This window comes from Rhipicephalus microplus, chromosome 6 (assembly GCF_043290135.1).
Source record: "Rhipicephalus microplus isolate Deutch F79 chromosome 6, USDA_Rmic, whole genome shotgun sequence".
Classification (NCBI taxonomy): domain Eukaryota; kingdom Metazoa; phylum Arthropoda; class Arachnida; order Ixodida; family Ixodidae; genus Rhipicephalus; species Rhipicephalus microplus.
The window spans coordinates 155,149,788-155,438,145 of NC_134705.1; the positions used below are offsets into that span (position 1 = coordinate 155,149,788).

The following is a 288,358-nucleotide window of genomic DNA, read 5'->3' on the forward strand; positions in this document are numbered from 1 at the left end:
TCACGATACAAGGGTATAACGATACAATAGATCCAAATGAAACACAATTTGTAACAAATGAAATCATATATAACAACTCAACGGGCGCTGCTTAGCACCAAGTCGGTCGAAAAATGAGTTGTATCCTTTCGTGTTCCACCTTGACGAAAGGGCACGACCAATGCCGCAGAAACTCTTGCTCCCCGAGGAAGAAAAGCTCTTCGGAGAGGAACGCGAGGATCTCTCGTCTCATTCTCCCCAGTATCGGCCACAAGGCACGCCGGCGGCAATTGGCAGCTACGGCCTCACATCGGTTTCTCCACAGGCTGAACAGCCCCGCAACTATTAAGAGAGCGGAGAAGCGGCTACGCGCAAATCGGCCGTTGGACACGAAAGTTCGCACACCCTGTCCCCGAAAACCAGTATTAACCGCACGCCAAAAAAGGCGGGAAACCACACATTCAAACGTCGCATGTCGATTGGTCTCTACCATGACGCAGTTAGGGCAAGTGGAAGTGCGAACTACCTGCCATCGCTGCAATCGATCTCGCGTGGGGAGCAAGCCCCAGCCCAACCTCCAGACAAAGTCTCTGAGATGCCCTGGCAACACTGCGGCAGTTATTGGTTTCCAAGCGCGGTTCAATACAGATTGACGATGCTGGGGCACCAAGGGCCGTAGAAGGGCGGCCATTGTGTCCACCACTTTAGAATCGGCCACCTCTATCTCTGGGCACGTAGCTTCTAAACGTCGGTGAAATGCCAGAAGGGCTCGATACAAAGATGGTAATTCAGTTGATTGGGGACCTTTGTTTATTTGGCTATCTGGCAAGAAGACACGTAGTGATGGCCCCAGATGGTAGCGAGCCAGTGTCTGAGCGGGCATGTCATCATTGCTTAGTATTCGCAATAGAGTGCGGAGGCACAATGTGGAAGCCGCGACGGAAACGTCAGGGAATGCAAAACCGCCTTGATCTCGCGGTTGAGCTAACGCTGGACGCGATAACAATTCTGTGCCACCAGACCAAAAAAAAGAACTGATGCAGCTTTGCACTTTCCTGCAGACGTGGAGCGGTGGTTTAACAGAATGGCAAAGGTACCAAAATTTTCCTAGGTACACCGTTTGAGTTAAGTATCGGCGTTCCAAGAGGGGGAATTCGAAGTGCCTGGCTGCTTTGATATCATTTAGAAGTGTTTGTACAACGGATGACCAGATGCTATCCTCTATACCAAATACAGTGAAAGTAACTCCGAGTATTGAAATCTGAGGAGACCACTGTAAAGGCGACGTGATGTTGATACGACCGCTGGGGTTGCCAATGAAAAAATACTGGCTTTTAGAAAAGTTTAACTTTGCACCGGAGATAATACCGAAATCATGGAATGTATCAAGAGCATGCTGCAGCGACTGTTCATTATGTACATATAGAGTGATATCATCTGCATATGCAGCGACCTTTACTTGAGTGTTACCGGGTAGAGGTAAGCCACGAATCTGCGGGTGATGTTCAACGGCCCTTAAGAAAGGCTCTAATGCAAGGATAAATAACACTGGGGAGAGGGGACACCCTTGACGGACCCCACGCGTGACTCTAAATGCGTGACTCTCACGGGAATCTAAGTAAAGGGTACTTTCTAAATTAGTGTACATCGCGTTGATAAGGTTAATGAACTTATCCGGGAATCCGTATGCATGTAAAACATTTAGTATGTAGCCATGTTCCATGAAATCAAAAGCTTTCTCTTGATCTAATGAAACCAACAGTCCTTGCGCACATCGGCTAATGGCGTTTTATGACTCGTTTTTTTATTTTATGCGTCTTTCGTAGCTATGTAGCGAACGAATGTTTAAACACTTGCTTAACGGCCAGCCATTTCGAACTGGTAGCTGAAATCATACTTGTAGGTATTGCCAATCAACAAGCCAATATTTCGCATATCTTTGGCGCAACAACCATATGTAAGTATTAGGTGTTGTGTTCCTTTACTAGAAATTATTAGGGTACACAATACTGAAGATTCTAAGCTTTCTTAAGTTGCGCTGAAAATGCGCTCCTTTGCACATAAATACGACGATATACGCGAATGAGTCCTCTGCAGACAATATGGTGCTGCTACCTGGCAGCGGTCATGGGTTCTGCATAAGATAATGTTTCCTGACGTCACTGTCAGATGGCGCCCATAGCTCATGCACATGAGACCAGGTCTCATGTAGAACGGCCAGCAGAATACATTTTTATTATTAATTTGTACCCATCAAAAATTTTTATCAACCAACGACGCCAATATTTTGATCCCAACCAACGAAGCCGCCGCCCACACCGATGCTCAACTATGGCGAAACAGCCAGAAACAATAAATAAACATTCCGTTTGCCAGTCCCAAAGGAAATATGAGGCCCTAAAAAACTGCTTGTTTGATATGATTGATATGTGGGGTTTAACGTCCCAAAACCACTATATGATTATGAGAGACGCCGTAGCGGAGTGCTCCGTAAAATGAAGACCACCTGGGTTTCTTTAACGTGCACCCAAATCTGAGCACACGGGCCTACAACATTTCCGCCTCCATCGGAAATGCAGCCGCCGCAGCCGGGATTCAAACCCGCGCCCTGCGTGTCAGCAGCCGAGTACCTTAGCCACTAGACCACCGCGGCGGGTTAAAAAACTGCTGGCGCTGAAGAGTGAACTATTTAACCCCCCCCCCCCCCCAAAAAAAATGACAGCAATACCCCAGACGAGTATGAACATGGTGTACCAATCGACAAATTTCAATAGGCGTTACTGAAAAAAATAATGCGTTGCTTGATGTTACCAACTACAAAAATCGCGACAGAAGCGTATTAGAAATACGGCGAAAATAAAAAAAATGGTAACAGTTTTTTTTATGTTCGCAACACCCACGACCTTTCGACGACAAAGTGTTTGATATTCTGTAAATTTCCATAGCTGTTCTTTCTTTTTTATTTACTCTTGTTGTTGTTTTAACTGTTTTGCTGTGGAGAGGTTGAGGAGCCTATTGCCTCGGCTACTCCATATCACAGAGTTCTGCAGCGAAAAATAAAAAAATAATACAGAACGGTATCCAAAAATTAACAATACGGAAAAAAACACATAATAGCACACTGGAACCAGTTCAAATAACATGTCAATAAACAGTTTTCTTAACGCAGTTCACACAGTCATAAACTACTTTCACGCACACCTTACTACTCTAATGCCAGTATATACATGACCACCCTTTACATAGTACTCATTTCTGGCTGTCAGTCATAGGCGCTTGTCCAGTCCGGTCTCCACTAAAAAGTCTGTCAGGAAGATTATTGCCTTTTTCTGAAGATGCATCTCAGGCCATGGTCCAAGTAGTTTCTTTATTGTGAGGGGCCGTCTGTCCAAACTTGCTAATTTGTTCCTTAATTTTTCTCTTTCTTTCGCGTATTTAATGCACTCCAAAAGAATATGGCGAACATTTTCTTCTGCATGACCACAATGGCATTCCGGTGAGTTGGATCGATGAATCTTGTGCAGGAAGCTGTTTGTGTATGCTACTTCCAATCTAAGTCGGTGGATCAATGTCTCTAGGTGTCGTGGAAGGTCTGTCGCTATGGAAAATTTTCTGTGTGGATCAACTTCATAAAATACCGTTTCCTTTGATTTAGGGCTCTCAAACCACTTCTCCATCGAACAATGGTTAGCTCCTTGCGATATAAAATGTCGAATATCCGTCCCAGATATAGGGATTGTGCAATCCCGTCCTTCCTTCAATGCTTTCTTCGCGAGACTATCAGCATCTTCATTTCCCTTTATTCCAATGTGGCTGGGTATCCATTGGAATACGATGTTGTGACCCTGCGATGAGGCATATTCCACAGTTTCTGCGATACATTGTGGTATTTCACCATTTCTGTAAGGTGATCTCACATTTCTGATTAGCTGAAGAGCAGGTTTGCTATCAGTGCATATCACCCATTTTCGTGGATCTGGATTCTCGCAGATAAGCTTAACTGCTTCAAAGATAGCCACCAATTCTGCTGTCGTCGATGAAGATTTGTGCGATAATTTGTACATCTTCTTTTCCTGAATTTCGGGTATAAAGACCGCACAGGCTGACGCTTCTTCTGTGCATGATCCATCTGTATATATCTTCGTTTTTTCATTATGCATTACATGAAGCTGATGAAGTACCAACTGTGCCGCTACTAGAGGTGCCATGGCTGCTTTCTTCTCTATGCCGTCTATTTCACGGATAACGTTGAGAAGTGGCAGCGTCCAAGGTGGTTTTGAAGGTTTCCATTGTTTAAATTCTGGTACTACTGCTTGAAATGATGATATAGTATCCTGTAGTCTCGTTGCCGTTCTTTGTGTTAGTGCACCAGATAAAAAAAGACTTTCATGTTGCGTGAAAATTCTAAATAAATTTCGAGATGTTTCTTTAGTTCGCAGTACTGCCAAAGGTGGCTCTCGAGCCTCCGCATACACTAAATCACTGGAAGTTGGCCGTGGTAAACCCAGACATACCCTCAAGCTCCTTGCCAATAACAAGTGCAGTCTCCTTTCGGTGGAGGCTGGGAGTCCGTGCAGCAGGGGCAGTGAGTAAGTTACGATGGGGCGTATCCAGGCAACATGTAGGGCTAATAACGACTCTGTAGTACCACCCCATTTGGCCCCGCAGAGATGCCGGAGGATTCGAATGGCCTGATTCACTTTTTGTTCCAGGGACTGGACATGAGGCGACCATGTTAGTCTCCGGTCTAAAATTACTCCCAAGAATTTATGAGTTTTGACCATTTTAATAGGCTGATTTTGCAGAATAATCTGGAAATTTCCAGGTCTCTTTAATGTAAACGGAAGTATGGCTGTTTTGGCCAGACTCAGTGCCATACCTCTTTGTTTTAGAAAATGGTCTACATTATCCAATCCTTCTTGTAGAGTTTGTTGTATATCCAAAAACGATGGACCAGACGTCCATATACTTATATCATCAGCATATACTGAACATCTAATGTTGGGTGGAAGATTATACGGGAGCTGCGCCATGACTGCATTAAAGAGAGTAGGGCTTAGTACGCTGCCCTGTGGCACTCCTTGGTTGACGACATGTTCTGACGTTGGGCCCTCCTGCGTAACTACAAAAATTTTCCGGTGCTTCAGGAAGTCAGCGATCCAACGCAGTATCTTGCCCTTGAATCCCTGTAACGCCAGGCCTTCCAGAACGTGAACGTGACTCACTGTGTCGTACGCTCGGTGGACATCAAGGAATACAGCGACAGTGATGTTTCCTTGCGTTCGTTGGTTTTCCACATCTGTGACCAAATCCAGAATGCAGTCCATTGTGCATCTACCTCTTCTGAAGCCGGCTATGCTTTCTGGTAGTAGTTTTTTCATGTCTTGCCACCATAAAATTCGTTCATTGATCATTTTTTCCATCACTTTTGAAAAACAACTTGTCAAACTAACCGGCCTAAACGAGTCCAACTGCATAGGGCTCTTCCCTGGCTTTAGCAACGGTACTAATTTTGATATCTTCCAACTTTCCGGAACTTTTTCTTCTTGCCAAATTTTATTATAGATGTCCAACAGGTGTAATTTTCCTTTTTTGCACAAATTAGCAAGAGCAGCGTATGTAACTCCATCTGTTCCTGGTGAACTTGTTCGTTTTACTGAAGACAACACATATCGGAGCTCCTCTGGTGTGAAGCTGTCATCCAGATCTGATGAACTGATCGCAGAGGACGTTGTTACAACCGCCGAAGCTGATTCTGCTGAGGATTTATATTCGCTCGTTTGGGCGGTCTCTCCATTTCTCAGTATAAGATCGCAAAATTCTTCGGCAATCACCCGTTCGCTAACTCCTCGAGACAGCGCTAGAGCCTGTAGTGGTCTCGAGTGGACTACTGGCTGTCGGAGGGCGCGTACCATGTTCCACAGTTGAGTCGCCGAGGTAAATGGGGAAAGTGAGGCACATAAATCTTGCCACCTTTTGGTTGAAAGCTTGTGCAGTTGGTTACGCATTGTAGTGTGTACTTTCTGTGCAACCTTGAAGTCTTCTAAATTACCTGACCTGCGATATCTTCTTTCAGATCGGCGTCGTATTGCCCGAAGCCTCTCATACTCAGCGTCAACACCCGAATACCCATCTGGAATGGGTACTGTACGAGTTGCTTTTGTTAGAAAAATTTTTATCTTAGATGCATACGTTTCTGCGTCAGAACAGGGTTCAAGATTTTGTCTCTGTAGTTCTCGAAAGATTGCCCAGTTTGTGATTCTTGTTGTGCGGTTATTTCTTGTTTTCTTCAACTTTGGGTGATATATGAATACTGGCAAGTGGTCACTTCCTCTTGTGTCAGCGTCTGCAGTCCAGTCTGCTCCAGCCGCTAATTCAGAGGAGCACACAGTAATGTCTAGTACGCTGCAGTAGTTATGCCCCCGTAGAAACGTTGGAGAACCATCATTTAGTATAGTGTAACCATAATCTTCGCATATTTTTACTATAGCAGATCCCCTTACACTACAACGCTCACTACCCCACAATTCATGGTGCGCGTTAAAATCACCACATATAATTATGGGATCATGGTCAGATCTACACACTGCAGCCAACTCTGCGTATGAAACGTTTGCTTGAGGGTGCACGTAAACACTAACTACAGTTACAGTAACGTTACCAAACTTCACTTTGCATCTAACAAATTCCGGCGCATCTGTTTTTGAAGTAGCCACAAGTGTCGACGGAATATCGCGTCTCACACACAACATCACTCTGCTTTTTGCAGCAGGATGGTCTGCTTGGTACACCACATTATTGGACAAGCGAAAGTTAGTGGATACTCTTGTTTCGGAAATACACAAAATCGGAAACCCGTGCTGAGCGACGAATTTCCGAAAATCTCCACTCTTATTCTGCAAACCGTTGCAGTTCCACTGGAATATTGCACTTCTTTTGTACCAGTTAGATAGTCCGGTAGCCATGATTACGACAAGAGAAGATGCTCAACATCTAGCAGCAATTTCACTTCTGGTAAAGAGCCTGCTTGTGGCAGGGATCGTAAAATTGCTTTGAGAGCCGCAAAGATTATTGGCAAAATGACTTGCTCGCTTCCGGCTGTCTCCGCCGAGATCGCATTTCTCGAAGAAGTTTTACTCAGCAAGCTGCTGTGACCCTTCCCTTTGGTAGTCAGTGGCTCTTTGGCTGTGTCTGGCCTGGTAGAAAGTTCCACTTCAGCATGTTCCTGGGCCCGGACTTCTTTTCCAACGCGATGTTTTGGTGCTGAGCGCTTCAATACTTCCGAGTAAGAGTCGTGGCGCCACTGTTTTGCACTTCTTTGTGCCGCAGGAACATCTTCGACTATATCCGCATTGGGTGCTGGACCTTTTTGTATCTTATGGTACCCTTTTACAATTCTCTCTCTTTGTGCCGCCGATGCCAAACGGTTTCGAGAGCAGCCTGAGAACGACGCCGGATGTGGTCCAGCACAGTTTGCACACTTAGGTTGACGCTTCGAGGTGCATTCTTTGTAATCATGTGCGCCCGCACATACCTTGCATCTCTTGATTCCCCTGCAAGTCTTAGCCTTATGCCCATATCTCTGGCAGTTGTAACACCTTACCGCCGGCTCAATGTATTCCTCGACAGTGTGAACCGTAAAGCCGAGAGCAACTCTTTTTGGCAATGGCATGTCATGTCTAAACTGGAGTATTACATTTCGTATGGGCTGCATTGTGACACTTCCATCTTCATTTCTAACCCATCTCTTTTGTCGTGTGACCGAGATTACTCCAGCATCTTTAAGATAATCCAGTAGGTCATAATCACTGTATTCGAGTGGAACATCTCTTATCTTTGCTAGGGTCTTCATGTAAGACTGAGGTATCATCACTTGTACAGGCAATCCAGCCAGACTCTTGATCAGCAGTAACTTGTTTGCCGAGTACAAAGACCGTACTCCAACACAAAAACTTCCGTCTCTGTTGATTCTTGATGATGTCACTTTCTCATTGATAGCAGAGATTATCTCAGACGCTATGCGATTGGGATTCACCTTCCAGAAGGAGTCCTCGGCAGCGATTGGTCTGAATACCACCGGTATCCCCGTAGCTCTGTTCTTGTGATGGGTGACCACCGTGTAAGCTCCCTCGTCTTCCTTGGGTGCTTCTGTATCCATCTGTGTCATGTCATTAAGGGAGTACGTCGATGTAGCGTCATCGTTCTCAACCTCTTCCTCCTCTGTACGCCTCTTCTTGCACTGCGAGGCCTCGCTGCTCTCTGTAGGGGACGTCGATATTGTTGCTGAGCCTGCAGCAACTTGAAGTCGAGCGGGATGGATAAGTGGTGCTCCTCTTGGCGCTAGCGGCGTCTCGTTGTCCCCCATACCCGGGCTTTGCCAGGTATGAGGCACGGGCCCGCTAAGGGGCAATTCTGATCGCGAGGCGTAGTGAAACTCCGACTCACCGATGTTTAGCTGCCACTCTGGAGACAGTCCACCCACCGTACACACTGTAAAAAGATCCTGAACTCAATATAATAACTGAATTAAGAGAGCGAAATGAAGCTACGGGCTTGTTGTTGTTGTTGCCCCTTCGCACTGGCACATACCCACTATGGGGGATTGGCCATGAAATCTAGAAGTATCCTATATGAGATATATTAAAAGGTTTATCCTTAATGAAAAAACTAATGATGTAATAGAAAATAATAATTAACTAAAAAGGAATATTAAACTAAACAAATAATTGAAGATTGAATCAAGAAGAGAAAAGGTGAGGTAATACTACAGTGGAAGACAGAAATTTTGAGTAGACCAGACAATCGAGCTTATCTCACCCGGTCACAATCAAATGAATATGCAAATTTCATTCAAAATTAGACAAGTGTCTTCAGAAATATATTTAAGCAGGCATTATTATGACATGCGCTTTGATTCTCGAATGAAATTGCATACAGCATCGAATACGCTCCTGTGGCAATGTCCCAAGCTAAAGGCACCGAAACTTAGAACATTATCTGCAGTTAAATTTAAACCTACTGCTTGAAACGGAACAATTAAAAGTCTTTTCCTAATTAATGAATAGTTTTTACATGTTATAAAGTAATGCTCTATTGTTTCCGTTTCTTCACAGAATGGACACAGGGGGGATATCGCCAGACCAGCTCTGTGCAAGTAAAAGTTTAATGGAGGGACACGACATCGAAATTTGGTTAAAATAACTTCTAACTTTTTAGATTGACTCCACTGAGGTTTCCAGGGGTATGTTAGGTGCTGATAGTCCGTATATTTAGTAATATTTTCCATAATATCCGTATAAATAGCCCATTTTCTATATCTGATCGACACTATGTGTTCCGATTCTGGTAGTACCGAGATCACAGGGCCATCAAGTGTGGCTCGAGATAGTGAATCGGCTATTTCATTCAACCGTATGCCACAGTGTCCCGGGACCCAGACTAACTTCAGGAACTTCACATGAGGTGGAACTAATGTTTGTAATGTCGCTAGAGCTCTTGATTGTTCTGAAGCTGTGAGAGTAGTACACAGCGAAAGAGAATCAGTAATTATCATTGCACTCTCTTCGTTTGAAGGAAGTTTTCGTAGCGCTAAAATAATAGCCAGGAGCTCAGCTTCGAAAACCGGAGTGAAGTCTGGTAGTCTTACCGAGAATGACCAACCGAGGTAATCTGAGACGATTCCTACTGCTGCCTTTTCTTTATTCACAGAAGCGTCTGTGGCTATTATGTTCTTTATTTCCGCATGAGCTATGTAGTCTTCTAACCTGTCATTTAAGTAACTCGAAGATTGAAACTTAGATAGTGGGGGAAAAATTTCATCACATTCTATCGTAATATTGTGATTTAATGCTTTGGTTCCAATTACCGATCTGATATCCACCTTTATGCTTTCAAGTTTCTTTTGTACAAAAATAATCTGGGGAGTACGAAAGCGTGGCCAGTGAGCGAGGAAGAAGGCGTCGGGGTCACTAATAAAGGCATATGCAGACCGTCTCGCTGATAAGCCGTAAAATTTCAAGTATGTTTGTACTGTTAAGATACGGAATCGGCAAAGAATAGTTGGTATGCGAGCTTCCTGATATAGTACATTAATAGCGACATACCTGGGGAGTCGCAAACACAACCGTAACGCTTCTCGCTCTAATAGAACTAACGGTTTAATTTTGTACGTAGGGCCACCCGAAAATAATATACACCCAAATTCGAGTATTGGGCGCATGTACATTTTATATATCATTAATAAGGTGTGTCTACGTAACCCATATTTTCTGTTGCTCAACCTTCGCAATAAGCCTGAAGCTCGTTGTGCCTTTGCCACGTTATAGTCTATGTGAGGGCTCCAGTTAAGTTTCTCGTTATAAATAATGCCCAAATATTTGATAGACTCTACTTGTGGAATCGGTTCCTGATTATAAAGTACTGAAATTTGAATAGAATCTGCTATAGGGAACACCAGGAGCGCACTTTTACTGATGTTTAGAGACAATGAAATTGAATGCAGCCAAATTTCAAGAGAATACATGTACTTTTGCAATTTTTGATGCAAAGAATAAATGTCACTGTCTGCAACGAAAAATGCAATGTCGTCTGCATAAATGTAGACAGTGATATCTCGTTCAATGGGAATTGAGCTCATCAACACATTGAATAACAGCGGAGATAGGACCGCCCCTTGAGGTACTCCACGTTGCTGTTTGAATTTAGATGAGTGACATCCATCCTTTGCACAATAAAATTCTCTCGATTTTAGAAACTCTGCTACCCAATCAACAATATATCGCGGAAAGTCACATTCGTGTAAAGAATTCAATAAAATTGGGTGCTCAACGCTATCATAAGCTTTAGCTATGTCTAGTGTTACTAGTACCGCGTATTGTCGTCTTTTTCGGGCAAGCTGTATTCGGCTCTCTAAGTCGGCATGAGCACACCAAATTGAGCATTCGCTACGAAAACCTATTTGAAATGGTTTCAATATTAGCTTGTCAGCCATCCAAACTTTTATTCTATTATTGAGAACTCTCTCTATAATTTTGATCAGGTGAGATGTTAGAGAGATTGGTCTGATGTTGTCAATGTTAAAACCTGACCCTTGTTTTTTTAATATGGGAATCACTCTAGCTATTTTCCAGTCATGTGGTATCCAGGCATTGCTTAAGGAATAGTTTATAAGGTTGAGGACGTCGCCGGGTGATATCTGGAATAAAATTTTAATCATAGGAACTGTTATACCGTCAGGACCAGGAGCCGAAGAGGGTAAGTTTCTAATTACGCTTGACATTTCGGACAATGTCACTTTTTCGTAGTCAGTCTTTATAGAGGACTTTTGCCAGTTGATTGTCAAAGTCGACGAAAATCTGTTAGCTAAACCTCTTCCGATTGCCTCTAACGAATTAGTCATTTCTTCCGTCGATAACCTGTCATAATCAGAGTTAGCTAGAGACGGCAGAATTTTGCGCGATCTCATATATCGGAATAACGCTTTCTTATTTCTAGGTTTGGAAAGAAAGTCGAAATGTTTTTTGTTATAGTCTTCTTTAGCTTTAGCCACGGTGCGCTTAAATGTAGCAGCAATAAACTTGTAATCTGCCCAATTTTTGGGGGACTGATTATGAATTAGCTGCTTCCAAGCCGCTTGTCGTCGTCTATGATCACGAGAGCACTCAGAATTCCACCACTGACTACAAGGCTTTCTCGTATCAGACTCAATAGAAAATTCTGCTTTTTTGAACGTTCTTTTAATTACCGCACTTAATTTCATGGCTTTATTTTCATCGTTGTCTTCAGTGGGGGTAGTCAAAGCAACTTCTAGGTCATTTTTAAATTTGGAATAATTGATAAAGGTTCGAGCTTGGGAGTAAGATGGAATAATGGGGCAAGAAATTTCAAACAGTACTGGTAAGTGGTCACTGTTGGTGGCGCAGTCTAGAGTAGTCCAAGATACGCTAGAAATACCCGAGCTTATAAAACTCAAATCTAAGGCAGAGCGGGATCGGTCTCGGATAAATGTGGGAGTTCTAGCGTTGAGGCATGATAAATTATGGTCTATAGACCAGTCCCACAAGCGTTGTCCACATTGATCAGTCCTAAAACCCCAACTAGTGTGGTGAGAATTAAAATCTCCAACCATAATTTTTTCTGTGCACCACGAACTAACAGCCATGTCTAAACATCGCGTGTCTTGTACACCCAGAGGAAAGTAAAGATTTACCAGAGAGAAGGGAGAGCATCCAGGCAAGGTGATGTCTAAAGCGAAAATTTCACATTCGGGGGATATACTTTTGTACGAAGTTTTGATCTTTGAACTAATTTTATTATTGACAAAGAACGCTAAACCTCCACCTTTGGATGGGCGATCCAGGCGAAAAGACCGGAAATTAGGTAGGTAAAACGAATTATGTGCTGACAGCCACGTTTCTTGCAGTGCAATAATGTCTGGATTGAATTTACAAGATAAATACAATAAATCTGTACTAGCTGAATGAATAGATCGGCAGTTCCAATGAAGAATTTTGATAGAACCTATCATTTTGACAGAATTGTTTCGGCAACTACCTTATCTAAAATGCTGTCTTTAAGAAAATCGCTCTTCGATAGGTTCTCCTTCTGGTATTTTTTGTTTTTTGAATGTTTTGAAGAGCCAGTATTTTTGGAGACAGGGGATCGAGTGCGCTTTAGGGATTTGATGTCCATGTCCATATCATCATAATCCTGATCATCCTCTAGTATGTCTTCACCTATCCTCTGGTTGTCTGTACAAGAGGGCCCTGCAGCCTGTACCCCTGAAGGAGATGACTCTGCGTCTGCTTCACTTGGTGGGAGAGTTACGTTGTCTTGGGAAGTATCCTTCATATCTCTTGGTGTCCCATATATTTGCGTCAACTGAGTGGCTACAATATGAGATAAGGAGTCACAAAGGGTGGTGGCCAGGCGATCTATAGCTTTCTCCATCGCTTTTTCAATCATGTCTGCAATGGACACTGAAAGAGAAGCTTCTAAAGTTGCATTATGTCGGGCTGCAACACCAGCATATCCCTGGGTTCTTGCCTGAATTTCAGCGATGGCGTCTTTTCGTGAACAGCGTCTGCGATCAACAATTTCCATAATTTGAGTCTCCCGCGCTTTGGCTGAGCAATTAGCGTTATCTGCGCAGTGCTGCTCATGACAAAGACAACACTTTTCTTCAGTACAATTGCATTCATTTGCAGTATGTGCCTCACCACATTTTCGGCATCTGGGAGCTGACCTACATCCTTTTAAAGTGTGTCCATAGCGCCAACATTTCTGACACTGGAGGGGACGAGGTGACAGTTGTTCGACTCTGAATATTAAAGGCCACGCCTTGATTTCAGTGGGGCGAATCGACCCGGCAAATGTGACAATTACAGACTCAGTAGGGATCTTTGTCTGTTCTACAACTCGTGAGCATCTATAAACTGCAATAGCACCTGCCTCAGAGAACATCTCTAGGACCTCAGCTGGAGTCATGTTGATGTCTACGCCTCGGACAATACCTCTGACGCATGCTAGGTGAGGAGGAATGAAGGCGCTCACCGGATTGGTAGCGAACATCGAGCATTTAAGTAAGTCTTTGACACAGAGCTGGTCAGGAGAAAAGCAGACAATGCCTCCCTTGCCAAACTGCCGGACCTCTGTGATGGTGTGATAGTGAGTTGTCGCTGCTTTGAGTTCCGACTGGATCACTTTAGGGTTTTTCATCTTAATGACTCCGTCGTTGCTTGGGACTAGGGCCACAGGAACGGAAGCGACGCCATTGCGTAGGAACTGGTCCACTGGTAGCTCCTGCGGTGAAAGAGAAGCAGACCAGAGATAAGTCCCTGGTCCAGGCGAAGAAAGCGGCATCTGTCTGGATTGACTAGCCAGAAGGGTACTAGCTAATCAATGCTAAGGCTTTAGATACGCCTATCCAAGAAGAAATTCAGTAGAGGCTACTCAGATTTCAGCCAAACCCCCAGAGCAAGCAAGCTACGGGCTTCTTCCATTCACTTCTTCTTCCTCCGTACTCTACTATCTATTTACTCTTTTTGTTGTGCACTTGTTCATTTTTTAGAAAAGAGCAGTTTTATGGGACCTCATACATTAATCAGAATTTCACTTTTGATAGGTTGGTCATCTACCTCTTTTATCGCTTGCGATGTCGAATGATGAAATCCGTTCTATTTCGCAAACGCATGGGCCATGTACCATACACGTACGCTTGCACCATCTCCGAGTAAAATCCTTTTTGTGTGTTTGTCATTTCATTCTTTCATGGTATTCCGAGTCTCAGAACAATGAAGCATTGAGCTTGTGAGTACGGGGTTCTGATCAATGAATGTATAAGCGTGAAACTGCCTATAAAAATGTAGACGCTTCATTTGTACCGGTTTCATCTCGTCTATCCTTCTTTGAAACTGATCTTCACACTGCGTTTGGCATATGGTCCATTTACTGAACTTTTTGAAGCCAGAAATATTACATCTACATTCTCATTTCCATAAGGCTACATGCTGGTATTTTACTGCTAAGCAGAAGTTCGTGAGTCATCCTCTGGGTCGTGGGGGTTCCCTTTACATCGAAGGGAAACACTAACCCCTCATGCCCATGTAGATAGGCGCGCAGTAAAAACATTTTTTTTTTCACAAGAACGACTAATTCATCCCTCACGTCTCCCTATTCTCGATTGCACTGAGTTTTTGCTTCATTACCTTCCACAATTTTTGGCGATATGTTTTGCGTTGCCGAAGACACTTTAGCGTAATTTTCCACCCCACACTCATGCCACCTGGACGCAGTATTTTGCTACTAAAATGGCTCAAACACTAGCAGCTGTAAGATTACGGTAAACCAGATATACAGTAATGGTGTTTTCACTAGCTGTCCACGCAGATTTTCCTTACTGGACTTTTTAGTATGAATTCAATCAGAAAAATGTTTTTGCTCATTTGTCAGAGACTACTTACAGAGTAAGCTGCAATGTAGTCGTATTCTTTTTGTTCTATATTTCTCTAAATAGCGGTGGCCTCAGCGTGGCTCATTGCTATTATAAGTGTGGCGGGAGTAAACTTCCCACTGATTTCATCCTCTACATTTATTTATGTTTTGTGTCTTGCAGTCTCTATTCTGCTTTTTGATGATGCCATGCGTTCTTCTAGATTCATATCACGTCAGGGGCATTGGTTTTTACATAGCCATGCCTTTGATGCCCTCGAAGCATTCAGATCCACTCGTAATTTACCCGCATAGGGGCGCTTTTCTGTTTAAGTGATCATCTTTTGATCGTCGATGCTCGAGGTTTATATTTAATTAACAGATACGGCAACAGTTAATCACGTATGTTATATTTTAATACACCTGCCTTGGTGTTGGTCCGTGAGAATTAATAGAAGAATCATGAAACATAACAACTTAAACCGGTAAAGCCCAGAAAATGCTAGCTTCACCTTGAATTCATTACCTTAAGGTGGCTTTGCTTTTGGTGTTGCCATGTAATGCATTCCGTAAAGGAGCTTATATGCCTCACGAGTTACACATCTGAAATGTATTTAGAAACCGTCCAGCACGAGCGGAGTAGCAAATATTTGTCGCACGCTGCAATTGCATTTTCTCTTCTCTCGTCTCGACGAAAACGCTAGTTTTTATTTCTTCGAATACAAGGCTTCTCAGTGCGATGGCACGTGCGCGTGTGTGGACAAGCCGCACCCTCTCGCGGTGGCGCAAGAAACGACCAGCTGCGCCATGCTCAAATCAACCAATGGCTGATACAATGGCTTTGATGAGTCATCCTTGAGCTTGTACTATCATTAGCAAAAAGAAGAGAAAGCATTCTTTGTCTGTATTTGAGAAATCAGAGGGAATATCAGACCACACGCTGTGCTATAAGCTTTGGTTCATGTTTTCCCGGGATCCTTTACCACCGATCTGCGGCGTTTTGTGAACATGATAAAGAAGTGTTGGGGGGCCCCTATGAATATTCGCGGAACCACCCGTAAACTTGATATTCTCCGACGAGTGTTGTTTTAATTCTGCCCATCCCGCTATTTTCTTCTCCCTCGCTCTCTTATCGCTCTTTTATGCTTCTTCTTCATCGCAGGTTAGCAAATCTTTCTGCCATTTCTCGCTGCTCTCCGTCATTGCCTCCTGTAGCTAACCCTATGTGATTATTGCAAAAGGGGCATCGAATCCCGGCAGCGGCGGCTGCGTTTGCGAGGGAGGCGGAAATGTTGTAGGCCCGTGTGGTCAGATTTGGGAGCTTTTTAAAGAACCCCAGGTGGTCAAATTTTCCGGAGCCCTTCACTACGGCGTCTCTCATAGTCATATGGCAATTTTGGGACATTAAACCTCACATATAAATCAATTACTGCAAAATGCAATGAACATCACTCTAGAGAGTGCTTTAGTGTCATGTTACTGCTTCCTCTATATTGCAGCTTATTAGTGACAAACAGTCGATGTTAGTCAGTACCTCATTTGTTGTCGTTAGCTTGTCTTGCCTCAAGCACTGCTTTACTCCTTTTTACGAGGGTCTGATCAATTAAGTTAAGCGCACCACAGAAGAAATACTCAGTTTGATTGCGTGCTTTACTGAAGAAATATAGTTTAATTTAGTGATTCTGTTTGCTTGTTTTGCATACCCAACATTGTCCGGCACATGTATTAAATAATCGTGATGTTCAGTTTTTTTTATTTTGTTCATGGTAGAATTCCTCAATGATCGAAGGATTTTTCTCGTGTTAATTATGTACTTTGCCTTATACACTCGCATGTCAAAAACGCATAATGTACGAACAAAGACACTACAGCGGCTTGGTTGTAGTTAATGGTTACATCATTGCATCTGCGAAAAACACAGTAGTTGTAGTCGCTTAGCTGTCGTGCTGTAAACCTGCTGCGTGCTGTGCTGCCACGAAACAAGCGTCATTTTCATTTCTGCAGAGACGTTCATTATTCAAAATTATTACTAAGATAGTGGCTCCCTGCGAAAACGAGACGGAGAGGAAGTCGAACCCCAGACTACAACGTTTCAATAGTGCGAAGATAACGAGTTCACTATTACGCGCATCTACGGCATGTTCTACTAGCTCATCATGGATCATGTGATGGAAGGGTGGCTGAAACTTATTGAGATTATTATAGAAAATGGTTTGGAGGTCCCGATATTGTTCGTCCGTCCCTCTTTATCACAAGAAAATTTTCTCACGTACTGTTCGCAAGTGTTATCCAAAGCGAAGAAAAAGTATAGGACCAGCATCAATCCCTTATAATATATTGCCAGAATAGTACCGAGATCCATATTATGCAGCAATGTTTCTATGTAATTCTGAGTAACATAGCCAGAGCAATACGAAGATGTGAAGCACGAAGAGTGCAATGCAGTGATGCCCACTCTAACCACCAATATGATCAAAGATTCTATACTCTGTCACCATGGCGACAAAAAGTATGTTTCAAAAAAATGTTCGAGTATCCCTATTAAAAACGCTAATACTGCCCTGATTCAGTCAATAAAGAGTAAATCGACAAAGTACTAGACGCTGTCGGTATCTGATTCAAGCTGTGACAACTGCACAGCTGCCTAATGCTGAACTACCAGTACTGCGCACATCGGAAATAACCTGATGTACTATAGAAGACCACACTGTACTCGAAATCGTTAAACACTTTTTTCTAGACACACAGTGAAAACAAGTCAGTTTTTTTTCTTGTGTACTCCTGAAATTGTGTACACAGAAATCACCCTCTATTCTTCAAGTAAAAAAATAGTTTGCCAATCGTGGATGCATGGTCATGATGAGGCACACGCAATGTATATAACTACAGTACTTATAATCTGACATATGCAAGCTTTTCTGAACCGAAAATAGAATGCTAGAGAAATATACTTGATAGTATGCTCATTAAAAACTATTTGACAATAAAATAAACAGACAGACTTCCAAGACGACGTGAGAGGTTTTCCGCCTTTAGCTCGATACTTGGATGTCGTTGCGTCAGGTGTGGATAATCGCATTAAAAAAATAACATTTATATTACTACGTGGTTTCAGGGACACCTGGGCTTCAGTGGAAGACGAGAAACGCCAAGACGGGGGGCGTCGAAGCCCGACGGTTGTGAAGCAGCCTCAATCCGGGCAAACGCGAGCTCGTATTCCATGCTTACTATTGACACTAAGGCTCATTTCCCTGCTGGTGTGCCTTGTCATCATTATCTTTTCGCTACAGTATGTTTGTTCACTCAGAGGCAACGGGAGTAGCCAGGAACGCGCGACAGCAATAAATAGAAGCACTTTCGGGTGAAAGTGGCGCAAATAGTGTCAAGTTCGCACACGAGGCAGATGAATGAGTCGTAAATACTCCTGTCTTATTGCAGTTCGCGTGGAGAAAGATACGTTGTACTTGCCTTATATTCGCGCTCTATGTTTACCATGACACGACGTCCCACGTACCAGAAGTTTTGAAAGCTCCCCTGTGAGCGTCTCCTTTCTGTGTGCGCTGTGCCTTTTCCGCGCTGTTTTCTAAGAATGTCCCACGTACATAGCAGAACTCAGCTAAGTACGGAACGAGTGGTCGATACTCTCACATAATCTTGACAGAAAAGCAAGTAAAAATGCTTGCTTTGGAGCTGAATGCCCTTCTTTTTCTTCTTTGCTGATTTATTTTGCTTCTCTTTTGTAAGATCGATATTATAGCTGCAGTGTGGCTATAAAGGGAAGGCCTGGACATCTTAGATGGCTGTAGTTTTGTAATATCAGTGATGTGATTGTGCGTGGCTTTACATGGGGAAATAAATCCACGCGCCATTTTTCGCACGATTAGTTACTTCTTCTGGTTTCCCTGATTAGGAAACTTTCAAAGGCCACTGCGAGAATTACAACTCTCGTATCTTCCAGCCAAGAGCTCTCAGGAGCACTCCAGACTAAACTTCACTGAAGCGCACTAGTTAGTAGGCGTGATGTTTGCAGCACCCTTGATAGAACGGTGGCATCGGAATAACCACAGATAGGTGTAGTACTTCCAATGAACTTCTGTTGATCAGGAGCAGAATGCTGTGTGACTTCATTTGAGTTATGTATGTGATAGTGACACTGTGGTAATCGTGACAGGGTCGTGCCTTCATAATAATTGTGTTTTACTTGAAAGACGAAGGTCTATAAGCTACAGGATGTGGCGCTACTTTGTGCGCTATAAAAAATAAGTGAATGGAACTTTAGTGAACGTCGAGATCGATAGCAAACAATACTCGCGACGCTGAACAGTTAGTTCAGTGACGTAAACATGCAGTAAACACATGGCTCTGTCTTCTAGTCTAAAACAAAACAAGAAGACAACGACAAAAATGTAACGTGTACTCAACATTCCGTAATCCCAGGCTCATTTACGACGTTCTGAGAAGTAATGCTAGTGTATATATTCGCTGGTATGACATGTCATCGCTGACCGTCAAAAAAATAAGATTCCAGGCAACGAAGAAAATGTGCGAACGCCGTCAGAACTGAAACTGAACCACCGCATATTAAGGCCCACATAAGTAAGTGCAAGGGGCTCATAAAAACCACCAGGCCTGCGTAACACACAACAGAACAGTAAGAGCGGCCTTTCAAAGCGTTTTCTAAACATTATTTGGGTGACTGCTACGAGCACTCACCAGCACCGCTCAGAAGAGTATCCTGAAATAGAAGGTGACACGGTAAAAGAGCTCGATGACCCCTTCACGGAGTCTGAAGCTAGGGCCGTCCTTCACAACTTGAATAGCAGGTCAGCCTCAGGACCAGACGGCATCTCAAACAGACTGTTAAGGAACCTGGATGATAGATGAATTGCGATGCTAAAGAAAGAGGTCAACAAGACTTGCGAAAGTGGAAGCGTGCCAGCAGAGTGGAAAGCGACCTCGATTGTGCTTATTCCGAAACCGGATAAGCCCTTAAATCTTGACAACCTAAGGCCGATATCGCTAACCTCCTGTGTAGGCAAGGTAGCGGAACATGCGATACTCAATAGGATCTCGAACTACATAGAACGCAAGAAACTATTCGCACACAATATGATCGACTTCATGCCTGGCCTTTCCGCACAAGATGTAATGCTACTTCTTAAGAAACACATTTTCAATAACAGCACTAGGGATGTTAGGGGGATCTTAGCCCTTGACCTGACCAAGGCCTTTCACACCGTATCTCATCGCATTGTCTTGCAGGCCACGGCCAGCCTAGGTCTCGGAGAAAAGTTTCAGGCCTCTGTTAGGTCATTTCTGATGAACAGAACGGCTACCATAAGGATCGCTCAACACAAGTCAGATGAGTTCACCTTAGGAGCCAGAGGCACTCCCCAAGGGGCGGTCATCTCCCACTTGTTATTCAAAATAGTCATGAAGGGCCTATCGGAGAGGCTCAGATTCCTGCCCAATGTAGGCCACTCGCTTTACGCGGACGATATCACGATCTGGTGCCCGAGAGGATTACTCGCAGAAGTTGAAAACGCGCTGCACTCAGCCCTAGACGAAACAGAGTCCTATCTAGAAGGCACAAACCTCCAAATCTCTCCAAACAAATCAGAACTGTTACTGTACAGGCCGGCCAGGCAAAACGTTAGGAGACTTCCACACCTGAACCGAATTCCCATCTCCCTTTTTGCAGGAAATGGACAGTGCATTCCACGAGCAGATTCAATCAGAATCCTAGAACTACTGATTGACGCGAGAGGGTGTAACGCCAAAACCCTGACGAACATCACGGCCAAAACCGAAAGCATGCTGAGACTTGTTGCTACAGTATCAGGACGCAGAAAGGGACTAAGTGAAGCCAGCCTACTTCGGATCCATCATGCCTTCCTAATGAGCCACATTAATTACGTAGAATCGGCCTTTACCTGGACTAGAACAGAAAAAAATAAGCTAAACACTCTCATCAGTAAGAGCATCAAAAAGGTGCTAGGGTGACCAGTAACCACATGCTCTGATGAATTAAGACAACTCGGTATGCACAACGAGATTGATGAAGTGATCGAAGCGCAGGTCACCGCCCAGGTGGTCAGGATCTCGTCACCCGGGGCAGGAAGACGCATCCTGGACGAGGCTGGCATGGCTCCCAGAATGCTTGCTGAACGGGAAATTACTTTATCCCGGGAAGTCCGGGAAACCTTTGTGGTCAGCCCTTTCCCTCGGAATATGCACCCGCAATACAATGTAGGGAGGTGAAAAGCCCGAGCACGGGCAATATTGACGCAAGGTAGGCTGGCAACTATAGTAGCCAGCCTCTGAAGAGGACAACAAAGTAGTTCTGTGTGCGCGTGCTCTGGTGTTCGCGTTTCTGGCCCTTGGGTTGCGAAAGTAAACGCCCTATTTTGTACCTGCGAGCCTGTGTCTTTGTGACATTTTCGGGTGGAGGTGCTGGGTACGGTAGATGATACGGTCCCCTGAGAGCACTCCTGACGCAAGTTCATTGAGTATCTCAGCCGAGCTTACCCCTGGGCACGTACGTTCCAGCCGTCGTCTCCAGGGACTCGAGCCACAGCACGATTTGCTGCCTGAACGTCAGAGGACTATGAATCAAGCACCGCCTAACGTCACTGCGCCAGCACCAGCGCACCTGGTTATCAATCAGCCCAAGACGCCGAAGACATTTCACGGAGCTGCTTTTGAAGATGCCGACGACTGGCCCGAGCATTTCAACCGGGTCGCCGTCATCAACGATTGGACCCCAGAGCGTAAGCTACGCTATGTGTACTGCTTTCTGGAGGACTCGGCAAAAACGTGGTTTGAGAACCATGAAGCAGCGCTTACGTCATGGGATGAGTTTCAACGGTAGTTCCTCAAGGCATTTGCCCGAGAGGAGCGGAAAGAGACAGCGGAGCGTGCTATAGAGGCAAGGATTCAAGGCCCTAACGAAAGGGTGACAACCTACGTAGAGGACATGGATCGGCTTTTCAAGCGTGCGGAGCCCTCTCTGTCCGAATCCAAGAAATTTCTCCACCTAGCGTGGTGTAAAGAAGAGATTTTTGCCGGCCTGATTCGAAACCCGCCTGCGACACTTGCGGAGTTCCATGAGGAAGCCACTGCCACGGAGAGGGCCCTTCAACAGCGTGCCAGGCAGTATAACCGTGGTGCAAACCCAAGTGAGGTCACTTCTGTCACTCTCGGCAATGACATCAGCGCGTTGGGAGAGCTTATCAGAGCTCTCATTAAGGAAGAGCTACAAAAGCTGCAGGTGACTGCTTCACCTGTAGAGCAGCTCTCCATTGCGGACATGGTACGCGCCGAGCTACGGCAAGCCGTTCACGCTCCCCAACCATCCGAGGCGCCATAACAACAAAGGCACTGCGTCGAGATGAGCTACGCGGAAGCAGTGCGACGTCCTCCATCGTGCAGTTTAACCAGCGTATTTTACCCCAATGAGCGACACGCTCAGCAAATGGAGGTGGGCTTCCGCCCTCGCAGCTCACCATTGATCGCCGAAGCAAGACCAAGAAAGAGTGACCTCTGGCGTACACCCGACCACAGGCCCCTTTGTTTCCACTACGGGGAAGCCGGATACGTCTACCGAACATGTCCATACCGTCCTGTGGGTCTCTGTGGATTTTCGCCTAATGCCCCTCGTCCACGACCTGGCGAGCGACCACAGGAAATAGAGAGTTTCATCTCGAATCGTCGCAGTATCGAACATCGGTCACAAGAGCCTCGCTCGTCGTCGCCCGCTCGCTACAGGTCACCGAGCCCAGCCTATTCACGCGGCGCTCCAAGACGCCGTTCACCCAGTCCTGCAAGTCGGGAAAACTGAGTTCAGTGACCTCCGGAGGTGAGGCCGCTGACGCTGACTCTACGGAAGATCCTCCACTACGACGACAGCGACAGCAGCAAATGATGTACAGACGCAGTCAAACGTGATGCGAAGAGTGGTGACATCAAACATTGCGGTAACTGTGGACGACGAAGAAGTAATGGCGCTAATTGACACTGGAGCAGACACTTTCGTTATGAGCATGGGTCTTGTCTGCAGGCTGAAGAAGGTTTTTACCCAGTGGGCTGGGTCGCAGATACGTGCGGAAAGAGGCCATCTTCTTACTCCGGTGGGGCGGTGCACAGCGCGAGTCAGTATTCACGGATTTACGTATCTCAGAGATTTTGTAATACTGCCGAGTTGCTCGAGGGACCTAATTCTCGGACTGGACTTTCTGCGTGATAATGGAGCCGTGATTGATTTGCAACAGTCGCAAGTGACGTTTTCTACGGCACACGCTTTAGCGCGCAACCCTCACGGCAGTTACGTCAATGCTTTGAGAATTGTTGACAATGACGTCACGTTACCGCCGAAGAGTAGCGTGTTCACCTTGGTAGCCTGTGACGTTTTTGACGAATTCAACGACTATGAAGGTATTGCTGAGGCAAATATCCCGCTGCTGCTCAAACGAAACATATGCATAGCCTGATGCCTTGTTCGGTTAGAGAATAAACGCTCTAGAGTTCTGCTGACCAACTTCAGCAATGAGTTTTAGCACATTCCTAGAGGGACTACTGTCGCTTTCCTCAGTGAAATCGCCGACTTTTTCGACATCGGCACATTCGATACGACTTCACCGCATGCAAAAGCTTGTGCTGACCTGGGAAGCCGCATTCACGTTAATCCAGACTTGCCAGATTCACGAAAAGAGCAGCTGCTAAACCTTGTGAGGGAATTCTCGGACTGCTTCTCCACAGCATCGAAAGTTCAGCGTGCCACCGTTACAAAACACCGCATTGTTACCGAGGAGTCGGCGCGGCCTGTTCGCCAACATCCATACCGTGTGTCCCCGAAGGAAAGAGAGGTGATTAAGCGTCAAGTTCAAGAAATGCTGAATGATGACGTCATTCAATCCTCGACAAGTCCGTGGGAGTCACCTGTTGTCTTAGTAAAGAAAAAAGACAACATTCTACGCTTCTGCGTCGACTATCGACGGCTTAACAAAGTCACGAAACGCGACGTTTACCCCCTGCCACGGTTTCATGACGCCTTAGGCCGTCTACGTCACGCCCAGTTCTTCACATCACTAGATCTCAAGTCAGGGTACTGGCAAATTGAAGTTGACGAGGGCGACTGTGAGAAAACCGCGTTCGTGACGCCTGACGGGCTCTACGAATTTAAAGTGCTGCCTTTCGGTCTCTGTTCCGCTCCCACCACGTTTCAACGCATGATGGATACTGTACTAGCTGGACTAAAGTGGCAGACGTGTCTTGTATACTTGGATGATGTCGTTGTGTTTTCAACCACATTTGACGAGCATCTTTCAAGGCTAAAAAGTGTCCTCACTGCAATAAGGAGAGCGAACCTTACCATCAAGCCCGAAAAGTTCTACTTCGGCTATCAGGAACTCAAGTTTCTCGGCCACGTGGTTAGCCCGGGGGGGTTCGACCAGATCCGGAGAAGTTGGCTGCTGTTGCCGATTTCTCTCGTCCTGGAGACAAAAAGGCTGTTCAGCGATTCCTCGGACTCTGTGCGCACTACCGCAGTTTTGTCGAAGGATTTTCGAAAATTGCGGAACCTCTTACAAGACTGACATGGCCAGATGTACCTTTTGTATGGACGGAAGAACAACAACAAGCCTTCGTAGAGCTGCGCAATCGACTGCAGACAGCTCCAGTGCTGGCACATTTCGACGACACTGCCGACACCGAGATCCACACAGACGCCAGCAACGTGGGAATCGGAGCCATTCTAGTTCAATGGCAGAACGGCGCAGAGCGTGTGATCGCTTACGCGAGCCGCAGTCTCACAAAAGCAGAGGCTTTTGTGAGACCACCGAAAAAGAGTGCCTAGCAGTCGTTTGGGCCATTAGCAAGTTTAGACCCTACCTATACGGCCGGCCATTTCGAGCGGTCAGTGACCACCATTCGCTCTGTTGGCTTGCCAATCTACGGGATCCATCAGGCCGCCTCGCCCGCTGGAGCCTCCGCCTTCAAGAGTACGACATAACGGTGGTCTACCAATCAGGACATAAGCATACAGATGCTGACTGCCTGTCTCGTGCTCCTATTTCTCCGACGTCATCTGACACTGAACAAGATTTACCGTTTCTTGGCATCGTCGATGTGGTGCGGATGGCTGAGCTTCAACGTGAGGACACTGAGCTACTTCCTGTCATCTAGCATCTTCAAGGAGAAGACGTTATCGTCCCACGCCGACTCTCGCGTGGTTTGACTACGTATTGCCTGCGGAACAGTGTTCTCTACAAAAGAAATCTTGAGAGCAGCCAGGAAACTTTCCTCCTCGCCGTTCCAATGGCACTGCGTGAGGAAGTTTTACAGGCGTGCCACGACGATCCTTCGGCCGGTCACTTAGGCTTTGCTAGGACATTAGCGCGCATCCGACAGAAGTACTACTGGCAACAGCTGTATTCGTCCGTTCAGCGCTATGTCCGCACCTGCCGTGACTGCGAGAGGCGTAAAGTTGCACCCGCAAAGCCCGCCGGTTTCCTCCAACCTTTAGATCCACCTCGAGCACCATTTCAGCAAGTAGGAGTGAATCTTCTTGGTTCCTTCCCTACGTCATCCTCAGAAAATAAATGGATAATTGTCGCGACCGACTATCTGACTCGCTATGCAGAAACCAAAGCTGTGCCTAAGAGAATTGCAGTTGAAGTCGCCAGATTCTTTGTCCACGACATTTTTTTGCACCATGGTGCATCTGCTGTTCTCATAACCGATCGCGGAGCAGCATTTACGGCAGAGTTATTGCAACAAGCCACCAAGCTGACGCACACCAACCACCGGAAAACAACAGCTTATCATCCCCAAACGAACGGCTTGACGGAGAGGTTAAACAAAACATTGGCCGACATGCTATCTATGTAGGTTGATGTAGAGCACAAAACGTGGGATGAAATTTTGCCGTACGTCACGTTTTCTTATAACACCGCTGTGCAAGAGACCACAGACCTAACACCATTCTAGCTTGTTTATGGCCGTCGCGTCACAACACCGTTAGACGCTATGCTCCCCGTAGACCAAGACAACAGCGGAAATGACAGCGTTGACGACTTCGTTGAGAAAGCCGAGGGAGCCCGCCAGCTTGCACGGAACCGCATTCGCGCGCAGGAAGTTATCGACGCTCGCCGTTACAACCAAGGCCAAAGGAGCGTCCACTATCAACCAGGTGACTAACTATGTATGGGTGTGGACACCAGTTCGACATCGTGGGCTTTCGGAGAAGCTATTGCGGTGCTACTTTGGCCCTTACGAAGTTGTGCGCTGCCTCAGTTTTACGAGGTAGTTTTCGAAAGCTCCGACACCAGTTTAAACCGAAGACGTCCACGTCCAGAAGTAGTCCATGTAGTACGGATGAAACAGTACCACGCCCGCGAGTTATGAACACTTCGAACTTTTTCCTTATTATCCACAACAGCGTGGGCTTTTTTTTTCATTGACGTGATCATTTTTTTTCTTTCATGACCACCTCTAGCATCTCAGTCAATCGACCGGGACGGTCTCTATTGAAAGAGGGGAATTGACGCAAGGTAGGCTGGCAACTATAGTAGCCAGCCTCTGAAGAGGACAACGAAGTAGTTCTGCGTGCGCGTGCTCTGGTGTTCGCGTTTCTGGCCCTTGGGTTGCGAAAGTAAACGCCCTATTTTGTACCTGCGTGCCTGTGTCTTTGTGAGAATATTACAGAACGCCGCCCAGAATCGAGAATCGACTGTCTCTGTCGACGCGGCTCAGTACGGCAAGTCTAGCACATTTGCGCCGGCAGTTATTGACGGCAACGGGGAATTACGCTCCTCAGCCTCGGTCAGGTTAGCTACGAGCGCAGTTGCAGAATAGGTCACCATAGCCCTGGCCATGACCGACCGCCCACACCACCGTGTTAACAGACTCACGAGCGGCCATCAAAGCTTTTGAGTCTGGTAACCTAGCGCGAGAGGCTGCCTTCATTCTAGAAAAAGAACACACCTTGGCACTTACTTAATCTCTTGGTTTCCGGCCCATTTGGGTGAGGACGTTCATCAGCACATACGTAACCTCAACGAGCTTGCCCAAGACCGCGACGAGATCTAACGCGCCGCGGTGGCATGGAGGCCTTATGGGGTCAGGATGAAATCAAGCATAACGATCCACTCCTTATGTTTAATGAAATCACATCTCACTATCCACTAAGTAGAAGGGCCTATCCTTTTCCTCACCCGAAGTTAGATAGGTCTCAGTAAATTACACTTAGAATGCTCCAGACGGGCTCGTTCCCCTCACGGGGCCTTCTCAGTCGTATCTCCACAAACGTTGACTCAAGTTGTCCGGAATGTAATGGAATTTATTGTTCCTTAGCGCACATCCTTTGGCAATGCCCCGCGTTATCTAACGGCCCTCTATCCAGCGAAGCCGACTGGGAAGAGGCACCCCGGAGCCAGTCGCTCCAGGCACCAATCCAGGCAATCCAGAGGGTGAAGAAAGGGCGGAACATTACGGTGTCCCAGCCCCGACTTGGACGCGGCCAGCGGCTTCCGTGGGTCTCCAATAGGGGTTCCCGCGAAAGCTCCTCAGGATCATATAAATTACATTGTCTGTCTGTCTGCTACGAGCACACTTGCTGGGTACGCAGTTCGCCAGTAATCATCAATAGTTTTGTGTAGTAAAATGGCATTCACTTAGCCATCTATCATCACTCTTCGGAGAAGTGTGGTACCCGCTACTCCTTTGTAAAACATTTGTGCTGTTTTTAAGGCTGTGACTGACGACGATGAAGTATTATGCATGAAATTTTTGTTGGAGCATTCGATGACCCACTTCTTAACAATTCGCATTGTGTGGCGCCTGTTTGTTCCTTGGCTGTTTTGAGACACATCATTACTCGTCTTAAAGCGATTTCTTTCCCGCCATGAGCCTCCCCCTTTCCCCCAAGGCCAGTTTCCAACGGAGTTCCAAGCATCGGCGTGACTCAGCGGTAGGATGCAAGGTTGGTATGCAGGGACCCGTGTACGAATACAATTTTGAACTTGGTGGTCTTATTTACTCAGTTCTTTCATTATTTTGAGGGATATTATTTACGGACTCTGGCAGCGCGCTGGCGGTGGACTATACTATACGGCGCATGCGACCCTTGTAATTTTATAACGTCTTTCGCAGTAAAATCCCACTAGTGCATGGATGGCCTCTACCAACCGGCAGGAAAGCAAGACCTCCAAGGCAGCCCCATTGAGCCGTGCATCGCAAGATTAGCCACTGAAGATTAACTATGTTAGCTGCAAGGTCAACAATGTTTACCAAACTAAGAGCTTTTTTTTTTTTTGACAGGCTCAACTGGGGGCTGGAGCCCTGTTCTCCTTCACAACCTTCACCCTCAAAATTTCACTTGGTTTTGTCCTGTTCATTTTTCTTTTCTAATTGGCACTGCCTGCTATGCGGGCCGAGGATGTTTTTTTTTTTAACTCACATAATGTACGGAAAGATAAGATTGTCGTTTCTGGAATATTTCGCTGGCTACCGCGACATAATTAGATCGTGGTCTCGTATCAGCTACGCCCAAAAACAATATAAGGACGCCTTCCTGATAGACTAAGGAAAAATTTCAGGTCATAAAGAGACTGTTGTAGGATTCATCTGCATAAAAATTTAAAAGATATTTGCACAGAAGTTGCCAAACCTGAATGAAGTGTGGTGCTGGCCAACCTTGTTCAATTTTCTTCGCTTTTTATTTCTGTGCTTTTCTCTTTATTTTTTTCGTCCTTTTCTCGTTTCTCTCTATCCTTTCTTGAATATTTTGACTCTCTTATTGGTATTTGTTTGTTCCTCTTCCTTTATTTGTTTCTTGCTCATTGCAATATATTTCCTATTATCTTTTTTTGTCTTTCCATTTCGAGCTGACAGGGCACCTAATACGGTATATATACGTGGTTTCGCATGCGTTACGCATTACGCCCAGTGACGAAACCACACGGCAGCCTTACTGATTCGCCCTTATCGACATCAAGGCACTCGTAGAAGACGATGAAGCAGCCTTCCTGACGAGAACATGCGCTCAATATGCATACAGTATTTGTGGGTTTCGCTGTGTTACCCAAGCGAAAACAAGAAAATACGATCACAGCATACAATAGACCAGATCCCTGAAGTGCAGCGCACGTAATACGGCACTTGGCACGAAGTCTTGGACACATCAAACGCTTACACTCTATCCAATTTTTTTCCAAAGAGAGCCTAAATGCTAAAGAATAAATCGAAGGGGTAAGAGTGAGAAAGTAATGAACAAAAAAATGATAGGAACCAATATTTATTGATAGGGACAAACTAAAACAAAGAAAGAAAGAAAGAAAGAGAGAGAGAAAGAAACAAAAGAAAAAAAGAAATGGGATGAAAAAACAAAAGATAAACAATGAAAGAACAAGAAATTGAAAAAAAAAACCGCCGAAGTAAAAAACAACGGCACATCCCAAGTACAGTGGGAATCGATGACATGCGAAGCACGAATGAGAAATGTCTATAGATCACTTTAAAATCAACACAATGTTACAAGGTGGCGGTAAATGATGTCGTAAATGACTTCCGTGTCAGGATTACATGTTTCGATATGTCTTTTACCTTCGTCACCTATTCACGTCACATGATACCAAACTTAGTGTATGTCGAGCTGGCGAAACGGCCGCGAGCTTGCTATGAGCGTGATAAGTTGTGATGTTCATACTAGACACGCGTGTCAGGATTATCATGTTTGCACCAGTCATATATTTCGTGATCCATTGACGTCGTGTAACACCAAATTTAGTAAATGTTGAGCTAGCAAAACAGCCACAAGCGCGTCATGAAGGGGCCAATACACTCCAATGTAGCGTTGACGTGCGCGCACGCTGGGCACAGCGACGCTACGTTTGCAAAAGGCGGGAACTTATAATCTGACGCCAGGCGTGGCCCGACGGCAACCAGCGCGAAATGGGACATGCTGCATTTCGCACCAACTTGTTACCCAGAAAACACTGCGTCTCCCTGTTTTCATCACGGAGGGACGCCGGGCGCGCTGAAACGCACATGTGTCAAAGCAACGCAGCGTGGCGTGCGCCTGCGAGTATATGACAATACCAGCACCTGGCGTGGCAACGCTGGCGTAACGCGACGAAATGAATGCCGGCGAGCACGCGCACCACGTCACGTTGAAATGTATTGGCGTCGTAACTTTGGCATGTAGTCATGTTCTCACATGATACCCATCTCATGATTATCATGTTTTGCACCAGTCACATACCTTCGTTATCCATTGCCATTGCATAATACCGAGGTTGGTACATGTGAAGCTAGCGAAACGGCCGTGATCGCATCAAGAGTGTAGCATGTAGTCATGTTGTTACACGACACGCATCTCATGTTTTTCATGTTTGCGCCAGTATATTACCTTCGTCATTCATTAACGTACCGTAATGCCAAATTTGGTATAAGTGAAGCTAGCGAAACGGCCACAAGTGCATCATGAGCGTGGCATGTTGTCATGTTCTTACATGATACGCATCTCATGATCATCATGTTTGCACCAGTCACATACCTTCGTCCATCATTCACGTACCGTAATACCAAATTTGGTATATGTGACGCAAGCGAAATGGCCGAGAGCACACCATGAGCGTGGAACGTAGTCGTGTTGTTACATGACACGCATGTCGTAATTTTCCTGTGAGGGTCTTTCGCTGGTGTTCACCATGCAATCATGCCTTAACAATACCATACCAGTTTTGGAACATGCCATGTGAACAAAATCGCCGCAAGAGCTGCAGGACCATGAAATGTAAATCATGACATTCATGACATAAATGTCACGATTTTTGTGTTATGACTAGCCAATTATGCTCTTGATGCAGTCATTTTATGCCATAACAAGTTTGGTATTGATACCATTATATAAAAGTCCAGGAGAGCTAAAAGTCGTAGGCGGCTAAATTAGATTAGATAGATAGATAGATAGATAGATAGATAGATAGATAGATAGATAGATAGATAGATAGATAGATAGATGGATAGATAGATAGATAGATAGATAGATAGATAGATAGATAGATAGATAGATAGATAGATAGATAGATAGATAGATAGATAGATACGCTCTAAGTCGCCGAAGTTCGCTGAGAAATGCTTGGCAATTCAAAGGCTGGTGTCTGAAATTCTGCGTGATTTCTTTAAGGCAAAAGCAAACTAATCCCTTCAAAATTGTTTCCATCCTGTTCACACGGTAGTCTAGAATAAAAGCACAATAGCATAATACTTGTAGTTTGAATTTAATATATACGTATTATTGAAATCTTATTTCTTTTTGCTTCGCCTCAGTTTCATAAAATAACATTTTAAAGTCTCAACGCCATATTTTTTGCCAATGCCCCGAAGTGGGTACGTGCCATAATATGAATGAAAACAAACGAACAAACACATAAAGTTGTCGCATTTCATTAGGCTTGGTGCCTCTATTGTGAAACTTCTCAACTTTCTTTTTTTTTTCCGGCGTGTGGCCGAACTGGCCAAACAAGCTCACATTTCACAAAGTTCTTTGCATCGTCACGCGAACCTAAAGTGGCGACTTGAGAGTTTTGTTTGTTGACAAACTTTCTTGGTTTAGTGCACCTCGTCACTGTATAGCCGTAAACTTAAGAGTGGACAGGTGGTGCCACGTGGTGGCGCTAAAACGAACTATAGAAACTTTGAATTATTGTCATTAGTTTGTCTAGTCTATTTCACTACTCGCGTGAATTCCCGGAAGAGACGTAAATCGAAATAGTTGCCTTGTTAAATAGACCCGTCGGTGCCATCGTGGGATTAGCCAGGTGCGCATTTAGCCGGGCCCAATAAATGTTTATTTATTCAATCGATCACCCACTTGTAATAGTAAACAAAAAAGACAAAAAATAATCTCACCCACCTAAAGGTAGCATATACAGTAACTCTACCCACACCTTGCGGCAGAATCCACCTTGTGGCAGGAGACGCAGAGAGTTCATACCACGCACTGCATCTTGAAAGTATATAGAGTAAATATCTAAGCACGTCGTCTTCATCGTTGTTGACGCTTCCGGCGCGTTGCTGAAACATGAAAGCGTAAGAACTGGGATATAGTTGTCAGTTCACGCGTGTTTGTGCATAGCTGCGCTTTCTTTTAGAATATTGTTCTTTGCTCTTCTGGTACTCGCAGCTTCGGCTCTAGCGGGATGCTGCTAACTTCTTGCTGCAGAATTAGTTTTTTCCGTCCTTGCGATGAAACTGTGCCTTTTTTATCGAAGGTGTACTCAGCTGGGCTAGTTGTTTCATGACTAAAAAAAGGGCAAAATACTTTGCAAATAACAAACAGGACACGGTTCTCTGTGTTTAACTGTCTTACATGTCGCATTCTTTCTGTCGCATATGACTAATGTTTTTTTTTTCAAGTTATTCTCGAATCTGAATTGGTAATTTTAGGAAATGCACCACGCTTTCAAACGTAAGCGCAAAGCGTCAGCTATGCTTCGTAAAGTCTCCATTTCCTCAGAGAAGAAAGCCTACAAGTGCGCATGAGACGAACACTTACGAGAGGAAAACCGCCCACGATGCGCAAGCGACAAACCGAAAAACCGCTGAGATACAATTAGATGAAAAAAAAACAATCAAAAGAAATCCTCTGAAGGTTGCATTGAATCTCGTGCCAGAAGTGTTCCTAGAAAGTAAATCGTAGTGTGTATATTTCATTACGTATGCTTCACAGATTTCTCTGAATCCACACATAGCAATGATATGGAGTCCGTAGAATGTGGATTTGCTACAACTGTCCCCTCAGGAAGCTGTATCTGTGTATTGAGTACAGAAAGCAAACAAAAGGAACGACAGCAGTAAGGTATGTAGCCAGCACACCGAGAACCACGATAATCTTGACAGCAATCTTGAGAGGAGCTTCTTGGAAATCCTCAAACGACTTTGTCACAACAGACGGGCTTAACAGCTTAGCGACTCGCAAACACTTGTATCTGACTGAATAGTGTTTATTCTTTCCTTCTTCCACTCCTATTTAAATTTATTTTATTGTGTAAATGCTGACAGTGACATTGTAAAGTGTGGAATGATTAAAGGTAGAGCCGCATCCCAGATTCAGAAAAAAAGCGCAAGGTTACCTGAAGAAGGAGAGTTATACCAAAAAAAAAAACGTAGTTCCGAAGAATTATGGGTAGTAAAAATAAACACGTTTGTGTATGCATTGTTTTTGACGAAGCTCCGCAAACTGATGTTTATTTTTGTCACTTTATAGTGCCCTTTTTATAATATCTCCACAATTTTCCCTTTGTATACGGTCACTGGCAATCATAATGCCCTCGCAGAGCTTATGGGGCTTTCCCGGACATACAAGCGTAAGAAGCCTTATTGATAATTAGAACTATGACAACTGTCGTTCAATATGAGTGAAAGTTTGGCTGTCCCTGTGGTGGACGTGACTTGTGGGCTGAACTTCGCACAAGAATGTCTTATTTTAGCGAATCTTTAATGGTTTCTCAAGGCCGCGTGTGTTTTTAAGGATGTGAATGAAGATCTTGCTTTACATGTATGCTGTACCACACTGATTAACTTTTCTTTCAGCTTATCTGCTGCTGATTTACACTTGATACTTCCGAACGTTGCGTTTAATTGTTACAGTGGCATTACCCGTTAAAGCGAATGGACGTCTCGTGTCCCGACCTACACACTAGCTTATCCCCGAACTAGTGCCAGCACCAAAATCATCACTTTTAAGTTAAATTTTCAATATATTTTAAGTGAAATGCACGGAGTAAGGTAAACAGCACTGAACACTGCAAATGCTTGCGGTATTAACGACGCACTGTTAGAGAGGAAACTGCTTAAAAATATTGACACTTTCTGCCCTGAGTTTTTTTAACAGGCACAGATTTTTTTTCGTTTCTCGTTGATTTGAAGTCGCTAGAACCTGAAGAACACGAAAATATTTTTTTCTTAGATTGCCATCAGTATGCAAGAAAATTGGCTCTATGCCCTTAATATAGGACACGGGGCTTAGTTGTTGTAAAGTGAAATATGATGAATTTTATACGTCTATTTATTTAACCCTGTTAACGTAAGTTATCGTTGTGAAACTAAAATACAGAAATCACGTATTAGTTCGACAGCAAGTATTTGCGCTCGAGATACACAGCTCCTCATAGCACTTGAATGGCCACCGTCTACATGCTGAACGTTTTGGAAGATCCAAACTCATAAAAAATTACCGTATCCTTCTTTGCGGCGCCAGTAATAATTGCGCCCATATTTTTAAGGGCAAGCTGATGGAACTATACATTATTGTCATCTTCTTCTAGCTCCAACGCGCACCAATATAATATTTCATAAAACAAATTAAAATAATTACATATTATCTCGCTATTAGACACCTACCCCTTGCATATTATGTAAAGGATGTGGGTAGCTTTGTCTACTATAAAAAAAAAATCGGGAGCTTTTGCAAGAGCAACACATCTGAATTAGCCTGAACGCATTCAGAGATCTGAAAACCATGAACTGAGCCCTGGTGTCCTATATTTAGGACATGAAGATTGTCCACTGCTGCGGGCGTACGTTAGTGTTAGGAAACACCCACTTTGTAAATAGCAAGTGAGACATCTTAAAAACAATATGAAAAAATACTAAAGCTACTGATATAATAATTAACCAGTAACCAGAAGGTATCATTCATTATTTCTTTGTGGCGAGTGTCATCGTTATCGCAATCCACCATAATTTTCTACTTTGCAGAGTTCAAAAAAAAAAAAAACCTGGCACACGTGCTCCTGGAATGCCAGTGCCATGCAAACCACAACGTGCAACTGGAGCGGGACCAAGCCCCAAGAATAATCTACGACCACCTAATGGAAACGTGGGAGGCCAAGCTTGTCCTCGAGGACCTGGAAGACCAGCGACAACTCGTTGTCAGGGCCAAGAGGGCAGTCGAGGCCAAAGTGTTCCTGTACTGGGGGACCCTCCCGCCTTAGGGTGACACCGGGCCTCGCTCGGAACACTGTTTTCTAAATAATCGTTTATTTCTCTCTCTATGCTTGCGCAGGTGTATTGAGGATAGCTCGGACACGTTTTCCAAAATATGACTTCATTGTGTCCCATTTGGCAGCGAAATTCCTTCATGTCTTTTTTATAGGACGTCAGGGCTGAAAGGGTTGGAGCTATTCATCTGTCTTATGCGCACAGTGATCTTCACTGCGTTGAAAGCCACGAGAGACCACTATAAGTAAAATTTACAGCGAGCCTAGTTTTCATCTCAATACGACGCATCCTCGGGATTTACAAAAAATACGTGTACGCATCACACTGAGTGTAACATCAATTCCCACCCCTCCTTTAGTTGTGGACTAACTTTTTCTCAATCTTGTAATTCATCATAATGCTTGACCTGCTCTACTAACAAGGAAGAAAGGAAAGACAACAAACTATTCACAAAATACTAACGAGTTACCGACAAATACTTCAACGACTATATGTTGTAGCCAATGATGCTTCAACAGACAGGCAAAGCGCCGTGGTGACGGAATGTCCACTACACAGGTGACAAGACAAGGAATGCTAGGCGGCACTCGAAAATAAGTAGTTTCAAAAGGCATGAATTGCGCACAAAAGCTGCACTCAGAGTTCATTAGCTGCCTTCGCGTGGACGAGACGCAGACAGTATCTGCCTCAATATCGCGACACGTCTGCGGCATCACATTCTGCTACCTTCTGCTGGTGGCCGAGGTAATAATAACAGTGTGCTAATGAAACAATATCCGCACATCTCTTACGCTTGTCGTTCGAGGCAATTTTTCAGTGCGTGTGATCAGTTGTGCTGGCCTGCTACTTTGGTGACAGCCCAATAAACGCTTGCGATCTTCCCTCATTGATATTATTGTTGTGGCTTGCATTCGGTGACAAGAATTGAATAATCTATAATTAAGGCAATGCATTCCTATGAAAGCCGAAATGGTCAAAACATTCCAATGTTTTAGTCATGGTGCTCTAGGTTGAAGAGATGTGGAAACTGGCAGAGTTGATTGGATGTCTTCCTCTTTACTCATTGAGATGACACTCTCAGCACGATGTTTGGGATCATTACAAATATGTGAACGACCATTGTTTTATACGAAAATATCGGTCTAATTGACAAACTATTTATTTATTTTCTCATCACTGCCTACAGAAACACAACTAACAATGAACAACAGTTTAAAATGAAAAAAACGGGAATGATATGGTCGTACCTAAGCTTAATATACATAATTACAGAAAACACACAATCTAGAGCATTATAAATATTGGTAGACATATCACTGCTTAGAGCTACGCCAGGATTTTCGCTTAATATCTAGAATTTGCTCCCTTTAGAAGTCTTATGATGGTCGAGTATGTGTTACCGAGTCCTGGTTTTGACACCTCAGCAAATAAAGGCACACTTGACAAATAGAATCTTTAGTGATTAAGTATAACTTGAGCCCCTGTCTTATCCATCATCCCCAAAGATCACAGTTTCGACACCGGCCGCTGCGTTCGAATTTCAGTACAGGAGAAATGTCAATGGCCTGCGTGCTGTGCGACGTCAGTGCACGTCAAACAACCCGAGATGTGTTCGCGATTGCCAAAATGCTTCACTAAGGAGTCTCTCACAAGTATATTGTTGTTTCAAAACGCAAACATTGAGATGATATTACTATTAGCCCTCTGCACGGATTTTTGGTGTTCCAGACGACCCAACAAGCCCATCATTTGAAAAATCTGCAAATCATGCTATTTAGCGAACGGTCTTTAAGGCTTTGATATATGTAGACCAATATAACCGCACATGTAAACGTCTCTAGAATGGTCTAAGATGAAAGACTGATGATACAACTATATTTTTTTTTTGCAGCGCGCCCACACTATAGTGTGGTCGACGTAGTTCATCGCCGTTAACTGCGGTAGTTGCGACACCATCTGAAAGTGAATTTCTCAGTTAGGCAAAGCCAATTATTGTAGAGAGACAACCTCATACAATCCCACTACACCTCAATTCACAAGACAATGTAACATCTGTAGATTGTACTATACATAACTCGCAACAAACACTTTAAGCTTCGCATCCCGCTAAGAAAAACCGCAGTCACGGTTGTTGCGCCGGGGAAAATTGCAGTCTTTTCTCTTCGGATGCTATCACCGATTAGACTCACAGGACGTAAGTCGTAATTAGGCACGTTGATGAAGTAATAATGGTACGCTAACGAAACTGTACCAATTCTGGTGTTGTCCAAAAAGTCGAAAGTATTCTGCATTGAACGAACCGAGTGCCAAGAGTGCAAGTGGCTTCTGAAAAATTAGGGAACCTTAAAGCTTTAATAGCTGAAGGCGATAGCGATAATTTGTTCCTAGTGCGTCTTTGAGACATTCAGTGCATGAAACGTTTTCGAACTTGCATTGCACCCATTACGTGCCCTTTAAAAACCAGGTGCAGTAGCGTGTGTGACCTTTGTAGTAGGTTACTGGCTTTAAACCAGAAAGCCATTGTGATAATCTTATTTTCTGACGCCCGATGGAAATGGGTGCTGATATTACGCAATAATACTGCAATATTTCATATTGTATTGTGAAGCGTGTATACAGGATGCCTGTGATTGGTGAAGCATGTGTTATGTTTACTGCATTTTGCCCCATTCTATGTCTTCTTTGTGGACACTGAATGGGCCGTTATACAGGCTCGTTAAAAGGACATGTGTGTTATGTAAGCGGCAACGTTACACGGGCAATCCGCTGCCCTTTAAGCACCAGTTTAACTGACGAGCCCTGTAAAGCCTCCGCAATGCACATAACTACTACAATACAAAAGTTCCACCCTGGGTTTTGATAACACTTCGCTTTTGCGAGAAAAAAAATGTAGCCTAGCAAGCTACTGGCTGATTGAATAATTTCTTACAATGCGTATCATTTACCAGAATTCAGTTTTCTCGTTTTTTGTGACTGCAGCAATGAGCTCAAGCATAGCTACACCATCGAAGTTTGCTGTTCTGATATTCGAACAGCTTTCACCGTAAAAGGAAAGACTTGCTGTGTGTTTGCGCTGTGTGCTTATTCGCTGTGTAAGCACTGTCAATTGCTGGCGGCGGGCTCTTTCAGGCCTGAGTGCCTCGTTTCGTGACCAATAAGTCTGGATTTTCGATGCCGTTCGAACGTAGCCCCAGAGGTATTTTATTTGCAGCAGCACGAACACTTCTCGGTAGCGAAACATATAACCTATATAATGCTGAAAGACTGCGAGAAATAAAGATACCATCAGCACCACTCTCATCATCCACGCTTTTTCTCCGTGCTTTTCAAGCTGTCAGTCACAGCCCTGGAAGAACAAATATTTTGAGTAGAACTCTCGGAACATATCTCTCATGTGCAGCAGTTGTCTACTTCACGCGATGGTCGGTCGGTATGTGTGCTGGCAGAAATACATTAGCTGTATTGCTCGAGAGCCATTGTTTGCGACGGGCTTAAGAGGCACAGGACGAAAAGATTAAATACAGAAGAAACAAAATCATAAACAGTGGGAGGTTCTATCTGCCAGTCACATATAAAGTCTATTTTTATGGTCAGGGCAACTTGCATACCGCAGGTATATATGTTTGGGGGAAAGATGAGCAGCTGGAGGGTATCGGAAAACCGTAATAGACCAACTGAAGAAGAAATACATACTATACTTGCCAATTACCAGTGATTGTGACAGTGAACGAACAAAATGCTGAACACAAGTCCACTAAATAGAAAGTTCCACTAAGAAAGTTCCACTAAGAAAGTTTCACTAAAGAAAGTTCCACTAAATAATACGTACCAGCTTGGGTCTTCAACTCTTAGAGAGGTTACAAGCTACAAATATTTGGGCCTAACTATAACTAGTAATTTGCCTTGGAACATGCATGTAGAGAACATATGTTCAGCTGGCTTTCGGAAACTTGGTTTTCTAAGACATAAACTGCGTACCTGTCCTGCCAATGTAAAGCTTCTTAGTTATTATTCTTTTATACGACCTAAACTGGAATACACCAGCATTGTATGGGACCCTTACACTAAGCTTAATATTAACAAACTTGAGCGGGTTCAAAGGAAAGCTGTTCGGTTTATATATTCAAAATACTTACCGTCAAATTCACCTTCCGCGCTGATGTCTGCAAACGACATTCAGACCCTTGAATCCCGCAGACGCCAACAACGGCTGGATTTCCTTCAATTATTACTTAATCAAAAACTCGCAATCGATTCATCGCCTTACTTATCTTTTCTGTCAACAAGGAACACACGACATCATCATCCCAATTTGCTAACCCCATTTTTTGCGAGAACCGATGCCTTTATATATTCTTTTTTTCCGCGAACAGTGTCGTACTGGAACAAGTTATGCGAGCCTCATTCATTGTAACGTATGTGTAACGTATTGTAAAGTATGAGGTATGCAATGTATTGTCGTTGTTTGGCGTAAGTTACTACTTGTGTTGAGGAACATAGTGTGATGTAGTGTTGTAGAACCGGGTGTGTTGTTGCTTTGCATATTGAAGTTTATTGTAGTGTATAGAGCAAAGCGTGATGTTGTTACTTAACGAAGTGTATTGTAGCGTGTAAAACAAAGTGTGTTTTTCGTATGATGTACGTCATTACGTCTGTGGTATGCGTGACGTGCCCTTCCTGCTTGGACCACTTAGTGTCCGCAGTATGTATTGAATAAATAAAATAAATAAATAAAAAATAAAACAAGTAGTGAACTAATACCAGAAATGGAAAAGACTAGTGAAACTAACCAGTATGTTCAGTTGTCTTTCGGTTGGTGATATAAAGCTAATATGTTTCTGTTTCAGTCGATAAATAACTGCCGGACCAGCGATTCTTCATTGAGACGCTGCCTAAGTTTAGAAATTGATAGGTAGAGCACATGTGGAAGATATGTTATGCAATGACTAGCAGTTAACGCAACTATGAAAGACTACAATAAACAATGAATAAATTTGGCTCCTATTCGCATACGCGTTGAAAGCGTGAGATTAACAAGAAACCCTTAATAAAAATGGGACATTTTAGCCAATCCAATGCAAACGCGAATGAAATTTAGCCAGTTTAACACCAAAACTGAAGTAAACAACAAAAATGCGATCAATGACTTCATAGTCTTGACTGGCTGCATGATGCGACGGTTTCGTCCATTGACAAGAAAAAAGCTAACATAATCAAAACTGTGAAATGTAAGGTAGACATGCGAGGCTGTTTAGAGAGTTTGGAATTTAAATTTTCTTCAACACTTCTATATATCCTGGTCTTTCATTTACTGCACTCAACATTGTGCCTACCAGAATATGTTCATCATTCAAACAACCGAAAACTGAACTCACGCAGTTAAGGACACACATAGAGGTAGTCGTGTGTCCTTACGTTACCTTCTTTATAGTATATCATTGTTTCTCACTATGCACATGTACCAAATGACTCGCATGCCACTCTAATAATTTTGTTGGTACTTCCACGCAACTTGTATGGGTAAATGATGCTCTTGAATTCGCAAAGCTTTTTTTTTGCGGTGAAAACAATACAGATGGTAAGGAGGACTATAATGCTTTACAAAACGCTGCAGTAACTCTCAAGCAACTAATACAATGTTTATATTCCAGTTCATTTATCGCAAAACTCTGATGGTTTGGTTTTTCTGTATTGCAGTCATAATAAACTTTCTAGTACATAGTAAACGTTTATGTAGAGACCTCAACTATGGTCACTTAATCAGAGGCTCGTAGCTCTAAGAAAATTATTGAAAAATGTTTCGGTAAAGTAGTATTATGCTTGAGTTTTGTGCATTCTTCTACGAAATCAACCATAGTAAAATAGCCACCGCCAAATTTCATGTTCAGAGTTTGTTCTTGGAGGAAAACAGTCATTTGGTTGTTGAAATCTAATTATTGTTATCACCTGTGTTTTTCTCGGCGAACGAAATGAGGCTGAAACAATTCCGTAATTAACCATGACAACTGGAGAGGTATAATAAAAGGATAAGCAAATATAAAATCTCATTGTTAGAGCCGCGTGAATGCTCCTTCCCGCAACGGAGGACTTATTATTCCCTGCGCGTCTTGCATTTCCTCCCAATACAATAAAATTAGAGGTCCGCAAAAAAAAAGACATGCTGCCATAGGTTTCTCGCAAAACAATATTTTCATATAACCTGAGTACACTTTTGTGTTTTTTGTAACCACAATAACAATACGATAGCACTTGCTGATAATCCAAGGTCGGTTATCAGTATCAGTACATGTCTGTCCTTTGTACAAAAGTGAAAGGTAATGGTGCGTATTACTGGTCTTATTCCAACGTAGAAGCAAGAAACTGGTGGTGTTTGCGTCAATGAGAAACCATAAAACGAAACAACATTTTCTAGGAAAACTTAACTTATAAGACATTCCTAAAAAACTTATAAGGCAATCCTAGAACTCATGATTGCTTCCTCAATCATGTAGAGGCGGAATTATCATTTCCTACTTTCCCGGCAATATTCCTCAAGATACACCTATTATTCTTTCTATTTCAATTCATCCCTATATACACGGAAACAGCTCGTTCCAAATTACTTACGGCTCTTCCATTCAACTAATATTTCCAACTTTTCCAGCGTTATTCCTCCAGACACACCTAATTTTTTTTTGCCGCTTGCCCGTTCTCCAGGTGATAACACAAATTAAAGTATAATATAACATACCAAATAACGAATATACATGTTAGTGAACAGCGTGTGTAGATTGCGCCGATCGAATTTTGGTTGTACTGGCTAGACAGCCCCTTCAAATCTCTTGAGAAGGGTCGCCGAAAACAAGGCTTTACTTTTCATACGTGCGACAAGCTCGCTTTTGAGCATACCTGAAGTAATATTTTTCTAGATTTTGAGGAGCACTTTCGGAACGCAGCCTCGCCGTGATAAACTTCTGGGCGCATTCGGCAGGTATAGATCACTTACGGTGTGCACGCTAAAGCTAATGCCCTTACACATGGCAAATCGCGCTTCCTATTTCGATTCTTCCATATACACGGAGACAGCTCGTTCCAGACATACTTACAGCTCTTCCATTGATGTATCTCGATGTGCTTATCCACATTACGAGTAGTTTCATTGCTGGTGAAGAGCTCGGAGGCCTACCTAATGGGTCTATGGTTTTATAAAAATTATTTAGTTTATTATTCATAAAAGGCCCGAAGCCTTTACATAAAGAGGGGGAGCATACACAGAGATTCAAAACAGTGCGATAAAGAGGATATGGTTCCATATTAAACAAAATAAATTGAACAAACAAAATTTCAATGTCGTAGTTCGAAGAAATGTGAACACAATACATTACAGTGGCTTTATATGGTCGAAGTGAAAAGGGTGAGACAAATGCTCACAAAGTATAAAGCGATAGCCTTCAGAAGGCCGTTTCCCTGAAATTACGGCGTCGCCGCTAGAGTCATTAGCTCTGAGTGAAAAATCTTCATCTTGTCCACGATGGAAAAATCTGGACAAATGCAAATAAAGAAATAATGAAGTTTCCGGGCTCGACTGAGGATAATTTTTAAAAAACTCATATCATAGACAGTTTATCTTAAGAATTATATCTTATGCCGGCCGCCCGTCGGAAGAGCTGGTGTTCTCCATAGATTCTGGAGCTTTATTGAAACTAATTTGAATAAAAACCTCTATGTAAGAATTTTTACATGACATCCATATATAGATGTCATGTAATGCAAGCCGTTTCCACAACTCATCATTTATTGCGAAGCACAAGCATACGCTTGCGCCAGGCAAGAAAAAAAGATGTGATTTGTTGAACAAATAGGTGCTTTAAACTCCCACCCATTACAAAGCACTCAGTAATCGTCATAAGCAGCAGCGCCATAAGCAAGGCCAACAGCTGCGCAGGTTAGCGTGTAGCACTACGGACGAGGGGTAGGCTCTTCACTGATTCGCAAAAAGAATATTATGGCGTGGTGGGCACTTGAAAACTACACATTCGATGGCACTTTGAAACGGCGAACATTACCCGCACAGTCATTTGGTTCCTTACAGGATGCACGGTTCAGGCATGCACCGATAACCGAAAGAAGTCAACAGTTATTAAAGTGGTGCACACGAGACCAGTTTATGCGATCGCGACATACTCTTAAAGGCGAAGCTCAAGTCTTCGTTAATTTGCCGCGATCTGAGCGAGAAGTTGCTACGCTGTCAAGCTTGCTACACGAGGTTATTCTGGTTGAGAAGAATTGATTTTACATCACCAATATGTGGCCACTTTTGCTCTTGATAGGAAGAGTGTGGGATAATCTTTAAAGTAATCTTCCAGTAGTAAATATATTGTTTGAGAATTATTCTTCTGCATTAGAGGCATAATTTTAGTGCATTAAAGAATAATTGTTTTGTAATAATAAATTGTCCTTTCATTGTGCTCCTGTGGAGAATAGAAGCATGGAAACTAAAAAAAACGCCTCACAGGTAAGTTCAGTTGAGAACAATACTTTGATGTTTCTGGATCAACAAGCAGTATAAGACATCATATATTTTCATTGTGACTGATTTTGCAACTATTTGCCGCCCTCCTTTTGATAGAAAAATTAAATTAGTGAAATCAGGTACCTAACATAGTACGATTCCTAATGTAGGCTTGAAGTGTCTCAAAAAAAATTAACTAATCTTTCCCAATCTCTATTGTGAAGAAGTTAAATAGGTGCTCAAGCTTAGGAGCGATATTCTAAAATCTGATTTTGAGCGTCTGCTTCTCTGTCAATCAACCCAAACTTGCTTAATTCATCACAATAAGGCGAACGAATCGTTATAAAAATCGTGGGCTGATTTAACGTTTCACTTGAAAAAAATGACGGAGCACGTCAGCACGTATGTGCCAATTAATTTAGCCTCATGCTTCTTGTCGAATCCCGACTTGAAAACACGAATGAAAGTTGCTTTTTTTTGAAAACGACAAAGCCGTATGAGCCACGTGTTAGGAAAGAACTTTCGGCACTATGCCTAACACTGCAAATTTTGTGACAACTACATGCACTACATGTGTCATACATGCCTCACGTCAAAACACTGTTGTGCTGGCGGCGTACAAACCTAGGTACCACTAGGCGTGCGATAACTTTGAAGTTCCGAGCAAATCGGGAATATATTTGGTCTTACTGCACAGCATATAATGTAAGTACGTTACAGAGTAGCCCGGAGATGATAATTGACGGCTATCTGCAGAATCATCCCAAACGTGCAGCTTTTTCTCGTATCTCTTGATCCATAAGCTTCTTGCACTGATTTTTGTATGCATACACATGTCATGGAAACGTGATAGTGTATCAAGTGTACTGTGAGGTATGTAGGGTCCTTGTGCTCGAGTGTGCAAGCCATGTAACAACTTACATTACAACGACCGTAAGCGTTGAGGGGACTTGCGGCGAATCGAAAAACGCAACTTACGACAAGTGAGAACAAGTGTAACATCACTACCCGCAGTAACCACGTCACAGATAAAAAAATTAAATAAACCCACACATGTATGCAATTTTCTCTTCATTCACAATGCAGAGTAAACAGAAGTAATTTCCACTAATCGCTGTTTTCAATTCCGAGTAAGCAAGAAAGCTAATGCTAAATTTGCAGCATGAAAACCCATCAAAGTGCTAGTTTGGTCTTAATAAAAAACAATAGGAAAACAAAATAGACATTCAGTAATGCAGAGCATAAATAACAAAATAATTTTGTCCAGCCTTAAACTTACTATTTTATTGACCCATTGTCTCTTTTCCAGCACAAGTGAACGTATTTTCAAAGTATGTGTATAGTTCTTGCTAGCAAGTAAAAACCAAGCACAAATAGCATCATGTTACTCGAAAGTGACGCTACAGTGAGTCTTTTTATTGGTGACAGTTTTTTCAAAGATGCTTTAGTTGTTGATTTAAGTGTGCACACATAAGTAAACTAGAAAAAAAGGTACGCTTCCCTTCTAAATATTTCACCTTTTTCATTATTGTTTACTATCCGAAACAGTGGTTTTAGAGGTACGCTGCAAGATATTCATTTTTGTTAATTTCGATATCACTTCTTACAAGAAATACATACCTCCTCCAAATATACACTGGATCCCTGTACCTACATTGTCAAAAGTAAAGGTGCGTTATATCCTAAAGAGGCTGCTCAAAAAAAACATAACATAAATAAATAAGAGGCACATAAAGCACAAAAGGCACAGAAGGCACACAAGAAGTACCCATCGCTCTCTCATGCTGCTATCTTTCTGTCCTTTTTCAAGTGAAGTCTAGGTACCATGCTGTCGTAGTGTTTTAGTATCTTTCTTTGAATTTCCAGGTGGGTACGAGCAACAATGTTGTGTCCTTGCTTGCTCACATTGCCATCACGTTTTTTTTTAGAAAACGACTGTCTCACATACGCATTGGTAACGCTGTTCCTTTGCTACTTTCATTTGAAACCCAGCCAGAAAAGCACATACTTTTTATGAAAATCTTTTTCTTGCTTTTTTCTTGCTTTTTACACCAATCCTAAATGTCCACCTGATGTGTGGCATAGTTTGTACGCTGTCAATAAACCCATTGCTTTTCTGCATAAAGTGACAACGTTCTGTTTTCTTCCTGTGACAGCTGCCACGACAGAACGTGGAACAAGAACGAGTAGAATTCGCATTTCGAAGCACGTGTGACAGTGGCACAGTGCAGCTGTAGACACACTATGCGTTCTATGTATTCCGCAAAATTCAGCGTCCGCCTCCCCCGTTGACTGGGAACTGGCAGATATCCAGGCGAAAATGTCATCGCAGTTATTTTTCTTTCCGCCATCGCTTCACTTGAACATCACCGGAAAGATCGCCGGCAATATTTTTTCCCTTGTTGACTTTAAATTGCACGACTGGTTTTTATTGGTGTGGAGCCGCTTTAGAAAACCGATGGCAACCTTTTTTGGGAATGACCGTATCTTGAAAAGTTTTAACGGTGTTCCGTGCATCATTCGTGTATTTCTCTTATATGTTACAGAAAGCCAACTCGACAGTTGCTGATAGAAGCTGATAGAAGTTGCTACATGCTGCTACAGTTGCTACATGCTGATAGAAGAATGCGCTAGTGCACAAGCTGGAGCGCGTTGCCACATGTAAATTTTTGTGCTCTATTCAGCCTGACGACGTTTGAATTTGTAGTAAACGTGTTACAATGAGAAGAGTAACCTGTAATCACTGTATACAAAACGCCACAAGGAGGATCCGTCCGTGTGGCAGATTATCACGACCTGCATACCTTTATACGCCCATTTAGAAGGCAAGAAAACACGACATATGCACACAGGCAGAAATACTGAAATTGCGAATGAATCGTTAAGATATCAAAATATCTTTTCATATTGTCGGTCTTGTCGTTTTTGTTGTAATCACGCAGTGTTCTATAGCGAATATACTAAATCGGTAAGGTCTGAAAGGTTATTGCTATGACAACTAAGGCTGCAGTGGCGATGCATTAAAGCCTGAAACGTGCAATTTGTTAAATTTTTACCTTAGTGATGGTATCATCACCAGAAACACGAGCATAATGCAATTACTAACTAGGGATTGACATTCAATGACTAAAGGTATCTTTTTATGATACTTTGGCGTTTCACTTGAAAAATGAAACGAAAACAATAATCAACGACTTCTATTGAAAGAGTTACTTGAAGTGATAGCGAATGCATTAATACACATAATATACACCTGCGTAAAGGTACCTTGAAAATTATGACACCTATATTCTAGCCGTATAAGAAAACGAACTAAACACCACAGAACGACTAGTTAGACTGGGCTAACGATGCAGAAGCTCTGCCCTAAGTATCTTCAAGCTCAGTCGCTGCGTTTATGCATAATTCGTGTACGTATAGGAGCTCTTATCTACCAAGAAGAAATCGAGAACGCATTGCAGTCAAGTGGTCGCATAGAAAAAAAAACAGCTAAGCAATAAAAAGTGAGCATTTGTTCCCAAGAAAAAGATTGTAGCGGCTTAGTGGCAAGTTGTAAATATATATGTGGATCTAAAAGCAAAGGTATCAATCGGTCACTTCTTCCTGTCTGCGCTAGCAGAAGTACGCCTGTTTCTAAGTGATAGCACTCTTTTGGGAAGTAGGGGCCCCCAAACTTCTTAATAATAGTGGTAATATTCAGGCTTATTGTAATTATTACCGTACATCTTAAACCTAAAGAAATGAGTTCACTAGGCCAGGATTCTTTTCAGTAACATTTATTACACCTTCACCTTAGCAATTTCACTGCTTAGTCAAATATACAAGAATATGAAATATTTTTCCCTTCAACATATAAAAAGAGAAAGAGTACCTGTATACAAGCAGGAGAAGTCTGTGCATTTTTGGAATACCTTACAAATGGTAATATTTCTTTTTCAGCTAGTGTATATCGATGCAAAATTTTGCTAACTAACCGACAGCATCGTAGAATATAATACGTCGTAAATCTGTTCTCACCTGAACACAGGTCCTTGAGCAAAGAAAGTGTCATGTTCAATAATGGTGTTTCCATAAAAGAGAAAGTGGAAGTGAAGCTGCAGATGGGAAAGGGGGTTTCTCAGTGCCACCAACATTAATCCTGGGGAAGAGCAAACCATGCAGTGCTTCAGAGATATCTTTGACGAGGCACTAGTGCTGTCAACTTGAAATAGGACATATAAGGAAGCGTGTTCCTCTCTACCATCGTTGTCTGGAAGCCACGGCTAAGTGCATTTTACCCTAAGGTGGTGATTTTCATTACTCTTCCTTTCTACAGGCCCGGTTTCAGTTCTCTGTTGCATGTAAGGAAGAGGGATTGAGCTCCACTGACGTCGTTGGCTTACTCTTGCGTTGCTAATTTCTAGTGGAGCAGTGACGAGTACAGGGACTCACCAAATTTCCGTGGCACATTCATGTTTCATGAAAGAACGTGACTACATGACACATCCGGACCATGACACATTGACAAGTTTAGTCGATGAGTTGCTTCGCACCTATTAAAATTAGCAGAAAAAGCTGAATTTTACTGACATTACAAGCAACAAGCTGAATTTAAGTTCTGAACTTTCGGTAGGCAATGCTGAAGACAGTGAATATGCACCATTCTCAAAAAAAGACAGAGGCCTTGTAGTTCTAACTTGTTTGTTTACTTATACAAAACAAGCAACGTGCATCACTATCTCCATCTGCTACAGTCACCAACAAATTTTGCAAGAAAATATTTCAGGAATAAAGTGTTGTATTACGCCAAAAGCATTTTCGAAATATGAGCAGCTGCTGACTATCACAGAGTATTTTACGACATCTCTAAGTGAGAATGAAAGATGGACCTTGAAGGTGGCTGAATAATGAACTGCCTATAATTAGAAATGATGCGCTGTGAAATTTTAAAAACGAAAATAGCAGCGCATACTTTCAGCTGAAAAACGCATGGTGCACTTCGCTAACAATTCACGGTAAATGGAATCATTTACTCGTTCTGAAGGACAAAGACAGAACCTAACTATTGTGCACAATCGGAAGTCGTGATTTGTTTGGAGCCGGAATAAAGATCTCTCGACTGCGTTAGCATGTATTCTCTCGGGCAGTTTCCTCTTTCTTGATAGAGAAATTCGCATGCACCTCGTTTTTGAAGTTTTCTAATAATCTTCGCCAAACAAAGTCCTTAGTGAAGCTTCGCTAGTGAAGTTATGCTCTCGCTGGGGGCTGATATCCTGTGCCCTATATCTTGGGATTGGAATCTCTAAAGTCTTGCATTAGCACTGTCCTGAATTTTCTTTATACTGAAAGCGCAACATGGTGAAAATGCATTATTTCTCATTGAAGAAGGCCCCGCACTTGTAAACTATGTATTTAGGCTACATTTCTTTGCTGATACTGAAAAAGAAAGAGCACAAAAACGGTATGAAGAAAGAAGACCACACAACAACAGCGCTTGTGTTCAGTTACTTTTGTGGTTTTCTTTCTTCGCGCTGTTTTGTGCTCAGTATCATGTACCATCTGGCCCTTGAAGACACCCTCTTTGTTACTGAGTATGATAAGAGAGTGTGGTTTTCTAGATATGGGTGATTGGTAGCGCGAATGGTTCCATAAACTTACAAGGCTGCTTTCAGGTTAATGAACACTTCATCAAAAAGAAGAAGAGCACACATACAAAAGCGAACAAAGCACACAAAAAAAGAGAGATCTAACTGGGAAGTTTTTGAGGAGCGAAGCGTCCTTAAAGCCGATCAATTATGACACAACCTATACTGTTGGAGAGAAAGACAGGTAATTAGAGGAAAAGAATTGACAGAAAAGCATTGGAGTACACACATATGCATTTGTTCAATCTTTTTTAAAAAAAGGGGGGTCTTTGCGACAGATTTTATGAATATTGACAGGTGCTGTTTAACATCCCAAAACCGCCACATAATTATGAGAGACACCGTAGTTGATAGCACCTGAAATATACTAAGATTTCAGGCTCAAAAAAAATTGAAGGGTCAATGCCTGCGTTTGTACCACGTGCCATATTGAACGGGACAGGCAATTGTGTTGCCCAGATCATTACTGTTTCTCCATGGTTGCGACTTGCCGAAGGAATAATAGAACCTTTGCACCGGCACACCGGTAGCGTCACTTCCTCACTGCCGTGCGGATCCATTGAATAGAGGCATCTCCTACTGAAGCCAGTCATTATGTGCCCCGCAAGTTCACGCCCAGGGACCGTACGCCTCAGATCTCCTTTTAGTCCATGCCGCGACACCAATATTTCACGCCTTGATCGCAGTGCAGTGGGATGCCTTATCGTGCTACCTGGCTATTATATCAAGCTGAGAAATCAACCTAGTGGAAACTGTCATCGTATGCAGGGTTGACAATTTACGTGGTTCAGCAGTATAGGCCAATAGGGGGATTAAATAAAGTTACGAAGTAGCAACTGCCTTGACCACGGCTTGATTATAGAACATGTTTAAGTGAGGGTTTCGTATTCATAGTTGTAGAGCAGTTGAAAGCTCTCAAGGGAGCAAGCAGCCACTCGGCCCTTATTTATGATGAAAGTGACGTGTTAGCCTAAAGGTGGTGCTTTGTTGCCCACATCGGTACCACTTCCTGCTGCTGCGTAAGCATACTACGGAGGCTGCCAGCGAAGTGGTAAACCAAGTGGTGTACGCATGGCTACATTTGGGCTATCATTTATAAGTAAGAAAAGCACTATACAATAAGAAAATTTATCTATCGAAATAAAAAAGTGTTGAACATGGCGGATACGTCGCAGTTACGACCAACCTAATAGTATATATTTGACCATGCATATTGCATCAGTGTATTACTGCAACTAAGCTGGCAAGTATTACACCATTTTATTTGTGCTTTCACTGCAATAGATCATTTTCGAGCCTTTCATAACGTCCCCTTCATCACATTTATTAGAATTTTTAGCATCCCCCTCTTACTCCTTCCCTCTACCTTGAACTTAATGAGCTGAATGAGTGCCTGCGTGGACGGGCAGTTAGGCTAATAATCCACCAAGGCAGATTTGCCACCAAACTATGAAACGTACATGCGTGCCCATTCAACGTCAGTGCTTGATAAGTCGAAATACGTTGTGTAAATTAGGAGAGGTTTCACAAGGATGATGCGATGAAGTCCGTGTTGTTTGAGAATACCTGTACACATAACCTGACAGCGAGACTCTTGAGAAATCGCATCGCGTTGAAGTCGAAGTCCGGAGCAGAATTTGACCCCACCTACGCGCCCTCATGGCATACGCTTAAAATACGTGTTCATTAGAGAGAGTCTTCTGAGGAGTCTGAATCGATTGCGAGCCGGAAGTGAATATGAATCCGTGGGAGGCGGAACGCGGAAGTTTTGATGAAGACAGTGCCAAGTTTTTGACGGAGAGAATAAGTTGGTGTATCTTCGAGTTTGTAGAGAGCGTGAGTTTTTGTATGCGCGCGACTTAGTACGTATGCATCACCATTTCAGGTGTCGCATAATACCACAGGAGATTTACAAAACATAGGCCTTAAAGCACAGACATGTGACATGCTTTAGGCGCGCCAGGTGCGTTTCAGAAATTGTTAGTGCCTGAATGACGATGCATACAACTGCAAGATAAATTATCATAACAGCCCCCCTCTCCCAAACAAAAACATTTAGTACTTTCTTTTCAAACTGATAAGAATAAAATTACGTTCTCCCTGCGTCATGATGCTGGAAGAGAAATTTACGTTTTCTAAATCACTCACAGTGACATGTTCGGCAAAGTATGAGCTGTCTTATTGCTCGAACTTGTTTTGGGATTCCAGACAAAGCGTACTCAAGCGCCTTAGTTTGGTAGAAAAATACAGCCATGTTAACACTTGCGAAAATATACATGGCTGATTCTTTTGACATAGAGATCGTTAAAGGATGGAAGTGAAGTGTGTCTTCACAGAGGTTGTTAAGTGTTTTTGGCGGATTGTTTTATTTCCTCACAAGGGCAAATGAATTAATGCTATAGCGACGACTGTCTTTGTCACGTAAATAACAGCGAGCATCTGAAAACTTGCAGCTCAATCTATGATATCATTAACATCTATGATATCCTTAACTTCTGTCCATTCTCCTAGCCACTATGCCTTCTTTCTGTCTCTCAAGGTTACCCCTATCATTTTCTTTCTATCACTCGCTGCAACGTCCTCAGTTTAAGCTGAACTCTCTATGTATGCCTCCATTTTTCTGCACCCTAGGTAAGTACCAGCAAGGTTCAGCTGTTATGTACCTTCCTCTTGAGATTTAGTGGTAGATTACCATTAATTATTCGAGAATGCTTGCCGAATGTGCTCCACTTCACCCTTATTATTCTAGCTATGTCACTCTCATTGTCCGGCTGCGCGGATACTACGTGTTCCAAGTAGGCATTCCATTACAACTTTTAGTGTCTCGCCACCTATCGCAAAGTTTTGTTCTCTGCCAAAATTGTTGCACATTACATGAGTTTATGCACAATAATTTTCAGACCTGTTCTTTTCTTTCCATGTCCGGTTCTGTAATCATGACCTGCGATTCAGCCTTGGAGTTACTCGTCAGTGCGATGTCACCAGTGAATTGCAGGTTCTAAGGTACTCTTCGTTAACTGTTATCCGTAACTTTTCCAACTTCACTGCCTTGATAACCTTCTGTAAAGGCGTTATGAATAGCAGTAGAAGGATCATGTCTCTCTGTTTTACACCCTTCTTTATTTGCGATCCTGTCGTTTTCCTTATGAAGAACTGTGCTGGCTGCGGATCCTCCATGGATTACTTACAGTATGTGTGTATAAAGTCCAGTTGTTAAGGTACAATATGAACGGCGGTGTGTTACACACCTATCTCATAAGTTATGCATTTGACACCCTTGATTATATGCAGGGCTCCATGTTTTCTGAACTTAATTTTCTTGTCATTTCGATAATGTTTTTGATAGTATTTTTAGGGGGTGGGGAGATGCGTGGAGTTTATTGGAGTTGATTTCTTGGAATGCTCTGAATGTCCTGAATTTGATGTTTACTTTTGCAAAGTTGTTGCGATGTGTTGTTACTGCTTTTTTTTTATTGAACATGCTTTGCATTGTCTCTAATAATCCTTTATCTCCATTCTTCATATCAATTCACTTCATTTTTATTTACTTTGTTAATAAAACTAATGCTGTGCAATGCTGTGAACTCGTGCTCTATTGAGGGGAGGGGGGTGGGTTAGTATCTACTCAATCTGCGTCTCAGCTTTTTCGCCCAGCTTCTCTCATTTACCGACAAAAATAACGGATTGACTATTATTCCTAATACTCCTAAATATAAGGTAAAATTGATATCTCAATACGAAATATGCGAAGACATTTATTGTATTTTCTATATCTCGAAGGTTTTAACCCACAAACGCCAATAGCTATAAGCACAAATACTACAATAGAAAACACGTATATGTCTGTTCATATTACAACCTAAAGCTTGTTTTAATATACAAAAGCATACATTATGAGGTTTCCATTGCTGACGGAGGTTCGGTCGATTGGATTCATGACTCTCGGCTTTAACGGCCTTTTACAATTGAAGGTAAGTATATAACTCCTAATGGTCAACACTTTTAATGATAAGTGCGTATCGGATGATTTAGCTTTCACCCTAAAACACGGAGCTCTAGTCATAGAATACAGTGATGCTTTCATAGGTTTCAAATCACTAAAAAATACAGCAATCTGTTCTCTTTATATCATAAACATGACTCAATAGAGTTTTTTTGTTTACTGTAACACTCACTCAAGAAGTATTGTTCTGCTTATATAACAGCTAAGAGTGCACCAAACACTGCTTAATATTGTGGCTGTACAACATACTTGCCACCATAGAGGGCTGCTTTCACTGCTTTTTAAGATTTTACCGTATAAAACTACTCTCTAACGAGTGTACTCAGTCTTTTTTCCCAGAGTTTCCAGACATGCATGCAACGAACATTATAGCCTTATGATGCTTCTTTCTAGTGTCGTCCACGTGCCTCAAGCATGTATATAAATGTGCTTGTTGGACATAAAAAAAACTAAGCAAGGCTATTCGTCAAGGAGAAAAGTAGCGCTGAAAAAATAATAGCAGTTGATGTGAATGGGAGCTATTGTACAGCGTTAATAAAGATGTTTTTGCCTGCCGTGACTTACCAACCAAGACAAAGTGCCCGGAGTCACTGCGTGAAGGATAAGTTTGTTTCCGAAGCATAAAGGAACGCCGATTTCTCATGCATGGCCTGCTGGAGTGAAAAGTTCTTTACACCACAGTTAAACATCTGGGATTTGAGGTATGCGATGAAAGACTCAATGAAACGTATATATAAAGGAAAAGAACACTCAGAATATGACACCGATAAACGATTCCAGGAAGTGCGTCAGCTTACTTTGCGTAGGCGTCCGAAATTTGAAACGTCACACCATATCAGGCGAGACTCAAAGATTCAATGACTCGACAATAGATAAAACACCCCTGTTTAATAGTTTCATTTTTTAGGTTATTTTGTCACAACTTTCTTCTTTTTCTGCCAAAAACTTGTCCTAACGCAGTTGGATTCACATGCGGAGCTATTGCATGCCTAAGTAATGTAATTTTACAGCGAAAGTTTTTATGAGATTACAACTCGAGTTTCACGCAGCACAGTATTTAATTGTCCGCCACCCCCAGCGTACGTAACCACATCGCGCGAAATTAGCAAAAACACCTAGCACCAATAACGCAGCAAGGCTCGTACCCGGGTCCGCTGGGTGCCAGCCCGGTAATCGGCCACTGAGCCAGCCGGTCTTTTGTTTCTTTAATGCATGAAATCTTCATTTGTAGTTGTGAGCTATGCACAGCATACTTCATCAGAAGTCAGGTAAACATGCACAAGCATCCAGAAGGGGAAGCCACCGCGGAACGGAGTTAAAAGTCCCAACAACACTGCGCACTTGAGCAGCTGCTTCTCGGAAGACAGATCTCGTCGACCGCGGTGGCTTGGCGTGTCTATCGGTCATGTGACTTTTCCATAGTGAATGCAGTCCCAACAACATAAACAAATCATATGGAGTATTGTCGGTCTGGCTCTCATTGAAAGGCAGGAACCTAGTACCATGAAGTGTGATTGGAAGTTCTTTTCTGGTGTTTCTTTTTAGAATGTATCAAAAATAAAATGCATCACGACAATGAATGAAACAATGCTCTATCATCTCGGGTTGGTTACAGAGTCTACAATTCACTGTCCAAGCTACGAATATTGATTTTTCATTCAGCCACGTTTTCACTGGTAGAGTGGAAATGTGCAGTTTAAAGAAAAATGTTTTCGCGGAGGGCGATATACACGTTCTACGTACGTACGGGAAATAATAAATCGTGACCAGACAAAAGCGAAGACGGAATGCAATAAACGGGGTCGGGGAAAAGGTTATTGACAAGCGCAGTGGTCAATTTTGTTCTGTCAATACTACAGAAATACTCCAAACTAAACCTTGCTTTCAAAAAATTCCAACATTAACAATTTCTTTTACAAATCCCCACAATAGCGATTCCTTGGCCTGTTGCGACATAAAGAAAATGTTAATACAGACGGTTTCGAAAGACCACTAAAATAAAGGAGTGCTACACATCGTTGAGGTAGAAAAAAAATGCGACACCAGCTGTCACACAAACAAATCCACCTGGCCGATGCCACCCTTTTCAAGCGGAAAAAAAAGGTTGTCCCTTCTCATGGTCTCTCTAAAAGAGCTCCAAATAAGGCAGGCAAATATCCCATGAAAGGCTTGAATGTACACACGAGAGCAGTGCTACACCTTCCGGACATAAATAAGCATCAATGCAAGAAATATGTTACACGCTTTCACTCTGGCAAAAAAAAAATTGAAAGCTCTCGTACGTTCGATGTTGCCACCTTTCGGCGGATTGTAGTAATTGCAGCAGTCCGGTGTGGTCCGCTGTTATAATAGTTATCAAGAGTCGCACCAAGATACCTCATAGGAGTCGCATTTCAATGGATATGTGAGAAGACCGAAGGAGTTTGGGCCCACAGCCTAGCCAGAATCCTCTACTTTTTTCGAAATTAACGCCGGCACATGCGACTTCACAGAAACGTAAAGTAGTGTTGACTGCTTTTTGGACGCTTGGTTAATGAACGTAAAAGAAGGCAATATAATCTGCATAAGCGAGAAGTCTAACTTCCTCGGAGTCATATCGGTATCCTCTTATGCTAGAATTTAGAAGCACACTCAAACATAATGCTTCTAGACAAAATGCAAAGAGCAAAGGCGAGGGCGGACATCCCTGACATACAGATGAATTCAACTCTATTGTATTGGAAAGAGTCCGTTGTACAATTATATTTGTTGTGCACCTCTTATAACAGAGTGAAATACTATTGTACAATACATAGCCCAACTGCAGGTGTCTTAGTAGCCAGAACAAAAAAAAAGCATGCTGTACCTTATCAAATGCTTTAGCAAGGTCTACCTGTAGGAGGGCTACTAGGTGCATGCTAACATCAATACACTCAAGGACTGAACGTGCTATATGTATGTTTGTCTGCATAAAGTGACCTCGAACTGAACATGTTTGGTGGTTACCTACAAATTTAGAGATAACAGTTTGTAGCCAATTGGCCAGTGATTTTGCAATTATTTTGTTGTCAATATTACATAACAAAATTGGCCTATGTCCGTTAACTCTCTACCTGTGCTTGGGACTTGTTGGCAAACTTGCCTTAGGCATCTTTGATGTCGGAAAAGCAATCGCATTAAAACAATTTATAAAGCGTTTTAAAACAGTGAAAGAACAACCAGTCGTCGATTAATGCAAATAGCGTAATGATTGTGTTGTCCAATGCTCCAATCCTATATAAAAGCTTGTTTTCATGAAACTATTGACTGCGGCGCATACCGACTTCAGGCATTGTTTTTCATTGTTGTCAGCCACTGCATGAAGAATTGGCACAAAATTCCTCGCAATAGTTTAGCGGATACCACGCTTCTCAGAAGAACGACAAAAATTAGCGTAGCGATTGCCGGCCCCCTACACCAAAATTTTTATTCTTAAGGCCGTAGTGGGCATCAAGCAAGTATGCTAGCAGCAGTTGCCGTATGAGTGTTTAGAAAGGCTCTGAAGGGCTGCTGTTCTAACTTTTGCTGTGTCTCTGCTGGCCTTCCACGCCAGCCTTGTGTCTTTCTGTTTATTACCGCAGCTTATGAGCTGCACCTAAAGTAACAGACAGTTGCTAGGATCGACTGAGTTCAAATCTTGAAGTTGTGTTTGTGTCCAAGCTCAGTTTTTTGATACTGGCCTCCGCAACATGGTACACGATTACCTGTTCTTGAAAACTTGCAAGGATTACTGTTACCTGGCCTCAAACGAACGAAGTTTCTGCTTCTTGAAGCAACATAAACAATGTGTTTGTTTTTAACTCACATGCGCTGTATGGCACAGCTGCATGTTGTATGAAACTTGGAGTGCCTTCTTTTCTGTCTCTCTTTTTTCTGTTTTGCGTGGCGTGTATGACTGCTGCGGTAGCTGTACTGTCGCGCTGTTTTTTCATAGATTCAAAAATATCCTTTGTGAAGCGAAAACTACTTTAATTTTTAGTTTAGTAAGTGACGCTATAGTCCCCAAGGGTTTTTTTCTGGAGCAGCAAATTTCTGGCGAATAACAGAGAAGATTGAGAGGACAGTCGCAATTAATCAACTGGATCAAGTACACCACAACGCAAGCAAAAACAACTGTTACCTAAAAATGCACGAAATCACAACGCCCTTTGGTTTACACCAAAAGACGTGTGTTTCTCCAATATTTTCTCCGAGGAACCAGCCCAGCTTCGTCTTATACGCAGGCATCTTACAAGTCTAGGCAAAACATTCTTGATCTCCATCTTTTGGCTCACAACAACCCCGTTCCAACAGCCCCCTGTTCCTTTGAAAGCGAGCACTCACAACCACATTCCAAACACTTTCAGTCTCATTCACAATTGTGGTTAAGCACAGCACGCAGTTTCGCACTGCTTCATTAGGATTTCGACGTGTAGTCACACAAAAGTACCTCGTCGACGTTCCACTGATCCTCACGCCGGAACGGGAGTTGAACGACGGCAAGACGTCAGCATTTTTTAAGAAGCGCGCGAGAGAATGTTTCCTTAATGGAGCCGGAACGATGTTACTTTTCTGCCGTCAGCTATATTTTCACAAGATAAGTATATGTGCATAGTTCTTGTTTTTTTTTAGTCCCGTTATACCGCCATTTCGCACAAAGAGCATTTCTTTGGAAGAACGTCAAAATCTTGCTCATTTTGTCATTGTAAGACCTACCCGGCTATAACCACTATCTTTATAGACGAGTTTAGTCTCCGCATAAGACTGTGGAAGCATTTTTAATTTTTTTATCAGTTGCTGTTACAAATTGCTGGTGATTCATGCAGCTTCAGCACCGGCTTAAAACTTATGAGCTAAGAAACTTTCGTGTGTGTACGTGGGCAACTTTGCTTTGGCACGCGCGCCAGTGTGTGTGCATGTAGATATACAAACAGACACAGTTCACATAATGCACACGAAACACACGCATGAAAGACGGAAATATCAAAGTGGAAGCAGCTAAATGGTAACACGTTGTGGGAAAAGCAGAATGAACACGATAAGTGCCTCACACAAGGCTTTGACTGACGTTTTGATAACAGGACCTCTAATTGTCCAAGGCGAGGGACCCTGAAAGGCAAATACAATTTCTCGTATGCAAACTTCAGCCAAAAGCTTCTCTAAGACATTTTCTTTGGTCCACCTGCTGATCTCACAAGTTACCAGATGCAAAGTACAGACAAAACGCAAGCTGCCAACAGTCTAATTTCACGCACTTATTAATCAGGCACATACCTGGATGTTGTGATTCTTTAGGTGGCAATGCACTATTTGAAATGAATCAACGAATAGTTTACGTTCAATTTGTTTTGGTTTTTTGTGCTGTACTTTCCTTAGCTCTGCGCAGTGCACAATTATTTACTTGTGTGAGATGTGTTCTCGAAAGTTTCTAGCTTATATTTGCATTGAGACTCACAATAGATTGCGTATTTCTATGGAAGTGGCATTGATCCGAGCGTTCTCGTGGCACACACGACGTCGATTTTTTTTCTGCTTAGGTGGAGATATTTGTACCGTAAAAGACAAACTTTTTAAAACCAGGTGACTTTGCTACTAGCTGCGCGACAGTAAAAAAAAATAATTGATGAAGGATTGTGAAGAATGTGCGGAAAACTCATTCACTTTTTATCCCCTAATATCAAAGCAAGTTGTTCAGAAATTATGTGCAATCATCATAACTGTAGCGAAAGTGCTGTAGGAAAACTAACTTGGGAGATAACTTTAATTTTAAGTTTTGCATCAGCTGTGGTTCTACTCGTACAAAACAAGAACTGAATACCTGCCTGAGCATGATAATAAATAAAAAGGTATTTCAAAAATGTAGGCACATTTACAGCATGTGCCTTTCCGGTCTGCATAACTTACAAGAGCACAACTTCTTTTTAAAATTTCTCTTTTTACTTATACATGTACACGTAAGAATAGCATCATAGTCAGCCTGGAAGTGCCTTTAATTATTTTTACTTGTCTATCAAAGCTTCTTCATAATAAAAAGTAAAACAATTAAAAGTGAAGAAGTATGCTGGTAACATAATTGCAAAGGCCACTCATTGAAGTAAAGCAATAAAAACAAAAAAAGGCACGCCGCCTGAGGTAACTAAGTAGGTACAACTTCTGAATAGTAGAGCTTCTCAACGTGTTAGTTAATTGAGCACAAGCAGTGGCTGAAAGTTAGGAACGCCTGAAGTTACTTGCGAAAAAAAAAATCATTCAAAACTGGAGATATTTGAGACTACTTGAACATTTAAAAAAAATGCTATTTTTTGATGATGGACCAATTCGTAAGGCACTGATTCATTTTTTTTCTACCATGGCGACTTTACTAATAATAAGAAAAAACAAGATATTGATTCTCCAGTCTGGCAAAGCATAAAGCACGGAGATGGGCCGTGTTCAACGTAAAATCTAGTAATAAAATCATGCTCGCGCTACGTCAAAGACCGCTCATTTTTAAAAACCATCTAAGACCATGCTGAAAGAGGCTTCAATATCAGGTGTCGCTTGCAGCTAAATAAAGTAAAATTTAATGTTACCATCTTTGCGGTGCGTGCATCTGACGTCACGTCGTTCATGCATACAAAATTGAGAATGACCGTCAAAGAATATCAAGAATTTGTGAAACGTAAAAGAGACATTTACGTGTGCAAGAAAAACGTGGCAAATGACATTACGTATACTTGATGGAGTTTCTCGCTCATCTTATTCAAGCGAACAAGTGAGAAAGTTTGCAAAAAAAAGAAAACAAAAACCTAGCATTAGGAATTTTGCTATAGTATGGAGCAAAATTATTGGGAGAGATTTCAAGTGCCAAGAGAAACAACTGCTTAGTCGAATGTTCCGATACTTTCGACAATGAGAGTCAGGATTCTGCTGGGATTAGGATCAGCGTAAGCCTGTGCGAAATTATTACCTGGAATGTGCTTTGATAGCCTGAACATACATGTGGAATATCTCAATAAAATTACTTCACCTATTTAGAGGTCAGAAGCGAGAAAGTCCAGTACGCAAGAAGGTAACGTTTTTAGCACTTTAGTAAATAACATAATTGTTCAGATTAGGACTCGCAATGAATGCGTATGAAATTCAAGAGTTAGTTTAATGAAAACAATGGTCGATGATCTGTCAGTATTTAAAAAAAAATGATGTATCAGTGGGGCTAAAAAACTGACGGTTTGCTTGTGCACTGGTGCAAGTGCTTCAGTACCTGGCGTAGTATACGGGCTGACCATAGGTATTTGTACACGGCCTCTGCGATTGGTGGCCTCTGCAAGACCTCTGCCCACGTTCTGTATTTGGCTTCTAACTTAACTGCGGCACAGCCACGCCACACGGCCTGAGATTATAATAAGGCGACTAAGAGGGCACCGAAGCTGTTGGGATCCCTACAGCTTCGGTTCCAATCCCAATGAACCATCACTTGTGGACTAATTTTATCGAAGCCGATGGGAAATGCAAACGTAACGTCAACAGAAGTGAAAAAAAATCTCTAACAGTTATAGGCTAGTGATAATAAACACACCTATAAAAGGAACAATAACTTCACCTATAAACGGGTACAGAGTAAAAAGTGCCGCTGTCTATATGTAATAGGCGGGTCCATCTGCAGGTGCTCTTTACTATGGCGTAACTGTGATGATTAACTTCAGTTTCATGAAATGCAAGCAGCACTGAAATAGCTGAGGACACCAATTTTGACACGGTTTGCTAACAGAAGCAGCCAGAGCCCGAATTACCCAGCAAGCAAGCGCGCCCTTTTTATGTTCAGGTGTGAAGAAGACCCGTCGAATGAGCCCTTTGTGCAAGACAGCACAAGATGTGTGTCTGAAGATTGTGTGAATACTGTGATCGTGTGCGACTTCTCAATTTGACAAGATATTGTATTGAGTAATTATGCATTGCCGCTGCAAATTAGCATTGATTAACACGGTATTGAATAAAGGCACACTTTTGCACAGACGCCAACATAGAGAGTTCCTCCTGTCCTGCTCAAGCAAAACTGGGCTCATATCAGGAAAAAAGTTTAGTATTTAAAAGCTGGCGGAGGACTTAGCTTCCCCAAACTTGTCGTGTTAAGATACAAAATGTAACACTTTTCAATGCAGGAAAGCTTTGTTCGACATAAAATGGGCTCCACTGTGACGCAAACGACACGCATGCGATCGCATGGCTGTTAACGTGCAGCATCTTCTCGACAAACATTTCATGCACGGATTGTATTTCTGGAACGCTTGCAAAAACTATTTGCACGTGCATATTTTATCCCAGAAATATTTAGTAGTAACCTTTCTACTTTGTTACTTCCGCACATTGTTCAATGCACAAGAAAGTGAATGTTTCTAGTTCTTTTAATATCAAACTCAGATTACTCGGCGACATTAACGCATGGTACACCTGTGTACAAGCTTGACATAATTTTTAAATGCGAAGCGTTTCTTAGCAAACTTCGGTTACTTTGAGGGTATCTATCTATCTATATATCTATCTATCTATCTATCTATCTATCTATCTATCTATCTATCGATCTATCTATCTATCTATCTATCTATCTATCTATCTATCTATCTATCATCTATCTATCTATCTATCTATCTATCTATCCGCCCACGACTTCTAGCTCTCCTCGCCATTTCGATAATGGTATCGATACCAAACATGGTATGGCATAACATGACTGTATGAAGAACATATTTGACTAGTCATAACATTAAAAACATGACATATATGTCTTCAATGTCATGAATTACATTTCATGGTCCTGCAGCTCTAGCGGTGGTTTCGTTCTTATACATGTTGCAAAATTGGTATGGTATGGCATAATTGCATGGCTAACACAAGCAACAGACCCTAGCATGAAATTCATGACATGCGTGTCATTTAATAGCATGACTACATACCACGGTCATGATCACTCACGGCAGTGTCGCTATCGTCACATACACCAAATTTGGTACTACAGTATGAAAATGGGTGACGAAGTTCTGTGACTGGTGCAAACATGATAATCATGAGATGCGTGTCATATATCAACATGACTACACGCCACGCTCATGACGCGCTCGCGGCTCTTTCACTGGCTTCACATATGCCAAATTGAGTATGACGTGACGCCAATGGAGGACGAAGGTATGCTACTGGTGCAAACATGATAATCATGAGGTACGTGTCATGTTAGAACTGGACAACATGCCACAGTGAAGGTGCCAATACGTTTCGACGTGACGTGGTGCGTGTCAGGCGTTCATTTCGTCGTGTCACGCCGGCGTTGCCGTGCCTGGCGCTGGTCCTATCATATACTCGGAGGTGCTCGCCGCGCCGCGTTGCTCTGACGCATGCGCGTTTCAGCACGTCCGGCGTTCCTCCGTCACAAAAAGAGGGTGACGCAGTGTTGTCTTGGTAACGCATCGGTGCGAAATGCAGCAAGTCGTATTTCGCGCTGGTGGCCGTCGGGCCGCGCCGACGGATGCTGGTCGCGCCTGGCGTCAGACTATAGAGTGCTCGCGTTTTGCTAACGTAGCGTCGCTGCGCCGAGCGTGCGTGCGTGTCAAAGCTACATTATAGTATATTGAGCCCTTCATGATGAGCTCGCGGCAGTTTCGCTAGCTCGACATATCCCAAACTTGGTGGTACGTGACTTCAATGGATGATGAAATATATAGCTGGTGCTACAATGATAATCCTGGCACGCGTCTTATGTAAGAACGTCACAACATACCATGCTCATAGCGTGCTAGCAGCCGTTTCGCTAGCTCCACATATACCAAATTTGGTGACACGTGACGTGAAGAGAAGACGAAGCTAAATGACACATACGAACATGGTAATCAGGACACGGAAGTCGTGTACGGCATCATTTACCTCCACCTCGTAACGTTGGGCTGATTTTAAGGTGGCATAGCACCATTTCTCATTCGTGCTTAGCATATCATAGATATCCACTCTACGTGGGATCTGCCAATTTTTTTTATTAACCAGGTACGCGTGTTTTTACCTTCGGTGTAAGAAAAATTCACAAAAGCCTACAAAAATCAGAAGCTCACCACTGTGTAGAGATAGAAACACAATGAATAGATGCAAGGATGCGACAAGGCAGGTTTCTGACAATAACTTTCATCTCAGCTGTGATTACCATTTGATTGCCGACCACCCGACAACAGCAAGTGCCTACCGATTCATCAAAATGAGAAATCAGTGGTGTACAGAGTGCTGTCAACAAAGCACAGCAAAATGAAGCAGTGTTCACCTTGTGCACCGGCACTATAACATCGCAAAATGAACAATCACAGATCTTATCAATTTGCCTAAATTGTCTTTTGATCTCACTTGAACACTGTTACAACCACAATTATATGAGTAAGTCAACCATTATTTTGTTGGTTAACCTGTTTTGGGTACAGCAAAACGAAATTAGATAAACCTTAACATTTACAAGCATTCTCGATTCATTTATCTGATGGCATGATGTATAGCACCACTTGCATAGTGATATCGGTACTCCTGCTGCCAGTCAACCGTGCTCAATCCAGCGCAACGGATCCGCAGGCAAGTAAATACAGCAGCAAACACCAGATTCATAGATCATACAGTAACGAAAATATCACATATCATAAATATAGTATGATAGATCGAAGCTAGCTATTTTCGTGGTTGCGTCCTTCTCGCTTCAATGTTTTGCTGCGTTTAGTTCGAGGGCAGGCAGGCCTTCACGAACAGTAAAGCAGGCGACAGTAGCACCCACTCAGAAACACGTCTGACGCTTTCACTCTGGATTCCGAGGGAGCGGGCCCGTATTTGCGGTCACCTCCTTCGTGTGACTCATACATGAGGCGAAATCGATTTAGACATTGCTTGCTCTCCTGGAAGGTGTCTTTCGCGTTTCGTACGATGAAACTCTCTGATACATTCTCGAAGAAAAAGCACTATGAGACGTCTGTATCGCAGCGTGACAGATGGTTTGAATGACCAATGTGCCGGTGCCGGCATACGATGCATAGATATGATTCTTGATCGTAATATAATGCGGGTTTTACTGGTAGTAAAGAGTACAAAGTAAAAAATATGGTGTCGAATCTGATTGTGTCATTCATTTATTACGCTTGGACACTAGTCTTGTAACAACATTGGCGGCTATTTTGTTTCGAGGTAGGGTAGCACAACGCTGACGCAAATAAGTAAATAACTACCGAAATCAATGGCACTCGGTGCAATGAAACAGCACCGTTTCAGGAGAAAGCGCTCAATGCAATGAACAAATTACCCTCTTTGTGGGGTGGGCATGTTCGACAACATTCGTTGTGAATATTTTTCTTCAGAAGTATTAGCCTCCCGCAAATTTTTTTCGTAGCTATTACTAAAGTGAACTGAAGTGCAACCAAAAGCCTGTATAAATATTGTGCATGCAAAATACAAAGGCTCACTAGACTAAGGAAAATGCCTCTTGATGATGATGCCCCTGGTCCTCACGAAACATGCGACTTGCGAGCAGCTGTTCATTTTCTCTCCACACTCGCTTGCGCAAATGCACATGTTCCGAAGCATTTTAGCGAATACAGGAACTGAAGCGCCATTCTTCCGAATGAAATGCCAGTTTTTTTTTTCTCAATAGGCTGTTGCTGCTTTTACTTTAAAAGGACACTAAGGGCAACTATTTAGTGGACGTTGATTGTTTAAATAGCGGTCTAGAAACAACGTAGTGTTACTTTTGGGCCAAGAAACGCGCGATTTTGAAATAAAACCACGTGTAAGTGGTCCCCATCGGATTAGTGCGCTTCAAATTACCCGGCTCAACAAGCAGACCGACTGAACTGACTCACGTCACTGTTGCCGTGCACAACGTTGCCCGGCTCTACTGCGCTAGTAACAGCAGACCAAAAGTAGTGGGAGCCACAGCAGCAACAACGGCCACTGATCGATTTCCCGTCATGCTCCGAGATCGCAGATGTTTTTTGGTTCAATTGTGCCCCGCCAGATGACACCACCTGTCCAGCTTCACAACACAAAAATTGAATTTTTGAATCACTCGCGCCATTCCCCACTATAACGAGCGGTGTTTTTTCTTTCTATGAATTAAGCTGAAACGAACAAACAGCATTTTATTGTGTCTCTTGATGCACGGAGAATTCTTTATTTAGTGCAGCTATATTGATTTCTAGTGATTAATTGTAGGCGGTCTGGGTGGCGTCATCAGGATCGTTTTAAGAATGTCCTACTGCGGCGCGTACGCTCTTGTGCATTTACCTTAATTTCTCGGTAAGTAGGGCACTGTTAATGTTAATATTGTCGTTTTACATGTTGTCATACATTGAGTTTTCACTCCGTCGTAAATTGTTATTTAATTTTAGTGACCATTTAAGAACGAAGGATGAACTACTGTTGTCTGCATTTGTGCACAAGTGTGCTTCCATGAAGCAATCAATGGGAAAATAATCTCTTGCATTTTCAGTACGCCTAAGATCACTTTAGTTAATGAAGGAGAAGGAATCGAGGTATTATGTGAAAAAGCGGTTGTGTTGGCTACCCCAAAAGATGCGTTAGCTAGCCAGCTTTACCTGCGAAACATTTATGAAGCAGGTTTGGACTCCCGAAATTCCTTTTCATTATCTGTAAGACAATACATTATATAAAAAACCAATCCTTTTGACTGAACGAAAGGTATTTGCTAACTGCCTGTAGGACGTTCGTTATTTGTGAAGCAGAGTTGTTGTGTAAAAAAATTGGCACATTCAGGGCTTGTCCAAATCGATTTCACGCAAAGCCGTCCGTTTATAGTTTGCATTTTTTGGTTTTTCGTTTTGTGCGTTGTGTTACGAATTGACTCGACATAATTTGGCAGTAGAGTACACATTGCAGACTTACCGGGCACCCAGACTATGCTCGCGTTTAGATAAGTTAAAGGGTCAAAGGTAAGTGCCTAGCTTGACGTAACGTCAACAGTCAAGTTAGAGTGCAGATGTCAGTATGGTTGAAACGAAGTTAACTTAATAGTGTGATAGTGTGAATATCATACGTAACCCTCGTTAGCGTATTTCTGCGGGGTCGAGCAATACTTGGATATACATTGGTGAATCACAAGGATGTAAAGTTTATGTGACTGCTAAAAAGTAGCACTGACACTGGAACCACAATTGGTGTTAACCCTACATGCTGCGTGTATTACAGAAGGGTATAAGCAATGTTTATTGTGTTTATATAAAATTAGATAACCAGCACTATACATGCACTATTGACGTTGAAGCGAAATTACACATGAACAGGGCATTTTTCCATGGCATTTTCAAACCCGGTCGTGGATCCATGATAAAGTACCTGACTGCCTCGCAGAATGCTAAGGATTCGTTTCTGGTGATATTTTTATTTTTATCATTTCAATTGTTTGGGTGAACGCGTTCACAGCGGGTTTTGCCTAATGAACTTGCTTGTATGTTACTAATGTCTGTTCTTGCGACCCTGGGTAGGTCTTTAGACTGTCAATCACATGTGGCGCATACCTTCTTTTCGTAGCACATTGCATACGGATAAGTGTCCCACTTGTAAGGGGAAAGGTTTGGCGATATACAGGATAAACGTTTGACATATATTCGGTTCATGACGAAGCAGTGATATTCATCGAACCCTCTAATGTTTTCGCATCTTGGTTAAAACGAAGGTAAGAAGGCTACCACAGGAACGAGTGGTGGACGTAGGTGACAAGGCAGATACGCTCAAAATGACGTAGGTTTGCTAAATGAGGGAAAGCGTAAAGTGAAGGGCTTGTTTTCTTTGTTAGGTACAATATTATTGATTACTAACAAACAATGGTGCCAGTAGAAAGTATGGGGGATGTTATTATATGTATGATTGTAATCTACATTGAAGAAATAAAAGGTGACGAAAAAATAACTTGCCATGAGCAGGGAACCCGCCATCTTCGAATAACGCGTCCCAATTCTTTTTGCAGCACGTGCTATTGATGGGAACGTTTAGTTTGACCCCGGATAAATTTGATGAAAATTTGAGTAAAGCGTGATTTGCTTTTTTTGTGCAACAATAAAGATTTTTATGATGCTTGTGGTATAGTGACGTTACAAGAAACACTTCCTGACTAGGTTTGCAGCACCATAAAAGCCTTCACTCCACAGCACAATCATATGCGTGTGGTACATTATACAGAATACACATACCTAAAATATACAATAAAAATATCAGTTATGCAGAGATGGGAGCGCATAACCCAAAATTATATGTACGACAATGCCGCATTGTGAAAAAATGGACAGAGCCCGTGCTACTGAAAGTGTTGTTAACTTGTCAATAAAGCATGCTTGTCCTCGATGACTGCGCTCTTGCGTGATAAAGTACATATGGCTATTAAATGATATTTTGTTAACCTGCCTGCAGTGCATGCGTTGTCTGTAGACAGAGCTGTTGTGCCGAGAAGCGTTTGTGTTGGCCACTGCCAAAGCTTTGTTTTTCCTGTAAAGCAGGCTACGTCTGCAAGAGAGCACTGCGGTTTGGAAAAGGCACTTGTGTTGAATATTGTAAAAGTTTGTTTACCTTGTTAAGCACATGCTGCATAATTCTGTGGAAGGCACTTGACAAGTAATAATTAAATTCCTAGCTTAAAATTTAAGATTTCATAGCAGCACAGTCGCCTAACCATTGGCGCACAATGTTTAGAATAGCATCCGCATCAGAAGGCATATATTCGGGTGTATCCTAGGGAGAAAGATAATTTACACTCCTTCTCAGTTCTATCGTTTTGGAAAGTACTGCTTTGCCATACAAAACGCCGCGATGACCCCATTGTGTGAACAATGCACTGCTCATTTACACATGAAGAAGTTTCAAGTCCACGCAGCCATGCTTTTACAATGAATCATTCATTATTCTTCATAATACCTGCGATATTACTTCCTAAATGCGTGGAACCCACACCACCGATGTCTTCATAATTATAAAATGTTTCTTTTTTCTCCTCATATTCAGTTGCAATATTTCTGTAAACTAAAAATAAACAATAAAAATATTACACATGCATTTTAGGCAGCTCAAGTAATTGGATGTTGTACTGATATCACAAATGCTAGTTTTGCTTTTCGCCCGCTAGTTCACTTGAGTGAAAATTCTGAATTTACGAGGCATGGTCAGTAATTTCTGCTCGTATACATACTGCTCGATTCTATAGACAAGACGCTGCTTCCCACGTCTTCGTCCGAAAACCGGCCTAAACACACTTTCTGGTGGCTTCTGGTAACGGTGCTCACTTGCAGCATGTTCTACTGGTTAGACCATCCTAAGAAAGGCTTGAATTGGATACAAGTAGTATTTTCTATTAAGTTAGAAGCGATTGTATTCACATACGTACTTTTTTGTATTAAAGGAAGGTAAACAGACCTAGGTAGTGAGTCCCCAAAAATAGACTAAAAGAACAAGGTACCCTTAAAGTAGAGCACCAATCACATAACTTCACCCATGAGTCCATCCCCATTACCATATGAAGTCAATTGCTTGTTATTTTTCTCGAGAAGTTCCTCACTAAAAAGCCATGGCAGTCCGCTCTCGTGCTTTTTTTTTATTTCCTGCTACCAATGCGATGTACGCGAAATACCAGTGTAGTAAAACGATAGGCACTTTGGTTTTAAAGGTCGAAAAAAAAACTACTGGAGAAAGCTCAAGCCAATTTCTTCCTCCAAAGGTCGTGAGTCACATTTTGGCACGTCGCACGGCCCACGCGACGAGGGCGCATGTCACGCAGCGCGACGTCTACGGCGATGCTCGCAGCGAGTAACATGTAAAATTCAGAGAAACGCGGCTACGAGAAGAACGATGATCCATGGCTGCACGGGAAAAAGACGCCTGGCCCTATAGCTTCCACACTCGTGAGCGCGTCTGTAACGCTCCCTTTATGTACGAAGCACAGCTGTCATCGGGGCCTAGCTGTCCCCGAAATGGGTGCTGTACACACGAGTTATGACCACTTACACTCGTAACACTTCCTAGTGTCGCGAAACATATACCGTATCTCCACTCGTTTAGGGCGCGCGTGCTTTAAAGCTCCGCGGAGTTGACGGAAGGGAGGCTGCTATAGTTTTACAGACGGTTTCGACATTGCAAGAGTTGTACCCGGAAAAAATTCCGGTCACCTCACTTACCAGCTCCTCACGTCAAAACTGACAGCACGTTTTTAAGTTTCTTTCCAAGAGTAACGAACATCTTTCATTATCTTTTCAGATAAAAGAGACGTGCATACAGTTGGAGATAATCACTTCAAATTTCTATGTAGCTCAAAAAAGGATGTAATGGAATATATTTTGCATATTAAGAGAAGGAAACTCTTGAATATAAGTGGGCTATTTTCTAATTCTCTTCTTGCCCACCAATGCTACTATGCAACTTAGGTGGACAAACCCCGATGTCATCAAGGGCCTGTGTTGGAAAACAATGAAAGGGTCTACACAGTTTATAAAATTGCACACAGTTCAAATAAAAAGTAGAATAACAATATTTCTGTATAGTATCAGCACTCATTCTTTGGTTCGCGTTCCTTTGCAAAAAGGCCTTAATTTAAAAATAAGTCAAACACAAGAATACCTTGACGATTTGGCTTTGCGTTTATATTTCCTTCGGTTGCTCTTTCTGACATTCGCCCGCAAAGTTAACGCGTCCTGGAGGATGCAGTACTACTTATGGATGAACCCAATTGTTGGACCAGATCTTAAGGGAAAAAATAGCTAGTAAATAGAAAAATTTGAAATAAATCACATTTTTACAGCCTTACTGAGAGTTTTTTTTCACAAAATTGTGCACAAAGCTCCGTACATAAGCCAAAACATGTCTTGTTTCTAAAATGTTCTTGTTGTATTTGCTTCAATACAATTCTTTACATTTGGCAATAGTTGTAACAAAGCGATGCATGTTGAAATTTACACAGATGTCATGCAAGCTGGCTTGCCTCTGGCATTTGCGAACACGTTACCGGAAGACGTTAGCGTCTTTGAACGACGCATCTCACAAACTTAAGTCTATCCAGTGGCAATTTGCTAACCTGGCGTGCTTTCACACCTTCATCTCGAGTGAGCGTTTCCAGGCACACGTTGTACGGTAGCCCTAGCATATAAGCCACGTCATAGAACAGCCAGCCATGCACCCCGTGTCATAAAGGCATACGGAAGTGAATAGGGGGTCTTGTTTCAAGAAGTGCAGTTAATCTTGGGCACGAGCCTTTCAATTGGGTTCACCACCAAGAAATAGCTTGCGCTAATAGCCGTTGGAAAAATGCTGATGCGCTCCAAAAAAGGGATTATGGAACGCAAAAGATTACACTGGTTGTAAACGTGACAAGCGTGAGGCACGGTTTTGTAGCAGCAGCAAGGACACGAGTTGCACATAGCGCCCTTACTGGATATATATACCAGTGAAACGGGGTTTATTGGCACAAGTAGCACTTGCACAGTAGGTCTATTGATGCGGAAAGCGGGCGGCAGCAACGGACTCAGAAATCACAGCAATCGGGGCAAACGCTCGCGCTTGGCTCCTCCTGCTAAAGGCATGACCCACTGCGGCCCATATTCTTCTTCCTCACTACAATACCCCGGCGACGAAGACGAGCCATCCTGGCAAGTCAAGGTGACGAGATTAGGAGTGGGTCGTGATATGGCATGAGACGACTCACGTGGACAGTCTCACGACCAAGGCATCGCCTGTCTGTAGATGGCGTGACCGGCTCGATCCCGTATGTGACAGGAGATCGACGTTCAACGACGCGATAAGGACCGTGAAACTTGGGGGCAAACTTAGCGGACAGACCTGGGGAGTGGAAGGGCAGTCGGAACCAGACAAGCGAGCCCACGGCAAAAGTCTTGACTTGCTGGTCGTGGTCATGGCGGTCTTTTTCGAATGCTTGCTTGTCCGAGGTGAATGATCGGGCCAACTGACGACACTCTTCAGCGTGGTGCAAAAGTTCAGAAAGAGGGCTGAACTCTGAGACGTCGGGACGATACGGCAAAATGGTGTCAAGGGTGGAGCATGGCTCACGCCCATATAGAAGAAATAAAGGCGAGAAGCCTGTGGTTGACTGCGTCGCGGTGTTGTACGCATAGGTCACAAATGGGAGAATGACATCCCAGTTTGATTGGTCGGAATTGACATACATGGAGAGCATGTCTCCTAGCGTTCGGTTGAAGCGCTCAGTTAGACCGTTGGTCTGCGGGTGGTAGGCTGTAGAGGTGCGGTGCACCGTGCGGCATGCCTGAAGGAGTTGTTGTACAACTTCGGATAAAAATACACGCCCTCGATCACTTAGTACTTCACGTGGTGCCCCGTGACGCAGTACGAAGCGTCGCCAAACGAAATTGGCTACGTCACGTGCACCTGCCGTAGGTAGTGGAGCTGTTTCAGCATACCTAGTCAGATGGTCGACGGCGACAATGATCCATCGATTTCCAGTGGCAGTGTAAGGAAGGGGACCATATAGATCGATACCAATGCGGTCGAAAGGCCGCGCCGGACACGGTAGAGGCTGCAATAATCCGGGTGAATGGGCAGCTGTCTTTCGTCGTTGGCATAATGAACAAGACCGAATGTATTTTCGTACAAAAGTGTACATACCACGTCAGTAGTAACGCTGGCGGATCCGCTGATATGTTTTTAACGCACCAGCGTGAGCATGTTTTGGGTTGGCATGGAAATACGCACAGACATCAGATCGCATGTGGTGTGGTATAACCAAGAGCCATTTACGACCATCCGCGTGGTAGTTTCTGCGGTATAGTTGCGCGTCCCGTATCGCGAAATGTGTGGCTTGGCGGCGAAGAGCGCGTGGGTGTGCAGACGTTGAAGAGTCGGAAATAATGTTAAGGAGAGATGTTATCCATGGGTCTTTCCGCTGTTCAGACGACATGCTTGTGACGAAAATGGGAGCAATGGAGATGTTGGTGTCCGAATGCAGGTCTGCGGTGGATCTCACTGGTGATCGTGAGAGGGCGTCCGCATCAGAGTGTTTTCGTCCTGAGCGGTAGACGACACGAATGTCGAATTCTTGTAGGCGAAGAGATCAACGTCCAAGGCGACCTGAAGGATCTTTTAGCGACGCCAACCAACAAAGTGCGTGGTGATTGGTCACAACGTCGAAACTCTGTCCGTACAAGTAAGGACGAAACTTGCTTAACGCCCAAACGATTGCGAGGCATTCTTTTTCAGTTACGGAGTAGTTCATCTCCGCTTTTGTGAGTGCCCGGCTTGCGTATGCGACGACGTACTCTGGAATACCGGGCTTTCGTTGCGCGAGTACTGCTCCCAGACCAACGCCACTGGCATCTGTGTGCCCTTCAGTGGCGGCACTTGGGTCGTAATGGCGTAGAATTGGTGGGGACGTAAGTAGGCGGCGCAGTGTAAGGAAAGCTTCGTCGCATGCCGGGGTCCAGTTAGAAAGATTAGCTGGACCGTTCAGTAGTTGTGTAAGTGGGGCTATTATTGTTGCAAAGTCGTGGACGAAACGAAGAAAATACGAGCACAAGCCGATGAAGCTCCTAAGTTCTTTGAGTGAAGTCGGCTTCGGAAAGTTGGCTACGGCTCGAAGTTTGTCTGGGTCGGGGCAAATTCTATCTTTTTACACAATGTGACCAAGTATAGTAAGTTGGCGAGCCCCAAAGCGGCACTTCTTTAGGTTAAGTTGGAGGTTTGCCTTGGCAAGACACTGAAGAATGGTGCGCAGACGGTCGACATGGGTAGGGAAATCAGGCGAAAATACGATAACATCATTGAGGTAACATAAGCATATCTGCCATTTAAGGCCGCGTAAAATGCTGTCCATCATTCGCTCAAACGTTGCAGGTGCATTGAACAGACCGAATGGCATAACCATGAATTCGTATAGGCCATCCGGCGTAACGAACGCTGTTTTGGAACGGTCACACTCTGCCATCGGAACCTGCCAGTAACCTGAACGTAAGTCCAGCGAAGAAAAGAATTCGGCACCTTGTAGGCAATCGATAGCGTCGTCGATGCGGGGAAGAGGGTATACATCTTTCCGTGTAATTTTGTTCAGTCGCCGGTAGTCGACACAAAATCTAATCGAACCGTCTTTTTTCTTCACTAGCACAACAGGTGAAGACCAGGGGCTAGAAGATGGTTTGATGACACCGCGCTGAAGCATATCATCCACCTGCTCTGCAATTACACTTCGTTTCATGGGTGATACGCGGTAGGGGCGTTGCCGCAAAGGATGGTGCGTTCCGGTGTAGATTGTGTGAGCGACGGTGTTAGTTTGACACAGTGTCTTTTGAGGAAGGTCAAACGAATCTCGGAATTCATGCAGAAGGGCTATTAGCTGGTACCGTTGATCCGAAGGAAGCTTGCTGTCGATGGAACTATTGAAGATATCCGAGGAGTAGTCATCCCGCGTAAAAAGAGGAGTAACGGCGTTCAGTTGAAGTTGCTGGCCAGGGTCGTGGGACTTAATAGGCACAATAACGTTGTCATCAGCAGGATGAACATAGCCCAGTGTTTCATGAGCTTTTAAGGGGAGAGGTCATGAGCTAGGATTGCAAACGACAATTCCAGAAATATCTTGATGAGGTGGCAGAACGGCGTATGGCAGAGACGTACCATGGCGGCGACTGAAAACGTCAGATGGGGAGAACACAACGGTAGAGCCGGACAATTTAGGGCGATTGACGGGGACAACGATGGCACTAAGAGGAGGAACATCAACGTCGGAAGCAACAAGAAGCTTGCCCAGGTGAGTGCGCTCATTGTCAGTAAATGGCGCATCTGAAAACACAGATAATTCTACCTGCGCGTGAGCGCAGTCAATTACGGCGTGGTGCCGTGACGAAAAATTCCATCCTAGTATCACGTCGTGGGCACAAGTGGCCAACACGAGAAACTCGATGTGGTACAGGACGTCCTGAATGATTACTCTCGCTGTACATGCTCCGACTGGTCGAATAGGTTGCGAGCTCGCGGTATTCAGCAATACGTCGGAAGGCGGCGTCGTTAGTTTTCGTATTGAACGGCAGAGTTTTTGACTCATCACAGATACGGCGGCACCCATGTCAACAACCGCAGGAGTTCGTAGACCTTCAACAAACAGTTCCAGAACGTTTGTGGGGGACGGGCGAGGACTTCTACAATGCGACGATTTCGCAGCTCGCGCCTCCGGAGCTGCGGCAGTCAGTTTTCCGTCTCTGCGGGGTTCAGTCGGCGACGCATCGGGGACGGAGAACGGTAGCGGCGTGGTGAGGATGAGCGACGGGGACCGAATGATCGGTAGTCGGCAGCAGGGTGGTGGTCTATTTCGGATGGGGACAGGTCGCGTTGCACTGATTGCCGGTCGTATTGACGGGGCATTTCTCGTTGCGCGTTGTACGGGGCCGGGAAAGAGTCGTCAGAGTACCTCGGAGCTGCAGCCGGGCCCGTCGCGAAGCGCCGGCGACAGAAGCGCGCCACGTGACCTGGATATCCGCATGCATAACAGATCGGCCGATTGTCAACTGTGCGCCAAGGGTTTCCGTGATAGCGCTGTTGTGTTGCTGGAACTGGCGTCGCTGGTACTCGTAGAGGCTGGGGAGTCGGCCGAAAAGGAGGTCGTGGTGGAGTAGCAGCAACAGCAGCGTAAGTCAATGGCGCGGTGACAGGTGTTGTCTGAGAGACGGGCGGCAGTGTCTCAGAGACCTGCGCCTTTATTACCTGTCTGATGGCGGGCGCGAGACGCTCAGAAGAGGGTTTCGTGGCCGGTTGATACGACAGACACGAAAGTTGTCGGGCCACCTACTCGCGCACATATCGTTTGATTTCCGACATGATTGTGTTGTTGTCTCCATCTAGGGTCAATGCCGCGAGAGTTTCTTCGGTAGTCGCTGGCCGCCGTGTCATGACCCGTTGCTTGCGCAATTCCTCGAAGCTCTGGCAAAGAGTGGTGAGTTCAGACACGGTACGGGGGCCCTTGGCCAGCAGCATCTGGAAGGCGTCGTCGTCTATCCCCTTCAAGATGTGTTTGATCTTGTCTGCTTCGATCATTGAAGGGTCAATGCGCTTGCACAAGTCGAGCACATCCTCGATGTAGCTTGTGAAGTCTTCCCCCTGAAGCTGTGCGCGTCCCCGTAGGCGCTGTTCCGCACGGAGCTTGCGTACCTCGGGGCGACCGAACACATCGGTAATGCGTAGCTTAAAGGCACCCCAAGTGGCGAATTTAGAGTGGTGGTTGTTAAACCAGAGACTCGCCACCTCTTTCAGCTAGAAGAGTACATATTGAAGCTTCGAAGGGTCGTCCCACTTGTTGCTTGCGCCTACCTTTTCAAATGTCGAAAGCCAATCTTCTACGTCTTTGCTCATCGGTACTGTCGAAAAAAGGTGGATCGCGCACGCGTAGCGAAGTGGGCACGATGACCATCGGAGGCTGGGTCGTACCTTGCTGGGTGGTTTCTTCAGCCATTTCTGGGATGGCAGGTAGTTTCTTGTTGCGGTTTTCCAGGTTGACGTACCCAGCACCTCCGCCACTCTGAAACGGGGTTTATTGGCTCAAGTAGCACTTGCACAGTAGGTCTATTGATGCGGAAAGCGGGCGGCAGCAACGTACTTAGGAATCACAGCAATCGGGGCAAACGCTCGCGCTTGGCTCCTCCTGCTAAAGGCGTGACCCACTACGGCCCATATTTTCCTTCCTCTCTACACCAGTACAGTCTGGGCAGTTTATTACGCAATTCTCCTTGAAAGGTATGTGCCTCATTTGTAGAGCGAGGAATTTCGCCTACTCTTTTATTGCTTCCTCTACAGAGAAGGAATTAGAATTCTGGAGAAACCGAGGTTGTCCATGAACTTTTCTGGTTGACTGTCCCACATGGGGAGGTGAGTATATGAACTGTGAAGATTAGATAAAGAGGAGGACTTGAAAGGATGAAAAAAGCGATAAGCTGACACGTACGCGTGGCGTTGCTGCACTTGTTCGAGTAGTTAACAAGTATTGTAGAATTAGAGCTGGTCAAGCAGTTTGTCTAATTAATTCCTACAGACATACTCATAGTATGTTACAATCACTTTTCTTTTTTTTCAGTGCAATCGTTACGTCATACAATTTTCGCATTTCCGAGGAAGCTTTTGGCTGAAACAGTGGTCCAATTTTTCGTGTTGTGTCAGCAGTTGTACATTTTCTTGAGCCAGAATGCCATTAAATGCGTTATCGAAGCTACATAACACTATCAAGAATTTCGGATACACAGAATTGTTAGCAATATCTCCACAAAACTTCCATAGTACATTCAATTTGTGAGTTCCTATTCGTAAAAAACGTTGCGAGGCAAGCAAACTGGGAGTAGCTATACTAGACGAAATTTTGTGTGCGAAAATTTCATACTGAAGCTTTTTTAGAGAAAAATATTCAACAATTTGAGGTACGTTGTATTCGACTATAGGAGAGCGGTGACAGGGTTATACAAGTCAAGCTACCAACTTAGAGTTAGTGTTCTAGCGGCTACAAGTTCTCTTTTTTTCACCCATTAAACCACAGTATCTCCTCTATTTAAGGAACCCTGGCTGGTTGTAACTTCTGGAGCCCGCCACTATGACGTCACTGATAATCATAATGTGGTTTTGGGGCGTATATCCCAGATAACAGTATTCTTCAAAATATCCAACATTTTAACAAACAGTAGTTTAGTTGTACTTACAGAGTACCTTGGTTGGCCTAATACACTGAATCACATTCACATTTAGAACAAGAATGCTTACATAACTTTCTCATAACCTGGTCACCAAGGAGACAAAAATACTCCAATTTCCGCACCCCAAAACACTATTTTTCTCGTATCACCTACAGCGCACCTCCCACTTCAATTAATTTACTTCTACGAGAACGATGAAACAAAATAATGACTGAGCAGGCCATGCGAATTTTCCTGATGAATTTTTTGACGGTAGACACAAGTGTGAGCTGGTGGTGTACTAGAAACGAAATCTGTTGGGTCAGAATCAGTTAGGCTGCTGCCGTGAGCCATGTCGTTGACACACGTACAATTCACCTTGGTGTGTGCTGAGCGCTACCACGGCCTAAATTACTTTCCTCGTTTAGTAATCCGAACGTACATCTTCACGTGGCTCTTGGCTTGGGCAGACGGCAACTGTCCTCGTTTTCTCGTTAACCTGAGTAGCAATGAAGAGCGAAAACCACGACTTAATGTCCTCACGACACACAAATGCTCATTAGCTAAGCGCTAACTTGTAGCCAGTGCATATCTCATTCAGTGTACTGCCGCTGTGGTTTCTTGCTTTGATACAATCAGCCAGTGCCCCGCCACGCTGGTATAGTAGCTAAGTTGCTGACCCGCAGGTCACGGGATCGAATCCCGGCTGCGGCAGCTGCCTTTCCGATGGAGGCGGGAATGATGCAGGCCCGTGTGCTCAGATTTGGATGCCCGTTAAAGAACCCCAGGTGCTCGAAATTTCTGGAGCCCTCCATTACGGCGTCTCTCATAATCATATGATGGTTTTGGACGTTAAACCCCCCATATCAATCAATCAACAATCAGCCAGCATACTACTTCTAAAATCCGTCCACTTGTTGTGGTATCTTGTTTAGGAAATCAAATTTGTGTTTCATCCTAAAAGCCCCTAAATGCGAAATAAAAACAAATAAACTAGACATGAAGAAGTAATCTGAACTTCATTGTTTGTGCCTGCTCTGAACCGACTCGTTATGACTGGCTGTGGCTTTCACAATGAGTACAGCCGTCGTTTAACCAAGACACTTGCCTGTCCAGCAATCTACGAAGTTCGGTCGGCGGAAGTACGTCTAGTAATCACCTTTAGAATGCATGCCCAGCCGAAACCACCCTTGCAGTCAGAGCGTCATGTAAAGGAGCTACTTGGCATATGGCAAAAGTGGGATATAAGAACTTCATAAAGCACGCGACTAAAGGCAAACGACTCAGATGTCCTTGAAGAATACCTCAAGTACTGGGAAGATAAGTTCTGTTGGAGCATTGTTTTTTTTTTCACCCTCAGCGTATCGCTCTCCGTCTCCCCTTTTCCTAATAATTTACAACTGATAAATACTACGATTGACATGGTGTTTCTTTTATCAGTTCGGCGCTAAGAATCTATGTGTTAGCTCTAAACTGCAGGACTTAAGTAGTGAAGACCGAAAACTTATTTTCCTGTGTATTAGAATCCACCCTGATGAAAGACAAATCCTGGCCACAAAATAACATGTTTCATGAAAACCACCATTTCAAAGGATTCAAGCAATCTTAGCTTTCGCCATAAAAGAATTTCTAACTTAGTTGTGCATATTTGAACTACCGCTGGCATTCGTGTATCCTGGCCCAATCGTTGGTTTAACGTCTCGTTTATCAGGCTACCAAAGCGCATATCAGAGACCACGCTGAAAAAAGTGGGTTCTTGATATCTGCTTCACCTGAAAACCACAACAATACCAGATGCCCGCTGTCATCCAAAACACCACCACCCTCCCTTTAGCGAGAGGGGTGGGATTCACATTTTAAGGTCATCGCTTTAGCGATGAGCATTAGATGCGAAGCGGCTATTTGACTATGTTTGTAACGCGGTCCATGAGTGCACATAACCCCCTTGCTGCAGGTGTTGGAGTGGTGCCGAGTAGGTCAAGGAGCAGGTGCGCGTTTGCGTCACCCTCTCTTTCGTCTGCAGCAGCTGCCGAATCTTCCAACCACTCGCAACAAACTTCTTTCCAGCTTTACCCCCTTCAGCGCCCACAACGCTCCACCGCACGTCGAGGGGAAACACAAGACAGATTTGGCTGTGCATCCGCAGTAGCCGTACGGGCGCGGCCTGCCATTGCAAATGACTTGAAGGCTGCGTCCGTATGGATGCTGAGGACGCGTGACAAAATCTGTCTACTCTTCCAATTTGTTTATTTGGCATGAAACTTCCACGACACTTAACACGCTTCCTGTGCCCTTGCGTTTCAAACAAACGTTTTCGTGATTAACCAATTCATCGCGTTTCGCTTCAAACCGTTCTTCCTGCACCCGCGTCGACGCCTGTTTCAACCAGGTCAACGCCGTGCGCACCGCTGCTGCTTCTCATTCAATGATGCAGAGTTCTTTTCGGGGAGATGTTCCATAATTTTATGCAGCGAGCTTTTTTTATCGAAGAGCCCTCATAAATTACAACAAACTGTCATGCGCAAATCAGGTAGGCGGATAAATGTTCCAGATTGAGGCCCCCAGTGTTTCGCCCTATAGCACCCGCTCAACCTTGCTTCCCCATTCTCACTATTATCGGGAGTCAATAAAGTTTATTGTGCCTTTCAGTGAATTCAATCACATATTTTCGCTAATTAACTACTGAGGCTAATGTATCTTTTAATAGGTAAAGTTAGGATTCATAGGCACGCGATGTAGCTGCTGTGTCGATGCACTACCATTTATTTTTGTTTCTAGGATATTTTATGAGTGTTTCTAAATCTGGAAGCATGGGGTCAAACGCTTATAATTGGAAGAGAAACAAGAGGATCACTAGCTAATCCTTCTGCAAAAATACAGTTGAATAATGTCCGATAGAAAATAAAGCTTTAAAGTTTTTGTATATTACATAAAAAACTAAATCAAAACACGTAGTCAAAGAAAGAGTTGCGCAAACAATTCATGACTGATGGCGTGTTTTTTGTGAGGCTTGCAGCAGCGCATCATGGAATATTTATATTGGTGCTATTAAAGTGAGTTAATGCATTCCTTATTCTCTGGGGATCAGGTGTTCATTTCCTAATATTGAACTTAGCATTATTTGACAAGGTAAGCACGCACTGCGAATAGAAGCGAGAGATGAAGCACAACGCTGAAAGAAAAGTAAATCCGATGGCCACTAGCGTTGTTTTGAAGTACAAACAGAGCGTTCGGACACTCTGTTTGCATTTGTCGTCGTTCATGCATGAGTTCTGCCTGTACCCATGGAGATTTCTCACAATCACACTGTGTGATGAGCATGTAGCAAATATTTTGCAAAAACTTCCATTACCGCCCTCTAAACAAAGCTAAACAATAGTTTTTCTCGAGATACGTATAACATATTTTCATCATTCGTATGAATCGTCATTTCATCATTCGTATGCTTATTCATCGCCCTAATGCTTAGATCTGAAATATCGCGGTGCAATAACATTTTGTGCAGGCGCCGATGACATGGTCTCGCAATGTGTGGTAACATATCACAAAATCTCAGCAGTTCCCCCCAAATACGCAATCATGTCATGCTTAATTTTGAAAGATATGCATATAAGATTTCAACCTAAACAAATGTGCGTGATATATCCACGACGTATTCAACAATAACACGACATGGCAATCAAAATGTTAGCTCACCTCGCTTTGGGAACGTACTAAATGCTGTCGCAAGTATTGTTGGCAAGTAGGTGCTGGATGGCTTGCCGACATGGTTTACATGCTCGCCCAAGATATTTTCTATTCCGGGTGGCTTTCTAGGTTTAGTCGACCGTCCGAGGTATTTAGGAAAGTTCGGAACACAGGCAATTTTGGCACGTCACATATATGCACGTTTCCCCTTACCATGGCGCGATATGCGGTTGAAGTCATGTCATTTGAAAATTACTTAGCGCAGTCGTAGTCCGTAAGCATTTGAGTTCAGTCTTCCTTCCGAATCGCTGGCTGCCCCAATCCAGGGGAACACTGTTGGATGGCACTAGGAAAAACGGCGCACGCTCCGCACAAGTCTTACAGCCACGACAGCAGTTCGGTAGATAACATGTTCTACCAATTGCAAACACCTCCCAGTATTTCGATGCCATCTTCATTGACACAAGAGCATGAAACTCGAGTGAACAAAAAAGCGTCACTTCAAGATGGCGTGGCCACAGAAGTCAGAAGAAAGACGCAGAATGGGCAGTATGTGCGCCGATGTCGAGACGACCAGCCGTGCTTGCTGTAGTGCCATCTGAAAAGGCACCGACTAAGCTACCAGCTAACTGATAATGTCCGAACGTAATCTGGATGTGCGGAAATCGCGCTTTTTCATGCGATATGGGAGAGGTGCCCGTCACAGTTTAAGTCTCGGTTTACACCACAGTTTAAGTTATAGCCGGGACTTCAATTCCTTATCGGCTTCCTTACACGCTTCGACACCACTCTTGCTCGTTTTCGCTCGTTATCAAGCGTAGCCGTTCGCCAGCCTGATGCAAGGTTGTGGCGCATAGACAAAATAAGGCATTACCGCTACAATACAATTACTTCTAATAAGGAAATTGTTGCAAGTTTCCTTGCAACAATTTCCTGTTAGATCTCATCACAAATGTGTTTAACGAAGAGGACGAGTCGTCAAATGTACACTTCTTTCCTAGTGTCACCACTTGTGGTACACCTCCAACAAATTCAGGTGCAGAAAAGTTCATTGAACAGGGTCCTCACAGACGATAGAACATTCGTGAGCTGCCCAAACGCTGGGATGCGTACTGGCCGAGTCTTATGTCTTCTGAATGATGCGCTTGGTGTGGTGGTATTAACGCCAATAAACACCGATACATTTACCGTCACTGATCACCTGCACAGTGTTTCGGAGAAACAAAAACAATAGCTTCTTCTATTCTCATACCCTCTTTATACAGTTCACAGTTTGAAATATGTCATTTTATTTCTTTTTCTTGCTTTTATTATTATTATTATTATTATTATTATTATTATTATTATTATTATTATTATTATTATTATTATTATTATTATTATTATTGTTATTATTATTATATTTTTTTTCTTGTGTTCATTTGTGTCATAAACTCTCTCATACTTTTCCGCCAGTGCTGGGTTGAGATAACCGAAGCCAACCCCACAACTTACAGATTGGCACGACATTAATATATTCAGAAACGAAGGATGTAATTCCCGCCAATGGTTCCATTTACGTCCTCACGCCACCACAATACGCACACGTGTGTCCTTCTTGTGGAGCGAAATACAGGACACCTGGACCGTGCGTCAACAAAACTAATCCATACACCTGCCCCTATTCCCCCAGTGCTATCGTGCTTCGGGCAGAATAGTGCTTCCCAACGGTATTCGCAAACACATCTCTTTGTAGTGCACATCACAACGCATGCCGAGGACTATTACGAATGCTCTCCTGTCACCCGAGATAAATGAAACCCCCGCTTCCACCCGGTCTCTGTCTTAGTAGCTTTCAGCGGCAACGCCGGGTGCCCAGGCATTGGCTAAACAAGAAATAATGATATCGAAAGCGAGAGTAATGCGAATCTACTTGGGAGAGGTGTGCGAAAGCATTGGGAAAGTGACATCATTCACGGACGTTACCCTTTATTTTGCTCTACTGCCTCATGGCAACAACAGGTAAGCCGACAAACATCACAGTATCCGCAACCTGGAATCGCTCTCATGGCAGTGTGGAAACAGCATAGAATAAGAGTACCTCGCAAAAGAGACGTGTCAGTTGAGGTCAATTGAAAACCTTGCAGCACGAAATGGGCAATGTCTTGTTTTACTCAACGCACCATTCGTAGAGCACAGCACTACGAACATACATATCTATCAGGACTACAAACACACATATCTAAGAACAGGGGTCGAGACACGTACAATGGTGCAGGCTTTACTAATCAAGTACTCCTGACTCCAAAACTAAAATCTGTACTTTCACTGCTTGATTACTTTTATAGAGAACACACCTGAAAAATAAGTATTGGCCGATGTTAGCTTTCAGCTGTTACGTCAGTTTGAAATTGAGCTCGAGTGCATATTCGAGCTGGCAGCACCTCGCCACATCCCCACTGGTATGCCGTAAATCTAGGCCCCATGTGACGTTCCAATTGTAAAGCAAGTAATGTTCACGTCACAGCAGATTAGTCAATGTCACAGAAGCTGTTGAAGACACCACTATTTCACGACTGCCACTCAGCGTGCATTGTTCCTCATCTTGATCGCTGTTGTTGCGCAGCTGCTCTTAAGGTAGCTTCTTAGGGCCTAGACTTGTTAGCGTCCGTCCCGCTACACAACAGAAAATTAACAACAGAAAATTAACACCAGAAGAACAAAAAAAAGAGAGCATCTGTGTAGAACAAGTTAACATTGACACTAATGTGTGATAGACTACATTACGTAGCTTAGCAGGACACATCTTGCGGATGATTGCAGTTCAACCTGTTCTATATCATTGATTTTAAGTACAAATGTTCTATGAACATAGAGTCTTTAAATAAACCTTGAGTTAGTTGAAGCATTCTATATAAGAAACTTGAAATATAAGTCTATAGGCTAAACTTTCATCATAATTCCTTATAAAGTTTAACTTGACTTGAAAAGCCCGGGTTGTTTATCCTGCTAATATGTGAGGTCATTAAGATTGTTTGCTGTTATTTTTATGTTTCCTGTTCTTTCGATGACGTAGTGTTGTTGAATAAATGTGTTTAGTTTACCGCGCTCTCAATCAGGTCCACCTTTGGGGAGCGTTCGTGATTCTCGAAGATAAAATCCCAATTGAGTAGAGTGGGTTCCTAGGCGAGGAACTTGTTAAAAAGGAAATGGGCAGGTATGGCAATATATAATAAAAATTCTGCGAGAGTCAAGTAAACAATCGTTTCAGCAAGCCATGATTGGCAGTCTAAATCAACTAAGGAACGGGTGCCAATCACAAGTCACGGATCTCGTCTACACTAAATCAGCGTTCGCTGAAATGAATAGGCCCCTTTGGGGAATCTTACCGAACATCAATCAACACTGATCTGTTGGGTAATTCCCGACAGACCACAGTGGTTTATTCCCAGGCCGGAGAAGCTTTCCATTCTCGCTTCTATGGAATGTTGTTGTAAATGGTGCTTAAACCTTGTCGGCTTCTATTGATTCAATGTACTTTTGTCTGCTTTAAAGAATTTTTTCTCACACTAATTGTTACAATAAATTTAGAAGCTAGGCGTTTAATGGCTACTTTGTGTTCTATGGCTACGTTAGCTTGTCTACCTTGCCTGTCAATGTGCCTGATTTAGGCACTTTGCCGGTAAACGTTACCATTAAAAAAAAACTTTCCAATATTCTGTGTACAAATAATTTCTGAAGATGATTTAGGGCCGAAGTTCTATCTAACAACTTATCGATACCAATCACTAAATTGAGAAAAATGTCGACGCTTATCCTGAAATTTTTTTATGGTGAAAGGAATCATGAAAGTATCAACCAAAAACTGCTTCAATACCTATCAACGTTTGAATGCTTAGCGGACAATTGTAACATTCATGAACTGTGGAATACATTTAAAGTGAAATTGGGTGAGCTTGTGAATTAACATAAAACACGTACATTTTTCAAAACTTAAAAAACGAAAAAAAAAACTTCCGTAACATCATTCATTATAAAAATTATACAAAAAAAATGAATTTTCGCGAAGTATAAGAAAACAAGGAGCAAAGCTCATCATCAGAGAATGGCACAAATAACGCTTCATTACGAGCTCACGACTAAGATCGCAAAAGAAAATTATTTCAAGGGACTTAATGAAAGATTGAAAAGCAATCCTAAGGTTATTTGGAATTATTTAAAGGGCTTCGGACGAAGTGATCTCGGCATTCCAGAAATTATTTGCAATAACCAAATCGTTACGAATGATAAAGCAAAGGTAACATATCTAAATGACTTCTTTCATTCAGAATTTCTTTCAGCAAAAGCCGACACTATAACCACAGCTCCTAGCAATGTGCCACTTATGACGCAGGTGGAACTCAGCGTGTCCGGTATCAAAATGTTATTGGAGCAATTGCACGGAACCAAGGCAATCGGCCCTGACGGTATTTCACTTCACGTGTTAAAGCACTGCGCTGCAACCATCTCTCTTTATCTTCTCGTTATATTTACGCAGGCGCTTCGTGCTAGTGTATTGCCGTACGACTGGAAGACAGCCCACGCTGTGCCAATTCATAAAGTGGTTCGAAAAAAGATGTACAGATTTATAGGCTCGTCTCCTGACATGTATTGTACAGAGACTGATGGAATATATAATTTACTCAGCCATCATGAGTTACCTCACCGAGAACAATATCCTATTTTAAAGTACAGCACGATTTCCGTAAGGGCTTGTCCTGCACTACACAACTTGTAGAATTCTATCATAATTGAAGGAGTAAAATTGATGCCAAGGGCCAGATAAATTGTTTGTTTTTAGATCTTCGAAAAGTTTTCGACACGGTTACGCGTTCACTTCTTATTTACACACTACGACAAATACGTATGCATAGAGATGTTAGCAAATAGATTGAAAATTTCTCATCGGAGCGCAGCCAGTGTGTTGTTATTATTGGCAAAAATCGAGTTACGTAAACGTCACCTCACGAGTCCCTCAGGGCTCTGTATTGGGACCTACATTAATTTGGAGATACATAAATGATATAAAGTTGGGATTACGTCCTCCTTGCGAATGTTCGTAGATGACTGCATGGTGTACCGAGGTATATCTTGCGATAAAGATGCAACAGCACTACAGAGAGACTTGAAGAGAATGTATTCGTATTGGTGTAAACAGTGGAACATCTGTTTAAACGCGAAAAAGTGCATCCATATGAGTTTTACTAGAAATAAAAAGACACTGATAAAAACTATTCTATAAATAAGCAATTTATTACTACAGTTATTGTATCTAAGTACCTAGGCATCTTGTTTTCTGGTGACTGATCATTGATTGCGCACATCAGTGAGACAGTTAGTAAGGCTGGACGGGAGCTGAACTTTGTTCAACGAAACCTAAGATGTTGTGAAGTTGAATTAAAACGGAATGCGTTTACTACGTGTGTTATACATATATTAAAGTACGCCAGCCAACTATAGGATCAATCGGAAGCCAGTCTCATTTCTCAAATAGAAGGTACCCAAAACAAAGCAGCCAGGTAAGTACTGGGCAGGTACCGTGGAATGGACAGTGTCACAATGATGAAAAAAGAATCGAAGTGGAAATTGTCGTCTTCACGACAATGAAAGTTAAGGCCAAAACTGTTTTTTTTCAAATATATAACAACAAGGTAGGCTTAAACAAAGATAATTATATAAATACATATTTTTATATTTCTATGCGTAACGATCAGAAACAAAATCCTGAAATACCGGCCGAGAACGTGCTTGTCTGCGAATTCTTCGTTTTTAAAGTGTGTAGCCGATTAGAAAAAGTTCTCTGAAGAACAAGTATGTTGTGAAAATGAAGACCTATTTGTATCCCTTTTGTAAACCCACCTGCTGTAACGCTTAACGGCAATGTGAGGTAACTCTTGAATAAAAAAAGGCACTGCACTAATGGCTCCAGACTTCTTTCACAGCGGGAAGTACCTTAATAGCCACATAGAGCAATTCATCTTAGTTTCACTTTTCGACGGCCTTTTCTGAATATTCATAAAGCTGGAGGAAGCCAGAGCGTCACTCATTGCTTGTACCAATGATAAGCTTAGATTGTGTTACAATGGTCACAAACAGGACTTCTACAGTGTTGACGGATTGCCTTGAAAGCATACTCATCGATGTCTTCACCCTCATATTTAATCACAAATTATTTAGATAAAGTGCAGCAATTGACTGGGAACACGGCATTACATGTAACTAATTTTGTCCTTCGAAACAGTAAGCTCCTTAAGAGGTATTCAACAAATGAAAAATACACTACGTTAGCAGTCGTGCTTCAGAGCATTCGTGCTGCTAGAAGTCAAGAAATACCTACGAGAGGACTTCATTCGGTCGAAAGTACTGGCGCAATGGTAACCGGCCATTCCCATCAGAATTTCTAGTTCGCCTTAGAGTTTCCGGTAACCGTCGCTGGTTTCTCCATGTGGCCATTAACGCCGTACTTTTTGTCGACAGGGCCCCACCATGTGTGAGCCCCACGGTATGGTTGTATGCTCTCCCATAGTAGACTACCAAGTACTCTAAATCATTAACCCCTCATTATAAACACACAGAGGTTTTTCTAAACACACGAGGTTCATTTTCTTCATGCACCTTCATCAAGTGTGAGGCCCAAGGGACGGCGTTCAGCTCTCCTATCGTACCGTACAGAGTGCTATAAACGTTTAAACACTTTTTCTTAACACACAATCGTATTGGAGAGAAGTCAGTGCTATCCCATTATAGGGAACACAATCTTTCAACTCATAAACCATCATTTTTTAACATTGATGCTGCACTAACAATTACTTCGGGAAATCTCATGATTAAAACTATGTAGCGGCAGCTACACTGTCCATATTCTCACCGTTTCGCTGAGGCTGGTGGTCACACCGCGATCTAAACCTTTGCATAGAAACCACCACTGCTGGCAGCACCGTTTGCCGCGCCATGCAGAACGACGTCAGATGAGTGGTCCGTGAAACTGCGTTACAGCAGCGCAGGAGACGGCGTTGCATCATATATACAGAAGGAGCTGTTTGATTGGGTTCGTCGGGAGATAGGGAAAGTTAGTCGAACAGACTGAAAAAAGCCAGGCTTCGTCATCGGAACGAAATCAAGAGGAGAAAGCGAGCCGAGGAGATAGAGGAAGTATAGAGGAAAAACGAGTCTCACGCCCTGGACTAAACAAAACTATATATTCGCATGCCTCTCGCTATGGGCACCCAAGCATAACCGAGGTAAGCTACCATAATTTTTTTTCAGTGTGTTTTCATGTGCCTACCTTTCGTGAGAAAGCAGTTCACACGCATGAACAGACACTTCAGCTAAAACTATATTTGGATCCCAGATGAAGCGTCGATTTAAAAGTGTACCCCCAACCAAATCAAGATGCTAAGCAATGCACGCATGTTCGTTTCACACACCCATGCAACTCTATCGATGTGTTTCATTAACACAAAGGTGTTTCATTCTGGGGTACACTAAGATTTCAGACCTTCTGTAACCGACAGTCAAATCCACTACTGCTCGGTCGGCTACAACAGCTGCCGGGCACGCTATACACTGAACCAAGGTTACATACTTTGTTGATTTAAAAACATGATTTTTTATCACCACGTCCTTCTCACTGTACTCCACATAAAGCGTCATATTGAATGCTGGCTATGAAATCCACAATTACTTTTTCAACGCATTGTTTTTACGAGTCTGTCCTTTTTGGTGTGTTTATAATAGTATAGGTGCATTTGTGACAGTGCCTTAACACACGGTCAGGTGGCGACATTACCCAAAGCGTCGGCGGGCGTCATCTATCCCTACCAAAGCTAGTTCGACAACGCGTAGAGCAAAGCGCTTGCTTCACCTGGATATATTTGCGCGCTTGCCGCTTACGTTCGCCACGCGAAAATTCATGGCCGGTCAAGAGGGAAGACAAGACACGCGTTGCGTTTCTCTCTAATATGGCAGTGGTGTTCAATAACACTAACATACAGTGATTAGGCTACCTTAGCTCAAGTTTGGCGTACAATCAGTGACCTTCTCCAAGCTGCCACATATCTTTCTTTGGTTCCGCTCACACCGATAACTACTAGAGTTGCAGGCATTCATGACTCCAAGGGCTTGTTCAAACCAAGGGGGTTTTAAAAAAATTCTTGGCTTATTGAACAATCAATCATTAATGACGGACGCTGTAGTATAGGGGATATAGATGTATATATAAGCATAAATGTGGATGCATTTGCAAAAAACGGTACTTAAGCGTAGATGTGCAACACCAATAGATATTTCATAGGCTTTCTTATGTCAGTGTATACCAGGCTCTAAATTACTTCTGTGAAGATACATTTTACTTTCGTGTTATACCAATTCCTGATACAGAGGAAGCAACCATGATTTTTTTTATTGTTGTAGCAGAGACAATAGTGCCATATAAGTCCTACTTGTTGCCGTCTACTATCTGGTTTCGTAGCAGTGCTGAAATACTGCTACGACAGACCACTTTGCTGCAAGACCCTTTTTTTCTTTCACCTTGGCTAGTCTGTCGCATTCGCATCGCTTGCGGTATTCCCCCTCTTGCTTAGTCAAAATGAGGATCCCAGTGTCGCCGAGGAAAGGCCAGCAGGAAAAGGTTACCAAGGAGAGAAAATAGCCGTTGTCTTGTGTGACAAACCAGCCTAACATTAGCAATTCTGTTTAAACGTTGTGACTCGCACATTAAGCCCCCCCCCCCCTCTTTTTTTATGTGGCTACAATGGAGAATCGGAAGGGTTCGTCTTGGGAACCATCACGCCATACAGTTAATGACGTTAATGTCTCTCTAACATCTTTTTATTTTTGCTGAAGCAAGAGTCGTTCATTCTTGCTTATATTGACAAGGTAGTAAGCACGTGTAACTACTTTGTATCAACAAGTTTGGAGACACCATTGGCGGATCGCAGCTGATTACTGATCTACAAGCCAGCTTTAGCTAATTAGTAATTCGAATTTATGGCAACTTTTAGCACTTTTATTTCTTTTGTGTTGTTGAATTTCAAATATCTAGCTTTGTACCCACTCCCCATTCATGAAGAAATCACGGCATATCGACGGAGTGAATGATGATGACTGGGGCGAAACGTCCGTCCGTACGTGAATCTGTCCAAACGTCCGTCTGTCCGTACACACTTGCGTCCGTACGTCCGTTCATTCATTCATTCGTCTGTCTGTCTGTCTGTCTGTCTGTCTGTCTGTCTGTCTGTCTGTCTGTCTGTCTGTCTGTCTGTTCTACGAACTCGTCATCTATACTAAAAGCACTAACACCATCTAGTGATATTATTTCTAAGGACATATAGACACAACGCCATCTATTGTATGACAAGGGAGGCGCTACTGCGCATACTGTAAGGACGAGAAACTGCGCTAGACCATAAGAACCTTCGCCCCTAAAAATTGCATTCTTGGCCCTCATCATTGACCCTCATGCATAGAATAACGTGGTTTCATACAACGACACCCAAAGGGGAATATGGCGCTAGTGTTTACGCACGCTTTTTTAGCGGCGTTTGTAACCCCATGGAAATTATGCGAAGTACACGTTTCGAATCTGCTCAGATAGATCACGTTCTTGAGATTCGCAACGATTGTTCGCCGAGTGTAAAACAAAGTGATTTTATATCATAATGAATTTAGACTTGCTTCGTTTTTGCGAATAATTATTAATAAAATACAATGTTTGGGTTATCTTGAGCTAGAAGTGGAATCTGGCCAATTTTAACCACCAGTATATGCATTGCTCTGTCCATGCGTTCTAGATTTAGTATTAAGATGTAATTTATTATTTTTTACAACACTTGAAAACAAACATGCTAGTTTTTCTCCCAAATGCACACATTACCTATTTATGGATTTACAGTACAGCAATAAGTAAAACACTTAACGCATCGTCTGCTGCGATATCAGGTGCGTCTGTGCAAGCGTTCTGCCTCCAACATACCTCTAGTTTCGATGTCGAGTCAGAGGAGCATGACAGTGCGTCTACCGTAGCTTCACTGTCGTTTTACAGTCGATATAAATGAATGTTGGCAAGACGCGCTTAAGAAAAAAAACTTGAATTTAATGTAAAATTCTGCACTGGCATGGGATGCTACATACATGCGCAACGGTTAATGGACGACGCTTCACCTAAATTGTTGAGTACCACTCATAAAGCTCAAATGTCATATTTTATATCAAACTCAGTGCTCTTCAGCCTCTTTGAACAACAATGACGCTGCTTCAGTGCTCTGAACCGCACTCCACTACCCACGCTGCAAGAAGAACGATACCTAAACTGAAGAAAAAGATTTGTACAGTTTGCTAGCTAACGCAGTCCGATCCGAAGCCTGTACTTCCCACAATTACCATGAAGGTGCACGATCGCAGCGCCAGATTTCTCTCAATAGGTATTATTTTATAAAACTATATAGCCTCAGGTAATCAATGATGACATAGTTATTTATTGAAAATTATTTATTGGAATACCGATTAATTAGCCGGAACTTAAAAACTGGGAACGCGGTTGCGTTTTGTAGCAGCGAAGGTCAAAACAGGGTAGTTTATTGCGTAATAGTAGCAGCAATTCAGGAGAGTACAGCTGTATGGTGTAACAAAGTCGCTTCATTGGCACGTACAACAAGAGAAAATAGACACGACGTAACTTACAGCACTGCAATACACTCAAAAACAAAGAGGGAAAGAAGCGCAAAAATCACGAAGTTCGAAAAGAGTCACTTATTGTTTGTGAAGAAAGGCCTAGCAGTTCAGCGTAGTGTGTTGGAAATTGCACCCTAGAAACATGATGCCGGTGATTGCTCTGTGATACGGTGTTCAGACATGCACTGGTAAATGCATGTTTGTGTGCGGCGTTTTCTAATATATGGCGCTCTCTTGATCGTTAGTTCCTCGGCGATCAGCCACTTCTGATATAACAATGTGATCTTTCTTCCATTTTACTTGTCATTTGACGTTGCCACATGTTGTGTCGATATACACATCACCGTCGCTTTTGTCTTTAGCAACCTATGTGCTGTGCCCCTCAAACGAAGATGAAGGTTTAATGTTAGCATGGAGGATGGAAGCAAATATGCTGAATCATTGCCAAATAGGAGAAAAAAATGTTTAAGGATAAGAGAAAGAAGAGTGTTGCATCACGGGATTGAAGAGAAATAAAGAAAGGAGCGAAGAAAAAAAGAGAGAAAGAAAAATAAACGTAAAGATAGAACGAATGAAAGAAGAAATGAAGGAACTAGAAAGCAAGTAACAAAGAAGAAAATGAAGAAGGAAAATGCAAGAAAAGCAAGCAAGAAGGATAGCAGAAACATGATGTATAAAAGAAAAAAAACAGTGCAGGATTGGAAAGGGTGATGAAAAAAACGAAAGGAAAAAATAATAAAGAAAAGTAGTAGGCCAGATGCAAACACATCAAGAATATCTTGCCTTCATTTTCCCTGTGTGTAAGAGTTCTGGAAATAATTTTTAGCTAAGCGTCAGGCAATTATCTTTTCTTTTCTGGCTCTACTCAACCTGGTACTTTTTATGCGCTATAATACTGTTACAACGTTGATATCAACACTTTGTACGAAACAAGATACAAAGTTACAAAAAAAAGAAAGTAGGGCAGCATCATTTCAGCGACTAAAATATTTCGTGCCCACTCCCTCCCGAGAAACAGCAACTAATACATGCTCATGTATCGATTTTAATGGAGACTCGCACACCACACCAGACATGTAGGAAGCCCACAATGATTGCTGAAGCCTAATCAGTGATTTATGCGAAGGATTAATCTAACATGCCCTTAAAATAAGCTTCTTGTCAAGCCGTTTTCGCAAAAAATAAAAGGCATGGTACCACGTAACCTGTAGGGTGCACGTGGGAACGCCTACTTATTCAAGCTGGAAAAATGCTGGCTTACTTTCAGTGCCATAAAACAAAAGCAGACCTCCATAAAGTGGGATTGAGTAACGGGGATACGCCAGAGCTTGAAATGACTGAGCCAGGAAAAGGGAGAAGTTTTTGAAACAATGGCCTAGAGCTGGAGTTCGCTATTGGAAGAAAAATTGGTGCTTAGAGCTGAGTTACAAGTTGCGAGGAGTGAAACGTGAAAGTGTTACGCGTAATTTGTTTATTTTCAAGGAGTGCTTTGTGCTCAATAAACTAAACTGAAATTAGTTTTACACAGTCCTGTTTACCAAATTCGCTAAAAAGCAACATTCATGACTAAAAAGCAGGCGGGAAACGCACTGAAATGGATGAGCGCAGAAGCATAATGAGTAGCCGAAGCAAACTCCGGGGTAAGCAACCAGGGTGTGATGACATGATTAATGCAGTTTATTTAACCCCCCCCCCCCCTCCCTTACCGAGGAAAAAACGAAATGCATGTGTAAAGGATGTCGTATCATGGAAAGCCGACCCATGATTCGTTTCAGGATAATAATATATAACTTATCCGGCTAGTAACATTGATTGAAAGACGTTTCATGAGAACGTACGATACAACATTAAGAAAAAAGCACTAAAATCAAGTATCAAGAAAAAGCTGCTTGCGCATTGCCACCCGGGCCTGCTCTCAAGCTTGGGCGGCAGCATTGACTTGGCGAACACGAATTCTCTCACGTACCTGCTGTCAGCGCTGTTTTTAGAAAGTTGTCTGGTGTTCCGCTGTTCGTACAATCCGTGCTCTCCCCATGATGAAGTTGTCAGTTGAACCTCGCTGCGACGCCGATCTTTTCGCGCGTCCGTAAGGTGGTCAGGTTATGTTTGTTTACAATCCTCGAACTTCCTGTTGACCTGCTTGGCGGCTTTTTCTGGGTGAGAGGCGACATGCGCGCATACAAATTGGGGCTATATTACGTCATTTTCCATTACTCTTTCCCCTCTCTTCTACATTCTTCTCTGCCTCACTCCTCATTTATGTGCAGAGCTGTTGAAGTGACGTCCACTGAGAGACACCGCTGCAGTATTTCTCCGTTTTTCATCCTTTCAAAACCACTTTTTTGAAACTGCTGCGAAGTGCTCGGCGGGTTGGTTTCACTGTTCCACTTGCGCTTGGGTTCAACGTAGCGAACGACGTAAGTAACGGAGAAGCTAATGGATACCGTTTGTATTACACTCGACGAACGGTTTTTCATTTCGCCTAGTGATATCCTACTTTCGCAGTAAAAGGGAAAAATTTTTGAAAAAGCAGTGTCAAAAGAGTGAGTATTGTCAAAACAATGATCATGGGCCACACAGTCACAAACGCCCTCGCAAACCATGCCAAGGAGACGGACCATGAGATAAACTGGGCAACGCACGCATGATGGCTACGGAGAAGCGAATGACATCAATACTCTACCTCGAATCACTAATCATTCTGACCACGAGTAACACAGTCAATAGATCATCTGGCACACTAAACCACGTGTGCTCCCCGAAGTTTAATTATGCACTTAGCGGTACATGAGAACCCGGTGCTCAGCCACCATACTATTGTGAGCATGGAATCCCCAACGACATTCTTCATTTGTTTTGACTTTCGCCAGTGACCTGTTTTTTTTTTTTTTCAACAATGCTTTTACCTGAACAGACGGTATTCCGTCAAACTCTCGACAAAAAGAGAAAGATACAGAAATGAAGATGAAGGCTCCCTCAGGCTTGGTATCACTAGAGTGCGAAGTTGCCTGAATATCATGCACTTTTTGTTCATTCTTCTATTCAAGAACAATTTAAATTATTTGCTTAGGCGATAGTGTGATCATGCAGCTTTGCGTTCCTGTAGCGTTCTCAAGAAACCACTATTTTTTCGTTTGTATACATCGATCACAATGACAGCCCTCAAGGCTGAACCTTTCACGAGCCGGTTTTGTCCTTTTCTATGTTCCCGTTCTTTCTTATGCTTACACAGCGGGACATAAAATCAAGCATGAACCAAGTATAGAAGCCAGAAAAGCTTTGCTCTCAGGATAGTATGCAACCCTTCCTGATAAAAGAAAGATAGACATTTTTAATGAATTGCCACGCGTCTGAGCATGGTGCAACGCCATTACTTTACAGGTCAATACAACAGCCTCCATTGCAGTTGGTACCTTGGCCTTTTTTTCTCAAGAGCAATGGCTCTGTGGAGACCATGCGTCTCAGCGCATACTAGCTAATCGTGTAATGTCCAGCGCCGAGTCTGAAACTCTGTGGTACTGAAGAAAGCTTGTTTTGTGAAGTCTTACCAGAAAGACGATCTGCCTGCCACAATACACGAGATGTGTTTGCACGTGCGCCGCCGGGCAGCCTTCTCAGCACGCTTGGATGACAACGCAAGCTGGCGGAGACCTCAAACAAAGGAACCCCTACAGTCACTCATGTCGAGAAGTAGAGCTCTGAGTGGCGGCTTCTTTGACATGGCAGGCTTGATGCGTTTCTAATTAAGTTACAAGAGCACTATTCTGGACAGTTCCTTTCATGTGACAGCCAAACAAGTTTGAGACGAGATAGTCCTTCTACTGTACTATATTTATGGTATGCAAATGAACCCCATCCTACATGTGAGCTCAAAAGGAGCGAGTTCTCAAACAACTGGTTAACAGTTTGGAGGCATCACATTTCTTTCCAGCTTTTTTCAGAAGATGGCAATCTTTGATTGATGATTGATATGTGGGGTTAACGTCCCAAAACCACCATATGATTATGACAGACGCCGTAGTGGAGGACTCCAGAACTTTCGACCACCTGGGATTCTTTAACGTGCACCCAAATCTGAGCACACGGACCTACAGCATTTTCGCCTCCATCGAAAATGCAGCCGCCGCAGCCGGTATTCGATCCCGCGACGTGCGGGTCAGCCGCCAAACACCTTAGCCACTAGACCACCGCGGCGGGGCAGTTGGAAATTTTTCGGCATTCCTTACGCAACATAGTTTTTGTTCACGTGTGCAACAGAACTGTGGGCTATGTCACGTGACAGAATGCCACGATTCCACAGACTCAAACCTGGTAAAAAGCCCTGACTTTTTTTTAAATTAAATATACTGAGCGCAAAACAGGTGGACACAACACTGATGCGTGAGTTGTGCACAAATCAGCCTGGCGTAAAAAATAGTGTACCATTAACGTGGTTGAAGAAGCTTAAATATTTGTTTAACCATGGCTCATGTTTTCACATAGACCTTAGTTTGCAATATATGATGTAAGTAGACGAGTATATGATGTAATAACGGTGGACTCCTCGAACTGAATTGACCCTTGAATTGAAGCGTCCAGAATCTATCATTGCTTATGATTACGAGATACTAAGTTTTCAAGAGAACCTCTTTCCGACGAGCCTGAACATGACGGCCTTATAGAATGCATTGAATTATAGAAAAACATGGCATATTCCACGTACAGCGGGAATCAATAATAAGTGAAGCACGAATGAGAAATGTTAATATGTTACTTTAAAATCAGCACAATGTTACCAGGTGGAGCTAAGTTATACCGCACATGACTTCCGTGTCATGATTATCATGTTTTAATGTGTCGTTTACCTTCGTCACCTATTGACGTCAAGTGATACCAAGTTTAGTATATGTGGAGCTAGCGAAATGGCCGCAAGCACGCTATGAGTGTGGTATATTGTCATGTTCTTACATGATGCGTGTCAGCATTATCATGTTTGCACCAGACATATTTCTTAGTCACCCATTGACGTCACGTAATATTAAATTTGGCATATGTGAAGCTAGCGAAACGGCCACCCGCGCATGATGAGTGTGACTGTGGCATGTTCTTGCATGACACGCATGTTGTGATTATCATGTTTGGATGTGTCATTTATCTATGTCGTCCATTCGGGCTACGTAATACCAAATGTGGTATAAGTGCAGCTAGTGGAACGACCACCAGCGCATCATGAGCGTGGCATGTAGTCATGTAGTTACATGACACGAATCTGACGATTACCATGTTTGCATCAGTCACATAACTTCGTTATCCATTGACGTACCGTAGTACCAAATTTGGCATATGTGACGCTAGCAAAACGGCTACGAGCGCATCATGAGCGTGGAGTAGTCATACTGTTACATGACACGCAAGTCATGATTTTCATGTTAGGGTCTGTCGCTCGCGTGCGCCATGCAATCATGTCATAGCATACCAGTCTTGCAACACTTCAAGTGAACGAAACCACCGCAAGAGCAGCAGCATCGTTAAATGTAAATCATGACATTCATGACACACTTGTCATGATTTTCATGTTATGACTCGTAAAATAGTTGTTTTACAGTAATATTATACCATACAAGGTTTGGTATCGATACCGTTACCGAAACGGCCACGAGAGTTAAAAGTCGTAGGCGGCTAGATAGATAGATAGATAGATAGATAGATAGATAGATAGATAGATAGATAGATAGATAGATAGATAGATAGATAGATAGATAGATAGATAGACAGACAGACAGATAGATAGATAGATAGACAGACAGATAGATAGATAGATAGATTGATAGATAGATAGATAGATAGATAGATAGATAGATAGATAGATAGATAGATAGATAGATAGATAGATAGATAGATAGATAGATAGATAGATAGATAGATAGATAGATAGATAGATAGATAGATACCCTCAAAGTCACCGAAGTTCGCTAAGAAATGCATCGCATTTAAAAGCATGCAGAGCGCTGATGTGCTACAAACGTACTAAATGGATTCCATTCATTCTGGTTCTGATGATTTTAACATATATCATCACTTGTGCCTCTTGGTTTGTACAGCATACCCATACGTGGCGCCTACACACAAAATGATTGATGTTACTCGCAAACGAGCTGCAGCCTATATGTTATCGATGTTATCTCAACTCACTACGTCTATTATTGACGAGTCAGCAGGCAATATCAAATATATTCGCTGCAAATGTATAAAGGTGATTCGACCTCAACCGGATTATTTTATTTAGCATGGGTAAAAAAAGATACTACACTCCTGAAGTGCTGCGTATTGTAACAAATGAATAAACAGCAGCTTCAACAGTTGCTTGGGGATTTCACGCACACTTAGCAATCAATTGCATACTTCAGCCGCGAAATATCCCAAAGACAAGCAAAAGAAACACACAACAACAAGGACAAGTAGCACTTTCAAATAAAGTAGACTCAGCGCAAAACCAAAAATAATTATACAACATACTGATATGCGCAGTTGTCACAAAGCTTTACGCTATCTAGTTATCGAACAATCTCTTTTACAATAAGTATAATGTCACCAACGAGTCGCAGATACACCATTCTTCTTTATTTTTATTGTAATGAGCCTTCATCAACCCACGTGTAGTTTTATATCTCCTTATATATAACAGTTTTATCTCTTTAAAACGTGGTTCCCACTTGCAGGCTTTAAAATGCATAGGTCGAAGCGCCAAGCCATCCTTCATTACATTTGATTCATGCTAGCTTCTCGTTCTTTAATACAGCGCGCGGTGTGCTCGATTTGCGAGTTTCCACAACAAGAAAAGTAAATTTCACAAACCACGCTTTTGGCACATTTGCCTACGTCGTGCCATGTTTCTTACCGAATCTCTGACAGCTCGCTTCCTCCGAGATCTCGTACACCGCTACGGAGCTTCAGAGCACGACGTATGTGAAAAGTGTCAAAGGCGTGGTTTATGGCATCCCCTTTGTGGCAAATCGTACATCAGGCACACTGGACGCTGCGTCGGGCGACGTCGCTGGGAGAGCCATACAAAGCTCACTCCCCCTCTCCGTCCTTCAGGGGTGCCTAGAGGACGGAGAGGGGGAGTGAGCTTTGTATGGCTGCTAACCATGGCTTAGTAGGGCTATCGGCATATTCAAACAAGATAATGGGGGAGGGTAGTAGAAGAGGTAGTGGGAGTACGCGTGTGCTCAGTACAGTGTGGACGCCTCCGGACCGAGCGAGCTCAAACGAAGCTTCGCATTTCAAAAGGTTTTCGCAAAATGCTGCTGCATTGAGTTCCGCGACAAAAATCGCGTTCACACTCAGATTGATAGCAATGGATAGCTCGCCGAAGAAAAACACTGAGTACTGAAGGAAATGTAACAAGGTGGTGAAGTTATTTGGACACACGATATCTAAAAACTTGTACTAACGTGATAGCGTTAATACAAGTTTGTAGCAGAAATTCCGCCATCAGCGTCAGCACTGTTGGTTGTGAGCGAAAAATCGAGAAAGAAGCAAATAAAATAACTATTAAAATTTTTGGTCCTATTTAGGATTGAACCCGGGCCGTTCCCGTGGCAAGTAGGTGTACTACCATAAAGCCACGATGTTACTTGCATTGCTTCGGGAAAAAAACACTAGATAAATGTCATGTAGTGAAAGCAGTCGTCTCAACGCATTTTGTTCGACAGGTGTCACGACGAAGACAAGCACACTCTGCGATTTGTAGGTGCACTTTGAGGCCATCAAACTACGTCGAAAAATGCCGGCAGTGTGTTGCATTGCTTAGAAAACACCTTTGAAAATTTGTATAGCAATAACGACTGGTGAAAAAACTCAAACTTGCATTGTCCCTCGGGCATTAGCGCAAGGCGGCTTGAAGGCAAAGGAGATATTATTTTTCCTCTATCCCAGTCGGTCGATTCGTGCTGCCGAGTAGCTCTCGTTGTTTTGCATCTAACGTAGTTTTGCATAGCCTCTTTGATCAGCACACTTTTTACAAAGCTACAGTGTCATGTAATGACGGGATCATAAGACGCGGCGCCTTGTGACGTAACACTCACGTCATGCGGTGTCAGCACAACATGATATTGATGTGACGTTTCACACAAAAAGTGAACAACACACTTTATTGTTTTCGTAATGAGTGCAGAATAGTTGTCACAATTAAGAGTATTTAATCCGCCCGTATATACTTGACTTCTCAAAAACTATAATTAGGTCAATATAGTTTATGATTAGAAAGGAAAGGTTTCAAGATTGTACATTATTTCTGATGCGAATTTCAGCGCGGTAGTTCAATTTACGCCTCTCAATGTAGGCACCAGCTACTCCTTATTCTTTGGTGATATGTAACATACAGTACGTCAGGTTCAAGTGTCTATGCGTAAGAAGTCCACTGCACATACAGTAATAACGCACAATATAAAATATATAACAGGATAGGAGATTTCAAAGCAATGTAAAAAACAATTTCATATAGGTTGATAGGCATATGGTCTGTAATTCCTAATTTGTGCTACCTAGACCGTTGTTTTATTCCCTTTTATAAGGTCTCAGTTAGTCAAATAAGGCATACAGCGACATGACAAGTCATAATTACTCTCTATATATGTATCTGTGGTTATTGTAGAAGCGTCATTAGGCGCCTATTGATTTTTTCACAATTCTCTTCAATTCGAGCATTGCCTGGCACATACTAGGTAGAGAATAAAAATTTCTCCATCTAGCGTTGCTTTTGATGATCAACATTCTTAATATGTGGTTCATTCCAGCCTGAAGGCATCATCTTCCTATATACAATATACGGGATAGCCTAAAGTGTCCACGACATACGAAACAAGGCACGACACTGGCGAACAATGAATTAGCTATGAGCTCATTGCATATTCGGATAACGCAGTAATCAAAGGAAGTCACTTAGTAGATGTACTGTGAACCTGCTGCTTTGAAGGCGTTTCCCTTGTTGCAACAAAGTAAGACCATTTTAATTACTTCGGAGACTTTAATTATTCAGAAGTATCGCTAACAATGCTGCTTCTTGCGAAAACGAGACTGAAAGAAAGTAAAAACCCTGACAACAGCGCTCCACTAAGGTGAAGTTAGTTAAGGCGATAACAATTATGCGAGGTCGTTCCATGAGCTCGTGACTTTGCGCGAATAATTTCATGAAACAGGGCCTGCAAGGAATATTACAAGCAATTACAGAAAATAGTTTCACTTCCTGACTACGTAGGCCAGTACCTTCCACCCCCGCTATAGCCCGAGGACGTTCCGTTTGAATAGGGTTACCGAAATGAAAAAGCAAACAAATAGGACCAGGCCTACTTCCCTTTATTACAATGCCAGAGTACTAAGGAATCGCTCTATGCAGCGGCGTATATATGTTAATAAGACTAAGCTAGCGAGCATGGTGCGCTCCTTCTAACGCAAAAAAATGTGGTGCAGTAATACTTGTTTCAAACTCCAATAAAGCGATACAATATAGGCATTCGCAATGACAGCAGAAGGCTTGGTTCAAGTAAAGATGCGCTGCGCAGCCACGACAAAGAATGATGTTGTACTCATTTATATGACCATAAGATCGGCCAACAGGTCGACGCTTCTAACTTTATATTTCTACCTAGTAAAACTGCACAACTTCTTAGTGAATGCTACCAGCATTACGCGCATCACAAATAAAGAGGTAACAAAGCTAACTGGACTCCAATAACTTACTATCACACAATGTTGTTTTCCTGTGCTTACAGCAGTTACCCAATGAGCGTTTAAAAAAAGTGCTCTGAAACGCCGCTCTTTTAGCTTTTCCTGTGTCTGTGCTGTGCCTTCTGCGCAGGCCTGGCTTTTTTTTTCTGTGCACATAATCCTGTGCGTAGGTGTAAGCCTTATACGTCAAGGAATCGTGTATACGAGAATATCCCGACTCACTGGAAGGACAGGGATGAGCTACTTAGTAAATTAGTAGAGCCTCAACGTACTTCTTGTCCCATTGTTTGCATGGCCGTCCCTTAAATTGAGAAACAGCAAATATTTAAACAGTACGTAGCTTATATTCTCGCATACGAAAAGTTCTCTTCGAAGCAGCAGTCTAGGTTGATTTAGAAAATACTGTGCTTCGTGTAAGCGTTATTTGGCATTGCAAGTGGGAAGCTAACTTTAGGTAGAATGTTATAGGCTATCCAGCTTCAGTCTGGTGATATACCCTAAGGCAAATTCGTGTCAGATGAAGCACAATATCACATTATCAAAGCATATGCTTGCTCAATCAGCGTAGGCCAGAGTTGCCGGGAACACGTTATGGCAGTGAATAAAAGCCAGTTCAAGTAAAAATGATGCGAATAGTGTCACTATCGTGTCATATGAAGTAGGTGAATGAGTCATATATTATATATACCCAACAAACTGTAGCTTAAAAAATATGTATGCATTTTTTATTATATAGTCGTACTTCGAGTTTGCTTTGACAAGCACATACATAAATATATGACATATACAAAACGGAATTCACCTAGATAAGGTACGTCCGGGACAATTGAATCAAGACAGCAAAGCAATAAGACGGGCTGTTTTGTAGTTCAAACTTTTATATTACTTTTTGTTTTATTCTGAGTTTTCGCTGTATTAGAGGTAAGACGTCATATTTCGGCAATAACGGACTTCCGGCGAGATGGCTGGTGCATCATAGAAGGTTGTGCTACTCCTGCAGTGCCCTTGACGGTTATGTGTTTGATTGTATATAACGCATTAAATTAAGGCGCTTGCTCCATAGAATAGTTTCTTCTTCTTTATGATCGCCCATATCAATCTGCTTTAACAAAAAGAAAAACTCTGTGATAATTACCACTCTTCGAAGTGCCAGCCAAAACCTGTAAAAATCACTCCAGACTACCTTCCCTGCGTCAAAAAAGTAGGTAGGCGTGAAATGTGCAGCCCCATTACAAAACAGTCGGATTGGATGAACCGCAGACAAGTTTGTTTCGTCTAAAGAACTTTGGTCGACAGACAGCGCCATGCTGTGTGCCTTCTACTGCTTGTCATCTGTGTCAGTCGTGCTGTAGCCACAATGAAGCGGCCATCTCTCCATAAAAAGATTTCTTTATTTGAGAGTGGACGCAACACCTTACTGGGGTATTGTGCCACCTGAAATAGGCGAGAGACGCTATAGTGAACCTTTAAATATGTAGAAACCTAATAAGAACGTATATTTCATACGTGTACTGCAACAAACCGACCTACGATGTTCTGTTCTTAGAAGAGCCCTAGCACAACGCAGCCATGCCTGTCTATTTATCGTGAGGTACGTGGGGAATTGCACTTATGATGTAAAGCAATATAGAAGTGCCCCAAGTTAAGCCACACCAATAGCTTCTTTTAACCAAACAAAGAAATGTTGAGCTATATGCTGAATACTGGAGCTAAGCCATTTTTTCTTATCAATGTTTTGACCCTCAGCTTTCAGACCAATACTTCTGAACTCAGAGTAAGACCTTCCACCGTCAGCAGTTTCTGTTCAGTAAAAAAACGAAAATAAAAACAAGCTGCAAATAGAACCAAATTCAATCTGTGCTTCCTTTGGAGGGGCTTAAATGCCCCTTGCCCAGCGTTGTAAAAAGGCACGCTTTCTTGTTAGAAGTCGCTGCTTTTGCAATTCTCTTAAGCTATGGAACTTGAAGTCGCTAACTGGAATCTCCATCAGTATAAATGAAGGACACAAATCTCCCACCTTTGGAGGTATTATTTAGTTCCTAAGGATCTCGTTGCCTTTCTTCGCAGTGTGCTTTGATGCATCTCAAAGACTTTAAAGTGTGCCGCTATAGATATTCACTAGAACTTCATTTTTCGGTCCTATTTTATTTGCTCAAGGTACTGAACTCCCCACGCTTCAACTGTTAAGGATGCTCTGACTTTTTAGAATCAGCCAGATAGACGTATAGGTTACAAACAACGCCACAATTTATTGTAGCCAGCACATAGTGGCTCCTCCAAGCAGTCTCAATCCAATGTATTACATCGTTAGAAAAACACATTCAAAATACATTTTCGAAATCGCCATGCATATCACTGCACAGAATTGCGTCGTGCAAACTGCGGCACTTCTCAGCTCTACTCAATGAAATTCACTCGGTCCTTAGAAGTGCCTGCTAACTACATAAAGATTCACAATATGAGTTATTGGTCGGTGGATTCAACTTCTTCACAAGTAAAAGAAAGCTTCATTGATAGCATCTTTAAAGATTTAGCATTACTTCTACACGTGTCACGAACTAATTATCAGCAATCAGCGTTTTTGCCGCTCAAAACACCCCACAAGATCATCTATATCAAAATCTATAAACGATGTTATGCAGAAAACGTTCGGGATGGTCTACATATACTGTAGGTCCAAGCATACAATAAACCGCGAATATAGACGCGCTTGCTCTGGCAAAAACGAGGAATAGCGACGATGCAGGTTTTATACAGCCGTAAGGTGCTACCTGTATGCAGAACCTCTATAGTTACACAGAACTAACGCATACTTTGTAAGGACAGCCTTGCAAAGACCTCAGACGTCACTATCCCGGCGACAATGTAATCTCTGAAGAGTCTTCATTAAATTACAAGAAGCAAATACATTACGCTACGCGTATACAGGTGAAAACTGCCGTAATTACAACTATTAGGCTACGGGAAATCACAGCCGTTTCGTGTCGGATTCTCTCATCTGTTATAATAACAGGACGTAAACGGTGGCGTTGCGCGTTGCTTAGGTAATCACCACGCACTAACGAACTGGAACCTGGATTCGTCCTAGGTGTTAGAAGTACTGTGCACAAAACCATTAGCCAGAATTTTGTGTGCCGCCTAATTCGCTCTTTCGTTCCAAGAAATCATGCCTGATATGTACGGGAGATTTTGAACAGCCCTTAGCCACTCTGGGTTCCGAGACGAGACAACGGCTTATTTCTCGTCCTTCCTATCTTCCCAAGAGCCACTACTTCTTTCTGAACTATTTATTTATAAAACACCTGGGCAATGATTGATTTGAGCCTATTAGCATTACTCGGTTTTTGGCTACATGATGTGATCTCGGCTTGCAAGGCCAAAAATGCACAACACAAGCCATAATATCTCTTTGCGCATTATAACCTTTCTAGACAAGGCAGAAGCCGAGGGCCGCTTCATAACTAAACATGGTAATACACAATGCAGGTAGGAAATTATACTTCTTGTATGTTACCAATCGAAAGCTTATTTAGGCATCAATTTACGTGAACAAAACAGTAACCTTTTGGACCGGACCGAAATACGTCAGGACATCACACGTTCGTTCTTGACATTTTATGACGCTGTTTAGGGGCCCTTTAAATATTCGTGTCTGTTAGCTGAAGGTGCCCAGGCATATAAATTTTATTGGTTTATTTAAGCGCAATAATTTGTATTCCAGAACAAGAAAATCAAATCCGTATAACTGATACTACGCAATTCAGTACAGCAGCTAACCAGTGTAAAATGTAAGAATCACTTACGTTGAGCTCCTTCTTACTTCGACTTATTTGTTAACAACAGTTCCCAGCTGTATACTTTAGGATTGTTTCGCACATAATTATTCTTGTGACCAAACGTAACTTCCACTAAAACCATTTATACTTTATCAGTATTTTTCCTAAAGAACCGATCATTCGCTGAACGCATCCCTTATTGGACGCTTCTATTTTATTTATTTTTTAAATTTGGGACACCATTGAATTGGTCATGCGGAAATCCTGAGGCATTGATAATAAGAATACTAAATTGTAACCAGTGCTGAAAGCTACAGAGCCCTCTGGGAGCTCTTCACGTTCGCAGTGCTGACAAATTGCAGCGAGATAAGTGAAGCAAATAAGTAACAAGATTTTCCCCATCCATTGATCTCGTTTAAAAGCGGCATGTATTATTCACCTGACACACCCTTTGTTTTACCCGTGATTTAAAAATCTGCGTGAATAATTGAAATATCACCAAACCTGAATTGAATCCAGTGAAATGTGGAAAACTCGATCTTTCTTCTACAAGAGCGTTTAATATTGTGTTTAAGAATACTTTTATACCATTACCGTTCCAATTGCTTCTGAGATCTATTCATCGCAAAAAAAATGTTGCACGAGAACACATTTCTCTACACATCCCAGCTTAGCAAACGTGTATAAGAAGAATAACAGCAAATTAAAAAAAAGTGAAAGTGTCTTTCACACACTGGTTAAACATGCAATAATGACCCGGCTTAGGAGATATAAAAAGACTTATGACGAACTCTTTAAAGTACACGACTTCAGCTTGCAGCTCACAGCACACATTTAGTGAAGGCCCTTCCTGTGTGCGTTTTTGTTTTTTTCTGAGTGCACTTGCAATTCTTTTTTTTTGTTTTTTTTCTTTCTCTCTATACTCTCCTTATTTCTTGCCCCTATTTCCCCACACCAAGTGGTGTGTAGCAAATCGAATGCCAATATCTAGTTGACCTCCCGTTTTTCCTTTTCTTGCCCTCTCTCTCTTTAGTGAAAGCTGCAATGTTCATTCGCGGGTGAAATATACTCCCATTTGAGGAACCGCAGGTATAACCAACGTCCTTATCTCGCATAACCAACGGCCAGTATTTCGTCCTGAAGATTTATGAAGCCACTTCATTAGCAACTTCAACTCTAGCTACATTGAAACCACCTAAAACTTCGACGTGTCCTCTTCGAGTCCCACATGTATTGGTCATTGCAATAAACCCTGCGCTCATCGCCCACTTTTCAATTAAACAGTCCCGCATAAATCCGACACGCGCGCCTTTCCATAAACGCCTGTCGGCACAATGTATTTTACCTAGTCTGCGTATTTAGCGTAGTCCCGCACGAGTGGTCATTGACAATTCGAAAACCATGCATTAGAGCGGCGGGTGACAGAATTACCCGCTGTATCGTTTTCAGAACAACAGCATTCCGTTTTAACCTAAGGTCTTTTTGCATGGTCGATCAAACATTTCATGAAGCACAGGCAAACTTATCCCTAAAACGTGGGCCTATGGTGGTGTATTGACCATATTGACCGAAAACATTAAAGAACTATTTTTTTTTTCATGGAAAACATTTCCATGAAGAAATACCGTGAAAAAGTTTCTCGCAAACTCTATATCATGCTTATTTCACTGTGTATTCGTTGCGTACGCTACAAATACATAGAGCTATACTCTAACTTCAATCAGTTACTGATGTTTTAATGGGAGCTTTCATGGACTGCATTCGTACCAGGCAGAAGGTGTTGTGTGTTTCTTGCCGACAATGTAGTACCATTTCACGTTAATAAATCAAACAACACTTTGAATTACACATGTATGGCGTATCTTCTATGGTATTCCTTTGTGCATAGATTGCGAATAGAATGCTTTTCAGTACGTTTATATAGGCAATTCTGTGACATCTCTAATTTTTCAGTGGTTTCTGCTTCTTCTACACCGCGAGGACACATCAATCCAGCGGCCTCCATCTGGAATGTGCGGACTATGAATCAGATAAATTGAGATAGCTGATCCCTGCCCAAGTGAATATTTTACAGAAATACACGAAAGCAACATATGTACCTTTCATGAGAAGCAGTTACAGCAAGCGCTTACCAGTACCAATTACTTCATATCCGGGACTTGTAACAAGCGCACTTGTCTAACTCGGACACAACAATTTTTATTTAACTTATGTCGTAGAGCATACCAACGCCATGAAAAAAAACTATTGCCGGGAAGGAGTTGAGGACTAAATAATGAATACTCATATGTTATAGAAAAATGCCTGGCCACCACGATGTAATACGCTATAAAAAATCAACCTGCCCTTTGGATTGTTTCCTGAAATTTATTCAAATGATAGTTTACAGGATAACGTTTGAATAAGGTACTATAGATATTTACCCGTCCATAAAGTATTGCGTAAGACGATCTGGCGAATGACTCTAGCGTGTGAGAGGGCATATCTATTTGTCAATAAAATGCGGCGTAAGACAAACCAAGGGGTCATCACACCAAAAGCGCTAATGTGACCCAAATGAGCTTGGTACAAATGTTTATAGGCGCTTATTAGCACCACGAAGAAAGATCTAGCGAATGAAACATACAATTTGAAATAGTCTTATACCAATTATTCCCCCATCATTTCTTACTCAGCCATGAAGTCACTTAGTATTTAGTCTCAAAACATTGGCACGCAGTAGTCAGTAATGGTCACTGTGTAGCCAGTCATCTAGTGCTCACGAATGATCAAGTTTATGTTTAGAAGAAGGTCACTTTTCGGTCAACTAACATCTAGGGCATTTAGGTAGCTAAAGCCATGTTCAAAGCTATCGTTTTTATTTCGATAAAGATGTTCAATGGGCTTTCTCGGGACGTAAGTTCGGTCAGTAGTTGTTCAGCTAGCAGCCTTTGAAGTACAACTAGTGCCTATATATACCAATTAGGCACCTATCAGCTACACTTGAATTCAATTCGTGCTAAGCGAAAGCGTGATATATATATATAAAGAAAAGTATTAAACGACGTGTTTGCTATTCATCAAAAAAGTTATAACCATATAGCATAAGTACGATTATTATGATGATTATGTTTATAGAGAGAAAAAAGATTTTCCCTGAAGAATAGCGACCTCTTTTTCGTGTTCAATATATATATATATATATATATATATATATATATATATATATATATATATATATATATATATATATTTATATATATATATATATATATATATTTATATATATATATATATATATATATATGTATATATAGAAAAAATAAGTATACGCTTCTAAAAAACTGTTTATTGGTGACGTTTCGATCAGAGACCGATTTTCATCAGACGGCCTAATAAATATTAGGTCTGATGAAGATCGGTCTCCGATCAAAACGTCACCAATAAACAGTTTTTTAGAGGCGTATACTTATTTTTGCTCTCTATATATATAATTTTTCCTTAATGCTACGGCAACCGAAGACAGACTCTTTATATTATATATATATATTTCTATATATATATATATATATATATATATATATATATATATATATATATATATATATATATATATATGTATGTATAAGGGAAAGAAGTGTATACCTAAGGGCTCGTTTTTCTGTGTTTTAACAGAAAATTAATGAGATCAAACAGACAGTAATGCCAAGAAATTTACAGGGAAGGTATTAGAAATAATGGAATGCAAAATAAGAAGGAAGACAAGTGGATGAAAAAATAACAGCCGTGAGCAGGAATCGAACCTACGACCTTCGAATAACGCGTTCGATGCTCTAACCACTGAGCTACCATTGCGGCCTTCCCTGCATTCACTTTTTTGGGTTTATATGTGAATTTAGAAGTAGGAGTGCCAGTCAGCGCCATCTATAAGCCAAATGACGATTGTGAAAACACTCTTATGCGCATGTTTGGCGTCACGTAGCACGTGAACTTATTATCAGTGGGCAGCTGATTAATTGTCCCTCTTATACAACCTAAACACACAAAGTCTGCCAGTACGGGACCCTCGTTCAATGAAATAAGGGAAAGAAACGTATACCTGAGGGCTCGTTTTTTTGTGTTTTAAGACAATAATATTCAGATCAACCAGACAGTAATGCCAAGGAATGGACAGGGGAAGTTATTAGAAATAATGGAATGTAAATAAGAAGAAAGAAAAGTGGATGAAACAATAACCAGCCGTGAGCAGGAATCGAACCTACGACCTTCGAATAACGCGTTCGATGCTCTAACCACTGAGCTACCACAGCGACCTTCCCTCCATGCACTTTTTTGGGTTTATATGTGAATTTAGAAGTAGGAGTGACAGTCAGCGCCATCTATAAGCCAAACGACGAGTGTGAAAACACTCTTATGCGCATGTTTGGCGTCCCGAAGCACGTGAACTTATTATGAGCGGGCAGATTATTAATTGTCCCTCTTATACAACCTAAACACACCAAGTCTGCCAGTACGAGACCCTCGTTCAATGAAATAAGGGAAAGAAGTGTGTACCATCTGTCTGTTCGTCCGTCCGTCTGTCCGCATGTCCGTCTGTCTGTATGTCTGTCCATCCGTCCATCTAGTGAACACTAGATGGATGGACATTAGTATGGCCGTCTCGCATCTTTTGACCATATATTTATCAAATACAAGTACTGCCATTGAGCGGACATTCCATGGACTAACACGATAGGTGGCTACAGGAGACGCATGACTGACGCCGTAAGGAGCTTCGCCCCTAAAAATCTTGGGTCAGAGTGTGGAACGAACCAGGGCCGTTTGGTTGCGAGAGGAGATAGAAACCGTGTCGATTACGTGGCAAGCGGATTTTCTACCACATGGTCATGCCTGTGCTTTTTATTATTTGTTTATACGGCCCTATTCTGCTAGTGAATACAGTGAAAAGAACTTCCTTTGCTTAGAAGTGCAGTGAAAATAGCTTTCATGTTTTACAAACGCACGCATCCGCTATACACGCTTCACAATGCAACAGAAAATATTGCGGTATTATTACGCGAGTCAAGCGCCCAGCAGGTGTCAGAACATGTGAATATCATGATGACTTCGTGGTTTAAAGGCGGTCACTCACTACAGTAGGCGCACATGCTACTGTGAATATTCTCTTAAGGTCACGTAGTGGGTTCACAGCAAGTCCGTGAAGGTTTCATGCGCTAAGTCTTTGAGTTTCGCACTAATTCATTCAGCTCATAAAGGCTCTTTTAGGGTCCCTTAGGTTCAACTCATTTAGGTTTCCCTAGTTCTCGGCTCTGAGTTGGTAGCATGGAGCCCCGATGATATATATGTCTTGTTGGAAGATAAATATGTGGAATGTATTCGGTAATGTTGCCCGATTTATTAATGATAAAAGCACAAGCAAACTACCACAGATAATAATACGGAATAAACGAAGGGGAGATCGTGACCACCAAACAATAGCAATATCCCCTCTAAAAAAGAGCACAACTGACAGCCCTGTTCAGTACCTTTCGGACGACGACTTGGAGCTACCATCTTTTTGTGTCTCAATAAAAGTTGTCCCGGTCAATGTACTGTGCATGCATGTCTATGTGTTGTAATATAAAAGAGAGCCCATGCTGAACACACATTATTTAATTCCAAGCAGTTCACGCAATTCCTAAACAGAACGACGTACCAGACGCTAATTCGGACGGTATTTACATTTCACGCGGAATTACTACAATGCAATAAATATTTCAAATTAAAAGCTGCCACAATGCAATCAATAAAATACACATGCTAGTAGTGTTAGAAAGTTTTTAAACCATACTTAAAATAAAAGAAAAATGTATTAATAATATATTGACAGCTCCGCCACGTAAAAATGTCAGGAGAAAGGCCACTTCACATACACGCGAGGCAATTGATCCTTATCGGTTGTCCTGCGAAAGCCTTTTATGTCTCTTAGAAAATTGATAGAAAAATTATTCCGCAAGGAAACATATGCGGGAATATTGTGTACTTGTTCCTACCACAATTAACACACCCAAACACTAACCCGCAAATTAAAATTCCACAATTCACTGCTTAATGATATCAGTCTTTTCGCTCAAGCTTATCAGTATTGACGTTTTCTGTGCGCAGTGGAACAGCGGTAATACTTGCGTAAGCGAAAACACCGGAACCACTTAAAAAGTAACGCAGTTCAATTGCGCAGTTCAAATGCTCAGTCGTGGCACCATAAAGTGCTTTCACACGCCGTGAAAACTTTATGAGAAGCTCTTGAACAGTATTAAAATACTGTTCAAGAGCTTCTCATCAACTATGGGGAGCCCAACTCAGCCGCAAAATACAGAAATGAAGCTTTGGGGCTTTCGTTTTCTTCAAATAACGTGACAATAGCAACAATAAAGTAACTGATCAACAACTACCTTGCCGGCATTATTTCCTCCGGATACACAAAAACCTCTCAGCCACCTACATGATCTGGCTCAAATGATAACCCCAATGCTCGTTCAATATGCCTAAAATGACCATTACTGTAAGCGAGCAGTGAATATAGATTGCGCCAATTGCATTTTGAACGCCACGGCTTCAAAGCTTTTCCTCATCTTCGTAGAAAGTATAACAAGTCATAGTGCATCGCATAATATACGCGCAATACGCCGGCTTCTTTCGGCACCTGGAAATTTTTTTCCTAGATACCGCGATGGAAATGCAATATTGCCACGCTTCCATCTCCTACACATGTTCTATTAGCCCAGATCACTTAAGGCTATATATATATATATATATATATATATATATATATATATATATATATATATATATATATATATATATATATATATATCGCAATATCACCCTGCCTGATGCTATCATTTTTTTGGAAATCGGTTGCATGGTCATTATATAGAGACAGAGCGCAAAAAAATACTCGATATTAAAATACTGTTCAAGAGCTTCTCATCTACTATGGGGAGCCTAACTCAGCCGCAAAATACAGAAATGAAGCTTTGGGGCTTTCGTTTTCTTCAAATAACGTGACAATATCAACAATAAAGTAACGACAATAGACTTGCCATTGTTGCTAAATACTAAATAGTCTAAAAAGTCATCCTAATTGGCTTTAGCGTTACACATGGCGGAGTACATCGGCAGCCATTGCAAGCTTTATTTCAAAAGAAGCTTTCCAAAATATTCTACCAAGTATTAACGAGTAAAAATTATTGTTCCTGTATTTGAGGCACGATTGATTCGCATCATTATCATAATAAAACACTTCATATTGCTGCTGAAATTGTCAACTTGTGTATGCAAGGATCTGCACATTGCCGAGTCAGATGACGGGATACATACATCAGGGGCGCAGGCAGAAAGTTTTTTTTAGAAGGGGGGAGTGGGGCACCACTTTGACTTAAAGTGAAGGCCCAAGAGGCTGACGTGGTCGAGTGTCATTTTGTGGTGTATATAGCCCGTTAAAAAATTCCCGGGGAGGAGGGGGCGTGGGCCCTGGGTGCCACTTCCTGTCTACACCAGTGACATGTAGTACAAACCTCACGACAACGAACGAACACATCACTTGTATGGCGAAGTGTGAACTTGCCTATTTCAAGCGTGTGTCGCAAGACGTAGAACTAGAAGGTCTATAACTGGGCTACTTCGTTGAATTGCATGAAGTAACTGTTCTGGAGCACACAGCGGATGACAAAAAGGAAGGACAACAACACAAGTACAAGACAGAGACTGGTCGTTTAACTTCGACGTATGGACTTAACCCACGTTTAGCGAAAGTGCGTCAGCGTTCTCCATTCTAGAATAACATATAGTTGTCACGTTAGTTTGCAACGTCCTCTACTGTACGCGCCATGCGTACTTACAGCGCGCATCACAACAACCATAAACAAACAGCCCCGCCGCAGTGGTCTAGTGGCTAAGGTATACTCGGCTGCTGACCCGCAGGTCGGGATCGAATCCCGGCTACGGCTGCTGCATTTCCGATGGAGGCGGAAATGTTGTAGGCCTGTGTGCTCAGAATTGTGTGCACGTTAAAAAACGCCAGGTGGTAGAAATTTCTGAAACCCTCTACTACGGCGTCTCTCATATTCATATGGTGATTTTGGGACGTTAAACCCCACATATTATCATCAACAACCGTAAACACCGGGGAAAGCTTGCGCTGTATTTAGGTGGAGCTTGCGCCACGTGATACGTGACGTCAGCGTAGGGTAAATAACACCAGGTGGTCACGATTTTCTGGGCCTTGCACTACGGCGTCGTTCATAATCACATCGCGCGGTTAGGACGTTCCATTCCAGCTACTAATAATATTATAAAGGCGTAGAAGCCTTTGGAGGTTTCTTTCAACCAACAAAGTAGAATTCAGCGCGACATTTAAGATTTTTAAGAATGGTCTGAGGTATTCTTAGCGCCGATTAGTAGAAACAGCAATAACCACTACCAGAAATGGACGCGTGCTCTATTGATTCTTTTTTTGATCAGTCGTCCACTTCATCTCCTGCTTTGCCTCCAACACGTGCGTCGATTTCTTCGGCGCAAACTGTAATAAGGCTGATGGGTGAGATGAGAAAACTGATAGAGAGAGAGAGAGAGACAAAGAAAAAGAAATACAATGAAGGAAGATATCATGTGGCGGCAGCGTACTCTTAGAGGCAAACATCCTGACCACTCGGCTCTCCAGGTACGCTGACAGAGCACAGCACAGCCTTTATCGTAAAACAAGGGAGAAAGAAAAAGAAAGAGAGTGTGAGGAGTAGCGCAGTGAGTAAGGGAAAAGATAAATGATCACAAAAATAATCAAGAAATAAATATCCAATGAAAAAAAGAAAGAAAGAGAGAAAGGCGGAAATAAAAAAAAGAGACACGAAAAAGACGAACACGCTGCTTTCTGCGTCCTTTCGTCCAGATTTAGGCATTATGCTGAAGGCGTCGCAGTCTCTTCGGTTGCTTTTTTTTTCAATCGTTAGACGACTGCTGCCTACGACGTCACTTCGGTGGTTCTCCGAACATTCGTGTAGACACGTTGAAAAAGAGCTGCTTACGGTACACAAAATAGCACTTTTGAGTTATTCCCTGTCGTGTTCAAGCCTACATAAAAAATTTCATTTTTTTTCTCGCCCACAAATTGCCCTGTCTCATTTTCTTTTTCGACAAACGTCAATGTCTCGCCGTGAAGTACAAACTTGCTACCGAAGGAAACACTGTCTCGCTTAACCGACAGCCTTTCGCTGTCGTCCTTCTACCCCCCCCCCCCCAATAAAAAAGAAACATGACACAGAAACGAGAGGTGTTCACATTTTCAGGCCGTGTGACAGTGCCACAATGTTGACGGTGTCACACTTTGCATTGCAAATATATCACAACTTATAGCGTAAACGTCCTGAGCTGATTGGCAAGTGGCAGCTATCTAAACAAGAATGTCATGGCAGTTTATTTTATTTACCCACAGGATAACGCTTGTAGAGGCAGTGGTAAATACGGGAAGTCACGAATACTGGAAGATTCGCCGAAGAGGTGGCCCTTCTTAAGATGTTTCAATTTTTTACTTTGAACTCTTCAACTCGCTTTTTTCCCTATTTTTGTGGTCTGAAGCAATGTCTGGACATAGCTGTCAACTTGCTCAAAAATCAGCAGAATCTTGACATTTTTCTTCTAATACTTAATGCTTTGTAGGCCTATTTCTCGCATATGATATATATTGCCGGCTCAACGGTTCAAATGTGGGGGATGTCAAGTGCATCCTAGACAACAAAACCCATACAGGTATGCATTCGCACCTCATTGTAAGTGTGATTTCGTTGTCGTACAACTTCACGTGTTTTATTATTCCTCGCAATGACTGATTGATATCTGAGGGTGAACGTCTCGAAATCACCATATGATTATGAGAGACACCGTGGTAGAGGACTTCAGAATTTCTACCACCTGGGGTTCTTTAACGTGCACCCAAATCTGAGCTCACGGGCCCACAACATTTCCGCCTCCATCGGAAATGCAGCCGCTGCAGCCGGGATTCCATCCCGCGACCTGCGGGTCAGCAGCAGAGTACCTTCGCCACTAGACCACCGCGGCAGGGCTCCTCACAATGATTCACTTCGTAGAATAAGTGTTACGTTAAAAAGAGTTCCATGTAATCGCTGTATTCAGAACACCTGATTGAGGAGTTATCCGGGTGGCACATCACTTTTAACTGCATAGCTACCTTCATTGAGCCATTTACCACGCGAGGAAAGATGATGCATGCACGAGGACCGAGTTATTAAAGTTGCTATATACTGCACAACATTTACATTGGCTTTATGTATTATGCCAGTTGTCTAGTTGCGATAATTTCAGAGTATGTGAAGCACTTATAAAACAGTTCGGGAGGTCTCTCCCTTTACCGCTAAAAAGACATAAACACTCGAGCTGGAGTATCCTGAATATTGAAACACGGCGCCGGTGCTAAATAAGACATATTGCTTCTCGTGCCTGAATATGGTGCTTGTCGAGGCTTCTCTAATTTCTTCGTAATGTATTTCGCTTCGAAATTTTCTCATGGTATATTGTTATTAACATGTTTTAAATTCATTTCAAAATTATTCGTCAGCATCAAAACCATAAAATTTTGTTGCTATAACGAAGCCGCATTTTAGTTCAAAAAACGAAAAATATAAAAGCGCAGTCACATTTTCAAAGCTTCCTGAGGTATTGATTACGGCTCAATACATGCCTACGTAAAAGACTGCTTGTAAGAAAGGTGGTCGTAAGCAAAACCCTTAGGGATACAGACAAAAGAATGTCGAACAAGTAATCAGGCTGCGGTGCCGACACCCGAATCTGAGCACACGGGCCTATAACATTTCCGCCTCCTTCGGAAATGCAGCCGCCGCAGCCGGGATTTGATCCCGCAACCTGCAAGTCAGCAGCCGATTACCTTAGCCACTAGACCACCGTGGCGGGGCTTGGCGAAAAATCTAGAGACATTAGTTGGATATTTAGAAGTGACATCTCTGAAGGCGTAACAGAGCGAAGATTTAACGGGACAACGAACACACAAGAATCAGCGTCGACTCTCTTGCATCTTGTGGGTTCGCTGTCCCGTATACTGCGTTGTTTTGTTACAATGTTTGTTAACCGGCTCGCCTACCTAAGGACCCTTCTTTTTGTTATATATATATGACTGATTGATATGTGGGCTTTAACGTCCCCAAACCACCATATAATTATGAGAGACGCCATAGCGGAGGGCTCCGGAAATTTCGACCACCTGGGGTTTTTTAACGTGTACCCGAATCTCAGCACACGGGCCTATAACATTTCCACCTCCATCGTAAATGCAGCCGCCGCAGCCGGGATTCGATCCCGCAACCTGCAGGTCAGTAGCCGATTACTTTAGCCACTAGACCATCACGGTGGGGCGAGGTAGCTGAGTGTTCATTAAGCATTGTTTTGTCCCAAGGGCGAAGGAGTGAGTGCTGCAGCATTTAATTGCTATGTCATGCGAAAAACGGTAAGTAGCTGTAAACTTGCAGCGCACACCTCAAGCAAAAAGCATGAATCAAAATGATCATACTACGGAAGAGCGCGCTGAAACAACTGCAAAAGCTCGACAATCAAAGCACGGCGCTCAGAGACACAGAAGGGTGCACAAAATGAACGCACTGTTAAACGCAGCATGAGTACGGACAACTGTCACAATTCTTACTTCGTGTAGGAGCAGAGCACTTTTTAGGGGTGAAGTTCCCTAAAGCGGCACCCGTTCATCCCTCGTAGTACGTAACATGTCTTATCCCTCGTAGTACGTAACATGCTTTGACCTCCAAGGGGGTGCCGGTGGGAGATTTCTCCTGTGCGTTGTTGAACATTAAAAAAATCGCAGCGTTTGCGTTAACTAAAAGCCAAAGTCTTCTCTCTCATTCCCCATTAGCAGCCATTGGCATGTACATTGAGCAGTATCTGACAAGAAAAGGTTGCTACGTTATACTTGCTGGACGTAACCTCCTTTGTTTCAGAAAGGTGTAGCGAGCGTTGGGCCGCAGTGCCATGAATACAGTGAACTAGTATATACCATGAACTCGAGGTGGTTAAAGGTGGGAAGTAGACACGATGCGCCAGCCATAAGAAAGTGTGCGTGTGCCACCTCTCGTTTAGTCCTTGGAATGTCTGCTGGATGGCGGTGCTTCTATAGGCGGAATATATAATGAAAAGATGCGAGATTGTTGTACTTGGAGTGTTGACTAGATGGACGAATGGACACACAGACAGATGCATGGACGGATGCACGGATGGCTGCACGAACGGACGGACGCATGGGCGGACGCAGGGTGGATGCATAGACGAGCGCGTGGACGGACGCATGGATGGACGTGTGGACGCACGTACAGACACACGCACGGGCGGGCGGATGGACGCATGGGTGGACGCATGGATGGACGCACGGACGGACGGAAGCAAGAACGAATACATGGACGAATGCTTCGCCCCACTCTCCATCATCAACCCCGTGAATATGCTGCCATTTTTTTTTATAAACGCAGCCGCGGCAGCAAGCCAAGTGACGTTGGTTAACTACTGTAAATTCAAATAAAAGAAAAGAATGCGGTGGGAGCACAAGAGGTACCGAACGTCCGAGCTTCGAAGTAGGCAGCGCGCGAGTGAGCCACCCCGCTAGAGAACTTCTATGGACACTTTCGCTATGCCGTGTAGAGGCGCGCTCGCATAGTGACGCGTGGGGTGGCGCCGCACTATGACCTTTAAAGCGCGCGCGCCCAACAGGTGCTTATCATACCATCTGGCTACTGATGACGAAAATGTGCTGAAGTTGCTGAGTTCTGAGGATTTCCAGCGGAACATGGTGTATATAAATAGCTTCGCTTTAGAATGTTCGTAAAGGCTCGTGTGATGGCCGAGTGGTTAGCGTCGTGCCCCAAGAAGTGTGAGGTCGCTGGTGCGACGCCACGTCATGTAACATTTTCTTCTCAATTTTTGCTTGCAATGTGAATGTACATATTTTAAAACCTCATATACGTGACGGAAATACGTCAGCAGAGCCGTGGTGGACCCCTGCATAAAACACTTCGTTGCAAAAAAGGAAAATGTTCCTTCCCGTAAAAATAACGCTTACCCAATCCACCATCAAATACCGTTCTTTAGCTTATAGAAAACGTCGGGAAATGGACATGTGATTATTTTGTTGTCACCTGAACACCAGTCACAAAAGCAAGAAGATATTGTGAGGCTGGATAACACTATGCAAAGGATGGTTAGTACTCTGGAATTGAGGCATGCGTATACTCATGCCTGAGTCTTACTGACCATAAAAAAAGCCAGCTATAATTATGTTTTACACTTTTTGACGATAAATCTTAGGCCGAAAATTAGGGTACAAGTAATATTCAGTTTTGCAACAAATAGTTATGTCACAGTGCCCTAAAACCATTCCTTATTTATACGAAACAACGATCATGTGCTTTTCTGTCACCCTGCTACAATGACTTTCTGAATTTAATAAAGCAACAAAAGAAATTATTCTCAAATTGCGCAGTTATTTGAGACACACACCAATAATATTTATCGATGTGCGACACCTGAATTTCAAAACTTTTTATAAGATGTATCTTGAAAACAATCCAATTACCCTGAAAAGTGCAATATCTGGAATGCAACATAAATGTACCGCGATGTCTTAAAAAGCTGGAAAATTGCACCTCAAATTTTTCGTCCCCATAAGAAACAGCGCATTGTGTTAACAACTCGCTATGAATGCCATCGCTTGAGTGTACTTGTTTACATATACGAAAACAGAACTTGACTATTTCACACAAGTGAAAGTCCCGAGTCATTTCACCCCGTGATAAATTGTCATCTGTGGTACTTGCAATACTCTCTTTTTTTTTTATGGGTGCCAACAGACTTCGTAAAACAAGGACTAGAATGAAGCATCACTAGGGAGGTTATAGCTGCACAGATGGCCGAAAGCGCCAGCTTATAGAAACTGTGTTTGGCCTTGAAAGTTTTGGGCTAACACTGTCATGGGTATTACTCATAGTGAACAGACGAAGCCACGTTGGCGAGTCAAATTGTTTCTCGTTTTAGAAAGCAGTGTACCAGCAAATGAAGTAGATAGCCTGTATTTTTTACATTACTGAACTAGTTTTGCGCTCACTGACGATAAATGAAGAGTGCTTAGCTAACCCTTTACCATGCCTCATAACGTGGAATCGCACTGTAATATGTGGTGGGCACTACAGTTACACTGTCATTTATTAAGCCAAATGAGCAACACTTCAACATACGTGCCTTTATGCTTAGTGAAATTATTTCCGACACGTACATCTGGTTAAGTGACAATTCCAGATAAGCGCCTGGCACATAGTGGTTACTCCGGAACAGAGCCGGTGGGTATAATAATGAAACATCTTTCCGCTAATAATGAGAAATTTTAAGCATGCTCCACGTTTTACCAAAGAAAAATTCATGCCTGAGATACTGTCGAGTAGAATTCTTTTTTTTTTTGAACGCGTAATAATAAAAAAAGCATTTTTTTTTCTAACAAAACTTTTCATGAGTTCTTGGGTTATGCTAACAAATTCCTGGAAGGCTACATGAGAGGATCCCAGAAGCTACTCACGCTGCTGTAAATCAGTTTCTACGAAAGTTCGTTCATTATGCACCGCCTTCAAACAAACACCTCCAGAATACGATTCATAATTCGCCATGGTCTGTAAGCAAAGAAAATAATGGAGCGGTTGACTAACACTCTCTAATATTTATTTCAGCTGTTTTGAATAATTAAACCTTCTTATAATTGACTTCGTATGTAAAAATCAGCACTTGGACTTCTCATTTGGGTTTATCTTCCGTCCAATATTGTGATCACTTGTGATGGTCAGTGTAATTTTACTGACGATTATTCGGCGAAGTAGCGCGAAAGATATTTGAGCCAAATTAATGTCAGTAAGAAAAAAATGTTCAGTAAGGTATATCTAAAAACACCACGTTGAATGAAAATGTGACACGACGGACTTTGCGCATATATTCCATGTCTTAATAAACGACAGATGCAAGTGTCCTCATGAGGTCGTTACTCTTTTTAGAAGACTGCTCCTTGCTAAAGGATAAGTGACACTTGCCAGATGGCTTTCAGATATTACTGCTTCTTCGCTGTAGCCTGCAGTGATTGAACAGAGGTATCTCCCTATAAACAGGAGATGATGAGCGCTGCGGCACATCATGCGGAAAACTTACGCCACAGTGCATCCTTGATCCCTGATATCACAGCAATTTTTTCATGCCTCAAGCACAAGGCAGTGTCACGCTTTGTCATGCTACCAGACTATTACAGCACGCTGTGAAAGCAGCCTGGTGAAGCACCTATCAACGATTTGCGTGGTTTAGCAGTAAGACCGCCTCGCATACAAATTAAATTCTGGAGATACATCACGACATGAGTGTGAAGCATGTTGAAATGAAGTTTCCGGACTGGGAGGCAGTTAAGGAGCAGTCTTCAATCCTGAACTGAGAGCAACTTCGCTTTGTGGTGTAATGACTGTCATCGAGGCCACCTAATGAGTCCGATTATCATAGTACCTGCTCAGCAGACTCTACTGAGGTATCTGTGCACACGAAAAGTCGTTGATTCTCCTGCAATGTAAAGAAGCATAGCATCGAGCATGAGATCTCTATCGTTTTTTTCCCTTTCTGAATGCATATTCACAACAGCAGCAATTTTGGGGACTCGTCATACCTATTTCTCAGTTTTTCTTGCTTGTTTGCTCATTTTTAATCAATCAATCAATCAATCAATGAATCAATCAATCAATTTATTATCATGCCATAAAAGGATGTTAACGGGAATAAAATATACAGACGAGGGTCCCAAAGTACACGACTGCAACGGTGACGTATAGCTTTTTTCTGTTTATGTATGGCTGTTAATATTTGAGGTCTCACTCATCACTGCTTGTTCTTCTTCGCACTTCTTCCGTGCGCGTTTTTTATTTTCTCTTCCAATCTAGGAACTAAGGTTTTAGTATTGCAAGAACACGAAAGCACTAACACCCACTCCCTCTTAATGGCGTTCCTCGAAGCCGGAAACGGAACTTGCGCCGTCGAGCTTACTTGTTCAGCACCTTGGGCACTAAGCTAAAGGGGCGGCTTAAGCACTAAGTTACCAAATTTGCACGCGCACTCAACCAACGTCGGCGCTCAATAAGTCGGAAATGTGCATCGCGTAAATAAGGGAAAGTTTGAAAACTAGGATGCGAGAAAGCCGGTGTCAACTGCGGATACCTGTCCGTATGGCTTGACAGTGACAGCCTTGCTTACTTTTGTTGATTTGAAGCTGGAGGCCGCAGAAATCCTTCACGGTCTCCGTATTAGAAGGTGCCACGGTACAGTTAGAGCTTGGGTTCATTACAGGCAGTCTTCCAGGGAGTTAGCTTCGATTTAAAGCCGGAAGTGAATATGACTGCAGAGTAAACTAGAGAAAATATTTTGATGAAGATGGCAACGAGTTTTGACCAAAAGAATTAGTTCATATACGAGCTGATGCGTGGACCTGGCCAGACGTTGTACAATACGGCACAATACGGCGAAAGATATGCATGAAAGCATTTGCTTATGCCTGTGAGGTGCTTTACACACAAGACCTTAATTTAGGGGATTAGCTGTACCTAAACGACAGGCACCGATTTCGAAGTTGAATAAACTAACCCTGTTTCTGAAAGAAATGCCTCGTGTAGATGCTTATGGTTGCAAAAGTTACGGTGGCAATAACGAAAGACTGTGAAATTTGTTTCGTAAATATGCACGAAATATGATGTGAAACCTGAGGCTGGCTTGTCAATACGCAAGTCCCAATTAAACGATAGTCTACAATGTTTTTAGGCATTTAAGAGAAAAATCCTGTGACCTTTAAGTAATACCGCTGGTAGGGAGATACGCTTCTTGTACAGAAATCACACTGCCATTATTGTTCCCTCTTGCTACGGACTGCCCCAGTATTGAAAGGAATATCCACGCATTTCTTTGTATAGGTATATGCAAAAGTGTTAACACTACAAGAAAAAAGAATTCAGACTCTGATACAAAATAAGCATCCTTGCGAAAAGTAGACTTTCTTTACGTGACCATTCCTTGATAGGGAACTCATGGTAGTAAAACGTAAATGTGTAAAGTCACTTACTTTTGGTAAGTGTGGTGGTCATTGAAGGAGGATTCCATTTTTTCTGTTGTAGTTTTTGCTGTGGGCTTTTTAAATTATGCAAGTTAAGTGCAAAAAAAGTCAGGATAAAATCTCTCCCTTTGTCTCCTTTCGTGTTTTCTTCATCAGAGGAAAAGTAGCGTCCTTAGCATGAAATTGAAAATTATGATAATAAACATAAGTTCCCGAAAGCTGAAAAAACGTGAGTGCTATACAGTTTCGTTCAAATGGCAGCGCAAGCTGATATGCCGAATTGGCTTTGAATTCCTGAAGCTTGCTGTCGACCACTGGTCATGTATAATTCATACACAGTTCTGTGTAGCAAGGCCACCTATTGACACTCTACAAGGAATCAATACAAATAACAAGATAAAAAGACACGGTGAAAAACAGAAACAACATTGAAATGAACCCGACCACCTTAAAGTCAATATAGTTGTAAAGTTACAACCTCTTCAAAGCAGCTATGCACCGCTTTTAGGGGCGAAGCTCCTTATGGCGTGGCTTGTGCATCCCTCGTAGTACGTAACCATCAGTGGCACGTACCCGAAATAGGTATAACATTTGACCTCCAAGGTGGTGCCGGTGAGAGATTTCTTCTGTGCGTTGTTTAACAATAAAAATAGTGCTCAATGTACATGCAATTGGCTGCTAATTGGGAATGAGAGACAGGAGCACTCGGCTTTTAGTCAACGTGCACGCTGCAATCCTCATTAACAGCCATTGGCATGTACATTGAGCACTATCGGACAAGAAAGGGTAGCTACATTATACTCGCTGGGTGTAACCTCCTTAGTTTTAGAAAGGCTTAGCGAGCGTTGAGGCGCAGGGCCATGAATACAATGAACTAATATGTAACATGAATGAATTCGAGGTGGTTAAAGGGGGGAAGCAGACACGAAGCGCAGGCCGTAAGAAATTAAAAGCTGGATCCTCCTGTCTCTCATTTCACATTAGCAGCCACTGGCATGTACATTGAGCATTATCTGACAGGAAAAGTTTGCTACGTTATACTCACTGGGCGTAACCTCCTTGGTTTTAGAAAGGTTTAGCGAGCATTGGGCCGCAGTGCAATGAATACAGTGAACTAGTATATACCAAGAACTCAAGGTGGTTGAAGGTGGGAAGTAGACCCTAAGCGCAAGCCGTAAGCAAGTGTGCGTGTGCCACCTCTCGTTTAGTCCTTGGAATGTCCACTGAATGGCGGTGCTTCTATCTGGGGAATATATGATAAAAAGATGCGAGATGGTGGGACTTGGAGTGTTGAATAGATGAACGAACGGACACACAGACGGATGCATGGATGGACGCATGAAAGGACGCAGGGGCGGATGCATGAACGAACGCAGGGACGGGCGCACGAACAGACGCATAGACGGTCACACAGACGGACGCATGGGCGGACGAATGCTTCGCCCAACTCTCCATCATTCACTCCGTGGATATGTTGCCAATTTTTTCTAACGATGCTTGCATTGTTTGGGGCTGCCTGATCTCGCCCGTTCTGTTGAAGTACCTTTTTTGTGTGTGAGTGTGTACAGCCGCCTTTTCAAAAAGAATGAACTCACAAGCTGAACTACTCCAACATAAAAGGAAAGACAAGCGTGCAGTGAAACGGGTATTCAAGGTTCGAGATATTTGTCTTAGCAAACCGTAGAGTTCTCTCTTCTTGCTTAAACGGTCAATAGACAAACAGGGCAATTTCAGGTGCATTGCATAATACAAGTAAGTCGGTTCTGTTTTTAAAATAGTCTTCACTTTTATACTTCACGCCAACTTGACATATTTCAGGCAGAGGCGCAACGCCTTACCAAATCAACGTGCGACTCGTTATTGTTGTTTTTGATGTACACGTTGCCTTAAGCAACTACCCGAACAATGAAACTATGTAAAAGAAACAGGCCAAATATTGTCGTGTTGGTTTGTCCAATGAATAAGGTAAAATCTCAATAATTATGATTTCACAGGACCACAAAAGTGTCGGTATTCACACATTCCCGAGTCATGACAAGTATCACGAAAACAATAAACAATGTTGTTTGCGAATATTTTTTTTCCTGAATAATACGTTAATCCGCTAGTTTTGTATTAGCAGTAGGCAAAAACCGTGCCTTTCGCCATGCTGTGACTTCGTTACCAAGGTGGCAATGCCGTCCCGCTTCGGTGCTTATTATTCCAGAATCATGTTGTACCCTCCTTCTTTACTACCTGCTGCTACCGCACCACTATACCACGCACGTGGTAATAGATCTTGGGAGGGGGGGGGGGAAACAGTCTAAAAATATTATGCAGTCCATCACGATGTAGCAGAAGAGCTTTATGGCAGCCCATTGGGCTGCGGCTGAAAGCTGTTCAAAAGCTTTTGCCATGAATATTGTGACACTGCGCATACAGGGCATGGAATTAAAACGAAGCGACTGATGCTCTATCAGCATGTGAAACCATTGTCACAACTGATAAAGATGGCGATGCGTACAGCGCTGCCTCACTTCTGTTTTTTGCTAACATTGTTCTCGTTCAAAAAAGTGAGAACAAGAACAATGTTCTCGCTCTTTTGATATAGCTTTTTCATGAGTTCCAGATTTGCGGTGCCTGGCGCTCGGCGTTTTCTGACGGTCACCATTTTGAGCCATATGCTCCTCATCGTTTTGCTGCTCGCATCGCTTAAAAGCATCTACGTGGAACGATGCACGATCGTTCGACAGCATGGGCAACATCCATTCCTCATAGCTGGAAGTGAAGTGAAGACCAGCTAAAACGAAAGTAAAAACAGAAAAAACGAGTTTGCCCTATCTAACAATAACCCAGCCAGCCTTCACATCCACGTATGGGCACGCATCCTTCGATCTAGCTACGTCAGCTCCTAAAAAAAAAACTAGTAGTGTTTGTTCATAAGGTGAATTGAACCTTCTGCACAGGCAATGAGACTTGACTGCTGCACATGGCCATAGCCACATTGCTGACAGTACTACACTGATGGTTCGGCGTGCCGCGTCCTAAAATCAACGTCAAGTGCATTTCTTTTGTTTTTCCCGAGTCTCATGAAACGAAAAATTGCACACACATCAGGAGCTTATGATTTCATTCTCTTTAGAGCAAAAGAAAACATTGAAGATTGCAGGTTAAAAAGCCATTGAATTCATGATTACATATGAATTACAACTATTTACGGAAACTCACACCACACTGAACTTATTATCAATTCATGAAATGTATTGTTGAGTGCCTTAAAATTCTGCTAATAGATAAGACACCTTAATCGATAGTGCATCAGTATCCCCGCAGAAGGGTATATGGTGCTATGATGAAACATTTATCTGACATTACGTCGAAATTTGAGATATGGAAGGATGATTCCACGAAAGATCGACACGGGTCCAAAAGTTGATATTTTGGATTTCATTGAGTATTTTATATTTCGTGCACCTCTCACCAGGTAGCCCGAAAGTCAACTTCGTTTTATGATGAACGGCAGAACTTACGAGAAAAAAACATCAAACTTCACCAACACGAAGGCACCAATTTCGTCACCGGTCGTTTTCGAAAATTTCAGATGCTATAAAAAGACAAATATTTTCGTTTCAAAGAAGCTATTTTTTACCTGAAATGTATGTGTAATGAAGAATGAAATATTACGGTTTCAAGTTTGCAGACCTTAAGAAAATATCTTTTAAAAATGTCTAAATTTGCGACAGTTTGAAATAAGTTACGTATTCCTCATCTTTCTCTGCGAAAGTAATGAAAGCAGCGTTTTCAAACTTGACACGTTTTAAGGATATAGTGTGCTAACTATGTACATAAATTATTGCTGCCGTAGAGCAAATGTAAATTTTATATATTGCCTCAAAATTCTGTTATTGGCAAAAGTGTACTCCACTGAAATTTGAATAATAAAAAACCCCATCTTCGATTTTTCTTAAAATCTCGTAAATAGACAACTGAAGGCCATCATCCAGTAATATAGAAAAAAATTTTGCATTATTTTGTATCTAGCGACAATATTCGTGGTACGAATCGGAGCTTTTCGAGAATGCGCTGATAAGTTGAGAAATCCAGAAATCGGAACGGAAAAGCGGCAATGAGCTTCAAGTGCGAGTAAACGTGACCGCATTTGGTGAAGAAATGCTGTTTTAGCACTGTGACAAATACGTACTCATGAAGGCGCATTTATGCTCCTGATAACACAGCTCTGAGGGAGGAAATCTTCGACACTGTAACTCAGTTGCAAAACATCTTTCTATATTTGCAGATAAACTCAAACATGAAAATGTTCCAACGCAAGTGTTGGGTCTCGCTAGAAAAAGCATATGCGCTTGAAGTACCCTCACTGGTATTTTGGAGGTGACTGCGTGAAACAAGAGATGCGCTCAAAATGGCTGCATCTTTTGCAGATCAAGTTAGTAGTACGTGACGCTATCAAAACACGACCATGATCAGTGCCCTCACATGTGCTTAGCCAAACATGCCAAGAACGTATGCCTTAAACACGTGGCAACGATTTCCACTGGCTCTTCTTAAACTGACGGAATGTTTCTAGCTCGTCTGCATTTGCACACAGCAGCTTGCCATTCTTGAGCTTCGCGCTCATTTGCGCCACCATTTGGGATGCTGACTTAATCACAGCTGAGCTTGCCGCTCTGAGGTTGTAGAGCGTAGCCTGATGCTTTAAAAGGCCACCAACGCCGTCACAAGAGTTCTTGCCATGTCCTGTGGCCGAAAAAATCCACTTTGTTGATATATGATCTTTCTGACATAACTCGAACAACTGGTACTTGCTTTCGAAGTGACTGCAGGCACCATCAGAAACATAAGTAGCATGCGTGTCAGGCTTAAGTTGTTCCTTCATATAGTTTTGGATTATTTTTAGAGCAAAACAGTCATGTGCAGCATCATGGCATGTGTCATTACTGATGACGGCAAAACTTTGAATTGATTGCTTCCTTGTGACGACACACGTGAATATAGACACCTGTCTTTTTTGGCAGTGATACGACGGTACCTCATTCGGTAAAATGGCTGTGCAATTTTTGGCGAAATCAAAGTGAAAAATGCAAAATTCTTTTTCTTGGTTCTCTTTCGCCTAGCGTATTGCTGATTCTTGAATGTATCTTATGTAATCATGGGTAATCCACTTCACGAACCATAGACTTAGCTCTCGCAGAAAAGCACTTGCCTGGGCTGTTTGTTTCACTAGATCGCCAGTTTCACATACTGCATAGGCTACCTCAATATCTTCAGTGATTCCTAAACATGTGGCTGTCAGAGCATCCTCCTTAGAACAATAGTCACAATGGCCTAAAAAACAATCACTTGTAGGGTAGCTGCAAAAACACAGTTCTTTCAAGAAGTCTGCCGTGTAGGCACCATCGGTGACGTCTTGTAGGGCAGAAACACACTCCGTAGCATTAGCACAGTATATACAAAGGCACACTTCTTGGTGTGGTGCAAGAACCCACTTCGGCCTCAGTGAATAAAACTTTGAGAGACCAATAGACGTGTTGGGATTAGCTTCTCTGAAGAGACGGTAAGCCTCTCGCACCGAACGGGTCATAAACCTTTTCTTAGCAAGCTCCTTTTTCCGTCAATGATAACAGATACTACATCTTTTTTGTTGGGACTCTGCCGAGAGCAGCTATACTCATCTTTGGAGTAGTACGCCATCACTGCCTGGACGTCCATTGGGTTCACCGTGTCCTTTTTACCGCATTTGGTGCTAACCATATCCCGTGTTTTGCGCGTCAGCGTCGGGATCTGTATATCATGTAAGCTGACAAGTTTGGTATAAGCGCTTGTAGTTTTCGGCGCTCTATATCACTCGGCAACAGTGTTAACAAACGCATGCGCTCTTGATACGAAAACACGCTTCATACGCTTGCTTAAAGTTCTTGAACCACCGAGCACACACACTGCTTTTTAAATCTGATGGTTGAAAATGGCGGTTACACACGTTACGGTGGCATTTCACTGTTACTGTAGAACTGCTGCTAAGTTGTCTTGGCTCTGGATGAACTTTGCTATTTTGCGCATGCAGCTTATCCAGTCGCATATTTGACAATGCTTCAGGCGTGTTTATGCACCGCTCTTGACTTCTGCCTTTTTCTTCTTCCGGCAAAAACTCATCAGATGTTTCAGCTGAGAAGCCATTAGACGAAGACAGCATATTTCTGACATTTAAAAAAAATCGAAGAGGGTTTTTTTTATCATTCAAATTTCAGTGGTTTACACTTTTGCCAATATGAGAATTTTGAGGCAACTTATAAGCATTTAAATTTACCCTACGGCAGCAATAATTTACGTACCTAATGAACACACTACATTCTTTAAGCGTGTCAAGTTTGAAAACACTGCTTGCATTACTTTCGGAGAAAAAAAATGGGGAATACGTAACTTTTTTTAAACTGTTGCAAAATTAGCCATTTTTAAAAGCTATTTTCTTAAGGTCTACAAACTTGAAACCGTATGAATTCATTCTTCATTAGACATGCATTTCAGGTAAAAATATCTTCGTTGAAACAAAAATGTTTGTCTTTTCATAGCACCTGCAATTTTCGAAAACGACAGGTGACGAAATTAGTGCCTCTTTGTTGGTGAAGTTTGATATTTTTTTTCTCGTAAGTTATGCCGTTAATCATAAAACGAAGTTGACTTTCAGGCTATCTGGTGAGAGCTGCACGAAATATAAAATACTCAATGAAATCTAAAACATCATGGAATCACCCAGAAACATATGAAGAAAGCGTCGCCATGGAGCAGGTTGACTTGGTGCTGAGGAAGTTGGAAGAGATGGAAGCAGACGCCAAGGGAGCATTCCACATAATATTTCCTCTTTGTCAATACAGATCAGCGAAGTTCGGAGTGAAGTGCGAGCATCCACAGGTCTTTGGAGCACAGAGATACAAGGCAAGCTATATTTGTAGTTCTGCGGAAGAGTACTACAGGCAAGCCTTGTTAATTCCGTACAGAGATGACCTGAACGTTTTTCTCAAACGGCGCTTCGCAAGGCATCGCAAAACACTGCAAAGTTTGCAATTTGTGTTGCCAAAGCATGCCTCCAAAGGCAAGCTTGAATCTGTGCTGCTGGCTTTCAATTTCTACCTGAGAGATATGACAACAGCTCATATTCCTATACTTAATGATGTATTGGAAATCTTTAAAAATAAGTGCCAAGCCAAGCAAAAGGACAAATTTCTTCGCTTGGCGAAGGACGCTTTAGCTCATTGCGACGAAGCTGTCTTCCCGAACATTCTCACATTCCTCGAGATATTGGCGACGCTCCCGTTAAGTACAGCTCATGCAGAACGCAGCTTCTTGACATTGAAAAGAATGAAAACAATTTTGACGAACTGGACTACTGAGGAGCGGCGTAATGCTCAGGCTTTATAATGTCCATTCACCGGATACAAGTCAGTGTCGACGAAATTATCGCTGAGCTTGAGGAGAAACCGCAAAGCATGAAAATTGTAGCGAGAACTGCTTTCTTCAGCCAGACTATTAGTCCGTTTTTTTCCTTTTGCATTGACAGTTACTATATGGTAAAACCATTTGCAGTACCAATAGTTTTTAAATTGTTGCTAAAACAAATGTTAACTTTTTGCCTCTTTAGTGTCAGGAAAGCATCCATGTTTTAGTTTTCTGTTGTCTAATCAAATTGCACCTCCCCCCCCCCCCTTTTTTTCATTCGTTTTTCCGTTGCTGGCTTTGTATGAAACTTCTTGGTGCAAATTCTTTGTAGGAAAGCATTCTTTTTGGGGCACATTCACTAGCTTTACTGCTGTGTCAAAATTTGCTTTCCATCACTGATTCACTCGCCTCTTGTACTGCATTCCACTTTCTTCGCAATTAGTTCTAATAAATAAGCACCTTCTATCACCCCGGACAATTCATTTCTACTTGTAATGAAAATACTTTCTTGAACAATTTTTCACTGCCTCCCGCCACTCCCCCCTTAAAAAGTCCAATCGACGTGCCTGCCTTAAAATCATAGTGGGGTTTCAGGACGCAAAACACCAGATAATATTATATAAGACGATTGGCGTAAAGCTGTTTTGGATAATGCTGTCCATAAGCTGGAATATATATATTTTTCTCACTGAACAGCAGCCAGGTGAAGGCGTGTCACAATCTTTTATTTGCAGCGCTTCCCGTGAAGACGGCCAAAGAGGTATACTTACAGAAGCGCAGCATGCTGCTGTCTGGTAATATTCGTGCCGATTCTCTTTGTCTTGAGCTCATCAATGCCTATTTGCCTGATCGTGCTGTAATTGAACTTTTCCTAAACAAGTTAATATAGTAAAGCTTGAAAAACTGTAAGATTACCAAGTTTCTAGCTGAGTCTACAGAGGAAAGTTAGATATATTTTGTATGTATTGTCCCACCTTTATTGAACACTTCTGAATTGTACTCGTACCAAAACGTTCGCAAGAGAACAACCATGATTATCAATCGTTGGCACATTGCCCAGTTGTTAGTTCTTTAAAAGAAAACCTTATTTTCGAAGGGGTTTTTATTTCTACACACCTTGGGCATACGTATGCGCTGCTGGATATGATCAGCAGAAGAAATATGGGTGAGCACTTAGGTTTACATCTGAAAAGTATAATGGTATTGAAATGCATAATTTTCAGTTGAAGGGCATACATCAGGATTAGAGCGCCGCCCTCAGATAATCACTGCCATGCTTTCAATTTCCAACGTGCAAAAATATTTCATGGTTATTAGTTCTCGATTTTGCGTTTTGATGCTAGTTGTAACCTTGTGCGGCACTTCTTCTTGAACTTTACGTTAATTTTATAGGCCTTTGATTTAGTAGTCATATAATACTGCTAAATAAATTACACTGCTATAGTGTTTGAGGCAAGGTCCTATCACTTATGGACTGTTACCTATCCAGTTGAGGACAAGCTGTGTGCATAAACAGCTCATTCTCCAGTATGCAGCCTGTAATATGTGAAGTGCTGCAAGGCAGTATGTTAGGACCCTTATCATTTAACAAATATCTTAATAATAACATAAATATTTTCACTGAGGTCACATATATCATATATGCCAGTGATCTAGTATGTTTTTTTCAGGCACGACATTCACGAGCTTATAATCACTTCCAACAAAGCGATGGTAACGCTAGAAAATGGTCTGCAGCGAATGCTATGTGCATTACCGAAACTAAAACAAGAGCTGTTATATTTAGAGCTAAGAACAAGGTAATTCAATCTCACTTTGATATAATACTGAGTACTTTTGAATTGGTATAGTTAGCCAGTTTAAATGTCTTGGCACATTTTTTTTTTCAGATAACATGACCTGAGGTTACCACGTTGGTTGCGAAAATTAGCTCAGGTAACAGGTCAATGAAATGAGCTTGGTATTTGCCTTAATAAATGAGCTTTTGCTATGTCATTTATTTCACACTCTCATTTAAACAATTGTGAATTATTATGGAATACGAGGCCGGCTTCTAATGATGACAAAATTTTCAAGCCTCGGAAAAAATATAATAGGCATATATTTATTGCCTTCTGTGTGGCCTCCACTAGACCCTTATTTTGTAGGTCGTGAAAAATTATTGTGCAACAGCTATAAAGCTAGCCATTAAGCCGCAAATTCCGATTGGGAACTCTCAGGCACGTGGAAAATTGAGCATTCTAGCTAACCTGCATGCGATGAATCAAAACTACCTTACCCGTCATGGAGAGAAATGGGAGTTTGATAAAACATGGCTAAATTCACGAAAACAGCGCTTATCTTACACTCTTCCAGCTCTTTTAAATCCCCGAGAGCTGGGTGGTTTTGACTTGTTTACCTGTTATTCATATACCGTGACATCCATGAAATATATGCAATTGTGTAACACTGGATACATAAAACATTAGCAGATTAAGTTACTACACTTTTTCTTTTAGTCACAAAGTAAAAGTCATAGATGTTTATTTGTTTTTTTTTCTTTAGATTAAATATATGCACTTATTGGATTACGATCTCTTTATATAATAATGTTGTAATCTCTGCCTTTTTTATGACGCGTATTGTGTGTCTTATATTTTGTTTCCAGGTGGTCCTCGCATTATCATGTTTGTTTTCTACACAGTGTAATAATTTTATTTTCAGTATACAGTTTATTTATGTAATAAATCACTATTACATTATGTACACCCTGTTATGACACACTGCGCGTGAGGCTCAATATCTCCGTGTTTACCGCAGTGCTACTAACTGTCCGGCTTTTTGCCTTCTATGTCTTTTGTATGGGGCTCCGAACTAGCCGAGGTGTCTTCAAACACACCTTTTTTCACACTATTTTCTTTTTATACAACTGAACGGAAAATAAACTTTGATTTGATTTGATTTGATTTGATTAGGTACAGATGTAGTAAAAAACGTGTTTATGGGATTGTAGGAAGATAGCGAGCACAGAGGCGCATGTGGTGGCATGAAAGCAGCAGTAGCTCTGTCTTTGTTCGCCGAGTGCTCGCGGAGAATAAGTGAGTGTGTCAATACTCATGGAGCGGAAAATGCAGCGGCACCACACGGAATGGTGGCGCGATCCTTCGATTTTTTTCGGAAGTCTATAATTTGTTTGATGCTAAAGCCAAAGAGCCCCTAAACCGTCGAGCGCAAACGTAGTACCCGCTTTCATCACACGGGGGCGTAAGTATGACTTGGCTGGTTTGTCTCGTTGACACTTCAAATTACGTGAAATGAATCATCACAACGTACAGTCATCATCACAATGAGTGCACTTTAGGCACCAGAATTAGGCAAGCGAATATGAACATTTAATATGCCCCTGTAAAAATATAGGCCACCAATATGTTTTCAGTGTTAAAGAAATTTGAATTCAGAACGTTGGTCGTCTATTACGAAGACGAGCCAAATTAGTTATTTGTTGACACACAATGTGGTACCGAACGTTTGCAGACAAGTAAAAGGCTACGAAATAAGTAGTACATGTTGTGAATATCTGGGAATATTTCTCAGCATTAAACACCACACAGTTTTATATTCAATTCCTTCATTTCATTCCAGCTTTCTTTTGATGCTATGCATGGAAGAGAAAACAAAAAAAGAAGGAAAAAAGCTGCTATTATAGTGACTTGACAACGTCCCTGTTTCTGAAAGTTGTTCTTGCCGAATAGCACTACTTCTGTTACGGGGCTTTATTGAGGTACACAGCGACCGGGAAGATAGTAGCAACAGCAGGCAAAGCGTAGCCAGGGAGTGAAGAGCCGAGCGAGCCAGGCGATGGCAATGCGCTTCTGCATGTGTCTATCTTCTTCCTCACAATAACATGCGATATCGAGAAGTTGTCATCCTGGTGACCTAGAGAGAGGTCAGAAGGTCATAATGTGAATTCAGACGGTTTATGTGGACTCTTTTTCGCTCCCGACGACAAAGGTTGGAATATGACGTAATGGGTTCAACCACATAATTAACAGGAAAGGTCTGCGCAACCACGCGGTAAGGTCCGTGATACTTCAGAAGAAGCTTAGACGAAAGGCCGGGAGCAGCTACTGGCGGGACCCAAAGCCACACGAGAGAGTCGATGGTGAAAAGATCAGGAGTGATGTCGGAGTCGTGACGCTGTTTTTGGTGATTGTGGCTAGATTGTGGTGATTGTGGCTAGGTGCGTGTGCGTCTGAAATAAGTGAGAAACATGACAGGGCGTCAGCATCAGATTGCTGTTGGCCAGAACAATATACGACACGGATGTCATATTCCCGGAGTCGGAGGGCCCACCAAGCGAGGCGACCTTACGGGTTCTTGAGGTTTGACAACCAACACAGAGCGTGGTGATCTGTTATAGCGTCAAAAGGACGACCGTAAAGGTAGGGGCGAAACTTCTGTAATGTCCATATGATTGCCAGGCACTTTTTTACGGTTACGGTGTAATTAGCCTCAGGTTTTGTAAGTGCACGGCTGGCACATGCGACCCGGTATTCGGCGTTGGCATCGTCACGTCTTGCGAGCACAGCACCAAGGCCAACGCCACTGGCGTCAGTGTGAATTTCTGTGCATGCGCTCGGAGTGAAGGGACGCAAAATTGGCCGAGACGTAAGCAGGCGCGAAGTGTCATAAACGCATCGTCACAAGTTTTTCACCAGGTAGATAGTTCGTTGTCGCCTTGGAGGAGTGCATTGAGATGTGCGATAAAGATAGCGAAATTTCTAATGAAGTGCCGAAAATAGGAGCACAGGCCAATGAAGGTGCGCAGTGCTTTTAGGTTAGTAGGCTTCGAAAACTCGAATGCGATGTGAAGTTTAGCAGGATTTGGAAGAATGTCTTATTTGGAGGCGACGTGGCCTAGTATAGTTTTCTAGCGGCGAATAGGCACTTTTTCCAAGTTAAGCTAGAGACCGGCATTTTGAAAACAGGTCAAAACTTGATGCAACCGTTGTAGATGGGTCGGGAAATCTGGCGAAAAGACAACAATTTCGTCTAAATGGCAGAGGCAAGTATGCCAAATCAGGCCGCATAAGATGCCGTACATCAGATTCTCAAAAGTGGCGGGCGCGTAACAGAGACCGAATGGCATTACAGTGAATTCGCCAGGCACGTAACAGAGACCGAATGGCATTACAGTGAATTCGTACAACTCATCTGTTGTTACAAACGTGGTTTTCGAGTGTTAAGTCTTAGCCATGGGCACTTGTCAGTAGCCAGAGCGGAGATCCAAGGAAGAAAAGAACTCCGCTCCTTGCAAGCTGTCGAGTGCGTCATCAATTCGTGGCAACGGGTACACATGCTTTCGGGTAATCTTGTTAAACCGGTTATAATCGACGCATATTGTAGTGTGCCATCTTTCTTCCAAACAAGGACAATAGGTGATACCCAGGGACTGTTGGAAGGTTGAATGACACCGAGTTTAAGCGTGTCATTCACCTGGTCATTGATAAAGCACGTTTTACTCGCCGATACTATGTAGGAACGCTGTCGAATGGACGTAGGGCTTCCGGTGTCGATAGTATGCGAAACAGTCACTGTGCGGCCGAGTGCCCTTGCTTGGCAGTCAAAAGAGAAATATAAATCGTCGAGCAAGCGAAGAAGTTGATGTCGTTGTGTCGTCGTAAGGTGGCCGAAAAGTTGATTCTCCAGGGTGGCCATATCAGTGGGGTCGTCCATGATGTCGAATATCGGTGATGACGCCAGCGGCTCGCCTTTGTCGAGGGTTCTCCGACAGCGATGGATTGGTGATGTACATCACAAAGGTACCTGAATGGAACTCGAGAACAAGTGGCAATAGCAAGGTTCAGTGGCGAACTAGAAGTACAGACGGTGCGGAAAGCACTGAGCCGTCATCGTCAGAGTCCCAAGAGATCGAGACAAGAACAGTAGACTGGGCAGGCGCAATGGTCTCGTCACAAACTGTGATTTTGCAACATGTGTCCTTCTCATTGATGACGTCGATCGAAAACGGAACAACTCGAGTTCAGCGCGGGCGCAATCGTTGATCGCACGATGCGTGTAAAGGAAATGCCACTCTAATATGACGTCGTGAGAACAAGATGGCAACCCAATGAATTTGATCACATGAAGAACATCCTGGATGACGACACGTGCTGTAGAGGCACCAGACGGCTCGACGTGCTGCGCGTCGCCTGTATGAAGAGATAGTCCAGAAACAGGCGTCGTGACTTTTCCGATATGGCCGCAAATGTGGCCATCAATCGCTGAAATGGCAGTGCCGATGTCGGCAAGGGCTAGCGTCCATGTTCCTTCTATAGCTACTTCAATAATGTTTTGGAGTGAAATTTGAGGCCTTGTGCATTTCGTCTCAACCGCAGTTCTAGCCTCCTGAACTGCGCTACTTAGTTTTCCTGGTGCACAGGGCTCCGCCGTCGGTGCATGGGGGAAAGGGTATGGGGGTGAGGAGAAGGTGAGCGGTGAGATGAGGGTGAGGTCCGGGAGGTAGGATCAGATCCGTAGTCGTCTGAATAAGTCTGGCGGGGTCGACGTGGCACATTCGCGAACCATAGTGGACGCACTCTGTTGAAGATAGGTGGTGCACGAAAGCGACAATAACAAGCCACATGTCCAACAAGGCCACAATGAAAACAAGTAGGACGGTTGTCTTCCGTGCGCCTAGGGTCGTCGGCTCGTGCATACTGTATGACTGTGCGGGCAGGTGGAGATACTGGCGGGTGAATAGGTGGACTTCATGGGCTGTAACCTTGCAGTACAGGCCTGCAAGCGACTGCGCCGTATGCCAGGGGAGCAGCAGTCGGAACCTGATGGAGAGAAGGCGGGATTGCTTCGGTGACCTGGTCCCTGATAATGTTTTGGAGAGCGGGTGTCAACGGGGAATTAGACTGGTCGTGAACAAGCGGCATCAGCAAAAGCTGTCGAGCGACCTCGGACGAAATCTTTAATCTGTTGCAGCAGAGATGAGTTCTCAGAAGCAACAGCCAATCCCGACATTGAAGTCGTCTGTAGATGAGAGGGGCACGTGGCTCTGCGTTGTTTGCGCAGCTCTTCAAATCTTTTGGCAAAGACTGACAAGGTCAGACATTGTGGACAGGTTCTTTGCCAGCAGCATCTGAAAGACGTTGTCTTCCATCCCTTTCAAGATATGCCTGATCTCATCGGCATCAGCCATTGCGACATCAACGCGGTTACACAGTTCGACAACGTCTTGAATGTAGCTGGTGAATGTTTCACCATTCTGCTGCGCGCGGCCACGCAACCGTTGCTCGGCTCGAAGCTTGCGAACGGTGGTGCGCCCGAATACTTCCGTCACATGCGTTTTGAAAGCAGCCCACGTCGGGAAGTCACGTAGGTGGTTTCGATGCCACACGCTGGCGACGCCGTTCAAATAAAATAATACGTAGTTGAGCTTTGTGGCGTCATCCCGGCAGTTGATTACGCTTACCCGTTCGTATTCGGTGAGCCAGTCTTCAATATCCTCTTCTTCTGTACAACTCGGATTGGTGGGTCGCATTGACGCGATAAGCCAAGGCAGACCAATGCGGGCAGCAGGACAGCATGTTGTTGCTGTGGTTGATATGGTACTTCATCCGACATGGCAGAGGCTGGCTTGAGTTTCCGGCTGCGAAGTTCTAGGTTGTCGCTAACCATCAGCTCCACCACTTGTTACGGGGGTTTACTGAGGTACACAGCAACTGGGAGGACAGCAGCAACAGCAGGCAAAGCGTAGCCAGGAAGCGAACAGCCGAGTGAGCCAGGCGATGGCAATGCGTTTGCTTGCTTGCTTGATCCTTTCTTTTGTGACTCTCACCCACTAAGAGGGATCGGCCAAGAAGCCTGTGGTTAATGCAAGTTAATACCTTTGGTTTTTTTAGGCTAAGGGAAAAAGATTACTTTGTTTTGACTGTGAAGTTAATTTGGCGCAATGTAAAAAAAAAGGAGGAAGAGGAGAACAGAAATATTAAAATTTGTTTATGATCAGAAGTGTAATCGTTATATAAAATGGTTTTGAAGGTTGAATCATTAAAGTGTAACAGTTGAATAATAAATGGTAGATTGGCTAGTAAAATTTGAGAGTTAATTCATTACTGAGCAAGGTAATCTTCTTGTGTTACATGAAACATTGCAGAGAGCCCAACATATGTTCCTGTCGTGTCCTAATGAAGTGGCCCCAAAAGACAAAGTATCAGGAGTAGTAAGTGATATTCCTGGATTTCCTGATAAATATCGAAGCAACTTTTTTTATTTTTGAAACGATGACATGTGAGAAAAAAATGGTCGATATGCTCAGGATCATTACAGCTTGAGCACAGAGGGGATGGCACTAAACCAGACCTGTTTAAGTAGAAATTAAGCGGTGGTACACAGCAACGTAATTTTGTTATAAAGACTTCCAACTTACATGCGGGACACCATTTATTATTTCATGCGAAAAGCAGGTGCGAGAAACCTGGATTCGGTATCGTAATTTTTATGAGTCTTCATGAAGAGAAAGTTTTCTGAACCTCGCTGCTGTTACATAAGCTGTAAGAGGCATGATTGGCACAATCCGAAGATCAAGGGATGTTCGCGCGAATGTGTCAGCCATCTCATTTATAAATATACCTACTACGATGGCCTGGCACCCATATCAATCACACTAGACGAATGTTTGCTGGGAATATTGATTTAAAAGTTTCTAGTACTGCTGATGCCGACGACGATGATAAAAATGAACACACGCAATACAAGTCAGTCACTATCAGAGCTCTCGAATGAGTCGCAGGAAGTTTACGAAGAGCTAGTATAACGGGCGTTGATTCCGCTTCAAATATTAGTGTATAATCTTGGAGGCGTAATGAAAATGACCAGAATAATGAGAGAGAAAGAATACCCACACCTGCCTTCTCGCCACTCATAGATGCATCCGTTGCAATTACTATATTAGTACGAAATTGAGACAGGTGTTCTTATAATAAGCCAATCAATATCTAGACGGCAAGTGTTTAGCATTCATTGAGAAAATATTGTCAAATTCTATTTGCGCCTGGCCGATTGGTTTGTCAGATGGTGTGATTTCGAATATATTAGCATTTAAAGCATCTGCAAGTGTTTCAACAAATAGCAATTGGGGTTTATATACACGGGACCAAAGCTCATTAAAAAGATACCGGGCTCGGCAAAGAATACCAACTGTCACCTTCCTAAAGTGAATTCAGAAATTTTTTTATAGGTTTTATCTGTTAAAGTACGGAACCTCCAAGCAAGATTAGGTATTCGAGCTTCTTGATACAAACCACTGTTAGCTGTGAATTTTGGCACACCTAAACAACTTTGAAGAGCTTCCGACTCTAAGAGAATCAAGGGGTTTATTTGGTATGGTGGTCCTCCAGAAAATAGTACACATCTGAATTCAAGAATCGGACGAACGTATATGCGATAAATTATGATCAGCGTATTTCTGCGAAAACGGTAATAGAAGTGGCTAAGCCTACTTATCATTCCAACAGCGCGTGTAGCCTTAACTTTAATATGTTCAATGTGATCACGCCAGCTCAGTTTTTGATCGTACAATACACCCAGATATTTATATAGTTAACTTGGGGAATTATTTCTCGATGGTACTGAAGAGAAATAGTAACTGGTACGTCCATTTGGAAAAACTATTAAAGCAATTTTAGCCACGGTCCAATTCTTATGAATTTTCTGAAACCAGGTTTCTCATGTTGCCAAATAAAACTGTAAAGTCGAATGTAGTAAATGAATATCACAGTCAGATGCAAAAAGCGCAATATTATTTGCATATACATATACTTGTACCTTATCACTCAGCGGTATTGAACTTAACAAAATGTTAAATAGCACTGGCGATAAACAGAGCCTTGAGGAACACCTCTCGTTTGGCTATACTTCGGTGTGGAAGCACCTTGTTGGTAGCAATAAAATTTACTGTCTTTCAAAAATTCGTAAATCCAACTTGTTTTGTACTGTGGGGGCATTAGGTCTTTTAGGGCATTGATGAGAATAGCATGTTCAACACTATCATATGCCTTGGCTAAATCAAGGGTTACTAGGGCCGCATATTGTCTTCTGTGGCGAGCAAGCTTTATACGAGCCTCTAAATCAACGTGCGCCCACCATATAGAGTCACCTGGTCTATATCCAATCCGACACGCACTGAGTATTGCATTATCTGTTATCAGCTTCAAAATTCTAAAATAAATATTCTTTCTATTAACCTAACTACGTGTGATGTTAAAGCGATTGGCCAAATGTTATCTATCAGCATTCCTAGTACCTGTTTTTTAAGAAGCGGTATTACTTTTGCAAGTCTCCAGTCGGGACGCATCCAACAATTTTCAAGTGAATGGTTGACAACGTTAAGGAGGTAGGTCGTCAGGAGAGATGTCGAATAATATTTTTACCATTCCTGAAGTGAAGCCATCTGGTCCAGGACCTGTGTTTGGCAGAATACGAACGACGTGCGCAAGTTTATCTCTACTTACTTTAATAAGATCATTTTCGAATGAAGGCTTTACAAAGTTTCATTGAAATCGTGGTGTAAATCTCTTCTATACCCTAATACGACTTCAGTTGATATATCTTCCAACTTCTTTTGAGAAAAAACAACTGAGTCACTATTTACGGGTGCTGTAATAGCTTTACGATTACAGTCAAATCTGAATAGAGCTTTCTTGTTGCCGCTCTTGGATAGATAGCTATACCAGTTTTTTTCATAATCGTCTTTCGCTAATGAAACTGTTCCCTTAAACGTAGCTTTAGCAAATAAATAATTCTCCTGTTAGTAGCACATTGGTTGGTGAGGAGTTTTTTCCATGCAGATTTGCGGCGTCCATAATCTCTAGCACAATCCGGATTCCTCCAGGCAGATATGAATTTTCCTTTTGTTGAAGATATTGCGAACTGTGATTTCTTAATTGTACGCTTTAGAGTGGAACAAAGGCTCATGGTTTTCATATTTGATTCCATACTGGGCAAGGAAGACAACGTTGACTGTAAATTCTTTTTAAATTTAGAGTAGTTTACAAAACTTTGCACATGGCGATCTACCATGACTAAAGAAATGCTGACTTCAAATACCAGACGACAGTGATCACTACTTGTAGCGGTATCAATACCAGTCCAACACTATATTGCAATATTTGAGCTAACAAATGTCAAATCTAAGACGGACCTCCAATTACATCGAATGAATGTGGGAACTTTGGAATTCAAACAAATAAGGTTATTCTGATTAGTCCAGTCTCACAACCGTTTTCCAGAAGAATCAGTGCGGAATCCCCCCGACACGTGATGGAAATGAAAGACTCCGCAAATAGTATACTGTTTCTTCAAAAATTCACAGTCACAACAAGGGCTCTTTCATCTTGTATTCCAGATGGAAAGTAGTTGTTGACAATAGATTGTATCACACATCCAGGAAAGTGTATTTCCAGAACCGATACTTCATAATCTTGTAATATTCGTTTGTAAATTGAGTGTCCTTTATGACAAATTTTGGATGAAATGAAAAAAATTATTCCTTCCCACGTGAGTCTCTGTCCAGTCGAAAATACTGATAGTTTTTTAGATAAAAGTTTTCATCAACGGTCTGCCAAGTTTCTTGTAGCATCATGACGTCTGGAGATTGTTGAGAAATTAGGTATAATAATACTGTAGTTGCAGAGGGAATTGAACGGCAGTTCCACTGAAGTACTCTAAGGCACCCTATGTTGATAAGCAAGTAGTAGCAACTGCTTGATCTAAAATACCGTCGTTTAGGAAGTCCGCTTTAGTCCTTGTTTCCTTCACCCTCTTTTTTGTTTTTGGATGAGAAGAGTTATAAATTGGCTAGTAGGATACCTGGTGTGTTTCAAAAGGCGAGCATTCATATCTACATCCCGACTACTTATTGATTCTGAATCAGATATACTTTCTTGCTCAGTTGTGTTAGATCGGGAAGGCATTGCTTCATTATCGAGAGAGGGATCTGTCTGATGTTCGGCAGGCTTATTGATTGAAGCACTAGGAGGTTGGATACGCTTAGTTATTCGATCAGATACGCCCGACATTCGTGAATCCATAATAATATTGAGTGAGTCGGACAGATTGAGTAAACAATTTTCTAATATTTTTCTATGGCCTTTTCTACCATAGCTGAAATGGACTTAGAAAGTGATGCATCCATAACAAGAGGTGGAAGAGCTGCTATGCCGGCATAACCCTGATTCCTGATTTGAATTCCTGTGATTGTTTCTCTACGAGAGCATCTTTTCTTTTCAATGATTTCAATCACCTGAAGTTCCTTTGATCTTGCAGGGCCATTAGCATCCTTTGCAGCGTGACTTGCCTTGCATAAACCGCATATTGTATTGTCTGATTGGCACTCAGCAGTACTATGACCGGCCCCGTATATGGCCCCGCATATGCGGCATCGAGTGTCTGATTGACAACCTTTAGTACTGTGTCCAAAGCGCCAGCATTTAGCACACACATTGCACTGGAGATAAGCGGCCATGCCTTGATCTCCGAAGGGTGATCCGTTCCAGTGAATGTGGCAATTACAGTTTCAGTGGGAACTTTTTGTTTGTTTTCTTGTTTGGCACAGCGGTAAACAGGAATCACACCTGCTGGGAAAAAGCTGTCCAAGACTTCTGCTTGGCTTAGACTTGCGTATACCCCCCGAACCAATTCTTTCCAGCAAGCAAGATGCGGCGGGATAAAAGAGCTCACCGGATGTGATGCAAATGTAGTACACTTAAAAAGGTCTTGGATAGAAGCCTTGTCTGGTGAGCAGCACAGTACCCCCCGCGTCCAAACTGATGAACCTCTGTTATCAGTGAGGAGTGGGGAGTGATCGCACGAAGTTTCGTTTGGATTTTCTTGAAATTCTTCATACGGACGAACTCACCAGTGGTTGGCACCAAAGTAACAGGAACGCTACGGGTTGCATTGCGGAGAAACAACTCCAAGGCCGATCTTGAAGGGGAACAGAGGCTGACCAGAGGGTAGGCCTCTGGCCCGGAGAAGAAACAGACATGAAATAAGATGAAGTTACACTTAGCAATGCACTCAAAACAGTTGTGGAACAAGAGGTAGATCTAATAAAATAAAAGTAACTGCCGGCTACTTGACCGCAACCCTGAAGATGGAACGAGGAACTTTGAGACCTGCGAAGCAGTAGCACGCAGAAATGCTTCCGCATGTGTCTATCTTCTTCCTCACACTTCATATAACAGGTCTGACATTACATGGCAAGTACCTTATTTAGATCCTGAGGGACATATAGTTAGGGGAGCCATAAGTCTCCTGCCAAATCAAGTCAGTGGCTCCACCCACTATTGAACCGGAAGTTGAAGTTCCGTCAAGATGTCGTGGGTCCCCTGCCCGATTCGTAATTTTTTTTTCTTGAAACCATGTTTTCGCCATTTCCTAACCGTCCGCAGCAACCAATTGATACTTATAATAGGCTGTTAGTGTTCTTTTGAATCCTTCTAGCGTAAGAGGTTTTTAAAATGGGTACCTAAATAGCAGAAATATAAAAATGGAAGTGGGGCGAAGCTGCGGCTCTGGAACTGAGGTCCGTACATAAGAAGAATGATTGAAAACAAAGTTCAAGATAAAGTTGTTTCCAGACATCTTGCTTGAATACAAGACAAGTTCTGGCTAAAGTTTCACCGTGATATCGGCCATTTTGTCCTAGCAACGACAGGTGGAAGGAAACTTTTAACATTATGAACATTAGATCAGCGCAAAATAACGTTCGGTGACGTCAATGAGCAGTCATGAATCACTACCGCTGTTTGCGTTTCAAAAGTGGAGCTTTGCACATCATCAATTTTTGCTTTGACAGGCAGGTGTTCACAAAATGTGGTCTACACGTTTTCTCATCTATTTCAATGGAATAGATTTTGGCATAGGTCATATATATTCAGCGTTAAATACATGACGACGCAAGCAGTATATACCTGAATACTCATTGGCCATATTCTATATACGTACTATAAGCAAGTTATAGCCATATGCTGGCTATGCGTTATGATGAGATTCGTGGCATGCTTTAGGCAATTGGAGGAATAAATGACAAGCTACACATAGACGAACAGATGGCAAACACCGCAAAAGACTGATCTGTCATGTGAGTGTCACAACACTGAATAATATGTGATTCTAATAGATAACTACACGGTTAAATATGTGAATGAAATGATGATCTTGTTCAACGTATAAGTTTTCGTCGGATAATTGAGCACCATTTTTAAAGAGTGTAAATGCTAATGTAGCACAAAATAGTCTTTACGAGCAAGATGCTGCGCTTCACATATTAACTTCTGTCAGATTAAAAGGAGAGAAAAAAATATGCTAACGCTGTAAAAACAAATGCAAAGTGCTTTGAGTTAAACCATCAACTGTTCAATGAAGTAAAAAAAATAATAGGCGAAGATAAGCGTTGTGCAGCACTGCAAGTACCTCATATTCGCTGGGTAACTAGATGTATTTAAGCTAAATACTATTAGAATATCTCTTGCCGTAGTATCGCGCCAAGAATTGCTGCAACATTACCTATCAGCGCTGAGCACCCGCTATTGGCAGTTTATGTTACCACTTTCAAGACATTCAGCACCACACACGCACAGACCGCAATATTCATCGCCAAGGAGAACTACATTTCTTCTCTATGTAGATTTCATTTTTTCTTCGCATTGTCGTCATTTTTGAACAAGCTCTAGATTTGTGCAGTAGTCTCTGCAGAAAGCAAATATGGCCAAAGCCGGATGCTGTGAATGCATGGTTTGAAAAATCGCATATATTTCCATTACAGTGTACGCCTAATTTTATCTGTTAAAGGAGCTCCACTTCGTCTGACAATATTTTTCCTCAGTCGGAATTGAACCCCGAGGCCGAAGATGATCGAAACATGCGTGGAACATTGGCCAGCATAGATTTCTGCTTCGAGCCGTCGCAGTTGACGTTTAAGTTTCAGCCTGCGAGGACGGAAACCTATAAACTGTAAAAAATGCAAGTACGACTGGAAAAACCAAAAAAGGAAACAGATTCACTGCAAGATATGTGACATTGGGTATTGCTTAGGCTACATCCTAGAACGGCTTTGTTGCATTGAGCGTCCCATAGTAGAGCTTACAGTCAGAGGGGTGTGCATGGTTCTCGTCAAGTGAGGAAGGGAAGAGGGCGAAGGTTTATTGTATCGTAGCACCCCACCCTATTTATTTATTACAGGAGATGAATTTTGTGCCTTCCCTGTTAGATGGCTAATGGGGCGCCCCCTCCCCCTTCTTCCATGGCACACGCCTGTGCAGCAAGTTTTTTGTGGAATAAGTGCTGCTTCCTCAAAAAAATTAAAGTATTTCAAATATGGTGCCTACGAGAGCTCTCCACGTTTTGTATCTCTCAAAATTTTTGACATACTTATATCTTGGTAGATAAAGCTCTGTTCTCACATAGTGCGTTCAATGTTTACTGCCAGTTTGAACTTTGAAAATTATATCTCTCGCATCGCATTCATCTTGTTAATGAAACTTGCATGACAGAAAGATTCAATGAATTTGTTTTTTGTTTATGTGTTACATAAAATATTTGGTGTAGAACCTTGAGCAGAGATTATCTAGTGTAACCCACAAAAAACACTCCTTTATCCCCTGTAGGGCAAGTGTTAAAGAAACTACTTGAGTGATACAGTTACTGATGCGAATAATACAGTAGTATATTTCTCAGAAATATTGTTTACAATCAATCCCACCAAGTGGCTTTGCCTTGCTGGTAAAAAGTTATATTTCCCCATTTTAATGCTATGTCGATAGATGGTTAAGTAGACAAATACGTGATCCTTTGCTACAAACTATGTACCGCTGTATGTCCTACTCCTGCATCTTTTTCCATCACGTAGAACTGTGATTTTATTTTGCTGACAGTGGCCTTATCTGCCATCTATATTGACACCATACACTGAACCATTTTTTAAATAAGCTTCACCACCTGAAAAGTTCTCACAGTGCACCTATATTTACGACGACGAGTGCGTTGTGAGGAGCCCCGATCGAAATGGTAAAAATGGTCATGGTAAGACTTAGGCTGGCGCCCTCAAGCTTGGCAGGGCGGCATCCTCAAATGTAATCAAGCAGGAAATAACTACTACGAGCAAATCCCCTGAAGGTTGCTGCTTGTCCGCATGATGTCGTCGTCATCATCATCGTCATCATCAGCCTGACTACGTCCACTGCAGGACAAAGGCTTCTCCCATGTTCCGCCAGTTAACCCGGTCCTGTGCTTGCTGCTGCCAATTTATACCCGCAAACTTCTTAATCTCATCTGCCCACCTAACCTTCTGTCTCCCCCTAACCCACTTCCCTTCTCTGGGAATCCAATTAGTTACCCTTAAAGACCAGCAGTTATCCTGTCTACGCGCTACATGCCCGGCTCATGTCCATTTCCTCTTCTTTATTTCAACTATGATATCCTTAACCCCCGCTTGGCCCCTAATACACTCTGCTCTCTTCTTGTCTCTTAAGGTTACTTAAGGTCGTCGTCATAGTTCACCATAAAAGCATATGCGACACAAAAAAAATTATTTCCACAACACCCTCCCGACTCACAAAACATGAACGATGTAACAGCCCAAAAAATATCTGACGACGTGCCATGATTTATTTGCATTAGGCAACAAAAATGGGCTCAACAACTTCTTGGAGTTAATTTGCAATGCCAAGTTTTTTCTGTAAAACATGCATCGTAACATGTGCTATGCGCAACGCGAATTCAACTTACCGCAAGACACCTGCTAATGGGGAATGAAAAGAGAAGGCACAAGAAGAAGCATCTTACGGCAAGCTGCATTTTGAGGACATCAGTGAAGCTGAAAAACCCTTGCCTACATGTATGATTGAAAGTTTGAGCCTCGTAATGCCTAATCAATAATGTATCTCTCAAAACAACATGGTTGATTACCTCGGGCAGGCCCTTCCTCTTCTGCATCTTTTACTTTTTTCTTTTTTTTGCTCTTTTTGCTTTTTTTGATTTTGTTTTTTTTTAGCAGAAGTCAAGAATGCATCTGTCTTTCAGTGGAACGCCAGAGGACTGAAGTGGCGCATGTCTTACTTTAGACAGTTTGTATTTGTGAATCGCTTCCCATTATTGTGATTTGTGAACCCAACCTGTGTGCTTCAATCAAGCTGTCAGGATACAAGTGCTTTATGTCCTCCACTCACAGAGACTGCAGCAAAGTTATTGTATTCATTCGCCATGACCTCACTTACGTTCACCACAGAGCCTCGCCTGATGAAGGGAATCAGTATGTATGCCTTATTGGGAAGAAGGATAAGGTTGCTTTCACGATTATCGGAGCTTACTTATCTCCATCAAGCTGCCTTGACTGCGAGCGCTTACGCGGTATTCTGACATCGACTCCAAGGCCATGAGTGATCACTGGCGACTTCAATGCCCACCATTTCCTATGGGGAAGCTCCAGGGACAACTCTAGAGGAAGAAAATTGGTGTCCTTAGCCTCGGAGTATGAACTCTGCGTTTGTAACGATGAAAGCCCTACATATTTACGCGGATCAGCCTATAGCAGCTGCCTGGACCTTACATTGGTTTCTCGCTCACTTACCAGGAAACTGCACTGGTTTTCGGATCTGGAAACGCGGGGCAGCGACCATATACCAACATACTTGAGTATAGAAGGTTTCACCAGCTCCAAGTCCTCAAGAGGCCTCAAATACACCGATTGGCCGAAATTCAAAATGTTAATGGAAGACTGCTGTACCGACGGCCCATCATATAACCTAGAGGACTCGATAAAGAATGTCCTGCAAAATACCACGCATGCACATTTGACTAGTCACAAGCGCACCGATTTCGACATCGAGCTTGAGAAACTTCGCGCAATACGCCGTCTTGCAGAACGAAGGTACCCACGCACAATGTGCACGTATGATTTGAGGCTGGCTAGACGCATTCAAAAGAAAATGCAGCGGCACATGAATAACCTGGCTAGGCGACATTCGACATCCTTTTGCGAGTCGTTGGATCCACGAATGCCCCTATCACTAATATGGTGAACTGTCCGGGTTCTTAGCCCAACCTTGAGTCAGCGACACCCGTTTACATCTCTGGCACTTCACCTTCGATGCAGAAATATGGACGTCGCAGAATCTTTCTGTAGAAGAATTGCCGGTGATTCCGATTTCACAGTATCAAGAACGGGAACATTTGACAACCCACCGCCCTCACGTGATCCCCGTATGAAATGCAAGTTTTCTATGGATGAGCTAGAGGCAGCACTGGCACTGTGCAGACGTTCTTCAGCACCAGGACTTGACGGCATTACCTATCGTGCCCTTTGTAATCTTGGAGACGAAGCTTGGAAGGCACTCTTACGCCTATACAACGACTCCTGGCAGACTGGTACGGTTTCCAGGCATGAAAGTCAAGTCGTCTCATTCAACTTCTAAAGGCTGGTAAATCTCCTTTGGATATTGACTCGTACCGTCCTATCGCACTTACCGGTTGTGTGGGAAAAACGATGAAACAAATGATTCTAACACGAATGCAGTGCTATTTAGACCACTACGAAATCTATTCAGTATCCATGACCGGATTCAGGCGCGGCCATTCGTTAATCGACAACGTTGTTGATCTGGTGACATATGTTCAACACCAGAAAGCCTGTAAGAGACTGTGCCCCGCCCTGTTTCTAGGCGTTAAGGGGGCTTACGACAATGTCACTCATGAAGCCATTCTTAGTGCTTTGGAAAGAGTAGGTCTTGGTGGCAAGATATATATGTGGGTGTACAGCTACTTACAGCTTTGATCATTTTACGTGATGACAGCGAATGGCCCAACACCTGATTATTACAGCAGCCGAGGAGTTCCTCAGGGAGGAGTGCTAAGCCCTACACTTTTCAACCTAACTCTCTCTGGTCTAGTCGAGCAGCTACCTAGCACTGTAGAACTTTCTGTCTATACTGATGACATCTGTATTTGGACATCAGGTGTGACAAGGCCTCAGCTTCGCGCCCGCCTTCAGAAGGCTGCTACAACGACGTCATGCTACCTTCGTAAACAAGGCCTCGAGGTGTCCTGCGGAAAATATGCAGTGGTAGCGTTCACGCGGAAACCAATGTCTGCTTACAGCATATCGTATAATGAAGAAAATATATCGTTCAGCAGAAGCCACAGGTTCTTGGGAGTCATAATAGATAGAAACCTGTCGTGGACTCCACACGTGAACTATGTGAAGAAGCGGCTGATCGCAACATGCCACATGTTCAAATTCCTTGCAGGAAAGAATTCAACGGCTTCAACGGCTGAAGCAATTGCCATCGCTCAAGATCACTCGATAAATACGCATATTATTACCGAGACAATGCGCATGCACCTCAGGCATTATGCCAGGACCCCTTCTCACCACCTGGCGAGCCTAGCTGCTGAAAGGCCCCGCACGACATACGGCACTATTGTCTACAAGCATCGTTCATCGTTTGCTGAGACATACGCACCTGCATAGAAGCCACTGCTTCCTTCTTGGAGCTTGATCCGGCTGCGAGTTTACTTAACCATTCCAGGAATGATGAGAAAATTGGACTTACCGGCACATGCCCTGAAACAACTGAGTCTATTCCTACTGGAACAAAACTTCAGTAACCACGTGCACATTTACACGGATGGCTCTACTACGCCGTCTAGTTCAGGTGGAGCAGTAGTTATACCATCACAAGGGGTAACTCGTTGTTTTAAGACTTCACATGTGACAACGTCAACAACGACAGAACTCGAGGCTCTTCGCAATGCACTGGAACTCATCAATTCAGAAGAAAGACCAGGTAAATGGGCTGTGTTTTCTGACTCAAAACCAGCGTTACAGTGCCTGATATCAGTTCTTCGACGCGGATGCCACGACCAGTTGACCTACCCACCCGTGAAACTTCACCACCTTTTAATACAAAAAGGCCATGACATCGTCTTTTAGTGGTTACCTGGGCATTGTAGTATAGGCGGCAGTGATTATGCAGATCATGCTGCTCGCACGTCACATAAAGAAGCGAACAGCGTTCCGATTCCACTTTCAAGAGCGGATGCGGCGAAACAGATTCGTCAACTGACCCGCAGTCTCACCCTGACTGAGTGGAACACACCAAGCATACGACGTACAAGACTGCGCGAGCTCGACCCTTCACTACAACTCCGGGCTCCACCCGGCCTACATCGACGTGCAGCTTCGCTTCTCTATCGCCTTTAGCTGGGAGTTGCTTTCACGAAAGCTTATACCACGTTAATCGAAATTACTGACAGTGCGGCGTGCGACGTTTGCGGCACCGACGAAAATATCGAACACCTGATGTGTCATTGTCCTCGATTTGCCTCAGATAGACAAGTACTTGCCAACGCAATGCGGCGAATGGACGATCAGCCTCTTTCTGTGCAGGTGCTATTACAGCAACATACACATGCTTCGACAGCCCACAAGGCAGTGAAAGCGCTGCTGTGTTTCCTGAGAAAGACAGGCTTGTGTGAACGCCTCTAACGTGCGGTAGAGTTCTACACGCTGCAGTGAAATTACTGTCAGTCTCTCCCCACCCCCTTTTTCCCTCTCTTCCCTCTTTCTCGTCTTTTTTGTCCCCTTCCTTAATCCCCGAGTGTAGGGTAGCCAACCGGATGGCTTTCTGGTTAACCTCCCTGCCTTCTCCCTTTTTGTTGCTTCCTTCCAGAATTTTTTCGGATTAGATTTTAGGAGTGAAGGCAAATCCTGGGAATGGTATTTATTTTTCGCAGTTGCAATTTCGTGGCAATATTTCTTTAGGCATTCCTCGTATCTATCCCAAGATGTGTGTGAACGCGAATTTTTCGCACACCGAGAAAGCCGATTTTTTGTATCTAAGTCTGCGCAAACACTTGGTGAACCATAGATTAGTTTTATCATTCGTAATCGTTATCAACGGCACGTGTTTTTCTAATAGGGCTGAAATCTCATTCTTGAAAAGAACCCAGTATTCCTCAACTGAGCGCCAGTAAAAAGAAGGCAGTAGCACATTGTCAAGGAAAGACTCAAGTTTCGTCTTAATGGCTTCATAATCGGCTTTATTATAATCTCTAATTTTCTTTAATTTGGTTCCTGCAAAAGGTGGCAAGATATAAAGATCAACTTGCAGGGTCACAAAAGCCATTCAAATAGTTTATGTGATCTATAGTTTCAGGTGCATTTGCAAGAACGAGGTCAAGTGTATTTAAACCGCGAGTTGAGTGAGTGACAACCTGAGCCAAATCAAAGTCTAAACTTAAGTTAATGAAGTCAGTTCAAGTACGAGAACATGACAGCTGCTCCCAGTCAATAAATGGTAGATTTAAGTCACTGAATAGATAAACGATGTGAGCCTCACAGATTTCGATGGAAGAATTAATGCTGCTGCGTAACTCTTCCAAGAAAGAAGGATGGCAATCGGGAGGACGATAACAGCTGTCGAGCAACATCCTTGTGGAATGAATTGTGCAAACTACCCATATAATTTCAATATTATAATAGGAAGCGGCAACATAAGACGTGATGGTTTTTAAACAGCTATAAGAAGACCACCACCCCTTCTGTCTGGACGATTGCTTCGATAGACGTTGTATCTTTTAGCATGCGTAAAAATCTCATTGTCATTGATGTCAGCGTTAAGCCATGTCTCAGTGAAGACAAGAATATCAGAAAGGCTATCATCGATATAAGATGAGACTATTTCACGTTTAGATAAGATGCTTCTAATATTAGTGAATGATACTGTTAGTGATAGAGGAGTGCACGGCTTATGCAGCTCCGGCTTCCTAAACGTTTGTACGTTTCCTTCTAGCTATTCGCTTGAGCGTATAACTGACTTAGTGACGGCGTCATAGACGTAAGTAATGTTTTCGATGCGCAGCTTGTCTACTGCAAGCTTAAATGGCCTATTTTGAGTTCTGGCAAATTCTCTTAGCTTTCTACGGGTCTGCCGCGTTGCCAATGAAAAATCTTCGCGTATTTAAAACGGAGTGCCTATCTGATTTCGGGCACACGACAGGATTAGGTCCTTATCTTTAAAAAAGGTAAGTTTGGCAATGATTGGTCGACACTTTTTTTATCATGTTTACTCAATCTATGAACCCTTTCAAACTGAGTACCAGTGAGTGTAAGCTGCGATTTTTCAGAACAAAACCTAATAATTTTCTGTTCAGAAGCTGCCCAATCGTCATTAGCATTGTCTTCAAAACCGAAAAAGAGTAGGTTAGATCGACGCATCCTATTTTCCGCTTCATCACATCGTGAAGATATTGACGTAAGCTGATCCGTAAATCCTCGCAGTGTGTCTGCAGGTGTGGCCTAAGAACTCATACCTGCCGAAGAATGTGCCTCTTCAAGTGATACCACTTTTGTACTTAGGCGCTTAATCTCATGTTCAGTTGACTTCAGCTTTTCAGACATATCGCGAAGAGCTGGTTCTGTACTGTCCCTAGCCGCAATTCCGGTGGCCTGAACCTTTTCTAACGTATCGACCTTTAGCCTTAGTTGCTTCCTTTCGTCGAGAACTGTATTATGTTGCGTTACCAAAGCAGCGTATTCATCTTTGAGTTCCAGTACAGTTTCCAGTGCCTGGGCGAATGCGTCAACCTCCACCTTTGACATAGGCCCTGGATTTACTTCAACGTCACCCGCAAGCAACAACAAAAGGTCGGACCAAGTGCAACATGCAAAAGACAGATAAAATGACACCCGTTTCACTAGATCACTACACTCTGGTGGGCACGACACCGCGAGAAGGCAATAATTGCTACTTTTTATGCTGGTAGCATGATTTAGATAACTGACCTGCAAAAACTTGAGTTGTAGACGAGACATTCTAGATGCGGTGTCGAGCCCAAAGTGTGAGGCAGCAGACTGGCATTTATATCCCGTGGCTCGCACTTCCACCGTCGCTGTTGTCGATTTTAGTTGCCAGACGAAGTAGCCTGTAGCACCCAGATTTGGCATTGGTCGCTTCCGAGGCGGCTCTTTCAGCTCGAGTGAAACGGTAGTTAGTCGGCCAGAGCCAATCCCGTCGAGAAACAAGGGCCAGGTGGCTGTAGTAGACGTTGGCTTCTCGCTGAAGTGGACCGTTTCATTCACACCTAGCAGAAATGATGACGGAAATTGCTCGTCGACAGATGGTGAATCAGCTGCAGATCGGAAATTGCCGGGCAGACCAGAACAAAACGCTCAGGTGAGGGCAACCTGCAAAAACATGAGTCGTAAACGAGACATTCTTGATGCGCTGTCGAGCCCAAAGTGTGAGGCAGCAGACTATAATAGCCATACACAAAGTTTGCTTCTCAATACGAACCTTATTGGGCTTTGTCGATTTTAGCCACATTATAGCTTCGACGTATTTAGTAGAAAGAAGCATACTGGCAAAAAAGTGTTTGAGCAGGCCCGACCATATTGCCAGAACATAAAAGGGCGTTTTCCTCGAATTGAGTTAAAGTGTATTTGGTTCTTTAAAAAACGCGACATTTATTTGCAGCACCGAGATTAGGAGCATGCTGTAATGTGTTTTTTTTTTCATTTCCTTTCGTCTACTAACTACATTTAAACCTATTTTCTTCTATAGTAGAATTCGAAATGTTATCTTAACTGTGCCTGAAAAGTTCCACTGCATTCAACCCGACTACTGTCGAAATAGCTGAAGTCAATTTTGGAGCTTTTAAATTTCAAAAACCTAACCTGTTAAATTATTGTTACGTAGCGAACAAGTCCAGGTTTATATATTTGGCCTACATCAAAGTAAACTGGTTTTCGCAAATAAGGCAATTAAGAACAAATAGTATCTACAGTTGGGTATATAACTTCATTCCGCTTACAGAAGATGATGAAGAGGACTAGAAGAAGTGTGCTTGGTCTTCTCCATCTTCTTCGATGCTGTCCAAAGCGGTGTTAACACACTGGTAAACAGTGACGTCTCGTGTTCTCTGTAACAAAAAATAAAATTCAAACCGAACGAGTAATGCGTAACGTAGGTAGTGAAAAAACAAAGCTGCGTTGGCAGATCGGGAGACAGTGTTTTACCTATGACTTGTGTTTGCCGGCAACCTCTGATATACGATTAGTTACATTACACATAGTGTCGTTGTTTTATATGCTGGTGTTACTGGAATAATATGCAAAGGGACACACAGAAGCGACGACACATTGCCTACTTCTCACTAACAGGTGTATGCGTGATACAACATAGTTTTTAGTAGCTATGAAAGGAAACTCCACGGTGGCGCCATTGTTGATGTACTTGGTTGCTGGAATGAAATCTAAGAGTTCAATACTAGCTTAACCGGTCGCATTTATACGTAGGCGAAATGTTGATGCCAGGTACAGTGTGATATCAGAGCGCAGTAAAGCAGATAAGGTATAGCTGGTGCCATGCCAGGGCAGCCTAGGTGGTATAAATTATTAATATGTCTCTGTCAAAGCACCTATAATGTGCTCAGTCACCCTGAGACGCCTAAAGGAGGAGGAGGAGGAAGGGAAGAAATGAAAGGCAGGGAGGTCAATCAGACGCACGTCCAGTTTGCTACCCTGCACTGGGAAAAGGGGTGAAAGGATTAAAGGAAAAGAGAGGGCGAAGTGAAGGGCAACGTGTGTGTAGATGTGACCTTGTCCATTGCACGCTTATGAGCGGTCGCGTAGTCCGGTCATCTTTAGAAAACTTAGCAATGCCCGCGTCGCTTTGCTGGCCTGAGACGCGTAGAGCCATGAACCAAGGTTCTTTTCTTCGGAAAAAGGTCTACTGTCTAGTATCTCTAACGTTTAGTATCGCGTAGACACCTAAAACTCGTACAGCAAAAGGAGCAGCTTGTCTTCGAGCTAACGACAGGTACGCAAGCGATCTTCTATCTTACTACTATAATCACAAGTTGGATACTGTGGCACAGACTTTTTCGTGCATGCCAGTGCTTCTCTTTGTTCAGAATTTCTAAGCACTTTGAACCACCAGTTTTCGCAAACCACGCCAAAAGAAAGACGACATCCCAACTACGTCTGGATAGCGGGGATTCAGTTGACTATACGTCTATTATACATTGTCTGTCCAGAATATGGAGACTAAGTTCAGGTCAATCGATGGAATTAGGTGAGCAGTGCGCTCAGAGAAAGAAAGAAAAAACGACAGTGTCGATACCCTGTCGCACGCCTTTTCGAAGTTCTGCAGACGTTGATTGTGCCTGTAGAATGTATATACAGAAGAAATAAAGATTTGATAGCGGCAACAATATTAGACTATGAAGAGAGTAACTAATGAGACTTGAATTATGCATGTGCGGTACTTGTTCTCAATAACGTGTTTCAAGTATAGGCGGGCAAGTATGCGATTGCTGTCCTGGTAATACGAAGCGAAGCACGCACTGTGCAGAGACCCTTAGTTTGCATAGCATACATTAAGTTGCTCTGAGGTGTTGCCTTGGTGACGAATTTGTTTGGCTTCGTTAACGTGAATGTCCCTATACTCATATATTGATGAATTCAGCCAGTATGTTCAGTCATGCATGTCGTATGAAAGTATTGTCTGCAACAGTTACCGAGTCTTCGAGGTCACAGCTGATTTTTTCCCGCGTATAACATGAATTGTGTATTACTGAGTGCTCTATCTGTTCAAGTAAACTATACATTTTTTTGTCCACGTCCTCTAAATCATGTGCATGTGTGACATCTGTCCGCGATAATATTGTGCTCGTGTGATATCTAGGCAGGACACCCTGAGGTAGTATGAGAGGGATTAGCGGCAGGCGGCCAGCTAACAAAACGAACACGCGCTTCGTGACCCCAAAAGGTAGACAAAAGAGTGTTGCGCACTTTTCACCCTGGTTACTAGCGGTTCTGACTGGCACTCCCGGGTTTACCTGTGCATACATACCACATAAGCTGGAGACGTCTCACATGGTCATTATTTTGCGTAGGTGTGTGAATGTACATGTACGTCCATTTCAACTACCAAAAAGCGCCCATCTCAGCCACACTATACCTACAACAATGTCAACCAATCAAATACAGCAAACTATCATTGCACAAATTTCCGCTGATCTTGAACATGGTGTTATGGGGGTGTTTCTTGACCGCCGCCGTCAGCAGGTTGTGCTCGTAACTTGCATCAGGACCGACGAGAAGGGAAGTACCGGCGAGACGGCGCAGAACAGCAAATCAAAAGAGTTTAATACTACATAGTTAGACCAAAGTGGACATTCAAGTTTACAAACAAAGGTAAGAAGCCGAGGAGCAGAGTTCCGGCAGAGTCTCAATCTAGACTGCTTCACCCAGTCTCTCCCTGCGCGTTTTTAAAGGGTTCCAGACGCTTGTGTGACGTCAGGCGCCTCCAGACATGACCAAATATGGATCACCTTGTGTTCGCACCACCTACCACGCCACTGTTCACGCCACCAATCACGCGACTGATCGCGCCACGGATCACACCACCGGCGTTCCCACACTCAAGAGCCAGGAGCGAATGAGCCATGAGCTCACCGCATTCTCGCGCACAGCACATGACGACCTTCGCGGCAGCAGCGTCTCAGGTTCCTCGGCGTCTGGGCATACACTTCTGCGCCTCTACCCCCGATACGTTTACAGGCCCGGGAGCGTTCGCACGCTGTCCGTGGTCTTGCATTTGGGCCCAAAGGGGTTCGCGTAAAATGAAGCGTAACAGACTGCCCCCTCGCGGATGGAGATCCCGAATGGCAGGGGACAGCATCCACTGTCAACAGGGATCAGTCGTCGAAGCTGGTAGCCTTCTTAACCTGGAGCACGGTACGTGATACCTGGCTCTAGGCCCTGTTCCGTCTCGTAAGGTAGTTCCGCCAGATTTCCCTGATGTTGTCGAGGTTCGCCGGAGGCTGGAGGCGAACCATACAATGGAATCCAGCAAATGGCGACAGTCAAAAGTGGCCAAAGACAATGGTATGAGCTCCTTTCCGGGGCGACCCTGCAGGGGCTCGTCGGTGGGGCTGGTCGCCAGGCAGCTCCGGGTGGTGAGATCATCCCATCCCACCGCTGCCACCAGTTGTTATGGGGGTGTCTCTTGACCGCCGCCGTCAGCAGGTTGTGCTCGTAACTTGCATCAGGACCGACGAGAAGGGAAGTACCGGCGAGACGGCGCAGAACAGCAAATCAAAAGAGTTTAACATAGTTAGACCAAAGTGGACATTGAAGTTTACAAACAAAGGTAAGAAGCCGAGGAGCAGAGTTCCGGCAGAGTCTCAATTCAGACTGCATTTCGGCGGGAAAGCCAACTCGTGCGAATATGGAAAGGAGCGCGTAAACTATTTCCACAGAGCTAAGTTCTTTAAGTGGAACCGCTTCGGGGAACTTAGTCGCTGGGCATATCGCGGTCAGCACGTGGCGGTACCCCGACGATGTCGCCGGCAGTGGGCCTACAGTGTCCACTACGAGCCGCCGAAACGGCTCTGTGATGATAGGCACCAGCTTCATCGGCGCCCTCGACTTGTCACCCGGCTTACCTACACGCTGACACGTGTCGCATGTCCTTACAAATCGCTCTGCGTCGCGGAAACAGCCTGGCCAATAATACTCCTGCAACAACCGTCCCTTCGTATTCTTGACGCCTAAATGACCTGCCCAAGAACTTCCATGCGACAAGCGCAGTAAATCCTCTCGATAAGCTTGAGGCACGACCAGCTGATCAAACATTACACCCCTTTTGTCAACATACTTCCTGTACAGTATGCCATACTTCTCATAATAACTTATGTTTTTCGGGGCTATCTTTTCATTTACCCTGCTCTGGATGTTTCGCAAGCTCGGGTCTTTATCTTGTTGATTCCTCAAGGCCATGCCGTTTACCATTAACAGTCGCTGTAAGCTTTCCGACGTAGGCGCTACAAGTAAATCTCTGGAATGCTCTTCCAATATTTCTGATGGTGCCCGTGCCGTAGCTTCATCCTCCACGGATGGGACCCCCTGCTGTTGTAACGCTGGCGCAAGTTCGACCTCTGCTGGGGAGTCCTGCGTCAGGCCGATTTCAGCTAAAGGGGACTCGGCAACTGCCTTCGCAGCGAGTTCCCGTGCTTTCGAACGCGTTAGCGCCATCACATTTGCCTCCCCAAACAGCTGCCCTCTCTCGCGCAGCATCTTGTCAGATCTATTCGAAAACAGGTAAGGGTATTGCGGAGGGAGTGCCGGCGACACGGCAGCTTCCGTTTCGAGCGTGCCGAAAGGACCTTTGATAGTTACCTTTGCGACGGGAAGGCATGCACTACACGACTCTACAGCCTGCTTGATCCAAGCACACTCACCCGTGAACATTTGCGGTTCAACGTACGAGCTGTGAACTACGTCCATCGTAGCCGCAGAATCGCGCAGTACGCGGCATGGCTTCCCGTTCACTTCAAGGTCGCGCATGTAAGGTTCGAGAAGCTCGATATTCTCGTCCCTACCACTGATGGATAGAAACACAACTTTTGGTTTCTTACAGTGCGCCGCAATGTGACCGGGTTTATGGCAGTTATAGCAAAGGAACGGTTTCTTCGCTTCTAGCTTCCTTTGCTGTTCTAACGCAGGTTCGGTGTTCCGTTCCGACTCCGACGTATTTACGGTTCGGGCATTCCCAATTTCAGGCTCTTCCTTTGTTTTCACAGGCCCTCTCTTTGGCTTGAACCTAAAATCGGGACCCCCTTTTCGACCACTGTCACTGCCTTCGCGAGCCCGACGTGTGACGAATTCCTCTGCTAGCTCTGCGGCTCTGGCTACAGAGCTATCATCTGGCCTGTCTTGCACCCAATGCCTAATGTTCTCTGGTAACCGGTTGTAGGATTGCTCTAGTAAAAAACACTCAATAACCTTTGCGTGGTCACCGTAGGCCTTCTCCTCCTTTAGCCATTCCACCATGTTTGACTTCAGTTTATAGGCAAATTCGGTGTATGACTCACTCCTTCCTTTCTCCAATTCACGGAATTTCCGCCGGAATGCCTCCGCGAACAGCCTGTACTTCCTAAGCAAACTGGATTTTACTTTATCGTGATCGTCGACCTCCTCAGTGGATAAACGAGCGATTACTTCTGCTGCCTCGCCAGGTAAGAGTGTGAGCAAGCGCTGTGGCCACGACTCACGGGAGAACCCCTGCTTCTCACACGTCCGCTCAAAGTTCACCAAGAACAACCCAATGTCCTCTCCGAGTTTATAAGGGCGAATTAGTTCTGTCATTTTGAGCGATATGTGCACCCCGGCACTGTTTGCCTCGCTTCTCTGCCCTGCCGTTCGCACGCGCTCTATTTCAACCTCGAGTCGCTTTAACTCGAGCGCGTGATCGCGTTCCTCGCGCTCTCTCGAACGTTGAAACTCGAGTCGTTTTCATTCGAGCTCCCTTTCCTCACGCTCTTTCTCTTGCTGTTCTCTACGCTCCTCTGCCTGCCTTTTTGCGGCTTCCCTTTCTCGAATTATCTCAAGGCATTCCGTCAGCTCATCTTCCTCAGCCTCCAGAGCACTAATAGCCTCGATCAATTCTGGTTTCCGGAGTGCGTCAGAAACATGCAAACGCAACTCCTTTGCAAGCTGTAATAACTCCGCTTTACGCAGCAATTTCAAACTCATGGCTGTGTTCAGTGCGACCTTTCCTACTGTACACAACTATCTTGCCGCAGCCCACTTTGGCGACAACAATAGTTCGAATTACCAGTTACGCTTCCCCACTGAAAAAGCCTGGCAAAACTCAGCAGACAAAGCCCCGCACTCACCACTCAACAGCCAAAAATTCCGCCTAGACCCTCGCAAACACTGCATCTGGTTGCGGCCTGGCAGACGAGATGGCTCGTGGATCCGTGTCGCAGCTCAGCCCTCGAGTCGTCGAAATGACTGCAGCATCCCACCGCTGCCACCAGTTGTTATGGGGGTGTCTCTTGACCGCCGCCGTCAGCAGGTTGTGCTCGTAACTTGCATCAGGACCGACGAGAAGGGAAGTACCGGCGAGACGGCGCAGAACAGCAAATCAAAAGAGTTTAATACTACATAGTTAGACCAAAGTGGACATTCAAGTTTACAAACAAAGGTAAGAAGCCGAGGAGCAGAGTTCCGGCAGAGTCTCAATCCAGACTGCTTCACCCAGTCTCTCCCTGCGCGTTTTTAAAGGGTTCCAGACGCTTGTGTGACGTCAGGCGCTTTCAGACATGACCAAGTATGGATCACCTTGTGTTCGCACCACCTACCACGCCACTGGTCACGCCACCGATCACGCGACTGATCGCGCCACGGATCACACCACCGGAAGGAAGGAAAATAGAGGGAAAAAAAGGCAAGGAGGTTAACCAGCCTATAGGCAGCCGGTTTGCTACCCTGCGCATGGGAGAGGGATGGGGGAGATGAAAGAGAGCGGAGAGGGAAGATAGAAACAGCACATTCGGCCGCACACGCGCGCACACTCAGTCATAGTCCAGTCTTGTCTTTCGCGGTGTGTGACATTGCTGTTACAGTCGCTTGTTCAAGTCGGTGTCGTGTAGGAATTTCAACAGAGCCTTCGTCGCCTTCTGTTGCAAGGTCTTCTCTCGGGCACTTGACAGAATAGTGTCCACAGACATTTGGCTGTTGTCGATGCGCGCAAAAGCAGACGCCAGTGACTGTCTCTGGATTTCATACAATGGACAGTCACACAGGATGTGGTGTAACGTCTCTTCGCAACGACAGGCATCGCAGAGAGCGTTGTCGGCCATTCCTATGACAAAGGAGTAAGATTTTGTAAATGCCACTCCTAGCCATAAGCGATGAAGAAGGGTGGCTTCTCTTCGGTCGAGTCCAGTGGGCATGCGGTACACCACCGGCGTTCCCACACTCAAGAGCCAGGTGCGAATGAGCCATGAGCTCACCGCGTTCTCGCGCACAGCACATGACGAACTTCGCGGCAGCAGCGTCTCAGGTTCCTCGGCGTCTGGGCATACACTTCTGCGCCTCTACCCCCGATACGTTTACAGGCCCGGGAGCGTTCGCACGCGGTCCGAGGTCTTGCATTTGGGCCCAAAGGGGTTCGCGTAAAATGAAGCGTAACAATGGTCGCTTCGGATGTGTTATTGTATTTTGTAAGACACGCATGACTGCGCGACCCAGTTTGCGTATGCATTATCATTGCGATGGAAATTTTATGGACGCTAGCGGCTGGAGTTTGCCGCCGGTGTCGGCATCGACGTCAGCGTCGATGTATACACTGTATATGCATACGTTTCTGTATATAAGAAAACGCAAGAAAGAAAAATATCCAGAAAAAAAAACACTCCAGAGCGCGGAATCAAACGTGGGACTTCTGCGTCATGAAAGCGAGGCGTTAACCGCTGACCCACCTTGGAAACCTCTTAACCGTTTAAATAACAAGCTACTTATATCTACCACTTACCACTGCTGTGTTTTTGGCATTACCAGAAAGATGGCGGAATGAGCGCACGTCGCCACATCGGGCCGCGGCGCCCGCTCTGATCTCCTACGCGTACTTTGCCCAGCTTAGAGAAGGGAAGCGACGCTCTCTCGCGCGCCTTTATCGCGCGGTGGCGAGGAGAGATCGTACGCCTTGGCTGGCCTTGGGCTTTACCTGGAACGATTCTGCTGTAGTTACCGGGCGCAAAAAAGTCACTGCAATCATTGCAGTCTCCGTTCGCGAAAAGGGCCAGCTTTTCAGACTCAGCGAAGTAACAGATGAGACGCCTATTCGCGTGAATCCATACCTGTGAGTACGTTTAGTGCGTAGTTTGTGCGCGAGAAACATGGGGAACGTTTCGATCTTTTTGCGCGTGACCTTTCAAATCGTTGCTCATGCGTTCATTGCTTCGCCTTTGCGGCAAAGCTATGACTTTTAGTCCTCCTATTTATCCCCAGAGTAGTGAAGCCGTCTTGATATGGCTTCTTGGTGACTACAAAAATTTCTACGCTATTTCATTATATCTTGTGCTATATTCTGTTCCCAAGTATTATGTAGTAAACCCTCTCCCGTAAACTACGCTTAATTTTGTGGTATTTTGTTAATTGGCCTTTCCGTATATTTTGGCCCTGCCTATATATTGCTCACAAACCTGAGAGAACAAGCACGAGTTGTAGCATAATAATTTGTTTTCATGCCAATAAATGTAAGTGTACACGCTCCACGAAAATATGCACTTATTAAGCCAGGAAAAGAAAAAGTAGCATTAAGAAATGAAACCACACAGTTGTAAGAATGGCTATTGAGGTGGTGCGTGGTATATTAGAAGTCTTTCATTATTACACATGATAACATTTAAACATTGGTAGTGCACTAAAAGATAGCGCAAATTGGGAGTCAACAGGCGAAAAACCACAGAAGTCGCTTGGCAAGTTAACTGAGTTCACTTGACCCTTCGTGTGTAAGTATCCACCCCCCCCCCAAAAAAAAAACAATACCAGACCTCAATTTGCCCCACCTAACCCGCAAGACAACTACCGAGACAATAATGCATAGGTGGAGAGCATGAGCCCAAAGCTCTGCCATTAGTTTGGTCTAGTGTCTCAGTGCATAGATGCATTCTTCATAAACTTATGTTTAGTTAAGCTGCACCAAGACGAAGTAGCTGCGAATTGTACTGGCAGCAATGCAGTGCAACGCCATAACGTGAAATAAACGTTGACAAAAGCTTACAGAAGCTACAAGATTTGCGGATTTTCCATGGTCTGAAAATTATGTATGTAAGCAGTCCGCAGCAGACGCCATGCGCTCCTTTTCGCAGATATTGCCATATTGCCACCTTTCAAAGGGGCAACAAAACAGTGCAGGTTTATGTAGAGCAGATAAGGCCTTGCTAATATTTTTATCGAGGTAGAATATGAGATTGTGTAAGTAACCGAGGAACGGACCCATTTTAATCAACTTGAACCAACTCGGTTGCAATTGTAGTGTTCACACCAAAACGTATATAGTTACAGTGTTGGAAATAAAGCGTATACTTTCAGCCATATTATAAAGCTGCACAACTTACAGTTACTTCGGAAAATGAGGATACGCGTTTACGTACTCCCGTAATGGCATAATGTTTACTGATTCATTATTATAAATATTCAACTTAAAACGCTTTTGAGCGTATAAAATGTTGCAGATCGTAATTTCACATTTCAACTCTGAAGCTATAGCCAAAGTGATGTCGTTCAAGCGTTTCAAGTACATCATGAACTTACTTCGTGTGAACGACCACAGCAAAAAAAAACAAAAAAGGCGAGGATAGTTACCATAGGCGTACAAAACGGCGTCCCTTTATTATTAGGCTGAACAGGAGCTTACATTAAGAGTACTTGTCATCATCCTATCAGACCATTAGTGATGGCGGCATCGCTTTCAAAGGAAGGTCTAGCATGACACAGTACCTTCCGATGGAGCTCATAAGCGTTGATTTGAAGTTTGGTGGAGGGCAGGCTCAAAGACGGGCTAGCTGCTTCAATTTGAGGTATATGAAGGAAAAGAAACATCACGACCAGCCAACCGAAGCTTTGGAGAACAAGTCACGCTTTCCCTGTAGAAGAACTTAAAGCCTGGAACGCCGGTGTTCTTCGACAATAACTTTACGTGAGCCAAGCTGATGGAACCTCTCGTCGAGAGGAGCATACTCGCTGCAGGTGCTGTCCGCACGAACAGAAAGGACTTGCCTTTCTAACTAAAACAAAGCAATAAGCTCCAGAAAGCAGATAACATGTCGCGCACCAAAGCTCAGGTTACGGCTCATGGGTGACACAATACCAAAGATGTCCACCTGTAGTCTAACTTTCCTGATCTACTAGAAACTGCAGAAGTACCACGAAAGCTGACAAATGGCTCTTCCGTGGCTGTAGCTTGCCCGAAAGCTGTGCCAGATTGATGATTGATATGTGGGGTTTAACGTCCCAAAACCACTATATGATTATGAGAGACGTCGTAGTGGAGGTCTCCGGAAACTTCGACCAGCTGGGGTTCTTTAACGTGCACCCAAATCTGAGCACACGGGCCTACAACATTTCCGCCTCTATCGGAAATGCAGCCGCCACAGCCGGGATTTGAACCCGCGACCTGCCGGTCAGCAGCCGAGTACCTTAGCCACTAGACAACCGCGGCGGGGCGAAAGCTGTGTCAGACTGCAACCTGTGGATGAGAGCGGTTAACAGGTTTGATCAAAAGCGAAATGCCTAGACTTGTTACAGACGTTCCAAAAAGTTTTGGCACCACATCTTTTATTTTCACTTTGATGCAGCTGCCATCAACGCGTTCATGCAGCACAACGCCAACAACGACGTAAGGTATATGTGCTTTCATCTAGTGTTAGGACGACAACTGACGAATAGACATACTTTCAGGCACTACGCTGGGACTGAGCCATTACGAAGGAATAAGTAGCGACAGAAGAATTGTCGAAAAATGGTTGGCGTCTCGGATGAAATGAGATTCACAAGAGGCGACCACAATCGACCAAAATGAATATCCCGGAGAAGGTGCAGATGGTGTTCAGTAACTAGAATTAAGGTATGCACAAAGTTCACGTGTGGAGCTTGCAAAGTGTGGCTCTGTCTGACTTGTTTTGGTGCATTTTACTCTAAGTAAGCACGCAAGTGAAATCGGGAAGGTTCCTGCACTAGACAGTGGGACAATGTTGTCTCACTTTACAAGAGACATGAAAACACCAATGGGAATATGCATCCAACGTTCTTCTAAAAAAAACTACCTATGCTATCAACCTGAAATTTTTCGCTCATCAATTATAACCTGTTAACAAGCTCAAGAAACGAAAAAAATAGTTTCTATTCGCCTTGAAAAATATTAGAATATTGGCGAACTCAAAAAGGGTTAAGCCTAATAACAGTTTTAGCTCATTCACTTCGTTATTACACTTTCCGCGTAATATTTGGTTTCCTTGCTCATCGGCTAACCAGGAGAAAATAATCGTTTGTGACACGCTTAGTCATTTCACACGAGAAAGCACTGGTATTCGTTCCTTGGATTTGATATATTATTCACGTCTGATGAAATTTGTTTATTTTAAAGGGTTCATCTTACTAAATATTTTCCTCTTCGCAATCAACGTCATTGAGAATGCTTTGGTAAATCTGCTCACAAACTTTGGATGAACATTTCTGCATTCAGCAAGATTAGCATGCGCAACGTGTCGATAAGACTTGGTTGCAAAAAAATGTCATTGGCCAAGATTTTTTCTGTTATGTTGAGAACTAAAGAAAATAGTGGTTAATAGGTAAAAGTAGTACATTGAGCGGGCACAGCGCGTTCAGAACGCATCAGTGAACCTAAAATACTTCGAAAGACAAATAGTCACAATTGTTACTATGATTGCGCAGCGGCTACTTAGAAAAATGGCAACACTGAACACTACCTTAAATAACCTCCATCCATTCAACCTGCACTTCTGCAACTTACTTATGCAATCATTGATGACTGAGACACACTTGTATTTTTTTCGAGAACTTGAGCTGGTAACAATTTGATGCTATTAACAAAAAATATGTCATTGTTGTGCTGTGTTTATTGCTATGAACTCTGGCTGGTCAATGCAACTGGCAATCAAGAAAAAAAGTTCATCATAAGCTTTGACGTGGTATTCAACTTCCGCAGCTGTGGTCACAAGAAACAATTTAAGCAAAACCTAAATAATTTCCAACTCATTTTAGGACATTATAGATGATAGAATGTTCATGCTATGGCCATATTAGCATTTATGAAAGATTATAGCCAATAAAAAAGCCAGATAGTCTATTCCCGTCTGCCAGTTAGTTACTTTATTGTTTCTGGGGCCATTGCACATCTAACTTGAAACTGCGGTTTTTAGCATATTTTATTGTCTTAATCAATCAATCAAAAAACCTTCCTATTTTTAGTAAACGCTACTTGTTTTGGCCATAGAAGTAAGGAATCGGAAGTTACATGACCTAATTACAAAAAATTAGCAAGTGTAATTTTCCAGGCGTGTTGGCGAGACATTTCCGTTGTTACGCATAGCCAGAACTTATACGACCCGACACCACGGGTGTGTCACTTCCTGTTTCATTCCGCATACAAGCTCTGCACTTTTCACTTTGTACGCAGATTTTTTTAGCTTTTGGACAGGACATCTTTTTTAACTGTGTACATTTTATTATGTTGAAGTGTTTTATATGCACTGATTTTCTTATGGTGGCCTCACGAAAATAACATTAGTACTAAGCTGTAGACACTTTCACTAATGCTTGCAATGAATACGTTTTTTTATATTTAGTTTCATGTTCACAATTATTACTGCAGTGAAAACGCGCATAACATTAAACATCAAAAGAGAGGAGGAGATCTTAATCAAAAATTTCAATTCAGTTTGCTGTCCTGCATGAAAGCACGTACATATATGCGGAATTATTATTTAAAAATAACAAAACGAAAGAGGAAAAATGAAGCATAGCTCGAACACAGTCAAAATGTGTTACTACCAAAACAAAATGAGATAGTCATATATATCTTACACACACACACACACACACACACACACATATATATATATATATATATATATATATATATATATATATATATATATTGACTTACTCTGACGAAAGCCGTGCCACGGCCGAAACGTTAGTAAATACGATCCTTTTCTTATGTGCTATCTGCAAGTTCATTCAATATAGAAAATACCCGGACCCGTCGTGCCTTCCCCTCAAGTTCTGATATATATATATATATATATATATATATATATATATATATATATATATATATATATATATATATATATATATATATATTGTCGCAGTGCAACGCGAACAAAAGATGACAGCAGCTTACGGCAGCGAAAAGAGCGTATTCAGGATCAGCTGTACAGCAAGATGCCTGCTTCGTTGTCGTCCCGAACAACCACCTGACCCACTAGCTGGAATCTATGAAACATTCCTATCACCGTTCTTTTTCATATAAACACGTGTCACTTGCCCCTCCTTATAAGAGCATCGCCCCGATGCTGATTCAGACGCACAGTATTTTTTGAACGTGCAGTCAGTCACTCACATACGGCTTCATACGCACTACATGAACAAGTTCAGGCTGGTGCTGGCGACGCCTCGGGCATTGGGGACTGTCGGAGACAACCTCGTAGGTGACGTCACTTAGCTGGCGCGATACTCGGTATGGCCCGAAATATCGCCTTAGCAGCTTCTCGGACAGTCCACGTTTTCGTACGGGTGTCCAAACCCACACTCTGTCACCGATTTTGTACGTTACAATTCTATGGCGAGCATTGTAGCGGCCTGCGTCGTAGTCTTGTCGCTGGTGAATCCGTAAGCGGGCGAGCTGTCTAGCTTCTTCCGCGCGTTCAGTGAACACGTCAGCGCCTGTGTCGGTAGCGTCCCATTGATGTGGCAACATCGCATCCAGCATAGTCCGTACCTCCCGTCCGTGAACCAAGCTGAATGGAGTCATGCGAGTCGTTTCTTGTTTAGCCGTATTGTATGCGAACGTGGTATAGGGTAAAATTTCGTCCCAATTCTTATGTTGCACATCCACGTACATCGACAGCATGTCTTCAATTGTCTTGTTGAGGCGCTCCGTTAGTCCATTCGTTTGCGGGTGGTACGTAGTGGTCTTACGGTGAGTCGTTCGACTAAGCATCAGGACGAGGTCTAAAGGAGCTGCCGCAAATGCTGTTCCGCGGTCTGTTATCACGATAGTCGGGGCACCGTGGTGTAATACAATATTTTCTATGAAAAATCTCGCCACTTCCACTGCGGTGCTCTTTTGGATAGCTTTTGTTTCGGCATACCTGGTTAGGTAGCCTGTTGCGACTATAACCCATTGATTCCCTGCAGTAGAAGTAGAAAGGGGTCCCAAAATATCCATTCCTATCTGGTCAAATGGTGTACGTGGAACCTGAACTGGTTGCAGCTGACCGGCGGGTCTCTTTGGAGGTGACTTGCGTCGCTGGCAATCGATGCAAGTGTGAACGTGGTGCTTGACGGCTGCTGTGAGTCGTGGCCAGTAGTATCCCTGCTGTACTCTTGCCAATGTGCGAGTGTAGCCTAAATGGCCAGACGTCGGCTCATTGTGACATGCTTGGAGCACTTCAGTTCGAAGGGGTGCAGGAATAACGAGCAAATAGGGAGCTCCGATGGACGAAAAGTTTCTCTTGTAGAGGACGCCATTGCGTAAGCAAACCGACGATAATGTCCTTGCAAAGACTTTCGGTGCCCTCGAAGAACGTCCGTCCACGTAATTAATCAAATCAAGCAATTCAGGGTCACTTCGTTGTTGTTGAGCAATCGTGGACGCGTCGAGAACACCAAGGAAGGCCATATCGTCGTCGTCAGAAAGAGAAGCTGACTGTACTGGTGATCGAGACAGGCAGTCGGCGTCCGTATGGCGCTTCCCAGACTTGTGTATGACCGTCATATCAAACTCTTGTAACTTCAGACTCCACCGTGCTAATCGGCCGGTTGGATCTCTTAAATTAGTCAACCAACACAGGGAATGATGGTCACTTATAACTTTGAAAGGACGGCCATACAGGTACGGGCGAAATTTCATAACTGCCCAGACCACGGCGAGGCATTCTTTCTCAGTTGTTGAATAATTGGCCTCGGCGCGTGTTAGCGTCCTGCTTGCGTAGGCGATCACTCGTTCTGTGTCTTCTTGCCACTGCACAAGCACAGCTCCGAGGCCTACATTGCTTGCGTCAGTGTGAAGCATTGTTGGCGCTTGTTCGTCGAAGTGAGCAAGCACTGGAGGTGTTTGAAGACGTTGGCGGAGGTCATTAAACGCTGCTTGCTGTTCGTGATTCCACTCAAAGGTGGCGTCGTCTCTAGTAAGGCGAGTTAACGGCGACGCAATCCGTGCGAAGTCGGCGATGAACCGGCGATAGTAGGCGCATAGGCCCAGAAAGCGCCTGACAGCTTTCTTATCGCACGGTACTGGGAACTGTGTCACGGCCGCAAGTTTTTCGGGATCAGGTCGAACGCCGGTACAGCTGACGACATGACCAAGAAACAGCAGTTCTTCAAAACAAAAGTGGCATTTCTCTGGTTTCAATGTAAGGCCTGCGGAGCGTATGGCTCGTAAAACAAGTTCCAGCCTCTTGAGATGCTCGTCAAATGTTGGGGAAAACACTATGACGTCGTCTAGATAAACTAAACAGGTCTTCCATTTTAACCCTGAAAGTACAGTGTCCATGAGCCTTTGAAAAGTAGCGGGCGCTGAGCACAGACCGAACGGTAGAACTTTAAATTCATATAAACCATCCGGCGTCACAAAAGCGGTTTTTTCCCGATCTCTTGGGTCTACCTCGATCTGCCAATATCCACTTCTGAGGTCCATTGAAGAAAAGTAGCGAGCGTTTCGAAGCCTATCGAGGGAGTCATCAATACGTGGAAGCGGATACACATCTTTCTTAGTCACTTGATTCAGCTTCCTGTAATCCACGCAAAAACGCAGGGTACCGTCCTTTTTCTTAACTAATACTACAGGCGATGCCCACGGGCTCTGTGATGGCTGAATCACATCATCTTCAAGCATTTTAGCGACTTGTTCCTGTATCACTTCCCGTTCCTTTGGAGCCACACGATAAGGATTCTGGTGTATAGGCCTTGCTGCGTCGTGGGTAATTATTCGATGTTTTGTTAGCGGCGTTCGACCGACCCGTGATGTCGATGAAAAGCAGTCCTTGAATTCGGCTAGCAGCTCAAGAAGTCTCGTTCGTTCGTCCCTTGACAACGTAGTACCAACGTCAAGATTAGGTAGTGATTCTTCTTGAGGTGCTTCGTCTAGGCCCGATAAACTGCCTTGGATTTCTGCAGTAGTGTCAAAGTAAGCGACGGCTGTACCCTTCGGGAGATGTCGGCGCTCAGTGCTGAAGTTAGTGAGCAGCAAGTTTGTGCGTCCAGCAGTGACAGTGACAAGACCTCGAGCAACTGAAATACCATGGCTAAATATCAGTGAGCTTATTTGGTCAGCAATGCCGTCGCCGTCAAACGGCTCATCCCCTGCCACCGAAACAAGCGTACACGATCGTGGCGGGACGACCACATCGTCATCCGTCAGACGCAAAGGCCCTGAACAAGACGTATGTCTCGGCTCTGAACAATCCACTAAAGTAGGGCTGTTGTGAAATGTAATGACACTGTCAGGGATGTTGATCACGGCGCCATGTTCTCTCAAGAAATCCATTCCGATAATCATGTCTTTACAGCATGAAGCGAGAACGACGAACGTCGCCACGAAAGTAGAGCCACCGATGTCGAGCCTTGCTGTGCACATTCCGACAGGCATCAGTAATTGGCCGCCTGCCGTCCTTAAGTGAGGTCCCGTCCATGCTGTCTTTACTTTCTTGAGGCGTACGGCAAGGTCATCACTGATAACAGAGAAGTCAGCCCCGGTGTCGACTAAAGCTTTGACTTGCTGTCCATCCACAAGAATGGTAAGGCCTGGGGTCACAGTTTCGTCGGTATTACGTCTTGTCGGCTTTACAGCGTCCTGAGGTCGGAGTAATGGGGGCTTTTTTTCTTCGTCTTGACAGCCTGCAACCTTACCCCCTGAGGTCGCCGCCTTCAGTTTCCCCGGTGTGGGCTGGGTGACCTCGCTCCTCTGGTGTCGGCAAAAGTGCGGCGCTGCAACGAAGGTGACTGGGCAGGAGAAGGAGAGCGTGGTCGATGTCGGAAGACCGGCTCGTAATCGGGTATAGCCTCGTCATCATTGTTACGGCGGCCGTCGAATAGGTGTCGAGGTACCGAAGGTCCTTGAGAACCGACATCTCCACGGCGGGATACGTACTCGTTGGCATGTCGAATGTCATACCGTGGCCTGAGAGGGCGAGACGGATCGGCGCGGTGCCAGCAATAGCGGGCTATGTGGCCTACACCTCCGCAGTTGAAACAAAGTGGACGCCTGTCGGCAGTGCGCCAGGTGTCTGTTCGGCGAAGCTGTGGTTGCCGTGATGACTCCTCACGCGACGAAGACCATGGCAAGCCAGAAGACGACTGGTCGTATGGGGGCTGGATGGATGGGCGCCACGATGTCTCCCCCTGTGGTGGTGACCAAGGAACAGTTGCAGGTGGGGGGTAGTATGAAGGCGGAGCGGGTGGGGAGCTTCGAAGGGCGGCGGCGTACGTCATGGCACGTTGTTCAGGGGCAGGATCAGCTGTCGAGAATGCTTGGCGGATTTCGTCACGGACGACTTGAGCGACAGATGCCATAGGTGTGTCCACTACCGGAGTCCCCAGCCTTTGCAATTCTTCACGAACAATCTCCCTAATCATGTCACGTAAGGAGCTATGACTGTCAAACGTCAAAGCGGCGGCCTGAGTTTGGGGACTGCTGCACAAGCGGTCATATTGTCGGCAGCGTTGGTGAAGGGCCCGCTCGATAGCCGACGCTTCTTTGATGAAGTTTTCTACAGTGGTTGGCGGGTTGCGCAGAAGTCCGGCGAACAGCTGCTCTTTCAAGCCACGCATGAGGTAGCGCAACTTCCTATCTTCAGTCATCTGCGAGTCAGCCCTCCGAAATAAACGTGTCATGTCTTCGGCGAACATGGCGACCGTTTCATTGGGTTTTTGGACCCTTAGCTCTAGTAGTTGGTGGGCGCGGTCACGTCTGTCGACATTGGCAAAAGTTTCAACCATCTTCTGGTGAAAGTCGGTCCATGTGGACAGGTTGCCTTCTCTGTTCTCGTACCAAGTACGAGCGCTGTCATCGAGATAGAAGTAGGCCCGGCCGAGCTTTTCCTGAGCAGACCAGTGGTTGATCTTCGCAACACGGTCATAGTGGTCTAACCAGTCTTCTACATCTTCGTGTGCGCCACCACCAAAGCGTTTAGGCTCCAGTGATTGAAAAAACGTTACCTGGGATGGAGCGGGAGGACTGGTGCCGAGAAGTACAGGCTGGGGGCTGGTGTTAGCCATTTCTAGATGTCCGGTAGAGGTTTTCTGCGAGGGGTTGCAGTCTGGAGGAATACCTCGTAGCCGACGACTTAATCGATGGACAGGGGTTGCAGTAGGCACGTCCGGACTGGATGAACGGCTCCCACTAGGAGTGTGAAGCATCAAGTAGTGTCACGGCCCAGCACCTCCACCAGTGTCGCAGTGCAACGCGAACAAAAGATGACAGCAGCTTACGGCAGCGAAAAGAGCGAATTCAGGATCAGCTGTACAGCAAGATGCCTGCTTCGTTGTCGTCCCGAACAACCACCTGACCCACTAGCTGGAATCTATGAAACATTCCTATCACCGTTCTTTTTCATATAAACACGTGTCAATATATATATATATATATATATATATATATATATATATATATATATATATATATATATATATATATATATAGGATGGTTATTTTGCCTCAAGTAGGTGTCTATTCAATTCGTTTTGAATAAGTACAGAGTTGGTTCTCTGCGCCTTCTTTTCTAATTAGTGAAATATGTGTTACTCCTTGGGCTTACACATAAACTAAATTTGAGGTTATGAAGTTCTTAAAAGACATGCTTCATTTTCATAGGGCTATCTGTTTTTTTTGTTTTGATAAGAGGCCTTGACAAAGTGTGTTATTGAGATACGACAAATATGCAACAAATAAAGTTTTTCACTCGACTTCACTTTTTTTCCGCTCGTGTTAATATTCCGCGAGTAATGCATGTGTCCTGGATTAGACAATAGGCATGTCAGGACCTGACGCACGCACACAACCGAGAATCCATCCCTTCAGAGGCTTAAAAGCATTACTGTTGTTGCCACCCGAAGAGTGAGATCAACCTTTCTTTTGGGCACTCCTTAGAAAGATATAAAATGTTACAGCCTTCAATAAGCTTCATGTACTCCATACGTACTGCAAAGGCAAGCTGATGCCGGAGAAAGTCAATAACTTTGTTTACCGCGTTGACAAAAACATGCACAGAGCTACACAAAAAAAGTCGCACGAGAGCTTAGGTGCCCTCTAATACCTCTTGGGATGTTTACATTGCTACAAGCTTTTTTGCAACACGCAAAGAAACATCATATAATTCTTTTTTGCCCTATAGCTGAACGGGATCAATCTCTCGGCGAAATCGTTCAGGGCTCTTGCCTTGCTTTCCAAAGTAGAGGTGAAAGGTAGAGTCAACTTACCTCATGGATTAAGCTTTCAAGAACATATAGCGCCCGCAGACGGTTTGCCATGGTTGCGTGTTTCATGCTTTTCTTGAGGCACACAGAACTTGAGTTGTCATTGCCAAGTCAAAAACAAGAAAACCATTTCACTAAAAGGCAAAGTGTTGACTGTAACGGCACCTCTTAGCTTAGGAAAGGGATACGCGGCTTGACAAGATTCCATATGTAAGAAGCTGTGTAATTGCAGAAATAACCTGAGAGCCACTGCACATCTCTCAGAACAGCCTTGATTACTAGCGATTTCAATGACTGCTGATATGTTCCGTCGCCAATTCCGACTAGATGTGTTCGACGAAAAAATATCCTGCTCATGGAATCCGCTATGAAACACGAGACATGCCAAAACCTGTGAAGCAACAATGTTCCCGAAAGCCATGCCGCCACAAAATGTGCAGTTGAGTCTTCCTTGAAAGGATTGAGTAAAAGCTTTTATTTGTTGCAATAATAAATGTGTTATCCACTCATATTTATTAGTTTTTGACAAATACGATTTTCTTACACAAGCATACATTCATCTAAAGCCTTACTTCTAGCAAATAATATTGCACTCATACAAGTTAGAGACCTGAGGAGGGACACGGTGCGCGTGAGAGACGGGAAAAGGCAGAAACTGTTTCAAATACATATACAGTGCATGACATCAACGCCGACACCAACGCCGGCAGTGAAATCCAACCAAAAGTATCCATATAATTGCTAACGCAATAAAAACACGTGAATTCACAACTAAAATATATACTCCGAGACCAGGTATTATGATTCTCCCTATTATGCATTCCCGTAAATGAGAAGCATGTGACATCATGTCACGGAGCTTCAAGTTAACGACTCTACGCTACCCCGCAAAATGCTTGGCTAACGGTGCGAACATCGGACCCCAAAGGTTGTTTGCACTTCACGAGATTACTGGGATTAGCTGCTTCGCTCCTTCGTTTGTCGGCACGGCTTGGTTGATGACCTGGTTGCTGGAGGTTCTCAGCTTTCGAAACTCGACAGAATAGATGCAACAATGCAAGAGCGATTGTTGCAAAGAAACTACTCGCCTTGCCTCGTCCTCTCACCTCCTTCACTAACAGGAATGCAATGTAGTACGGGATCCAATAATCGTATTACTCGCTCTACAGATAGATGCAAGTGAACTGCGAGTAAGTGTGAGACAGATGATATTGAATTCTGAAAAACTTTCAACAAGTCCGAGTAGTTGCAGATAGCGAAGTTGGCTTCAATAAACTGCCCAGGAAGATCAAACTTCACTCCTCTGAAAGCACAGGGATAATCGCCGCTAGCTCGGTTGGTATAAAGCATCAGGCAGTCCTTTTTGGGATCCACTGCATGATTTGTGTGTAATGGTCCGCAGCATTTTGAAGCTGAGACACATGGGACAAAACGGTCTTCAAATGAACAACGAATGCAAAAACTAATCACTGTGTAATGTCCCACTTTAGATAAGCCCCTTAATTGTATCTTATGCCTTGGGTGACAAGTCAGCATACGCGCTTGTACAGGTACCGAATAGTATACTACTTTGATAATCACCCGTTTTACATATAACGAACAGTGAAGCCAGTGACTATACCATGACGGGCTCCTTGGCGATTACGCATGCAATCAGGTAAAACGGAAACTCGTTAGATTAATTGTAAAACCGGAGCTTTCATGGTTATCTCTGAGATAGAGCCACCTCCAACCAAACACATAGAGCAGCTGTTAACACATCGTGATAATCATGAATTTATTGTTTTATGTGTGTTTGTTGAAAATTGCCCTCTGCTTGAAGTTATCATGCCAGTGTTTTCTTTCAATCAAATTTTCTTCATGAGCTTTCACACTGAACGACGTGTCTTCAGTAAGCGCGAAAAAACACCGAGCCGCTTTCACGTCACGGATAGTACATGAACAGTGGAGCAGGGTCGCGGTGTAAGATACAGCAGGGCTCAGAATTCGCCTGTATATTTGACGCTTGACATGTGTCTGCTTGAGTAGAAGTGGTGCATTTGTTAGCCCTCAGCATGCATCTTACCCCCGTATTAACAAACGCTCCTCGACTCGACTTTCACCCTTCATTTGACAGAGTTGAGCACTGCGCCACTGCTCGGCTAAAAATGACGCTTCGCTATTCAAGAATAGCAGCAAATTATTACAATATGCAGTGACTTTCCCTGCCTAGAGATGGCACTCCCATCGGCTTTCTCAAGTGAAGGTGGAGCGTTGAGTGAAGGGGCGTTCTAGAATACGAGGGTCAGTCTCTAAAAGGGACACCTATGACAAAAATGATTTTTCGCGTATGAGTAAAACCGTATTTCACAATATTGAGATCACCACTCGTACCACGACACAACGTCTAGTAAGCGAAAAAATGCGCGAAAAGAAAATGCGAGTAGAGACGCGACCTGAAGATTCCCGCGCCAAACATCATTACGTCTTAAGTTTTGAAGGCGCGTACTGGGTCCCGTGTAGCTTCTAATCAATAAACTTGAAATACATTGACCTGTATGGGTGCGATAGACCTAGCGCACAAAGTTTCAGAACATTGCTTCACACCAAAGTCACGAAAATACGAAAAACACATTTTTAAATTTCACACATCATGCGCGGTGTTGTCTGCGCGAACTTTAAAAATACATCTTTGGCATTGATTTTTTTTCGTTAATAATGAGCTTATGACAGTAAAACTCATTTCATTAGAGTTCATAAAGTGTAGTATATCATTATACTTCAAGTCATTCCTTCTCTGTACAGTCCCTTAAAAGTGGGTGTTACCTCACATTCGAAAACATTTCCTCTCACTTTCGCTACTCCGTCGACATGTGTCTAATTGTCATAGCTGGCACTTTGCTATCGCCCCTCATGCCTCGGATTGACGAAATAGCTCTTTGGCGACTCTGTCTGCCACACGCAAACTGATGCTGGCATTCCAAAAGTGCAGCCAGCTCGGAGTCGGTTGCGGGAAAAGAAAAAATAATTTATAGTGATGTGGTGGAGTCGTTTGACATATATTAGTACAAAATTGATTTCGGGACATACTATATTAGCCAATTTAGGCATTAGTTTGAGCACCAGGACCCTATTTGGACTTATTCTGTTAGTTACTTGGCATAAAAGGCCTTCCTTTGATCTACATTGGTATGAACCTGACCTGTAGTTTGCTTTCCGAACCTATTGTGCCATTTTGAAGGTGACGCCAAGTGACGACATGACGTGGCAGCCTGCACACCTGCGGGGCTGTGCACTAGATCAATGCCTGCATTTTATTAATGTTCTGTGTAAAGTACAAGTTGGCATTCAAGAAGAATAACGGAAAAGGATGGTTGCGAATGCTTTCACGAGGTTAAATAATGGCCGTACACGGCGCCTGCTACAGAATGGTTAGGCTAGACCTGCCAGTCCGGGTGGCGGGGCAACCTCAGCGTCGGCGCTGGACTATATAAAGCTACACTAGCTCATTCACTCACTCACCCCCTCACTCACTCATTCACTCACTCACTCTCTCCCCCCTCACTTCCTCCCTCACTCATTCACTCACTCACTCACTCACTCACTCACACACTCACAAGGTCTTAGCAGCACACATGCAGCGAACATTTGCCTATCACCATGGTTCTTTTAATACTTACCTAAAAAATATGTTCTTGTGCAGCGCTCTACCAAAGATAAAGGGCTTTTCTTCTACTAACATAATTGCTAGCGGGAAAACTGACTATAACAGCACTGTGCCCAACAAAAGTATGGCGTCTAGATGCGTATTGATAAAGTGATATGAAAAAAATGTTTGCCATGACAATGCCGCTTCTATAAAAAAAACTCGTAATACTAAGAACGCCGTAGAGCTTTAGGTGAAGTGATTTTCTTTGCTTCTACGCGCAACATCAGGTAGCATTTAGGAGGTGATTATATGAAGGCTGGTTGCTTACCAGTAATCGGAATGGCTCACTGCTCTCATGTAGTTGAGTGTGAAGTACTCGAAATTTTGAAACACAATTTCTAAGCTCACAAACTCTTTCATACACGACCGGAGCGGCTTATTGGTGCCCCGTAGTAGGGTTAAATTACGACCTAAATTGTTATTACGCTGTTCTAAACATAATGCAGCTCACCAATCTCTCATAGTAGTGTTCGCAATACTGTAAATTGCCCATCATTGTTCTAAACATATGAAAATATTCTATAAATAACGCTTTGAAATTGAATTTAAGGCAGCTTGGCAAGCTCGACATGGAGTTTTTTTCGCTTAAGGCGTTTCACTTGGTCCAGCGAATGCAGGCCTAAACGCGTTAGCAGACTTTCTTTGAAAATTACCCAAAACTTTTTCGCGAGACAAGAGCCAGCTAAGACTGAAGGACGGGTCTGCAAATCTCATTTGTTGGCGGGCATAGCGCCCACGGATGAAAGTGGTAAAGAGAGACGATCCGCAAGAAGCAATGCGTAAATACATTGTCGGTAGAGAGCGCAGGGCGGCACTTGGTGCATCCCCGTGGATGCGGCCTCGGGCAATCGCTTCTGCTACCCGGTCGATTTGATTCAGACTGACCACATCGATCCTGTCATGGAGGGCCAACTGGTAGAATGTCCACTTTCGCACTCAAATGCTCTAGTTTCTGAGGTGTCAGAAAACATATTGCTTCGTGATGTTTTCTAAATGCACAGAATACCTTTGAAAAGGATGTTATGGTGTGTAGTTTGATATTCCTAATAAGAACGTGCTGGTTCTGTTCAATCCGTATTCACTGATGCGCCATGAAATCAAGCTGGAGTCTTCTTTATGGAATTTACGTTTAAAAATAAAAAAACCTGCAATATGTTGCACATTGCAATTGTTTTAGTTTCGAGCAATTTTCATTGTTACGTTAGGATATTTGGCCGCGGTGGTCATATTGTCTCTGATCATGACTTCATCGAAACACACAAGTATAACCTGCAAATGTACCACAAAAGCGGTAATATGTAACGAATGAATTAAGTACTGTCGACTGCTCAACAGCCCTGTTACCTCGGTGCTTGCACGAGTTGATCCTGTGCGCAATAGCCTCATTCTTTGAATTCCATCTTTGCTACCAGATTTTCTGAGTACTTAGTACGACGTTCACTTGGCGCACAAGTAGAACGCCGTCCAAAACAAAGAATGTATCAGAATTCAGGGATACTGGTACATCACCAAAGATTCTGTAACGATTTTAACTCTAATCTCCCCCCGCTCTCTCGGAGCAATATGTCAGGTGGTCGCATTTCTATCTCTCGTATTGGTTACATGTGCACAGTTACCTAATGATGGTACGTGGTTTTTCGCCATCATAATTATGTATTTTGAGCAAAATGTTTGCATGCATCATTTCTACCCGCACGGCTATATGTTACCAAAATTCCGCTCATAAGTTTTCTTAGCCTGGTCGAAAGTTGTCGTTTAAATATCATAGTCATTCCGTTTTATATCTTGTGCAAAGTGAGATTTCTTGGTTAGCACTGAAGCTTACAAAAACATCGCATTTCGATTACTGCCATATAAGGCAACTCACCTTACTCTTCGATTCTTCTCTTTCCTTCTCACTTGGTTTCATAGAAAAGATGCTAAAAAGCAATAATTGAATTGTAAAAGTGTTTCTGCTGCCACTCACGACCAATTAAAACAAGTTTCCTATTACGACTTTATAGCGAAAGGCCTATTTATTACGCAACGTTAAGCAATTATGTCTCAGTAATGCACCTCTTAAGCCATCATTTAGGAGATAAAAATTGTAGAATGAGGTGCTGAAAAGACAACAATATCGAATGAACTGCATGTACAAAAACATTCATACTCGATTCATGCCAAGTTTTCGAAGATATGCTTACCCATGGTTCTATAAGTGATCCGGCATACTGGAAACAGTATCTGTCTGCTTATTATTGCTTTTTCATTACAATTCAGATGAAGGCGAGACCGAAACACAGTGTGAGTACTCAGTAAAAATAAAATGAAAATGAAACAGGAAACCGGGTTTTCGCCCCTGACATGCAAAAGGCAAATAAAAACGCTAATTCGAAGAAACACCTTTACCCTCTAAACTCCTGTTACAAGGTTTCCGAATTCGTAAGACGGTGAGAGAAGAGGAAAGGGTTTGGCGGCTTGTCGCAATTCCACCTCGGGAGAAAATGACTTACGCACTGTGCTCGTTAGACGTATACGTTCAACGAAAACGAAACAAAAGTAAAACAGAATAGAGAACAGCTAAATACCGACTCCGAGTTCCGCCGACCCGTGATCAGAAGAAATGGGATCATGCTCGGAATAAACCTTGCCAACAGACCTCGCTACTATTACACACAAGTAAGCTAAACAAGAAAAAAAACATAGGTAAGAAGAGAAACTAGCAATAGAATTTTTCGGGCAGGTAAGTGAAATTTTTTAGTATCAATTTGATGTAGCACTCGAAATGTTCTAGTCCTTTCACATCTGCCCATAAATAGAAACATGCTTTCCGCCTTGGGCGAATACCGTGTCCATGCTTAGCCTTGAATTCTGGCATACTAGGATCGCAATATGGAAGAAATAATTAACTGATTTAAATGAAAGACCTGGCAGTGATCCGCGCGTGGCCTCTGTGGTAAATCTGTACGTCGTGTGGACGTGAATGAGCAATATTAGCAGATTTTACAAGTAAGAAAATCGACAGATTCCACGTATCATGCGAATCAATGTTAAATGAAGCATGCTTGAATATGTTTCCTATGTGGCACTCATGAAAGCAGCATAACGTTACGAGGCGGGTTGATGAAGTAGTCAGTAAGCATACCTAGAAATTTCATTCGCATTCGCGTATATAGAAATCATGAGAATGATAGAACTTGTTCATAGAAGCGCAACGGCACCACCTCTAAAGGGCTTACTACCAACACTAGCAGTAGTACGCTTAAAGTTTTTTTTTAATTAGTTAGTGGTCTCTGTTACGCATAGTCTAATGATGAAGTGTACGCTGATTGATCTTGGCTTTGAGGCAAGTATTGTGAGCTAGATCAACGTAAAGTGCAGTAGTTGTGCGCACGTAAGTAGTGTGTACACATCACCAGTGTAGTGCACACCAGGAACATCTACTGCCCCGGCGTCAACTGGTGGAGTGTCTTAGGTCTGTTATAAAGTCTGCACCCAAGTTAGAGGACAGACGTCAGTATGATCAAATAGAAGTGCACTCTTCGGGGAGACGATGTGAATATCAAGGTACCTTTCTTTGCCACATTGCCTCATGATCGAGCAGCTCAGTACAAAAGCTTGCTGAGTCGTGGGAATATAAATGTAATGTTTATTAGGCTGCTACAAAGGAGGAGCCAACATTGCAAGGATAATGAAGGAACCAACTATGGTTATCAAATGTTGTGTATTAGTCTACCTAGACTTCTCAACCTATACAATCAAGCAGGTTATAATGTGCAGCCCTTAGCCCTTGACATTGCCAGGATTTAAAGGTATATTGCGCTCACCTCAATGGAATGTTTACTATAAGTTATTTATGTGCGATATATTTTCTCTTATTGTTCCTGTATGCTATGAGACACACTTCTATTTTTTTCTCAGTTGTGCGTTTCCTTGTGAGATTTTTTTCTTTTCTTTGGAGTTGGGCAATCACATTTTAAAGGGACTGCGGCATTGTATTTTTTGTAGGTTGTGTGCTTACCATGTGTCGCCGCACCGTACACAAGAGGGTGAGGTTTTCTTCAACCCGCGTCTCTGCGGCTTTTTTTTTTGTTGTTGTTGCTTCGTTTACCCATATAAACAAGTGTGTGTAAGTGTAAATTCAATAAAAATCAAAATAAAACCCGGCAAGACGTCCGTGTAATAAGTTTATTTCTGTGTCATTTTACTTTGCAAAAAATTATTATTCAGTGCTGAAACAACAACTCACGGCAAAGTAATCTTGTGCGTGTTTACTGTCCTCTTCCGACGCATATTCAAGACATCGTATGCCTCTGCGGTAGCAATCCTCATTGTCATGTTTGTATGCGATTTGGGCTGAAATCATCAATATTTATAATTGTACTCATCGAGTCTACACTACCAGCGCCTGTTTCTCTTGAAGCTCTCACAATTAAGTTACTAATGCCTGTTACCGTCGTTATGGAGTTGGTGTAAGCTCTCAATCACACATGAACGATTCACACGTACTGTGATCTCTGGTAAAGGGTATGTGCCTCACATGCCTGAGGGAAAGTGTTTGACAAAGTACACGACAGGATCGGGACGTTAATTGTGTCATGAGCAAACAGCCATATTCCTCGAAGCCTATTACCCTCCCAAACCACTTTTGATTTGTACCAAGTTAGATAGATCACCACGAGAGCATCAGGTAGATCCGACTAGATTGATAGACAGACACAAGATAAAAAAAAGACACTTGAAACTGGTGAGACTTGCGAAGAATTTTCTGTATTATTAGTTTTTTTCAAGACTGCGTTGTCAGTCACTTGGTCATGATAATTTAATATCGAAAGAATGAAGTACCGATTGTCATGCTCGAACTTCGCGCAAAGCCCCGCCGTGGTGGTCTAGTGGCTAACCTACTCGGCTGCTGACCCGCAGGTCGCGGAATCGAATTCCGGCTGCGGCGGCTGCATTTTCGATGGAGGCGAAAATTCTAGGGCCTGTGTGCCAGATATGGATGCACGTTACAGAACCCCAGGAGGTCGATATTTATGGAGCCCTCCACTACGGCGTCTCTCATAATCATATGGTGGTTTTCGGACGTGAAACCTCACATATCAATCAAATAATTCATTAACTTATTAATAATTAAAAATTAATAATTAATAAATAAATAAATATAATTATTTATTTAGTCGAACTTCTCGCAAAAACTTGGGAACGAAAACAGCTGTCTGAAGTCGCAAATTTCAAAGTATTGACAGCATCAGTTTCATGAAGCGTTCTTGAATTTGCTAAGTAACCAGTGCATGTTTTTCAGGAACATCTTGCAAATAATTTTTAGCAATTACGTAGGTTTAGTGGGCGCCCTGAAAAGTTTACGTCAGAAAAAGCTGGTGCACGAACTTGATGGCGCTGCCACCATATGTATGTTCTTCCTGTGCGTTTTCTCTCTTACTCAGCGTCCTCTCCGAGTAAGAATGGTGGCTTTAGTATTATGAAGCTCAGAGGTCTTAATACGTGAAAAATGACATTTTTTATTCATTTATTTTTATCTATTTACAGAGTACCTACATCGCCATATAGGCAGTAGTTGGGGGGGACAAAAAAACAATTCCTACAAATGAATTTGTAGCAAAATACATCATCATCATCATCATCATCGTCATCATCATCAGCAGCAGCAGCCTGACTACGTCCACTGCAGGACAAAGGCCTCTCCCATGTTTCGCTAGTTAACCCTGTCCTGTGCTTGCTGCTGCCAATTTATACCCGCAAACTTCTTAAGTTCATCTGCCCACCTAACCTTCTGTCTCCCCCTAACCCGCTTTCCTTCTCTGGGAATCGAGTTAGTTACTCTTAATGACCAGCGGTTATCCTGTCTACGCGCTACATGCCCGGCCCATGTCCATTTCCTCTTCTTTATTTCAACTATGATATCCTTAACCCGCGTTTGTCCCCTAATCCACTCCGCTCTCTTCTTGTCTCTTAAGGTTACACCTACCATTTTTCTTTCCATTGCTCGCTGCGTCGTCCTCAATTTAAGCTGAACCCTCTTTGTGAGTCTCCAGGTTTCTGCTCCGTAGCTAAGTACCGGCAAGATACACCTGTTATATACCTTCCTCTTAAGGGATAATGGAAATCTACCTGTCATGTCATAATTTGAGAGTGCTTGCCGAATGTGCTCCACCCCATTCTTATTCTTCTAGTTACTTCAATCTCGTGGGTAGGCTCTGCGGTTATTAGCTGCCCTAAGTAGACAACTTCAAGTGCACTATTACCTATCTCGAAGCGCTGCTCCTTTCCGAGGTTGTTGTACATTACTTTCGTTTTCTGCAGATTAATTTTAAGACCCACCTTTCTGCTCTCCTTGTGTAACTCCGTAATCATGAGTTGCAATTCGTCCCCTCAGTTATTCAGCAATGCAATGTCATCGGCGCAGCGCTGGTTACTAAGGTATTCTCCATTAACTCTTATCCCTAACTGTTCCCATTCTAGGCTTCTGAAAACCTCCTGTAAGCACGCGGTAAATAGCATTAGGGAGATTGTGTCCCCCTGCCTTACACCCTTCTCTATTGGTATTTTGTTGCTTTCTTTATGAAGCACTATGGTAGCAGTTGATCCCCTGTAGATTTCTTCCAGAATGTTTATATATACTTCATCTACGCCCTGGTTCCGCAGTGTCTGCATGACGGCTGATATTTCTACTGAATCAAACGCCTTCTCATAGTCTATGAAGGCTATGTATAGTGGTTGGTTATACTCTGAGCATTTCTCTATTACCTGATTGATAGTATGAATGTGGTCGATTGTTGAGTAGCCTGTTCGAAATCCTGCTTGTTCCTTTGGTTGATTGAAATCTAATGTTTTCTTTACTCTGTTAGCAATTACCTTTGTAAATAGCTTGTACACTACACAGAGCAAGCTGATCGGCCTGTAATTCTTCAAGTCCTTGTCATCCCCTTTCTTATGTATTAAGATGATGTTAGCGTTTTTCCAAGACTCTGGTACCCTTTCCGTCAGGAGACACCTCGTAAACAGAGTGGCTAGTTTTTCTAACACAATCTGTCCTCCATCTTTCAGCAGATCTGATGTTGCCTGATCCTCACCAGCAGCTTTGCCTCTTTGCATGCTCTCTAAAGCTTTTCTGACTTCTATCATTACTAGTGGGGTGTCATCTGGGTTACTGCTAGTTCTTATAGTATTAAGGTCGTAGTTGTCTCGGCTACTGTACAGATCTCTGTAAAACTCCTCCACTATTTTAACTATCCTATCCATATTGGTAGTTATTTTGCTTTCTTTGTCCCATAGTGCATATATCCGACTTTTGCCTATCCCTAGTTCCCTCTTCACTCCTTTGAAGCTTCCTCCGTTTTTCAGAGCGTGTTCAATTCTCTCCATGTTATACCTTCTTACATCGCATACTTTACGTCTATTAATCAACTTCGAAAGCTCTGCCAGTTCTATTTCGTCTGTTGCACTTGACACTTTTATGATTTGACGCTTCCTAATTAGGTTCTTCGTTTCCTGGGAGAGCTTGACAGTGTCCTGTCTAACTACCCTGCCTCCAACTTCCACTGCACACTCTGTAATGATACTCGTCAGATTATCATTCATTGTATCTACGCTAAGGTTGGTTTCCTCACTAAGAGCCGAGTACCTGTTCTGCAGCGACACTCCGAATTCCTGTACTTTCCCTCTCAGTGCTAGCATATTGATTGGCTTCTTCCGTATCAGTTACTGTCGTTCCTTCTTAAAGTCTAGGCGAATTCGAGACCGTACCATTCTATGGTCACTGCATCGTACCTTGCCAACCACTTCCACATCCTGCACGATTCCTGGGTGTGCAGTCATTATAAAGTCTATTTCGTTTTTATTTTCGCCTTTAGGGCTTCTGCATGTCCACTTGCGGTTTTCTCGTTTTCGGTAGAAGGTATTCAAAATCTAAAAAAAAATGCGTTTTGCGAATTCTACTAGTAGCTCTCCTCTGGCGTTTCTAGTGCCGATGCCATAATCTCCTACTGCCTGGTCTCCAGCCTGCTTCTTCCCTACCTTTGCATTAAAGTCGCCCATCACTATTATACTGTGTTTTTACCTTACTGATTGCCGATTCCACGTCTTCATAGAAGCTTTCAACTGAAGCGTCATCATGGCTGGATGTAGGCGCGTAAGCCTGTACTACCTTCATCTTGTATCTTTTATTCAGTTTAATTACAATACCTACCACCCTTTAAATAATGCTATAATATTACTCTATGTTGCCAGCTATGTTTCTGTGAATTAGGAACCCCACTCCCAGTTCTCTTCTGTCTGCCAAGCCCCGATAGCAAAGGACGTGCCCTTTCTGTAGCACCGTATAGGCCTCATCTGTCCTCCTATCCTTACTAAGCCCTATTATATCCCATTTAACACCCTCTAGCTCCTCGAATAGTACAGCTAGACTTCCCTCACTAGATAAGGTTCTAACGTTAAACGTTGCCAAGTTTAGCAAAATACATAAACGCACATAAAAACAATGGTAAATTTATCGGAACATAATAATGTATCACAAATACATTTTCATACACACAGAACACATGTAATGCAAGAAGAATTTCACAGCCTAGAAAAAAATCATTTTTTGTTTTACTAGCCAATTCGTTTTTTAAGCTGTTCCACTCTCTTATTGTTTTTAGAAAGAATGAGTAGAAAAAAAGTATTGGATCTGCATTTGAATGTAGATATCTTTTTGCTATCGTCAGAGCTAATGAATGTGTAGGGGGGTTGAACAAGGTAGCTATGGGGATTGATTCCTGTGTTAAAGTAATATATCTGGAGCAACAGTTTAAGCCGTAGTTTCTGTCTACGTACAAGTAGCAGATCCCTTCCCAAAGCGGCCTTCATTTGCGAAACGCTGGCATAGGGGCTATAATTATTTAAAACTAACCTTGCCGCTTGATTCTTAAGGTTTTCTATTTTATTTATAGGATAGTCTTGGCGGGTGAACCATACTACGCATGCATAATCAAGTAGAGACCTGAATTGCAAGAAATATAAAGTTTCCTTGATTTAGCTCGTCACCTGTTTAAAATTCCTTCGAATAAAGTATAGCATCCTACTAGTTTGTGCAATGGCAGAGTGATTGTGTTTGCTGCATGTAAATGATTCAGTAAAATGAGCACCAAGATACTTATAATCGCACCGTGTGTTAATGAGTACGCCATTGATGTTATATTGATGAAATGATTTGGGCATTTTTCATGAGAAGCTCACACTGGAACACTTTAATGGTTAAATTCATTTTCCATTTTTTACGCCAGTCCGCTACGTGATCTAGGTCGGCTTGCAAAATGCGAGTATCATATTCAGTCGTGATTTCTCTGTATATGACGCAGTCGTCAGCAAATAATTTTATGGGTGACGTAATGTTTTCAACATTGTTGTTTATGCAGATTAGGAACAGTATGAATCCTAAAACGGTCCCTTGGGGAACGCCCGAAGTTAGTGCTATAGACGAAGTTTTGATATTATTTAAAACAATGGACTGGGTTCTACCCTTCAAATAATTACGTATCCACGTTTGAACGTTTTTATTTATGCCCAATGAAGCAACCCTCGAATGTAGGAGCTTATGGGACACAGTGTCAAATGCTTTTTTGAAATCTATGAAAACCGCATCTACACGACTATTGTTATATATAGCTTTGGATACGAAATGCTGAAATTCTATTAGTTTTGTGTTACAGGAATAACCTTTTCGAAAACCGTGCTGGGAGGGAGTAAAGAAGACGTCCGAATCAAGGAATTTAAATATATTGGTATGTAAACTGTGTTCAAATATTTTGTAACATACCGACGTTAATGAGATTGGTCTGTAATTTTTTCTGAAGATTTTATCTCCATATTTGAAAACGGGTGTAACGTTTGCTGTCTTCCAATCTTGGGGAATAAGACCAGTTTCGACGGAGATTTCATTGATTACACCTAAATATAGAGCAATATTGTCAAACACCCTTTTAGAATTACAGGAGACAGTTCATCAGGTCCAATGGCTTTTGTTGCATCTAAATGGCGTACAAGTTCCTACAAGCAAGGCCTAAGTCTGGACGGTAATGACCTCCTTGGTGAGTGACAAAAGTACAATGCGAAGCAGCAGTCTAAAGACCTCACTATTATTAGGTAAGCTATGTGTGGCGCTTCAGTGTACCAGCAAGCTGGGCTGTTATCTGGCAAGCAGTTGTAACTCTGCCGATTCCGTAGTTATACCATGGCGGCTCGCACGCAATATCGGCAGTCTGTGCCGACAGATGGACCATCAAACTGATCAATACAAGATGTGACTTTTTCGCGATATGCTTACATTATTTCTGGGGCTGTTTTTTATTAGTTTGTAGGAGCCATACCGAACCACAGAAGCTATAGAGTAGTATGCACGATAGCGCTATATATAGATGATTCCAGTAACTATTACACAGAACTCTTTCTATTTGAAGGGGTATAAAAACCACTTAGACCTGATTGATGTAAGAGTAGCATCTTTCTCGCATTTGCTAACCATTCTACAAACGCCGTCTCCTGCTAGCCATTTCATCGTTCATAAAACTTCTGAGCTATGTGAGCGCTAAGCGTTGAGCCTGTCAGAATGTTAAGCGCTTCAGATGCGCGCTGTCATCTCCGCTTGTGTCAAAGAAAATGATCAAAAGTAGGTGAGTCAGTTTTATAGCGCACGAAAGTCACGCAAGACAAAGTAGACCGGGCGGGGTACTGCAAAGCGTAACAGAGTAAGAGAGGAGTTCGGAAGTGATATTCCGCGTTTACGCACCAATGAAGAGCTCATTTTCTCATGACGTCACGTGCACAGACTGCTGGCATTACGAAGTTTACTGAGAAGACGGCAAACGTTAGGACAAAGCAATGCGTTTTTTGGTCATGTCTTTTAGGTTGTTTAAGGGTGCTTTGAGGTCTGAATAATGTTTTGCAGGTAACTACAGTATGAAAACGAAAAGATTATGAAATCACAAACACATGGTTCAAAAAGAACCAGAAAGAAAGCACACTACAGCGGAACATTTTTTTTAATTTCCTGTATTGGTTATTTATAAAATAAAGTTTTTTTCATTTCATTCTACTAGTTATTTATAAATATAGTTGGCAGGTTTCTTTTGTTTCAGTAGAAATTACCTGTTTTCTCGCTAGGCATTGACACCTTTATTCCTACGACCGAGCAGGTCTAACCACAAACGACGTAAGTTCATGTTTCAGAAAAGAGCACCCCGTTCCTAGAGAAAAGCAGCTTTTTAGGGGCGAAGCTCTTAAAAGCGGCACCCGTTCGTCCCTCGTAGTAGTGCGTAACACGTCTTACGTTTTAACCAGCAAGATGGTGCCAGTGGGAGATTTCTCGTGTGCGTTGGTGAACAATAAAAAATTCGCAGCGTGCGCGTTAACTAAAGCCACATTGTCCTGTCTTTTATTCCACATTAGCAGCCAGTGGCATGTACATTGAGCACTATCTGACAAGACAGGGTTGCTACGTTATGCTCGCTGGGCGTAACCTCCTCAATTTCAGAAAGTTGAGCGAGCGTTGGGGCGCAGTGCCATGAATACTGTGAACTAGTGTATACCATGAACTCGAGGTGGTTAAAGTTGTAAGTACACACGAAGCGCAAGCCGTAAGAAAGTGTGCGTGTGCCACTTCTCTTTTAGTCCTTGGAATGCCCGCTGGGTGGCGGTGCTTGCGGAATAAAGGATGGACCTACGCAGGACGCACGGATGGACGGTTTTGTAGAAACACATCTCAGGGACATGGAACAACCTCCGAACAATCCGGACTACGCGTGGGAATAATGTAATAGAACAGAAGGCAGCAGAAAGGGGGGTGGTATTGGGGCATTCATTCATAAAAGTACAGACTGGCAAAGGGTCAAGCAGGAGTGCAAGGAACATTTATGGCTAAAAGGGAAAGTGGCAGGTCAAATGACACTCCTTGGTTTCGTGTACTTGTGAACGGGAGCAAAGGCCAGAGAGGAAAACCAGGCAATGGTAGAGTGTATATCAAAGGACATTCAGGAGTTAGGAAGAGAGTGCGAGATAATTTTACTAGGAGACATGAATGCGCACATAGAAGATATAGATGGGTATACCGACCCGACAGGCAAAATGGTCATGGATATGTGTGAAAGGCTTGATTTGATCATTTGCAACAGTACCGAGAAATGTGAAGGGCAAATAACATGGGAGGTAGGAAGGCTTCAGTCGACGATAGATTACGCACTGATGTCACATAGGATCTATGATAAGCTCAAGGGAATGCAAATAGATGAAGGTGGCTCCAGAAGTCTGGGTATTGATCACAAACGTATCAAGCTAAGTTTTGGAAGAGCAGCGAAAGTGGGAAGGAGGCAAGATTAGCAACTACATCAAAATTTTCATTCAGAAAGGCAAATAGGAATAGCCACTAAACAAATTGAGAAAGTAATCACGGAGGATAATAAGACAGTGTGGACATACACGAATCTAATTAGACTCTTTGACCTAGAGCTTGCTAAGACGCGTGACAAGTCACCTCGGAAAAGAAGACACAAACCCAAAAGTTGGTGGGATGATGAAGTTAAGAGAGCCATAGCAAAACGTCAGGAAGCCTCTAGGGAACACAGACATGCTAAGCAGCGGGGTGAACCGACAGATGATGTTGAAAGAAAATGGGCAACCTTCCTAAGCTGTAGAAGGGATGCATCCCTTCTGATCAATGAAACGATTAGAAGGAAGGGAGCTCAGTGGCTGGCAGAAGTACATAAAAAAGATAGAAAGGCAGCTGGGAAATTTTGGAACCATCTAAACTTCCTAAGAAATGAGACGAGCCTAGAGCAGAGTTTTATAACTACAGCCCAAGGTGCTAGGCTAGAAGGGGACGAAGCTATTGAATATATAAGAACAAGGGTGACAGAAACTTTTCAACAAAGAAGTACTTTATGCACCACAATAGACAAGGACGAATCAAGTGGTGCAATGGCTCCATTTTCACAACAAGAGTGGGAAAGGGCTGAGAAAAGGGTTCCCAGTAATACATCAACAGGCCCAGATGGCATTCCAATTAGGCTGATAAAGACATTAGGTCCGAAGTCTAAGCAGGCTTTGAGAGAGGCAGTGAGCACAATAATAATCGATGGTGAAGTTCCCGATGGATGGAAACTTAGCAGGATGAGCATGATCTATAAAGGAAAGGGGGACAAAGCTGACATAAACAACTACCGTCCTATAACAGTGACATCAGTGGTCTACAGGCTGGCGATGCAGATTATGAAGGAAAGACTGCAGGCGTGGATAGAGGATAATGGGGGTGCTGGGGGAACTGCAGAATGGGTTTCGGAAACACAGGAGGTTGGAAGACAATCTGTTCTCGCTGACACAGTGCATCTAAATAGCAGAAAAGGAACACAGGCCCCTGTGGCTAGCATTTTTGGATATCAAGGGAGCGTACGATAGAGTGGTTCAAGAGGAATTGTGGGGAATGCTGGACACACTAGGCGTGGAATATGTAGTCACTAATCTTTTAAAGGGTATCTATAAAGGTAACAAGGTAGTTATAAAGTGGGAAAAACAGGTATCCAAGCCTGCAGAGGTAAAACGGGGGCTTAGGCAGGGGTGGCCCCTGTCACCCTCATTATTCATGATGTACCTACAAGGATTAGAGCCAAATTAGAGGGAAGTGGACTGGGCTTCAACCTCTCTTTAGTCAAACAAGGAAAACTTATTGATCAGGCACTACTAGCATTAATGTACGCAGATGATATAGTGCTAATGGCCAACAACAAGGAAGATTTGCAGAGATTTATGGACATCTGCGGTAATGAGGGAGATAGGTTAGATTTTAGATTCAGTAAGGAAAAATCAGCAGTCATGAATTTCAATGACAACGAAGGTAGTGAGCTTAGATTACAGGAGGTCACGCTAGAGATAACAGATAAATACAAATATCTGGGCGTATGGATAAGCAATGGGACCGAATATCTGAGGGAACACGAAATATACGTGACGACTAAAGGTAACAGGAATGCAGCAGTCATGAAAATTAGGGCACTGTGGAATTACAATAGGTATGATGTTGTGAGAGGAATATGGAAAGGGGTCATGGTTCCTGGGCTGACGTTCGGCAATGCGGTCTTGTGCATGAGATCAGAAGTTCAAGCAAGATTAGAAATTAAGCAACGTGGAATGGGTAGGCTTGCTTTAGGTGCTCACGGGAATACACCAAATCAGGGAGTACAATGTGATATGGGATGGACATCATTTGAGAGCAAAGAAGCTAGCAGCTAGATAAAATTTGAGAAGCGATTGAGAGAAATGGGGGAAGAGCGTTGGGCTAGGAAGGTTTTCAGCTACTTGTACATGAAGAATGTCGATACAAAATGGAGGAAGCGAACCAGGAAGTTGACTGGTAAATACGTAGAAAACAGCAGGTGGCCAAACCAAAAAGAACTATCGGTTAAGAAGAAAGTGAAGGAAACGGAGACTGACATGTGGAGAATGGGCATGATTAAGAAGTCCGCACTAGAGATCTATCGAACTTTTAAGCAGAAAATCCCCAAGGAAAGGATCTATGATAATACTCGGGGTAGTTCTCTACTGTTTGAGGCCAGGACGGGAGCACTGCGAACCAAGACATATCGGGCCAAATACGAAGGGGTAGACACAGTATGCAGTGCGTGTGGAGAGGAAGAAGAAACTACCGAACACTTGATAATGTTCTGTAAAGGGCTTCACCCTATAGTTCAGGATGATGGCGCAGAGTTTTTCAAAGCACTGGGGTTTAGGGACCGGGAGGGCGAAATAAACTTTAAGCGGGTAGACTTAACTAGAAGGAGGTCATGTGATTGGTGGCTAAAGTCAAGGCACGAGTGAAAATTAAACTCTTCTTCGCAAAGTACTAATCCTCAAACTCACTTTTTAAGGGAAAAAATAAGTATAGTTTTTGGTTCATTAGGTATTACGGCTTGGTGGCGCTAGCCACCGCCCGATCTAAAGGGTACAGCCATATCCATCCATCCATCCATCCATCCAGGATGCAAAAATGCGAGATATTGGTACTTGGAGTGTTGACTAGATGGATGAACGGACACACAGACAGATGCATGGACGGACGCACAAATGGCTGGATGGACGGATGGACGCATGGACCTACGCAGGACGCACGGATGGACGTGCACGGATTGACACACGGATGGACGTGCGGACGCACGAACAGACGCACGCACGGACGGGTGGATGGACGCACGGATGTTCACACAGGCGGACGCATGGACGGACGGAAGCAAAAACGAATAGACGGACGGATGCTTCACACCACTATCCATCATACACCCCGTAGATAGGCTGCCTTTTTTGTTTGTTTTTGAGTCCCTGCAAATCGAATGCACCGGTACGCTCCTCCATTTCATTCAGTGCTATGGTTGCTACTTTTTCTCTATGAGAATATGTTCAGCTAGTTATGTTGCAGCTGTTCTGAGGAACAATGGTAATCTATTGTTCTCTCTCTAGACTCAATGAGGAAATCAAATTAGCAAATGTCACCATGCTGAAATTGACTTTCGGTAAATATATTGCAAGCTTTACACTTCAAACTAACCGGCTTGTCAGATTTGTTTTTTTTTATGACGTATACAACATAGAGTTCTTTTCTTTTATGCGTTGTTTGACGTTTCGAAACAGCTTATTATTTTAATAAACTTCGTAACGTCAGTAAATACCTTTGTTTCATTCAAAGTGAAGTGAAACATATATCCAAAGTGGTCGTTAGATCAAGTGCCAACAATATCTTGTGTGCCTAACGAAATTTCTAGATTTGTGAACAACTGGTTTGATTTCAGAGAAGTGCAGGGGAGGAAAGTATCAAATACTGACGAATTAGTTTGGGCGTATTCAAAAGAAAGAGTTCGAGGCAATGTCGACGCAGAAGTCTGAATTGGCGTCACTTGATGTTCATTCGAGGAATACATTAAAATGAGGGATTCCTATTTTTATAATTTCAAGCGCTTGGTCGCAAAAACAGGCATCTGCTTTTTCCACTTAGTGTATAATCAAAATTCGCGACATCAGGATTGTAATAAAGGGAAGCGGGAATGAAAGAATAAAGAATAGGCAGGAGATATAAATCTGCTGTCATTATATGCAACCATATAGCTCATTCGAGCTGTCCGTGTTACTAGATAATAGACATGAATTTACACTCACCATGTCTCAAGAACGGCGCGGGCCCATTTATTCGGTGGATTCGATTCAGACGAAATAGTAAAAACATTAGTCGGTAAAAACTGACAGAAACATATATTTCTTTGTAGTACGCATACTTTCTTAGGATGAAATAAAGTCATTCGATCAATCCAAGAGAGGAATCTTTACTGACTTTACATATGTAGAAAACACGGGATCGCACTTAGAGGGGTGCAAACAAGCTGCGTTTCTTTCATTGCTTTACGCACTTCCTCTTTGAAGTCCACCCGAGGCGCCACTAATTTAGTAACCAAGTCAGGCTCAAGCGTTTATGTGTGATGAAAACGTAAGTTTACGGCGTGTGACAAACATTTATTTGTTTTCTGATACATTTGATGGAAGCCAAGCCTTGCGGTTTTCCAAATTTTGTCGACGAGGGAATGATGTTTTCGAGCTTGCAGGCTTTAGTGAATCAGCCTCTATTATTAGGGTGGATGCCTTATATGGTTCGACTACTCTAGTCGGCTATGGTTATATATTATAGAAAAGTGAGAGAGAATGAGAAGTGTAAAGAAACGACTGGTAGTTCGATAAGGGTAAATCTATAGTTGACAGCCCTGTACTAGAAAAGGCGTTGCAAAGTAACAAAAAACAAAAATAATCCATGGCGAGAAATTCATGCCAATAGGACTGTCTGAACAGCACTCGTGTCACGAACATAGTCACTGCACTGTTACAACGTGTTGGTTAGTCTGAAGATTCAAACCGGTGTGGCAGTAAAAGTTATTTCACTGTAACAATGATTGCTTGAAGGCGATATTGCGGCGGAAGGATGGGGCGAAAACTCTTGATTATTGCCATGTTGAAGTGACGAATATACCTAGTGAGACTTTACACTTCTCACTCCAATTTTTCATTGGTTTGCATAAGCCTGCTACAAAAATGCATGAAAGATGCGCATGGGAAACGATTGAAAAATATTGAAATTCCAGAAGGATACATACGAAACTCTCGGAGTGACATATGAAATGCCTCAGAAGGGACGGTAAGCTGGACTGGTATAAGAACTCTACATAGGCATGGTTAATGGTTACGTTGAGTACACTTTGGATGACTTCGGGAGCTGAAAATAAAACGTGTGCTTTTGTGAAGCCTGTTCAGACCGCGTGTGGGCAACATCCTTTAACATATTCAGCAAAATGTGGTTATTATTTTCCACTTTTCCTTCTGTTCTGCGCACATTTTCGAATGTGAAGTGAGTTCGCGTGCGCTTCTCTAAGTTGTGTGTTTTGTTCCGTTCACACGCACTGCAGTCGGTTGAATGAAGTGTAAGAAGAAAGTACGAAGAAGTTCGTTATTATGGTCTCAGCGGCAGTTTGTACTTTATAGAAATACATTTATTTGCAACATGAAGCATGAGAATACGAAGAACTACAAAAATAAATGAGAGTATTGATAGAGGACCACTTGTAATTATCTTATTGTTGACTTGCTTCGCCACGCATGCAGATGGACTGTCCGTGTGAAGAGCGGCAGTAGAAATGATGTAAAAAAGTAATCGTTACGCGATGAGACAGTGAAAAATAACTTGAGGGGCTGAAAACCCTCTTAGTGGGCGTGGCAATATCAGTAAATCGACTGGGAAGAAAAGTAAAACTTTGGTGTCTGCCTTTGAGACGTCTTAGACATTAGCTGTATGAAACCACCTGAGCTTGCGAACCGTGCGCCGTCCTAACAATAAGAGACATTGAGTGATCGTTGGGAGTAAGTTTATTGAAGGGAAGAATAATGAGTTGTTTGTAATAAAAAATTAGTGTTTATTCACCATAACGAGTTCTCATAATATTATGTGCTATCATTCTATTATATTTAGGTGCATAGACTATCTGTAGGGACTATATATGGGGTATTATTCGTATACGTGCGCAATGAACTCTGTCCTAAAGGTATTTTTGTTACGCCAGGTGCAATATTTGCATATAAAGCTAGACTTTTCATGCAGTGAAAGCTGTTATGAGGTCACTACAGCAGCTGATTATACTGGCGTAGATCTTAGCCGCTCCCGTTAACACATAGTAGATGAAGCATTATGAAGGATCACGAGAAATTTTATGCCGGGGCTTTTGCATGGCACACAAGTATTTCACCGCAGACCCAAGTGAGTGCTCAAACCTCTTTCGATAGAAGATCCTATATAGGCTTGGTGTCGTGCTAGAAATCACCCTAACACATGTTTTATAGCGTGTTAAAAGAGTAAAATAATTACCAGGCGTCATGAATTGCGAATAGATAGCGGGTTGTTTAAAGGTTCCAAATCCTTACTAAGCGATAAGCCAATAACTGCTTCATTGTTCTCGTACACAGCATCAAGTGCACATAGAGCATTCAAGATGTCTGATAGGTACCTCGATTCTCCGCATAATGAAGCCACTATTGGCATAGTGGCCACTTCTCTACCTCATTTTTGCAGAGCAGTGGCTACATTGGAAGCGTAGGCTACTAGTATTAGTTGTCAGAAGAGGGTTCAGTACGGGCTCTAGAAAGCCCGCTTTTGCAGCCTTCGCTGTGACTGGGCCATTTGTTTCACGCAGACCAGGACGTGTTTTTTTTTTTCATTACCACTTGTTCAGTTTTCGTTCCGAGTGATTTTCAGTACTAAATATGATGATGGGAATGCGAGTACTGACGTTTTATACTTTTTTTCCATGTTTATGTTGCGTAAACAACAGAAAGATTGTACAAATAATTCAAAATTTTTCTCCTTGTATGCTTTAGTCAGCCTAATGTACAAATTATCTTGCTTCTGCCACGATGAAAGGAATACTCACGGAATTCTGGCACAGTACGTGGCGTAGCCGCCAAATAGGTAAAAATAAAGCGTACAAAAACATGCGATAAGGACATTACCAAAACGGTTCCTTTCCGTCTGGGCAAGCTTGAGTCGAAATGAAACTCGGACAAGAAGCCGCTAGATATATAAGCGGTGGGCAGGTTCTTAGCCAATCCAAGGTACAAAAATAAAGCTGGGGATCAGGGGAAAGTGCATTAGATGGCAACATTACATGACAATTCACAACTGACCTACATCATCACTTAGGTCTAAACCTGCAAACCAACTGTCTCTTTCTAGATTTTTCCAAAGCTTTCGATCGTGTTGCTCACTGCCACCTAATCTCTAAACTCTCTTCTTTGTGTGTACATTTTTCAACTCTGTTATGGATACGGAACTTTCTTACTAACCGGCAGCAATTTACTATTGTTAATGATTTTTTGGGAGGTGGGAACATTTCCGAACGTGGGAGAGGCCTTTGTCCGGCAGTGGACGTAGTCAGGTTGATAATGATGATGATGATGATGATGATGATGATGATGATGATGATGATGATGATGATGATGATTTTTTATCCCCACAATTATATGTTTCTTCTGGTGTGCCGCAAGGGAGTGTTCTTGGTACGCTGCTTTTTGTTATTTATATTAGTGACTTACCAAGTAATTTATCCTCACAATTGCACATTTTCGCTGATGACTGTATAATTTACCGAGCAATAACTAGTACTTGTGATCACGTAATAATTCAAAAAGACCGCGACCTCATCAGTAATTGGTTTGATTGTTGGCTTATGTCCCTTAATTCAAGTAAATGTAATGTCCTTCGCTCGTAAACATTCTAACTCTGAGTTTTCTTACTTTAATAATGGCAATCGCGTATCCAGTGTTAACTCTCTCAAATATTTCGGTGTAACCTTTACTTCTAACTTTCCCTGGACTACCCACATCACCAGCATCTGCAGCGACGCCTCACGATCATTAGGCTACATACGCCGCAATATACGTAAGAAGCCCACAAATATACGTGCATTAGCATACGTAACATTTGTTCACCCTCAGTTTGAATTTGCTTCTGCCGTTTGGTCCCCTCATTACACTTATTTAACTAACGTGCTGGAGTTGGTACACAATAGAGCCGCTAGATTCATCTCCCAAAACTACGATCATAGCGCAAGCATAACACAAACTAAAAAGAACTTCTCACTTTTCCTTTTTTAGCAACCGTCGTAGTATAAACTGCCTTTCATTACTTCGTAAATACGTACACGAAACAAGGCCATTACCCATAACATTGCATAGATCGGCATTCACATCAAAGGTACTGAATAATCATCTTTCATTCACACGCATGTACGGTCAAACATATATTTTTAACTCATGTGCACTCCCCCGTGTCATCCTCATGTGCAACAGCCTTCCAGATGAAATCGTAGTTGAACGCAATCTAGAAATATTCCGGCACCTTTCAATCACCTCACACACTTCCAGGATAAGGTGCTTCGTTCATTCATACTAAAATCTGCACCTACGCGTTAATTCACTGCTAGTTTCTCGCTTTTGTTTCTTATTTTAAACATCTTAGTAGCTTTGAATATTAACATGCCATTCAGATCCGTTGTTCATTCTTGAGCAATGTTTTCTTTTGAATGACGGAAAGTCTTTTCACATATTGTGTTTACTTTTTATAGCTCATTTTACGTCACTATCTCACATGTAAATTCATATGCTTTTATTGCCGTTGTATTCCTAATACATTTCTTTTTTCTTTTTTTTTCAGTGTTATTGCTGCTAGGACTTGTTTACTAATCGACAATTACTTTGTGTTATTGTTTGTATGCAAGTTGTGCAAATCCGAGTATCTATTATTTTTATGGTTGCCTTGCACAATGCCCTGTTTAGTCTGTAAGGTACTTTAAATAAACAAATAAAGAAATAAAGAAATAAAGAAAGCAACAAATCATTAGATGTGTAAATATACAAACGTATTCATTGCGGGCATGCTGCAAACAGTGGTTTGCGGCATGCTCAAAGAAGGACAGCATTGAAGGACAACATTAAACGACGAGGAAACGCTGATTTAGGTGTTGCCAATGCGTGCGTACGCCGAACACTTTCTGAAAGCCGAGTATTTATAGCCTTCCATAAGACATGAAAAGCCACTGAAAGCATCATAGTGATCAAGATATAGATGCAATCAGGCTGATCAGCTTGACATTTTTTGGTTACCAGATATGACTGATTCTGCCGACCACCCGAAATCATTATCATCTTTACAAATTCAATAAAGAACTCGTTCGCTAGCGTATATGCTGAAACAGAGTGATTTGATTTTGATTGATATGTGCGTTTTAACGTCCCAAAACCACCATATGATTATGAGAGACGCCGTAGTGGAGGACTCCGGAAATTTCGACCACCTGGGGTTCTTTACGTGCGCCCCAATCTGAGCACACGGGCCTACAACATTTCCGCCTCCATCGGAAATGCAGCCGCCGAAGCCGGGATTCGATCCCGTGACCCACGGGTCAGCAGCCGAGTACCTTAGCCACTAGACCACCGTGGCGGGGCACTGAAACAGAGTGCATCGGGGCGCGGTGGCTGCATTTCCGATGGAGGCGGAAATGTTGTAGGCCCATGTGCTCAAATTTGGGTGCACGTTAAAGAACCCCAGGTTCTCACAATTTCCGGAGCCCTCCACTACGGCGTCTCTCATAATCATATGGTGGTTTTGGGACGTTAAACCCCACAAATCAATCAGTGCATCGAGGCGTGATGCTAATGACACCCTTTGGGACAGCCAAAGCACACAATTCAGTCACAGCCACATATTTGCGAAGACAATTTGGAACATCAAGTAACTCTTGTAGAGACTTCGAAGCACATTCTAGATCGACGAGTGCCTAGGCGATCACTGAGCGAAGCAAGTTCATGTTGCTGTGAATGTCACGCGATAAGTGTTTAGAAACTATACAGGTATGACAAGCGCGATGTAGCAATTTCTGCATCTGGAAATTAAGATAAATTAAGATAAAGCTCTTGCTTTATTTCGACCCTAGCTTAGCGTTATTTGCAATTACTACACTCGAAGAAATCTTATACTGCACAGCTTACGTATTGTAAACACGCACTGCAGGATGTACCCTCCATTTATATAAATTGAGGATGGCGTCAGAACCTAGACTTGTGATAACCGTGTTTTGCGTTGCGGCCTGATTTTCGAGAAATTGCTTCAAGTTATAAAATAATATATCTCTGTCAAGCCTATATATACCACTTGCATGTTCTTTGTCTTCGTGCCGCGCTAATAAAGATAGATATAACAGCCAAGCGTGAGCCGCTCGTTCAAGCCACCACTTGTCAAGCTTGGCTTTTCGTAGCTCAGCTATTCGCCACCAGGGGTATCTCTGGAATGCAGCCGGCACGTGCCATATTCAAATATTACTCAGTTATTTAAACATAAATCACAGGCCTCGTGGGGAACGTTCTTGTAAGAGAGGCAAGGCCGATAGAAATACGGATATTTCAAATACGCCTCTATATATATTATATACCCGGAAGAATTTGCTGGCAGAAACTGGTTGTAAAAAAGTTAAAGATATGAGGCTGTGCAGAAATGTACAATAAGGTTATTTAAAAAAAGTGCAAATACTCTCTTTTTTTTTCTCCAGGGTAAGAACCAGTTTTTTGAAATTCCTATAAAAATATCAAACGTTCGCCCTTCACTCATCACGTGGTTCATTGAAATTCTGAATACACAACGCCCCATGGTGGCCTCATGGTGATAGTGCTTGGCCACTGACCCTCTGGAGGCCGGATCGAAGGCCGGCCATGGCGGCTGCATTTTCGGCGGAGGCGATGGTGATTCAGGCCCGTGCACCTAGATTTAGGTGCGCATTTAAAGAGCCCCAGGTGGTCCAAATATCCAGAGCCTTCTACTACTTCTTCTGTAATCATCAGACGATATTTCTGGACGTTAAAGCCCGTGAAGTAATACCGATTTTGAGAAATTCTCACTGTCCCATTATGTTTTCTTAACAGTGGGAAAGGAAGATTGTATAGATAGGACAAGGTAGCAAACAAGGAGCCGTACAAATAGGGCACTTTTTCAACAACTTTGTTCCGATAAGGCTACACAAATGTATCTCCAGCGTAGATAGGCACGTTTTTTTTCTGCATATGAAAGCCTTTAACTATATACCGAAAAGTTTTGCTACGTTTTATTTTTAGGTTTCTCGCCATCAGGAGTTACCTGGGCCGACGAGATTTAAAAGGTGTTTTCGAGATTAGCAACATAAGCGAGTCCGCACCCTTGGCATTACCTCACGGTGAATAGTGATTGAAGATTTTGTTAATACAAGATGGAGCGATATAACGCGAGAAGAGTAAAGACGGCAAAGTTAACAAGACGAGCATATGGTTAGCTACCCTGCGCTGGGACTTCTCGAGCTAGTTATCTCCGAAACGTTTCGAGTGTTGCATGTCGCCTAGTGAATACGGCGCTCCCAGTTTTCTGCCTCTTTTTAGGTGTCCCCCTGGATAGTCAACTTATTTACAAAAGTGCTTTTCATGTTCTCCGCAGAGCACCATTTTAACAAGAACATAAATCTTTACTCTTAACGCTACGTATGTGTTATGAAATGCCAAGAGGCCATTACTGCAGACATTTGTAACCACCGCTTCAGTTGTGTGGTGCGTAATCATGAAATAAACCATGATAACGGATGCAAGCAGCAAGATTTCTTTCGAGAAAGCTGCAATTAGCAGTGCTGCCAAAGCACATAAAACCAACAGGTAGACATTGGGTTCATTTCACTCAATCAGTTTGCCCCTAACGTATATACTGATAACAGAAAATTGGCCGTACAGCGGTTAATAGAATGTATAAGAAAAATAAACGTTCGAGATCACAGTGCAATTTTCAGGCCAGCTTTCCTGATCATCGTAAGTGAGATTCATTTTTAATATCATTTGTATAACGGTCACCGTAGAAAAGGACCTAAATATGAAAAACAGAGAAGGACGATGATGGCCATTTTAAAAACATTCAACTCGAATGAAAGATGTGGGTACGGCAGTGACCGTGAATGTTCGATGTTTTCAAATTTTTGAGCGTGTATAACTCAGGTTTAGTGGTTGTAATACGGTACCCTATATACTCGAATAATGAGTTATTCTCCACAAGGTAAAAGTTAATCTTGCAAAGGTCTGAAGATCATCTTGAGTTTTCCTGTAGAATGGCCATGCCGCGTGTGTTGTGCAGAAAACAGCCCCCTTTTTATTTGCCCTTTATTGTATTTAAGATCTGAAATATGCTCTAGTATTTCCAGTTTCACGTATCATTGACAAGCATTCAGAAGCGGCTCATTCAAGAAACCCCCATTTTGCGTTGTTTTGCACGAGAATATTTTTTAAACCATAAATATTAATTTTCCGTCACACTCTCGCATTTTCTTTGGGCGTTTCTCAACTTTTATTCGCACGGCTGTCACGGCCTTTCAGTTCAAGCAAAAGTATTCGCTCTTTTTAGAAGCAAAAAACGTTACAATAAACTCTCTGAATGAGAGACATCAAGGGCGAGGCCTTTGGTGAAGAAAGACGCACCTTTGAGAAAGGTCGAAGGACTGAAGGTCAGCATCAGCAAAAAAATTGCCCGCAGCTTCCTTCGGGGGAACACTGAGGAGGATGCGGAGCATATAATTGGTTAACGGGGTGTTAAAGTGCGACTTACTTGGGTCGATGGCTAAATTGGTTAACGTGGTTGTGAAATGGGGTGTTAAATTGCGACTTACTTGGGTCGATGGCTAAATTGGTTAACGTGGTTGTAGGAGGGGGTGTTAAATGAGTGAACACGTACACACGTATGCGAAAGGGCGGCGCTGGTCGAAGGGACGTCGATCATTGTGTTTGTGGATTCGTTGGAATTCATTTCACCGTGACCTTGGACGTCGACGCGCCGTACAAACCAACCGACGAGCGGCAACTGAGTGAGCGAGCGGCGACCTTGAGTATATATACAGCGCGACGGCGCATGCACTGTCAGCTGTCGAATGTTCGAGAAGGGGGAGAAGCACAACGGCGCATGCGCGCGCGTCAGCTGCCGATGTTCTCGAAGCGCAACGGCGCATGCGCGCGCGTCAGCTGCCGATGTTCTCGAAGCGTGACGGCGCATGCGCGCTACATTATACAGCTAGCGAATGTTCGTGAAGAGGAGAAGCGCACGCGGTGTGTAGAGGAGGAAGGATGCACAGATGGTGAAGGAGTGAAGCGCGCGCGGTGTGTAGAGGAGGAAGGGATGCACAGATGGTGGAAGAAGGAGGAGGAAGCTTGCGGACGGCGCCGCACTACAAGCCTCGAGTATTAGATGCTCCGCATCTAAAAGAAAAAGGAAATGAAGAGGAGGATGCAAGAGCAGACTGTGAGCTCTGAGTTCTCTGATGTCCTTAATGCAATAAAATTGGAAACGAAGTCGAAAGCACCCTTGTGTCAGTGGTGAAAGCGAAAGAGATAAGGGAATGTGCTTCAAACAACAAGAAATATGATACGTCATTCATTTAAAGAGCAGGCAAACGGAAAACTGCTTGCGTTTTTTTTTTAGACGGGCTCGCTTCGGAAGCGGTGGCTCACATATGGGCTCGCGTTGGGGAGTCATGAGGCTTTCCATCCCCAGACTATGCAAACTTTTTAGTTTATTGTTTCGCGTACATGTCATACAGTTCATTAGTCTTTGCGTTTTAGTGCACGCATATTGCTTCATACCTATTGAAAGACAAAACAACAAAAAACAATACGAAATGGAGTTGCTCAGATGAATCCATTTTAGGAGCTTGCTCCTTAGGCTGGAGCCTCGTTCATTAATCCAGCCGTATTATTCACGCTTCCTCTGGTGCAAATGACAAGGTCAGAATGCAACGCGAAGCGCGCGTATCTCATTTTGCATGAGATGGCAGGTTAAGCAAGAGACGCTACGGTAGTAAAACGCAAGCTCTGACGCGAAACGCGACCGACGCCCCTGCGTCCGTTGGCGCGCCCATATGGCACCGTTCCATTGCATGGGGCGCTTGCCACTTCCGGTTACATTCGCCGATTTTCGCGGAGTAGTAGGGGGGGGGGGCTGTTCTGCAATGAATGTTAGCTCTAATAATAATATTAATAATAATAATAATAATAATAATAATAATAATAATAATAATAATAATAATAATAATAATAATAACTGTTGCGCTTTGACGTACTAAAACCATCGCTGCCCCTTTTAGGGCACGTGTTAGTACGATGGTGGATTGTATGTACGGAGGATCCACTCTGTACCAGATTTCACCTCCGGAGACAGCCCTTTCATCATCAGTAACTTCGTGCATATGCTGCATTTTTTGATAGTAGGTGACACCCTTGCTCTCAGCCCTGTTTAAAACAATTCATGTTCATTCATAAAGCTTTCTTAGTGTCCTGAAGCCCGGTCTTTTCAGACCGAGGTGGGCCGCTTCCACGTCGGTACTGTCAGGCCGAGTCTTGTGGCGTCATCGGGGACCTTCTGGAATGCCCGTAGTTGATCTTGACAAGCCGCGCTTCGCACCATCGTCTGCTAGTAAAGCCATTGTTCTCCGGGGTCGGCGAGAGTTGTGGGACAGCCCGCCAGCATGCGTCTTATCCCAATGATGCCATCTCACGCGACACACTTGTCTTGAATTTCACTATTACGGTGAATTTTATGTGGAAAATATGGAGTGGGGTAAGTTTCGGTTTGCAGTAAACGTAGCGTGACTGCCTGAGGCCTGTTCAATTTTGCATGTGGCAGTGGGAATTGCCTACGCTCCAAGTATTATGATTTCAGGATGTCGTTATACGTGTTTAATTATCTTTATAATCCCCGGAACGGTAGTGGGCGTCTGGGAGGGTCGGACCGGCACGGCAAGCGAGTCTTTGTGCCAGGTCATTTGTCGCCTTGTTGAGGTTTTCTCGAATTTCGTCCACCTATCCCATATTCTCATGAAACCATCGGATTCCAGTATTGATAGGATTGACTTTGTTCATAGGTTTAATCACAGTCCCAGCGACATAGCCCTTGTCGAAGCTCGTAGTTGCTGCTTTTGAGTCGTCATAGAATTATGACCATTTTCTGTACCTGATAGCCAAAGCAATGGCGGCCTGTTCCGCCACCGTAGACTCCTTAGTGAGTATAGTCAGGGCGTCCCATACCTCTCCCTGGCTGTCGACCACCACAGCCATGTAAGCCTCTTGGCCTTTTACCCAGGCTGCGTCCATGACGGCCGCCTGTTGTCCTACCTGTTCGATTTCTTTCAATAAAGCTTTCACCCTCGCTTTCCGCCTGCTGACATTGTGTTCCGGATGCATGTTTCTCGGCAGGGGAGTGGTTCTGATTACGTCTCTTAGCTCCGCATTCAGGTCGACCTCGACCACCTTCGGGTTCTTCGATCTATTTGGGACTGACCCGATTGCCCTGAGTTTCAGCCTACCCGCACGTGTCCTCGTAAGTCTTTCCTGCAGTGCCGTCTGTTGCGCTTCAGCCATTTCTCGCATGGTATTGTGCATGCCTAAGCTGAAGAGTTTCTCGTTCGACGAACTGTTGGGTATACCTAGGGCAGCCTTGACTAACTTTCTGATAATGGTGTTGAGATTGTTCAGCTCGGCCTGCGACCGTTGGAGCAGACCTGGCACGTGGGTGATGTGATAGAGAGCGAAGGAGTGTAGTAGCCTTAGAGCGCTGTCCCCACGAAAGCCCCTGAGTCGGTTGGTGATTCTCTTTTATAGCATGAGTATTTGGTCAGTTTTTCGGAAACATGCTGAATGGCAGTGAGGTCGCTACTTCCAGCTTCTATATAAAAACCTAGAACTTTAATTTTTCGACCTGTTTGATAACGGATTCTTCCTGACAGCGCAAGATAATCTTGGGTTCCTCACCTGGAACATAGTCCTCAGGCCTTTGAACCCTACCTTGATTTTTTATAACCAAAAGTTCCGATTTCGCCGCGAAAGATTTTAGCCCCATTTCGCCGAAAGTGCTTTCCACGATGTCTACACTCTCTGGAAGTCTAGTCTCCGTTTGGCCTTTGTTTCCGTTGGCACTCCATATAGTTACATCGTCGACATATATTGCGAAGTGTATACCTTCTAACCGCTCCAACTTTCCGGAACTCTGGCCATTGCTAAATTATGTAACATGGGAGAGAGCACAGCTTCTTGTGGGGTGCCTATGTTTCCCAGTATCCTCACCTTAGCTTTTAGTTCTCCTAGTGTGAGGATCGCTTGCCTACAACCAAGAAACGACTTGATTATGTGGAAAAGTCTCTCGCCCAGACATAGCGTGGATATGACTCGAGGATTGCTTTGTGCTTATGCGATCAAAAGCTTTTTCGACGTCGAGACCTAGGAGCGCTCTCGTATGCACTGGGCTAACCTGTATTAGCTGGTGCTTGATCAGCAGCATGGCGTCCTGAGTCGACAGCCCGGGAGGGAAACTGATCATTTACATGGGAGTATGTCATGTTGCTCGACGCAGCGCGTGAGTCTATTGAGAATGACGTGTTCCATAGCTTTACCTTGGCATGACGTCAGTGAGATTGGATGTAGGTTATCTAAGCTGAGTGGTTTGCCTAGTTTGTGTATGAGAATAGTACTGGCTCACTTCTATTCCTCGGGATATTCTCCCTTTTACCATAAGTCGGTGAATTCATCTGTCAAGAAAGTGATGGAGTCATCGTCTAGATTCATTAACAGTTTGCTAGTAATGCCCAGGTCCGGCTGCCGATCTGGTAAAAAGATCATAGAAGGCAGCTCGCACCTCACCCTCAATGAAATGACGGTTCCTTTCCTCACACGGTGGTCCAGAGTACTCTATGTGTTCGTAGCTAACCCCCGGTTGTTTCAGCGGGAGAAATTTTTCCGCGAGCTGCTGCATGATTACCTCTTCAGTCGTGAACTGGCTCATTTGATGTACTAGTTTCGCAATGGCCAATTGCTTGTTAAACTTAGTTTTTTCTCGTTCAATAGGTGTTTGAAGAGGTTCCAACTGCCCCCGCGTTTCATTCTATCATCTGTCTGGTTGCAAGCTTCGTCCCACTGTTGTTTTGTGAGGCTTTGTGAATACTCCTCTGTCTATTCAGCAACGCTATCTTTTCCCTGAGCCTTCGTTTCAGTCTTTGTGTTTTCGATCTTTGCAGGATAGAATGCTTGGCCTCGATCAATTGTGCGAGCCTACTATCTATAGTCTCTATGCTGTCTTTTGTTGTAATATTTCTAGTGGCCTCCTGCAGGTCCTCTCCGGGCTTGTTGATCCAAGTATGGAAGGACCGTCTTCCAGTTTCTATGGATTGCAGCTCTAGTTGTCTTGCTCTAGCTTTACAAAAAGGTCCAAGTCTGTGCATCTTAAGGTTTTAGTCCGTTGTTTTGGCATTCTTATACAAATGATATAATGGTCACTACCTAGATCTGTCGCTGAGATTTCCAAGCTAGCTTCGTTTGAGTTCTTCACAAAAGTAAGGTGTGGTGTAGAGCTTCTGCACGTGGACGTACCACAGCGGGTGGGAAAAGCCGGATCAGTGATCAGGCTCAGTCCGAGATCTGTGGTGAGGTCCCATAGCCCTTCTCCTTTCTTTGTTTTCCAAGTGTATCCCCATGCCTGGTAGGGGGCATTAAAGTCACTTCCTAATATAAGCGGGGACCTCTTGGCAAGGGCGAGTGTCTTGGTGAAACGTGCCCTAAAGTTCTGTTTCTGGGCGCTGAGACTGCTGTAAACGTTTAAGCAGAAGATGCTTCGCCCCTTGCCCCCCTGCCTTTTAAGTAAGATTTCTACCAGGATACAACGGATTTTAGTCGATTTTAGTCAATCCGAAGGAAATATCATGTTCAATAAAAGGTAGCTTTCTATCAAGGAGGGTTGCCAATCCTCTTCCGCAATGTTTTACTCTACATACCGATTTGTTGACGGTTAGTTTGACCTCATCTGATAAAGTTTACTGCAGCATAATTACTTTTGGTTTGTCGCCGACTGACCTACTTATTTCGAGCAGCCATGTCTGTTTGTTGAGCAATCCGCGACAGTTTCACTGCGACACACAAAAACTGTGGGTGCTAGTCATAGTTATAGGATGAGTTTAGATTGCTGTTACCCGCTGTCGTGCTTTTTTTGTGCTCCTTGGTGGTCCAGAGAGCGAATTTAGGCTTTCCCAGTCGGACGGCAACAATTTGTCGTCTTCGTCATATTTGTTTCGAGTTTTTTGACTCTGTTTTCTGCCGTTACCCTCCATTTTCCTAATTTGCCCACTTTAAATTTCGTCCTTTCCATTGTCTCTGTTTATTTTTCAGTTGGACTGCATGGGCAGAAGAAACCAAACTTTTTTATACTTAAAAAAACAAAACGCGTATTTTTTCATGCCGCTGTTTAGTGACGGCAGGCCATTTAAACGAATGTATATTTAACTGATGTAGTGATACAGGGGGACAAAATATTACCTTTCGCAAAACAAGAGGCAGTCGCTGTTGATGCCGCACTATATACAAAAACCAATGTGCTGCGGTATCAGAATACTTGGTGAAATAGCTTGATAGTGTGCCATTATATTCTGTGCATTCTGTTTGGGACCAAACGTGCTCACTAAGGTCAATTTTATTGCCAAAAGTATAAAGACTTCGTTTGGCGAAAGTTCCGGCATTGGTGGTGGCGTCGAACTAGAAATAAGCATCTTCTAATCTACGGAATTAAAACATGGCGGAAGATGCAGATAAAATAAATAACGAAGCAGATTTAGGGGCTTCCCATTCTCCATTTTTTGGTAATGAGGAAGAATCTTTTAGTCATTTTTTTCTATGCTGTGGCCGGTTCATGTCACTAGGGAAAACATGCATTGCTCTAACTCTGAGAAGCCAGCGTCTTGAAGTATCAGAATCAGTTATCCTTCTTTCGATGCTTATACTTTGGGCTACAGTCTCACAGATGTCTTTCCGCGCCATTGGGAAATTCATCGGTCACTCAAAAAGACTGAATAGGTAAGTTTTCCATTCTTAAATCACTTCAATAAGAATATTTCGTACTCCAATTCGCTATATTAGTTAATTCTGCAGCCTATACAAAATAAATAAAGAAAAAAGTGAAAACTCACATACTACTCAGCCAATGCCATGCATTAGGTATGAGCTTCGAGATGACATGAAAATAACCTCTGGATACCAGGTAGGATGACTTAATTCTTAGCCGATCCCTTCCCCAGTGGGTATGAGCCAAAAAGGAAGGTGAACAAGAGCAAGAACAAAGAATCCGTGGTGTTTTCGTGCAAAGCAGGTGTTATGCAATACAGTCATAAGTATGCTTGGGAATACAATCAGAATAATATCTTGTGCTTGCAAATGCCGTCGAAATAACCTTTGTGCTCTTCGTGTACACACATCCTGTATTTACAGGCTTCACAATACAACATGAAATATTGCTGAAATTGCGTGTTAAAAGCGTATATTCCCATGGGGTGCCGCCAGACCATGCCATTATCATTATGACTTCAGGGTTTAACGCCAGTCACCCACTACAAAAGGCAAACACGTTATTGCGAATAATCCCGTAGAATTCTGTAGACAGTGCATATAAAGCGGAAAAAGATCTTAAGAACACAATAGACCATTGGGTTGCAAGGTGCACGGAATTCCTTGAACCAAGGCGTGCATCTCCTCTTGCGCAGTGTCTTTTTCATGTTTTGCTGTCACGTCTGATGTTCAATCACGCATTTACGAAATGATTAGTATCGGGTGTCATCGTACTATAGCCTGAATTCTGTTAGGTGTGTATGTTACTACTATAGTTTGTAGCTGTAAAGTAGATAGTATTTATTATGAAAAGAAAATCTCATAGTGATCATTGAGGAATACAAACCCGGAAGAGCAAGTTTATCAGCGAGCTCTACGAGGAGCTGGCTACCCTATGAAGAAACTGACCTTAGTAAGTAGTAGAACACAGAATATAATAGTAACTGTTGTTTTACCTTCTGAAACAAGATATGAATATGAGAGACACGGGCTCCGGAAATCTCGGCCTTATGGTCTCCTTTAGAGTGCACTGACATCGCACACAACACCGGCCTCTATAATGTTGCTCCCATCGAAATGCGACCAACAAGGCCGGAAATACATTCGCGATCGTCGCGTCAGTAGCCGAAAACCATAAGCACTGTTATATCTGTGTACTAGAAAGCACAGAGAAAGAAATATTGAGCGATCTCTCAAAGATTTGGCAGGAAGATCTGCTAACCGTACGGGAAAAGTGTTGTGAGAACAAGCGGTGGCGGTAACACGACACACAATCTGCGAATAACCTATTTTTTTCTATCAAGCCCAGCGTATCATAGTGTTTACCTAATGGAGAGTGCAATTGCTCCGAACACAACTCATCTGATGCGTATGAACATATAGCGCTCGGAGACAGTGGCAGCTGAAGCAACAATGCAGGACCTGCTGGTACAGGAAAATTGACGGTAACATTCGTCCATCATCCCGTGTCCCCTGCCCCGAAGCTCCTATTCGCCTATTTATTTGCACGCGCACAATACCGTACCAACATCTTCACCCATTGCGCAGTACACACGACACTCCTTTAAGAAGACACCACGCGACACACACGGACGTACACCTACGCTGTGTTGACACGTCGTGGCTCACACCTAGCTACGTTTATATTGCAACCAATCACACACGCAACCTATTCGTGCTATCTCCACCCGCCCTCTGTAGACTTCCGGCGATGACACTCAGCCTGTACCGAAGGGGCATGCAACATACGAAGGACACGTGTCGTTACTGAACAAACACAGAGTCTATTATAACCAGTCGACTCATCTGAAAACCTTCTTCTGTGTATATTTCCTTTACGAGGTGTTCAGGCAAACAGATTACTTCGTCATAGTTATGTAGCATATGAAACATTTCATGGTGGTCCAAGATGCAATTTTTTAAGGCAAGACAAGTTATTGGAGCTATATATCGGCAGTTAAGACGGCGCAGTTGGGCGCCGTCTCAATGCAGGTGTGTCCTCACGGCTGCCCCTTTTGCACCTATATGGGTGCTGGATGGACGGGGGTTGTTGTCAAGCGACTTGTTATGCCGAATACTCTGGGGAGCTGCCTTTCGCACGTGGAACACAACCAAGTGGATCTCAGCTTTGAAGCGATGTACTTCGCTTCCTTTATTCTAGCTAGCGATGTGTGAATTAGGAAAAGCAACTTGTATTTGACGGCGTCTAATGCGTCATGTTACGTTGGACATTACATACGCCGTCAATCTGCATAGATGCATTTGAGCACGCGGTGACTTTTATCAGACTATTATAGGTTGTTATTTGTTGTTGCTATTTTTTGCAGCCCATTCAATGATTTTACAAGACTCTATCAGTTTAGTATCTATATGTTCTTTTCCCTAGCCCACAAAAATTGTCTTTGCTACAGTCGATATCCCTTCGCATGTTTAACGCGAGAACATACCCCAGCCTTTTCCCTTACAGTCGTTACTCTGGCATTTCAGAGACTTGTCTGGACTGCCACTACTTCAGTGCTTTTAGCTGCATGCCGTAAAGGTGCCCCTCTTCAAAAGCAAAACATCAAGAATTCTCCGAAAATGACTTTCATTTTATGCTCAAGAGTCCGGTCCTCCTACAACAACTCAAGATTGTCCAGAAGGCCCACGAAATGACGTGGATGCTAGGCCTTCCCGTCCCTACATGGGAGCGGCCCTCGCACCTGTCCCTGTAAAGCGAGGGTGGAATACTTCCGGACCTGAACAAAGTTTTTCATTAATCCAGCCATCCATCGTTCAAATTTCACGTCGCGGTGTCTTTTCAACTATCAAAATTTCTTCACTTGATGATACCTAGAAGCTCTCACGTTAAAAAGTACGCTGTTTGTGGCTAAACACGTTCACCATTCAATCTCGAAACCCAATGACTGTGAGTCGTTTTGCAACACAGTGCAGCGTCATGCCGCAAGCGTGGGACGGCCATATTCGGAAAGAGGCACGACATATTTAGTCAAATAGGTGAATGGCACGGGAAAACGTTTTGTGAACGGAAGCATCTTGTCGGCATGAGGACAAAAAGAGAAATCGATCGACCTCATCTGCGCACTCTTTCATCAACCTGTCGCCGAGGCAACCATGCAACCACCCACTCAATAAAGGCTCCTCTCGATCAATTTGTGACGCTCCGCAGCGAAGACACGTGTCCATTGTTCTCGCTGGAAGTAATGTGGCGAAGTTTCAAAAAAAGCGCTGTGGCATCAAAACGCTTTCTTGATCTTTTGTATTTTTTTTCGTGTTTCGCCCTTCACCCACGAGATGAAAAATTTATAGCTATATGTAGAAATAAGCATCATTTCTGGAATTCCCGGGGGTGTTCACCTCGTTTATCAGCTGAATTCCTACCCCAGATTTCGCGAGATGAATATAAGTACCATGACGACACTTACAAAAAAATTAATTACCGTATAAAAAAGTCCTTCATAGTGTTTTGTTAGGTTGAGTGGTTCCCAAGAACACTAACCAAACGATGGTATAATCCAACAAAATAAATTGCTAAAAGTTCGGTTTTCATATGATAATTTCTCACTTTTAAAGAGTACCTCAGTTAAAACGCTCTCGGTAAAGTCTATTTGGCCCAAGAAAATACCTTTTGTTATAATCCAATGTGTAGAACACTGGGCGATTGTAATAAAAAGCCATGGCTGATCGTATTACTGAGCACTCAATTCTTGATACAGCCACACAGCTTAGCAATCCGTAGAAAATTTTAAGAAAAAGATTCCAGTCGTGAAGCAACAATGCTTCAAACAGGTGCCATTTTAGAATATTTTTTTCCCAAACAGACTGTTCTGCTTAATAGCTTTTCGCCAACGTTTATTACGCTCGAAGTATGCTCTTCTTGTTTGCATATTCGTTTTGCGTGGCTGTAATCGGGACGAATGAGTGCTCTCCCATAGTTGGATACAAAGTACTCGAAATCGTTAAACACTTTTAGGGGCGAAGCTCCTTATGACATCACCCGTTTGTCACTTGCTATTATTTGTAACCACCGGTGGCACATACCCGAGAGAGCGGGTATGTGCTACAGGGGATAGACTTTCAGGGGCGAAGCTTCTTAAGCCGTGGATCGTGCATCCTCGATGTATGCAGTAGGTAGCCACCTCTCGTTTAGTTCTTGAAATGTCGAAGCTCCTTAAGCCGTGGGTAGTGCGTCCTTAATGAATGTAGTGTAGGCAGCCACCTCTCGTTTGGTTCTTGGAATGTCCGCTAGATGGCGGTACTTCTATATAATCAGTACATTATAAAAATATGTGAGATGGTGGTACTAGGAGTGGTCACTAGACGGACTGGCATACAGACAGACAGACGGACAGACGCACGGACGAATAGATCGACCCGCGGTTGGATGAACGGACAGATGCACGAACGGGCGGTTGAAAGCTTCACCTCACTCATCATCAATTAGTCCATGAATATGCTGTGATTTCTTTTTAAACAGTCAATCACTTGTTCTTTTCACACATGTCTTGCACTTTTTCAACCTCGGGAATTTTTCGAAAATGCTCAGATCTCGGACATGATTGATTGGTGTAAGTTTCTTGTACACCAGCACATAATTGATCGCGTTGATGCACTACGTAAATTCAGCACAGTGCAATTACAAGGCTTGTCAAGAAGAAAAGCTCGGGGTTGTGTGCAACTAACGACAGTGGAATAGCGAACACCTGCACAGATACGGAGTAAACAATCAGGACGCTGCAAGTTCACTTATCGTCTTAGTTATTCTGTTCCAGTCCAATTGTGGGCTTTTTTACTCCCATGCAATGTTTGTCTCGGCATTTTGTAGAACCTCCAATTTACCTGAGTCGAAGTTTACCCGACAGTCCCCGAAACAAAAACGAACAATTTCTGCTCGCTTGAGGGACTGGTGATGCTCTGTGTCTCTAAACCATGATTTTATCAAACACTCATTGGTAGCCATGTTTCGAAAGGCTATGTACATATATTGTCATGAACACTACTTGCTTGCCAGCTGTGTTATTCTTGGTAACATTTTGTGCTTATAAATTATCGTAGAACAATGTTACATCGATAGCATATTTAGGGGCACATTCTTTTTGTGGTACGCAACGATGCACACGCTTTTGAAGCAAACTGCTTTCACTGCATGCAGTTGGCAACGAAGCCGCAGATATTTAATTTGACGATACCGGCGTTAATCAGCCATTTCTGCAGTTGATTTCAACTGAGTGAGGAAAAAAAAGGCGCTCGCATCTTGCCACGGGGGGAACTCGAGTAAATGTGTCGCAGATCGGGGGGGGGGGGGAATCGCGTGATTATTGTGTAATCGAATATGATTTGGGATTGTCTAATTGGTATTTCGTCTTTATTATTCCTATCTATTGAATGAAGGAGAAGCGAAGAAATAGAGTGTAAAGTTAAAGTCTGCCTTTATTGTTTGGCACCGTCATTGTATAGAACGGAGAGAAGACACCCTTGACTGAAATCCGAACGCGCGCTCCACCGCTTATACACATTGCCCGCTTTCGAGGGAGAGGAGACGAGGCACGAGGCAAGCGAGGAGCTGAGCATGCGCAGTGGAGGTGTGGATGGCACCGACGCCGAAGCGCGACATCGTGTGGCTATGAAATGTTACGCATTTAGAAGCGAAGCTCGCTTCACGTTTAGCTCCACGTTACGGTGCACGCGCACCGCACGTATGAGGAATTTATTAACAAACCATTCTATGGTCACTGCATCGTACCTTGCCAACCACTTCCACAACCTGGCAACGTGCAGGATGTGGAAGTGGTTGGCAAGGTACGATGCAGTGACCATAGATTGGTACGGTCTCGAATTCACCTAGACTTGAAGAAGGAACGACAGAAACTGATACGCAAGAAGCTAATCAATGAGCTAGCACTGAGAGGGAAAGTACAAGAATTCAGAGTCTCGCTTCAGAACAGGTACGCAGTTCTTAGCGAGGAAACTAACCTTAGCGCAGATACAATGAATGATAATCTGACGAGTATCATTATCGAGTGTGCAGTGGAAGTTGGAGGCAGGGTAGTTAGACAGTACACAGGCAAGCTTTCCCAGAAAACGAAGAATCTCATTAGGAAGTGTCAAATCATGAAAGTCTCAAGTACAACAGACAAAATGGAACTGGCAGAGCTTTCGAAGTTGATTATTAAGTGTAAGGTATGCGATGTAAGAAGGTATAACATGGAGAGAATTGAACACACTCTGAAAAACAGAGGAAGCGTCAAAGCAATGAAGAGGAAACTTGGGATAGGCAAAAATTGAATGTATGCACGAAGGGACAAAGAAGGCAAAATAACTACCAATATGGATAGGATAGTTAAAATAGCGGAGGAGTTTTACAGAGTTCTGAACAGTAGCCGGGACAACCAAGACCTTAATTCTATAAGAACTAGCAGTAACCCAGCTGACAACCCACCAGTAATGATAGAAGAAGTCAGGAAAGCTTTGGAGAGCATGCAAAGAGGCAAAGCTGCTCGTGAGGATCAGGTAACATTAGATCTGCTGAAAGATGGAGGACAAATTGTGTTAGAAAAACTAGCCACCCAGTTTACGAGGTGTCTCCTGACGGGAAGAGTACCAGAGTCTTGGAAGAATGCTAACGTCATCTTACTACCTAAGAAAGGAGATGACAAGGACTTGATGAATTACAGGCCATTCAGCTTGCTCTCTGTAGTGTACAAGCTATTTACAAACGTAATTGTTAACAGAGTAAAGAAAACATTAGAATTCAATCAACCAAAGGAACAAGCAGGATTTCGAACAGTCTACTCAACAATCTACCGCATTCATACTATCAATCAGGTAATAGAGAAATGCTCAGAATACAGCCAACCACTATACATAGCCTGCATAGATTACGAAAAGGCGTTTGATTCAGTAGAAATATCAGCCGTCATGCAGACACTGCGGAATCAGGGCGTAGATGAAGTATATATAAACATCCTGGGAAAAATCTACAGGGGATCAACTGCTACCATAGTGCTTCATAAAGAAAGAAACAATATACACCAATCACGAAAGGTGTAAAGCAGGGGGACACAATCTCCCCAAAGCTGTTTAAGGCGTGCTTACAGGAGGTTTTCAGAAACCTAGAATGGGCACAGTTAGAGATAAGAGTTAATGCAGAGTACCTTAGTAACCCGCGCTTCGCCGATGACATTGCATTGCTGAGTATCTCAGGGGACAAATTGCAACTCATGATTACGGAGTTAGACAAGGAGAGTAAAAAAGGTGGGTCTCAAAACTAATCTGCAGAAAACGAAAGTAATGTAGAACAACCTCGGAAGAGAGCAGCGCTTCGAGATAGGTAATAGTGCACTTCAAGTTGTAAAAGAATATGTCTACTTAAGTCAGGTAATAAACGTGGAGCCGAACCTCGAGATTGAAGTAACTAGAAGAATAAGAATGGGGTGGAGCACATTTGGCCAGCACTCTCAAACTGTGACATGTAGATTGCCACTATCCGTCAAGAGGAAGGTAAATAACAGCTGTATCTTGCCGGTACTTAGCTACGGAGCAGAAACCTGGAGACTTACAAAGAGGGTTCAGCTTAAATTGAGGACGATGCAGCAAGCAATGGAAAGAAAAATGGTAGGTGTAACCTTAAGAGACAAGAAGAGAGCAGAGTGGATTAGGGAACAAACGGAGGTTAAGGATATCATAGTGTAAATCAACAAGAGAAATGGACATGGACCGGGCATGTAGCGCATAGACAGGAGAACCGCTGGTCATTAAGTGTATTTAACTGGATTCTCAGAGAAGGAGGGAGTTAAGGGGAGACAGAAGGTTAGGTGGGCAGATGAGATTAAGAAGTTTGCGGGAATAAATTGGCAGAAGCAAGCACAGGACCGGGTTAACTGTGTCACAGAACGAGCGCTAAAAATGGGCGCGCCGCCAAATTGTCGCGACGAAACGCCGGAGTGGCGCCGCGAGGTCAAAAGAAAAAGAAAACAAACATCTAAAGGCTCCCCGGGGCGCGCGCTCTCCTGTCGGAAGCGTGGCTTCGCGGACGAACCTCCTCGCCCCACATCGGCGGCCGAGATAGCCCGCGAAAGTTCCAGAACGAAAGGGGCGTGGTCATACCGAGTTGAGTCATCGGCCGCGGAGGGCATTCCAACCGTCTCGCCCTCTTCCCAGCCTTCGCTGCGTATGGCGCCGACGAAATGACGAGAACCGTCTGGAATGTCGCGCGCAAGGTATTTAACCGAGCGGCCGAGATGAGAGATCAGGAGGAGACGGAAGTTAGCGCAAGAGCGCGTAGGGTATACCGCCGTGTAGTCGGCGAAGGTTGTCCGTAGGGACGAAGCAGGAGATGAAGAGGATTTCCACCTGATGGGTGAAGGCTCGAGCTACAGGCAAGAGCGTGTGTCTACCGCTATCGAGCGAGGACGCGTGGCAACAGCTGCGTGTGTGAAGCCGACGTGTTCGGGCGAAGAAGTTTGAAGCTTGGAGAGTGGCCTATTGAAGACGGGAGGTTTCCTGGAAGAGAAACTTCGGCGAGGTTTCCTGGAAGAGAAACTTCGAGGGCTGCGGAACGACAACAACGCCGGACTTTGAGTGAGTGATTCTCGGAAGAGTATCATCTAGACTTTGGTTCCAAGAACTTTGGACTGAATAGGTTTTCTATCTCTTTAGTCTTTAAGTGTCTTGGTTGTTCAATGCATGAGACTACATTGTAGTGCGTATTGTTGTCTGTGTCCGTTTTTCCAATTGTGGTTGATTGAACTGTGTAGTACGTTGTTTGTTTGGTGACGAATTGTATGTAACTATTGTAGAGTGTGCATTCTTGTGTATTGTTTTCCATCTGCCATTTTTGAGAATATATTATTTGTTTTGTTTATCAACTCTCGGCTCTGACTTGTTCTTTGGGCCACAGCCGGCGTCCGCTGGCGCGCCAAAAAGGACCACTTCTAAATTGTCCACGCTTTCGTGGTGCGGTTCGGGGGGCCGACATTTCGGCCCTTGGAATTAGCCCGGCGATTGCCTCCCTAATTAACGGGACTGGTGTGACAATTAATCTGGCGTCCGCGACAGGACCTTTTGGTGCACAGTGTGTCCAAAGTAGTGAGAAAGAGCCTCGAGTTGTTGATAGTGCTATCGGAACGATTTGGTGTGTTGTTCAGTGTTCTCGGTAACGAGTGCAGGGGAGTGTTCCGATAGACTGATTCAGGCAGATACTTTTTGCACGCGGCAAGGTTTTATTTGCGAGTTGCGAGACAAAATGGATCTCGAAAAGTTAGTCGCTCTTGGTTAGAAGATGGGTCTTTCTGGCGCCGAACTACGGAAGTGGGTCACCCAGAAGGAAAAAGAAGAAAAAGAGAGGGCCAAAGAAGAAAAGGCAGCTGAGCTGGAAAAAGAAAGGCTGGCGGTCAAAAGAGCCAAAGCGGAAAAAGAAGCTGAGTTGGAACGAGAGAGGTTGGCAGCTGAGAGAGCCAAGGAAGAAAAAGCAGCCGAGTTGGAACGAGAAAGGTTTGCAGCTGAAAGGGCGATAGAAGAAAGAGAAGCAAAGGAGCGACAGCTGAAAGAAGAAAGAGAAGCAAAGGAGCGACAGCTGAAAGAAGAAAGAGAGCAGCAGTTGAAGTTGGAGCTGGAGAGAGAAAAGCTGGCCGTTGAGAGGGCGAGAGAAGAAAGAGAGGCATAGGAGCGACAGCTGAAAGAAGAAAGAGAGGAAAGGGAACGGCAGCGGCAGCACGAGATGGAACTCGAGTGGCTCCGGTTGCAACAGCGAAGGGAAACTCCCGTCCAATCTAGAGTTGAAAGCAGCGAACGGGAAGATCATGGCTTCCGCTTGAACCCAAGCAAGCTGCTCGTGGCGTTTGATGAAAGGAAGGACGACCTTGATGCGTACCTTCACCGATTTGAGACGATTGCGAAGAGCCAGAATTGGCCGGAACATCAATGGGCAACTGCTTTGAGTACTTGCTTGAGTGGTGAAGCGCTCAGTGTGTACGGTAGGCTGACGCCGACCGATGCAGTCAACTATGCAAAGGTGAAAGCTGCTTTGCTGAAGCGATTTAGATTTACTGTAGAAGGATTCCGGGACAGATTTCGGACAGGAAAGCCAGCTGATGGTGAGACGGCTACGCAGTATGCCGCCCGACTTTGCCATTATTTCGACAGATGGATTGAACTTTCAGGGACAGCACAGGAGTACGATGAACTTAGAGAGCTCCTAACTAGAGAACAATTTCTTACTAGTTGCCACCCAAGCCTGTCGCTGTACTTGAAAGAGAGGAAGGCTGAGTCACTTGAAGGAATACTTGAATTGGCTGACCAATTCTTGGAAGCGCAAGGTGGCACTAATTTGGCCAAGGTCAAGAAGGATTGTCCTGATGATTTGAAGAAATTGGCTCCCAAAGAAAACAAGCGTGCACCAGAGAGCATTCCGCGATGTTTTCTGTGCAACCGAGTGGGTCATCGCGCGAAAAACTGTCGAACGATCTTTACGAGCCCTACGGCAGTAAAATGTCTCAAGTGTGGTCAGACTGGGCACAAAGCAGACGCTTGTCGGAACGGAGTGAGTCAAACTCACCAGGTATCTTGTGTGCAAGCGGCACCGAAATCTGATAATAATGCCGTCACCGATCGATTCGTAGAGTTGAAGAATGGGGAGAAAATTCCTATTGTGGGTGCTGTAATGTCAAAACAGCCAACCGGTGTTGCGAAAGGAATGCCGACGCTGCCAGGAAAAGTTGCGGACAAAAAGATTACGGTGTTAAGAGATACCGGCAGCTCCACTGTTATCGTGCGGAGAAACTTGGTACGGAAAAGTGAGTTGACCGGGAAGACGAAACCGGTTTGCTCAATTGACCGTACAGTTCGAATGCTTCCCGAAGCAGAGATTGAGGTTGAAACCCCATACTTCAGCAGGAAGGTTACGGCTCTATGTATGACGACCCCCCTTTACGACCTTGTCATCGGAAACATCGACGGGGCGTGAGGACCGAATGATCCGGAATGTTTGGGAGAAGACCTTAAGATAGAGCCCTCGCCAACCCAACGACCGCGAGATACAGTGGAGGAGCAACCCGTGACGGTCCCCACTTGAGCCCAAGGTGAAGCCGCGGTGCAAGGGACTATGAATGATAAGATGATCGTGTTGAACGAGTTCACGGGCCGGGCAACTGGACTTACGTGAGCACGACCTCAACTGACTGACAGTGCAAAGAAGACGGAGTTGGCCAGCCAGGCCAAATGTCGGGACGTGAACAAGCGGGTGACAGGATCGGTTGAGCGTTATCACCCGTTAACAGTGTCGGAAGTGACAACGATGGCTGAGACGCTGCCTCAGATACCGTCGTTGGAAAAGGCTCGCCGAAAAAGAACATGGAAAAACAAGAAGAGATCGAGCGAGCACCACAAGAAAGGGCGCAAGCGCAGCTCGAAATACGCAGGATAGGTGCTGAGGTCGAATCAGAATGTGTTTGGCAGTGCTGAGTGCCATATGTTGTGTTAATGTTGTGTTATCCTGTGTCACAAGTGTCGAAGTGTCTGTGCTGTGATGTGATGTATAGTTTTGTATAATTGTGGTAATGAGTGAACTTTGTACGTTTGTATTGTTTGGAATGTGTGATGAAGCGTTGTAGTCATGTACCTGTGGCTATATTTCATGTGTTGTGGAATTGAATTACAATGTACAAATGTATATAGTGAACTATTGCGAATGGGACGTGCCATGAGCGACGGTCTATGTTACAGTCTTTGAGTATGTGGGGACTGTTCGCGCTCGTTTGTGTGGTTCTGAATATTATGAGATAATATTCTTAAAGTGGGGAGCAGTGTCACAGAACGAGCGCTAAAAATGGGCGCGCCGCCAAATTGTCGCGACGAAACGCCGGAGTGGCGCCGCGAGGTCAAAAGAAAAAGAAAACAAACATCTAAAGGCTCCCCGGGGCGCGCGCTCTCCTGTCGGAAGCGTGGCTTCGCGGACGAACCTCCTCGCCCCACATCGGCGGCCGAGATAGCCCGCGAAAGTTCCAGAACGAAAGGGGCGTGGTCATACCGAGTTGAGTCATCGGCCGCGGAGGGCATTCCAACCATCTCGCCCTCTTCCCAGCCTTCCCTGCGTATGGCGCCGACGAAATGACGAGAACCGTCTGGAATGTCGCGCGCAAGGTATTTAACCGAGCGGCCGAGATGAGAGATCAGGAGGAGACGGAAGTTAGCGCAAGAGCGCGTAGGGTATACCGCCGTGTAGTCGGCGAAGGTTATCCGTAGGGACGAAGCAGGAGATGAAGAGGATTTCCACCTGAGGGGTGAAGGCTCAAGCTACAGGCAAGAGCGTGTGTCTACCGCTATCGAGCGAGGACGCGTGGCAACAGCTGCGTGTGTGAAGCCGACGTGTTCGGGCGAAGAAGTTTGAAGCTTGGAGAGTGGCCTATTGAAGACGGGAGGTTTCCTGGAAGAGAAACTTCGGCAAGGTTTCCTGGAAGAGAAACTTCGAGGGCTGCGGAACGACAACGACGCCGGACTTTGAGTGAGTGATTCTCGGAAGAGTATCATCTAGACTTTGGTTCCAAGAACTTTGGACTGAATAGGTTTTCTATCTCTTTAGTCTTTAAGTGTCTTGGTTGTTCAATGCATGCGACTACATTGTAGTGCGTATTGTTGTCTGTGTCCGTTGTTCCAATTGTGGTTGATTGAACTGTGTAGTACGTTGTTTGTTTGGTGACCAATTGTATGTAACTATTGTGGAGTGTGCATTCTTGTGTATTGTTTTCCATCTGCCATTTTTGAGAATATAATATTTGTTTTGTTTATCAACTCTCGGCTCTGACTTGTTCTTTGGGCCACAGCCGGCGTCCGCTGGCGCACCAAAAAGGACCACTTCTAAATTGTCCACGCTTTCGTGGTGCGGTTCGGGGGGCCGACACTTTGGCCCTTGGAATTAGCCCGGCGATTGCCTCCCTAATTAACGGGACTGGTGTGACAAACTGGTGGAACATGGGAGAGGCCTTTGTCCTGCAGTGGACGTAGCCAGGCTGATGATGATGATGATGATGATGACGATTAACAAACTTACTTCGTACTCACTTCTGAAATTATCTATCTGTGCAGTATTTCTGTGATCCATCCAAAATATTTCGTCCCGCGCCAGACAGACAGGATGACGTGTTCTGGGAGCGAAGCGAATGATTTAGAATATGAGGAAAACAATTAGGAGGACGGACAAAGCTGTGCCAGTTCATGATGATGATAATGATGATGATAGTTTATGTTCAGTCTGGACGAACCAACAGTCGACTTAGACTTCTCCGCATTCGAAACGACTTAAAATATGAAGAAGAACACGTCGTGAGCCTTCGAGTCATCTCATGGCAATGCGAATGAAACGGGTGACTTTTCTGTCCTAAGCGCTATTTTCAATCGGCCTTTCATTTTTAGCGGGGGCATTTCTAAGCCTACCGCGGTCATATCCACCGGAAAGGCCAAGCGTGGTCCCGCCATGTATGACATACAGCGTATTTCTCTATCGGTTGCGTCGAAATTCCCTCCGCAAACACTTTACCCTCCTGCTGCTTCTACGATAGAGTTGTTTCTGTTCTTCGTTAATGTGCACAAGTGCGTTTCGATTGGCAATGCCTCACAGGCCACGCCGACTGAATTTTCAATTTCCCGTTGGAAACTGTGTCACTTTGGCAGACTATATATATATATATATATATATATATATATATATATATATATATATATATATATATATTTTTTTTTCTTGAAAGCCTTCCTGGATTCCGGTCGAGTTATGTCACCAGAAGAAGCGAACGAGCAAACGAAAAACGATGCTTTATTGCCAACGTTACGGCCGGGGACCGGCCTTCGTCAGGGCATACGTGCCTATATACGTGCATATATATATATATATATATATATATATATATAGACAGAGAGAGAGAGAGAAAGAGAGAGAGAGAAAGATCTCAGTCACCCACGTATTCTATTGAGGATAAGAAAGAACCTAAAATGATCCCTACCACTTTATTACTGCTGGTTACGTTGGATATATAGGCGCATTACAAGCATGCTCGACGAGGAATGAAAAAAAAACAATACATGGCCAGAACAAGCACAACACAAGTACTTGCACATTAACAAACACTCGCAAATACAGATTTATCTATGAAAGCGCATATACGTCAAGATAAGACAGATCCTAAGTTTGGTATTTGATTCTTACATTTGCGCGCGCAAAAACGCAACCATTTACACGGCCAAATACATCTCAACACATTTTCGTGCGCATAGCAGTATCAGGTCAACATGTGAGTGAATACGATTATTGCGCAATATATCACAACGAGGTCTACCAACTACGAACGGGAAGAAATGTGCAATAAAGTTCAATGGCAGGGAAACATATCAATAAAAAAAACTGAATGCAGGGAAGCGGCGGATGATCAGGGGACCTGGCTGCACTGCCGTCTTACACGCAATTTCTCATAAGTGATATACGACGTACTTATATTTCCGAACAGTAGCTTCACACTTGCTCCGTTTCATTTTGGCAGCATGAAGATATTTTTCTTTCTCTGACTGGTCATGGCTTCTGTATCTCATGCTCTTGCGATATAGATTTCCTGCGAGGAAAATTGTCGGCGTGCCCTTGACTCTAAGGTCCCCATCTTTTGCGATTCGTGAACTTTTCTTAGTGCCTGTTACAGGAGATAAAGCTGTCCTGAAGACAAGAATGCAATACCTCGTCAAAGGTTACATCAAGGTTATTCAGAAATTTCTTTCAATAAATCACAACAGAAAAGGACATGTGATGCGTCATAACAATAAATATAAGGGACTCCAATGCAGAGATATTCCTTCTTCAGAAAAGTGGTACCCTGCAAGTGGGCCAGAAGCACTTTTGCTGGGTACCCACTGTGCTATAAATGCTCCTAAATTTAGTGTAGCAGGCCTGCATTCACTGTGCTATCTTTTGTAGTTCTTGGGAGAAGCGTCGTATGCACTTGCTACGAGTTTGGTGCGAATTTCGTGTTTCACGCAGTGGCTGGCGACGCTGAAGAAATACGCTTATGTCGGTATGTGCCACACCTAATGGGTACTGAAAAACAAGCTTTTGAATTGGATTGGAGCATTGGATAGATATAGCTATGCTCAACAGCAAACGGGAATTCATCTACAGCGACTCCAGGCCGGCCATGAAAGCCTTAGAACGTGGAGTCATCTCCTACCAGGCGCTGCGTATCCTGCGCAAAGCAGACCCGAGTGCCCTGAAGCACCATATTGTCATCTGGTTCCCCGCCCATCTCGGCCAGGTACCGGGTGCCCTATCCAACCTAAACGAGATCGCCCATGATGCAGCGCACGCACTTACCGACCGCACCGCCACAGGGCAACCACATCTTGCTGGGATACCAATCGGGATGCACCAATTACGTACAATGAAATAACAAAGCACTTTTACCTGAGACACCGCATTTTTCCACCCCCACATACGAAACTTAACCGACCGCAGGCATTAACCCTCCGCCTATTACAGACACACACGTACCCAAACCTTGCCACGCTTCACGTTTATTATCCCGATGCATGCCCCAGCGACACATGCCCATCATGTGGACACACAGCGACACTCGCACACATGCTCTGGGAGTGTAGAACAACTGTTGCCGACTCTACTTGAAACAAGTGGGAGAGGTCCCTCAGGAGCTTCCTTTTCGCCGACCAGCAATGGGTCGTCCAGCAGGCCCACGAAGCGGCCGCCAGGTACTCTCTGTCGGTCCCTACGTGGGAGACGCCCGCTGCGCGCTAAGCGCGTCCTGAAGGACTGAAATAAAGTGTTTTTTATTTCATTCCATTTGATGGCCCACTCAATACTGAATTCGCATTGTGTGACGCCATGTCCTTCCTTTGCTGTTTTAAAACGCCTTGTTACTCATATTAACGTGACTCGTCCTCCGACACCAAGCCTGCCTAAGGCAAAATTGCGAATGAGTAAAAAAAATAACCTTTGACCCCGTTCCGGAGTGGCTTTCCCTTCTGGACGTTTGTGTTTGTTTGCCCGACTTCTTATTAAGTATTTTGGACGTTGTTCATCATTACTGTGATGATTTTATGCATTAAAGAAAAAAAAAGAACCAGCGTGGATTAGTGGTAGGCTACTGGGCTGGCCCGCAGTGGACGCGGGTTTGAATACCACTTTGTGCTGGGTGTTTTCATTTGAGTTCTTTTTCTTATTTCGTGCAATAGGAGATACGGACACCAGTGGTGGTGGACACTACGGCGCTGTGCATGACCCGTGCTGTGATCTAATAGCAGCGTTTGTTGTAAAACTTCACAAATGAGCTGAATCGATAATCCACAGGCTTGTGAGCTTTCTGAAGTCTTCCCGTAGATGGCGGTTCCGAGAGCATCGGTATGTTTGAAAAATACCTAACCTCGAATTGCCCACGCATGCAAAACGCCAAGAAAAAGACCAAATGCATTTTGATTAAACATCTATGCAGTTCCATCTGGATCACCGGACCGGGGTTGAACAGCAGCGCTTGTGGGTGGAGCTTCAAGTTATGTTTGCATTGTAACCGGCCGTTGCTGATAAAGCGAACCAAAACACCACCCTTCTACGTTTCACTGTTTCACGTAGAGTGCGTTCTGCTGTGCTTCAAATATTCTCCCTTTCCGGCAACGGTGCGGTATTTATACGGAAAGAGAATGGTACTCACAGTGCGGGTGAAGTTCGAGTCATTCACAAATAAGTTTGGCTTTTGAAAACAGCCTTTGTTGAAACGTTATGTTTAATTAATTTTTCAGGGCACTCTATCATATTCATTTTCTATCACTAATGCTAAGGGTTCAGTCTGGTGCCACTGTCTAACCGAATTTCTCCCTAAGTGGGGCTCTGCTATGATAGGAATGATGGTATGTGTATGTATGTATGTATGTATGTATGTATGTATGTATGTATGTATGTATGTATGTATGTATGTATGTATGTATGTATGTATGTATGTATGTATGTGAAGTTTGTGTTGGCTGCTGCTAAGAGAGGCTTCATTCAAAAAGCTATAAAGCTCTGTAAATGAAGGACTTCTGAAACAAAATCATCGTAAACAAATCCTATTCGGCCCATTTGCGTTTAACTTAGGTTTTTCCTCACCTGCGGAATATCAGAGAACACTGAAAGGAAAAAAAACGACGACAAAGAGTTCCAGAGTAAACACTGATTGTTTCGCTTGTCTTCCACATTTTGCGACCATTCATTACAGTGTACATTTCTTAAAGCTGCACATAACAACAAAAGTTTTCAAAGTTATATAAATCTTGTTTCCGTATATTGCTAAGCAAAAAAAATAGTTCATTTCCCGCTCCTCACAAAACTATTGGGAAGAAAAGTTCTACTCAGACGCGTAATTGAGGTAATCGGGCTCGTTATGAACGAAGCTAAGCGCTCGGGCATATGTACGCATTCATACAAGAAAGGACGTGACGTGGTAGTTTGTTCACAACTTGGCTGAAGGAGCTGCCGAAAATCACAGCATACCCACTGTGTGGATGATGATGAGTGGGGCGAAGCGTCCATCAGCCCGTCCGTGCTTCCATTCGTTTGTCCGTGCGTTCACCTAGTGAACACTCCAAGTACCACCATCTCCCATTTCATATCCCCTGTGGCACATACCCGCTCTAGAGCGGGTATGAGCTACTGGTGGCTACCTCCTCCTCCTCCTCCTCCTCCTACTACTACTACTACTACTAATACTACTACCACTACCACTACCACTACTACTACTACTACTACTACTACTACTACTACTACTACTACTACTACTACTACTACTACTACTACATGCAGCGTAGGATATACAGACCCACGTCTTAAGAGCTTCAACAATCTTTAATAGAAGCATTCATCTGCAGCTTAGTTTGCATTTCCTAGCCAACGTCAGAAAGATTTGGCATCTTATCTACTTGACCCTGTCGTGGTACACTGAACTAAAAGATAACAAAATTATTTCATGTATACAGACAACAAGAGAGCACACTGTGAGGGCAAGTAACCCGAGCATGCTAGGCCTTTGTTGAATGCAGAGCTGAGCGCCTGCCATTCATCGCAAACACTTATCAGGTGGACGCCACCCCATCTAGCGCAGGCTTACACTACACGATATAATGAAGTACATGTGACAGAATTAAACAAAGTTTTAAAAACATGTGTCTATATTCTTTTGAACAACGTTAAGATGCCCGCCATCACAACATATAACGGGCCATCAGCAAAACGAGGCGAACCGGCACGAACATATTCAGCGACGACACAAGCATTCATGTGCTCCCTCGATGCTTGCATAAACTTGTCACCCTATACGAACGTATGTAAATAAGGACATCAAAATATGCTATACAGGAAATGCACTTCAGAAAAGTAAATGTATGGTAAAGACAGGTGGAACATCTGAATGAAAAACGTAGGCTAAGGCATTCAGAAATGTACGCACAAGACCTGCAATACAGCCTTCGCTGAATTTCAAGCAAAAGTAGAGCAACGGCAGTGGGTGGTACATTTTGGCTAGCAACACAAAATACTACTCTTGCTTTCAACTGAATAAACGAACTCCTGTACCAGGACGCGCCATTCAAGGTTGCAGATAGGCGTATGCGACACCGAACTCATTCTCAGTTTAGAGCGCTCAGTATTTTTTGTTTGTTGACAAGAAGTATCGTCCGACTGAATGTGTCTAGTGACATCTGTTCTCGTATAATCATATTGCTTTCAAAAGGGACTTCCGTAGCTTTCTGTGCTTTAAAAAACGTGGCTGATCCCTTCATACAAGAAATAGTATAACAAGAAACGGAAACGTGTCTTTACAGAGGTATAGTTGAGCGTTTGTTGCGCATTGTTTCAAAAACAGCAACAAATTGTAAAGTCACGTTAACCACGGCAAGCAGCTCTAAACTTGCAGCACAAACCCAACGCAGAAAGCACGCACGGAATCGTCCTACACAAGCCCCGCCGCGGTGGTCTAGTGGCTAAGGTACTCGGCTGCTGACCCGCAGGGCGCGGGTTCGAATCCCGGCTGCGGCGGCTGCATTTCCGATGGAGGCGGAAATGTTATAGGCCCGTGTGCTCAGATTTGGGTGCACGTTGAAGAACCCCAGGTGGTCTAAATTTCCGGAGCCCTCCACTACGGCGTCTCTTATAATCATATAGTGGTTTTGGGACGTTAAACCCCACATATCAATCAATCGTCCTACACAAGGAGAGCGCGGACTAGCAACTATGGCAGCACGACACAGAAAGCAGGCTGCTCAAACAGGTAAAAAGCCACACAAAATGAGCGCACAAGTATACACAAGTCAAGCGCGAACAACTGTCACAATTTTTCCCACGTCGTGTGTTAGCAGCGCGGTCCTTTTGTAAACGCAGCCGCGCTGCGTGCGAAGTCACTTTTGTGCTCTCCCGAGTTACGAGTGTGATGAGCGCGTGTCCAGGAGAGACCACGCTCTATAGAGGTGGCGCTTCGTGGAGCCGAAGAACTCCACGAAGCAAACTAACGAGAGTGAACTAACAGCGCTTACAGCTCAACGCTTAACGCACTGTTTAAACAAATCGGCGCATGCTGGATTCCGGGCCGACTGGTTGTGCGCCCGCGCGCTCCGCGCGCTTGCGATCTCCAGCGTCAGCGTAGCTCTGGCCGACTGGGCTCGCCCTACGTCACCTCCTGCCGCCGACGACCTTCGACGACAGTGTAGCTCTGACTTACTGGACTGGCTCTACGCCATCTACCGACGCCGACAAAAGCTCTCACAAGTGCGCCCCGTCCTCGGACTCCAGTGACCGTGCGTCCATCTTTCCTGTCTCTCCTATTCCCTCAGTTTGTTGTTGCTTCTTCTTCCTCTTTTCTACACCTTTACTCCTAACTTTTATATCCCTCTTCACCCCCATCCCTTGTGAGTTACTGTGGTGGTGTCGCTCACTGAAGCAGACAATAACGGCGCTCACTTTTCTCTTCCTTTCTCTTAAGAATCACTCACACGAGACGTAATAACAGGTGATGAGTGCAAACTAAGAAGTGACCCAGCTGTCACCTCGCTGTGTTTGAAAAACAGGCTCTTTTCGCAAACGTGGCCTGTGCAGCAAGAAAGGGATCTCTGTACGCCCAGCCACTAAGCCCAATTTTTCCAGTGAAAGCCAAATTAAGGCGCGTGATTCTCTCCCACCTCAGGATGAGTGCGCGAAAAGGCCTCTTACCCTCTGCGGCGCAAAGCACGCGTTGGAATGAACGCGCATTACCCCATCGCGACGTGCTGGGCGCCGAGATTCACGCCGAGCGCACTCATCGCGACATCTCACTAGTAATACTTAAAATACACTATTTCCCTCGAGATTGGCGCCTCCAGCGTAAAGTAGTAGGTGTAAATAGCTTGCCGTTTCAATTTTGAAAGGGACACTCCTTTGTGGCTCAGTGGCTAACACCACACGCTTAGGAACAAAAGGTTAGACGTTCAATTCTAGTTTTTTCACTGGATTATTTTTCTTTCTTGCGTTCTCATAGATATGAAGATACGTACACATATACATGTAAGGTGAAGGATGGTTGACGCGGGTCCGAAAACCAGCCCAGACTATCTATGTATTTGCTATCGCAATGAAAGAATGGATTCAAGCAATGCACGCTCTTCACCGATAGCGATGAACGGAGCATCGGCCACCATCGCCAACCCCTTCATCACTGAAAGGCATTCTGCGTTATACAGTAGCCATTTAAACTTCCGAGAATATTGTAGGGGCTAGCGTAAGCTCTCGAATGTACTTTACTATTTATTTATTGTGTGTAATCTTGGCATGCTGACCTCAAACAATCGTGACGCTTCTGTGACATTGTGACGTGTTCTGCGCCGAGCATTGTTAACAGTCTCTGCGGGTGATACGAGAACATATCAAAATAAAGGAACAAACATGCTCGACTAAATACTCAGAGTTACATCGCTTGTTACTACCAAATGACTAGGCCTTTTCACCTGCTGCACTCTATAAGTCGTTCTCGAAAGGGATTCATTCCGCCTTTTGATTTATTTTAGCTTTACTGCTACCATATTATGACGTGATGTTCGCGAAGACAAAAATGATATGGTCTTATCAGTAAAAAAGAGTACAAATGGGTAAATTGCCCCACATTGAGATTACTAAGTAGCTTAATTATAGCGCCGTTTGAACGGAATATATACGCAAAAAGGAAGGTAAGGAAAGCTCGGAAACAGGCACAACTCTTCCCGGTTCCTTGAGGTAGAAAATACCTCGTAAAATAAGAACGTTACCTGTTCGGCAGGCAATAAAAATTTCACAATAGAGCAGCGGTCATCATGCGGTTATGAAAGTGTAAATATTCCGACCGTCAGGTTATGCAGCCATTGAAATGTTGACAACAAAAACCAGCAACCGTTCTTTAAAAGTTGTTCCAATGAGATGTGTAGAGATATGAGGTTCAGTATGTGGCTCCATTCATGGAGTTACAATGTCTTTACAAAAGAAATTAAACTTGATTTAAGTGGGCTTTGAAAACGTAGTGCGAAGGTCAAACAACGTTTTAGCAACGTAGCTCTTTAAGCTCATTGTAGTTTCTCTGTCGGTAACAGTAGTCATCATCATGATAGACTGAGATGCTTTCTCTTAATACAGTTTTTTCAACTTTATTGACCTCTCATAACCTTTTTAAACACTCTTTAGTAACTGCTACAAGCAAACTTACAAGGTACCCACTACGCCATTAATTATTATTTTTGTGGAGTCGGGAGAGGCATTCTTATGCACCCCTTCATCATTCTTCAAAGAAGCGTGGTCCCCGCTGCACTATTTTTTGGGTATTTTGTGCAATGGTGTGATGCTGTAGCTAACGACGATAAAGAATTATGCCTGAAGCTTTTGTGGCGGGGTTGGAGCATAGGAAGACACACATGGTACGCAGTTGGCATTTTGTGATGGTTTAGCAACAGCCAGTGGACCCGAAATGCTGCGGTCCTACCAGATAGTTACAAAATTAAGTCGGCTAAGTAATGCGGAGCTCAATCAGACCCACTCGATAAATATATATTGCGCTTTGAATTCACTGGAGCTCCGACTCACCAAAAGTTTCATGAGCCGAACTCACTCGGACTCACACTGACGAAAACATTACTCACCCGGACTGACTCACACTCAGACTCACGGTTCGATCGGAGTCTGAGGGAGTCCGAGTGGTAAAACACATGAGTAAGTTTACTGACGCGTGGTCACGAAAGACAACCAGCTTTGTAGTCGAACTAGGCAGCATTTACTCAGAATACGTGAACTAATGCTGCTTTGTACAGTCGAAAGCAATGACTGGGCAGCGAGCACACCGCCGAGAGAAACGAGCTTTCGCCACGAGGCTCAGCTGATTTTGCTCTTATGCTGTTACCGGTGACAGACGGCACGTCCAGCACAACAGCGGGGCTAGCTCCTCGGTGATCAGCGCATCCAACCTGTCAACCACGGCAGCTGCGCTAGGACGCTAATTTTCGAAAAGTGTGTTCAGTTTCTCTGTGCCGTAATTTCGCTTTAAAAAAGAAAGGCGTATCGAGCGCGTCATGAGCAACTGCAAACTGCGCTTGCGAATCAGCCATGGTGTGTATTTGCATGCACGAGTGTTACCAGAGTAAACGTATTTCGTTTGGTCGAACACGCTTCTGATACACCTACGTAAGAGCTTTAACACTGTGGTATCACACGGTATTGAATCAAACTGCACGAAGCGCTATTATAAGACGGTCATAAGACTGGTTCTATGAAATCCCTTAAGTGATGATGTTGAAGTTTTAGTTTGCTAAACCTGCAAAATGTGTTGCATGGTATTGCTAGAACTTGCGATGTGGCAGTTGTCTCATAGGGTCTCAAGCAATCCCGTGAAACAAGGACTCGACGTTGCCTGAGTGATGACTGCAAACACACCATGGCATCGTCTTGTCAGCTAATCAGATGCATGCCACTGGGTAATTAGTGAGGTCATCCCGCCATATCGTCACTTGAAAGGTGGGAAGATAATGGAGGCTTGCTTAAAAACAACGTCGAATGTAGACATATTTCGTGGCACTGTGATACGTAGAGTTTCAACCAACTAGGAAAAAATGGAAGAGGGATTTCATTTCCCATTTGTCTTGGTCGAATCCACATGAAACCTTGCGTTTGGTTCCTTCTTCTTTCAGAAGGTATATTCAGTGCACTGATATGACAATTTAGAAGGTAAGTGACAAGGTAATAAGCTCCAGTATTACCATGCGACAAGATGGCACCGTCATCTTTTGCGCGTTTTTTCATAACTAGTGCAATATTTTTCATGCGAACATAATGCCTTGCTTAGACAAGTTGGACACGCAAAGTTCTATTCAAGTCTATTTCTGGCCACAGGTAGAGAAATCATATTTACAGCCTCAGCGATTACCCGCGCTCATAAATATTTCACATCGATGACCGCTTCGATATTTTGCGGTGTTTTCAGTAGACTTCCCAATGTAAATGAAATAACAAAGCCCGTGTCGCTGAAGACCTGTATGATTAAATCAGAGATATCATAACATATGAAAAATACACATACTTTCGGCCATATCTAATGACATCCGATGTTTTAGTCCATGTTATTTCTTCCTCTGTGAAGTCATTAGCGACTTGCATCATGACTTCCAGGAATTTGCTGCAGCCTACTTAAGTAAATACGAAACGGCAATATCCAAAGTTTACTTACATAATAAAATAAGGCCATGTTCACAGAAAAAACATCCAATAAAAAGCTCGTTATAGCTAAGAAAAAACAGTAAACTTTAAAAGTTATTTAGTGAGAAAACATTAGAAAAGTCAATATTGAGTATGTAGATCACTATATCTGCCTACATTGCCTGCGGCAGTATTGCAGTGCTACCAGCATGAGGATATTAATATCTTAGAAGGCAGTGACTAAGATTTTGAAAAGCAAAGAAAACACAATGCGAAATTGGCATACAAAATATTACTGTTTTACAAAACTACGTGCTCATTCATTTCCAAATCTCCGAGCACAACAGTGCTGATATCCTGGTCTGTAATGAAAAAGACCCAGGTGGTTCAGTGCGTAATAAATATGGCGATCCTTGTAGTATTTCATGCTGAATACATTCGCCACCATTTCTTCATTTGTAGTTTGTTCCCACAATATTGCTGCAACGCAGCATTTGCAAACGTATAGAGCGAAGAAAACAAAGTCGATCTGTACCGCTAGAAAGTAAAAACAAATTCTCAAAACACGACACCAAAAACAAGTCTAAATGCACGTAAGCTGCCAGTAATATTGTGCACTGTAACCATTCAGAATAAATCCGTTAATGCGATGACGTATTCTTGAAATCGAAGGATAAATATTCTTCCTTGTGGTTATCCTGCAAAAGAGGTTCTTTGTTGAAGTTATCGCTCCAGAAAACACTAGCTTGATCACTAAAAGAAGCTTTTTATAAATTACTAGACAAGAAGGTCCCGAAAATCACTATAACAGGAACAAGCAACTTAATGCTCGCTAAAAAACAAAGTATTCCGTAACTCTTTTCATTGATATTCTTGTAACTAAGCGAAGTATACGTTTAATTTACTATTAAGCAATCAATCAAGAAAAACAAGAATGAGGAGACGGGAAATGACAGGACTGACACTTATTGTCAACAAAAGTGTTTAGTCATCTGTTATATGCGTTAAATACGACCGCTGTCAACCTACTTGCAGTGCATATTCATTACGTCGGCATGGCAAATGTAAATGTATAACTCTGTGGTGAAAATAAAGTGCAAACATTACACTTCAGTTTGCCATTATTTAGATCCCATAGAAGCAGAACTTTGCACTCCTGGCACATCAGAAGCAGTAAATAGAAAGGAGTAAGTCTCTTGTTGAGTATACCCAGTTATTATTGGCTGTACTGTAGGCACTTTTATAGGTATTTATTGAACATTGATTTTATTCACTTTTAAAGACGATCGACTTTCTTGGGGACTTTCGACGCAAAATTTTTGGTCTGTCTGCCTGCCTGCCTGCCTGCCTGCCTGCCATTTAGCAAAATCTGCGTATGCCACTGTTGTTTTGAATACAACATTTACAACAAAACATTTATTTTGATTACAACAAAATATTTATTTGATGTTCTGCCCAAGAAAATCGGTGAATGGTATTCTGAAGACGCTGCGTTAGAGCACCTCGAGCGTGCAGCGGAGGGGAACGAATGCATCAAGTCACATCACACGTGAGACATGAGTGCCATCTGGCAGTTTTTTTGGAAAACAAAGCGTGTGGCTCTGAGACGGGTGTGCGTGCCCGTCTTAGAGGCAAGGCGACAGGTAGGTAGGTCTTAGCAAAGGGTTGGAAATACTCGCCATTTCGTGCGAGCGTTGCATGGTCAGCGCAGCGTGATAGGCACTACGGTCCTTTAAATTACCTAAGTATGCCTTTTCTAATAAAAGTGCGCATGCAGATTATATACGTTTTGTTATGGTGCCTCAGACAAGCGCAATAATTGCTTTTTAATTGACAATTGCACAAGTATGAACGCTAATCCTTGAGCAACATTGGTGGGCGCTGCGGATGGGGTCGGCCTTTCCAAATACCCGGTGCCGTTAAGAGTGAACAAACAGACAACAGTACAGACAGACAGACAGTTAGTCTGTCTGTCTGTCTGTCTGTCTGTCTGTCTGTCTGTCTGTCTGTCTGTCTGTCTGTCTGTCTTATGGCGCTCATGTCTCACGTGTGATGTGACTTGATGCGTTCGTTCCCCTCCGCGGCACGCTCGAGGTGCTCTAACGCAGCATCTCCAGAATAGCTTTCACCGATTTTCTTGGGCAGAACATCAAATACATATTTTGTTGTATTCAAAATAAATGTTTTATTGTGAATGTTGTATTCGAAACAACAGTGGCATACGCAGATTTTGCGATTAGGGCTCTTTTGTGGCTAAATGAAAGATTCCATGCGCACAGGATGCTCACTTAAACACTGGCTCACGCACCGTGTGTGCTGTGTCGTGCAATAATGATTTTTCTATCAGTTTGTTTTTTTGCGGATACACTCCAAAACATTTCCTTGAAGAAAATACCTAGTCATTTACGTATCTTGGCCCATAACACTTGAGTGCAAGGCACTCCTAAATCTGCGCGTACTTTCCTCAAAAACAGCTGTGCTGGCAGCACGTTAGCTTTTTCGTGTTCTCCAGCATCTGTACAATGTCGGCGCAGCTAGTACACTCCATGTAATCTGTATTTACTCTTCCTGCTACTTGTTCCTCGACAGTGGGTATCAATTCGGTGGTGAAATGCATTCGCGAATGCAGCAGCTACCACTTCACATTACCAGTTTTCTACCTTTAGGTGAGCTCACCTGTTACAAAAAGCATATTTGTTTGGCACTGAGGACATACCTGTAGCACCAGCGGCTACCTGTTAGACGTACACATACAGCTTAAGCTCATGGAACACTATGTTTTTGAGCTTCCAATCTACCTTAAAAAATAGATCAAACAGTAAAGCTAATGTGGCCCATTTTTAGTCCTTTGATGACTGTTCACTTCAAAAAATAAAGAACATCATTAAAGCACCTTTTGGTCTAGTTGATGCAAAATGTTGCGGAATAGTGCACTGCATAGCTGCAGCATTGGGAACCCTCAAGATGGCACAAAAAAAAACGCTACCAGAGGAGGTCTTTCCACACGTTTAGTACTTCTCATATTAAGGAGGACAGTTTATCTCGAAGCTTAAACGAAGTGCTCATTAAACTTGTGGCATTTCGTCATCAGGTACACGTGCCTACTATAGAGGTCAACCTGAAAGGCATATATATCGAGGGCTGCGACATTGTTGATTGCAGAGTGTCGCTGGCGCCAAAGCTTCGACGTTTGAACGCTTTGTTGTCGCGTTATGGATGTTTCATAAAGATGAGTCTACATATTAAAACAATAAAGCAACATTTCTTTTTTGACAATTACTCCTTATTTAAACTTTTGATCTTTCCCTGCAAATCTGTCGTATCTAGAGAGTAGTCATATGTGGACCCCACTGATGGTAGGAGGCAGTTCATTCTTTCTAAACGCACTCTATATGCCCATTCGATAATTATGTAATATTAACATGGTCATTATCTTAGTACCTGTGGTTTCGATTGAACAGTACACATTACGCCTTGTCATGACTGCTTAGGCGCATAATTATTTTTGCAATACATGATGCCGCTTGATCATGCGGACCACGCTTTATTTTATTTATTTACAAATAATGCTGTCCCATGCCTGGGACATTGCAGGAGCGGGTACAGAAAAATCAACGAAAGCACAGAAACAAACAACAGTGCGCACGAATTTATGTGACTAACGCATAAAAATTTTCCCGAACTCTACAGTGTTCATTCTACGCAATGCACCATCAAGCTTGTTCCAAACTTCCACCACACGCGGAAAAAAAGAGAATTTGAAACAATCCAAACGAGACCTGAAGGGTACAAGGTTCAAAGCGTCTGTACTACGTGTTGTACGCGCTGGTATATCAGCGAAAGATAAGGGCGCGTGAACGTGGGTCATTTTGTGTACAATCTTGTGCAACAAGATAATACTCTCACGTGTATGGCGGTGTTCCAGTGAATGAAGTGACAACAAATGAGCATGTGAAGACGGGGAGAAGTCCCGATCATAACGGTTAAAAACGAACCGTATAGCCTTATTCTGCACAGATTCTAACCTGCTTTTATTTTGCTCAAGATGAGGCGACCAAACCACAGAGGCGTACTCGAGCATCGGTCTCACTAGTGTCTTGTAGGCAGTTAACTTACAATCTTTTGTCGAGTTTTTCAATCTTCGCTTTAAGTAACCAAGTTTCCTTAGAGCTTGACAAGTTATCTGATCAACATGTTTGCCCCATTTAAGGTCATGTGTAAAGGTGATGCCTAGGTATTTGAATTCACTCACATGTGCTAGGGTGGACCCATTGTAGTTGTAACTGAAACTGAGAGGCTGATTTTTATTTAAGAAAGTCATAGCTACAGTTTTCTTGTAATTTATGATCATTTGCCACGTTGAGCTCTAATCGCAGAATAACAAGAATTGGTTGTTGAGGACTGACTGGTCTTGAAAGGTAGTAATGCAGTTATACAGTACACAATCATCAGCATACAGACGTATGTTTACAGGGGTTCCAGAGATCACATTAACAACATCATTAATAAATATAATAAACAAGAGAAGCCCTAGCACAGAGCCTTGCGGCACACCGGATGTGATTTCAACAGGGGATGACTGCACCTAGTTGAAAGTAACGAACTGAGATCGAGAACGCAAATAATCCGCAATCCAACCGAGTAATTTAGAATCTTTAAGAAAGGAACGAAGTTTTAGAAGAAGTTTTTTATGGCATACGTTGTCGAAAGCTTTCGAGTAGTCTATGAAAATTGCATCTGTGTGACCCCTTTGGTTAAGTGATGTGGCAATGTCATAGGTGAATTCTAGGAGCTCCGTTGTTGTAGAAAATCCAGCTCGGAAGCCATGCTGACACCGGGACAGAAGGTTGTTTGCGTCCAAATACTCAACAATAAGTTCATGAATGATATGTTCCAGTAGTTTACAGCTTGTTGAAATTAGGGAAATTGGCCTATAATTGGGAATGAGCTGCTTATTGCCAGATTTAAATAACGGGACAACATTAGCTGTCTTCCACAGTAGGGGAACAGTGGCCGATGCAAACGATTTATTAAAAATGACAGTCAAGTAACGAGCGCACCATTCGGAGTACCACCTCAAGAATGTATTAGGAATGCCATCAGGACCGGAACTTTTAGTCACATATAATTTTAGTATCAAATTGCGAACACCTGAACAAGAGATTGTGATGTCTGGAATTGTAGACTGAACAAAGTTGCAAGCATAATCTGGGATAGTGCCATCATCACGAGAGAAAACAGACTTGAAATAGCTGTTGAAGCTTTCTGCAATAGCGTTAGAATTAGAGCATGATTGGTCATTTATAAGGAAGCAAGACTGAACAGATGACTTCGGGTTAATAGACTTCCAGAATTTGGTCGGGTTTTCTATCATAAACCGTGACAATGTATTGTTGAAATAGAAATTTTTCGTTTCCTGCATTTGCGCCTTCAAAGTACACTTCAAAGAATTAAGCAGTGGTGATGGCGCAGCTAACAAAAGAGGACGACCTTTGCGAAGTCGCTTTACACGGCGAGTTAGTTGAATGAATTCCCGTGTGTACCACGGATGTTTTGGATTGCGTTTAATGCACTTTTGAGGCACAAACTTTGATATGAACTCCTGCACAATACCATGAAAATGACCAAGGAGTGCATTTACATCACTGTGTTCACTGCTAGGAAAAAAATCTTCAAAACTAGATGACAGCGTATCGATAATAGAGTTGTCATCGGCACGACTAAAATCAAGCACACGCTTAAATTCAGGTCGTTTTGGAGGGCACACTATGTTGAGGCACGCAATTACAGCATTAACACCGACACTATTTGTTGGCTGCTCTGACTTGCCAAATACTCAAATCATAGGGTCAATAAAAATTACTGAGAATCGAACAGTGCCTTGTTCGACTGGAGCGAAGTCCTAATAGTACGGAATCAGTAAACTCGCGGGTTCGTCTGAAGGAAGGGCAGTATCTGTGGCTGAGCTCTTCGGCAAGAAGGACCTAATATAGAATTAGCTAGGTAGATAGTTCTTAGCTGACGCGTAATATGAGGGTTAGTATGTAGATACGGCACGTACTTTTATACTTGCTGCAACCCAGAAATTTTAAAGATTAAGAATTCATTGCTTTCTTTCTACATTCCCAGTCTTCTTTTTTACACAGATATTTACCAATTGAGAGGATATTCTTCATGTACACGTTCTTACATGAGAAGTCATTCATTCTGTATATAATAGAACGTTACGCGGGAATGACAGACAAAAAAAGGGTTCTATTTGAGTTATTCAGAAAAAAAACTTCAATTTCTTGTTATTACGCCATAACTCTGATGTGTTGACTCGTTATGGGGAAGTACCGCTTATTACCTGTGTGTCCCACATAGAGAAGGGTGTTGCTGTTGGGCGGGCCCTGCTGGAGAAATATTTATGTTGAATGCGGGAATTTGCAAAAATGGTGCTTTTCCTTATTAGCAAAATGTCTATCTAAGCATTTGGTCCTTGCTACTGTATTTTCATCTCTTTTGTTTTTTCATTTCATTGCTTGAGAAGCGTCAATTTATGATCCGAACTGGATTTCGTTTCGACTGCTAAGAAACACATGTCTAAGAGAAGCATCTTTTCAGTCTTCTTTTTATGTAAGGCATGACACATGCCCAGCCAACAAGTATATGCGTTTCACCAATTTAGCTGCTTAAAGCTGTAACGAACGCAATATTGAAGAAAGAGTATTTGGTTGGTTGCGAAACTTTATTGAGGTCCTGCAAGGCGCGCGTCAACGCGCAGCGGGCGACTCGCACGTCGGGACCGTTAGGCCAAGCCTATCGGCCGCTCCGTGGGCCTGCTGGACGGCCCAAAGTTGGTCGGCCAGGAGGGAGCTGTGTAGGGCCGCCTCCCACCTGACCGATGTAGTGTTGAGGTTATTGTACATTGCCTTGCACTCCCAGAGCATGTGCGCCAGCATGGATACATGCCCACATGCGAGGCAAGCGTCGTTGGGGAACACGTCAGGATCAATAGCGTGAAGAGGTCTCAGGTTAGGGTACGTATCGGCCTGCAGTAGTCTGAGCGTAAGGGGGATTTGGATGAAGGAGTGGATATAGTCTCCGCACGAGGTAAAAATGTTTTGTTTTTTTGTGGTACGTGGCAGGTGCGTCCCTGTTTTCCGCAACCCCGTTGGCCCGGAATCGTTGCCCGGAACCGGCGCGGTCAGTTCGCGCGCACGCGGCCTCGTGGGCAGACTCGTTGAGGTTGGGGGGAGCACCTTGGACCTGTCCAACATGTGCAGGAAACCAGATCAGTACGTGGTGCTTGATGCCGTCGTGGCCACCACTCTGAAGCACGCGCAGGGCTTTCTTGGGGATTACACCGTGCTCGAAAGCGTGAATAGTTGACCCAGAGTCACCATAGATGACCTCCCTTTCACCTTCCAGGATCGCCAGGGCGATGGCCACTTGCTCGGCAATCGTCGGATCGTCAGTGTGAACCGATGCGCAGTTGGTGATTTGCTGTTTGGAGTCGACGACGACTGCGGAGAAGACGCGGCTCCCACGGTGCGCTGCCGCCTCGACAATGCTGACGCCGTGCTCCTCACTGTGAATCTGCTTGAGAACAGTGGCAGCTTTAGCCTGTCGCCTACCATGATTGTGCTCGGGATGGACATTCCTCGGTATCGGTGCCACGGTGATGAGGTCGCGAATCTCACGGGGCACCTGTCTCATCTTCTCGTCCACTTCAGCCGGAGAGTGACCGAGCTCTCGGAGTATATGTCTGCCGGTCTGGGAACTCGAAAGGCGTGCGAGCTGGGCCCGCTCCTGCGCTTCGGCAATCTCCTCCAACGTATTGTGTACTCCGACGAGCTGGAGCAGGCGATCGGTGCGCGTCTTGATCGGGATACCGAGGGCCCGCTTGGTAATCCTTCTGAGCAAGACGTTGATCTTGTCACGCTTGGCACGCTGCCCATTGGGCATGGCCGCGACTTATGAAATGTGGCAGAGCACAAAGGCGTTGACCAGGCGTATTAGGTTGTCTTCCTTGAGGCCTTGGTAGCGGTTGGCCACCCGCCGAACCAGCCGAACCGCGTTATCCGTCTTGGCGGCAAGCTTGATTATAGTCTTGCCGTTGGAACCATTGGACTCGATAGTCATGCCGAGGACCCGAATGGAGTCGACTCTGGGTATTGCGCTGCCATCTCCGGTATAGAGCTTGATATCACTCTTCGAGATCGGCTGCCAGTTTTTGGGCTTGGGTCATCGCCTAGTGGGTTCGTAGAGGAGGAGCTCAGACTTGCTTGGGGAACACCTCAGGCCTGTGGGACGATTGTAATTTTCCGTGGTGTCTATGGCCTCCTGCAGGGAGCGCCCGACTTGCCCGTCGCTGCCACCTGTGCACCAAATGGTAATATCGTCCGCGTAAATTGTGTGGTTAATGCCTTCGATACATGAGAGCCTCTTGGACAACCCGAGCATGACAAGGTTGAACAGGGTGGGCGATATCACTGACCCTTGTGGCTGCCGCGCGATCTCAGCTCGATCTCCTCTCAGACAAGGTCTCCCACACTGAGGGTGGCTGTCCTACGGGTCAAGAACGATTTGGCGTATTCGTAGAATCTGACTCCAAGGCCGAGCTCTGCAATCGATCGCAACACAAAAGAGTGAGCAACATTGTCGAAGGCTTTCTCTAAGTCGCGGCCGAGAATGGCCCGCATGTCTCGAGGGTTGCAGCCGATGACTTGGTGCTTGAGCAGCTTCATAGCGTCTTGCGTCGAAAGCTTGGCCCGGAAACCAATCATGGCGTGCGGGTAGAGCCCATTGTCTTCCAGGTACCGAGTCAACCTATTGTAGACCACATGCTCGGCTAGAAAAAAAGAGTGATGTCGTGGGAAATACTGAAGCCATAACTGCGCAAGAGTCATTCTAAAAAGTTCACAACGTGTGCGCTTAGAGACAAAACTTTCATAATATATCATTTTTAAACATTTCAGTTTATGAAGCTGGAGAATAGTGCGTGTTTGTTAGACAGTTTTTTTCGTTTAGCTGGCATGCATATGTGCAAGATTTCATAAAATCTCAACTTGTTTCACAATATAAGATGAGGATCCGGGGCACGTACAGCAGTATCCTATACACGATCGACAGTACGAAGCTTATAGACCCTCAGCGGCCTTGGCAGTAATATAAGCTAATTTGTCTTTGAAGCACTGCGCCTTTAATTACAAGGTACGCTTGTTTACTCACTATTTCTTCATCCTAACAATAAAACAAAAACAGTCCCTAGAATAATTGCCATTGTCTACTGGAGAGTATAATATTTGACGTCAGAAATTGCATAAACGTAGTAATAGTAAGGTCGCATTCAACCATTTAAAACTGCTCAGCATCATAAAAAGATTTTTTACTTTAACAAAGGTTTTCCATTGTCTCTTTTACCTTGATCTAGTTTAGTCATATTGCTGTTTAGCTGATTATAATCGCTATGAGGTTATAATGATGACGAGTTCATAAAGTGTTAAGTTCCTTCAAATATAGCGTTCCTTTAAAATATCGTAGCACACAGAACGCTGCAATCACACAAGAATTAGACGTGCCAGCAAAGAGAAAAAACTAGAATTTATTCAAATAAAACGACCCTACATCTGTTTCTTTCCATCTAATTTTTTTTCAAACTGCCGTATCCCTGCCACCAAAGTAGGTTATCCGGCCAGTTTTTTTTAAACTGGTGAGAACCGCTGCCTTAATTTTTCTTTTCTCTTTCTTACTTCCTTCTATCTAGTCCCAAGGGTACGGGGCCCACCCATGCATGAGCTTCTCTCAAGCTCAATTCATTATTCCTGAAATTGAATGGCACACATGCATAACGTTAGCCCATCCGGTGCTCTTGACACAATGGCACGTCAAGTAAGACCTTCGAAGCAGTGAAGAAACGGGTGCTTCATAAGGCTCTCCCGCGGGGAAATAGATAGGATGCCAAGCGAAATGATATGGAGCGACCTCATCTATACGCACCCGTCTATAGAGGTCACACTCTGTGAAGTATTGTACTGTTAGATAGATTATAGAATCTTGAGCTATACATCATCCTGTACAGTCAGCCGGCGAAACAATGCTTTAGCGGGCATCACTGCAATATCGCTCGTATAATTAACTTCGGACGTCATTGTACTGCTTTTGAATTGGCTGCTTTTATGGAAGATCGAAGGTCGAAATTGTTCGAAAGCCGTGCCGATGGCACACCCCAATTTTTGTCAGATAAGGAAATTGGGCAGTGCACAAAGCACGCAAGGATAGCGTGGAAACAGCTTTTTATGGCGTAATGTGCCCACTTAAAAGACTGATGAGTCTAGGAGGTTATGTCATTGTCGATGTCTACCCGGCATCGAGGAGGACTTACCGCTTAATTGTAGTACCTTATTCCTGTTATTAGAGTTGAAATTTCGGGAAGCCTGCTCGTGGTTGCAGCTAAGTGTTTCAGATATACACCAGTGGTGACCGTTGGGAATGGTTCGCTGTGATAGGATTGCTCAAGGAAACCAGGTGAACTAGGGTGAGGTGTAGTCGAAGTTCGTTATACTGAAGACGGCCACTATTCACGCCTTTCTGCTTAGATTCACTGCCAAATTGGTATCGTAAGAGTTTGATTAGGTAGAAAAAGCTAGCGCGATAAATTTTAGAATCAATTATCGAGCCAAAAGGGTGCGTTTTTAAGGTAAATGTAGATTTCTTTATTTTGATCACATACGTTTTTACAGCAGGAGCAACAATTTTTATATGCGCAGCAGCTGGCCATTACACAAAACACACGTGTGCCCGTAGTCATGTTTTTTTGCGTCTTCGCAATAACTATTTTGCTGAATAGGACAGCACACAGCGAGGCTTTAAATCAGTTTATTGTGTGTGTATATTAGAGCTAAGATTACGTTCAAAGGTGAAAGTAATACTGACAACGTGTTCGTATATACAGTGATCAGAGCACATCAATCTCTTTCTAAATGGCTGTCCTAAAATAAATAAGGCATACTCAAAAAATAGAAGTGGTACATCCGTAGGTTTCCGAATTTAATGCATTGGATGAGACAAAAGCCAGAATAATAACGCGAAAAAACACAGTGTGGTGGAAGCCGACAGTTTTAAGCAGAGACAAGTTTTTTTTCCATCCCTGATACGGTGCTATCCACGTCCAATGAAACCAGAACAACAAAACTATTGAATATCAAGGAGAGATATACGACAGCTCTCTAGTATGGCGAAACCAGGTCGAATATATCGCGGCAAAGGGTGTTCGCGCAGTTGGCTTATTACGAAGAATAAGCAACAGGAGATCTGAAATGCGCAGATCCACGTTATTATCAAAATGCCACATGTATGTTAGGCCGGTTCTGGCCTTTGGATGTGTCTTATACTCCGGGGCACCTGCCTATAAGATGCGTCCCCTTGTTCTTCTGGAGAAGCAGGCACTGCGCATGTGCTTAGGGCTTCCTAAATTTTTAGCGCATAACGTTTTATATATGGAAGCTGGAATTCCCTTACTTCTAAACAGATTTAGTATATTGGCTGTGCAAACGTACTTAAGCGAGAATTCCCTCACTCCTTACCAGATTCAGTATATTGGCTGTGCAAGCGTACTTAAGGGCATTTGAATCTTCTTTAAGGCGCAAAATTAGGACGCAGTTTTAGTTGCGCAACCTGGTTTATTTTTTGATTATCAATTGCCTAGATTTCACACACCTCAAGTAAAGTTTGTACAGTCTCTTCTCGACCCACTGTCTGGGAAAATTACGGAGGTTCTTCCAATTTGTAGCTCGAGAAGTTCTATTGAAACATACTTTGACGACATTTTCTCTAATTGTGCTAAACACCTAAGAAATAATATCTTAAGAGCTACTTTACAGGACTACCTGCTAGGAATGCAAGCACAGATCATCATAACTGCGACGGATGGTTTCCAGAAAGAAAAAAAAAACAGTGACATCGGTATATTATGCCCTGTTCTAGACTGGTCCTTTTCCCTCCGAATCCCAGATTTCACACCTATATTCATTGCAGAATTTTTAGCCGTAGTAGTGGCCCTTCGAAAACTGCCAACATCAATGAATTCTGCCGTGATAATAACAGACTCCTTGTCGGTCTACAGTGCGCTCACGGCATCCGGTGATTCGAAAGCATTAGGTGAATGCAACTCCCTAGTACTGAATCACTTAACTCAGTTGCGATAAGTATGAGTGCCGAAGCATAGAGGCATAACTCTAAATTAAACAGATGATGCACTAGCAAAAGCGGCGTTAGAACGACCAGCTATAAATATTACACCTACAAAAGCCTTTAGAGTACCGTTTAGATTTCGGAGGCAAATGATGATGCGAGAATTCTCTACACCATCTTCAGAACATTTTCCAGACTTCAAACATCTAATAACACCGTGAAAAACTTCCTTATGTGATAACCGACCCCTGAAAGTTTTAATCACTCTAATACGCTGTCGTATTCCTCCGTTAAATTTTTATTTGTTTAGAGCAGCCTTGACTCAATCTCCGCTCTGCTCTTTTTGTGGACAAGGGGAAACTGTGGAACACTTTTTGATCTCTTGTAGAAAGATTTAATCAGTAAGAAGATATAATTATAAATTTTGTTACGAATTTTTGGATTAGCTTTGACAATGGGAAATTTACTATTTAGGTGCTCATACTCTAGTGCACAGCAACAAAGAAGTCGGCGAGGCCGGGCAAGATTTCATTGTAGAGTCGAAGAGATTTACACAATAACATCAATTCCATAACCTTCTCAGATAACCAACGATGTAGACTACTGACAAATGTTTGTTGATATCAATAATTTATTGCACCTTCAGTAGGAACTAATTATATCTATCTATCTATCTATCTATCTATATATATATATATACATACATATATATATATATATATATATATATATATATCATTACAAGACTACATCACGCTGAAGAATGAAGACAGGCAGCGAGAAAGACGACGTGATTCTGGGATGTGGGGCACGCTCTGGCTTGCCATCTCGGCTTAGGCTTCGCGTCGTGCAAATATATCTTAGCTGTAACCTCGTTTCTCTGTGTGCCATCCCGTAACATTTTGGTGGAAGGTGCGGGATAGCAAAGCACGACGGAGCTTCGCAGCGCACGCCAAGTTGCCGCTTCTAACAAGTCTACCGACAGGGCTGCTGCGCCAACAGCCATGCCTCGCACATCAATGGCGCCCACCTCACCTGTGGTCAATGTGACCCCTCCACCTCGCGATCCTGGCAACTTTTCGGGCACTGGCAGCGAAGACGTCGATGAGTGGCTTCAGCTCTACGAGCTCATCAGTGAAAACCGCAGATGGGACCCAACCATGATGCCGGCAAACCTTATCTTTTACCTGAAAGGTACGGCCAAGGCCTGGTTCAACAACAACGCGGAAGAGCTCACCAGCTGGGACGTCTGTAAGACGAAGTTGCGCGAGCTGCTCGGCCAATCTGCCGGGTGCAGGCAGGCCGCTCAGAAAAAGCTTAGTAACCGTGTCCAGACACCCACGGAGACTTACCTGGCCTATATTCAAGATGTCTTGACCCTCTGCCGGAAAGCTGATAACAACTTGACCAAAGCCGACAAGGTTGCACACCTACTCAAGGGCATCGCTGATGATGCCTTTAGCTTTCTTGTATTTAAAGGCTGTTTGACAGTTCAAGACGTCATTAGGGAGTGTCGACGCTTCCAAGAGGCTAAAAACCGTCGCATTGCCCACCACTTCACCCGTCTTCCTAACACCGCAGAAACATCAACTTGTGAGGACCTTCGTTTTGAGAGCCAGCCCAATCCACCCTATGCAACTTTACGAGGGTCATTCGACGCGAAATCGAAGTGATGTCCCCAGCACCCTTAAGGGTCCTGACGTCGAATGATCCTCAGCCCACCATTACCCTCATACAGAGCGTTGTGCGCCAAGAATTGGGAAACGCGGGCCTTCAGACGATTTGTTCTGGACACCGACCCGATGTCCATCCACCTACCTTGAACACACGTCAGCACTACCGGCATCCTGCTCCACGTAATTGAGATCCATACGCATGAAGGACGCCTGATGACAGGCCAATTTGCTTCCGTTGCGAACGAGTGGGACACAATTCGCGTCATTGCCGAAGCACGTGGATCTCGCCCTCGTGCATAAACCCAAACTTCACGAACTTCGACACATCAGCCCGCGCTTCTGGCCAAGAACCACCCCGCCGTGATGACTCAGCTCATTATGACATGACCGCCACGAACAATGCTCAGTACAGCCGCTCGTCTTCACCACGACGTCGATTCTCGCGGTCTCCTCCGCCACCCCGTTCCCCATCCCCGTCCTTCGCCCGACGGTTTCCTTCGGAAAACTAACTGGTGCAGCTCCTGGACGTGATGATGCTACTACGACTTGCCCTACAATTCCTCTGTTGACCCTCCCGACAAACGAGAACTTGATTGATGTAAAAGTGGATGGTTTACCTGTTAAAGTTTTAGTCGACACTGACGCCTAAATATCTTTGATGGGCTCGCACATTCGGGACCGCTTAAAGAAAGTTTTGACTCCAGCCCCTTCACGATGTGTTCGTGTTGCTGATGGCAGTGTCACTTCCGTCGTTGGTGTCTGCACAGCACGCGTTACTATAGCTGGACATCAAACCTCCATCCTCATCACTGTTCTCACCAACTGCCCCAATCATGTTATCTTCGGTCTAGACTTTTTGGCCGCCCATTCGGGCCTCGTTGACTGTTCAGCTAGCCCGGTGCAACATGACCTGCCCTGTACGCCTGATACGCCCAGTCCGCCCCAAGCTCGTCTCTGCTCTTTTGAACATGTCTGTTTCTCACCGCAAACAGTTACCTGCATTGCCGTAACAGCGTCGCCACCTGTACCTGCTGCAGACTACGTGCTCACGCCCATCACATCCGTCCTTCCGACTCGCAGTGTTACTTTTCCCCACACTATTATTACGTTACGGGAAAACCGTGCTTCCATCCATTGGCTGAACTTTGCTCTGTGTCCACAAGTGCTTCCGTGTGGAATAGCACTCACCACGCTGACATCCTCTGAGGATTGCGTCATCTCAGCTTTGTACCCCAATGATGTGCGTCGCCCCAACTGCACGCAAGCCTGTTCTTCGACAGAGAGTCCATCTTCTAATGTGGAAAAAATAATCGCGGTGGACCTTTTTCCGCATCAAACTGACGCGCTTCGTCACGTCGTGGAATCGTACCTTGACGTATTCGACTTCTGTAACCGATCGCTAGGTCAAACCAGCATTGTGAATCACCGCATTAACACTGGCAATGCATCTCCGGTACATCGACGGCCGTACCACGTTTCTCCTGCGGAGCGTCAGATCATTCAAAAGTAAGTCGAGAAGATGCTCGACAAAACACATCGTTGAGCCATCTTCAAGTCCATGGGCTTCCCCTGTTGTTCCTATAAAGAAAAAGGACAACAGTTGGTGATTTTGCGTCGACTACCGACATCTGAACCGGATCACTAAGAAAGACGTCTACCCGCTACCGCACATTGACGACGCCCTGGATTGCAATTCATGGCGCTAAGTATTTTTCCTCCATCGACCTTCGCTCAGGGTACTGGCAAATTGCTGTCGACGACATGGACCACGAGAAGACTGCTTTTGTGACCCTTGATGGTCTTTACCATTTTAAGGTCATGCCGTTCGAATTATTCAATGCTCCAGCCGCCTTTTAACTAATGACGGACACTCTCTTGCGCGGGTTCAAGTGGTCAATTTGCCTATGTTACCTCGACGACGTCATTGTGTTTACCCCGCACTTCCATTAAAATGTTATGGAAGGGCACACAGAGAAACGAGGTTACAGCTAAGATATATTTGCACGGCGCCAAGCCTAAGCCGAGATGGCAAGCCAGAGCGTGCCCCACACCCCAGAGTCACGTCGTGTTCCTCGCTGTCTGTCTTGATTCTTCAGCATGATGTAGTCTTGTAACAATATATAAGAGAAAGAGGTATATACCTAAGGACTCATTTTTTCGTGTTTTGATACGATATTAATGAGATCTAACAGACAATAATGTCAAGGAATGTATCGGGGAAGTTATAAGAACAAATGTAATGTAGCTAAGAGGAAAGAAAAGTGGGTGAAAAAATAACCAGCCGTGTGCAGGAATCAAACCTATGACCTTCAAATAACGCGTTCAATGGTCTAACCACCAAGCTATCACAGCGGCCTTCCCCCAGCGCACTTTTTTGGGTTTATATGTAAATTTAAACGTGGGAGTGTCAGTCAGCACCATCTATAACGCCATCTGCAGCGCCATCTATAGTCAGCGCCATCTATACTGTGGAACACCATTTTATAAGCCTGTGTGGCGTTACGTAGTACGTGAACTTACTACGAGCGGGCAGCTGACCAATAGTCCCTAGTATACAACCTAATGACACCAAATCTGCCAGTACGAGACCCTCGTTAATAAATAAGGGAAAGAGGTGTATACTTAAGGGCTTGTTTTTCCGGGTTTCGACACAAAATTAATGAGATCTAACAGACAATAATGCCAAGGAATGTATAGGGGAAGTTATTAGAACAAATGTAATGTACATCAGAAGAAACAAAGGTAAGAATATATATATATATATATATATATATATATATATATATATATATATATATATATATATATATACGTTTATACCTAAAGGCTCGTTTTTCCGTGTTTTAACACAATATTATTGAGATCTAACACACAGTAATGCCAAGGAATGTACAGGGGAAGTTATTAGAACCAATGGAATGTAAATAAGAAGAAAGAAAAGTGGATGAAAAAATAACCAGCCGTGAGCAGGAATCGAACCTACGACCTTCGATGAACGCGTTCGATGCTCTAACTACTGAGCTACCAGAGCGGCCTTCCCTCCATCCATTTTTTTTTGGGTTTATATGTGAATTTAGAAGTAGGAGTGAAAGTCAGCGCCATCTATAAGCCAAGCGACGAGTGTGAAAACACTCTTATGCGCATGTTTGGCGTCACGTAGCACGTGAACCTATTATGAGCGGGCAGCTGATCAATTGTCCCTCTTATACAACCTAAACACACCAAGTCTGCCAGTACTGTCACTCCTACTTCTAAATTCACATTTACACCCAAAAAAACTGGATGTAGGGAAGGCCGCTGTGGTAGCTCAGTGGTTAGAGCATCGAACGCGTTATTCGAAGGTCGTAGGTTCGATTCCTGCTCACGGCTGGTTGTTTTTTCAACCACTTTTCTTTCTTCTTATTTACATTCCATAGGTTCTAATAACTTCCCCTGTACATTCCTTGGTATTACTGTCTGTTAGATCTCATTGTATATATATATATATATATATATATATATATATATATATATATATATATATATATCTTACGCTACCCGATTTTTGGCCAATGTTTATGGTGGGTGGGAGCCACAACCTTAGGATCTACATCTACAAATACACTACAAAACCACGACGGCTGTTTGGGCGACAAATCCTAAATAGCGGCACATTGATGAATGCAAAAGGCATACTAGTTTTGGGTTCATCATCTTAAACTTTCTCAAATTCATATTCATATGTATAGTGAGTGCATTCGTTTTTGGGATATTTAGTTTGTCAGCGCTTTATCACAGCGAAAAAGGGTTCTTGATTGCATTCTCCGTGGACGAGCAGAAGTTGAGCGCCAAGGGGGGAGGGTAGAGAGGGCGTTCCTGGTGGCGTAGAACAACACAAAACATGGTGTGGCGTAGCCTAATGAGACAGCGGCTAAGTCATCTATGAAAGTTTGGGTGGATAAGCAGACCTACAATTTATTCACACACTATGTATACGATTTTGTTCGAAGCTCTTATTTTTTAGCCGGAGGTAAAAACCAGTGTTTCGAATTTCTTCTTTCTGCAGTTCCTATACTGCCTTTTGTATTCGTATACACACCGAAGATAACAAACTGCAGATTGAGTACGGAGTTAATACGCGTCTTCCGTGACAGCACCATTCCGGATCTTTGATCCCCACTACAATCCACGAGAACCAATATCCTCAGAAATCTGACAGCTTTTCCTTGTGTTGACACTTTCTCTGCGAGAAGGCCTAGTACATAATGTTTTTTTTTTCTTTTTCTTTACTTCCGTCTAGTAAGTATATAATTCCCTTCAGAGTGGTGCTATTGCAGAAAGATATATGTCTACTACTACATGCCATATCCAGTTCGACCACTTTCTGGTGACTGTTCTGCTTGCTCTGCAATACCTTTCCAGCAATATTGTTTGTACTCTGTCGCACCCTTACTAGTCATCGCGATGGAGGTATTTTGCCAGAGTTTCCACGAACGCAACGAAGGCTCACGTCTGAGTGTTCTGTCGAGAGAAAATAATGACACACACATTGAGACAATGCTAGTCTTTCTACTGTACAGTGCTGACTATAGGCAAGTAGATCTGTATATACTTTGAATGTTTGTTCTCAGAGCTAGGCGACCTCTTCTCGCATGACATATGCTCTTTCGACGAGATTATCAGGGATGAACATATGTGATGATGGCGCCATGGTTGCATGAACTCTTCTACGACTTGTACAGCAGACGAACTCATGATTCACACAATACTACGGCTTGACAGAATGAAACACAGGTGAAGACATCGAAGGCATATCTATCTATCTATCTATCTATCTATCTATCTATCTATCTATCTATCTATCTATCTATCTATCTATCTATCTATCTATCTATCTATCTATCTATCTATCTATCTATCTATCTATCTATCTGTCTGTCTATCTATCTATCTATCTATCTATCTATCTATCTATCTATCTATCTATCTATCTATCTATCTATCTATCTATCTATCTATCCGCCTACGTCTTGGTGCTCTCGTGATCACCCACTTGGAGTAAACTGAAGTAGTATAATAGGAAAGAGTTTTTTGATGGAGAGGTGGAGATGTTTGTGTGACTTTTCACCTGACATGCTACTCCAGGTGCTGGGTGACGAATACTTGACAAATACTCATGAATAGTTTAACGAATACTTATGACTTGCTGGTTATGATGTCAATACTGCCACAATTCCGTGGCGCGCGTGATGAAACACTTTGTACGAGACTGGTACGTAGGTATGTGCCTGACTGACCCTTCATATCTACCCAAGAAAGAAGAGAAAACGCATAGGTAATTTCAACGCAAGAGCCTTAAAAAAAATCTGACATCGGCTGCATTGAGCTCACAAATGCAAAGCAAAAAAGTGTCAGGGCCCCAGCAGAAATCGAACCCCAGTATTCTACGTGGAAACCAAGTGTTGTGCCACAGAGCCACTGCAGGTCTCGCAATTGATTTTCCAATAGGTCATTAAAGTTTGTGAAGTGTCAATTGTGGATGTAGTGATGCCTATTCAGTTATAAAAACATTACACATGAAGCCCTACGATACAGCCGTCACGTCGGGTTATGAGCAACTGTAGTTAAGCGCAATGCGCTGAAGGTGATTAACAGCTTATATCAGTCAAGGAGCGATGCGAGCAGAAACTTGTAATTTAGTTCGTGGGTGTCAAGAAAAGTCTCTGCACCTTCACGAAGTGAATGACGACGAGTACGCAAAAGTACAGCTCCTCGGGTTTATAAACCATATCTTGATGTCATCGATTGGTATAAAAATGGAAAGATGGATATATTCATCGATGGACGTATAGATGGATGATGACGCACGAATGTACGCACGCAGGGGTAGACGGAGGGGTGAATGAATGGACGCGCTGATGGAAGCCTCGAAGTTGAATGGCACCGGACCTGATGTATCGTGCTTTCGTATACTTCATTACGCATAAGCCCCTTGTTTACATATATCTTTTCGTTTTTTGTTGTGCAGGTGCTCAGTTTCGGTTTGGGGTTTTGTCGGGTGTGTTGGACATCAAATAAGTCGGCCCTAGGGAGCTTCGCCCCTAAACATTTGCATCGGCGGCGTTCCCCCCAACAAACACATAAATTGTATATCACGTTCCTAGTAGGAACTGCACGTGGCAATCAAGTATTCTACCACAGAGCCACGCCAGATCTCAAAACTGTTTTTCAAGTGGACCATAATGCTCGTGAAATGTAAATTTCGCGTGCATTGGGGGCTATATCTAATCTTATAAACAGTACATAGGTACTTCTATCACACAGCCGTCACGTCGCGTTATGGACAATCGTGGTGAAGTGCCATCCACTGAAGCTCATTTATTAGCAGTATCCAGGGCGGCCATTCTCGCAGGCACAAGCGCTACATATCAGCTTACCGCTTCTGGTTGTGCTAGTACCTCTGTTGCTATTGGCGTCGTTACACAACGGTCATCATACGACTGTTTAACATATGTTTTTGCGTACATTTGTACATAACTTTAGCCTCATTTAGTATCGTTTGCCTTAACAAAAAAATTAAGCAGTAACCTTCTCTCTGTATGCTTTGCGTAACATTCATCGTCAAGGTACGTGGAATCGGCCGAAGTGTTTTAACCGCATGTTGCGATATCATTTTAGTTTTAGTTTTCTTATGTTCCTTTTACTCAGAGCGGGACGTTGTGCATGTGTCTCTGTCCTGTATATATATCTGTGTCTTTAGGAATAAAGCGGATGTTGAGTCCATGTTCTCGACAGTTCGTCATAACTTTTCAGACTCTACACGGCGGATTTGTTTATGGCAGGCTTCTATCGCAATTCCTCAACAAAAAACTAGCCTCCTCATAAAGCGAAATCTGCTGTCTTGTTTTTCTTGGTTTCCGTCATCTTCTTCCTCACTCCTTGAACACTGGTCCGAATTGTGTGGCGTGTAAGGCTATAACTTTATTGGTCTAGAGAATGAGTACCGAGATAGAAAAAAGAACACAAGGATAGAGAGAGATAAAAAAAAAGAAATCCTTGACGAGGCGGCGTTTTATACCACACACCCATGATTTGAAGAAGAGCATGCTAACCACTCAGCTATCCAGGTACGCTGGCAGATAGCACAGTGTGTACTAGACTGTAGCGATAGCAAGATAGGGCACTGAGGGTGAGATCCACTGGAGAAAGAGTACATAGAGAAAGAAATTTAAAAAAAAGAGGGAAAAATAGAAAGCGAATGACCGTATGCAGGTAGAGTGCAAGAAAGAAAGACAAAAAATAAAAGAGACTAAAAATAACAAAGCAAAAAAAACAGAAACATAAATAGGTAGATGCAGTGAGAACAGAAAAAACAGCTACAAATACAGCAACAAGAGGAAGAGAGAGGGAGAAAGAGAACATGCATAACCGCATATACTCAAGTATCGCAAATGGTGGGAAGGGAGTGGTGGCAACGTACTATTCAAGACAAGTCAAAACGAGCCCGATGCCCACCAACTGTACTGTGGCCGACACTTGCGCAACTTTGACGCATTCGTGGAAGCTTAGCTTATCTACCAAAGCGTCCAGAGTACCTACATATAAAGCGAAATCAATGAGATCATCGGTGTATAAGTTATTTAGCTTCTGAACTGTGCGAGTTCTTCTCTAAAGATGTGCCAAAGAAAGAGACTTGTGAAAGAATTCGAAATAATAGCAACAAACGTGTTGCGCTCTAAAGAATCGTACTCACAAGAACAAAAGACAACTGCTATTATCAATTGGACCATTTCTTCTTTTTTCTGCGATTTGTTATACTTTTTGTCACGGTTGTCTACAATACACCATAGGAACACGTGGCGGAAACTCCCTTAGCACAAAGCTATTTCTCCCTTCAACCATTTTATAAAGAACGCCGTATTCGTTGTATATACTTGTTGTACAAAGTACTGTAATCGGTGGTTGGAAGATTTCGGCGGAAGCCGGATTGTGCTAACAAGACAGGCCGAGGGAGACGCCTCTGGCCATGACAGGTGTCACCACAATCCGCAAAACAAAACTAACTGACGATGGTGTCACTGTGACACATTTTTAAATTGGTGAGCCGGAAGCAGGCTAACGCTTGCCGGTCTCTGCAACTTCCACACACAAAAAAAAAAGATTTCTAGTTCACATCAGAATAAATGGCGCAAAATACAAAAAAGTATATGTGGATGAATTTCACTCTTCAGGTTAAGTGACGGGGGATTTCTCGTCTGAATTAGGCGTACCTTCACGCATGACTCAAACCCTGTCATACTGGACATATTATATCAACACTTCTTTTGTGCGCTTGTGTTGTTCTCTTCGCTAGTCCCTGTTCCGTACTGCACTGAACGTTTTCTATTTACGATGCCTTAGTTCCCAATGGTCACTATTTGCTTTTTATTCTGGAATCGCTGAAATATGCTCGTATATATAGGAATATCAGTGGGCATACTGTAGCAAAACGATCCTTAACAGTATGCAAAGATTTCCTTTACTGCATTTATACCAGAAATGAGGTTGTTTGCTACTCGTAGCAAATATTAGTTACATTGATTTATCTTACTAAATTTAATTCTTTTATTCACTGTTGGTTTTACTATAACCAGCTAAAGCACTGCAGACTGCAGCAAGCAATATGAAGAAATAAAATCACCAAATAAGTTTGCAGCTTTGAGCTTACGGTAGGTCCTTGATTACCAATTTGATAGAAGATAACTTTTTTTCATGAACAATGGTTGCCTTTACACTTTCCACATTGCTTATGCGTGGTTTCTGGCCTTGAAAACTGCGGCATTTTTATTGCATTTTTCAATTTATGAAATTTAGAATACATTTCTTATTATTGGTCTCATGACAACTGCACATGCGTGATTCCGAGGAAGAAAGGCGCGGAAGAACAGCATATTTTATTGCCGATTCTCCTAAACTTTAGCGCCAAAACAATTTTCAACCTCTTTTTAACGTTGTCAGCATCGTTCCATACAAGGAAAAACTTGGCAGTGGCTTAGCGTGGCCATCCAGGCATATACGCGGCGTGACCTACGGAGGGAGGGACAGACAGAAGGACCGACTGACCGACGAATGGACAGACAGACGAGCAAGCTCACGCCAGTCAAGTGCCACGCCACTAACGACACGTCACTTCAGGAGCTTTCAGGCCTTCGTGGTGTGACGTCAGTCTGTGCGCAGTGTGACGTCACTGCTTGTCGGGAAAATACAGCACGGCTCTCAGTAAGCCACATGAAACTGCACAACCTCAGCCAGCGTATAGCTTATGCTGCAAAATATTAAAGTGCAGAACAGATCGACTCATGCGTAATAGTGTAAATAAAATGATCATTTTCAGCAGAATTTCCAAGTTTGGAACTATATCGCTATATAAGTAATAGGTAGAAAAAGCTTGCGCTTTAGAATCAGGAACAGAGCTCATGTCAAAAATCGATCGCTCCGAAAACGCGAAACCCTCAGGAAATGGCTCCCACCCACCGCCAGACCACTCAGAGAAAAAAAAAAAAAAAACATCGGCTCGAAAATCGACGACTGCGGAAACCATCATGCAGCAACAAACTGTACGCAATTCGCTGTAGCTTATCAACCAAGCTTTTAAAGACGATATGCTTTTTGGGGACCTTCGACGCCAGAATTTTGGTCTGTCTGTCTGTACACTTGTCTGTTTGTCCACGGTCACGTTATCTCTAACGGCACCAAATGATACCTCAAACGGCCAACCCCATGCGCAGCGCCCACAATTATTGCTCAAGTTTCAGCGTTTATTTTTGTGCCAGTTTCAATAAAAGAAAATATTGTGGATACTGAGGCACCATAAAAACACATCAATATTTTTATGTGTATTTTTATACTAAAGAAGGCACACATACGTAACTTTAAGGACCATAGCGCTTATCACGCAGCGCTGTTAGTGCCATGCGTTGCTCAAAAAGGCAAGTGTTTCCAACATTTAGGTAAGAGGAGATGGTGGCGGCACCTGCCCGTCGATTTGCGTTCTACTCCTTGTCGCTTCCAAGGCAGGCGCGCATCTCTTTCCGTGGGCATTCATGCCTTCCTTCGTTTTCGAAGATAAATGCCAGATGGCGCTCGTGTCTAACGTGCCTCGATGCGCTCGTTCGCCTTCACTGCACGGATCTAGACTCTAACGCAGCGCTAGATTCGTAGTACAACTGTCTAGGCAGCCAAGTACGTAAGATGAATCCATTTCAAGTCACTCTGAAAATCATCCGTAATTTATCTAGTTAGATTACAGACTGGGGCTGCTCACCTGAATCGCTGCAGTAGCAATATACGTTGTAACGATCACTGCTGTAAAAGAAATCACCTCTACATTTTATCCTTTAAGCACACAGCTACAACTGAAACAGAATGCTTGAAACGGGGCTGCTTTAACGTAAGCTGCGAAGTTCTCGCTGAGCAAGGGACTTGTTCAATCGAAAGAACGATTGATAACTGCCGTAACCAAGCAATGAACGAATGAGTGAATGAAAAAAATGGCAGCATATCCACGGAGTGAATGATGGAGAGTGCGACTGATGGAGCAGCGCTGGTGTGTGTCGTCGCTTTCTTTGTGGATCGTTTTATGTTTGCGCTGTAAAAGTATATTCTATGGATGGAGAGTGGGGCGAAGCATTCGTCCGTCCATCCGTTCTTGTTTCCGTCCACCCGTGCGTCCATCCGCCCGTCCGTGCGTGCGACTGTTCGTGCGTCCATCCCTGCGTTCATCCATGAATCCGCCCCTGCGTCCGTTCATGCGTCCATTCATGCGTCTGTCTGTGTGTCCGTTCGTCCATATATTCTAGACTCCAAGTACCACCATCTCGCATCTTTTCATCATATATTCCCAGCATAGACATTCGAAGCACTAAACGAGAGGTGGCACACGCACACTTTCTTACGGCTTGCGCTTCGGGTCTACTTCCCACCTTTAACCACCTCGAGTTCATGGTATATACTAGTTCACTGTATTCATGGCACTGCGGCCCAGCGCTCGCTAAACCTTTCTAAAAACAAGGAGGTTACGCCCAGCGGGTATAACATAGCAACCTTTTCCTGTCAGATCGTGCTCAATGTACATTCCAATGGCTGCTAATGGGAAATGAGAGACAAGAGAATTCGGCTTTTACTTTCTTACGGCTTGCGCTTCGTATCTACTTCCTACCTTTAACCACCTCGAGTTCATGGTATATACTAGTTCATTGTATTCATGGCACTGCGTCTCAACGCTGGCTAAACCTTTCTAAAACCAAGGAGGTTAGGTCCAGCGAGTATAACATAGCGATTCTTTCTTGTTAGATAGTGCTCAATGTACATGCAAATGGCTGCTAATGGGGAATGAGAGACAGGAGAATTCGGCTTTTAGTTAACGCGCACGCTGCGAATTTTTCATTGTTCAACAACGCACAGGAGCAATCTCCCACCGGCACCACCTTTCAGGTCAAAACATAAGACTGATTACACAATACGACTACGAATACGACTACTATGAGGGACGAACGGGTGCCGCTTTAAGGAGCTTCGCCCCTAAAAGCTGCTTGATACAACGTACAGTGGGAATAGGTGATATGCGAAGCACGAATGAGGTAGATTGATATGTCACTTTAAAAACGTTCCAACGTTACGAGATTGAGATAAATGATGCCGTGCAACACTTCCGTGTCAAGTTTATCATGTTGGATGTGTCTCTTACTTTCATCATCTATTATTCACGTCACGTTATAGTAAATTTAGTATATGTAGAGCTAGCGAAACGACCGCGAGCACGTTATGAGCATGGTGTGTAGTCATGTTCTTACATGACACGCGTGTCAAGAATATCATGTTTGCACCAGTCATATATTTCGCATTCTATTGATGTCACGTCACAACAAATTTGCAATATGTGGACGGCTGCGAGCGCATCATGGCTGCGAGCGCATCATGATGCGCTCGCAGCCATGATGGTAACGCTCGCAGCCAGCTGGTAACGTGAATATGAGTCCGAGTCAGACGGCTGCGAGCGCATCATGAAAGATCCATATATACTCCATTGTAGCGTTGACGTGCGCGTACGCTGGGCACAGTGACGCTACGTTAGCGAAACTTAAGTACTCTATAGTCTGAAGCGAGGCGTGACCAGCGTGATCAGCGTTCGTCAACGCAGCCCGAGGGCAACCCGCGCGAAATGCGTTATGCTGCATTTCGAGCAGAAGACTTTACCCAGACAGCACCACGTCTGCCTCTCTTCGTGACGTAGGGACGCCGGGCGCGTTCAAACGCGCACGCGTCAAACCAACGCAGCGTGGCACATGCCTGCTATTATATGGCAGACAAATCGGCGCCTGCATGGCATCGCCGCCATGACGCGGCGAAACGAATGTCAGCGAGCACGCGCTCCGCGTCACGGCTAAATGTATTCGCGCCTTGACTGTAGCATGTAGTAAGGTTCTCACATGACACGCATCTCAGGATTATCATGTTTGCACCAGTCACATAGCTTCGTCATCCATTGGCGTAATGTAATGCAAAATTTGGCATATGTGAAGCCAGCGAAACCGCTGTGAACGCATCATGAGTGTGCCATGTAGTCAAGTTGTTACATGACACGCATGTCGTGATTACCATGTTTGGATGTGTCATTTACCTATGTCGTCCGTTCGCGTCACGTCATACCGAGCTTGGTACATGTGAAGCTAGCGAAACGGCCGCGAGCGCATCATGAGCGTAGAATGTAGTCAAGTGTAGTCAAGACATGACAAGAATCTCATGGTTTTTATGTTAGGGTCTGTCTTTTGTGTTCTCCATGCAATCATGTCATACGATATCAGTTTTGCAACATGCCATGTGAATGAAACTACCGCAAGAGCTGCAGGACCATGAAATTCAATCATCACATTTATGACATACATGTCTTGATTTTTGTTATGACTAGTCAATATGTTCTTCATACGGTCATGTTATGCCCAATCAAGTTTCGTATCGATACCATTATCGAAATAGCCAGGAGAGCTAAAGGTCGTAGGTGGCTAGCTAGCTAGCTAGATAGATAGATAGATAGATAGACAGATAGATAGATAGATAGATAGATAGATAGATAGATAGATAGATAGATAGATAGATAGATAGATAGATAGATAGATAGATAGATAGATAGATAGATAGATAGATAGATAGATAGATAGATAGATACGCTCAAATTCACTGAAGTTCACCAAGATATGCTTCGCCTTTATTGAACTAGTAGAACAGCCACCCTGTTCCACGCACTGAATTACCGCGGTGGTGTAGCGTTTGCAGTGCTCGGCTGCTGACCTGAAGGCAGCAGGTCGGATCCCGGCCGCGGTTTTCGCATGTCAATGGAGGCTGAATTACAGAGGCTCGTGAACTGCGAAATGTTAGTGCATCATAGCCATCACCAGATGGTCAAAATTTGCGGAGCCCTCGTCAATGACGTCGCACATGATCACACACACACACATACACACACACACACACACACATATATATATATTTATATAAATATATATATATATATATATATATATATATATATATATATATATATATATATATATATATATATATATATATATATATATATATATATATATATATATGTCCTTGCATACCATGAATGCAGTTGGACCACGAAAATGTCCTCTCTTCTGTTGCGTATTACAGTTTCCTCCTAAATTCCAGCAAAGTTTAAATGAGTATTGCAAATATCTCCTAAGTGCCACGTGGCAATCGTCCCTCTTCTTTATGCGATTTCGGCACAGGTGAAATAACCGACAGTGTTTCGTGAAAGTGAGTCTGAGTGAGTCCGGGTGAAGAAAAATTTCGCGAATGTCAGTCTGAGTCAGTCCGGCTGAAAAAAAAACTTCTTGATTATGAGTCTGAATCAGACCGGCTGAAGAAAGTTTTCGTGAATATGAGTCTGACTCAGTCTGGCTGAAAAAAATTTTTGTATGTCTGAGTCCGAGTCAGTCCGAAGCGCAAAATACATATCACAAGCGAGTCTGACTGAGCTCCACAAAGTTTTCCGACTTATGGTCCCACGATGCAGTTAGAAGCGGCGATGGCGTGGTGGTTAGAGCATCCGCCTCGCATGCAAGAGGTCTGTGGTTCAAAACCCGGTGCCGCGCAGTTCTCAACAGGATAAAAATATCCGTGTGGTGATGGAACTGCTTTCAGAGGCCTGGGGTGCCACCTCACTGGTGGCCACAGCTGGTAACGCACTCCCTCACCATAGAAGAATTGGCCAGCCTGGTGCAGCATCTTTCCACTACCTCCCACATGCATACGTCAATTAGCTCACGGCCCTCAGTCCCCAGCAGCTGCGAAGCAACTTAGTACAGTGGCAGTCAGACTTGCAACGCAGCAGGGGGAGCTAAGAATTTCTGAATCTGGACAGGCCGCCATTGGAACCTGAACTTGGAAACGTTTAACGCTAGAACCTTATCTAGTGAGGCAAGTCTAGCTGTACTATTTGAGGAGCTGGAGGGTGTTAAATGGGATATAAAAGGGCTCAGTGAGGTTGGGAGGACAGATGAGGCCTATACGGTAATACAGAATGGGCACGTTCTCTGCTATGGAGGCTTGGCTGACAGAAGAGAGCTGGGAGTGGGGTTCCGTATTCACAGAAACATAGTTGGTCAAATAAACGAATACTATATCATTATTGAAAGGGTGGTAGGTATCGTAAATAAACTTAATAAAAGATGCAAGATTAAGTTGATTAAGTTGGTACAGGCTTACGCGCGTACATCCAGCCATGAGGACGCTTCAGTTGAAAGCTTCTATGAAGATGTGAAATCGGCAATTTGTAAGGTTAAAACACATTATACTATACTGATGGGAGACTATAATACAAAGGTAGAGAAGAAGCAGGCTGGAGACCAGGCAGTTGAAGATTACGGCAGCGGTACTAGAAATGCCAAAGCAGAGCTGCTAGTAGAATTCGCAGAACGCAATAATTTAGGGATTTTGAAGACCTTCTACCGAAAACGAGGAAACCACAAGTGGACATGGAGGAGCCCTAATGGCGAAAATAAGAACGAAATACACTTTATAATGAGTGAACACCCAGGCATCATGCAGGATGTGGAAGTGCTTGGCAAGGTACGATGCAGTAACCATAGAATGGTATGGTCTCGAATTCACCTAGACTTGAAGAAGGTACGACGGTAACTGATACGCAAGAAGCCAATGAATGAACTATCACTAAGAGGGAAAGTAGAGCAATTCAGAGTCATACTACAGAATAGGTACTCGGCTCTTATCGAGGAAACCAGCCTTAGCGTTGACGCAATGAATGATAATCTGACGAGTATCCTTACGTAGTGTGCAGTGGAAGTTTGTGGTACCGTACTTCGACAGGACACTGTCAAGCTGTCTCAGGAGACAAAGAGCCTCATTAAAAAGCGTCAAAGCATGAAAGTCTCAAGCACAACAGACAAAATAGAACTGGCAGAGCTTTCGAAGTTGATTAATGAGCGCAGTTATTCGATGTAAGAAGGTATCACATGGAGAGAATTGAACAAGCTCTGATAAACAGAAGAAGCGTCAAAGCAGTGAAGAGGAAACTTGGGATAGGAAGAAATCGGATGTATGCACTAAGAGACAAAGAAGGCAAAATAACTACCAATATGGATAGGATAGTTAAAATAGCGGAGGAGCTTTACAGAGACCTGTACAGTAGCCGGGACAACCCCGACCTTAATACTATAAGAACTAGCAGTAACCCAGATGACACCACACCAGTAATGATAGAAGAAGTCAGAAGAGCCTGGCAGAGCATGCAGAGAGATAAAGCTGCTGGTGAGGAACAGGTAACATCAAATTTGCTGAAAGAAGGAGGGCAGATGGTGTTAGAAAAACTAGCCACCCTGTTTACGAGGTGCCTCCTGACGGGAAGAGTACCAGAGTCGTAAAAGAATGCTAATATTATCTTATAACATGAGAAAAAAGATGAGAAGGACTTAAAGAATTACAGACCGATCACCTTCCTCTCCATAGTATACAAGCTATTTACAAAAGTAATTGCTAACAGAGTTAACAAAACATTAAAATTCAATAAATCGAAGGAACAAGCAAGATTTCGAACAGGCTACTCAACAATCGATCATATTCATACTATCATGCAGGTAATAGAGAAACTCTCAGAATATAGCCAACCACTATATATAGCCGTCATAGATTACGAGAAGGCATTTGATTCAGTAGAAATATCAGTAGTCATGCAGGCACTGCGGAATGACGATTACGATATATAAAAAATGCCCCCACCTCCCCGAAAAGAATCGTGAAGAAATTCATAGCGTCCATAACGGTGTTTCGCACGTTGAATAACCTAGCGTTGGAATTTTGATGTTTTCTTTTTTTCTTACACCATGCAGACAATAGCGCCATTCACTGCATGTGGCGTTTTCCTGTGGCGAGAAACGCGTTACGCGTTTCCAGCTCTTTGTAGCTAGTGTGCTCGCTTAAAAAAAAGCTATGAAGTGAACAAAACAAACAGTTCTCGGCTCGGCGTTGGCGTTCTACAGCGGCATCTCGAACACACATTTTTGGATCTCTTTGAGAGGCGCCAAGCCAGAGAACGGCCAAGAGTGACGCGCAAGTGGATGGGAAGGTGGGTTGCAAGGAGGAGAGAGAGCGAACGGCGAGAGAAAGAGCGGTGAAGCACAAATCTACGCTCTCCTTCACTCTCTCGCACCACATGTTCCTGATGCTTTGGCCGAGAATAGGCGCGCGCGCCCGCAGCTGTTGCTATGGTACAGAAAGTGAGAGCGGAGAAACGAGACAAGCCGGTGCGCGGACACCGCCGCGGACAACGCCGGATGCCTGACATAGGCTGACTAAAAATGCATTCGCATTTAAAAAGTCGAGGAAGGTTCGCTTGAGTTTCGTCAAGCCTGAAGAAAATATGAGGAAGGTTTGCTTTTCTTGTTGATTTCATTTTTCTCTGCCCTTTTTATCATTATCTGTTTTAAAGACCATAGTCTTTCTTGGGATTGCTTTTTCGCGGTGGGCTAGTGGCTAAGGTACTCGCCTGTTGCCCCGCAAGTCGCGGGATTGAATCCCGGCTGAGGCGGCTGAATTTTCGATGGAGGTGAAAATGCTGTAGGCCCGTGTGCTCAGATTTCCGGGCACTTTAAAGCAGCCCAGGTGGTCGCAATTTCCGGAGCCCTCTACCACGGCATATCTCATATTCATATAAAAGTTTTGGGGCGTTAAACTCCATATATCAATCAATAAACTTTTTTGGGATACTTTAACGCAGAAATTTTGGTCTGTCTGCGTGCCTGTTTGTTGGTACTTGCATCGAACGATACAGCCACCCGCCGAAAATTTAACCCCGGCTCAGTGCCCGCTCAACTTGATCTGGTTGTTGCCTTCATATTTGCGAACATTGTCAATCACAGAGCAGATAATGTGAATAATTGAGGCTAACATTCATACCAAATTATTAGGTAGTGTGTTTATTTCGACAATGCATAAAGCGTAATTCTGAAGACCACCTTTTTTATCTTGCTGTGGCGACAATGCGATGAAGTCCATCTGTCCATCCTCTCGTGCGGCCATCCGGGTACGTGTCTCTTCGTTCGCCTATGCGTCCGTCCATTCATCCGTCTGTGCGTCCATTTGTTCTTGCACCCCTGTGTCCATCCGTGCTTCCGTCCATCCATCTGTGCATCCGTTCATGCGCCCGTCCATGCTTCCGTCCATCCATGCGTTCGTGTATCCATCCATCCGTCCGTGCAGCCATCCGTCCACTTCACCCCACTCGTCATCATTCACATTGTAGATATGCTGTGATTCTATTCGGTCCCTTTCGTTTTTTGTCTCTATCTCAGTGAGATTTATCTTTTTCTTTCAGTTTTTTCTCACTTTCTTCATGTCGTTCTCACTTTTTTTTGCCATGCTTAAGTCTCCCGTTCTCAATTCACGTATTTTTAGTATCACTTGTCTTTTCTGTTTACCTGGTACACCACGCCTCACTCGGCCGACGTTTTTCTCTACAAGCAATCCTGGGTACCCGACTGGCTATGAGGCCTGCCTACGCATCCTAGCTACATGGTTTTCGCCCACAAAATTTTCTCGCCAACCCTTTCGCTATTCCTTTCTATTTCCTCCTCTTTCTGTCTGCACTATTTCTCTTCTCTCTAAGAGTTATTCCATCGTAGCCGCTCTAATCGGCGCACACACAAACACCTGTTCACGGAGGTTGTCGTGACACGCGTAATGTCAGTACCAAATATCCAATCACGGCGGAAGAGGTAGCGCTTGCGCTTACCAACGTCATTTGTCAGGCAGTTCTTAGCAATTCACAATCCGCAGTTCCTAAGTACGCGCGCGGACGCACTTCTGCCGAAGCTCTACAGATTTCGAGGAAGGCTGGCCGACAGCAATTCATTAGCACCGCGATTCTGTGGTTTCCAGCACATGTAACCACCCCCTCCGACGAAGATCCCCTTAATTCTGAAGAAGTGGCACGCCGCTATGTGTGAGAAATGACCCGCCACGCAGTGTCCGAGACCACCTCGTCGAGTTCAGACCTCCATGTTCAAAATGTTGGAGAACGCTTAGTGAGGTGTAATGATGTTACCAAGCACTACCAGTAAGGCAGGCGAATAGGGCCCCCACCTCACCCTAAGCCGAAACGACACCAGGCAGTCGTCTGGCGACAGCTGCAGACAGGCACCTTCCTCAGTCCGGTGCGACTGCGGCACATTTTGCTCTCGCAAAACCCGAGTGCTAGTTGCTAATTATGTCAGACGACTCCAGCGACCACCTCGCACATGTTGTGGGACTGCTCTGTTATAGCAGCTGAAATGGCAGTAGCTCCGGATGCTCTTTCGTCGAAGTGGGCAGCCACTCTGCGGAGCTCCAACTTCGAGAGCCAAGAGTGGGCAGCGAGGCAAAGCCTTGAAGTCTTCTCATGGGAAACCTGAGCCCGGGTTGTAAACGTCGCTTGACTTCAATAAACTTGTTTCCATTTATCCACTATGTTTCGGAGATTAAAGTTGAGCACAGCCCTGTCTTCAGTGCAGTTATTTTATTGAACATCACTTATTCATTCGCGAATAGGCTGATTTGCATGGGCGCTCTATTCACGTTAGTGGTGTCTTTATTCCGTAGTAATTAACACAGGTAAGGAGGCTCCTTAACTACCGCTCTGTGGGACACCTTGAAGTTATTAGTATTTTACCTGAAGAATTACTAGTGAGCAAAAATAAGTAACGAAAACTAAATTTGACGTCATAGTGGAGGCATTTGGATCTTTTTTACTGCTTGGAGTTTGCTAACGTACAATTAACGTCATAGGTCGGCAAACGCACTCATGATTCGAGTCTCTCAGACTTAATTGAGAGTTGAGTTTAAGTCCGCGTGAGTCCGGCTGGGTATTGTTTAGGTGAGTCTTAGTGCGAGTGACCCCAGCTCAGTTATTTTTTGGTGAGGCCGGATCTGAGTGCGTCTGGCGTAATTATACTTAGGTCTGTGCAGAGTCCGAGTGAGTGCGCTTGAGGAAAAGTTTGACGAGTATGAGTTCGAGTGAGCCCAGTTGAGATACAAATATTCATGAGTCCGAGTCCGAGTGAGTTTAGTTCAGCGAATTTTTGTCTAATCTTGATCCGAGTGACTCCTACGCAGAAAGAAAAACACTTATTGAGTGAGCCTACGTGGACGCCATTTACTTTGCTGCAGCTATGCCTAACCTAAAGTATATATACAATATTTATATAAAACATATGTGCCCGTCACTCAACATATAGTTTTTGTGGGCTATTGGGTTCTGGTATTTTGTGCTTCATGGTAGCTTTTATAACCCACTTTTGCGCTAGCCCCGGCAGCTGATTTACTTGGGGTTGGGAATAAATCAGCAGTTTTGTCAGAGCAAGCAATTTGGAAGTACTAACTAAAAGCTTTCTAGCCGGGCAAGACTTCTAGAGTGCTCGACAGGCGAAGTAGCTCTAGATGAAATGTTGATGGTACTCATTACAAGAGCCAGAGGCCGTCGTAACAAAGGCTTTGTGAGCAGGCATAAAAAAGCAAGTTCTCCTTACCTCCTCAATTCTAGTATTTTGTTTGTTGTCGCATCTGGGTGCCTTGGCGTTGACACTCAAATTTCAATAGCATAAATAACAGACAACAACAAGAGCGAGAGTTCCACCAGGAGTAAGCTAGATCATTGCATAAAAGCGTGAAAACACAACGGGAAAGCAGTGAATGAGGAATGACTAGAAGCAGCTCTATAGCTAACAAAGGGTTCTCGTGCGTGGTGAAGAGATGGTGTCGGGGTTCTCAACTGACAGTTGCTCTTGCTACTCAGGTGAACAAGCAAACGACGACTGCTACCGTCTGCACGAGAAAGGATTCGCGTCAAGGCGTGCGCTTGGATTACCAAACGAGGAAAGCAATTTAGGCCACGACAGCGCTCAGCACATGTCAAGGTGCATTATTGTTAGACGCATCCACTTCAAGATTTATGGTGGCCGCCTAACCGCCTCTCACAACACTGTCCGCCTCGTTAGCTGCAAGACCACCTTGGCCTCTACTGTTAAAAAAAATGTGCAAGCCTAGCTTAGTTATTCTTCGGTTTCTGTGTTTTCGAAGAAGTAGGTATATTGCTGCATGTGACGCAGTGTAGGTCATGCATGTGACGCAGTGTTTTTGTGGCGTACCAAAAAGGAGTTATTTTTGTGTAATCATGTGATATGAATGAACAAAAGTAGTGTTTGTACTCTTGTTAAAAAAGTGATCAGGAATTCGTCTGCTAAGCCAATAAGCGTTTTCTGCTGTGTGATGCTATTTATCGTCAAGTGGCTGACAACAATTGTAAATTGGAGATCACAGTGGCGTTCTATTGGCGAGAAGTTACAAGAACCTTTCCTCGCTCAATGCTAGCTTTGGGCTGAAGGAAGATAGCTTGGCCAGTTGCAGTGTGTACACTTCGTACAAAAAATTTGGTGCAATTGTCGTTAGTATGTGAAGTTACACTATCTAGTAAAAAAACTCAAGAATATACAAGTAAAAAAAACTCGGGAATATAGTTCATTCTAAAAAATTGTCAGAGAAGTGGTACTAAATTTATGTATTCGACAGTAATGCTAGTATTACGCAGCCTCGTTGCAATATTTGTTAGCCTTCTGAATAAATAAAGCGCATAAGTGTTGGAACAATGACTAAAGTGTCGCAGCTGTATCAACCAAGACCTTAGTCATAAATTCGCGAAATAAATGAAGTAATGACGACATTAAAGACACAAAAGATTTCGACAACCCAGTTTCGGAATGTCAATCAGAATAGCATGCGGGAACAGCATGATGTGCTACAATCCCGCACTTCTTGCGAACGCTTTGAACAAGTGAACGAAACCCACATGTACATGTAATAGCGTTTGTTTACCATTTCCTACTTTGCTTCATTCTTCTTTCTTGAGTCTTCATACTTCAGTTCCCCCCTTTCACAATATATGGTAGTCAACCAGACGGTCTTCTCGTCAACCTCCTTCCTTTGTGTCTTCCGCAGTTGTATTCGTTGACCTGATCGTCACATTCCCTTTACTTCCCTTTCTTTTTTCCTTTTTCTCTACTCCTACCTTCCTTTTCTGTTCCCTCCTCCACAAAAAGTAAGCAGGCGTAGCGCTCCTCAATGTGGCAGTTGCTAGCCAGCCCGCTCTCTCTCTTATTTCGGTGTGTTTTTTGTATTTGTGCATTGCAATCAAATAATAATAATAATAATAATAATAATAATAATAATAATAATAATAATAATAATAATAGTAGTAGTAGTAGTAGTAATAATAACCAGTGAATAGTTTTTTAACGTGCTCATGTACAACCATGTTTTCTTAGCCCAGGCACATTCAAAATAAAACGATACATATAAACAATACTATGTAGACATTCTTCAGAAGCATCAAATAAAAAAATTGAAAACACACCTATAAAAAAACTGCAAAAACGGTAATTATAAAAATACAAGCCTGGAATTATAGTATGGGACTGATAAAATAAGGGTAATAGTATACATACCTATGTAGAAACCTTTCTGAAAGACGGAAAAGGAAAGAATCTGTACATTCTTCAAAATATTTAAGACAGTACCAAGCTGAAATAAAAACAGCGACAGTGGACTGTGAAAAAAACCAAGGCCTAGAAAGTTAACCTTATATATATTTTGTATTTTGCAAACAATAGAGTGCTGAAAGTAGTTTGGAGGTAGAATAAATTGTCGATTCCCTCTGGTTAACGTACGCGGAGTCTGAAAGTTTACCCAACTGAAGAAAAAAAGGGCAGGATAACCTACCATGAACAAGTTTGTAAAGAAATAACAAGTCTGCGTGGTTTCGTCGGCACTGAAGTGATGGAAATAATAAAAAACTGCCAGTGTTCAGAACGTGATCCATAGTGCTTTCTAACAAAACGTTGGCTGTATATGCTGATGATGTTTTGGGCGGCTCCCTCAATGGCGTCAACGCCCGAGTTAGTCAGACCATTCCAAATCACAGATGCATATTGAAGTTTAGGAAGACAAATTGCAGTGTATACAATGTGAAAGATTGTAGGTGAATTGAATTTTCGAGAGATTCTGCAAACACAGGCAAGAGAACCAAGACCAGCATGGCCGCAGATTGAGTCTGAGCAGGAAAACTGTAGCATACTATCAAAAAGAACACCTAGAATATTGAATGCATAAAGGTTACATAACAAAATGGTATTAAAATATTAGGGGGAAATGACGCGATGGATGTTTTGTGAGATATGCTCATTTATTTGATCCTTGAGGTATTCAAAAAAAATTGTCTTGTTGTGACATGTTCATCATTCAGAGAAAGAACAAAAATATGACTTCAGCAAGCTGCAGTCGTTAAAGGAATAAATTTCGCTAAATATCTTGATGTTATCAGTCTACTGCAGAAAATAACAATAATGAAGTGCCGAAAAAACATTGTTAACAAAAATTGAAAACAATAGTGGGCCTAATACTCTATTTTGAGGGACACCACAAGTCAATTGGTACAAGGAAGACGTTTGGCCAATTACGGCAGCAAAACATGATCTATTAAGCAGATAACTGTGCAAAATATTCACAACAGATGAGTCAACGTCCGATTTTGTAAGTTTAACCAAAAAGAGTGAGTGGCTGACTACGTTCAAAGTGTGGCTCAAATCACAGTAGAATACATCAGACTGTACTTTCTGAGAAATAGGCGGGGAGATTTGCGTCATAAAATCAGCAAGATGTGTGGTAGTTGAGCAGCCAGGAAAAAAACCGTGTTGATTAAGAATGAAAGAATTATACAAGCTTAAAAAATATGCTGTGAATAGCTAGCTAAAAGAAGTCCAACGTGGCACACACTAGATAAATAGGGCGATAATACGAAAGACCAGTTTTGCAGCCCGACAAAAATACGGAAAAAACATGCACAATATCCGGCAATGTGGGAAATGTGGAAAAGTTCAGATAGTTATTAAAAATTGTAATCAGTACTGGGGAAAATATACTACAATGAGCCATTATTATTGCATTTCATTTCGTTTATTCAACCTAAAGGGCCCGAAAGCATTACATAAGGGGGGGGGGGCTCGTACATCAAGGTTGTAAGTTTCTAAGCAATGTAACAATATGAGTGTGCACACTGATTACAAGGAATAAGCAAATATGGTGAAAGGGATGCCATCTGGGCCACGCGATAAAGACGGTTTTAAGCGCCTAATGCATGAGCAGATGAGAATTCCATCCAGCGACAGACCACAAAATGTGCTAAACGTCTTGTGTTTTTGTCATATCTGAGTCCTAGAGTCTGTGCTCTTATATAGAGACCAAACATTTGTGGCAAAACAGTCAGCAACGGCATGCACTTCGACACCGTCCTTGTCCAGTAGCCTGAAGGACTCCCCACTTTTGCTAGACTATTTGCACTTCAAAAAAATCAGCTGGCCTGCCAGATATAATAATAATAATAATAATAATAATAATAATAATAATAATAATAATAATAATAATAAGAAGAAGAAGAAGAAGAAGAAGAAAAAAAAGAAGAAGAATTGCTAAGGAAGCAAACTTTAAAATCAGAGGTCAGTACTGGAAATTTAGGAATATGCTATTTTAAGTCACTCACGACAACAAACGCATGTTGCTTAAAAAGACATTTGGTGAATTTTAGTTTAAGCACCTTAATAATTTGACCTCTAATAAAGGAACGAAATGAGCACGAGCAAAGTAGATATTCGCCGAAAATTCCACGCTGTCGAAATGAGGCAAATACCTTTTGAAGAGAAATGTGAAATAAACTTCCCGGACTACCCTGTCTTTACGTCCAATAATCCCGCTAACTGCAACTCGTTTTCTAGCTGCTGCTGCTGCTCTAAAACGGTTCCTCTTGCAACTCGGGTACACAGCTCGTGTATGTGCGTGTTTTTTTTTCTTCAGCGCATTTTTCCTGCATCACAAGCATTTTTATAATGCATACCCGTGCAAGCTGTTGCTTGGCGGAGAAAGGCATTTGAGAGGCCTGTAACGAAAATGAACGGCCCTTGATAAAGCAAGGCTGGTCGTTTGCTTCAGCATACTTTCATGGCGCGTGGTGCGTTGCTGGCTGCTCGCTAACGTAGGCATTATGCAGGAGCCACCCTGCAATGTGAGCCTGCAAATGCTCACTCGAAGGTCAGAAAGTATACGACATTAAGAAATTTCCAAGAAACAAACTTACGCCTATGAGGTCCATGGTTAAGGGCAAGGAGGAAGAAAAAGAAAGGAGAGAACATTACGTCCCACCCACCTTGTCAGCCCAACACGTGATCGGAACGCCAGAGCTTGCGCTAGGTTTTGGTACACTTGGCGCTGTTCCATCTTTGAACCATTTGCGTAAGCCGGCCGGTCTGCGCCGAACCTGCGCGTTTTGATTAAAAGCTACCGGGCGCCGTACTCCGAAGTAACGACACATCTCGTTGCTGGCGTGACTTTGCACAAAAGATAAGGTGTTGGGCCGACTTCGACAGCTTGAAAACGGGTTGGCTTGCCAAGGCTGGGTTCGTGACGTCATGCTCCCTCCTGTGTTTTTCTTTCCTGCATGATTCGGGGGCACTGATGCTATTCTGTAACGTGTGCGGGAAAGTCAGAGGAACACCAGATTACATAATTTGTGTGTAAACTTCAAGTGCATTACTTCATTGTAATCATGGTTAAAACTGCATTCTTCATGCACATCAAAATTATTATTAGCAGCACCAGCAGCAGCCTAGCTGTGCCCACTGTAGGACAAAGGTCTCTCCCATGTGCCACCAACCAACCTGTACAGGGGTCCTGTAGTTGCTGCGGCCACGTTGCACCCGCACACTTCTTTACCTCCTCAACCCACCTAACTCTCTGTCTCCCCATCATGCGTTTTACTTCTCATGAAGTTACCTGTAATGGCCAATCGGTATCCTTCCCAAGCCCTACGTGTCCAGCCCGTGTCCGTATCTTCCGCTCGATTTAAACTATGATATCCTCAACTCCCGTTTATTGCCGGACACACTCTGTTGTTTTCCTGTCTAGAAATATAATTTATCACTTTCTTTTCCATTGCTCGCCACGTCGTCCTCTTTGTAGGTTAAACTCTCATTGTAAGCTTCCTGGTATAAGCTTAAGAGATGAGTACTGGTAAGAAGCAGCTGTTCCGAATATACCACCCTCATTAGAAGAAGTGGTAAGCTACCCTTCCTGATTTGACAATGCGTGCAAAATGTGCTCCGCCTCATCTTTAATCTTCTAGTTATTTCACTGTCATGTTTTGGCTCCGCACCCCAAGATGTTGTCCTGAGAAGTTGTATTTCTCTGCAACTTCAACTCACTCGCTACCTATGGCAAATCACTCTTCTCGTTATGCACGCTAGATGTTAAACGTGTCTGAACTCCGAGCATCGACATGCGTCGCTGCTTTCAAAACTATTCATAAGAGAAACTAGTGCTTATATTGACTCCAAAAACAAAACCAAAACGAACGTACATTTATACTCCCAGGGAGTTTCATTATTCTACACTTTATTCGAACTGTTTGCGCTTTCATGAGATGTATCAAAATGAGGCAACCTCCTGTCTTTCATTTCCGGAAACGTTAGCCCATGTGTGCTCTAAACTCGTGAAGATACAGTATGTCTCTCGACAGTCAGATGAGTCATGAGTGTAATAGCAGGAACACGTGTTTTTAGCTTCCATTTTGGGGACAGGCCTGGATGACGGCAGCGTTTCACATACGAAGCGCACGTTACAAAAAAAAACAGTTTGTGAAGGTGTCATGCAAAGTATCTCCTCGCTGAACCCGTGTCGTTTATTTTCTCTTAGCTATTTTTTGCATTTTACGCTTTCCACGCTGCAAGAATGACCGTAATAGCCACCCTACATGGTGAGATCTCTCTTGCTATCAGCCGTAGGTAGCATCATAATAATGACATACAACCTCTCAAGGAGTAAGTAACATTGGGCTCCTTTGAAGTGTTTCATTCAGCCTTTCGATCCTTATCATGCGTTCTGCTACAATTTCAGCGGCTACAGCAGCATCGCTTGTATTTGACATTGGTAACATAAATTAAACAGTAAGTGCAAGATTTTTACTGTCTTGGCTTAAGAGTGAGAAATTGCGCGTACAAACAAATAGCAAATGAAGTCGAGATAGCGGCGGCATTCGACCACGTTTGAAGCATCAAACTCTCCACTGAGGTACATTTTTAACTATTGTTTTTAACGATGTGGGTCGTTACTTCACAAACCTATGATATAATTATGAGAGAGGTCGCAGGGTAAGGCTCTGGATATGGTGATTATCTGGGGCTCTATAACATGAATGCACTGACATCGCGCAGCACATGGGCCTCTTTCTTTTGACTCCATCAAAATCTGTCGGCTGTAGCCGGGATCGAGCGTGCGACCTTCGGCTCAGCAGTGGAACACCGTAACCACTACATCACCACAGTGGACACTTGAGTCTCTTTCACTTCCTTTAAGTAAGAAGGTAGGTTCACGACGACGATAATTTTCAATTGAAGATAAAAATTTATCTTGATGCCACTCATTTCTTGGTTCTCATCAACATACGCTCAAAACACGATTAAGTCAACCATCACAGGAGGCTAGTGAGATTGTGATTAGCCCATTTGCAGTGCGATAGCACAAGCTGGAAGCAGGGCATTTACTTCAGCTCAGAAATATATTCACGAAAGAAGTACTCCTTACGCATTGATATGGCAGACACCTCTACACGAGAATCCTGCGGAGCTGAAGAGACCGACGAACACGTCCTGTGCAGCTGCAGTTGCTACAACACGCAGAGATGCCAGCTCGGGATGGTTTTGAACCAACTGGACTCTAGACCATTCTGTGTGCAATAGATTCTGAGACCTTGGGCGTCTGCCTCAATCGCGCAGAAAGCGACTAAAGCACTCCTACTTTACTTGAAGGCAACAAACCTGAGCGACCGCCTGTAGACTGTGTGTGCTCCCCCGAGTGTGGTCGCAATTGTGCGTACCTTCTTATCTCTCTGCAACCTCTTTTCTCCCCTTCATCTCTTTCCCAGTGAAGGGTAGCAAACCGAATGGGCGTCTGGTTAACCTCTTTGCCTTTCCTTGCATCTTTATCTCTTTCTCTATCAGAACTGACATTACTGACCGGTTTTTCTTATATCAAAGTTGTTTATGACCCTAATCGGAGCGATTACTGGGAAACAGGCATCACAAACCGACAATATTTTTCGTGAAAATAACAGTATTTCATTCAAGTTGGCTAGAAAGGTTTCATCTGTGTACCAATTTCTATTATTTAGTATCTTCTGTAAGAGGTATTGAAACACAAAAAATGGAGGGAAGATAAAACAGCGTTGTACATATTCCGCGAAGTTGCCGGTGTGAGTTCGAGACAATTAAACAGTATTGTATATCACAATAAAGAAAAAAATGCTTCATTTACAGTTATAAAAAATGTGGCTGCAGTGAATCGGGATGTCCACATGTCAAAAAAGTAGTGCATTGTTGACAAAATTTCTACATCATGGTCTTTTGTATAGCACATCAGTACCTTCCTGTTACAGTACGACAAAATATATGCAGTACAGATTTTCATTTTCTCTAGAACGTACATGCTTAGATAATCATATGATAAGAATACCGTCTCACAGTTCATTTAGCCATGAATAACCAAATGAGCTTCAACAAGGTCCTAGTTTTTAAGCACGCGACTCATTTTTATTCCCAAAGCCCCATCTATAAATTTTTGAAGCATCTGCTTGACGAAAAGGCTAACTTTATTATCCAGTGGTGAACACGAGATATATTTATTACGAGAGTACTGTGTCGAAGAAAAGCACGCTTTGCAAGAACTTGAGAAGAATGAACTGCTCGGCGAGTTTCTAGCTCTTCTTAGCCCGGTAGTGCACAAATAGCTATAACTTAAAAGAAGGTATACTGTTTGCACAATTTTTTGTATCTGTTTCTTCGTGTTATTGTTTTTGGCGCACCTCAGTGCGTATATCAAAGTTTTGGGAAACAAGATTTTGAGAGGAGCCAGCCCGAGTGCTTTTTTACAAAGCAGCGTAGTCTTACAGGCAAAACACGCTTCACAAAAACGTAACCCAGTACGTTAACTAAAGGTTTGCAGTAGCCAGCACCAGTGACTTTTCACGAAGCAGTGCTGTCTTACAAACAAAGCACGCTTGGCAGAAACATTAACCCAAAAGGTTAAAGCCAACTTTGTCACTTTTTCGAGATCAATGAATCTCAAATAATTTCGCTAGATATGTTCCTTTGCACAAGTCCGTCATTTGCGCCAAATTGCAGGCTTGAGAGATGTGCTGATTGTTCGCAAATATATTTTAACGATTGCCCCGGAAAGCTGACCTCGCTTTTCGAAAATATTGTCAATACTGTCTGTGTGACGTCATCTTTGTCATGTCGACGGAATCGACGCAGTCCATGGCATCACTATTGCGGACGCTGCAGCATTTATTGTGCTGGTCATAAAGTTACGGTGGTGGTGTTTGGCACGGCTATCAGCACGAAAAGGCTTTCTTTTTTTTTCTGAGGCGTTTGGCTGGCGCTTCGCAGGTTTGGCTTTTAGACTTTTCATACTCCGCACTGGTGGGGCAAATATGGCGGGACCGAATAGTACGTCATGCACAGACAGGTCACCCAGTTGGCCATCGGTTTCTGAATTTAATTTCGCCTATTAATAATTATTTTCAAATTTCCTGATCATTTCAGCTATTGCGCTCGTGAGAAGAATGTCTCAAAAACGCAGAAACACGATTACCTTGACGTGGTAAAAAAAAGCGTCGGAAAGATTTGCAGTAGCCAGCACGAGTGCTTTTTCAGAAAGCAGTGCTCTCTTACAGACAAAGCACCCTCGAGAGAAACAATAACCCACTATTTTAACCAGAGATTTGCAGTAGCCAGGACGAGTGCTTTTTCACACAGCAGTGCTGTCTTCAAGACTAAGCACGCTTTACAGGAGCGGTAACCCAGTAGGTTAACAAATGTTCGGTGGGAGCCAGGAGATGTGCTTTTTCACGAAGCAGTACTGTCGCACAGACAAAGCACGCTTTACAGAAACATTAACCCAGTACATTAACCAAAGGTTTGCAGTAGCGAGCACGAGTGCTTTTTTATACAGCAGTTCTATTTAACAAACAAAGCACGCTTTACGAAAGCGTTAACATAACCTTGGCAATAGCCCTGAGAAATCATTTTTTAATAGAAAGCATTTCTTAGAAAACTTCCGGCATGTTGGGGGCTTTCATCTATCTATCTATCTATCTATCTATCTATCTATCTATCTATCTATCTATCTATCTATCTATCTATCTATCTATCTATCTATCTATCTATCTATCTATGAGGGTGAGAGGGTTTGGTGCAAACCCTTGGCTAGCCATCGCATGAATTGCATAAAAAATTCCGCAGCAGCCAAACACTTTAGGAATCGACGTCATGTGAAGCATGCGAACAGAAGGCGACCGAGCTGTAATTTTATATTCGGCAGCACATCACGAATTGATGCTAATTATATGACAAATGTTGCGTGTATATATCTTGGGCAGTTGAAGATGCCTGCATGACTAAGTCTATGCGCTTGCGCAACGATGCCAACAGGAACATTAGTATTATCAACACCAGATGCGATGAACTGATATGAAACGCTGGTGATCGCGAAGATGGCGGCTCCTCGACACTCCTACATAAAGCAATTTCAGCAAATGTCACCCAGCTACAATTGACGTTTACCCGACGTGACAGCTGTGTGATAGAATTACACATGTAATAATTATAAAATTGAATAGCCCTCGCACCGCAACCACAATTGACGTTTCACAATCATTGAGGTCTATCTGAAAAATAGTTCCGAGACTTGGATTGGCTCTGTGGTAAAATACTTTATTCAATTCTGTAGAATCAAATCCTTCAGATACAATGATCAATATTGTATGCGTTGGTTGGGTGAATGCTGCTAGTGTCAACTTCTTTAAACTAACGCTTTAAATTTGCCCTTGTGTTTTCCTGTCGATCCAGGGCAGACAGTAAGTTTCTATCACCTGTGGCACATACCCGCATACACGCGTGGGTATGTCCCACTTTATAACAGAAAGTCTGGGCCATCAAAGCGACGCGGGATTGCTAAGATTTCTAAAGACGACCGGACTACGCGACCGCTTATAAGCGTGCAATGGACAAGGCCACATCTACACACACGTTCCCCTTCACTTCTCTCTCTCTTCTCCTTTAATCCCCTCACCCCTTCCCCCAGTGCAGGGTAGCAAACCGGACGTGCGTCTGGTTGACCTCCCTGCCTTTCATTTCTTCCCTTGCTCCTCCTCCTCTAGACAACGTACGAGATGGTATTGTGACATCATTCAAGTTTTGACTAGAGCGTCATATTTGTCAAACAATTTTACCTTCACATAATATTTTTTGTTGGTGAGGAGTTCGTGGGGGGGGGGGGAGGTATCACCAGAGGACCCAGTCGTAAGTGGTTCGATAGATTGCATCAAGCGAGAGTATGGACGTGAGACGACGTCGAAGACGACCAACGGGGCCGAGCTGATCTCGCCACTTTATTTCAGTCCTGAACCGGAGCCACGGTGGCTGCCAGCGTCCAACACACCAGGCGCAAAAGCTTGTTCTGTTCTTCTGCAGCTTGAGCTGAATTCAGCTGGGCTAGAGGCGCGGTGTGGTGGTCAGGAGATCAGTATGATGATGATGGCACTACAAGAGAGACAGACAGACAGACAGGCAGGCAGACAGATAGACAGACAGACAGACAGACAGACAGACAGACAGACAGACAGACAGACAGACAGACAGACAGATAGATAGACAGACAGACAGACAGACAGACAGACAGACAGATAGATAGACAGACAGACAGACAGATAGATAGATAGATAGATAGATAGATAGATAGATAGATAGATAGATAGATAGATAGATAGATAGATAGATAGATAGATAGATAGATAGATAGATAGATAGATAGATAGATAGATAGATAGATAGATGCCGAAAGTGCTTGCAGTACGCAAAGAAATGCTCTGCGTTTATTATTCTGTTAAGGCACGTTGCCGGGCTTTCACTGGTATAGCGCACCACGACAAGGACACACACAAAAGCACACACACACAAAGTGTGTGTGTGCATCTCTCCTTTGTGTGTGTCCTTGTCGTGGTGCGCTATACCAGTGAAATTGAGGTATTATTCTGTCACATTCGTCGTCGAACACTTTCCTCCAGACATGCTTGGCATGAGCGCAATCCATGGGTATCTTATGGGCATTTTTATCTAACCAGGAACACCGAGAACAGACAATGGTGATTTGAATATGACAGAGTTGAGAAAAAATGACATTTTCAGCTTTGCCAAGACGAATGCAAATAATAAAGTTCTTTATCCCAGCAGCAATCGAACCCAAGCACTCTGCGGGACAGTGCAATATACTGCTATATAGCTATGCCAGGCTTCGGAACTGCTCTGGCAAACGACCCTGTGAAGAAGTAATGTCGGCCAAATATTCATTCCAGTTTCAGTTTTTGCTGATCCTATGAACATTACATATATATTCTCCTATACCATAACGTTTCTGTCAGGTTAGCCTCAGTTTTTTTAAATATTAGATGTGTTGTGATTAACGCACAAAATTCAGGAAATAATTGTGAGAGTCATCGTAAGGATTGATTCCGGAAATTTTTACCATCAAAACTTCTTAGACGGGCTTCTAAACCTGAGCACACAGGCCTCTAACGTTTTGACGTCTATTGAAACGACCTTAATTAGAGTTCGATTTCATCCTCTGACGTTCATTTGCGTAGCCCTCTTGACAGCTGCCATCGTCGCAAGCACAAACACTACATTTTAGCTTAGCACTTTTGGTGTAGGTAGTACCTATGTTGCTGTTGGCAACACTAGGCTGTACTGACCAAGTGATTATATAAAACACACGCAACTGTTCAACGCATATCTGAGCGTACGACATTCGTACACATCTCTACCTTCATTTCGTAACGTGTCGTTCAATAGAAAAAATGCCACCTCGTAACCTTGCCAAAGTATGCTTTGCATAACTTCGATGCCTATGGTACGTGAGATCTACCGATTTTTTAAATGATACTTTCTAACATGTAATTTACGCTATTCAGGTTTTCTAGTGAGAAAGTACGGTTAACCAAAACAAGCGAATTTTCACGTATCAGTGAGGTCGTACAGAAAAAACCTGTTTTACAGACAGGTTAACGAGGCTTTTTTGGTAGTCATCCCAAGTGCCTTTTCGCGCATCGACGCTATCTTACAGCTGTGTCATGTATGAATCAGATGAAAGAGGTAATCACAAATACGCGCATGCTCTCTATGTGCCTAGCGTGAAAGCGCGCTTTACGAGCAGCTCTACAAATCAGTGCTGAGGAGACGAGTGTAGTCAAAATACAGAAGCATAATTATGCAGCTTTTACAGTTCATTTGTGATAATTTGACTGGAGCGATCTTATTTCAGGCTATTGGCAAGATGACAAGGGAGATTGTGGTAGCATAAAAAATGCGAGAATACCAGGCAGGTGTGTTACCCAACCGTCAGTATCACTTTCTCAAAAAGAGCTTCTTTACCTTCATTCGACGCAGAGATATGTCATTTTAGTCATGTCGCAATAATCTATTGTACAAGGGCTTTTTTCAACAATGTGAATCCACAAAACATTCTTTTTGCTTATGTTATTTCCACTGGCTCAGCAATCATTTATCGGTTAGTGCGAAAATAAAAGATCAGTTGAAAGTGGTGCTCTGTCCCGGTAAGTTGTCTTGTCTCACGCCCACTTCCAAGTCATAAACACAATGACATTTCCAGCAATAGAATAGTCTTGAACCACACTGTAGAGAAGTTTTATGTGCGTTGAAAAATTCTGAAAATAGTTTCAATGAAACAATTAGAACAATTACGCTTGCAGAAGGCGGACCAGCCGAGCTGACATGCGCTGTTGCTTCGAAAAAGGTGGAAGGAATACCGAGGCAGAGGGCTATGTTTTAAACAGTGTGACGAGAGAAAAACTGGCAATGTCTCAGCGAAACATTGTTTAAGGTCTGATTGGCGGACATGCCATGTGACGTACGCATTTCTATAAGGAAAGTTAGAGGCAGGGAACAGTCGTTGAAGAATGTTACTTGGGGGGAAGTCACACCGTCGTTACGCGAGGATTTACTCGTTTCTGCGAGATTTTGTATTCGGCATACTATTTCTCCATACAGGCTCCCCCTTGCATTCTAAATTTGCCTGTGCAATGGTTACGAAAAAAAACAGTGATCCAGCACGACGTACAAGAGAAAATCATTGGTGCCAAATCTTTTTAGACACACGTAGCTAGCGGGAGGAGTGATTTGTTCGTAGCGTTGTGGTATTGCTCATAAAGATGGTTGTTATTCTTCACATCTCGCTGGCGTAGCGATACCTGCACACTTAGCGGTACAATAGTCGATGTTCTGCAAGCACCACTATAGATCCGAACGGGATGATTGAATAACAAGTCACAGATTCAGCACTGTATATTGAATATGTGCTCTTTATCTCTGAAAGAATCTGCGACATAATAGGATCAAGATGCATATCTCTGCATTTTTCTCCAGCGCATTCGCCTTTGAGACCCTCTATCCCGCAACGATAGATCCTTCCTCCAGAGATACTTTTATGAGCGATGTATCTAACAACCTTTTGCACTCTAAATACCAGAGACATTGCAGGAGAGAAAGCGATTTGCGGATCGAAGTCTTGTATGAATGACTTGAAAGAGGGGATTACAAATACGCGTATCCTATTTACGTATCTACCGTCAAATATGGGTCGGGTATTCATATATTCGCCATGACAACATGCAATCATCTTCAGTCAGGCGTGAAGTTGGAGCAAACGGAACCAAACGAGACAGCTAAGACACCGAAACATGCAAGCTGCAGGTAAGCTCACTTTGACCCATCGTATCACATTTTGTGAGACTCTCTTTATTGTTTGATCTCTATATTCGACGTTTGTTGCAGTATTTGCAGGGCACTGAATTCTACCGCACTTTATACGGTCGCAACTGCCTCCATGAGTGAGTGTACCTCTACGAAAACTGTGCTATATTGATAAAATGAAGAACTTGATTTTGTGAACGCATGTAAACACTGTGGCGTACCTTCATTCTAATAGCTGAGCTCACGGTAGGTTCACCGTCACGTGGATGCGCATAATAATGAGACTGTAGCGGAGGTAACGAAATGCAGGTGAGAAAAAAACACACGAAGGCAACTTGATGAGACTGGGGCTGGTTCACTTTGCGAAGTTTTAGTGCGGGTGCGCATCATGCATGTAGAGTGTATATATATATATATATATATATATATATATATATATATATATATATGTGTGTGTGTGTGTGTGTGTGTGTGTGTGTGTGTGTGTGTGTGTGTGTGTGTGTGTGTGTGTGTCTAACGCGCCAATATGCCCAGGAAAGAATCGGGTATGTTAATTGAAGGAGCTGTAATGTCAATGGGATGACAAGAAAGTGACTGTAAATAAAACCTAAAGCATGTTTCCGTGTTCTAGTTTTCATGTTTCAGTGCATTTGCTCCAAATGCTGGCCTGAGCAAAAAATAAAGCAAGTGACCATTGCAACTATATGAATACGTGACCACTCTTTCATGCTAGATACCGAGTGAGCATGCGCTTATTTGCAATCGCTTCTTTAAAGTTCTCATAATATTGCTACGTGCCAGTGCATGGAGCTGAAGAAGAGAAAACAGATAGACGGGCCCGAGCTAATCTGTGTGGCTGGCGCTGCTCGCCTAACCGGCTGTAAATACATCGGTGACTACCCCCTGAGTCAGTCTCCTTCCCGTAACCTATTTGGTGGAGTTGTGCGATCCCCGTCCTCGCCACGGAACTCCAAAGCGGACGCTGCCTCGCGGCTTACAACATGACAACTCAAGACTCGGCTACATCCTCTCCGGTCGCTCCCCCTTCTACCCGACCTGTCAACCCAGCGCCCGCGACAACCTTCGTGATGCTTCCCGCGCTCAAAGACCCCGGCGTGTTCTCGGGCACCGAGGGTTCCGACGTCGACCAGTGGCTACGCCTCTACGAACGCGTCAGCGCCACTTACAGGTGGGATCCCACTCTTACTTTTATCTCGACGGAACCCCTCGTGTTTGGCTTGATAACCACGAGCATGACATAACAAGCTGGGACAGCTTCAAGGCAAAGATCTGTGAGCTTTTTGGCAACATCTCTGGTCGTCGTGAAGCTGCGAAAAATGAGCTGTCGACTCGCGCACAATCTTCCGCGGAGCCTTACATCGGGTATATTCAGGCTGTCCTTTCACTATGCCACCAAGCTGACGAAAATATTTCTGGAACTTAAAAAGTTGCGCATATCCTAAAGGGTATCGCCGACGATGCATTCAACTTGTTGGTATTCAACAATGTGTCATCTGTTGATGCGATCATTCAAGAATGCCGCCGATTCCAACAAGCTAAATGCAGACGCATCTCCATCAGTTCCAGCGCCTCCCGAACACCACTGCGACGTCTTCGTGTCTCGACACATATCATCCACCAGACACCTGTGACAACTTTACGCGAATCGTCAGGCGAGAGCTTGAAGCGACTGCTCCAGCTAAGGTGGGACCAACGTCTCTGACCCCTCTCCGCCAATTACGTTGCCTCTCATTCAAGCATTCGTCCGGCAGGAAATCGCCAGTTTGGGAATTCACTCTATCTCACCGCCTCCCCGCACCGACTACCAGCCCCGATACACGCCTGCACGTCCCTTCCCGACCAGCTCTCCCTCAACGTTCCGTAATCCGTCCGCATGGCGAACACATGATGACAAGCCGATATGCTTCTCGTCTCACAGAATCGGTCACATTTCTCGCCATTGCAGAAGTCGCTGGGGTCCTCCTGCACAACCGTCCTTTCGTCCCTTCTATGCACGTCCTGCCTATCGCCATGAGACCACCCGCGACTATTTTGCCCAGGAACCTGCTACTGAACACCGCTACTCCCGCTCTCCATTCCCCCAACGTCGCCAGTCTCGTTCTCCACAGCCCCGCCGACCATCTTCCCCCGCCTTCCCACGAGGTTCTCCGACAAAAAACTAAGCGTTGCAGCCCCCGGGGGTGGCGCTGCGTCGCTTGGACTGACCGAAAGTCCTCTTTTGACGATACCAACAAAACGTAACCTCATAGACGTACAAGTAGACGACGTACTTGTCACTGCTCTTGTCGACACCGGCGCCCAACTTTTCGTGGTGACGAGTGATTTTCGCCGCAAGCTTAAGAAGGTTCTCACACCTGCGACCACTCAGTTCGTTCGTGTTGCGGATGGTGAAATAGCATCTATCGTTGGAATGTGCACCGCTCGTGTGAGCATTGCGGATCGACACACAGTTTTTCTCTTCACCGTCCTTGATAAATGCCCCCACGACGTAATCTTAGGCCTCGACTTCCCGTCCGCGCATTCTGCCCTCATATACTGTTCGACCAGTACGCTCCGTGTAGAGCTGCCCGCAACAGAACCTCTTACACAACGGCCGAGTCGCCTCTGCACAACGGGACACGCGCGCCTCCCTCCACAGACACTGACCTACATAGAGCTCGTCTCAATGCCACCAGTTCCCGACGGTGACTATGTTCTGACCCCTATCACCGATGTTCTCATAAGCCGTGGCATTACATTACCACACACCATTCTGTCCGTCGCAGGAAATTCTACGTGCTTCCCAGTTGTCAACTTTAGCCTGACACCTCAAGTTTTGCCACAAGGGATCTCTTTGGCGTTGCTTTGCACCTTAAAAGATAATACGGCAGATGTTTTCGCGATGGCCGCCCCTTCTGACCCCCATGCTCAACATCAATCTGCCACTTGCTCCGACAGCGCTATTACTTCGATGATCGCTTCCAACTTAACGCCGCAGCAGACTGATGAGCTCTACCGGGTTCTGCAGTCCTACATCGACGTTTTTGACATCTGCGGCCGTCCGTTGGGGAAAGCTACCGGTATGAGCCACCTCATAAACACTGGTAATGAGCATCCTATTCATAGGCGTCTTTATCGGGTGTCGGCGGCCGAGTGTCACATCATCCAAAGTGAGGTCGGCAAAATGCTCGCCAAGGACATCATTGAGCCATCCTGCAGTCCTTGGACTTCTCCTGTAGTGCTAGTCCGCAAGAAAGACGGTGCATGGCGTTTCCGTGTGGATTATCGACACATAAACAAAATTACCAAAAAAGACGTCTACCCCCTGCCACGAATAGATGATGCGCTTGATTGCCTCGATGGATCCCACTATTTTTCCTCTATAGACCTTCGTTCCGGCTAGTGGCAGATAGAGGTAGATGACCATGAAAAGACGGCATTCATCACCCCCGATGGCCTATATCAGTTCAAGGTCATGCCCTTCGGCCTTTGTAACACTCCATCCACCTTCGAACGAATGATGGACTCCCTGCTCAGAGGATTCAAATGGTCCACCCGTTTGTGCAACTTGGACGACGTCATCGACTTTTCACCAACACTTGAAACTCACATAGAGCGCCTCTCAGGCATCCTGGGAATCTTCCGTCGAGCTGGCCTGCAGCTCAACTCGTCCAAATGTCAGTTTGGACGCCATCAAATCACAGTGCTTGGCCATTCAGTAGACGCCAACGGTGTACAACCAGACCCGGCAAAAATCAGCGCCGTCAAAAACTTTCCTGCACCACGATCTGCGAAAGATGTACGTAGCTTTATCGGACTATGCTCCTACTTCCGACGCTTCGTGAAAAATTTTGCGCACATAGCGAGCCCGCTTACGCAGCTCCTCAAGAAAGAAGTCCCGTTTACATGGGGCTCCGAAGAGGCTTCTGCGTTCTCGACTCTCGTCGCTCTTCTCACTACCCCTCCGGTTCTGGCACACTTCAACCCTGCTGCCTCTATGGATATCCGTACAGATGCAAGTGGGCATGGCATTGGTGCAGTGCTGGCTCAGAAACAACATGGCCATGATTGCGTTATTGCATATGCAAGCCGCCTCCTATCCGCCCCTGAACGTAACTATTCGATAACAGAGCGTGAGTGCTTGGCACATGTATGGGCGGTGGCGAAATTTCGACCTTATCTATACGGACGCCCATTCTCGGTAGTTACCGACCACCACGCACTCTGCTGGCTCAACTCTCTGAAAGATCTATCAGGCCGCCTTGGTCGCTGGGCTTTGCGCCTGCACGAGTTTTTCTATTCGGGGGTCTACAAATCTGGCCACCTACACCGTGATGCTGATTGCCTCTCCCGGCACCCTGTCGACAATCCTGAGGACACTGACGAGCCCACGGAGAACTCTATCTTGTCAGTGTCCGACTTCCTTAATATTGGAGAAGAACAGAAGCGTGATCCAGAGCTTCTTGACATCATCAGCCGTATGGAATCCTCCACAAATGATGCTTCCGTCCGCTACTTTGTCATTCAAAAGGGTGTGCTATACCGTCGCAATTTCCGACTAGACGGGCCCGACCTTCTCATTGTTGTGCCTAAGCATTTGCGCCGCTGTGTTCTCACTGAACTTCACGACGCTCCCACGGCTGGACACCTTGGTGTATCCCACACGTACGAGCGCGTCCAGCGCCGTTTTTTCTGGCCAGGCCTTGCTCGTTCGGTACGCTGATGCGTTGCCACGTGTGACCTATGCCAACGTCGTAAGACACCGTCGCTGCTACCCGCTGGCAATCTTCAACCAATTAACATACCCGCGGAACCATTTTACCATGTTGGGTTAGACCTGCTTGGTCCTTTTCCCACATCCACATTGGGAAACAAATGAATAGCCGTTATTACAGACTACGCTACACGCTACGCTATTACGCGAGCTCTAACGACCAGCTGTGCAACCGACGTCACTGACTTCTTGTTACGGGACGTTATATTGATTCATGGTCCTCCTAACAAACAAAGCAAGCTCTTGATTGAACACTTGTTTGTTATATATATATATATATATATATATATATATATATATATATATATGTACGTGTGGGTGTAGGTGTGTGCCTGTGCGCATGCGCGCACGCCGGTGTGTGTGTGCGTGTGTGTGTGTGCATGTGTGTGTGTGTGTGCATGTGTGTGTGTGTGTGTGTGTGTGTGTGTGTTTGTGTGTGGGAGTGGGTGGGTGGGTGCGTGCATGCGTGCGTGCGTGCCTATGGTCCATACAGCGATTACAGGGAGTTGTCACCTGTGCTCGCAAAGTTGGCAGTAGAGGCTGGTTCTACAGATAGCGAACAGCTACGTGCGTGTCGTGCTTTTGTCGCTAAGATTAGAATAAAATCGTACACCGTACTTGGGTAGGTTATCTTACAGCAGCAGCTGTATTTGTTATAACAGTCAGCTGATAGCAATTCTCAGTATGACATTTCAATTTGATGGAAGGTATTGATTACTTCACCACGTTGCGAAAGCATAGATTTATTTATTCATTTATTTCATTCATTCATTCATTGGGCACATGTTTCCTTCTATCGGTCGATATGACTCAACATCGAAGAAACGATATGCCTTGCGATTTCACGTGGTGATGAAACTTCTGCTTCTGTTTGCAACTGATGCCCTCTCTGAACTGAAAGCAATTTGCTTCAACCTTGGGCCATTTCGGCAGTCGCAAAAAGACATTCCGTTTTTTATGCGTACAGCAGGGGTATACAATGTTTGAATACGTTCTCTCCGATTTATGCTGACAGAGAAACTCAATTTCGGTGAACAAAGCTCGTGCTGTTGAACCGTGAACGGGCAAGTAGTTCTCCATAATACGCTCGCCTGTATGAAATTATTTGTGCGTTGCACGGGAGTTGCGAATTGAGGCACGTTTTAATGTTTGAATTTATGACAACTCTTTGATCTCTATTGCACATTTCCATTCTCGGCACTAGAATAATGTTCTATGGTGAGACACCGCTTATTTCTTTCGCATGACGTACGCTAGTATATTGTTTATTATAAACATTTTCTTGAGCTCTGCCATGAAACCCTTGTATATCTTTTAGGAAGTCTATAAATATATTATCAGTTCCTAGTTTTAAAACTGTGAAACTATAATCAGGTTTCATATTTCTTACGGGGACCAATTGCTTGAGGTGTTGTTTACTTTATTTGGGTGCTTGCCGAAATAACTCTTGTGAGGTGAGGTCATGAAATAATTATATTTTACTTGTCCACGCAGAACTTTTGAAACTCTATTAGAATTACAACTTCTGGTATTTTTTTATGGGGATTTACATGTTAAAGGGCAAAAACAAGGACGCCGAAGCGTAGAACTTGGGATGATTTCAACATCCTGAGGTTTCTTAGTGCGTGGACATCACGGAGCGCATGAGCCAGAAGCACTTCGCCTCCGCCAAATGCAATCACCACAACCGTGATCTTGTGACGCGTTTTTCGCAACAGTACCATGGAACCGCCACCAGGTTTCTGCTAACACTAGTAACTCAATATACTAGGTGCGAAATTCTTAGGTATTCCTTCCATTCTTTGCTCAACAACATTGTCAACATCATCTCGGTTCAGTTTTACTCTCTCACACAAAGATGAAACTTGCGTGTAGGACAGGATGACACATATGGCTGAAGGCGCTAAAGTATACAGGGGGTTGTTAAACATATATTTTTTCTTAAAGGGGCCCTGCAACACTTTTTGTGCATGGTCAGAAAACGCTGCCGATCGGTAGTAGAGGCTCCCGGCCACACGCGAGCCATATAATATAACGCAGCACGTGGACTCGAATTCACAATAAACTATAAATGTCAACTATAAACTGCTTTCTCTTCTCTCGACAAATCACGCAATTTACCCAAAAATTACACGTAGATAGCCCATCTAGCAGCCATTCGCTTATTTGAACATGGCGTGCACACTCGTTACAGACATCGCCGCGGGAGTCCGTGGGTTGTTCGTGCATGCGCGCGCGATCACACCAAAAAAGCGGTGCATTCGAAGAAAAAAAAAAAGGTGCTGCAAGCCACGAGGCACGTGTAACGTTTTTCTGTGGCCCTACCACCCCTCCCTGTTTAGCTTCCAGCACTTTCGTTGGTGCGAGAGAAGAGAGATTGCAATTGCAGCATGCGACAAACCTTTGTGACATGACTCACACTGGACGGAGTCTTGAAATTTTTGCGGCGTTGAATTCGTGAGGCAATAGGCTTTTCCAGTGAATTTATTCTGTGATTACTTACCGAAGCGTTTCTGGGCCCCTTTAAAGGCTCGACTTGGAGAGCAGGACGAGTGTACTTTAATTTTTCTTCTTTTATTAGCACAAAAACTGTTTTATGGCTGAGCATCACTTCACAGATAGTACTTTGGTCATGTCAATACAAATCGTTTTTCTTTGTTCACTCAACTAGCACATTACCGTGGTCTTTTAGTGTTACCAAGCCCACACGCAGCGTTTGCTATTTTTTGCAATTCTGTGAGTCCAAACCTATTTTTATCGCAGCCCTTATCGAATGTCTAAAATTTATCCGGAATACATGGGAACATGCCGAACATGCCGAAATACATGGGAACAGGCCGAATTGATTAACTGGGCCGATACAGTCATGACAAGGTTTTAGCCGACACCTTTCGAACCACCGGCAAGATAAATTGAGCAACCTTCCTAGGCCATTATTAAAGTTGTTTTTTTCCTCTCTCTCTCAGCATTTATACCAAATGCACGCGAAAGACATTTAGTTTCGCGATTAAACCAGGCGTACCCTACGGGCTACACGTTTCAGCTTCACACGTTAACCATCCATAGGAAGTACTGGGTCGGCTGTTTTTTTTTTTAGATGCAAAACTTGCTAAGGTCGAGGTAAATCTGGTGTGATGTGGCCACCCTTACTGCGCATGCGTGTTCTCTCCCCCTTTTCTTGAATCACAACGCCATTACAAGCCGCGTCTGCTAGCTTACGCTCGCTCCCACTCTCCCTTCAGGTATACGTTCCCGTGGCATGCACACACTCTTTGCGCATGCGTGCCCTTCCTCCCCTTTCCTTCACTCCCCCTCTCGCCTCGTAACACTGACGCAGGCAGCGTATGCAAGCGTATACACTCGCTCCCTCTATTTTTCCTCTAGGCATCACTTCCGGTGGCGTGCACAAACCCTTCGCGCATGCGTTCCTCCCTTTCCTACACTCCCTCTCTCTCGCCTCGCAACATCAACGCAAGCAGCGTCTGATAGCGAGTTTCTTGATTGAAAAAACCGATTGCTCGCGCTGCACAATCGTTTAGTGCTTCCCCCCCTCCCCCCGCATAAATAGGCACTGAATTTTCAATTCCAAGGTAATGCCAGTGGGAGATTTCTACTCGGCGTTGGTGAACAGTAAGTCTTCGCAGCATTCGTGTTTACTAAAAGCGGGCTGTGCGTCTCTGTGTCCAATAGGAGTCTTCTGTTTCTTACTTCTCATTAGCAGTGATTGACATGTTCCAATAGAAAACAATGGTCTATCACTGTGGGTTTTGCTTCCCAGGTTCCTCTCCTGCGAAACGCCGCGATGAAATCCAGCGTGAACGCCGTCGCAAGTGTAAGCGCGAGCGTTAGCATAGTGTCATCTACACATAGTTTAATTTACCTGAAGATGTATTATTTTTTTTGTAGCTCTGATTTGATGTTGAACTTCCACTGAAAATTTGAACTTCCTGGTTAAATATGAATGCCAAAAATACCTTCGGGTAACAGTGCATGTGGGAGATTTCACATCTACCTACCACAAAAAAGTGGGCACCACAAGCAAGACAAATTCCGAAAGCAGCATTTCCTATCCACTTTGATATCGTGAATGTTTAGTTTATTATCACAGCTTAAGTTTCCTTTTATGTCTCTTGAAAAATTGCAATGACCACCGTAGCGCAAACAATGGCGTGGTCTAACAAAGACGTTACATGAATGGACACTTCAGGCATGGTGGTAGAAGTATCCTTTCAGAGAAGATAACGTGCCAATGTATTAGAACGGAATGACAAAAATACAAATCAGGGAAAGCAAGGCTCCTCATTGCCTTACACGTTACCGCATAAGCAATGAAGGACATCAGCTCGTGACACCCATTCTTGAGCTCAGGAACACCGTGCAGCGCTCAGGCATCTGGGCCACACAAGGACGGCTATACAGTATTAGACAGAGCTTTTGTGCGTAAGACCCTATCATTACGTACTGATTAGAACAGAATGAGAAATAATTCAGTAGCCTCCTTTTCTGTTTATTTTCTTGAATTTTGTAGAAATGACGAAAACATCTACGGATGCCAAGATTTGACCCTTCTGTTGTTTGTGCGCTTCTGTTAGAAACAAATGTATTCCGTAAAAAGGAGTGGTTATTAGAGATTTTCAACTTCGAAAGCATTGAAACCAAAGTTCGAAAGCATTGAAAACTGTTAAATGTGAAGA

General features: G+C 43.6%; 1 pseudogene; it reads right to left on the reverse strand.

Moving 5' to 3' along the window:
- Nucleotides 1-54,286: 54,286 nt before the first annotated feature.
- LOC142766057 (uncharacterized) lies at nucleotides 54,287-203,120 on the reverse strand (annotated as a pseudogene).
- Between the last annotated feature and the right edge of the window lie 85,238 nt (nucleotides 203,121-288,358).